This window comes from Monodelphis domestica, chromosome 2 (assembly GCF_027887165.1).
Source record: "Monodelphis domestica isolate mMonDom1 chromosome 2, mMonDom1.pri, whole genome shotgun sequence".
In the NCBI taxonomy this organism is placed as follows: domain Eukaryota; kingdom Metazoa; phylum Chordata; class Mammalia; order Didelphimorphia; family Didelphidae; genus Monodelphis; species Monodelphis domestica.
The window spans coordinates 424,472,581-424,760,938 of record NC_077228.1 but is presented as its reverse complement, the minus strand read 5'-3'; the positions used below and the strand labels follow the sequence as shown (position 1 = coordinate 424,760,938).

Genomic DNA, 288,358 nt, shown 5'->3' with positions numbered 1-288,358 from the left:
TCCTTCTCTCCTTCTCTCCTTCTCTCCTTCTCTCCTTCTCTCCTTCTCTCCTTCTTTCTTTCTTTCTTTCTTTCTTTCTTTCTTTCTTTCTTCCTTCCTTCCTTCCTTTCTCTCTGTCTCTCTCTATTTCTTTTTCTCACTTCCCCTCCCTCTCCATTCTCTTCTATACTTGTCTCTCTTTCTCTGCCTCTATCTCTGCCTCTTTCTATCTCTCCCTTGAGCTATCTTTCTACAAGAGATCCCATTTATTTGGGGTGATTGCACATGTAAAAATCTATGTCATATTGCTTACAGCTCAAGGAAGGGGAGGGGATAAGAGAGAGAGGAGGAGAAGGAGGGTAGGAAGAAGGGAGAGATTTTGGAATCCAAAATAAAAATTTTAATAAATGTTTTAAAAATTATTTTTACATGTAATTGGGGGGATTAAATATTGTTATTAAAAAATCTCCAGAGAATCAATCTTTGAGAGTCTATCCCAGTATTCATAACATGAGGGGACAGAAGGGCTTAGGTGAACTTGAGTGCCAGTTGGTTTCTTGTTTTCCCTAGTGCATGTAATTTTGTTCCATTCCTTTGTTTTTACTGATTATAGATTCCAAACCCAGAAAAAGCCTGTTAGAGAAAATAGCTACTGGATATATGTTGTTCTTAATGACTGGTTACTAAGTAATGTTTCAATGTTATTTTTGCGTCAAGTCCTAATTGTAATTATTGATTTCATTTTGAAGCTAAAAAAAAGGCTATCACATAATAAAATATTATTTCCTAATTCTATGCTATTAAATTCCTATACATCCTTCTTCATGCCAAAGCAATTTTTACAAACACATTTAAACCATGTCAATCATTACCTGTTTTATACAAATGTCCAAAAACCCACAATCAAATATGATCTCGGGAATAGTAAGGCACCATCAGAACCTCAAAGAACACAGACAATTGAATGACTGAAAGCAAACATGTTCAAAGCTCCTTGAATAAATTAATAATAAATATGTATATACTTTTATTATCTATAATTTACATTTGTATTGAACCTTGCAGTTTTCAAAACACTTTCACACACGGCATCTTATTTTATCTTCAAAACAACCTTTTGAGGTCAACAGGGTAGACATTATTATTTCTATCTCACAGATAAAGAAACCACATCAGAGAATCTAAGTGATTTACCTAAAGGCAAATAATAATTTAGATCCCAGATCTGCTTGTTAGTCTAAAATATGTTTTCTAATCTCCTATGCTGAAAGGACTAGGAAATAACAAGAAAAGTAGATATTTTAATGCTGTGCACTAATTAGTTGTTTCAAAAGTCTTCCTGAATTAGAGTATGCATTCTATAAACATCCCACAATACTTCCCCTCAGTAGGGAAGCCACAGGGGGGATGTCAGCATACGTGTGATTTTACAAAGTTCAGATGCTCAAATGCAAATTTCAGTCCTGTGAAACATCCTGTGGGCTTTTATTTATTTATTTGCCTCACACTCTCTGAATCAAAGACTCACAAAATCTCAGTGATAGAAAGGACTTATAAATGTAATTTATAAGTAATTCTCTTCTGCACCAGAATGAAAGGTGGTCAGTCTTTTCTGGAAAACCTCCATTGTAGAATAACCCACTACCTCTCAAACTAGCATAATCCACTTTTGGACAACTGTAACTGTTAACAAGTCAACCATTACTCCTAATTCCGATTTGTGAAACTAAGCAAAACATGTCTAAACTTTCTTTCATATGACAACTTTTTAAATGTTGGAAGACAGCAATTACATGCTCTTCTAAAAGTATTATCTAGGATAAATATCTCCATGTCCTTCAATCAATCACTGCTTGGGCTGGAAAGTCTGAGAAAACAGACAAAGACCTAGTTTTTGGCCACTCTGAGGCTTCAGACACCATAGAGCTGTGAATACTAGGACCATCAACAAAAGGTCTAATCAGGCTTGAATATGCCTCAGATCCAAGACCTGACATAGAACTCAGTAGATGTGACATAGTTTATTTCATTCCCAGGGATATTGACATGTAGCTACTAAGCTCAGATCACACATGAGTTCAGTCCAGTCCCTTCATATCTAGAACACTGACCTACACTCTGCTATCCCCAGTTCAGTATGTTTGTAGATAGAACAACAAACAAATGCCACCTTCTATCTAAGTAGTACTTTTTTTTAGCAAATTTTCATCTCTTCCTTCTATGAAGAAATGTCACTCCGGTCCCTATAAAATTTCTTATGACAACAACTTCTGTTTGTTATCACAGGTATCTCTGAGGCAAATCTCTGAAGGAATAAGAAGACTATGATGGATAATTGTCTGCAATAGACTACATTTTTATAGTCTGAGAAGTCACTGAAATTTGTAGAAAGTACAAGAGTCTCCTGTGTTCATTGATTACCAAAAAAAAAATAAGTATTTAATTTTGACTTCTTAGAACAGATCATATTTGGGAAAGGACTCTTCAGTTCAGTCATTTTATCATGTCTGACTCTTCATCACCTCATTTGGGGTTTTCTTGACAAAGATACTAGAGATATTTGCTATTTCCTTTTTTAGTTCATTTTATATATGAGGAAACTGAGGCAAACAGGATTAAGTGACTTGACCAGAGTCACACAGGTAGTATTTGAGTTGAACTTAGTTCTTCCTAAGCTGCCGCAAGGAAGGGAAAGGAATATGCATTTATTTATCATCTATTATGTGTCATGTGCTTTACAAATATTATTTCATTTGATCTTACAAAGACTGTAAGGTAGATGCTGTTATTATTTCCATTTTACTCTTGAGGAAACTGAGGCAGATAGAAGTTAAGTGACTTCACCAGGATTAATGTTCCTCTGGGCCTCTAAGAAACCTGTAGAGAAGAAATAAAGGGTTACAAGGTCATATTAAAATAAGAAATTATTCTAAAACAAAGAATTCATGGCTTTGTTATAATGAATGATTTGCTATATGGAAAAGTGAAAGGCATAGATTTGGAATTGAAAGTAATATTTTTTAAAACTAACAATAAAATTAAAGTATAACAACAAAACCCCAACATAGTAGACTTGCCATTGGAAACATAGGAAGTATCAACAATATCTTTCTATTTTAACATTCGAAAAATGTACACGTACCCAAATGAACTATATTTATACATAGTACACCTATTGTGAATATGACAGGTGACATGGTGTTGTGAAAAGAGGAATCAAGGGAAAAAACTGGGTTGAGGTCTGACCGCTGAGACATAGTGATTATGGAACCAGATGTAAGTTGCTAAACCTCTTAGTGCCTCTAGGCATCTCTCTAATGCTATAATTTGCTGAAAAAATCCTGATCTATGTTGGAAGGAGTTTCCCTACCTACACCACATCAAGAATATTCAAATCACAGCTTCCGATAATCAAATTTACATAGATCACCATATCTGGTGTCAGGAAATCTGGGTTTGAATCCTTCCTCAGACATTTTTCAATTGAGTGACTCTAAACAAATCCTTTAACTTCTCTGAGACTCAGTTTCCTCATCCATAAAAAAAATTAAAAATAGCACCAATCTTACATGGAAGATTTAATGTAATAATGAATGAAATGTCTTTTGCAAACCTTAAAGCCATATACATATACATATATAAAATATTGTTCCCTACATATATAAGGTATACTTAGATATACATATTTTATTGTTGTTCAGTAGTTTCATATTCAATTTTTCATATCACTTGAGGTTATTTTGGCAAAGACATTGACGTAGTTTGCCATTCCCTTCTCCAGCTCATTTTTACACATCACAAAGCAGAGGTAGTAAACAGTGACTTCTTCAGGATCTCAAAACTAGTAAGTATTTGAGGTTGGATTTAAAACCCAGGAGTCTTCCTAATACTAGGACCAATATTCTATCAACTGAGCTATCAAGCTACCCAAGATATGCATATATATTTGTATAAATATTTCTCTATATATGTATAAATCTCTAAAGAGCAAAAGCAATTTCTTCTTTGTTTTCATGAACTCTCTGCTATTTCTTTTTTGAAAAGATGATTTCATTAGGAGAATATTTCATCTGGGCTTGGAAAGGAAATTCCTCCACAATAGCACTTCAGAGTACTCTCACTTTTTTTCTGAAGCCTAAAAGGCATAGAAACTCTCTTACATTTTCTGCCTAACCAAGAGCTCCCAGGGACAATAAGAATCCCCAACAAGTAATAATCCAGGATCTGTTTAAATATCTCTAATGACAGTGACCACACTATCTTCCAAGGCACCCATTAGAATTTTGGATAGCTATAATTGTTAGAAAGTTTTTCCTTCCAGTGGATGGGAATTTATTTTCCTGTATTTTTCATCTAGTAATTCTAGTTCTTCCTTCTTCAGGACTAAGCAAAATAATGTTACTCCTTCTTCTACAAGGTATATAAATATGTTATGATTTTTATATGCCTAAATATTCTCTTAAGCAGACTAAATACTTCAAGTTCCTTCTACCGATCTTTCTATAAAATGATTTTATGTCTCTTTAAGTTAGGAGGTTGTCCAAAAGGTAGACTAGATCCATTTTTTTGCCAGTAATGTCACCTTAATATAGTCATATAATGGTCTAACACTAAGTGTGATTCAAAAAAGCTTTACTGAATCATGTCTAGAATTTTTTATTTTAATAAATCAAACATGAGAGTCTAGTTTTCTTATTGAAAAAATTCATATGACTTCTTTATAGTTTTAGTAGAGCAATAAATTCAATTACCCTCCTGGGGTTTAAGATAATATAGATATATATGTCATAAATTAGATCTATATTTCATGTAAAAAAATAATTCTCCCCTAATTGCTCTATTCAACTGGTTACTGCCCAGTTTATGGGTATATTTCATGTGTAAAAATGAAAATGAATAGAGATTACAGAGACTTTGCTACGTAAATGGATCTGTAATCTTACTGAAGTAGGTATTCCCTCCAATGGTACAGACCATGACCTCGTCATATTTCTTACCTTGTGGTACTCTTATTCTTACCTTTTTGTAAATCTTTCACATTCAGTCCACTCAAAATACTGGGGCCTTTCCTCTAAAAATTTGGTTTTTGTGGATATCTAAGGAAAAACATGAACTTCCTCACTTCTGCTTCTTAGAGTCCCTTGCTTTTGTTAAGGTTTAACTCACAGTCCTTCATTTATAAGACATTTCCTGGTTCCACTCCCAACTGCTGGTTCTTCCCACTCCATAATACTCATGAATGGTTTATGTATTCAAAATATATTAATATGTGCATGCTTTTCCCAATAGAATATGTTTCTTGAAATTACTTTCATTTTTGTCTGTATGTCCAGTATTTATCATATCTGTCACACAGTAGGTGCTTAATAAATAGCTTATAAACTTATAATTGATTGATTAATTGATGGGCTATCAGTTAATTCTCATTCTTTTTACATTATTGGACCACCTCATTTTGTGATAGAATGTGATTTGCTAAAGTCTGCCTATTCTCTTCTTATACCTTTCTCAAGGATGTCCTCAACATATGTGGAGGTTTTTCTCATAAAATGTTTATATAACTGGAACATCAGGTAAATAGATCAGTAATTATTAATACTTTCTCAGTATCTTTTTCTGTGGTAAGAATGCCTGATTCTTCCCCCACGCCTTTGGTATCCTCCCTTTCTTTCTGTGATCTCAAAAACTGATCTCTCAACACTCTTGAAAATGTGTTGCCTCCTACAAAGACCTCATCTGTTTATATTTTATCTAATTCATCTTCTCTTCTCATCTTTATTTTTTATCACTATTCTGACTTCCTTATGTAGCATATGGATATAGTGTTAGTTTCCAAATGTAGTGGTTCCACTGTTATTAAGGAGAAGAGTATGTTGAAGAAATGCTGGTGGATCATTTTCTTTTATTCACTGTCCTCTTTACAATTTCTTCCTTAAATTCTCTCTGGATCATTTGTATCAATTGTGTTTTTCTCCAAGCTTTCTTTAAATTTCTTTGTTCATTTGTTTTTTCACTATTTATTGCTGTCTATTTACTGAGGCAATACTGCTCTTTATATTCTACCATCCTGTTCTAAAGATCTTACAAATGAATTTCAATTTTAAACCAGCATTGCTTTTGACTATCATAACCTTATACTTGGTGAGGATGCCAAACATTTTCTGGCTAAGATGGTTTCTAGTTTTTGATTTCCACATTACGGGAATATATATTGGCTGACTTTGCTAAGGCATAGTGATATTCTGTGCCAATGTCTGTTCTTACCATTTCCCAATGGAGAAGGGGGGAGGTATGTAAACAGAAGCCAAAATGAGATAGATTAAAGTTGTTTCAAACTTGTGCTATATCTTCTTATTTTTATTCTTTTTCTTCCAATTTTATAATTATTTTTATCTCTGCTCGAAAAAGTCAATGGCTTGAATGAACACAGGTAATTTGGACATGACTTCCATGTGAGTAACCAGTAATATTCTTTTAAATTTTTATTAATTTCTACAATTTCATCTATGCATTGAACTCTGTATATGGAAATTAATCTCTAACGCTGTCAATGAGACCTACTTTGCAACTCAGAGTCTTAAAGGGTTACCTGGACATTAATAAGTTAAATGACTTACTCAGAGTTACAAAGTCATTATATGAAGGTAACTCTGGGGCCAGCTTTTTATTGAATCTTGCTACAGGTGTCTCGCCATTTATCTTTTCCTATTCAAATATAAACAAAATTTTTTGTGATTTTTTTATGTTAAACATGTCTAGTTTCTCCTGATCCTCTTATTGAAGAGAGTAGCCATGATAAATAAGTGTGATTTCTCTATTGTCTAAAATCCTTTAGATTCTCTCTTTTCTATTATTTGAATAGATTTGCCAACCTTTTTCCTTTCCCATTAGGAAAGTACTTACACTGTGCTTACACTGAAGTCATCAAGTATTAAATAATACATGGATTTAAAGTATTTTATCACAGTTTAAAAAAAATACTCAATAATGGACTTCTATACTAGCAGCAATGCAATGATCAAGGACAATTCTGAGGGATTTATAAGGAAGAAGGCTATTCACATCCAGAGAAAGAACTGTGGGAGTAGAAACACAGAAGAAAAACATTTACTTGATCACATGGTTTGATGGGGATTGGTGATGTTGACTCTAAATGATCACTCTATTACAAATAGTAATAATATGGAAATAGGTTTTAAACAATGACACATGTAAAGCCCAGTGGAATTGCTCATTGACTACGGGAGAGGGGTAAGAGGAGGGGAGGGAAAGAACATGAATCACTTAACCATGGAAAAATATTCTAAATTAATCAATTAAGTAAAAAATAATTACTCAACCTTCTCATCATCTGAAACAGAGGCTAGTGTATGATTAGTCTCTATCTTCATGATGGTCTTTTATGGTATAAGAAAGGGAACAAGCATTTATTAAATACAAATCATGACTCAGACATTCAGCTAAGCACTTTATAAATATTATCTCATTTGATCCTCACAATAACTCTGGGAGATGTTGTGATCCCTTTGTTACAGTTTGAGGAAACTGGGGCAGACAGAATTTAACTGAGTTGTCCAGAGTCACACAGCTGGTAACTGTGTAGGGCTGAATTTTGAACTTAGGTCTTTCTGGTTCCAGGACCACTGTGACATTAAATTCTTATAATGAGCTCTGTAGTACAAGATGCACATATCTCTAATGAAATGTTTCTTACTGTCTTTCAACATAAATAAAACCAACAGACTGCCAGATTTTTACACCCAACCCTCACTCTCATCACATGACCTTTTTTTCATTTATACATATCCTTAAGGATGCCACAAGGAAGTAAAAAATACTGAGTTCAAATCCTAGCTCTAACACATATCAGCTGTATGACCTTGGGCAAGTTACAACTTCTAAGTCTCAGGTTTGTGCTTGGATCTTTAAAGTTCTTTTCAGGTCTAAGTCTATGATACCATGTTTTTTATGTTACTTCTGCTCAAACTTATTGATATTTTTTATTGTTTTGCATCATTCACAAAATGAAGTTTTGATTTTTAAAGACAATATGTCATGATTCATATTATACAGAATCCCTAAGAAAATGTATTTGTTGAAAAGATGAGCTTTTGTGTCAAAGAGCACATACTAACCAATGAAAGCACTTTTCCCCAAAGCAATCTAGTTTGTTTTCCCCTTCTTATTCAGTTCTGAGTCCAACTCATCATTCATCTATAATGTTTGTCCTAGATTGTGCTCTACTCATCCAAATGCATGTCATAATTTCAGCAATATGAATTTTTCATAAACTTATTTTTCTGTGCAAATTGCTAGGCCAATTTTTCTTGCATTGTTATGTATCTCACGAAGGAGACCTTGTAGTATTTCTGTTTCAAATATGTGTATTTGTAAACTCTTTAAGGGCAAGGACTGTGTTGTTTTTTTTCATCATATACTTGGAACAATGATTTTTTAAAAAAATATAGTGCCTTGCCTGAAGGAATGTAGAGATAACTAATAACCATGTGCTAGGTAATTAACATAGGTTTGTGGAATATATTTCAATGAAATTGATCCTCATCATTTTAGTCTTTGCAGTCTAATCAATGAGGCAACAAAAGGATAGCTTCATTATTCTGTATTTGACATTCAACAAACCTCTATCCATTAGCCACTTTGTCTTCTTTTACTTTATTGGGGTAAAGGGTGGGTCCCACATCTCAACTTTCTACAAAAAGAGAAAAATGAATAAAACTTCCTGAATTTTACTATGTATAAAGTGCTGAATTGATCATAAAATTAGAGATCATTCTTGTACAGGAAGACTTATAATTCCTTGAGGAAATTACATTATATATAAAACATTCTCTTCTTTCTACCAAGCTATCTCTCATCCATTAATCAAATTAATCTTGAAATCTAACTTCTTCCACAAAGTCTTTCAGATGCTTTACTGATAAATTCCATGAATATTAAACTATCATGATTATTTTCCAAATGATGAGAAGTGATTTGCAAGACTTAATGTTGTATATAAATGTTAACCTTTTCCAAGAGAGACTATGAATTGTAATCCAAACTCTGCCAAGCCAGAGCTAGTGAGTTTCAGTCTGGGCTAAATCAAAGGGATTCTTTCATGGCTTTTAAAAAAAATTAAATCATTTAAAGGATGATGGTCTCCTACATGAATTACATAACTACTCAAAAAATATTGGTCTAGCAATTCCCACAGGCAGTGTGATTGAAAAGTTAACCTTTTAGTGCCTCAGACAATTCTCCAAGGCTATACATTACAGAGTAGATGCCAATTTACACTAGTAGAGGGAGTTTCCTATTTCAGAAGTATCAAACACACGACCAGTAGGCTGTAACACTCCAATCTGGAAATGTAATTGGGAAATATTTAAGAAAATTCATTAAAATATAATAAAACACAAAAAAGTTTGCCTTTATCTTTTCTCTTTACTCTTCACCTCTTAAACTTGACCTTCATTGGATGTAAATATTTTACTATATGTAATGAGTCAGTTTAATATATCTATTCTACCTATCTTTGTGTGAGTATTCATTTCAATGTTGTTTCAAATAATTAACTTTCAGGGGACAGGGTTTATACAGAATGTTCTTAAAATAACATTTTTAAACACCATTTCATAAAATACCTAGCTTATAGGAATTCTCCAATTTTTGGCATTCTCTGCATTGATGGCTGGCTCTACTGTGGTCAGAGGGGTTAATATTGCCTCAAGATCTCACAAGGCATTGGACTGAAGAAAAGAAGATAGAAACAGGAAGAAGTCCCATCCCAGACATTGAGGGTTTTTCTTCTCTTCTTCATATTTATGGGATAACCTTTTTGGGGAAAAGTAATTCAACTCCCTCAGACAGGTTTTTCTTATACTTTAGGGTGGGCAGAAAGAAGAGTCTAAGAAGTGAACATGGACTCTTTAATATAGATGCAGAGTTCCCATTCAATAGCCAATTAAATGAGTCCTCATTGCCACTGGAAAGTGTGCCTTCATCATAATTCCTAAGGAGATGCTGTATTCATCTATTTACATTTTAGTGCTTTTTTCTCTCCTCAAATTGCCTTGGGCTTATTTATGTATGTACACATATATAATATTTCCCCACTACAAAGAATGTCATTTTCTTGACAAAGGGGAATATTTCATTTTTGTCTCTATAACCTTAGCACCTAGCACAGTATTTTTACATAATAACCACTTAATAAATATGTATAGATTTGAACTAAACTCTTGAAGAAGCACTCATTTGAAGCATCATCTCCAATATTAGCAATATCATGGATGTTGAAATAAGAAAATAAAAGAAAGGGAGAGAAAGGAAAGGGAGAGAGAAGGAAGGGATGGAAGAAGGGAGGATGGAAGGAAGGAAGGAAGGAAGGAAGGAAGGAAGGAAGGAAGGAAGGAAGGAAGGAAGGAAGTAAGGAAGGAAGGGCAGGAAGGGTAGGAAGGAAGGAAGGGCAGGAAGGGAGGGCAGGAAGGGAGGGCAGGAAGGAAAGAAGGAAGGAAAGAAGGGAGGAATGGGAGGGAAGGGAGAGAGGGAGGGGGAGGGGTGAGAGAGAAAAGGAGTGAAGGAGAGAGAAAGGGAAAGGAAGAGAGGGGGAGAGGGGGAAGAGAAGGGGGGAGCAGGAGGAAGGGGAGACAGTTGTTGCTTCTTAAAGGATGTTATAAATAGCAACTCATTATTTTGTAGACTTCCTTGGTCTCAATCTATCCAATGCCTGGGGAAATTTGTAAGATTGGGGCTCATAGGAACTTCATATGTGTTATTGTTTTAATATGCATTGTATACTTTTTAAATACTTTCTTCATTTATTCTTTTTTGTTATAAAATATATGCTTATTCATTTTATAAGTAAAAAGAAACTACACAAGAATACAAGGTCACACAACTTGCAAACAGTGAAGTACAGAAAGTTCAAGAAAAAACAGTGTTTTGCCAGTGAGTGAAAGCTCAAAGATAAATTCTAAATAGGTACATACAAAAATGAATGCAGTTCTTGATAATTTGTCAGTACTGCACAATGGAGGAAAGCTGAATTGAGGGAGAGAAGACTGATAATTCTTTGGTGATCAAAAAGGGCTCACACCTCTTTAGCATTTCTACACAGGGGCCGGACATGCATAAACCATATCTAGACAGTTATCTATCGGTTAAATCAATGCCACCTGGTGGTTAAATGTGAATCAAGTGTGCTGCCAGAAAATAGTTAGAAATGTAAGGAATATGCTGTTAAATCAGATCAAAATAAAAACATTTAGTTTGAATACCTGGCTTGGCAGAACTGTGTGTTACAGAATGATAAGCTTTTGGAGATTGCTAATTTATATTATGGTTTGGTTGCTATGCAAAAAAGGCATTTGGAATAATTTTTCAGGATGGTTTGTTTTGTAAACAATGTTAAAAAGAATGTGGAGTTGAAAGATATTATTTGACCTATGAAAGATATGGACAGAATAATGGAATGGTTCCTGTTACATAAGAATATAATTTCAGGTTACTTTTATTGTATGGATTCCATTTTAATATTTCTATACATATGGACTACATTTATTGATATCTGCAGATCTATACTGTCTCTCTAGAAAAATAGTTGTCCTAGAAATATATTTTATATACTGATGCTTTTCCACCAAATCTATCATAGCATATGCTCCATCTTATAATTCATATTTTATTTTACTCAAAAGACGAAGTTGTTATAAATAACAACCAGAAGCAGCATTTGCTAAACATACCTTCCTTTCCTTCCTCTCCAAGACAGATATCAATATATTCACCATGTTTCATATCTCTTCTTAAACTTTAAAGTTAGCATTTGTCTTACCCCAAAAGGACAATTTATTCCTTTAGGAAAAATAAAATGTTAGCTTGTTGATGTAGGTAACAACTTTACTTCCCTCAAGGTTCATAGGACTAAGATATTTCCAAACTTTATACCTTCTCAGAACGAAAGCTTCCAATATTTCAAATGGAAGCTAGTTTAAGATTCTTGTTGTCACCATTCAGTAAACACTGAGCTGTATATCATGGGCCCTGTATATATTTTTTAAGAGTCATCAGTCTTCCTTGCATCTGTTTCTATGCATTTCTAATCTCCAAGTGTTTCCAGAATTCAATTTTCCCTGCTGGATGTAGCGTACATGAAGCATATATATCTGACCTGTTTGTGATAAAAAAGCAATCCAATTTTTTTATGTTCGATAATTCTTATCTAAACTTACCCAACATTATCAATCTCTGTCAATGCTGGCCCTAAGAAAAATTGTAAAACAAAGTATGATTCTCAGGCTCTCCTTGTTTTCATTTTCTGAACCCTTCTAAGTATTTTGTACATCCCCAACTCCAGTCTATATCTGCTAAGGTACCCCATTCATAATAGTCTATACTCTGAACTTTTCCCATCCTAACAAAAAGTATCTTTCTTCTCTGATGCCCTCAGGTTCTGCTCCTTGAGGCTATTAAATCTCACAAACTAGTCTTTCTTCCAGGGAAAAGTAGTATTGACTAATGTACTACCTGTAATGCAAATAATGACTATCACTAGCATTTATGTAATAATTTAAGATCTGCAAAGGAGTTTACATAGGCTATCTCATTTGATCCTCACAACAACTTTGTGAGGTAGATGCAATTATTATTCTGATTTTATAGATAAGGGAAAAAAGAGATTGAGAGGCTAAGTGGCTTATCTGGTTAACAATATCTCAGTCAGGATTTGAACACAAATTTCCTAAATTTCAGCCCACCATTCTTTTATTATGCCCCTTAGCTCTCTAACATATTTGTATGCTAAGGGTAGCCTCCGGGATCATGAGTAAATCCAAAGGGAAAATTCATAATTCAGGTACTCTGGCAAGCCTGCAAGAAACAGATTCAGGAGTAAGGGCAGCTTTTCAGCATGCTCCAAATCAAAAATTTCTGTAAGTTTCCATGACCACAATTTATGTTATGGTTTCATTGTGCTTTCTTCTAAATACCCTTAGAATCGGTAGTTTCCTTCAAAGTTCAACTCAAACATTACCTTTACATGAAGCCTTTTCTGATCACAAATGCTAGTGCTTCTCCCTCCCACTTAAAAAATACTTTGCATTTATTGTGATAAGCACACACACACACACACACACACACACATTGATTCCCTCTATAGAAGGAAAGCTCCTTGAAGCAGCAATATTTTTTCTTAGGTTGCTAAGATTTAGCAGAGTGGCTAGCACATAGTAGGGACTTTAAAAATTCTTGTTGATTTATTAGTAGATTGATTAGATAACTCCTGAGGTCCTTCCTATCTCTAAATCTATTATCTTATTGTACAATTACCAGAATTGATCAGTGTTCAGAATTGAGCAGTATTCCCAGAATCTGCTACAAAACCAAGTTTCTGAGAATTTTCCTTCAAGTTTTGGTAACAAAAAAGTACATAAACAAAATCTACTAGATTATAAACTTCCTAAGAGTAGAGTCTATGCCTGATGTCTTTCTATCTCAAATCAACAATAACATTAGGCATTACAAAGTAGCAGGATGCTAAGCAGTCAAGATACAAAGAAAGACATTTTCTAATAGGAGAAACAACATTCAATCATGTACAAACAAAATATAAAGAGAGTAAGCTGAATTTCAGACAGAACTCATTAGCATTAAGGAGAATTAGGAAAGTATTTCTAGACAAATTATGATTTTTAACTGAGACCTCAAGGAAGCTAAAAGACAAAAATGAGAAAAGAGAATATTCCAAGGATAGGGGAACAGACGATGTAAATATTTGGAGTTGGGAGACCATCTTTTTCATGGAACATCAAAGCTAATGTCACTGGACTATAGCATACAGGGAGGGAAGTAAAGTAAAAGAAGGAACAGCTAAGTGGTACTGTGGATAGATTCATCTTCCTGAATTCAAATCTGCCTCAGATACATAGTAGATATATAACCCTGTGCAAGTCACTTAATCCTGATTACCTCAGTTCCTCATCTATATAATGAGCTAGTGAAGGAAATGCAAACCACTATGCTAATTTTGTCAGAATAAAGTCATAATGTTTGGGGAGTCAAAATTATGGGATGCATAATATTTGTGGATTCAAGTTGTCATAATTTGCAATTTGAATTGTCAAATTGTAGGAGTCAAAATATTTGGGAAATCAAAACTTCAGAATACGGGATGAATGATATTTGGGGAGTTGAGTCAAAATTTGGAAGTCAAAATATTTGGAGAATCAAATTCAACTGTCAACAATAGAGTTAAATTTGGAAAGTCAAAGTATTTCAGGAGTCAAATCATCAAAAAATGGGATGAATGGTATTTGGGGAATCAAGTTACCAATTTATAAATCAAAATTCAACTCAAAATTTTGAAGTCAAATTGTCAAAATCAGTGGATCAAAATATATGGAGAGTTAAACTGTCCAAATATCTTGAGAATCAAGTTGTCAAATTTGGGAGTCAAAATATTTGGAGAGTTAAATTGTCAAAATATAGGATTCAAATTGTCAAAAATTTTGGCAGTCAAAAGTTCACATTGATAGAGGGGGTAATAGAAACAAAAGATATATCTCTGGAAGTGGAAAGAATTACAATGATTGGGCTTATATAATGGTCACAGGCCCATATTATCCTTTCACTTAAGCCACAAGGTAATTTTTCTTAAATCATCTTTAGCATAAGAAATATCAAATCAAAGAATGATTAAAAAAAAAAGAATTAGGGTGCATGGTTTCTGTTGAGTCAAATTAGTCAGTTTCTTAGCCAAAGGGAATGAATCAGATGGTCCATTCTGGGTTTTCAGAATAAAGAATTTTGTTAGATATTTCCTAGATTCAAGAAGAAGAGAAAGCTTAGACTTACTTACTAAGCCTACCTTCGTGGGATGCCTTACAAGAATTATTAATAAAAGTACTTGTTTTATATATATATATATATATACATATATACACATATATATCACATATATAGTAATTATAGCTGAATAATATTGCAGGTTAAAGTTTGCCAATTTCTATACATCAGTTATCTAATTTAATTTTTACAGATGTGTGCGTAAGTAGTCATTGCAGCATAACTAGGAATTGCCAGAGACAATATTTGAACCAAGTTCTATCCTGTAATGCCAGCTAACTCCCAGAATCTATGCTGGAATTTGGGTGAGTAGTAATGATTAATAGGAAACAACAAATCAACATGCAAGGAGACTAACTAATCCAAATGGAATGCCTAGATTGGGAATTAAAAGGACAACCCCAAAATCCATGAGGTTCCAGATCCAGAAGATAGGCAGGGGGAATATGACACAAAGGCAGACATGGCCAAAAACAAGAGAAAGTCAGGTGACAATGAATAGGGCAAGGTCACAGCAAAAGCATGGAGAGAGAAGTATAATGGATAATGAATATCCATTTCATGCAAAGAACTAGTCCAAAAAAAGTTTCATTTTATGGCTAATGGTTTGTTGGACTGTAGCTGTGGGCTCCAACAAGAATGGGCTGAACTATCCTTGGGCACAGTCAATTCACCTTTACCTTACTTAATCTAATGGAGGTTGTAAAAAGAACTATAGACTAATTGAATGTGTTACAGTATTTAAGATTATGTAATTTCATGATAATGGATAGTCTCCCAACTAATGAAGATATTGTGCCACAGTTTCATGAGGAAATGAAGATACCTGTCCTATTAAATGTAGTTCATGCAGCTCTAAAAATATCTAAATAACCACTAATTGAATTCTGTGGAGCACTTGGATTCCCTTCAGGGTTCAGAGGATTGTGGAAACCCACTCTAATACTATTGGCTCAAGATACTATTCCAGTGTGGTTTTTTTCCAATATCAAACTCCAGTGATTAGACATCCCAGTTTTCACTTAACCAATTACTAACCATTAAAATTGACAAATGGACATTTGCTGCAAAGATGGAACAAATTTATATGGAACAAAATTTCTAAGTATCTCGTCCCAAGAGAGTGGAGCTATCATCTTGTCCTATCTATTATTTCGGTTCTTAGAAATTAAGTTTGTATTTTAAGCAATTTCTTTTTTTCTTGTTCCTATTTTAAAATTATTTTTCTATTTATCTATTCTTCTATTGTTTATATATTTCATTTTCTTTCCCTCCCCTCTAACTTCCCCACTCCCAGATCCAATAAGCACTTCCACTGGGTTATACAAATATTATCACTTATGCCTATTTCCATATTATTCATTTTCACAATAGAGCAATTGTTTAAAACCAAAACCCCAAATCATATATCCATATAAACAAATTAAAGCTCATTTGTTTTTCTTCTGTGTTTCTACTCCCACAGTCCTTTCTCTCCATGTGCAAAGCAGTCTTTCTCATAAGTCCCTTTGGACTGTCTTGTAATAGTAAAGCCCATTACATTGTATTGTTCCACAATGTTTCACTTTCTGTGTATAATGTTCTCTTGGTCCTGCTCATCTCATTTGGCATCAGTTCCTGCATGTTCTTACAGTACAGATAGAAATCCTCTAGTTCATCATTCCTTACAGCACAATTGATGGAACACCATCAACATCAATGCCGCAATTTGTTAAGCCATTCCCCCTTAATTTTCCAATTTTTGCCACCACAAAGAGTGTGGCTATTAATAGAAGTAGTATTGTTGGAGGTATGCATTCTTTTGAAGTCCTTTGAGCATAGTTCCAAAATGCCTTCCAGAATGGTTGGATCAATTCACAACTCCACCACCAAAGCATTAGTGTCCCAATTTTCCCACCATCCCTCCAACAATTATTTTCTTTTACTGGGCCAATGAGGTGGTACCTCAGTGTTGAATATATTTGCATTTCTCTAATTATGAGAGATTTAGAACACTTTTCATGTGCTTGTTGACAGTTTTGATTTTTTTATCTGAAAACTGCCTATTCATATCCCTTGACTAGGTCAATTTGTCAATTAGGGAGTGGCTTGATTTTTTGTACAATTGACTTAGCTACTTATAAATTTGAGAAATTAGAACTTTGTCAAAGGTTTTTGTTATGAATTCCCCCCTCCCCATCTGTTGCTTCCCATCTAATTTTGGTTGCACTAGTTTTGTTTGTACAAAACCTTTTTAATTTAATGTAATCAAAATTATTCATTTTACATTTTGTAATGTTCTCTGTCTCTTTCTTGGTCTTAAATTATTTTCTTTCCCATAGATCTGACAGGTATACTATTCTATGCTGACCTAATTTACTTATAATGCCCTTCTTTATATTAAAGTCATTTACCCATTCTGAATTTATCTTGGTGTAGGGTGTGAGATTTTGATCTAAACCTAATCTCTCCTATACTGTTTTCCAATTTTCCTAGCAGTGTTTGTCAAATAGTGGGTTCTTGTCCCAAAAGCTTGGGTTTATCAAACACTAGCTGGCTGAGGTCATTTACCCCAAGTTTATTCCATCGATCCACCCTTCTATCTCTTAGCCAGGACCATATTGTTTTGATGATCACTTTATAGTACAGTTTAAGATCTGGTATTACGATGCCTCCATCCTTCACATTTTTTTCCATTGGTTCCCCTGATATGCTTGATCTTTTGTTCTTCCAAATGAACTTTGTTATATTTTTTTCTAATTCAATAAAAAAAGTTTCTTGTTGGTTTGATAGGTATGGCATTAAATAAGTAAATTAATTTGGGTAAGATTGTCATTTTTATTATATTAGCTTGTCCTACAGAGGAGCAATTAATGTTTTTCCAATGGTTTAGATCTATGAAAAGTGTTTTGTAGTTGTGTTCATATAATTCCTGGGTTTGTCTTGGCAAATAGATTCCTAAATATTTTATATTATCTAGGGTGATCTTAAATGGAATTTCTCTTTCTAACTCTTGCTGCTGAGTTTTGTGAAAATATTTGAAAATGCTAATGATTTATGTGGCTTTATTTTGTATCCTGCAACTCTGCTAAAGTTGTTGATTATTTCCACTAGCTTTTTAGTTGATTTTCCTAGTATTCCCTAAGTATACCATCATATCATCTACAAAGAGCAACAGTTTGTCTCCTTGTTGCCTACTTTAATACTTTCAATTTCTTTTTCTTCTCTAATTTCTACTGCTAGCATTTCTAGTACAATATTAATTAATAGAGATGATAATGGACATTCTTGCTTCAGTCCTGATCTTACTGGGAATGCTTCTAACTTATCCCAATTGCAGATGATGCTTGCCGATGATTTTAAATATACATTGTGTATTATTATTTTTAGTAAAAGCCCATCTATTCCCATACTTTCCAGTGTTTTCAATAGGAATGGGTGTTGTATTTTGTCAAAGGCTTTTTCTGCATCTATTCAGATAATCATGTGATTTCTGTTGGTTTGATTATTGATATGGTCAATTATATGGATGATTTTCCTAATGTTATACCATCCTTGCACTTCTGGTATAAATGTTACCTGGTCTTAGTGAAAAATCTTAGTGATATCTTACTTGGCTTTTGAAGTCTTTTCCAGAATCTGTGTGCAATCCATATTTTTCTTTTGGACTTTGCAAGTTTCCTTTGCTTTCACTTCCCACTTCTGTGTCTGTATCTTGCTCTTTGTTTCCATAAAAATTCTTTATAGTTAAGTGCTTTTTTTGTTTCCTCATTTTTCCTATCTAATTATAGGTAGGCTCTGTTTTTTTTTTGGAAAGTTGGGGTACTCTCTTAAACTTCAATCCTTCCTTGATGCTATTCTCAGCTTATTTTCTGGGCTTTTACCAGTTTCAGTTCCTGGAGGATGATGTGATGGCCTGAAGGCTGAGAGCTCTGAGAGCCCTGTCCCTGTGCTGATTCAATTAACCCTTGAGATCCTGAAAACTCAAAGACTTGCCTTAGGCTTCCTTGTGAGTTTTTGGTCTTACTTTAATCTTAATCAGGTCAGTAACTACTTAAAATATAGCCTCCAGCTTAGGTGTAAGTTTTTGGTCTTACTTATTCTTAGTAGGCACAACATTGACTTCCCTGTCCTGGAGCTCTGTCCTGAGCTTTAGGAAAAAATATGGGGGAGTGGAGGGTTGCCCTTAGTACTATCAACCACTTCAAACTGTGAACTATGTCCTCATCCTAAGCCCACACTGTTATTCCTGGCTTCACTCTGGGCCCACATAGATCAGCTCACTTTAGACCAAACTGCCCTGGCATGGGACTCTGGATTTCTCCACAGGTTTGAAACCTTAAGGGGTATGGGTTGCCTTGACCACTATTTACCTGGGCAGGATTTCAGGATCTGAATGTTGGCTTGAACTTAGGTTCTAAACCTAAGGATAGTAGATGTGGTATGGGGTATGTGGCTTGCTCTTGTCTTGCTCCTCACTCCTTGCTATAGACTCTTGCTGGCTCTGCTCCCCTCTCAACCCAGTGCCCCAGATGCCTACCTTTTGGGTTTTTCATTTCTTGAAAGTTGTTTCACTCTGTCTCCTTGTTGGTTCTTTCACTTCTGTATTTGTTTTGTGGTGATATTTTAATATTGGTTGGAAAGTATTCTCATTGTGACTTGGAGGTACTCTGGTTTACTCTGCCATCTTAGCTCCCCCCCTGGAAGTCTTCCTTAAGCAGTTTCTAAGAAGCATTTGCTCGACTAGCCAATATGACAGCAAAGGAAAGTAAAAAATGCTGGATGGGATATGGCAAATTGGAACACTAATACATTGCTGGTGGAGTTGTCAATTGGTCCAACCATTCTGGAGGGAATTTGGAATTATACCCAAAGGGCTTTAAAAGATTGCCTGACCTTTGATTCAGCCATACCACATGCTCACATAGCATCTCTTTGTATTACAAAGAGATAATAAGGAAAAATACTTGTACAAAAATGTTTATAGCCACGTTCTTTGTGGTGGCAATTGAACAAATTGTGTTATCTGATGGCGATGGAATATTATTGTGCTGAAAGGAATGATGAACTGGAGGATTTCTATGTGAATTGGAAATACTTCCAGGAATTGATGCAGAGCAAAAGGAGCAGAACCAGGAGAACATCGTACACAGAGACTGATACCGTGTGGCAGAATTGAATGATCCAGGATAATCCAGGAATTTATGAGAAATAGCACTATCCACATGCAGAAAAAGAACTGTGGGAGCAAAAACACAGAAGAAAAACATGATTGATCATGTGGTTCATTGGGGATATGATTAGGGTTTTGATGTTAAAAGGTCACTATATAAATAATATGGAAATATGTTTTGAACAATGATACATGTATAACCTAGTGGAATTGCTTGTCAACTCCAGGAGAGGGGTGGGTAGAGGGATGGGGAAAATCATGCATCATATAGCCATGGGAAAATATTCTAAATAAATAAATTTTAAAAAATAAAAAGCATTTGCTCTCTTCAAAAGTATAACCAAAGGGCAGGGTTTCCACTTTATTTATTAAGTCTTTGTGTTTTCCTGACACAACTTCCTACAGCTTCCCGGACAACAGCTTCCTGATGAAGAGACATGGAATGTCCTAGGCTTCTGTAATGCAGGACTCTCATACTTGGTGGATTCCTGAGAGCACCAGAGTTGCCATACCTTGATAACTTATTGACCAGAAACATTTTAAGATAGAGACAGAGGGACTGTGTCGAGGGAATCAAAGAGCTATTGTATGTTTGTTATATATTCTCATTGTTAGGATAAAGTAAACTTTTTTCCTCTGTTAAATATTTAGTATTGAGTGTCTCATTTTGTCCCAGCATCAAATATAAATGAAAATGATTGGCCACAGCTACACCAAAAGATTAATCCACCACTGAGTTTTGTTAGCAGCAGGGAGAGCTGGGATCAGCTAGAAAACAACAACCTTAGAATTATAGTCTAAAACAACAGGAGATAAATTTGTTAATTTTTCTCTAGTGGATTCTGAAACTAGAGTGTCTCATCATGAAAATTACACGTGGAGAATCTTTCTAAAAGGTTCCTGAAAATTCAAAGGACCCAATTTTATTAGTGACCCAGAGTTATGTAGCCACAAGTTGACATCTATTAACATTTACACAGGGAAATTTACTACACAAAGGAAACAAGAACAAAAGTCACAGAGCATTCCAACCCCCTAAACCAAGGGGAAACACTCTTCCATCTATCACATTTATCCCTGGGACAAGTGAGATCAAACTTAAAACTTCTACAAGATACTTAATGAATTGCATTGCTGTTGCTGTTACTTCTTCAGGGCTGATATTCGTCTATGTTGGGTCAAACAGGTCCCTTGAGCTCTCACTCCTCAGTATCTCAGCTGGATGAAAAATCTGTCATGACTCTAGCTCCTCAACCCCTGATGGCTCATCTTTCTAATCTTTCAATGCTCACAATATCCGCCATTATATAAGGCTTCCCCATCCAGGGTCTAGAATCAGGAATGCATATAGACAACAAATCTCAAAGTGCAGTGAGAGGTGATTAATATATACAAATCCAAAGATTTAAGGTTCCTCATTGTATGGGTCTTCAAAAGGCCAGTGCTTCCACTCTTAGAAATAAGTATTTTCACAAGTTATGGTCTGGGACTGCTATACTGCTCCTTCCCAACATGTCTACAAAGTATAGCTCCTTTCAAACCTTGACTAGATCTAAAAGAATAAGTTCTCCATCAGTGCAGGTTATAACTGTCCACAACTTCTCATGTGACTGTAGCTCATGTCTTCACAGTATTTATCCAGTGCTCTGGAAGTGTGTGATCTGGGTCTTTGAATATTTTTCTTTTGTATCAATGCCATTTTTCAATAGTATCAATTGAAATCAAAGCAGTATTCAGTCTATTCACCTTCTCTCATTTCATGAACAACCCAATCCCTTTTCTAATCATACATTTACTTGGTGATGCCATTTTTGGCCAGATTTTTGTGTCCTTTTCACCATACTTCCTATATGTAAAAAACTAACATACAATAGGAGACACTTTTGGGACATAGTTACCTAGCATATCAAAGAAATTGCTGTTAGAAATGGGAGATTTCTTTGGTTTACCAAGGAATGAGAATCATTCCATAGAATATGGAGGACTAAAAGAGATTTTTTTTAATCTCTCAATCCAAGAAGGCATGTTTTGATTGTTCTCGTAGGACATAGGAAAGAATCAATAATAAATAATAATCTTCAAATTACTCTATATCTTAGGCTTAATATATTCTGAGGCTTTAGGTGCTTCCAAGTTATTAGAAAATTTGCTTTTACAGAAACAAAAGTAATATTAGCATCAATCATCACCCCCATGGCTCATTTAAACTCATTTCAGTACTTGCAATTAGAAGCACTATTTTTTCAGCATTTCCATGTAGAATTGAGTAAAAACAATATGTTCTTTATTCCAATATCATACACAAATTCTTCATATGTATGAAAAAAATCTTAGTTCTCAGCAATCATTGCACACTGTACTAGCAGAAAATTAATCTCTGCTAATATAAAAATTAGTGTAATTCAAATATAACTGTCATTTAAAAAGTAAAATAAAGCAGAGACTTTCAAAGAAGCTGCCAAATTTGTGGGATTAGAGATCATTAAAATAATTCTCCAAAGAGAAAAATCCAAAAACAAGAGCATAATGTAAAAGTGAAATTATATTAAAAACTAATGTACTGTAACATCTCTGATAGTGAGAGAAAAATGAAACAGATGAATATCTGCTGCATAATTTTGTCAATAAATCTAAAATATTAAGAAATGATCAAGAGAGGTTATTTCAATTATTTTCATTTATCATGAACATTATTTGGCCCATCTGTTATAGAATTAATATGAAAAATTTGCTCAAGATTTATTTAAATTGAGAAAATATGGTGTACCAGTACCTCACTATAATATTGAGCCTCAAAAATGGCAGATTGAAAAATTACAGGAAGAATTATACTATATATTGCAGATAGTGATTGTTTAATATATATTTGTTGAATGAATGGGGATTTATTTTTAATGCTGCTTCATTTCTATTTTTAGATAATGTTCTGTATAATTTTCTAATTGTGGCTTAGTCTGGTTCAAGCCTTTTTCCTCATTACTTTGTTCTTGTCAATCCAAGGAATGCGCTTACATTTTCTACCCCAAAGCAGCTTCTAAAATTGCAATTGGTTGAAATTGAGAATGTAAGCCCCATCTTGGCAAGACAAATACGTCTGGGGTAGACATCAGGGCAATGTCTTTGGGTCCTCCTTTGAAATTAATTGAACAAGGTCTCTCTTAACCAGACATAACCTGATTTCTTCATCTTGACACTGGAATTCTAAGAGGAGACGTGATTTTCCACCATAATCAAGGAGTTATGGAGGAATTATAAATTATTAAGCCCTCCTCTTCATAGGTATCCACTAATTAGTGACATCTTAGGGAGGGCTGAATAACAATATTTCAAAATTATATTTAATTACTCAAGATGCTGAATGCCTTTGTCTTTGATTATGAGGAGAGATCAATGACCAATTAATTTACTTGTTATTGCTAGTCTGGTAAACAAAATTAATTTTCTTACTCAGAACCCAGGCTCTCAGAATGTTTAATTGTCACAGAATGGATGAATGGTACAGTATAGTATAGGTGATACAAATAGTTTTTGTATGCTGGGCACTTGAGACCTAAGCAAAACTGGAAAAAGGAGGTTTGTTTCTGATTCTTTCCAACCTACCTAACCTACTTTCTGTAACTCTTTCCAATCTCTTAAAATTCTCTCCCCCTGAACACTAGGCATACAGTACTTTATTCTATCTATGACTTGTCTCTGAAAAACCCCTAACTATACTACTCCACCCAAGACCTATCTTTCCCATGAGTAGGGAGGAGGAACAGAAAGAGGAACAACAACAACAACAACAACAACAACACTACTACTACTACTACTACTACTACTACTACTACTACTACTACTACTACTACTACTACTACTACTACTACTACTACTAAACAATAATAGTAGTAACAACAATGATAACAATATAAACATATATTTCTTCAATTGGGATGACACGCTACCCCCCTGCCTTTCTCTACCATGCAGTAGAAGTCACTTCATCAAAAAAGTTCATGCTACTCTTGGACTTCACATAGTTAAAGCTCCCTCTATCCTTGTGACCTCTCCCTTGGATTGAATGATTCCTCTCAGGTACTCAATTTTTAAGAAACTACCCAGGCTAATCATATCTTTCTTCATTCCTCTCTAGGCTATACTACTGACTCTGAACTTTCTTTACTAGGTTTTCTCAGTGGATGCCTTCATCATCCTCCACCCTCTCCTCACCCTCAGCTTTTCAGTTTTCTTTTCTGTCTTGTCTCTTGTCTTTCTGCACTTAGCACAATATCAAGCACATAGTAAAGGCTTAATAAATGCTTGCTGATTTTATTTGACTAATATTTCTATTGTACTCTATGGTTTGCAAAACATTTTACATACATTATCTCACTTGGCAGAAAGTTTTCAAATTGAATTATTGAATAGACTTGTCTTTGTCAGGGAATGTTTGTACTTTGAAAGGAATTTTCTAAAACAACTCGATTTGTAAGAATCATAGACTCTGAATAAACAGTTGAACATTTCACTTGCAGCCCAGCTCTCCTTGCCTGGGACAAGAGATTCTAAGTTCATAGAAACCCAAGTATGATTCTGAAGGCACTTGATCCTAAAAGTCAAGTTCTCTGGCTCATTATTGACCCTATCTGGATTCCTCCAGGAAAGTTCCTAAAAGAAAGCATTTGTATAGCTCATGTCTAGGGGCTCCTCAAAAGTACAAAATAGGATTACCATCCACAAAGATACTTACTGCACAATACATAATGATTTTGCTTATTTCTTCTACCACAGAAATTATATCAGATGTAAAGGACTCAAGAGAACTCATACAGAAACATAAAACACTCAAATAGCCTATTAAGCTCATTATACTCTCCTTTAGTCTGGACACTCTTTCTCCTCCAAACTATGATCCTAAATACTACCTACATCTTCCACCTTGCTTGTGTTTTCCACCCACTTCCTCCAGTTACTTGTCTTTTCCTTTCTCTTTAAAGGGTAGCAATATAAAGTTCGTTCTGATAAATCGGAACAAGATTGTAACTATCTTTAAATGTTAGACAGAAGTCTGCATTTTATCCTAAACACAATAAAGGTTGTTGAAATTCCACCATCACTGCTTTAGGATATACATATATATGAGTGTGTGTGTGTGTGTGTGTGTATACACACATATGCATTTTTTTCACTTGACCAAAATTCCTCTGTCTTTCTCTCAAATCTCTGAATTCACTCTCACACTTCTTTCAAAACTCTCTAAATCACTACTCCCCATGAAAGGCTGAATCTCTCTCATATTCAACTAATTCTCATTCGGGATGCTGGTCTACCAAACTTAAATATTCCCTCAGTCCCTCAAATCCTTTTAGCTTATTCTACTACATTATTAGCTCTTGGTCTACACTCCTTACTTCACCAAAGCAAGACAAGTTTCCAAACTGTATGAACCACAAGAGACCAAAGGTTCTTTCAGATGATCTTGAATAAGCCCACAGAAAGGTTAGACAATAGTTTTCAATTTCATGCCTCTGCAGCCTTAGATGCAAAGTCATCCCTCCTTTCCTGGAATCTTCTACTTCTGACCTCTGTATAGTGTATGTGAATTTCAGGAAATCATCTGGCAGTTTCTCATAATTTCCTTGATTTTGATTAGAATAGAGTCGTTAGGCCAATTCAATATGTTTGTGTAATAACAGGACCAAAGGACAATCATTAATAGGTTTATATATGCTTAAAGAGTAGTCTCGAATGCAGTTCTCCAAGGATTTGGCCCAAGGTGTTGCTTTTTTTCATCTAGGACTTGTTGGAAGGCATAGTCAGCATCCTTATCAAATTTGCAGATGACACAAATCCAGGAATAAATATACTCGATAATGAACTGATGTATTAAATAATGATTACTCAAAAGGAGCTTAACAAGCCCAAATGAAAGGCAAACTTGAAATTTAAGAGTAGTAAATGTAAAACGCTATACTTAGGCTCAAAATATCAAGCATATACATAAGAATTAAAAAGATTTTCTAGGCAATGTTCCACATGAAGGAATTCCAGGGTTTTAGAGAACTGTAAACCCTAGTCAGTATATGTTTTGAGTATTGCGTTCAATTCTAGCAGCCACATTTTAGAAAGGACATGGATAAGCTGTAGCATGTCCAGAAAAAGGCAATTCTGAAGTACTAGAAACCTACTTGAGAACAGGTTGAAAGAACTAGGAATGTTTAGTTCAGAGAAGAGAATAAGATCCTGCTGAATATCTTTCAGTATCTGTTATGTGGAACAGGGAATAGAGCTGTTCTGCCTGGCCCCCAGAAGGTGGAAGCAAAAGCAATATTTGGAAATTGGAAAGATTTAGGCATTTGGTAAAGAAACATTTCCTAACAAACAGAACTGTCTTCAAGTGGAAAAGGCTACTTTAGGAAAGAGTAGGATCCTTTTGAAGGACGATCACTGAAGAGGATAAAATTCAAATAGATTCAGTGGTTAAAAGACAATTTATCAGTTATACTGGAAAAGATATATAAGGCTAAAGTTTAAGTATTTTTCCTTGTAATGGACTAACTCAACCCCAAATTATATCTGTATCTATAAATAACATCCCACACTCACACATGCACAAGTACACATATATGCATATTTACCTAAATATACATATATATGCATATATATGTGAATGTTGTCTATGTTTATGTGTGTGTGTGTGTAATTTACCAGGAGTGGAGACTTGAAAAAAATGGCATAAGGATCTAGATGCACTATATACACATATATATATGTTATATATGCAATAGAATTATAGGGAATTTCCACCAATTCCACCCAGTCAGCCTATGATTTGAAATTACAGAGAGGTGTTCTAGGGGAAGGGATAATGTCTGGGCTAGAGTGGTGGGGAGAGTGACTCTCTAAACAGAGATCCAAGGGGTGTGGGGTAGGGGTCTTTTTGACAATAGGTCACTGGTGGGATCATGGCGACCAGGAACCCCCATCCCAAAAACATGACAGTGATGATGGCTCTTATGAAGTACTAGATTTAACAGAGTATGCAAGAAGACACCACTGGTGGAACCATGTTTTTGGCCACAGCTCTGGACCTATTGTAGAGAAATATTCTGTAGCTACTCAGATTATAATGGGTTGGAGTTACTGGATGGTGTGCAGGAATTTTGTTCCATAAAGTTGAAAAACTTGCAGCAACTGCAGTGGGTGATGGCTTTCTTCTCCTGCAGATTGTCAGTCACAGTGGCTATGTGAAAGTTGACTGGAAGGGAGTTAAACAAAAATGTAAACAAAGCAAAAAGCCAAATTAAAAGAAGAGCAAATAAAGCTGCACCTGAAATCAGTACCATAATTGAAGAGTCAACCAAATTCATCAAACAAAAAATAATGGTGTCCAGTGGATCTGTGGGACGCTTCTTGCTAGGCCTTACATTGTAAGGAAGAGAATTTTGCTGTCTTGATGGATTAAAAATAAAAATATTGGTGACTGTATGCCTCCTTGCAAAGTATTACAGGTCACCAGATTCTTCTGGGCAAGAAGACTAGTTGGACAATACTGAAACTTAAACTTTGGGATTTTGCCTTCTGAAGCTTGGCAAACTAGGATTTGCTAAAAATAATAATAGTAATAATAAACTATGTGGTATATTTATACCACTTTTCTGGACAAAACTTGGCTAACTTTCATCGTGACTTTTTAATCTTGTACCTGTTCAGAAATGAGCATTTTTAATGTAACTGTTGGTATAGACATATAATTGTCTTGGTAAAAGGACCTTCTGTTTTGACATTTTCCATAATAAATTGCTATTTTTTTCTTCATTTAAAAATGTATTCTCCATTGTGCTGTAAAATACTGCCAATAATTAAATAATATGTATTATAGTTTCAGTATTAGCAGATAAGAAATCTGTTTGCAATAAACTGTAGAATTGTAATGTACTTTTATGGAAGAGAAGTAGAAATACTTATTAGAGATATTAAAAACAAATTAAACAGAAAAAAAATTAGTGGAAAGAGTCAGATGTATGGTTAATAGACCACTACCATACATGGATCCTATTTTGGCCAAAAGGTTTTATAAGATAAATTTCATTTGTTAGATGCATTCCATCTCACTTCCTAGGAATATTCATTCTGATTCTTTGCTGCCTTACCCTGTTTTAAACAGATGAACAGAACCCCCCTATATGATTCCTACCTAAACCTCAATTTGACTACCCCCATGAACTACAGCTTAACTCTATATGCCACTCTATTTATTCTAACAGGTCCAAATTTGCATCCTGCCTTCATTTCCCCAACAAGATTCTTTCTCTCAAGCCATATTAACTAACCTTTAATCACTAGAGTTATCAAACACATCATTTTCTGAGAGGGTAAAAATGAACACAAGGCCATTTATCACATACCATAATAATTTCTTATGTGTCTCCTAAACAATAGGAGAATGGAGAAAGGAAAGAGTTCATACTAAGGTATGGAGGTGAATGCTTAACAACCAGTTTTTATACCCCTCACAAAAATGTGCACACAACAAGCTTTTAAGTTTAGTCTGCATTATTAACATTTTCTCAATTTCTTTTTTATGTCTAGGAAAATCAACAAAGCAATAAATCAAGACCTAATTTGTAGCATTTGCTGATTTACAAGATGTAAATGCTCAAATTGAAAATTTAAAAACTGATCACCTTTAGGGCTGGTGAACCAGCTCTAGCATACCACTGATTAGGACAAATCAACAATATAAATAGAATTTTGATTTATTTCTGGTTTATTAATCATAAAACTGTATTATAAATATCCTATTTTCAATTACAGCCATATATTAGTATTATCTTTCCTCACCTGTTTGGTAACCATTAGTTCATTACAATCAGAGAAAATATAAGGAACTAAATATTATTTTTTTATCTAAGGTATTTATCTAAGGTGCCATTAGCAATACTGATAGCTAAAGTACAAATACAAATAGGGATTATAATGTAAGGATCAAAAGAGATACAACTTCAGGTTTTTATTTGAGGGTTAGATTTACATCAAAAGAAGAGTAACAAACAATTTGTTAATGGACTAAAATTGGCCAATAAGTCACCAGAAGATTACAATTGAAAGTTAACAAGTAAGGCTATACCTACTCATGAAATTCTGCTCCTAAAAAAAATTAAAAAGCAAACAAACAAAAGTCATAAAAAGTTGTCAAGTAAAAGCACATGCAACTTAAATATGGACCTCACCAGATAAGATGATGCATGTTCAAGGTACTTTGAGGGATCCTAGTTGCTCACAAAACACAACATAAGTTTCTACTGACGAATTTATTTTTACTAATCAGCCAGAGGATCCAGTGAGTTAAAATAAAAGGCATTTAATGAAATAGCATAATAAGAAAAGCATTACTTGGGGCAGAATGTTCATAAATATACACACCATCATTGTTAAGTGGCCAGCCTTAATGAATACATATAGAGGGAATACACATGGTCATGGAACATACATGAAGAGGTATACCATATAATGAAATAGAGGTGCCCAGAGCAAATTGTATTGGGGAGAGTCATAATTCCAGTGGTCAATTCATGTCTCCACCCAGCAAGAACATTGATGCCCTCTGGAGATGTTGTTGCATGCTGCCACTGAGTTTACTTCTTACTGATCGTGCCTGGAATGCAATTAATGCCAGTTGTGGAATCTGCAGTGTTGTGAATGTAACATATAGATTTTGCTAGGCGTTGATCCTAGGATTCTATTGGCTAGATGAAGAAATTGGGTTATGCCTAGTTAAGTGACTTTCTCCATTCACTCCAATGCTCACCCAATGAGGCTATGATGCTGCCCCCCAGACATATTTGGTTAAAAATTAATTTTTGTTTATCAGACAAGAAGGAGCTCAATCTCAATTTCAATAGTCCTAGTAAAGAAGATGCCCTGGATCAGGGAATGGAAGAGAATGCCAGGACAAATGAATGGGGAAAGAAGCTAGAAAGATAGACTAAGCCTTGCCCACATGAGGAACCCCAAGTTTAGGGTTTCCAGATTCCATGCTGACAGCCTCAATTAGAAAATTATACAAAGCATTACTTAGAAATAAAAATAACAATAATACTGGCACTGGCTACATCAAGAACTGTAGTTTCAAACAAGATAACATGTAAAATTCTTTGTAACCATAAAAAGTTAGAAGTTACTATTGTTTAGACACCAAGGACAATCATTTTAATGACTACAACTGGTTTTTTTTGTTTTATTTTTTGCTTTTGAAATAATAAAATGAAATAACATGAGGATAATTTTTAATCAGAGAGGCTTTGGATTCTTTATCATTTTAGAGAGTCAATATATATAAAATGGACATGAACCCAGGTTTTACTTGGAATAAGCTCTCTTATGAACTATGCCAAGTGGCCTCAAAAAGGTGTGAATGACTGTGCTATAAAATGCATAATTTTTGGCTCATCATGTAAGCAACTCAACACATTAGTTTCAGTTGCACAATCATTCTTCTCTGATGTGAATTGCTTAACTCTGACTATCTTTTCCTGGCTACCCATATTTCTCAGAGCCCTAGTGAATAGAACTCGTTAGTGCCTTAATCTTTTTGTTGTTGTTGTTGACATCACTCATGCCCATTTGCTAAAGCCAGAACAAGCAAAGAGCAATAAAGATTTTGTCCCAGATGCTGATATCCCATGTGGTCAGAGTAGACCTGCCCCCTTGGTTCTCACCTGGCCCCTAAGCTGCCATTCTCCTATAGTCATTAAGCCCCTTCCTCCACTGCCCTTCTACCTCACCAGGTTGGAGTCAGACAAACAATCTTCCTGAAACACATTTTCCAACTCTGTCTGCCTGACCTAGGGGCCTGATCCATCAGGGATGCCCACAATCACCTTGTGATGTGGCTGGGGGCAGTGTAGAGTAAGTAAACCTAGCATTGTCTTCCTGCAATCCCTATCTTCTTCTGCCCTTTTCCATTGAAACCTCTCAGGCCCAGGTAATGCAATCAAAAGATCACTGGACTTAAAAGATTTCAGTTCAAATTCTGTAACCTAAGCAAGTCATTTCAACTTCATTGTCTGTGTCATTCATAATCTTCCAAATATGCCTTCTTTTAACTAATATCACTTGAATATTAAAATTCATTTTAAACAAAATTAAACAAGAACTCAGTCTATGACCTTCTTCTAATGAGCAGATTGCTTTAATCAAATGATATAAGCAACCACAAATGTATAATGTAATGAAGGAATAGCTCCCATCTCCAAGGATGCTAGAGGAATTATTGGTAAGATGCTTTACATCAATTAGCTTACATTTGCCATGGAATGATACCAAATCATTAACATCTAATAGGTCTGATGAACTCAATGTAGTTGCAGGTAGACAGGTGTCTCACAGCTGGGTGCTGCAGCAGAGCCAAGAAGCAAATGTGAACTATGCTTACAGAAACATATTTTGGTCATTGTTCCTCCAAAGTTCATTATACTAAATATTTCTTTAAATCACCAGCTAAACTCAACAGTACACAAGGTTCAGCTTTCTGTCCAAATGAGCAAAATTGTTACATCTGTCTGAGGCAAATTTTTTTATGTAGTAGCAGAGGTCTACATTATGAGCTCTGAAGCAAAAGTTTCCAAAAGATACCATTACCTTTTGGGAATCGAAAAAAGAAATAATTATCTCAGAGAGAAGATCCTCATTTGTAGAATGACCTTCAGCTCAAAATCTATGATGCTAGGATCCTTTGTGCAACTTTCCTCACCCACACACTCGCACAACTACAGTACAGCTTAATAGTGGATAATTTAGATACTCTGTATACCTTGCAGAAAACAAAATCTGTTGGGAGAACATGGGTAAATAGTTGCACAAATGGGCAAGAAGGGATAGGTTGAGATCTGAATTAATGTAGGTTATCTCCTGGATTTGTGCCAGCCAAGGTCCATTTGAGTATGAGTGAATTAGAGAGGCAGATGAGAAAGACAAAAAAATAGAGATAGAGAGAGAAACCTTCAGCAAAATCCTCCTCTAATATTTCATCATGTCATGCAAATGAATCTGAATTCTAGACTAGAGCAACAAAATGCAGATTGTGTATGGTCCTTAAAAAATTTAAAATTTTTGGGGTAGGGCCTACTAATGGGCTCACAGTTTGCTATCTAAGGACTAACATGGCTAATTATGGAGAAGCTCCTGACCACAAGATGTGGCCACCTGGTGCTAATTTTTTTTTTTTTTTGGCCTCAGCAATTTGTGGAAGAGTTTGGAGGTACTGAGGAGTGTATTGCTACAAATGAAATTGTGTTTTGGGGGAAGTAACAGAGAAAAAAGCAATGATGAGCAGGGGCTTTCTCCAATGTTCTTTCTACTTTTCCCTTAACAAGCTCATTTTTAGTATGTTACAAAGTTCAGTTCATGATTCTTATATGTGAATTCCATGGTTTTCCATGATCTTTCAAATATCACTGCAAGTGGCCCCGTAATCATATCTGACAATTCTTTCCATAATTGAAACACTGGGCCAATTGACTTTCATTCATCAAGGATACCTAGATGTTCTTTTTCTTTCTCCTTGGGTACCAACTCTCTGTGAATTATTTTTGTGCTCATATTCACAAGGTAAAGATCATTATTTTGACAGAAAAAAACAGAAGCAAAATAAAAATTGAGTAGTTCTGTCTTCTCTCTGTTATCACTTATTCTCTCTCTGATTTTCCTATTTTAACCAATATAGATTTAAAAAATCCCCATTCCTTCTTTTTTTGTCCTTTGCTTTCCTTGTCAGTCTCAGTTCATTTGGAGATTTAGCACTCCTGACAGAATTGTTACAAGGCTGTTTCATGCTTTCCCTTTCTGTTTCTCTATTTTTCCTCTTTCCATATACATACATACTAACATATGTACATGTATGCACACATATTTTTATATATAGGAATTGTCATCTTTTCTTGCATTTGTATTTTACACACATTTTCTTTGAACATCTAAGTTGATTTAAATCTGAGTTCCTTATGCATCTACATTAGTCTCTTCAAATAATTCACAATTTTCCTTTACATTGTGATTGCTTGTGTCTTCAGCATTTCATCCTTGAGAGTCATCCATCCTTCTTGAGATCACTTCCTCTATCATATTAGCTCATGGGATCCTACTTCTTCCAAATGCATTGAAGTTTTTCTCTCAAAATTTAGGATAGATCTCATATTATATCCCTGGCTTTTATTTTTATTACAAATTTTAATGCATAGCTATCACTTTCCCTTGTGTTATACTCATACATAGCTTCATAAAATTCAACATTATCCCACTTCTCCAGATGTTTATCTATTATGTTTTTTTGAATGAGGTAGAGCCATCCAGGCCAATATTGCATAAGTTTCAACCCATCATCTTTATATCCATGAGTCCAAAATTATTTTCATGTGTTAAGACATATAATTCCTTTTGTTTGTTGTCCAAATTCTGGACATTTATTTAGGCACTTTTGAAGATATGGGTTTGACAACTGGATTCTTTATTACACTGTTTGGGGGTTTTTCTGCAGCAAACTTTCTAGGTGTCTCAATTGTTATTTTTTCTTCTCTTTCTGTAGCTACTCTCTATGTTAGATAGCTTGATAGATATACAGAGGCATTTTTCCAATTTATCTTTTTTAGTTTGAAAATATTTTATCAGATTTTCAAGAAAACAAACACATTCTTTCTAACCTTTGTTAAGTGTACTCCCTTGTTGGGCAGGAGTTTGTCATTCCCATATTTTAAGCCATGATCAAGAAATCCAAATCCCATTTTTTAACATTATCTTCTTAGTCAGCTGTTCATTTCCCAAATCTATTTTCCTTTTCAATGTATTTTGCTTTCAACAATCAAGATGAAGAAAAACACAAGTTGTACCTTTATAGTGGTCAGCTTCTTGTACAATGCTTCCTATCTTTGGTTATATTTTCTAAGTTCTAAGTTCCTTTTAGAAGGATTATATGGGTCCATGAGAATCACTAGAAATAAATAATAGTAACAGTTTGTATAAATCTTGGGAAGTTCTCTGCTATGCTTTGGGTACATATCCCCCCCCCAAAAAACACTTATTATTGTTATCAAATTGACAAAAAACTGGTTCAATATCACTAATGCAATCACCAATCACCACTAATCTTGTCTTTTTCATTTGACATTGGATGATCCCTCACCTAGTTTCTGTAGTTCTACTTTATCATTCCTCAGAGAAGCAGCTGCTTCTTCAGAGTATTCAGTTCCATTCTCTTCAGAAAGAAGCTCATATTTGTATTTCAGTGCTGTGTATAATTGTCCTTTTCTTTCCCTTTCTACTTTTTGTGACATTCTTCCACTCTTCATCCTGATGACAAGGGCAGTTTCTCTTAGCCATTTCAAATCCTTTTCACCCATTTCTATTTTTTATTTTGTTTTCTTTTAGGAAAACTCCATCGACCTTGATAACCTTCCCTTTCCCCTTCTCTTCTGGGAGGGTGACCAGTTTACACTTGGAACATAGCCAGTGTTATTATTTTATATTATAGCATTTTTAAATTTAATTTAAATTTTCTTAATTTATTTCTTAATTTATTGTTTTATTGTTTTATTTTTTATAATTTTAAATTAATTAATTTAAATTAAATAATTTAAATAAATTATATTTATTTATTATATTATAGCAGAAATATAATCATCCCACACAATGCAAATCATTGCAAATTCTTCTTTCCATAGTGCCTGAAGTTCTTACTTCATAAGCATCTCATTAAGACAATTGTATTTTATTACCTCTTAAAGACTTCGATATTAGGGGCAACCTTCTGACCCCAGTCTCCAGTAAAATTAGACTATTTTGGCCTTGAAAAGCTATTAAAGGCATCCTGGACACGTGATTAGCTCAAGGAACTAGAGACTCAGATAACTGACATCACTTCCTGGCAAACTGAGGACAAAAATAGCCTCAGGAAGCTCCAAACACTTTTCAATGCTTAGCTAAGAGAAAAAGATGATCAACTCCTGCAAGAAATCTTCACTTTCCACTGAATCATTGTCTATCCTTGTTGAATATCCTTCCCTTGCCATACTAAAAAAAATTTTTTTTTGTTAACTATTGGGTGATCTACATGGACTTTATTTTGTTTCAATATCAAACCCACTATACTAAGGAACTGACTTGAGTCAAGCCTAGGTTAAAACAATTTCATAAGCAGTATTCAACTTCTTTCCTTTGTCTCATTGACAACTTTACTACCATAGCATTCCCTTTAGCAGAAACTTATTTGTTTGATTCTTTTTAAAACATGTTTTACATATTTCTTTTATGCATGCCTTTTTGTTTTACATATCTGTTACTGGTTACTTTACATTTATTTTATTTATCTTTTCTTACTTAACTTCTTTTGACAACCATTTTCTCCTTTTCCTTCTTGAGTCTTCCTCTAGACCTCACTTCAAGGTCTTACTTCTTAATTATTCTTAAACCTCCCATATGTTGTTCCTTTCCACTTTAATCTTTTCTGATAGAAATTCTGATGCAGAATCTGAACCTATACATCATCCTTCAAATTTTCCTCAAATTCTCATAAATTTCTCCAAATTTCTCCTCCCTATATTCAACTTGTGATCTTCTTCTTACATTCAAACCCTATATAGCCTTCACAATATTATTCTTATTTAGCTTAAGTCCTCTTTTTCCTGTTCCCCCTAAAGAAGCAATCAGTAGCCTTTCTTAAATTTCACTAGTGCAATCAATCATACAAGGAAAGGAGGAAAGGAGTCTAGAATCCATTTAGTTAATACTTGATCTTGCCAAGTGACAAGATATGACAGATATGAGAGTTATTAGCAAATTGCTTAATGGAGTGCTTTTTTAAATCCAAAAACTGTCCTATGTTCATATCTGAATACTGAATCTGCCCCAAATAGATGCATGGGAGTAGTGTAGTAGAAAAGATAGGAGGAACAGCTTCAGAAAGGTGGTGATTGAAACTTTCTGAAGATTACATTGATGTCTCTCTTGAAAGTGGCAATTCCATACCTAGATGACCATAGGCCTGCCTATTATGCCCCTCATTGTATGAAGACATACTTCATGCATGAATTGCCAATTCTAGGATCAAACTTTCCCAGAATTAAAACTATATTTAGGAAACAAGCCTAGACCAACTATAAACAATCAGTTTCTAATTTCAAGATGCAAACTTACCAGAACCCTCCACTCTTCATAATATAGTAGATTGGTCCTTGAAGAAAATAACTAATCACTTCATAATCTTTTATGTAGCTATTTAACTTGTCTATATGGAGAAGAAACAAATGCTTACAAGGTCAAGATAAACTAAAATAAAAAAAGAAATAAAATGAAACAAAAATGTTTCTTTATACAGTACTGCTATGGGAAAATAAGGGGTAACTTGCATTGATGTATTCTATAACTTGAAAAACCCATATTAAAAATCAAGGCAATGTTTTTCTTCTATCACTTGCCTTTTCTCTTTTTTGCTGCTGCTTTTATGAGAAGAATTATTTTATGAAATTTTGTTGTTTCTTTCTCTCTGCCTTGATATTGTTGCTTCTTTTTTATCTTTATTCACTGTGACTTGTAGAAAGGTCCAAAAGGCACCCCTCATGTTGCTGATCCTCTTTCCTGTTTTTCTTAGAGTATTCTCATTTCTCAGCGATGACACTAAAATTAAAATCATCTTGCCTAACTATAGACTTTAACATACTCAAGCCAGCAAAGATCAGTGTGAATAGCTATTTAATCTTACTGTGGGGTTTTTTTCCCAATAAGTTATTCTCTCCTATTTCTTTGGTAAGATTTGTCATCATAGATTTAAGTGAACTCTTTTTTTCTGTTCTATTGACTATTTGTGTAATGCAAACCATAAATTCTGCTTTCACAATTCTTATTTCTCTTTTTAAACAATTCAGAAACATCCCACTGTGGTTCTAAGCTTTCTTGGGAATCCACAAGTTCTCTACTCCAATAGGTATCAATTCATTTTCATTTGTCTTATAATATTTACTCAGAGATGGCTGAACTCTTTTAGCTGATCTAGAAACACATTGCTTATCAGCCTGTTGGCTAAGATCATGTGTGGAAACAACATTCTCTTTGGTTATTAATAGCTGTTGGCTTATCTATTTATGCTTAAGACCTTTAATTGAGTTCTTTTTTTTTTCCTCCTGAGATCTCTTGTAATTTCAGGGGTTTTTTTTTCCTCCCTTATATTTCCTTAAGCCCGTTTTCTGAATCTTCCCTCTTTGAAATAGGTTTCCATTGGGCCTAGACCTCAAAACTGTCTTAGCTTTTGCCCACATTGAGCAATTCAAATTGCATAGGCCTCAATTTCTGCAACAGTGATTTCTAGGGGAAGAGAATTGGCCTTGGCTAGATGCTGGCTTCCTTCCCTCAGGCTTAAAGGAGTGCTTCACAGAAACATGTTTCCCAGTCCCACTATTTTTTATTTCTTTGTTTAAGCTCTGTTACAGCACACAGCACTGTTATACTACTATCTCAGCCAAAGAAAATATCTGTTTTTTTGTTTTCTTCCATGGGAGTGAAGGGGTCAGGGTACAGTTTAGTTCTGTTGCAAGCCTATGGATTAGCTTGTTCAATCTAGATGCTGGGGCTGAATGAGCAGGTTGCAGTTTATGGATTTGCCATTTTAGCTTAGTCTATTGAATTGTTGCCTCATTAGAGTTGTTGGCATCCTAGATCATGGAAACAATTGTAATTGTTTTCCCCCTTGCATACTACTCTTATTTTAGAGAAGATTTCAGGGGTCACAAAGATCAGAGAAAATGTCCAGTCCTCCACTTTATTGATCATTTATATTTCAAAATCTATTTTTATTACAACTTGTAACCTACATTTTTGTTATTGGTTTTCCTTCTTTTTGTATGCATATATGTTTTCTCCCTCTCATAGATCTTAGTCCAATTGATTTCTCTTCCATGTTAATATATATTCTGTTTGACTATGGCATGTATATTTTACTATTCCAAGGTGCTAAAGCTAATTTACAAAAGTCAAGTAGTTATATAATCAAGCTAATGCCTCTCTGAAACAAAGACTTATCTTTTTAAATGATAGCATTTTTCAGATACTCCGATATGACTGGGAATTCTGGAGGCTATGAACACTTTAAGCTAGAGGACACCCAATAAGCAATAGCAAATTGTCTTTATAACATCATACCAGTAAAGACATTTGCAAGAAAAAAATTTAAACACATCTTCAGAGAGATATACAGCTTTAAAAAGAGGTGAGCCAAAGAACAGTTAATCCCTTGACATAATAAGCAAAGAGCGAGTTCTACCAAACTCCTTTTATGACACAAACATGGTACTGATTCCAAAACCAGGCAGGTCAAAAACAGAGAGAAAATTATAGACCAATCTCCCTAATGAATATAGATGCAAAAATCTCAAATAGGATACTAGCAAAAAGACTCCAGCAAGTGATCAGTAGGGTCATCTACCATGATCAAGTAGGATTTATACCAGGGATGCAGGGCTGGTTCAACATTAGGAAAACCATCCACATAATTGACCACATCAACAAGCAAACAAACAAGAACCACATGATTATCTCAATAGATGCAGAAAAAGCCTTTGATAAAATACAACACCCATTCCTATTAAAAACATTAGTAAGCATAGGAATAGAAGGGTCATTCCTAAAAATAATAAACAGTATATATCTAAAACAATCAGCTAATATCATCTGCAATGGGGATAAACTAGATGCATTCCCAATAAGATCAGGAGTGAAACAAGGATGCCCATTATCACCTCTATTATTTGACATTGTACTAGAAACATTAGCAGTAGCAATTAGAGAAGATAAAGGAATTGAAGGCATCAAAATAGGCAAGGAGGAGACCAAGTTATCACTCTTTGCGGATGACATGATGGTCTACTTAAAGAATCCTAGAGATTTAAACAAAAAGCTAATTGAAATAATCAACAACTTTAGCAAAGTTGCAGGATACAAAATAAACCCGCATAAGTCATCAGCACTTCTATATATCTCCAACACAGCTCAGCAGCAAAAACTAGAAAGAGAAATCCCATTCAAAATCACCTTAGACAAAATAAAATACCTAGGAATCTATCTCCCGAGACAAACTGTAATAATTAAAATAGTTGGGTGTCATAAACTGTAGTAGTTAAAATGGTTGAGGTTGTAAACTGTAGTGAGTAAAATAGTAGAAGATATAAATTGTAGTAGATATAAGAGTGGGTGAGTAAATTGTGACCTCAGAAAATATGTTTTCACTACAATGTCTTGTTTTAAATCAAATATAAGGTGGTCACCAGGGAAATATTCCCAATTATGAATACACCCAAGTCAACTGGGTTTTATAGAGAATTTAATTAATAATACAATGAGGAATTAAAGAAAGAGAGAGAGAGAAAGGAAATAAATGAGAAAAGAATAGGGCAGCCCAGGCAGCCCTGGCCAACCTAGGCCTAAGCCCTAAAATAAAAGATCAGTCAGTCCTTAATCACTCACCATAAGATCTGTTCAAGCAATGATTCAGGGGGACAGAGTCTCCCCAGAGGGAGTTCCAGCCAGAGTCAGCCTCCCTTGAGAGACCTCCTTAGAGATTGTCCTTTTCTCAACAACCTCCTTAGAGACTGTCTCTCAAGAGACTCTTTTTTTCTTCAACAGTCTATCCTTTTCTTATATAGGGGGTTTTCTCCTATGTCACCTCCCCTAAGTTCTTCCATCTACCAATCACAGTAGACATTTTCCAAAGGACAGCCCATTCTGAATTCACACCTGAGTAGACTAATCCTTTTAGTAATCTACACCTGAGTAGGTTAGAATCTCTGAGTAAGTTTCTCACCTCTTTGTCCCATGTAAGTTTGCCTGACCTTTATAGGTACTTAGCACCCCTTTGTATTAATTCTAAAAATAGGCATGGCTTAAGTATGGGTGTAAGTATTTTTCATTGTTCAGCAAGGAGTTTTCTCCCCTAAAGCAGTCTTAAGTACAGGTGGAGTAGAGTTCTTCCCATTTCTGATCTAAGTAGAGTTCTCACGTTCCTAATGGGGAATGGTCCCAGTAGGGAATTGTTCCAATGGAGAATTCCCCAATGGGGAATTTTATAACATTCACAAGTCTGAGAAATTTCAAGACTCACAAAACACAGGAACTATATGAACACAACTACAAAACAGTCTCCACACAACTAAAACTAGACTTGAGCAATTAGAAAAACATTAACTGCTCTTGGGTAGGATGAGCCAATATAATAAAAATGAACATCCTACCCAAACTTATTTATCTATTTAGTGCCATACCCATTGAACTTCCAAAAAATTTCTTTACTAATTTAGAAAAAAACCATAACAGAGTTCATTTGGAAGAACAAAGGATCAAGGATATCCAGGTAAATAATGAAAAAAAAAATACAAAGGAAGGGGGCCTTGCAGTCCCAGATCTCAAACTATATTACAAAGCAGCAGTCATCAAAACAATTTGGTACTGGCTAAAAAACAGAAAGGAAGATCAGTGGAATAGACTTGGGGCAAGTAACCTCAGCAAGACAGTATATGATAAACCCAAAGATCCCAGCTTTGGGGACAAAAACTCACTATTCGATAAAAACTGCTGGGAAAATTGGAAGACAGTGTGGGAGAGATTAGGTTTGGATCAACACCTCACACCCCACACCAAGATAAATTCAAAATGGGTGAATGACTTGAACATAAAGAAGGAAACTATAAGTAAATTAGCTGATAACAGAATAGTATACACGTCAGACCTTTGGGAAGGGAAAGACTTTAAAACCAAGCAAAACAAAGAAAGAGTCACAAAATGTAAAATAAATAATTTTGACTACATCAATTTAAAAAGTTTTTGTACAAACAAAACAAATGTAACTAAAATCAGAAGGGAAGCAACAAATTGGGAAACAATCTTCATAAAAACCTCTGACAAAGGTTTAATTACTCAAATTTACAAAGAGCTAAATCAATTGTACAAAAAATCAAGCCATTTTCCAATTGATAAATGGGTAAGGGACATAAATAGGCAGTTCTCAGATAAAGGAATCAAAACTATTAATAAGCACATGAAAAAGTGTTCTAAATCTCTTATAATTAGAGAGTTGCAAATCAAAACAACTCTGAGGTATCACCTCACACCTAGCAGATTGGCTAACATGACAGCAGAGGAAAGTAGTGAATGTTGGAGGGAATGTGGCAAAGTAGGGACATTAATTCATTGTCGGTGGAGTTGTGAATTGATCCAACCATTCTGGAGGGTAATTTGGAACTATGCCCAAAGGGCAATAAAAGACTGTCTGCCCTTTGACCCAGCCATAGCACTGCTGGGTTTGTACCCCAAAGAGATATTAAGGAAAAAGACTTGTACAAGAATATTCATAGCTGCGCTCTTTGTGGTGGCCAAAAATTGGAAAATGAGGGGATGCCCTCCAGTTGGGGAATGGCTGAACAAATTGTGGTATATGTTGGTGATGAAATACTATTGTGCTAAAAGGAATAATAAAGTGGAGGAATTCCATAGAGACTGGAACAACCTCCAGGAAGTGATGCAGAGTGAAAGGAGCAGAACCAGGAAAACATTGTACACAGAGACTGATACGCTGTGGTACAATCGAATGTAATGGACTTCTCCATTAGTGGCAATGCAATGTCCCTGAACAATCTGTGGGGATTGAGGAGAAAAACACTATCCACAAGCAGAGGACAAACTGTGGGAGTAAAAACACCAAGGAAAAGCAACTGCTTGACTACAGGAGTTGAGGGGACATGTCTGAGGAGAGATTCTAAATGAACACTCTAATGCAAATACCAACAACATGGAAATGGGTTTGAATCAAGAACACATGTAATACCCAGTGGAATCGCGCTTCAGCTATGGGGGGGGGGTGGGGAAAGGGAGAGGAAAAATAAATGATCTTTGTCTCCAGTGAATAATGTTTGGAAATGCTCAAATTAAAAAAAATAAATTATAAAAAAAAAAGAGGTGAGCCAATCATGAGGAAAGTAAAGAATAGCACGGGGGGTTTTTCCATCAACACCATTGGAAAGAATAATAAGATAAATAAAATTACAGGTAAAATCACTTCTAAGTTCTGAAAAATAAAAATAAATTACCTAAATTTTGGTTAAAATAATCACCTTTATAAAAATTAAAAGATATGGATGCAGTTAATGTGATACACACACATACATAGACACACATATATTAGAGAGAGAGAGACAGAGAGAGAGAGGTTTTAATTACTTAAAGCTCAATGAGTCAAGAAACAAGGCAAGCACAGAAAACAATAGTATTTACTTTCAACAGATTCTCTATTTCCTGACAATATTTATCTTAAATTCTCCTAATCTGCCTCCTCCAATTATCATGATACTTGTTTCTTTATATACCCTACCTCATCTCCTAATTCTGTATTTCTGAGATTGTTCCTGTGTTTGCACCCCATAGAACTGGCCCAGATAAGGACAATCACTTATATGAAATATGGCACTTGTGCAGTCCCTTATCATTTCACATCAGGACTATTGTAATAGCCTATTGGTTGGTCTCTCTGCCATAAATTTCTTTGCATTCTAGTGTGTTGTTGTTTGATCTTTGTTTTTGAAAACCAATGACATCAAGGGGTGATATTGTGACTTGCATTTAAATTGCATTTAAGTGAAACAGAGTTTCACAAAGTCCTCAGTCTCATTCTCTCTTTCAGTCATCCAAATCCAGTATTAGGACAAAAGTCAGGATAACTAGAGATAGCCAGGATGTAGTGGATGACCTTAGTTTCTTCTATATCTGACCAAGCTCTAGGTGTTCCATCTTCCTGGCCATTGGAACAACTTGTTCTCATCTACTCACTCCTCCAGGGAAAGTTTTCACAAGCTTGGGGTAGCTATCCCCCTAATTCACCATTGGGTTTGATTCTTCTTGGTTACCTTCAACCTAGATTAGCCTGTCTGCCAAGAGGTTTATCAGGGTGTGGTCACTGCACATACTATAGCTTCTTGGATTCACAGGTGAGAGTTGGGTCAGAGGTGGATACCAAAAGTGAATCAGCAGCCCTGTAAAGAGCTCCCCAGACACCCCATACACCCATAGCAAAAATAAAGAAGCAAGAGTGTTGACAGGGGGAGGAGGGAATAACCCAGGTGTTCTTTACCCTAGTTTCTTTTTTTTCCTTTTTGCAGAACTCATCCAATCTTGGGAACCTTACCCCCTCAAGGGCAGGCATGGGGGTGGAAGTGGTCAGAAGGTTTGTGTCTATCTGGTGGTATATACTTACCAGGTGGTGGAGGAAATTGAGTCTTTTCCTGTTTGACATGTGTAGGGGTGGTAAGCTGTCTTCTTACAGGTTGTCTAGGATGGAGGCATATGGTCTGTAGTCTGTCTCACCAGGGATCTCCTTGAAAGTAGTGGGCTGATTGACTATAGCATCAGCAGAGCCAAGCCCCACCAAGGTTACCCACTCCAGTACTCATACTAAGGACCCTATCTTAGTTGTCAAACCAATATTCCTAAAGTATTGGTCAGACTACTAAACTCCAGTCATTCCCTTTCACCTCCAGGATCAAAAATAAAATCCTATGGACTTTCAAAGCCCTTCATAACCCTATCCTTGTCCAACCATTCCTGTAATACCCCCACTCTTCATCTCTACCTCCTTGATTACCTGACTTCCTTAAAGTATCAATGAAAACTTTGCTTCTGTGGGAAGCCTTTCCCACTCCCCCTTAATTATACTGTCTTTTCTCTGTTGATTATGTCCAAATTTATTTTCTTCATAATTTGATTGTACATAGTTAATTGAGCTTCTTCAAAGCAGGTTTTTTTTGTCTTCATATTCCTAGCATGTAGCATAGTGATTGGCTATTAGTAGGCATTTAATAAATGTTTACTGACATGTGCTATAACTTGAGTTTGTCTCCACTTAAAGCCATACTGATAATACTATATTTTTCTATTATAGTTTGTCAAATAATTTTAACAAAAATCTGTCTTTTCTCCTTCCCATATCTTCATCCATCTCCCAATTGAGAAAGACAAAGCACAGTCAAGCAAAACAAATTCTAGCTTTTGCTATGATACACACACACACACACACACACACACACACCAGTCTCCATGCTGAGTCCATTACTTCTTTGTCAGAAGGTAACATATTTAATTCATCAGTCCTCTAAAACTATGGTTTGTCACCAAAGTTCTTGTCTTTCACAATTTTTTATCTTAATAATGTTTTGGTGATTTAATAAATTATTCTTTTAGTTCTGCTCATTTTTCTCTGCATCAATCAATTCATAAAATTTTTCCCAGGTTTCTCTGAAATAGTCCTCTTCATCACTTCTTAGAGCACAATATTATTCCATTACAATTATATACCATAATTTGTTTATCTGTCTTCTTAGCCTATGGACACTTTCTTAGATTCTAGTTCTTTTTCACCACAAAAAGAGCTGCCATAGTTTCAAAATCTGTCCAGTGGTCTCTCAGAGGGTAAGGGTCCTCTGCCTATGTGTGATGATCCAGTCGAGTAATGGAGGTAAGAAGCACTATGTGTTTGGTCTCACATGTGTAGGCATCGCATAGCATTCTGCCATAGCAGGAAGGCTTATTTATTATATAGGTTAGAGATTACATACTTCTTTGGCACACAATCAATTTTTACATATATGTTTCCATAGAACATAACAACAGATTAGTAGCCTAAAGAGATAGTTAATGAAACATTGTTGCTATAGATGAATGACACAAACAGGATGATCTAGAGGTTAGTTCTCCCTGACCTAGAAGAATCATTGTTACTTTTGGTCAACTTTCACAATCAATCACAATTACTTAGGAGATGGATAACAAAACATTTCATAGCTAGGTGCATGGTTAGAGGGCAATTTAATGACAGACCAGATTTGGGGTTTTCCTCAGTTTACAAGTTCTATTTTTCTTGTGTTACTTTAAAGCACCTAGAAATGTTGCCTGGTTTCTATCTGCAGTGGAGTGTGTCTTGAAGGTGATTGATATTCTTGGCTTTCCTGGCTCATAATGGGAGTGAATGTTGTAAGGATTAAAATTATGGCTGAGACTGAATGTAATAATATTTTTTGGTCGCCAATGGTTTTATTTATAAAATCCTAATGAACACCCAAGTCAGCTGGAAATTTTATGTTGATTTAATTGATAGTGGAGGAGATTAAGGAGAAGGAAGAAGGAAAGGAGTAGGTTTTCTACCCCCCTCCCCACCCCACTGGCTGGTCCCAAGTAGGGAGATTAGGACATAAAGTTTTGGAGTATGAAGGAGGAAGGAGTCAGGCTTCAACTCCAAAAGGGAAAGGGCTAAGCCAAGATGCCTGAACCTGAAATCAGCTCTAGGGCAAAACTCACCACCAAACCCAGACAATAGCTGCCACCACACCAAGATGTTGGAATGCTTAGCATGCTGCCAGCCATGGGGAAAAAAGAGCAGGAGAGAAGAAGTGATGTGCCTTATATAGACAGTTTTACATTACTTTCCTGCGTCTCATCTTTACCAATGATGGCTTAGCTTGACTTAGGACAGCCCAGGGGTCTGTACTTTTTTCTGCACATGTCTGTTGAAGGCCATTTTCTCAGATAATTAAATCTTGAGTTTGATGCAGATCTTCCAAATCTTGTTAAACTAAGAAGAGAGGAGAAATGTAGAGTTTCCAAGACCTGATTCTGTTATTACAAATATCTCCATTGTTACTGATCAGGAAATAGCTAAATCAAATCTTCTAAAGAATGGTCTGGTTAGGGTGGAATAGTTTTAAAATTCACAATGTAACTCTGTGAAGAGGGAAAGTGGGGGAGAGCATTGATGTTTAGGTGTTTGTTTGTTTTTTTAACCCTTACCTTCCGTCTTGGAGTCAATACTGTGTATTGGCTCCAAGGCAGAAGAGCGGTACGGGCTAGGCAATGGGGGTCAAATGACTTGCCCAGGGTCACACATCTTTAGGTTTTAATTCTATGAATGTAATCTTTTAGTGTAATAATCTGAGGGATTAAGGTAGGATATATGTTTATTCTATAAGTCTTTGCTCTTATAGCTGCCTTGCAGCTCCCATTTTACAAACTGTGACTTTGTCAGCCAGTGATGGTTTGATGGTTCTCAACACCATAGTTTGGTATATATGATTCCTTTTCATCTATCTTTTTTTTACTTCTTTAAGTAGTGGTATTCCTTGATCAAATGGCATGTACAGTTTAATGATATGGGGGACACAGTTAAAAATTGCTTTCCAGAATGATTAGACCTGTTCATAGCTCTACTGACATTGCATTAATGTACCTATATTCCTACAGTATATCTAGCATTTATAATTTCTTTCTTTTTTTTTTTGTTAACTTTGTCAGCCTAATGGTGTTGAGGCAGAACTTCATAAATAATATACTTCAATCTGAATTTCTCTAATTATTAGCAGTTTGGAGCATTTTTTCACATGGTTTTTGATATCTTTTTTTCCCCTCTTCCAACTATCTACTCATATTCTTTGACCAGGTATAGGAGGCAGAGTCAAGATGGTGGCATAGAAGCAGTGAAAGTTCAGACCTCTGAAAACCCTTCTTTACCAATTACAAACTAAATGCTCCTAGGGGACTGAAAATCAAACTTAAAAAGAAGACAGAGTCAATGAACTCTCCTGCTGGACTTAACTTAAAAGGTATGCTCCCAAAAGCTAGAATTTGAGAACACTCTGGTTTAAGGGGAAGGAAGAAGGAAGGTCCTGGGACCCCTCCTTCACCTAGAGTGCTAAGTCTCCAACAGTAGCTAGAACATCTGGGTAGGCAAGGGTGCTGGTCTGGAGGAAGTACCTTGTGGGCAAAGTTGCTCCAGGCTCAGAGCATCAAACACAGGCAGTGGGAAAGCAATTAGAGAAGAAACACAGAGCACAGAGCAGGCAGCCTAATTGCAGCAGTGGAAACACTCCATATTTTCCCCCCTTGAGGTTTTGGCCTGAGGACACATCCAGCTCTGCAACTCAGCTGGGCTTAATCTCATCAAAGCCTTCAGAGGGCAGGGAAGCTCAAGCTCCAACACCCCTACCACACAGACTGTGCTGAGAGATTTGCTGACAAAGCTCCAAGGGTGAAGGCTGACAGAAAAGGTCAAACCCACAAAAAAATAAGAGGAGCAAAAGCACAGGCAACTGCAGGGAGTAAAGAAGGGGGTAGATATGAGCAAACAACAGAAAAAGAAAAAAGAAATTACAATCAACAGCTTCTAAACAGGCAATGAACAAAGAGCAAACAGAACAGAGAAGGACGAGGGAACACCAAGCAAAAAAACAGAAACCCCAGTGAATTGGATAGAGGCTTTGGAAGAACTCAAAATACAATTTAAAACACGATTAACAACTGGGAAAAGAATTTAAAAAGTAAGATAAGTCATCTGGAAACAGAAAACAGTGTCTTGAAAGCCAAAATTAATCAGCCTGAAAATGAAGCAAAAGAGATGGAAGATGAGGCAAAAGAGATGAAAGATGAGGCAAAGAAAATGAAAGATGAGGCAGAGAAGATGAAAGATGACCTCCAAAGAAAATCAGACCAAAAGGAGAAGGATGACCAAAATTAGAGGGAAGAAATCCAGTCTTTAATATCCAGAATAGAACAACTAGAAGCAAACAACTTCAAAATGCAGCAGGACACTATAAATCAAAACCAAAAGAATGAAAACATTGAGGAAAATATGAAGCACCTCATTCACAAAAAAGAAGATTTAGAATATCCTTCCAGGAGAGACAACTTAAGAATCATTGGTCTATCAGAAGGCTATGACAATAGAAAAAGCCAGGACATCATACTACAGGAAATTATCCAAGAAAACTGCTCCGATATTCTAGAACAAGAGGGAAAAGTGGAGATTGAAAGAATCCACAGATCACCTCCTTTACTTAATCCCCAACTGACAACACCCAGGAATGTTATAGCCAAATTCAATAACTATCAGACCAAGGAAAAAATATTACAAGCTGCTAAGAAGAAGTCATTCAGATACCATTGGAACCACAGTGAGGATAACACAGGATCTGGCTGCATCTACACTGAAGGACCGAAAGTCATGAAATATGATATTCCAGAAAGCAAGGGAACTAGGTCTACAACCAAGAATCAATTACCCAGCAAAACTGACCATATTCTTACAGGGGCAAGTATGGACATTTAACAAAAATAGAAGAATTCCAAGCATTTGTAAGAAAAGTCCTGAACAGAAATTTTGATGCCCAAGCACAGAACTCAAGAGAATCATCAAAAGGTAATTAAGAAAGAGGGAAAAAAGAAAAACAAAATAATATTCTTTGACCACTAATTTTATGTCTTTATTCTTACAAATTTTAATCAATTCCCTTAATATCTTGGAGATAAGATATTTATCAAAGAAACTTGCAAAGATTTTTTTCAGTTACCTTCTATCTTTCTAATTTGAGCTGAATTTAATTTTCTTTGTGCAAAAACTTTTTCATGTCATACAATCAAAATTACCTATTTTATCTTCTGTGATCCTCTCTATCATTAATGTATTCCCTCCACTTCTCTTCTCCCCTTCTCCCATTAAGTTTCTCCTGAAGTACCCAGACCAGTCATGCTTCACTCTCTAGACTGACAGCATGTTTCAGTTTCTTTCACTTCAATAACCGCAATGGCCCCTCCCCCCCCCCCCCCCCCCCCCCCGCTGATTATCTTCCGGAACCTTTATTTTGAAAATGCACTCAGATCAGCTATCCTTCATTCTTTGTACTTTGCTATTACATGCCTGCATGGGTACCTTCCTACCTTCTTTCCTCATGGCCTTTTCAGCTCCCTTTTATGAGTTGTATTCAACTATCACAAGTTAGTGGGGGCAGCTGGGTAGCTCAGTGGATTGAGAGCCAGGCCTAGAGATGGGAGGTTCTGGGTTCAAATCTGGCCTCAGACATTTCCTAGCTGTGTGACCCTGGGCAAGTCACTTGACCCCCCTCCCCCATTGCCTATCCCTTACTACTCTTCTGCCTTGGAACCAATATCCAGTATTGATTCCAAGATGGTAAGTAAGGGTTTAAGAAAAAACCTTCATAAATTAATCTCTCAAGCTTAAGGACTATTTTGCCTTTTACTCATATTGGTATTCCCAGAATTTAGCACAATGTTTGATAAATACTAAGTACTTAATAAATGCTTGTCAACTTAGCCAGACTTGAGTTGAAATCTTTCCCTATCCATAGCTATGAAAGGTAATTTATTCATATACCCATTTGGAACTTCTATTGGTATATTGTTGTGAGATGTTGGTCTATACCCAATTTCTACTAAGATGCTTTCCAATTTTCCTTTAGTTTTTATACCAGGATCTTTGGATTTATCAAATATAAAGCTACTGTGATCATCAGCTCCTGTATATTGTATACTTAATTTTTTCCATTGGTTGATCTCTCTATGAGCTGGTCATTTCCAATTCTTTCTCTCATATCTCTTATATATACATATATATATATCCTAATTCATGTTTCTAGCACTTGTTTCATGGTTTTTAAACAAAACAAAATTCTTGCTCATATCTTTCAGGAATTCAAGTTGAACAGATGTTTTGGAGTTGTTATTTTCTCCTGGATTTGCATCTTGGATGTCTCTCTCAGCATAATACCTCTTTATGTTAGGATTCTGTTTTTATTTGATCATTCTTCCAATCTTAATCCTCAATTTCAAACTTTGAATTAGGACCAGATGCTGTGTACTTCTGGAGCTAAGGTTTGGGCTCAGCATGTTACTTTTTTTTGTATCTTTGGGTCCAGCTGTTGCCTTCTCTGGGTATTGAGTGTTGTGTTATCAAGGATCTCAGGAACAGTTCAATTTAGAAATCTGCAACTATTCAGTATACTTTAAGTGGTCTGGTTGTTGGTTAATTCTGAGGGCTGCCCTATTGATTTGAATTCTGCAAGTTCCTGACCTATTTTTGGGTCTGGGCAACACAATTACAGGCCTATCCCTGGTTGGAGCTACAGTAGACTATAGCCATACTCAACTATTATCAGCTTGATGGAAAACTTTGTAGATTAAGCAACTGAAAGGCATGCAGGCTTCCCTTTGATTGAAACTCCTTTTACTGCCCTGGTTGTTTTGCTGGAGGCTGCAGACTACAGACTGGGCTAGGTGCTAGATCTAAGATTTTATTTCATTCTCAGAAACAGGGCCACATGGTTACTGCTTGCTTCTGTTCTTGTTCTTTGCCTCATGTATAAATCTCATCCCATGGCTACTCCTTGCCATTGAATACGATATCAAGACACCATTCCCTCCTTAGTCTGTACTGGATCTGTGACCTAGCTCTGGGCTAGTAGTAGCAGAGATGCCAGTTGATATTTGTTTCTGTTCCCTACATATCATCAGACACCTCTATTCATGCAATGACTATGACTATTTCCCCCAAGATGTATAAGAAATTACCTTTTCACTATATCTACACACCCTGAATTCTACCAGTGGGAGTGGGGAAATTTGTATGTGTTAAAATAAGCCCTTTAAAAAAGCGGACAAGTCTTTTTGAGGTAGCAGTTTATAGTACAACTTACATATTATGCTTTGAGGTTTAAATATTAGATTTTTCACAAAAACATTGTGAGGTATATTATACAAGTTTATATCTTGTGACAGAAGATCTCAAGAAATAATGGTTCTGGGCATACTTTAGAGGTTTTTCTCACTTTCTTGGCTTGTAGTTCCCACACAGGAAGTTTGGAAACTTTAGCAGACTCCCTCTTAGCAAAATGAAAAAGAATTTTGCTGAAAAACCCAAACCAAAGTTGGGGGAATAATCTAAGACTGGATTTAGTGCTCTCCCCCAAATCTACCTAAATTTCCAGTTAGTTACAGTCCCAAATCTTCTCCCTCACAGCTCTTTTATCATGGCTTTTTCTGCAGTTCTTCACAATGTGTACCTTTTTCTTTGATACCCATTATCTTGGGACCAGGCAAGCTCTAAAAGAAAAACTTTCTATGTCTTTGGAGCAATCTTTGTTACCACATATTGTGAGATGAGGGGAGTCAGGGTAGGGTAGTGGGAAACATTTAGAGTTTTTCCTTTCTAGTAGGAAACACTATTCTCCCTGGGAAGCTCTAAAGAGTTTCCTAGGCTATAGTATAGACCTTTGCTACAAGGACAATATTTTCTAACAATTCACCAAAAGTGAAATTGACTATCTATAGGGCATTCTTCTCAGTAGAGATTGTCAATGGAAGGTTGAAAGATCATTTGTAAAGGTCTTTTAAAGACAGTTCTTATTGAAGTACAAGTTGGTCTCTAACCTCTGAGGTTCCTTCCACTTGTGATTTTATGACTATTCATGCAATAACTATGAATACCTTGCCTTAAATTTGTGAGAAACTACCTTCCCATATGAGCTCTACTGATGGGAATGAGGGAGAGGGGGTCTCTCTAAAGTTCTTTCGAGCTCTAAATGTATGACCATAAGACCCTATGAAGTAGTACCAGAATAGAGACCTCCCCTCACAGTTAAATTCTGACATGGGTGAATATCCATTTCACCTCTCCATTACCTCATCTGTAAAACAGGAAATTCTTGCATCAGCAAATCTCACAAAACTATTGTTATGAAATGAAACACTTGGTAAATTTTAAACATTAAAATTTCCCAAGCTATTCTTTTCAGAGACTGGATGGGGGTAAAACTTTTCTTGTACTAGTTAATCTAATAATTATGATAATAATAATAGTTACATAGTGCTTACTATGTGCCAGGCACCATTAAGCACTTTAAAATTAGTATTTCTTTTGATCCTCACAATAACCCAAGGTGCTATTATTACCCCTATTTTATAAATAAGAAACTCAGAGGTTAAGTGACATGCCCAGGGTTCACACAGCTAGTACTGGAGGTGTTTGAGATCACACTGGAATTCCTCTTCCTAAATACAACCTAGAGCTCACAAAGGTGTTGTAACAAAATAAACACGTAGTAAACTTTAAAACACCATAGATGAGGATTGTCACTTCCCAAGCCGTTTTTAAAAAGTGTAAATAGGGGGAAATTTTCCTTGCACTAGCTAATTTCACATAACGGTTGTTACAAAGAGAACACTTTTGTAAACTTTAAAGCATTATGGAAATAGGAATGGTTATCATCTCTTCCCAAGCCATTCTTTTAAAAGTGTAAATGGGGGAAATTTCTCATTGCACTATTTCAGAGCACTATTATTATAAAGTGAATGCTTTGGAAAATTTAAAGCATTGTGGAAATGGTTATTAATAGTTCCCAAGCCATTCTTTTAAAGGACTAGACTAGAGGAAAACTTCTTCATGATCTAACAAGTCATTGCTCCTGAAAACTAGTGACATGGCCCAATAGAAAGTATCCCTAAATCTTTGGGCTCGCGCTAAACACAAACAGTGCCCCCTCTGCGGCCTGCCTCATTCCGTCCTCCCTCCTTCAATGACGTTATCTCGCGAGACTAGCACTCTTCTTCCGCCCCTTTACCTCTACCTCCTCGTCTCGCACTTGCGCAGAAGACCAAGAAGAAGCCAAGAGGGGGCGGGATAAAGAAAAGTAGGCGGTCCGAGTAATGGAAGGTGGAGCCGCCGCAGGTCCTCCCTGACGCGCACGTTCTCCCCGACCTCCGGACCCCGCGCGCCCCGCGGAATTCCGTGGGGCGCGAGCCCAGCGGCCCCGACAAGCGACAACCTAGCCCGGAGGGCTCAGAGATCGTCAGATCCACCCGCTCCTCCCCGCAGCCCCGGTGCTAGGAGCGGCCCAGAGCGGCCGGGGACCCTGGGAGAGGAGAGCAGCGCGGCGCCGCTGACACTTTTAGGTAGGTTACCTGGTGATGGCGGCTGGGGGGTCCAGGGGAAGGCGAGGCATCTTTCTCGGACCGAGAACGGCGGGGACTGCTGGTTCCCGGAGCGGCCGCGAGGGCGCGGGGGATGGGGGGATGGGGAGGCTGGCGTCCTGCATCCCTGCCTCTGCCCTCGGTGTCCATCACCGCACTGCCTAACCCTTTTAACCCCTCACACCTTCTTTCATTTGGCTTAGGTTGGATTTGTGAGAGGAACTACCTACTGAGCTTTTCTGGGAGATCCGGGACTGGGGTTGGGGGGCGCTTTTGTTTTGCTTTTGTTTTTAAAGCACCATGGGAGGGGGGGAGGGTGATACTGGGGCTTTAAAAAGCATTGAAGCGGTTGTGGGAGATTAATTGTTGTCAAATAGCCTTGGCGTTTATTGCGATTCCTTTGGGAACTGTAAGTCTCTATTACCTTTAGGAAAATACTGCTGCTTAGTCTGGGCTGGAGTTTGACAGCCAAATGAGCAATTATTCACTGCCCTAGATAAAAGAGAGACTTGGGCCCCAGATAGCCTTTTCTATCTGGAAACAGTCTTCGGTGTCAAACTAAACTTATCTGAACTTTTGGAATATTGCACTTTTTAAGTATACTCCTTTGGAGTCGATTGATTTATTGAAAAGGAAAAAGTAATGCTTCCCTCCTCCCTCAGTCCTGCATTATTTACCTGATGGTTAGTTTGAAATGTTATAGTTAAAGGATATATTTCGTATCAGAGTTGTGACCCCCCCTACCTACGGAAAGCACTTACTGTGTTTAGCAAAATGGAAATATTAGATTTGGTTAGACTTTTTTTTTTCTTCTGTAAGTGATGATTGACTTGTTTTATGACTTTCACTAGAGGTGTTAGAAGCACCAACATAGAATGATGAAACTAATGGGACATTACTGCTGATCATAATAAAAACTTTTCATTATCAGTATAGTTAACTTTGGTTACAGCCAGTGGAAGAGTAGAAATGACAAAGGTGGAAGTGGTATAGTATTATTTAAAATTGATGGTTGTTTCAGAAACCGCATTAAAGATCAGATTTTCAGATGTTCTTGCAAATCCCAAATTGTAGGTGCTAGATAACTTTCCCCAGTTAATCTACTGTAATACTAGTAACTGAAATATGGTGTTTGTCAAGTCTATTCCAAGAATTACAAAATGTTCAGCACTGTGCTTCAAAAGTGATTTCAAAAAATGATTAACAAGTATTTTGTCTTAAAGTAATGGCTAACATTTACTTTTAGACTATAGTAATTTCTAAATGTGAGAAGTTTTTCAGTGTGTCTATTTGTATATTTTCCTACATTCTATTCTGTATAGTAGAAATAAAACACACTGCTTACACTGTCATCTCTCAAATTATAGTGGATAATGTTAGCCTACCTTGGTGGGGATTAGACAACTCCAGAGTATTCTGCTATGTACAAAGAGTGAAAACTTCCATATAATACCTTTTCTCTGGGAAAAATCTCAAAGGACTTTTTTCTCATTTAATTTTCCCCACATTCCTGAAAAGTAGAGCAAAATTTAATACATATGCATTTTTTAACTAGTGTATAAATGGAGACCCAGAAAGGTTGAAATAATTTGAGATTAAACAGTCAGTATCAGAGTTAGGAACTATATTTAGTTTATTCAGTAATTCTGTCTTTTCTATGGATGCTGTTAAAGTTCAGTCATAAAATTGTTAACAGGGCTGACGATTTACATTAATTTCAAAGAAAATTTGATGTTTTTTCTGGCCTGAGGCCTGGATTCAGACTTCACCATAGTTTGATTTTTCTAAGTTTGAATGGCATATATATATATGTGTGTGTATATTATATACATATATATGACAATATATTCTTTTAAGACTGACTAGTTAAAATATAATTATTTGGAAATCTAATCTTTTTTTATATATTTTGAGACACATTTCAGTGTCACAAAAGTATAAAATGTAATTAGTTATCTAATCTAAAACAGATGGTATAGATTTGTTCTTTCTATCCTGGATTTATATTTAGTCAGAAGTATCTAAAAAGCACAATACACCTCCTGGAGCAGTTGTAGAATTGACTTCATAATTCAGCTCTGCTTTCAAGTGATAGAATTCATGATATGGTTTGACCTGAGGCTCTGAAAGCTTCTGTAAATGAACCCAAGTTAAACATATGGACTAGAGACATATTGTTCAGTCAAAACTTTCTACAAATCTGAATTGTAACCTTCTCTCTCTTTTTTCTATCTACACCAAACCATATACTTAGTTTTTATTCATACCCCTGGGATTGAGTAAGAATTTGGTCAGCTTCTGGGGAGTAAAAAAATTCATCTTGCCATCACTGTGAGGATGAAGACTTTACAGAGTCAATTCCTGTTGAGACAGTTCACTTTTTTGGATATTGCACCAGTAGGTATTGTATCATTTCAGTGGCTAATGAAATTGTCTATTGTGAGGACTTGAACTTGACAGTTTCCATTTCTCCAATTTTGAGAGGGACAAGAAAACTTAGTCTTAAGTAAACAGAGTAGTTCATTTAAAAGGGAAGATAATGGCTTTGGCTATGGATTTAAACTAAATAAAATTCACCTCTGAAAACTTGACAACTGATTAAATCTTTTCATTTATTTAAGATTTCAATACTGCTCTCTTCCAAAAGCATTTGAGTTGGTTTTCATTTTAAATAGGATGTCAATAGAACAGTTAGGAATAGAAAAGAACATAGAACATGAATGCCCAAGTTAAGCAGTTAACAATGGAGCTCTCAATTTGACTCTAGAGTTTCTTGGCTGTTAAGTTAAAAAGACATTGTATTACATAGTTTTTTCTTTACTGACAAAAGAAAACATGTTTGCAGATAAACAAAAAAATTCAACTCAAGCTGGAACTTAATGCTTAATATATTGAAATGCTAGCCAAATGAATAATTCTTGAGAATAGATTGTACCTTGATGAAGGCATTTTGAAGTGGGAGGAGGGACCAAAGGAGAGAGCTCCAGATTACTTACATTCTAATGACTTGCTTTTAATACACATAATTTGGAGAATCTATAAGAATGGGCAGATAGTTGATTCATTAACTCTCAATATTTTCAGATATGCAACCTCTGGTAGGTGCTAGATTGCAGTCATTTTGATAAAGGTATTAAATTAGATAATTACTACTGTCCCTCCAAATCATAAATTCTGATTCTTCTAACATGCCTATATGACATATGCTTTAGATTCTGTGTATGAAGATGATGAGATTATCATTCTGTTACTAAAGTTCAAGAACTTCACGTTTTGCTGGATAAAAAACTTTAGCAAGAGCAAGACATAGTAAGGCTGGCTATTTGTAGAGTCAGTATTTTCCTTGGAAAATAATTTGGGATCTTCTCAAGAGATATTTAGTTAAAACCCCAAGGTTCTAGCTTGAAACTTTTCTAAGGTAGATACTTCCAGATAATTGCCTTGTCCATCAAAAACCTCAGTTCAGCTCATAAAGAATGTTTAATTTTAAGAACTACATCATGGATAAAATCAACAGGGTAAATTAACAAGAGAATGCATGAGTAAAGAGTCAACTTAATTGACCTGTTAATGGTTTAAAAAATGGGAAAAGTGGTATGACTGATTACTGAGTCTTTGCTTTTCCTAACCACTAATAATTAATAGCTAATGTTTATGTCACATTTTAAGGTTTAATAGAGTTCTTTTAAATAAGGTAAGATATTAGAACATGGAATGTCATGTGCAAGGGAAAGCAAGGAAGACAGTGTCAGCTATATCTTATTGCATATAGAAGAGAGGAAAGTCAGGATGAGAGAGGACAATAAGAGGAAGCCATTGGAATTTATTAGGTCAGACCTGCATTTTAGAAAGGTTATTTCCTTCTTAGAATCAATAATGTATATTGATTCCAAGACAGAAGAGTGGTAAGGGCTAGGCAATGTCGGATAAAATGACTTGCCCAGGATCACACAGCTAGGAAGTGTGTGAGGCCAGATTTGAACCTAGAACCTCTGGTCTCTAGGCTTGGCTCTCAATTCACTGAAGCACCCAGCTGCCCTCTAGGAAGGTTATTTTTTTGATAAGTGTATAATGAGGTTGAAAACTAAATTGCAGTTGAATTAAAAGAGAATGAGAGGAGATAAAGTAGATACCTCAAAGGATTTTGCCCCAAAATGAAGATGAAATGAATGCTTGTAGGTATAATAGGATCAAGTGAGAACATTTTTGGTTTTAAGTAGCAGGGAAGCAGTCTGTAGATTGAGTGAAATTGAAGTGGGAATGATAGAGGGAGCCATCTGCTGGAGACAATTTGTGAAGGGGTTTGTTTTGGCAAGAATAAGGGCCATTTTGTATAGACTAAAAGTGACAAAGGCGATGAGGGTAAAATGTCAGTGATTTGAGATGAAGAAGCAAAGAAGAGAGGCTTTTTATCAAATGCTATCAATTTTTCCAATGAAGTATAAGATTAGGTTCTTTGCTGAGAAGGTGGGGTAAGGGAATGCCATGAGGAACTGAAGGAGAGATGAAAAAGTTTGGAAGAGCCGCTATGGGGTAATGTTTTCATACAGGTCCCCAAAAAGGATAATCTGTGGTCTATATTAAGATTGTGTGTATGCTTTGGAACATTGATAATTCTTATATTGAGGAAAAAAAAGTTGATGATATATCAATGAATGCTGCAAATGACTTTGTTACTCTTAGCTGTTTTTTTTTTTCTGTATGATGAAGAAACTAGTAATATTTAAACCTGATAGGGGTTGGAGGTGAGGGTGGATGAATATCTTCACATTTTTGAATGATTGTCACGTGGAAGTAGGATTAAACTTATTCAGTTTGACCTAAAAAAGCAGAAATATGAACAAGAACTAATTTGCAAAGATGCAAATATCAACTCTATATAAGGGAAACATTTTCTAATAATTAGAACTACTCAGAAGAGGAATAACAGCCATAATAGTAATGGGTTCCTTCTCATTGGTATACTTCAAGCAATGATTGCATAGCCATTTGTCCAATATATTATAGGGGGAAAGAGAGTAAGATTTTTACCTTACTTGGTAACTGTTTGAATATGGAGACCAGGGGAAGGAGAGTCAAAGATAATTTACATTTTCTGAAAGAATGTTTCAGTTCCTTTTTTTGTTGCATGTCTATAGTTTTTCACTAATAATGTAATAATAATATGTAGATAAAAGCCGACATCCAAATGGTATGTAATTTGGGGTTGCAGTTTAAATTACCTTGTTTTTGGTAACCATTTCATTTTTATCCCTTTCTCTGATTTAAAGTAAAACTATTTATTGTTGAAGATCTTTTTCCTGATTGCTTGAAGAATTTGTTGTCGAGATGGTTAAATTTAATTACTGTACATCTTGTAGTCTGAAGTACTGGGATTTTTTGGGGGGGGCAATATGTAGTGATATATGTACATATGAATATATTATGTTCCCTCCCTGGTCCAATAGACTGTAAGCTTCTTGAAGTCAGGATAGTTCTCCTCTCAGACTTTACCTTCTAGTTAAAATGTGCAGGGCCCTATGGATTTCTCTTCTCTTTCAGCAAGTCAGAATCTGTATATGGTCTTGCAGAGTTTGGAATGGAATGGGGTTTTGGTAGAGTCACTGGAGCTGCAAAGGATCCATTACATGGGCAAGACGCTCCAGTCACAAGCCTTTGAGTTTGCTGACTCTAGCTACATCTGGAAAAGCTTTCCTGGGAAGGTCAATCCTTATCTGAATCAGTCTTAAAGCCAGAAATTCTTAGAGATATAGGTGATGAGAGCTTGCAGTCTTGATATGGGAGACAACCAATGCAAAGGTGTGGAGATAAGAAGTGGACTAATGTGGTTGGATTGTAGAGTGTGTAGAGGGAGAGAAATGTTTGAAAAGACCATGTTATTAAGACTTTTATGTACCAAAAAATATTTCCTTAATGGCAATATGAATCTCCTGGAGTTTTTTGAATTAGGGGCAGAACTCTTACATTAGGAGAATTACTTTGGGAGCTGAATAGGGAATAGATTGGAATAGAAAGAGACTTGAGACAGTAAGAAGAGTCAAGGGATAGCACTGAGATTGAAAACCTCAGTGATTAGAAGGATGGTAGTAAACAAATGCTGTTGGGGGCCTGTTGAGTTTTCTATGCTACAGGATAGCCAATTTAAGATGTCCCAAGATTTAGTTGGTGATATAGGACTCAAATTTAGGAAAGAAATTAAGACTGGATATCTAGAACCTGGGAATAATCTTCATAGATTATAATTGAACCTGTGGGAGCAGATGAGATTACCAGTAGTAATATAGTGTAGAAGAAAAGGAGAGAAAGCCCAGATAGAGCCTCACAAAAGACCCTAGATGAAGATCCAGCAAAAGAGACTGAAAAGGAGCAGTCAGATATATGTAGGAGGAAAGCACCAGAGTTGAACAATATCATGAAAGTCTAGAGAGGGAAAGGTATCCAAGAGAGAGTGATCAACAGTTTGAAAAGCTATAGAGTGATCAAAGAGTAAGACTAAGAAAAGGCTATCAGATTTGGAGATTAATAGATTATTGATAACTTTAGAGAAAGCAGTTTTCTTTTGAGTTATAAAGTCTGAAGCCAGATTGCAGAGGGTTTATAAACCAAGGAAAGAGAGAGAAAATGGTAGCCCTTAGTTTACATGACTAAGATGTTTAGCAAAGTAGGATCAAGCTGAATTAGACTAGATGTCCCTTTAGGACCTTTCCATTTTGAAATTAATGGTCCTTTATAGTGTGAAACGGGTAGCCACTGCCCACTATGGATATTAATTACCATTACTTGAAAAAATAGAATGCATTCCATTAAATAGCATTTGAAAACCAATGCATGAAAATTAAATTTGCTATATTGAGTGGAATTTGAAGCTTTATGGCATTTCAGTAGTGAAATTGAAGATGTTTATTTAAAAGCTATTTACCAGTGATTAAAAACCTAAATTTAAGTTGCTAATTCAATAATTAGGAGATATAAATATAAAGCTCTTTAGAAATTAGCAGAACTTTCCCAGGACAAGATACAGCTAGTGGAAATAGTAGCTAGAATCTAGAGAGGTTTTTTAAGGATGACGGAAACTTAAGCATTTTTGTAGGTATTAAGGAAGGAACTATAAGACAGGGGAAGATAAAAAAAATAAATGAGAGTATGAGAATGGGAGCAGTTTTCTGAAACTGACAGGAGGCTGTTCTCATCTCTTTCTATTCCAATCAGTTCTTTACTCAGCTTCCAAAGTAATTCTCCTAAGGAATGAGGGTCCTACAAGCAGACACAGCTACCTCTTCAGAGATTGCAATAAGTAGAGAAGATGGTGAGGGAGATTTTTGAGATAAGAAAGGAGATCACAGTGAAATGGACCCAATTTAGAGGGTGATAGATGAGTTAACTGTCTTCTGAGTGGGGAGGGGTGAGAAGTTTTATTGAAATAAATTTTTGAAACACTTGCAGATCTAAGTGGGAGCATTAGTTATGGAAGAGTAGGATGCCTTGATGCTATGAGACTAGTTAAGACTAGAGAATATAAATTTGTGTTGAAACTACTCAGGAAAATTATGTCGTCTTTCACTCTATTTGACCATACAATTAGTAGGATTGAAGGAGGCAGAAGATACTAGTAATTCATGGCTGGAGTTTGTCAAGGCAAGTAATAGCTAGGACTAGGGAGCAATGGATATGAGTGTAATGTTGAAGTACTTCACTAAAGAAAAAGTCAAGATAGGGAAGAGAAGAAAATGAGGCCTGGACAATCTGTGTTAATGATTTCTCAACATCTTGATTTCTTTTTCTGGACTATAGTTATTTGTTTCAAGGGTTTTGTGATAAAAGATACATTGATGGGTAGAGAGATAGGTTTGCAAAACAAAGTGAGTGTTAATAAAGCATTTTTGTTCCAAAAGCACAGAAGAAAATATGCTGGAGGACTAAAATAAAGCAATTTTTTAAACTATAATTTTATTAGATTTATACCTTGTGTGTGTGTGTGTACACACTTAAAAATCAAATGGTATGTTATTTAGGAATTATTTCAGTCCTCTTTTTGTTCTTTGTATAGTAAAGTGTTTGTTTAAAAGTTCATAATAAAGATTTAATTCAATTTAATTTTAAAATATAATTAAGTAAAACAAATCAGTAAATTGACAGTGACAATTGTGGTTCAGCACAGCTTACCTGAGAAGGAGGTAGGGTATGGTTTACTATTACTCCTTCAGTCTGCATTGATCAAAGTTGTGATGTTTAAAAACTTTATACATTTTTTCTTTATTGCTACTTTTCTATCATGTTAATCTCTTTTTTCTTTTTTCTTCATTCCCCTAGGCAGTGAACTACTTCTTATAACAAAAAAAAAAATTTTAAAGAAATAGAGAAAAATCAGTTTAGTAACATTCCATATTCCTCTCTGCAGTTCTCTTTTAAGTTCATTTTTGAGGGCAGGCTTGGTTAAGTAGATTATGCTGTAGTCCATTTCATTTATTGTTCATTCCATTTTCATTTTTGTATTCTGTTGTCTTTCAATGATATTTTCTCCTACATTATTGTCATGTTATTTCTTTCTATTTCAGATTCTTTGCTTTGAATCAGTTAATAATAGTTTATATAAGGGAATGCTTTAAGATTGCAAATTGCTTTACATATGTGAGATCATTTGATCCTCACAACAATTCTGTGATTGGTATATTATGTGATCATTAATACGGGTAGGTGTTATTATTAACCCTCATTTTACAGATGAGGAGATGTATGTTCAGAGTTAAATGATTTATTTGCAATGTCATATAGCTGTTGTAGTACTATAGTACTATAAATTTCAGACTTTAAGGCGCATGAAAGGCCAGTATAGTTCATTAGAGATGTGACCCATGGAGGATTATGTTGGGGGGGGGAGAGTCTAATAATAAATACATTGTTTCTGAAATGATTGTGTAGCTGTAGGCTTTTATTTTTATTGGAAGTCCCTACCATGCCTTTCTTAATGCTCCCTGCAAAAAGCATTAGCTTTTTTTGATTGTCAATACAAACTCATTGAGGTCCTTTTTTAAAAAATGACTGATCTAGCCACATTTTCCTCATCTTATATTTGTTAAGTAGATTTTAGAAATCTAAATATTAGCTATTACATTTTTCGGTGTTATATTTCATTCTTTTAGATTTGGTGCAGTTTTAGCCTAAGATCTTTTAAAATTTCTTTTTCTTTTAAACATTTACTCTCATTTATTATATTGATTCCTCCTAGCCTTGAATCATTGGCAGAGTTGCTAGAAATCTTATCTGAGCCTTGGACCTAGAGTGTAGTATATATGGGAAATAACATGTAAGAAGTTTGGCCAGAATATGAGAGCATCGAATTTTTTCCTTTTTTTTTTTTAGAATTTTAAAAAAAGTGTATTTTGATATTTTATTTTCTCCCACACTTACATGTAAAAAACAGTTTTCGACATTTGCCTTTTAAAATTTTTGATTCTAGAATTCTTTCCTTTCTCTTCTCCCCCCAATTGAGGTGGTAAACAATCTAATATAGATTTTATATGTGTAATCGTATAAAACATTTTCCCATATTAATCCTTTTATGCAAGGAAGCTAAAAAGAAATTAGGAAAGTGAAAAAAGTTTGTTTTGGTCTGGATTCATATTCCCTCAGTTCTTTCTCTGGAAGAAGATGACATTTTTTATGAGTCCTTTGGGATTATTTTGGATGATTGCATTAATGAGAATAGCTATGTTATACACAGTTGTTCATTATACAATATTGCTGTCACTCTATACAATGTTCTCCTGGTTCTGTTAACTTTACTGTGCATCAGTTCTTGTATAAATCTTTCCAGTTCTTGTATAAATCTTTTTCTGATTATCATTTCTTATAGCACAATAGTATATTATAGTCATATACTAAAACTTACGGATCCATTCCCCAATTGATGGATATATTCTCACTTTCCAATTCTTTGCCCCCACAAAGTGAGCTGCTTTAAATATTTTTGTGTATATATATATATATAGGTCCTTTTCCTTTTTTAAAAAAAAAATCTCTTTGAGATAAAAACCTACTATAACCCTTTGAGCATAGGTCCAAATTGCTCTTTAGAATAATTGAATGCATTCATGTCTGAGTTTTCGCAAATTCCTTCCATGTTTTGTCATTTTCCATTTCTGTCATAATATCCAATCTGATAAGTGTGGGGTAGTACCTAAGAGTTGTTTTTATTTGCATTTCTCTAATTAATAGAGATTTAGAACATTTTTTCATATGACTATAAATAGCTATAAATACTTAGTCTGAGTACTGCCTGTTTATTTCCTTTGACCATTTATCAATGAGGGAATGTCATATTATTATACATTTGATTAATTTCTCTATAATATAATTGTGTATGACTCTATATCCTTTTCCCTGCTGTTGATATTAAATTAATTAGCTACTTAAATTCTTATTCTAACACCATTCCCCACTTATCCTTTTCTTTTTCTTTTCATTCTGTCGTCTTCAAAAGTGGTTTGCTTCTGACCACCACATGTTCTGATTTGCCCTCTTTTCTATCATTTCCCCTAAGCCCTTCCCTTCCTATTTTACTCTGGGGTAAAATAGATTTCTACACCCAATTGACTATGCATATTTTTTCTTCTTTGAGCCAATTCTGATGAGAATAAGGTTCAAGTGTCCTTCTCCTCCACTCTAAAAGTTCTTTCATGTGAGATAATTTACTCCATTCCATTTCTCCCAATACATTCCTCTTTTCTCACCCCACCTTTTTTTGTTAAGCTTTCATCTCATTATATTCAACTCTCTCCTTTATATTCTGTCTATGTATACTCCCTCTTACTGATCTAATAAAGATAAGTTAAGAGTTACAAGAATCATCTTCCCATGTACGGATGTAAACAGTTTCATTTTATTTAATGTCTTTTGGTTTCTTTTTCTAGTTTAAAACCTTTATATACTTCTCTTGAGCCTGATTTTGAGAGTCACATTTTCTCTTCAGCTTTGATCTTTTCATCAGTAATGTTTAAAAGTTCTCTATTTCATTGATAGCCTATTTTTTTTTAACCCTGAAGGATTATGATTAATTTTGCTGGGTAGGTAATTCTTTATTGAAATCTTAGTTCCTTTGCCTTCTGGAATATCATATTCCAGGTCCTCATCATTTAATGTAGAAGCTGCTAATAAGTCTTGTGTTATTCTGACTGTAGCTGCACAACTATTTGAATTGTTTCTTTTTGATTGCCTACAAAATTTTGTTCCTGACCTGGGAGTTCTGGTATTTGCCTTTAATATTCCTGGAAGTTTTCCTTTTGGATCCCTTTCAGGAGTGATCAGTGGATTCTTTCAATTTCTATTTTATCTTCCAGTTCTAGAATATTGGGGTAGTTTTCTTTGATAATTTCCTGAAACTTGATGTTTAAGTTCTCTCTTTGATCATAGCTTTCAGATAGTCTAATAATTCTTAAGATTGTCTTTCCTAAATATGTTTTCCAGTTCAGTTGTTTTTCTAGTGAGATGTTTCACATTTTCTTCTTTTTTTTTTCATTCTTTTGATTGCTTCTTGATATCACATGTAGTGATTAGTTTTCACTTGTCTAGTTCTAGTTTTTAATGAAATTATTTTCCTCAATTAGCTTTTGTACTTCCTTTTCCATTTGTCTTATTCTACTTTTTAGGAAGTTCTTTTCCTCAATGAATTTTTGTACTTTTTCCATTTGGCCAATTCAGCCCTTTAAGGAGTTCTTCTCTTCAATGAACTTTTGCATATCATTTTCCATTTGGCCAATTCTGCTTTTAAAGGCGTTTTTCTTTTTAATGGATTTTTTTTTGCCTCTTTATCACTTGGTCTATTCTGCTTATTAAGGGATTATTTCAGTATTTTTTGTGCTTCCTTTACCAAGTTGTCAACTCTTTTTTCATTATTTTCTTATATCACTCTCATTTCTTTTCCTAATTTTTTTTCTACCTCTCTTATTTGAGTTTCAAAAATCCTTTTTGAGTGCCTCTATTTTGAACTTGAGACCAATTCATATTTTTCTTGGTGCCTTTAGATGCAGCAATATTAACTTTGTTGTCGTCTGTATTTGTATTTTAATCCTCCCTCTCACCAAAAATAGCTTTCCAAGTTAAGTTTATTTTTTTGTTGTTCATTTTCTAGACTTTTTCTTGTATTTTAACTATAAATAATTGCTTCAGGTTCTTCATAGCTTCTCAGAGAGCTTCAGAGCTAGCTCCATGGATCTATAAACATTCAATTCTTCCAAGGTGATATAAACTAGGGAGAGATGTGTTTAATATTTTACCAGTCTGTGCTCTGGTCTATTTTCTGCCTTAGAACTGTGGCCAGAGTCACCTGTTCCTCTATAGCCACAAGCACTAGTATTTACAAGTGCTCCTCCTCCTTTTGGGACTTTGACCCTGGACTGCAACCAGGATCTGTCTATTAGCAATGCAACAGTTGTGCACCCAGAGCCTGTAAAGTTACTCCTATAATTTACTTCTGACCAGTTGTTCAATCCCTTTACTGCCTAAGTTGAGAGCTTTAGAAGCCTTGCTATTGATTCAGGTACCCTGAAAGACTGCTGGGGCTTGCAGAGGTAGTATTTGCCATGGCACACTGGTCTGTGCTCCACTTCCTACTCTCCCATGCATACTGTCATTGTGAGGTAGACTTTTCAAGCTGATCTTTTAATTTATATTTAATTTAACTTTTTATTATTTTTATAAATTAATTAAATAATTTAATTCAAAAATAATATTATTTATTGTTACATTTTATTTTAATTTCTCTTTAATTTTAATTTTCCTTTTAAGTTATCTTTGGCCAAAAAATTGTCTCACCCTGGCCTTTTGTGGATTCTAATGTTCCTGAATTCATTTTGAGGCATTATATTTAAGTTGTTTGGAAGGTAATTTGGGAGGAGATCAGCAAAGTCCATATACCTCTCCACCATCTTGGCTCTACTCCTTAATGGATGTCATAGAATTTTAAGCTGCAGGTTCCTATTTTCCCTTTAACCATTTAATATTATGCATATTATTCACTTCCAAATACCATATGGTCTAAACATATTGGCATACTTGCAGTTCTTCACATACCATGTTACATGCACTATGCCCCACTCTGTCCCTTCCCCATAATGCTACTACTGGTCACCTTTGCCTCTTAGGATCCCCTGCTTCCTTTAAGATTCAAGTCCAGGGCTCCAAGAAGCCATTCTCAGTACCCCAAGCAACTCATGTCATTCCCTCTAAGATTGTGTTTATCTTTTATGCAAGTATCATAGATAGATAGATAGGTATATATTCACAAACATATACATACATCATCTCTCTCATTAAAAGTAGTAAGCTCCTTGAGGGCAGGAATTGTTTTAGCTTTGTTTAGCACAGTGCCTAGCTCTAAGTAATAACACATGATTACTAACTAATTTTTAAATACATATATGCTATAAGATTTCAATTAATGTTCAATAACTCCAAACCTAATTATCTAACAAAATTAAGACCATGTGAGTAAATTCTCCTGCCACTCATCTCACCTCCACAAAATGGGATCAGGGGGGAGAGAGAGAGAGAGAGAGAGAGAGAGAGAGAGAGAGAGAGAGAGAGAGAGAGACAGAGAGAGAGAGAGAGAGAGAGAGAGAGAGAGAGAGAGAGAGACAGAGAGAGAGAGAGAGAGAGAGAGACAGAGAGAGAGACAGAGAGACAGAGAGACAGAGAGACAGAGGGGGGGCGGGGCCACACAAAACTTATATTCTCTCTATGTTAATATGTAACGTAAGAAGGAAAGTGGGATGCTGGGAATTGAAGCCAATTCTAATTACATAATACCTAGATCTTAGGAGAGCAATCAGACCATACTCTGCTTTCTTCTTTCCTATCACAAACTCTTAAGATTCAGTGCTTATTTCTCCCATCAAATTCCTATCAGTTCTACGTTAACAACAGATTTCTTCTTCCTGGTGAAAATGAGGTCTGGATTAGCAATTCTACTGATTCTTAAAAGACAAAATTATCATTAAGGAAAATTATTTGGAGAAAGAGCTCCCTGAGATATTCACATAATTGAAGCCTCCCATAACTTCAGTATCATGCTACCATGTGAACCTTTAATCTATTTCTTGAATTCATCATCAGTTTCTTCATTCTGTCCATGTGATCTATGCTACACTCTGTTAACAATATTGCTTCTTCTTTTGCCCCTATTGATTTTCACTCAGATATTCTCCACTATGATTGATCTTTAGGTTTTTAGTACATTAGTATATCTTTATAATATTCAGTACTATTTCCATTCTAGTACACCTTTACCTATCCTTCACCTTTTAAATAAGGAAGTAAAGGCTCCCATCTCACCAAATTTATATGAAAATACATTGAAATCATAAAAAGTATTTACTATATCAGTTATAATTTACATATTTACTAGTAGTATTTCTAACTTAAAAAAATTAAAAGTCCTCTCACTGTATTCCAACAGAGATTTGGTTATGTGTATAGACACTGAATTCTTATTACATTTTTTATCTGACAGAATACTTATAATCTAAATTTTTTGATGATATAAGACAACTCTTACCTATTACATTTGTTTTCTAGGTTTTATGTTGCTCATCTAAGAAAACTTCAAAATGAGCAGTCGGCGGAAGCGTGCCCCTCCAGTTAGGGTAGATGAAGAAAAGCAGCAACAACTCCGGTGGAATATGCATGAAGATCGAAAAAATGAAGTCCTAATCCTTGATGATGATGATCAGCCTGTCCCAGGTCCAAGTTCCTCATCTGTTCCTTTCGTTGTTTTAGATGATGATAGTCCAGAGGAAGAAGTAACTCCCAAGATCAAAAGAAGATGTTCAAAGTCAGTGAGTTCATTAACAGATGAAGAGGAAACTGCCTGTATTTTGCCCTCCATATTAGTCAAATTAAATGTTGTCATTTCCCCTTTTCACATAGATAGTTCTTGGAAAGCATTTTTAGGTGAACTAACTCTCCAGCTTCTTGCTGAGGAGATTTTAATCGAAAGTTTTCATGAAAGAAAGTTTACTTTAATGACAGCAGATTCAAGTGATCAATTGCAGATCTGTGTTCATCCAAAGTGCAAAGAGGTAGAAGACCAACAAAAAGGACTTGAAGAGCTTATCAGTGTTTCTGAAAAAAGTATTTTGGTGGAATCATCCTTCAGTAATGAAATGTTAGAAGATCTGAGGTGGCTGCAAAAGAAGAGAATAATAGAACTTTACCACAGACCTGAAGGGATTCAGACCATCAAGGTGCTCAATAATTGTAGTTTACTTTATTTTAACTTAGCAATAAATTTTTGTGGGTTAAAAAAAGGTTATGAAAACATTGCATAAAATTCTGCATGTTTCATAGAATGTTATTGCTGAAAAGAACCTTAGAGATAATCTGTGGTCAAGACCCTAATTTTACAGTAAAGAAAGTGAACCACTCAAGATTAAGGGACTTTCTTGCCTAAAGTTATGCAGATAAATAAATCAATAAACATTTGTTAAATGTCTACCATATGTCAGGCACTGTGCTAGGTTCTAGGGATATAAAAAGATACAAAATAGTCCCTGCTCTTAAGGAACTCACTAACAGCAGAGAATGCAAACAAAAACATCTGTACAAAGAAGCTGTGTGTATGTATGTATAATATTAATAGGAACTTCTTGACAGAGGAAAGGCATTAAAATTAAGAGCGATTGTGAAAGATTTTTTTTAGAAGATGAGATTTGAGATGGGACTTGAAGAAAGTGAAGTAAATCATGAGGGAGATAAGCAAGGAGAGCATTTGTGGCAGAGAGGACAGCCAGAATGCAGAACATTCATAGCTAAAACCCAGTTTTCCTGATTTCTCATTCAGTGTTTGTTCTACCTTATCAAAGGTATATGTTTGAAATTTTGAGTGTAATTTTATGACTTTATTGGATATTTTGATCAAGGTAAAAAGTACTTCTATTTGGACCATTTAAAAGAAGAGTGTTAAAAATTCCAAATTATTGTGACTTATTTTTAGTGCAAAACTTCATCACTGTAGTAGCTTGTTACTTCCTGTAAAGACATATCAGAGTGATTACATTGATTTCTTAAAAAGAAATACATCTAAATATTAGGACAGATCCTTTTTTTTTAACAGCAGGAAGTACTAAATTAGTATCTATCTTCTGTTAATCAGTCTTTTGCCTCCAAAAGTACAAGAATATATTCCTGTAACAGGAATTAGTCTTCTATGGTTTTGAATTTTTAACAATCTTTTTACCAATTTAAAAATTTTTTAAATAATATTTTTCCCCAGGTACTATTTTTCTATATTAGTCATTTTGTGGAAGAGATCTTAAAAAAAAACAACAGAAAAAAGAAAGTGAAATTAGTATGTTTCAGTCTGCTTTCAGCCTCCATCAGTTCTCTCTTGAAGGGCAGATAGCACTTTTCATCATGATATTCTGGGATTGTCTTAGATCACTCTATTGTTGAGAATAACTAGATTATGTGCAGTTGTTATAAAAAATATTGCTGTTACTTGGTACTATGTTCTTCTAATTCTGTTCACTTCAATTTGCACCAGTTCATATAAGTCTATCCAGATGTTTCTAAAATCATCCTGCTTTTATATATTTATATATATATACACATATATAAACATATATATATATTTTTTTTATATTGTGCTTTTATATAGCACAAAAGTATTTCATCACCATCATATACTGAAACTTGTCAGGCAACAAACACTCAAATTTCAATCCTTTGCTACCAAAAAAGAGCTGCAATAAATATTTTTGTACAAATATGTCTTTTTCCCTTTTTTTAAAAAAATCTCTTTCAGATACAGACCAAGTAATGATATTGATTGATCAAAGGGTATGCATGGTTTTAGAGTCCTTTGGACACAGTCCCAAATTGTTCTCAAGAATGATTGGATCAGATCACATCTCCACTTGTAGTGTATTAGTGCCTCGGTTTTCTTGCATTTCCTCTAACATTTATGGCTTTCCTTTTCTGTCATATTGACCAATCTGATAGGTGTGAGGTAATGCCTCAGAGTTGTTTTAATTTAAGCCAAGGGTGAATTTAGAGCATTTTAAAAATTTGAGTGTAACTGGCTTTGATTTCTTCATCTGAAAATTGTCTGTTCATATCCTTTGACCATTTATCAATCAGAGAATGATTTGCTCTTGTAAATTTGACTTAGTTCTCTAGATATTTGAGAAATACTTTCTGGAAAAAAATTTTTTTTTTCAAGCTTTCGGCTTTCCTTCCAATCTTGGTTGCATTGGTTTTGTTTGTACAAAACCTTTTTCATTTAATGTAATCAAAATTATCTATTTTTACATTCTACAGTGCTATATTTCTTTTTTGTTCTTAAATCCTTCCCTCATCCATGTATCTGACAAATGAATAAACTATTCCCTACTCCCCTAATTTGCTTATGATATCACCCTTTATGTTTATTTAGGTCATGAACCTGTATTGACCATATCTTCATATACAGTTTGAGGTAGTGTTCTTTTCCCAGGCTCTTCCATACCATTTTCCTTACTTTATAATAACATTTTATTTATGGTTTATAAATTCCTTATAAGGAAATTTGAAGACTTATAAGCATAATTATTGATCCCTTTGGTTCTTGGCTTTGTCTTTTACTGTTTAGTTTTTTCCATGTGTTTAATTTTGCTTATCTCCATTATAGACCAACTTCCTATTGTTATATTGGTGGTAGATCATATATTTATAAACATTTTATACTGTACAAAACACTTTCACCCACAACAGACTCATAAGATAGTATATTATTATTATCCCCATTTAGAGCTGAGGAATTTAAGCCTGAAAGATTATGTAACTTGCCCAAGATCGTGTGGCTATTGAGTATCAGAGCGATATTTTAAAACCTAACCCCTATGTTCTCTACAGCCTCTCATATTTTTTATACCATATTTTCAAGAGTATTTTCACCTTTACATATATCTCTATATATACTTGGAGAAGATATTTTCTTTGCATTTTTTTCTTTCGTGGTAAGAGAATTTAGATTTAAAGAGGCAACAAGCTACTGCTTCTCCAGCCCCTCCCCCCCCCCCCCCCACACATCTTGGCTGGGATAGAGGAATAGCTAAATTAATCAGTACTTTTCTATCACCTTTGATGACTTTTTTTTTTCTGTGTGAGCCTTTCTGGTCTATCAGTGTTAATCAGTGTAGGGTACAGTTCTGGTTTAAGAAAATAAAGTCAAAAAGTTACTCCAAGTGAACAGTCAGGATCATCAGAGAATTATCAGAGAAAGGTCATAAAAACATGTTCTGAGTTGAAGCAGAGATAACAAATGAGGTCAGGAACATTGAAAGTAAAGAGAGGTAGGGAAAATTTTTGTATTTCAGGTTTGACATATTGCAAGGGGAAAACAAGAAGCCTAAGAGCTTTAAATTGTAACATCTACTGATGTTTCCTACTGCTTCTAACCCAGACTAGATAGACTCTGGAATATTAAGTCATTTGGCTTTCCCATAGGAGTCTAACATACATCTTTCTTTTCTTTTTTTGTCACCCATTGATGATGATGTAAGGTTATTGACATCCTAGTGTACTAACATTCTGTAATAAATAGTAATATTGAAATGGAATCACAATAGCTGCTATTCTTTTTCTTTTAGACCAAATTTGCATAAGTCCCAAAATAAAATTCTCAAAAACATTTAAAATGGTAACCTTGATTCAAAATTGAAGTGTTACTGAAAGGAAAAAGTTAGAAAATTTAGATTATAATTACATTGTCACTAATTTCTGTGTAACTCTGGAAGAGTTATGCTTTTTCAAGGAGAGCTTTAAAAAAATGAAGAAGTTCCAAAAACTAAGGAAGATATTTATGTTTCCCTGTTCCCCCTTATTTCCTATTTTAGTGGGAAAATATATGTATATACATTTATATTTACTATAAAAGAATATATTAATATGTTACATGGTAGTATGTTTACAATATATAACATAGCAGTTGTAAAAAGGGCATGTTGAGATTTTCATTGAAAAATTATTTTTTACAACAGTCATGTTCATCCAATATTTTTTCTCAGTTCCCACAATGCCTTTTTAAATAATGCTATATTCCAAACTTTTTACATTGTTGGTTAATATATTTCTATAGGTTGGAATATATCTCTTGGAAGCTGGCTTAGCCAAACCTGATTTTCTCAGTGATGGAAGTGGGAGAATTAAAAAAGCCAATCAGCTGATCCAGAAACTAATGGAAAAGTTTTACAACTTCATAATTCCAGGTAACTTCTGTCTCAGAGTCCTATATTTGAACTATTACTATTTATTAACATTTTAGTTTTGTAAGAACTATGTCAAGCAAAACTTTGGTAAGAGCTTAACAACTGTTAAATCACTTTAGACAAAATTAATAATAATAAATGGCCCATTGAAATCACTTACATTATGTTCATTAATAATATATTTGGTTGTCAGAAAAATAGTAACTTGGAAATAGGAAGAATGGTAGAGTCTAATTCATTACCTCTCATTTAAATCTAAACTTTCGTTCTAGATCAATAGACTACACTGATTGAGCTCTTGCTATACTGATGAACGCATGAACCACAGGAATTGTAGATTCTATCACTAAGGCAGGAAAAGACTGGAAACTTCTTTCAGTTTCCTACTGACAGTGATACTTTTTTAAAGGTGATGTAAAAGGCAATGGAAATCATGCTGGGAGATACTGATAAGGGTGTTGCATTAGGAAAAGTGTTGTGTTGGTTCTTGGTCTCTGTTTTGGGATTCTCTGAGGCAAAGAGAAGAAAAAAGGGTATTCCACACAAAAAGAATGGCAGCACATGGGCATGGAGATAGGCGATGGAGTGTTAGGAGAAGGCCAGATTGGCTGGCCTGTAGAAATCAGAAAGAAAAGTAATATATAGGACTGGAGCAAGAAGTTGGGGCCAGATTATGAAGCCAAAGGAGATTATATTTGATCCTCAGGGTAATAGAGAGTCATTAGATTTTATCTTTGCAACAATAGAGAGTTGTTAGTATAGGAAAGTGACATAGTCAAACCCATATTTAAAGAAAATCTCTTTGGTAGCTTTTTGGAGGATAGATTTTAGTATGTGAGAGATTAGAGTCAAGAAGACCAAATTGAGGGGTATTGCACAATAGTCTTAGTAGCATGTATGTAACACATTAAGGTTTGCAAAATGCTTGGCATATATTAATTCATTTGATCTTCACAACATAGCTATTATTTACAGATGATGAAACTGAGGCAGACAGAGATTAAGGGTCATATAGCCAAGGGTACATAACTACTGAGTTTCTGAAGGAGGATTTGAAGTAAGGTCTTCCTGACTCCAAGTCTTGTGTTCTGTTAGCTGTGCTGCCTACTTGCTAAGAGGTGATTCAGGACTAAACTACAGTAGTGGCTTTTCGTAGAGAGAAAGGGTCTGATTTGAGGGTTGTTTTAAAAGTAGAAACAGCAAGGTTTGGCAAACAGCTAGATTAAGAAGTCAAAAATAACAAATGACATTGCAAGCCTGGGAGATTGGACAAATGGTGGTGCCTTTGACAGAAATATGATAGTTTGTTAGAGGGCTGGTGATATGGAACTGGGTATATAGAAATGGAAGTCATATGCATATTATTGATAATTAAACCAGTAGAAGTTGATAGTTACTAAGTAAGAAAAGAAAAAGGATCCAGGACAGAGGCTTGGAAAATACTTAATTCAAGAGTTATTATATGAGTAGTGGCCTTGCAAAGGAGATTAGAGGAGGAAGACCTAAACAGATAGGAAAACCAAGAGAGAATAGCATCAAGAAAACTCAGAGAGGGGAGGGAAGGAGAGAAGGAGACAATTTAGATCATATAACTTCTGAAAATATAAATGGAAGTTATTACATGTAATTGGTAAAAAAATTAATATAATTTTTTTTCATGCTAGAAATTAAGTTCAGGCAACTGAGACTCATAATTTATAATTTAATTTACTGAAAATAAACTAACAAACTAAAACAGTAAACTAGACATTAAAAAAATTTTAAAGGGGGTGGGGGGACTCAGAGAGAACAGAGATCAGCAGAGAGATCCAAAAGAAGAATGACTATGAAAAGACCATTAGATTTCCATTGAGATTATTAGTAACTTTTGAGGGGTCTGTTTTTGTTATGTGATGAGGTCAGAATTCAGAGTATAAAAGACTGGAGAGTGTGTAAGAGGTGAGAAAGTAGAGGTGATAAGCGATAGCTTTTTATAAAAATTTACTAAGTGAGAAAAGATACAGGATAACTATAGGGTATAGTAGAAGCTTAGTAAAGGAGAGATTTTGGCATGTTTGAAGAGAGCAAGCAAGGAACCAGTTGCTAGGGAGAGATTGAATATTAAAGAAAGAAGTTGCAAGTGGGCAAACTTATGTGGAATATAGGAAAAGTTGATAACAAGGTCACATATGGAGGAATTGGCCTTGGTAAAAAGGATGACCTCATTATAAGAGAAAGGAGGACATGAGAGTGTAGAGGATGTTATTAAGGGCTTTTAAAATTAAGAGAAAGAAAGAGGTTACTCATAGTAGATGTCTACAATTTTCTCAATAAGGTTAGAATTAAGATCCTCAGCTGAGAGGGATGCCAGAAGAGAAGCTATGGAAAGCTTGAAGAGAGAAAAACTTTGAAATAGATTCTGTGAAGAGTAAAATAGGGAATCATTTATGGAGGAATAAATAAAGAATGCCTTGCTTCAGTGAGGGCCTAATAGCAGATCAGTCAACATTGCTGTGTAACTTCTGCTCTCTCTTAAGTAGAACTTGTGTTGGAGTTGAGAAGTTAGTTGGTGGAAGGAATTTGAGAGCAGAGGACAGTATAGAATTGAATTGGTTAATTCTAGTGTCAAAATTAATAAAGAAGGAAAATGAAGTGTATGAGGAGGTTAATAGTCTAAAAAGGTACTTGGGGGATGGAGGGATTAGAGGTTTTCAGTGATAGTTTGAATAGAGGTAAATAGAAGAGGAATGGAATGATAGGAAACTTTTATCATATATAGGAGAATGACAGTTTTTGAACAAATAGAATATCTGTGAGAAATAGTAAATTCCCAGGTATGACCATCTTTGTTCATGATTGAGGTCATTTACAGAAGTAGAAAAGAAATATTTCTGAATATTGAGGAATTAGAAGTTTAGGTTATTTGAGAAAGCATCAACATGAACGTCTCCCATTATAAGGGTAGAAATTGGGGATTCAAGGAAAATAGCGAGCTAAGAGGAGGGATAATGGCCTATGAGTCAGCAGATAACAATCATCATGATCTGTATAGGGTGAAAATTTTTAATCATGTATTCAGAGAATGTTTTTGGGTGATGATGGAGAAGGGAAGAGTCAGGAAGTGACGGTAGGGAGCAAAGATCATTCTGAATCCCTTTCTAAGAACAGTGTGCTATGGAGCTTGAAAGAAAGTATAGCCAGTTCTAGAGAGAATGGCCAGGGATGCAGTGACATTTAGATAAAGTCTAGATTCAGTAATGGCATATAAATGGATGGAGTAACACAGGAAAAGGTTCAGAATGAAAGGAATGTGTTCATTATGGAATAGTAGTTTTAAAGGGCACAATAGAAGTATTGGGAAGAATTGGAAGAAGATTGTGGGTACAGTAGGGTTGGTGAAGAATGGGGTGAGAGAACAAGATATAAAAGTTGGGGATAATTTACTTTCAGATAGCTAGTAATTAGGTAATCCAGGACTGGGAATAATAATATTTAGCAGGAGTTTGCTACCAGTACAAGATACTCGGTGGCAGATAAATTATGTTCACAGACCCCATGGGGTGATGTTACAGATTATATAGTATTCACTATTTGCCAAGCACTGTGCCATGTGCTTTTTACAAATATTTACAGATATTATTTCCCTATGACAATAATCTCTAGCTGATTTTTATGTAATCTGATAATTAATTCCCAAGCCCAATATTGTTGTTGTGCCCCACTTCTCTTGTCATTGCTATTCACTGTATATATTTACCCCTTCTAAAATTTTTTATTTTATTAATTTTTATTGTCATTATCTTTGCTTTCCACAGCACCTTCTCCCCCCATTGCACAATGTTTTTTAAAAAGAAAAAGAAAACCAAATTTGCCTTGTCCAAAAATGTGTGTGCCTTTCTGTGTTTAAAATCTATCACCGCCCTGACAGGAGCTGTATAGCATGTTTCATCTTATTCTTCTGAACCAGATTAAAACATAATTGGCAGATCTAGTTTCAGATACTTCCTAGTTTTGTGTCTCTGGGAGTCACTTAATCCAATTTGCCTAGTGCTTACCACTCTTCTGCTCTGGAAACAAAACTAAGTATTGATTCTTAGACAGAAAGTAAGGATTTTAAAGATATATATATATATATAGATATAGATATATAGATAGATATCTATATAAATAAAATTTTAATTTTATATAAGAGACAGCTAGATAGCACAAGAGATAGAGTTCCAGGCCTGGGACCTGGGTTCAAATTTGAACTTAGATATGCCCCTAGCTATGTGACCCCATGCATAGCCCTTACTGCTTTTCTGCTCTAGGAGAGAAGGTATGGATTTTTTTTTTAAATTGAAAATGTTTAATGAAATATAAATACAATAAGATAATGTTCATTTGTGATTTTTTAAGGCAACATGCCACCTTCAGGGATCTCTTTCTATTTGAGTTTGACAACTCTTTATTTATAGTTTTAGCATTACATTGATCAGTTTTAAAGACTTTCAAATTTTTTTCTTTATAATGTTTTATAATTGTCCTAATTCTGCTAACCTCCCTCTTAATGGTTAATAGTCTTCGCTATTTCATATGAAACTATCCATTTCATCCTTTCTATGACACAATAATAATTAATTACATTCATATATCATAATTTGTTTAGGCATTCTTAATATGTAAGTAGTCCCTTAGTTTCCAATTTGGGGCTACTATGAAAAAAAACTGCTTTAAATATTTTTGTGTATATAGATCCTTTTCCTATACCTCCAGTCTCTTTGGTGTAGACCTAATCAATGGTGCTACTAGGTGAAAGAGTATGAACTTTTTAAATTTGGAGACACGGTTCCAAATTGTTTTTCAGAATGCTTGACCAATTAACAGTTTTCCCAACAGTGAATTTGTGAACCTGTTTTCTTGCAGTCATTCCAACATTTGTTACTTTTGCCACTGAGAGGTATGAGGTAGAACCTCAGAATTGTTTTAATTTTCATTTCTCTAATTATTAGTAATTTGGAGCATATTTCATAAAGTTGTTGATAACTAGGATTTCTTCTTTTAAAATTTCCTATACATATCATTTGACCATTTATCTTTTGGGGAATGGCTTATTCTTCCAAATTTGAATAATTTCCTTACAAATCTTGACTAGAAGATATTTATTGGAAATAGTTGTTGCAAAAAAAAATTCTCCTACTTAACTGTTTCCCTACTAATCTTAGCTGCATTGGTTTTGTTTATTTAAAACCATTTTAACTTCATAAAATACAAATAGTTCATTTTATCTTCTATGATCTTTACTATTGCTTTTGCTAATAAAGCTTCTGTTTCAACAGAACATTTGAACTTCTGTTTTGATTTTTCTGCCATAATCATAAAATTTCCACAAATACAAATTTGTCTGTATCAATAAAAGGTTAAGAACTAGAAGGTGTATTAGAATCATATATAATTAGGACCTTTTCCCCACTACTAGACTATTAGCTCTATGAAAGACAGGATAATGTTCCATTTAAATTTTGAAACTCCCCAATACTTAGTATAGTGCTTTGCATTCAGTATATATGCTTTAAAACGTTTGTTGAATTGAGTTGAAATTACCTTATAATATGGAGTAATGATAGAGAAATCCACTTTACATGTTAAAGTTTTATAGTAAAGATTTAATCATCAAAATCTATTAGAAGATAGATATGTTTGAGATATACTGAAATTACTATTAGTTCTTATTCCTGTCTTAAAAAATGAATCATGTTATAACAATTGCTTGCTTTTCAATTTGCACAGATGTTTTGGAGGAAGATGAAGAAGAATCGGATAGTGAACTGGAGAGACAGAACATTGAGGAATTATATGACTTTGTGAGACATACACACCAGCAAGAAGCTCAGCATTTACAAGAAAATGTCCAGCACCCTGCCTTGATCCCTGTGCTGAGACCATACCAAAGTGAAGCTGTTAACTGGATGCTGCTACGAGAAAATTTCAGAAACTCTCCTGCCAATGGTAAGTACAAGATACTTAAAGTTAAGGCAGAGAATAATCAAAATACACTAGGGGAAAGATGGAGGTAGGGTGGGGAGGAATGATACTTGGTTATCAGACAGGGTGTTCTTGTCCTTTTTCTGCCCTAGCCTCCACCAAAAAGCCTTTTTGTCGTCTGAATCCTTAATGCCTAGAGCATATATTATTCTCATTTTCATTCCTTAAAATCTTTCTCTTTCTTCAAAGGCTTTGATTCCTTTCCTCAGCTAAAAGTAATTTTTGGTTTGTCACATTTTCTTGGAGAACTTTTAATCTCCTAACCTTTTCATTTCCATTATTCTATCGTTGTATATATGTTATATTTCTTAACTGGATTATAATATCCTTGAGGTTGGAATTGTGTCAGTTTAAATTTCAGAATATCTAGCAGAATATCTAGCTTCTAGCACCCTACCATGTGCATTATAGATGCTTAATAAATATTTGCTAAATTGAGTCTAATTGACTTTCTTAAAATCTGTCAGAAAATGATAAATCACAAATGGATTCAATCCTTAAATTGTCGTATGCTTCTTGGCAATTTTGTTTTTACTTTAGATACATTTATTTTGCTTTTTAAGTCAACCAAGAGATAGTAGTGGGCACTAAATAGTTAAATGGTGGTAGATCTTTCTAAAAGAAAATGCCATATTTCAAATTAATCTTTGGAATTTTCTTAAGTGAATGAAACCTTTTACCACTTGTATTCTTGAAAAGGATATTTCTTATTTTGGGTAAAGTATTTGCTTTGAGAAGCACTGAGACATAAGAGCAAGAGAATTGAGATCTCTTTTGAGTACTTATTTTTGAGGATTTTGTGAAAATCCCCTTTTCAGGAGTTTCAATCAGTTCATGAGATTCCAGTCAGTGGTTCCATTTGTGTAGGGAATTCCTGGTAAACTTTACCTTTGTAATTTGTAGTCTTAGATAATTTCTTAAAATATTTAGAAGTTAAAAAAAATTGCCCGTTTTCAATTAATATGTGTCAAAAATAGAACTTTAACTTAGGTTTTCTTGAATAAATAGGGTGCTATACTGTCTCAGTGTCAACATTTTAAGGGACCTAAATCAGTATCCTGGTGGAGCCATGGGTATTTATTTAATTTTCACTTCAATATGTGACTTTACAATCAAGCATCTTAACTTTTCTGAGTTTCATTTATTTGCAAAGTAAGTATCAATCAAGGAACAAGTATTTAAAGTGCCCATGGCAGGCACTGTGCTAGGTGATGGGGAATAAAAGAAAAAAAATGTCTCTTCTATTCTTTTGGTGGGAGAGAAGGGAGATATCAAAGTGAATATTAAATATTTAATAGTAAATAGAAATCATTTGGGGAAATCAGGAAAGACATTCGAACTGAACTTAGAATGGAACTAAGGATTTTAAGAGATGAAGAAGAAGTACATCACAGACTAGGATGAATAGTGTTTTAGGATGTAAGGGATAGAATGCTGTGTGTGAGGAAAAACAAGTAGTCCAGTTTGGCTAGTGAAGGGGACCAATGTGGAATAGACACAGAAAGCTGGGCTAGACTCAGTACCTGCTGTGCCTACCCCTTGGACAAGCTTATAAAGCAGAAGGGGTATATATGAAAGTGCTTTGAAAAATTATAAAGCACAAACTATCAAAAATTTATTTTGTAGAACTAGAAGAACAGAAAAAGGTCAAGAATATCAAGGAAATTAATAGGAAAAAAATTGGAAAGGAGGAGACCTAGCAGTACCAGATCTCAAACTGTACTTATAAAGCAGTAATCATCAAAACCATCTGGAACTGGCAAAAAAGCAGAATGGTGGATCAATGGAATAGATTAGATACAAAATATACTAGGGTATGACCATAACACATAGCAATTTAACTTTTGATAAAACTGAAAGATTCCAGCTTTGGAGATAATAATTCACTAACTGACAAAAATTTCCAGGAAAACTAGAAAAGAATATGGCAGAAACTAGATATAAACCAATATCTCACACCCTATACCAAGATAAGGTCAAAATGTGTATATGTTTTAGAAATAAAAGGTAATACCATAAGCCAATTAGGGAGCATGGCAGAGTTTACCTGTCATATCTATGGTTTATGACCAAACAAGAAATAGAGAACATTATGAAACGTAAAATAAATAATTTTTATTACATTATATTGAATTTTTTAATGAATTGAACAATGTAGCCAAGATTAGATGGGAAATAACACCCTGGGGAAAAAAATTTACAGCAAATTTCTGTGATAAAGACCTCATTTCTCAATTATATAGAGAACTTAAATATGTAAAAACACAAGTCATTCCCTAATTTACAAGTCCTCAAAGGATATGAACAAGCAGTTTTCAGATGAAGAAATCAAAGCTATTAATAATCATATGAAAAATATTCTAAATCTTTTTTTGAGTGTAGAAATGCAAATTAGAACAAATCTGAGGCACCTCTTCACACCTATCAGATTGACCAATATGATACACCGAAGGAAAATGATAAATGTTGGCAAAGATGTGGCAAAATTGTGACACTAATGCATTATTAATGGAGTCATGAACATTCTGGAAGGCAATTTAGAACTATGCCTGAAGGGGTATAAAACTATGCTTACTCTTTGATCTAGTGATGTTTCTATTAGGTCTGTATCCCAAAGAGCTCAAAAAGTGGGAAGGACGTACTTGTACATATGTATCACTCCATTCTCACAATATTTATAGCTGTTCTATTTGTGTGGCAAAGAATTGGAAATTGAAGGGATATATATTAATTAGGGAATGGCTGAATGAAATTATGGTATATGATGGTGACAGAATACTGTTTTGCTATAGGAAAGGATGAGCAGGATGATTTCAGAAAAAGCTGGAAAGACCTATATAAACGGATGCATAGTGAGATAAGCAGAACCAGGAAAACATTGTTCTTATGGCTCTTTTTTTCTTTAGAAAATGCCTTACATTTCTTATGGAGAGAGGTCATTACAACAGAGGGGATGACATTCTACTATAATCCATTTACAGGCTGGTAAGGCAATTTTATATTTCTATATGTTCTTCCTTTCTATCTCACAACCCATACCCCCATGTATATATTCATACTAAAAGCCTGTAGGTTTGAAAAGAAACTCATTACCTAGAGCATTGACTAATGAAAGAATACTTAGTAAAAATCTTACTAAAAGCTTTTACACAAAGGAGAAATATAGAATAACCACTTGTCCCTTTTCATTTAGTGAATGCCAAATAAGAGATTCAAGGTACGATAAATTAGTAAGCATAATTTGAGGTTAAGTGTCACAATGTTCATTGTGGATCAATTCCTTTATTTTTATTGAATTCAAAAATATTGCTGTTCTAAAAGATTTTTGGTAGTCATTGGAAAATATTTGATAATTTATTAATTAATAACTAATACTCTATCTTTTCTATTCAAAGATTGATTTAAAGGTTATAGTAAAGAGATGAGCATTTTTCTTATTTTAGTCATAGGGAAGAAAAATGATAACTACTGACACAACTTAATGTTTCTTCTTGCAAGATTAGTTGGTATTATAAATCATTTGCCTTTTTATTGAAAATCATATTCTTGATATTTAGATTTCTAGAACTCTGAGTACTTTCACTTTTTACAGAGAAATGTATCCTCAATAACCTTCCATTTTAATGCAGTTCTTCCTGTTTTCCTTAGAGTAGCTAGTAGGGTGATTTTTGTTTGAATTACTTTGACACATTTTTTGTTTTTTTTTTTCGACCTTTCCTTTAGCATCATCCGGGAATACCCAAATGCTGGGCCACAGTGGCCTGGTGGCATCTTAGCAGATGAGATGGGTCTGGGGAAGACAGTGGAGGTTTTGGCTCTGATTCTTTCACACACTCGACAAGATGTCAAACAGGATGTTCTAACATTGCCTGAGGTAGGATGACCATATAAGGCTTAGGGAAGCAAGGGATATATGTTCAAGAAAAGTAACATGTTTCAAATGCTTGTTTTGACCTAAAGTCAAAGCTTTTACTATCCTGTGGAACTGAAGATAGTTAACTTGGAAGGGTTAGACCTTTTTATGACTTAAGCTCTTTGCCACTGGCACCAGCCAACTGAAATGTTCTCTCCTTCATAGCTGTCTTAGGTTAGCACTAAAAACATCTTTGACTCTTGTTTTGACAGTGATCTTCTGCCTCCAAAAATATTACTGTTTCTCTTATTATTTCCAGAAGCCTTCCTCAAATTACAACCTAAATGACTTGAGAACCAGTAAGGGCACTCAGTGAAGGAATGTGACAAACCTGAAACATCTTGAGTTTAAAAGGGACCTCAGAGGTCATCAAGTCCAACCCATACTTGATCACATTACATTATCTTGAATACCTTAGTAAGCAATGTGCATAAAAATTGAAAATTTTAAAGTGGATAGTATATTCTTACTCTACCAAAATGGACTTCTCCCCAACTCTAAAAAATTTAAATTTTAGAATTTATGTGGAAAAAAAATTAAGATTGATGCAACCCAAAGTTTTATACTTATCTAATATTTAAACTCCTTATTATAACACAGAACCTTCCACCATCTGCCATCCAACTTTTGCAAATTACTTCATAATTCTATACTCAGGACAAAGGACTATTGGCTATTTATGAAAGCCACCCCTTTGTTCAATAAATCTCTTCCAAGTCTCCACTGTCAAAACCCTTCTTTTTCTTCAAGGCCCAGCTCAGGTGCCAACTTCTCCTTGAAGTCTTTTCTGATCCCTACCATGGAAAGTAGTTACTCTTGCCTTACATTTCCTTAATGTATTTCTTCTAGATTTCTCTTTTGCCCTTCTCACATTCAACTTTGTATTGTACTTATTTTTTTACATCTTATCCCTTCATTAGATTATAAGGCAACCTGGTGTAGTAGAAAGAGTGTTGGACTTGAAGTCAGGAAGATCTGGGTTTGAATCCTGCCCCAGACACTTACTAGCTGTGTGGCCCTAGGCAAGTCACTTAACCACTCTCAGCCTCACTTTACTCATCTGTAAAATGTGGATAATAATAGCACCTACTTCACAGGGTGGTTGTGTGGCTCAAATGAGATAAGGTATGTAAAACACTTCAAAGGGCTATGTAAATATCAGCTTTTAGTAGTAGCAGTAGTAGTTCCTTCAAGGCAAGAACATTTTTTTCCATCATTATATTCCTTTGCACAGTGCCTACCCTTTAGTAGATGATTAGTGAATGTTTGTCAAATTAAGTATAGATAAAAAGCCTATATATTTTGGCAACTATCTGATGCCATACACCCTCCATTTATTACACAAATGTATTTCATGGATCTCATGTGGGACCCTGATCAGAGTGTATGATTGACTTAGTATAACCTCTCCTTCCTGAGTAAACAATTAAGCATATTGGTAGTGTTATCTTTATATGTAAAGGGATATTTTCTTTAGTTTCTTAACAATTTTTCTTTAATTTCTTTATAATTAAATGTACATTGTTGATGATAACTCTCCATTAATTTATTGGGAAATATTGCTCTATGATGAGATAGTTAAAGTAAAAGTGACAGATTGGATATAGTTTTATTAACTATTTTCCATTTGGGGATCACAATGCATGCCTATCCCTTGGCAAGACTCATGAATATGTATTCTTGATCACAGGTAAAAGTGAATGAAAAAATGTGAATGGATCTGTGTAGGTCTATCACCCCTGCTTCAAAAAACATAACTCAAAAGAATTTAGTAGTAACTTTCTGTTGGTGGAGGAGAGAAAATTTTTATTCTTGGGAAATTAATTTTTATCATACCATTATACACAATGGATGAAGTTGTATTGAAATCATCATGCCCACTACATTATAATAAATAAAGTTTTTGTATTCATATCATAGGATTAGAGCTGAGTTGGAAGGGACCTTGGAGATCATCTGTCCAAGCCCTCATTTTGCAGATGAGAGGAAAAAAATGAGAGTTAGAGGTTAAGAATTAACTTGACCCAAGGCCAGAGCAAGTAGTAAGTGCCAAAGCCAGGAAGTAAACCCAGGTCCTCTGACTCTAAAAGCAATGCTTTTCCATTACATCATGCAAATGTATGAGGTTATTTTTAAACATTTAAAATGGAAACATATCATTAAGAAAGGTGGTAGTCAGACAATGAACTTTGTGTAAGATTTTTTTAAAAGTCCAGTTTGCGTGTAAAGATAGCATACATATCACTTCATTTCATACTATACTTCATACATTGTATATCTCCTTACAAGCTGCTAGCTCATATCCAAATTTTAAAGCTTAATATTAAGCAGTCCATAATGATGAACCTGAAAGTCCAATGGGTGACTTCGGAATATTGTTCATATCAGGGAAAACTGGTAAATTACTTCATACCTCCACAACCTGCTGAAGGAAGCAAAAAGAAGAAACCTAAGAAGATGGAGTTTCAATCTAAGGAAAAAATACAATATCCCAGTAAGTATTTATATCTACATTTTTAAATACTTATGTTTCTAATGTTTGCCATAATTCTTGGAAACTTTAAAATATAGACATTTTATTATTGTTGATGATTTTCATGTAGTCTTCAAGAATATTTATAGTAATTCATCTGATTCCATGTAATTATAAGCTAGTGTGATCATTGTTGTATTGAAACATTCTAAGTTTCTTATCTTGAGAATGATGGACTTTAAGATCACTAGTTTGGCATAAGTAGCATTTATGTCAGTAAAATTTAACATTATGATAATTTCATACTGTAGACAGCATAATTTTCCTTACAAGTTTTATATTTTATTAAAGTCTTTATAACCAACCATCAATAAAATCACCAAATAAATAAAATTTTGAAATCATACATAAAATTATATAAACTTTAAAAGTATTTACAGGTTACTAAAATTAAGGAAGGCTAATTAACTTTAATAAAATAATATCATTGGTATCTTATTTATTTCTCTCCTTTCCTGTCTTTTTTTCTCATCAGAGTTATATTATTTAAATAAAACTTGTAGTTACTCTATATGTTCTGATTTTGTCTCTGCTATTTCCATTAATATAAAAATCTTGTGAAATTTCTTTTTATTCTTCAATTTTGTCATTTTTGATAGCCAAAATTCATTGGTTCATTTCATAACCATAATTCAATGCATTAATATGTCACAATTTGCTCAGTCATTTCATAATCATTGAGTATAGAGGTCATTTCCATTTTTCACAATTACAAATAAAGCTACTTTAAATAATTTTGCATATTTGTTAGTGAGCATTTCTGTATTGAACCCTTATTTTGCCCTGTTGATCCCTTTCCCTATGAATTTTTTTTCACTTATTTTACTTTAATCACTGTGTTTTTATATCCATAGGTTTGCGTGTGATGATACTAGCAGCTGTAAAAGAAATGAATGTGAAGAAGGGAGCTTCTATCATTGCCATCTTCAAGTATGTCAGCACTATATACAGGTATGATGTACAGAGGAATCGGCGGCTTCTGAAGAGAAATTTGGAAAAATTAATTGCAGAACAAGTTGTGGAACAAGTCAAAGGTCATGGTTTGGCTGGATCTTTTAAACTGGGAAAGAATTACAAGGAACAGAAGAAATGTGATAGAACTAAAAAACAGGTAAAATGATGAATTTGATTATTTTTAAAGGAAAGGGGCCCATTAATATCTTTTTGTTCTTCACCAATAAATATTTTAAGTACCTATTGTTTTCTCCTTGTCCTAGAGAGTTATGGCATCTGCCTTTAGGAGTTTTAAGTGTTTTGAATGTTTAATAAAATGGCTAAACTGAAAGTGCTTAAGGTAACTTCTCTATTCTGATTATAATATTGCTATTAGTTTTTAAACCACATTCCCTAATTTTAAAATAATAATAAATAATACCTTGAATTTTCATCACTATTCTTAGTGCCTTTCTTTTTGGCATACATATCTCTTTTTTTTTTTAAATCATTGGGCTGTTTTAATTAGGCCACAGATATCAATTTGTTTTAAGGAAAAATCATCATTAGCATATTTGCAAATTCAAAAAAGTAATTTCATTATAAATATCAGTATGTATATATTTGTAGATCATAGTTTAATTATTGTAATTAATATGAAAGATTCTTCTTTTAAACAGTAGCAAATCAAAAAGTATGATTCATAGAATGGTGATTCTCAAATATTTTAATCCTCTGCTATCTAGGACCTAGGACAAGAGAACTTGTATTCAATCAGTCTTATCTTTATTATTCTTATTTGCCAAATCAATATTTTCCTAAGATGAGTGCATTATGAGCCATTGTAATTGCTGTCATGAATTTTGAGGTTTTAGAAACAGAGAAAGCAGAGGGAAAGACCGTAACTTTCTTTGTCTAGTGAGGGGGGTAAAAGAATTGTGCCTATGCTTTAAACTTCAATTGGACTTTTTCCATTGATAAAGTTGCAAAGAGTTATTAGCTTCTCTCATCTTCCCTCCCTCTCTTCGTCTTTTACTTCCTTATTCCCTTCTTTCCTTCCTTTCTTCTTTCTTTCTACCTGACTTAGAAATAGTACATTCTTATTCTAGTATTTTAGAATGGCCTGAAGGGCATTTGAAGACATTTATGTGTCATAGGATAAAAACTGTTCTCAAATGATATTACTCAGGAGTAAGGGTGATGATGTTAGAAAATTGAAATTTTATCTCCTTAATCAAAAGACAAGCATCTGCATGTTCTGCTTTATTTCTATTTTCTCTAGATTTAGAGTTCCATTAAAAACTCTTCTCTTTATTAATTTTGCAATAGACAACAAAGAGTCCTAGAAAGAGTCTAAATAAATTTTCTGATGAAGAAAAACATCAATCAGAGAGCAAGGACACAGTTTCTGAAAATAAGGAAGAAAAATCCCTATCATCAAACATCACTGAGGAAGAGCATGATTATTGTGAGGTCAGTAGAGACCATGGCAGATTAAGGAAAAAGCGGGATCAACACTCAAATGAAAAACTTCAGCCTAAAGCTAAAGAATTACGTAGTGCTGATTTGCAAAGATCTAGTGATCTTCCAAGTACTCATGTTACTGTCTCTAAAAGTGAACCAAACTCTGAAGAAGACAACATGAAGGACCAGGTCCCTGAATCTCAAGACCATGCTGGTAGTGAGATACCACATGCCAATTCCATAAGTCCCTTCAATACTTCTGACTATCGCTTTGAATGTATTTGTGGGGAACTTGGCCTAGTAGACTATAAAGCCCGTGTTCAGTGTCTAAAATGCCACCTGTGGCAACATGCAGAATGTGTGAACTACAAGGAGGAAAACTTGAAAATTAAGCCTTTTTATTGTCCCCATTGCCTAGTTGCAATGAAACCAGTTTCCACAGGAGCAACTTTGATTATCTCTCCAAGCTCTATCTGTCATCAATGGGTGGATGAAATCAACAGGCATGTGAGGTCATCTTCTCTTCGAGTCTTGGTAAGACAGTTATTTTCTAAAGAGAGAGAAAAAATAAGATTCTTTGTTTCAGGTTTTCCTGCAATATTTTTGTTCAGTCATTTTTATACATGTCTAACTCTTGAACCCATTTGGAATTTTCTTGGCAATGATCCTGAAGTGGTTTGCCATTTCTCCATTTCATTCTATAGATGAGGAGACTGAGGGAAATGAGTTTAAATGATATGCCCAGGATCACACACCTAGGAAATGCCCAAGGTCAGAATAAAAGACTTTATAGTTATAGAGGAATCGCAGTAGAAATTGTAAGGCAAGTGTTAATAAATACAAAATCAGGGCTATGGCTTTTATATTATTCTTTATAAGCAATGGAAGTTCAAAAGGTAAAGCAGTGAAATGGAAAAAAGCACAAAGCCAAAGGATATAAATGAATAAATCTTTATATACACATTCAAGAATTTAGAAGGGATCTGGCATAACATCTTTACGAATATTAATATTCCTATAACAAACAAATGGAAGATCCTAGATGCAAAAAGGTATAATTCACAGCATGACTAGTAGAGAATGTTGTATTTCTTTTGAATATTGGTAAAAGGAAAAAGTTACATACTTTTGGGGAAAAAAAATACATGTGCATAGCACATATTAATAGTCATGTATTTTAAAAAGTATTTCATTTATTTGTTTATTTAGTATGTTTTTTCATGGTTACATGATTCATGATTTTCCACATCCCTCTTCCCTCTCCCCTCCTGGAGCTAACAAGTAGTTCCACTGGTTTTACATGTATCATTGTTCAAAATCTATTTCCATGTTTTTTAGTTTTGTAGTAGAGTGATCTTTTAACACCAAAACACTAATCATATTCCTATCAAACTATGTGATTGATCATGTTTTTCTTCTGTGTTTCTGTTCCCACAGTTCTTTCTGTGGACGTGGATACAGTTCTTTCTCATAAGTTCCTCAGAATTGTCCTGGATCATTGCATTGCTGCTAGCAGAGAAGTCTGTTACATTGGATTATGTCACAATATATCAGTCTCTGTGTACAGTGTTCTCCTGGTTCTGCTCCTTTTGCTCTGCATCAATTCCTGGAGGTCCTTCCAGTTCACATAGAATTCCTCCAGTTCATTATTACTTTTAGCACAATAATATTCCATCACTATCAGAAACCACAATTTATTCAGCCATTCCCCAATTGAAGGGCATCCCCTCATTTTCCAATTCTTTGCCACCACAAAGAGCGCAGCTATAAATATTTTTGTACAGGAATTTTTCCTTATTATCTCTTTGGGGTACAAACCCAACAGTGTTATGGCTAGATCAAAGGGCAGGCAGTCTTTTTGCGCCTAGTTTCAAATTGCCCTCCAGATTGGTTGGACCAATTCACAACTCCACCAGTAGTACATTAGTGTCCCAATTTTGCCATATCCCCTCTAACATTTATCACTTTCCTTTGCTGCCATATTGACCAATCTGCTAGGTGTGGGGTGGTACCTCAGAGTTGCTTTAATTTGCATTTCTCTAATCAGAAGGGATTTAGAACACTTTTTCATGTGATTATTGATCATTTTTATTTTTTTATCTAAAAACTGCCCTTTCATATCCCTTGACCATTTGTTGATTGGGGAATGGCTTGATTTTTTTGTAAATGTGACTTTGTTCCTTATATATTTGGGAAATTTTTTCCCAGTTTGTTGATTTCCTTCTAATTTTGGTTGCATTGGTTTTGTTTGAACAAACGCTTTTTAATTTGATATAATCAAAGTTATTCATTTTACATTTTGTAATGTTCTCTATCTCTTGCTTGGTCTTAAATTCCTTCCTTTCCCATAGATTTGACAGGCATACTATTCTATGTATACTTAATTTATTTATGATTTTATTCTTTTATTTAAATCATTTACCCATTTTGAATTTATCTTGGTATAGGGTATAAGATGTTAATCTAAACCTAATTTTCCCCATACTGTTTTCCAATTTTCCCAGCAGTTTTTGTCAAATAATGAGTTCTTATCCCAAAAGTTGGGATCGTTGGGTTTATCAAACATTAGCTTGCTGAGATCAGTCATCCCTAGTCTATTCATTCCATTGATCCACCCTTCTGTCTCTTAGCCAGTACCATACTGTTTTGATGACCACAGCTTTATAGTACATTTTAAGATCTGTTACTGCTAAGCCCCCATCCTTCACTTTTTTTTCATTATTTCCCTTTATATTCTTGATCTTTTATTCTTCCAGATGAATTTTGTTATAATTTTTTTCTAATTCTTTAGAAAAGTTTTTTGTTAGTTTGATAGGTATGGCACTGAATAGATTAATTTGGGTAGGATTGTCATTTTTATTATATTAACTCATCCACCCCATGTACAATTAATGTTTTCCAATTATTTAGATCCAGTTTTAATTGTGTGTAAAGTATTTTATAGTTGTGTTCATGTAATTCCTGTGTTTATCTTGGCAGATAGATTCCTAAATATTTTATATTGTCTAGAGTGATTTTAAATGAAGTTTCTCTTTCTTGCTCCTTAGTTTTGTTGGAAATATATAGAAATGCTAATGATTTATATGGGTTTATTTTGTACCCTACAACTTTGCTAAAGTTGTGAATTATTTCCACTAGCCTTTTAGTTGATTTTCTAGGATTCTTTAAGTATACCATCATATCATCTGCAAACAGTGATAGTTTAGTTTCTTCATTACCTACTTGAATTCCTTCAATTTCTTTTTCTTCTCTAATTGCTACTGCTAGCATTTCTAGTACAGTATTAAATAATACAGATGATAATGGGTATCCTTGCTTCACTCCTGATCTTATTGTGAAGGCTTCTAACTTGTCCCCATTGCAGATGATACTCGCTGAAGGTTTTAGTTACCTACTCTTTACTATTTTGAGGAAGGAACCTTGTATTCCTATACTTTCTAATGTTTTCAATATAAATGAGTGTTGTATTTTGTCGAAGGCTTTTTCTGCATCTATTGAGATAATCATGTGATTTCTTTTAGTGAATGGTTTTCCTAATATCAAACCAGCCTTGCATTCTGGTTATAAATCCCATCTGGTCATTATGAATAATCCTTGTGACAACTTGCTGTAGTCTCTATGCTAGTTTTTTTTTTTTTAAGATTTTTGTATCTATGTTCATTTAGAAGATTGATCTATAGTTTTCTTTCTCTGTTTTTTGTCTGCCTGGCTTTGGAATCAATATCATATTTGTGTCATAAAAAAGAATTTGGTAAGATTCCTTCTTTGCTTATTTTGTCCAATAATTTGTACGGTATTGTGATTAGTTGTTCCTTAAATGTTTGATAGAATTCACTTGTCAAACCCTATGGCCCTGGGGATTTTTTCTTAGGAAGTTCCTTCATGGCTTATTCAGTTTCTTTTCTGAAATGGGATTACCAGTTTGAGTTCTTGGAGGATAATATGATGGCCTGAAGGCTAAGACCTCTGAGAGCCTCCTCCCTGTGATGATTCAGTTAACCATTGGAATCCTTATAACTTAAAGACTTGCCTTAGGCTTCCTTGTAAGCATTTGGTCTTACTTTAATCTTTATCAGGTTAGGAACTAATTAAATTATAGCCTCCAGCTTAGGTGTAAGTTTTTGGTCTTACTGTGTACTTGTTCTAAGTGTGCACGCCCTTGATTGCCCTGACCTGGAGCTCTGTCCTGAGCTTTAGGAAAAAAGATGGGGGAGTGGATAGTTGTCCTTAGTACTATCAACCGCTCAAAACTGTGAGTTATGTCCTCATCTCAAGCCCAGACTCTGATTCCTGGCTTCACTCTGGGACCACACAAATCAGCCCACTTTAGCCCAGACTGCCCTGGTTTGGGATTCTGGACTTCTCCACAGGCTTGAAATTTTAAGGGGTGTGAGTTGCCTTGGACCATTATTTGCCCAGGCAAGGTCTCAGGATCTGAATGTTGGCTTGAACTTAGGTTCCAAATCTGGGACAGTAGATGTGGGGTGGAGTGTGTGGCTTGCTCTTGTCTTGCTCCTCACTCCTTGCTACAGACTCTTGCTGGCTCTGCTCCCCTCTTATCCCAGTGCCCCAGATGTTCTCTGTCTACCTTTTGGGTTTTTCTTTTCTTGAAAGTTGTTTCAGTCTGTCTCCTTGTTGGTTCTTTCACTTCTGTATTTGTTTTGTGGTGATATTTTAATTTTGTGGCACAAAGCTGCTCTGGATTACTCTGCCATCTTGGCCCCATCTCTTAAAAGATATCTTAAATAAACAAGGAAATCTAGAATCAAGCCTCTTTGTTTTATCCATGGTAGACTATAAGATACACCTATAGTAAACTTGGGAACAAAAGTGTAACACTCAAAGCTAGAATTAAAAGAATGTGCATATACAAGGAGCGAATTGATTATAACTGTGAAATGACTAAAACCATGAATTTTAGTTTTCCAACCTAAAAGCCACTGTAAAACTGAAGATAGTAGTTTTTATTTTTTAGTGGCATAATTAATTAATAGCTCAATATATTGTTGAATTTGGAGGTAGAAACGACCCAGAATCTACTTTTGCCTCTCTGTTTTAACTACATGTGTAACAATTGCTAGCAATTTTTTTGAACCTCAGATTTTTTTATTATTACACTGAGGACATGTGAAACTTCACAGAATTGTTGTGAAGATTAGATAAGATAATACACATAAGGCATGTAAAACATTTTTAATGTAATATAAACATCAGCTATTATTATAGATATATATTTAATGAATTAATTTGTCATATATTGTAAATAGGGAAATGATGAATATACATATAGTTTGACATTGTATGGACATATAAAATACCAATTAAACAACTAATTTTACTTTCCATATTTCCCTCCCTCCTAATATTCCCCCACTCAGTTTTTGAATTAGTTAATTAAATCTCATAGAACTTGTAAACTTATGGTTATCTAGTTGTCATTATGATATTTTAAATTATTGTCCTTTTCTGGCTCTTCTATCATTGTTATCTATCCCTTCTCTTTGGAGTCAGTGTATTTGTCATCTTCCTGTCATTTCTCAGACATGTCTATCTCTTTGTGGCCCCATTTGGGGTTTTCTTGGCAAAGATACCAGAATAGTTTGCCATTTCCTTCTCCAATTCATTTTATAGATGAAAAAACTGAGAAAAAAGGATTAGATGACTTACCTAGGGTCATAAAGCTAATAAGTATCTGAGTCTAGATTTGAATTCAGGAAGGTGAATCTTCCTGACTCTGGGCCCATGTTCTATCCACTGTGCTACTTAGCTGCCCCATATTTGTCAATTTTGTTTTGTTTTTACTCCTGATTTACTGTTTATACTCTTTTATGGGCTTAGAAAATTTATTAAAGTTGGGTATAAAGTAAAAGAAGTAAGACTTAAATGAATAACTAAAGTGCATGAACTTTAGTGTATGGACTTTATAAAATCTATTTTACTTCCTAGAGCATTTTTTACTTCCTATTTCTCAGCTGTGTTCTAGATATAGGAGATGCCATAATAGCTCACTCCCAAAGAGAATTGCTTGTTTGTTTGGGTTTTTGCTCCCTTTTTAGAAGCTCATGATAAAAGATTTATGTCCTTTTGGAGTTTATACAGTACACTTCATATCTCTTTTTTTCCTATCTCATTCCCTAGAGCTTACTAATTATTTCCTTTGATATTGCTCATGTAATTGAAATATTGTCAATATTGTCAGGTTCATAGTTTTTTTCGCCCCCAGATTACAAACCACAAAGTTGTGTTATTTAATGAATCAATGAGAATGACGAAGTTTAACTCCAGTGACTTTTAAAATTAATTCTATATTTTGATAAATAGTTATTGATCAAATTAAGTAAAACTAGCTTTCCTACAAGGTCAAAGTACAGACATCCTAGTTAGAAGTAGAAGGATATGCATAGAATAGACAAGTGGAATTTTCTTCAGCTTCTTAGAGTTACTTCTAATATAAATAAATATTACCTAAGATCTTTGCTTTCCAAAGTTTTTTGATTTGAATTCTTAGGAAGAAAACAAAAAAGAATGATATTAAGGGTTCATTTTAAAATATCACATTTAATACCTAGAAATTGTGCCACATTGTAGGAAGTTACACTGTATTCCAAATATGTCATTGTTAGAGATGGGATTAAGGAGCAGTCCTAATATTTTAGCTGGAGTATTGGGCTTTAAGAGATGTGGGAATGAGTCAGGCTCTATTTGTATTAGCTAATAAAAATGTATGAATTACTCCAAATATGATTTTCTTCATTCATTTGTACAATGAGAACCATGATACTTGTACGTATATGTAATAAAATGTAAATTAAGCTATTATTAATGTAGATCCTTAGTAGCCTTATTCACAAATACAAAATAAAAATTGCCTATAGTACATATAGCTCATGAATGCTTGTTTAAATGGATCTGTGAACTCATTAAAATGAGTATATCCTATCAGTGTAGACCTCATAATTTTTCATCTGTTCTCCTAGGCCTCTCCATCCTATGAAGTTTTTCTCCTTGTCCTCATGAAAATCTTCTAGAGAAGATTCATTCAATTCACTTGAAAACTTTCCTCTGTTTCTGTTGTGCTGGTTTTTATAAAGAAACCATAATAACACTTGGCCTCTTTTCATCAGTTAACATTTTCTCAAAACCAGCCTACCTCCTTTCCCAATGATGGTTTTTTTTTTTTAATAGCATCTTTTCTTCCACTTCTTGTATACCAGGTATTGTTATTAATAGCCACCATATATCTTTCCATTACCCCTTGTATCATTTGCAATGAGACCAACAATAAAAGGAAATACTTAGCCTGGTCACACAGTGTAAACTCTTCACATAGTTTCATAAAAACCTCAGAATTGGAAGGGACCTCAGCAGCTATCTGATCTTGTCTATTCCTCTCCAATAAACCTGACATCTAGCTTGTGCCTGAAGGAATTCAGTGAGGCAAACTTACCACCTCCCAATCAGCCTAGTCTACTTTTAGATTGCTTTAATTGGTAGGAAGATATTTCATAATATTAAACCTTAATTTACTACTTTACCATATTGTTCCATCATTCCCAGTTCAGTCCTACATGGCTAGTGTAAATCTGTCTCTTCCACATAACTCCTTCTCTCCTTCTTCGGCATCTCCAGATTAAAGAGCCCCACTTCTTTTAGTTTATTTTCCAAAAGAATGTAAGATTTTTTGAAAGCTTTCATTTTTTACTTCATATCTCTATTGGCCTGAGTGTTTTTGTAAATAATGGGCATTTAATAAATACTTTTGGATTGATTGACTAAATGAACTGGTGATTATTCTCCATTATGATTGCCCCCTGCCTACCCTTTAACTTGTTACATACCTTTCCTAAAGTGCAATTCCAAGAGCTGGAAACAGTACTTCATATGTATTCTAACCAGCACAGTTTAGTGGGACTGTCACCTCTCTAGTCTAGGAAGCTGTGTCTCTCTAAATGAAGCCCAAAATTGAATCAGCTTTTATGGCAGCTAAGAAAGCACTTGTGAACTCTAAATACTATTCAAACTCTGGGCTATAAAAGCATATTTTTCCTGCTTTCCCTTTCAGACAGCATTGGCATTTTACAACACTTTTTAAGTGATGGCAGGGCAATGTTGGCATGATGGAGTCATCAAATGAAAATATTGAGACTATCTGGGTAATACCTTTTAGAATGTACCCATTTTCTTGGCATCAGCTTTTTGAAAAAATGTGGAGAAATTGGGGAGAACTTAAAAGAAATAAATTGCAAAGTTAAAAGATGTATTCAGTTTGATGATAGGAATGTGGATTGTGATAATAAAAAGTCAGTTTTATGAAGGATGAAGATAAATAAGATGGGGAATCTACTAGTATCCATCTATATGAAGGAGGAGCCAGAGTATATAAGGAGTCACTTTTCCTTGGAGTCTTTAATAAATCAACTTTATTGTCGTTGCCTTGGGAGCAAAATTTGTGTGGGAGAGGTTCTGTTCTCTAATATTAATAATATGACTGCTACCTTTGTAACCAGGGACAAGTCACATAACCTCTATGTATGGTTGTTCCCTCATGTAGAAAACTAATGTTGAACTTGGTAACCTTAGAGGCCTTATTGCCCTTAGATCCTTGTAATAGTGTTATGAGATATAGTGGCATAGTTGGAACTCAATTCCATCACTTAGAATTCCGTGCTCGTTCCATTATACACTTAATACTTAAGCCCCTTTCTGTGTTTTTTTTGTTTTTTTATTTTTTTTAAGCCCTTACTTTCCATCTTGGAGTCAATACTATGTATTGGTTCTAAGGCAGAAGAGCCGTAAGGGCTAGGCAATGGGGGTCAAGTGACTTGCCCAGAGTCACAAAGCTAGGAAGTATCTGAGGCCAGATATGAACCTCCCGTCTCTGGGCCTGGCTCTCAATCCATTGTGCCACCTACCTGCCCTGCCCCTTCCTATATTCTGATACAGCATATAACCTCAAAATAGATATGATGAACCAAGAGAATCTGTGGCTCTTATTGATATAATTTATTAGCTCAAAGTTTAAAGATGTTCCTTTTCTTATCAATAAGTCTTTTGATGTCTGTGTCTCTGCTCATTATTATCTAGGTGTATCAAGGGGTGAAGAAACATGGCTTCTTGCAGCCTCATATGCTGGCAGAGCAAGATGTAGTTATCACCACTTATGATGTCCTTCGTTCAGAATTGAATTATGTAGATATCCCCCACAGCAATAGTGAGGATGGGCGACGCTTCCGGAATCAGAAGCGGTATATGGCCATACCCAGTCCCTTGGTAGCAGTTGAGTGGTGGAGAATCTGTCTGGATGAAGCTCAGATGGTTGAGTGCACCACTGCAAAGGTGAGAAATAGTCCTAGAAAGGCTTTAGGTATCGGGGAAGGGGGATAGAGTGGCTTATTATTTCTCTTACTACATTTAATTTCCTAGAAAAAGCAATTCTTTCTCAAAATATAGCCTGCCTGCATGCACACCAACCCAGAATGTTGTCAATGAAGTTCACAGCTAAACATTTTATGTGTGTTTGTATCTTAAATCAGTGTGAATATAAATGACTAAAAGGTATTTATTAGTTTTAACTTGTCAGTTTAAAGACAAATCGTTTTGTTTATAGAGTCTGATATAGTGGAGTAAGATACAGAATGGGAAAAATAAAACTGTTTCTAGGGGTATTCACAATCTTGCTAACTGTAGAAGCTCATTTGGTAGAATTGAATAGCATGGGCTCAAGGTGATGCTGATTGGCAATTCTAGGAAGACCTCCTTGAGGCAGAATTGTCACTTTAAAGGACAGTAGTCTTATTTAACCCACCAAAATATAAGGGTTTATATGATTCCCTCAGGCTATTTACTACCTCAGAATTTTATGATTATAGTAGATCCTGAGCTGAGTTGTGATTATAAAGCTACTCTACATTGAAAGTGTGTGTGTGTGTGTGTGTGTGTGTGTGTGTGTGTGTACACATATAAATTAGCATATATAGCCTCAGTTAAATGTAGTAGCAGTATACATCTGATTCAGAGTATAGACATTCGTGGGTTTTCCCTAAGTATATTTACTCCCAATGCTTGTTTGGTTTTTTTACACAATTTGTTTATTACTTGTGTTCTCTTTCATTAGGCTGCTGAAATGGCTTTGCGCTTGAGTGGAATCAATCGCTGGTGTGTCAGTGGTACTCCAGTACAGAGAGGATTAGAAGGTAAGGTATAATTTATGTGTTACATTTTCTTCTTTTTGTATTAGTGTGCACATTGGTTTGAAAGTATTAACTTTTTTGTGGAAGATTTGAACCATATATTATAAAACTACTTTCAGATCTCCTATTTTCACTGAAAGTAATGAAACTAAGCCCTTTTTAAATGGTTGGCTCTTTTTCAACTTATTATTCATGAATGAATATAAAAGTTTTTTGTATTTTTTTAAAAATAAGCTCAAGGATGAATTTTCTTCTTGAAGATGAGATCTTTGATTTTAAGATAATAAATTTATATTCCCCCCCTGTAGTTCTATAGATAATAACTGTGATACACCATTTAATAATGCAGTGTTTCCATAGTTCTTCACTACCCAGATCTAATTCCCATCTTGCTATTGGAGTATAATTAGAAATCAGGTTTCAAAGTCCTTGGTCAAAGACAAATACTTAGAAATGAATCTGTATTTAAAAAAGAAAAAGGAAAAAGAATAAGAAAGTTCATACATTATATGTATACACACATCCATATATACATAGGCTTATGTATACATGTAAACATGTTATAAAGAAAATAATGTTGTTTTTTCAAAATCAAAAGTGTCCTTGTTTTGTGAAAATAAATTGCAGCCACAAGACACTACTTTGATTAGAAATATTTTTAGTAGCATAACACATGTTGAAATTCTCAAAATAACTTTAGGATCTTCTCAAAGTTGAATAATAATTTATTCCAGGAAGTAGTAAAGGATGCCAATTTAATCTGTTTTACTACTTCTTAAAAGGTGGAAGAATAAGAATATGAACTTGAATAGGGGCTGCTGGTTTCATTGATATGACTTCCGCATGAGGAACTTCCCTCTAACTATAGAGGTTAACACCTCCTCTGTGATTTACAGAGTTGGGGAATCCCTTAGATCACTCAGAGATATGACTTACCCAGTTCACAAGCCATTGTATAGCAGAAGGGAAACTTGAAATCAGATTTTCCTAGCTCTGAGGTCCCATCTTTATTACATCATGCAGCTTCTAAGGAAGTAGAAAAACTAGTAAAATGTAATTTTGTGGAGAATATCTTCACTTCTTTCCAAAGTTGTAAAATACAGTTAAAGAACCTTGGACAGCACTTGTATTTGAGGCTTTCTATCTAGAAAGTCTAGGGTAGGTAGATTGCTTAGTGGGTAGAGCAGCAGCCTGAAGACAGGAAGAATCTTTTTCCTGATTTCAAATCTCAAAAATATTTATTATAGTCAAATAACATTTGACATCATAGCTATCAATCATCTGAAACTATGTGGAATAGTTGATCCAGGTCTAGGCTTGGAGTTAAGAATGCCCAAATTAAAATCTTGCTTCTGATCTATGATCTTGGGCAACTCATTTAAATTACCCAGATAATCACATAGGACTCTGTAAATAGATTAGAGGAATTTTGTTCACCTGTGTTGTGGAAAAGCTTTCCCACACAGAAGTTCATCACCTTGACAAAATTACAAGTTCTTTCTCAAGGTTTCATTCAGACTTGATGGAATTAGAACTATGATTGGAATATTGCTTATTCCATATTCCAAAGAAAGAAGATAGGTAAAAAGGATAGAAGGGTAGATTAGCATTGTATACTTAGAAAAGGTATTCATTTGATTAAATTAAAAAAAAATCCCTGAAAACTGTAGAGAATATTTGAGTGAAGATTAAAAGAAAAAGAAGTATTATCAAAATTTACTGTTGAACATCTAGAGAGCAGAAATAGATGAAGCATTTAGAAAGCATCACAAGCATAGCACAGTTGTAGGATAAAGTAGTTATGGGGAAATTCAGTTATGTGGATATTTACTAGGACTTTTATTTTCTCTGCCAAAAAAAGAACTATTAATTTCTTGATATGCTTTAATGATAAGTTCATCCATCAAAATCCAGGCACACCAACAAAAAGAATTTATATTCTGGATCTGATTTTTCAAAAAAGCAAAAGTAGGAAAGAGTGGAAGGGAATAAGCATTTCTCTAGTGCCTGCTATGTGTCAGGCCTCATACTAAGTGCTTTACAAATATCTCATTTGATTTTCAGCAATAATTACCTTTTGGAGATGTAGTCATGTTACAAGATATAGTCTATTTATGATAGAGAAGAAAACAGAGAGTATAGACTAAGATTCACCTTAGATTTCAGGAGATCAAATTTCAAAGGATTCAGAGAAAGATTATATGGGAACTCTGACTAAAATTTTACTAGGGGTACTCAGCCAAGAAGGGATAAAATGTTTTCAGGTCTCACATATGAAGACTGAAAATGAAACTACTTCATTGGAGAGGAGAAAGGCAGCTTTGCCTAAAGGAAACTAATATCATAATTGTAAAAAGAATTTGCCAATCAACTTACATTTTTGTGGAAGAAAAGAAATTATTATTTATTAAACACCTATTATGTGCCAGGCACTGTACTCAATGCTTTACAAATATTATCATATTTGATCCTCACAACTCTGCAAGGTAGATGCTATTCTATCCCCATTTTATAATTGAGGAAACTGAGGCAGACAGAAATAGAATAACTTAGTTACTCAACTAGTCAGTACCCCAGGCCAGCTTTGAACTGTGGTCTTCTTGACTTCAGATGCAGCCCTCTGGGTCTATAGAAGATAGCAAAGATAAATCACAGTTCTGTAGAGGTACCAAGAGTCCTCAAGCCCAGTATGAACTAAAGCTGATGTTAGACAAACAAAAAAGATGATTTTTTTTTAAATTTTGTTTTATCTGTATTGGGAAAAAGAAGATGCCTCAAGAAGGAATAAAACTAACACTTAAGGTAGATGGGACAATGATAACAATGGGAGATGGAATGCCTGTGTGTTCAATTATTATTCAGTATCATATGGTCCTATAAGAACATTTCCAGAAATCCTAAAGTTCATTTGACTTTGACTACCTCCTTCTTAACTTTTTATTAGCTGGTATTTCGATTAGTATGCCTTTTATATCTTCATCTAATTAGTGATTTAACAATAGATGTTTAGGCATAAAATAGGGTAAAAGAGTCCTCTAGCACATAGCTAACTTCTTTATAATTTCATGTATTCCTTCAAAAAATATTAAGTACTTGCTGAGTGAAGAACTTTCTGCTATGCACTAAAAAGATATGCCTTTGTTAATTTCACAATCTAGGATGGTAATAGGCAGCAGAAAAAATTTAATAGTATTATATATAAATGCTTTGGCGACTGCAAAACAAATAGCCCATGTCCTATAAATTGTTTTGGAATGATTTCATGAATATGATACTACTTGAATTAAACTTTAAAAGATGGGCAGAATTATTCAGTAACATAAAGGAGGAAAAGAAGGGGTAAGCCTAGGGAACAGTAAGAACAAAGGCATGGAAATAGCACTGTGAGAGAATTGTAGGGGAAGGGGAGAAATTACTCCTGTTTGTGTGGAGGAGAGTAATATGAGACTAGAAAGGTAATTTGGATTTCCAGATGGTAGAGCTTAACATAGCATTCCTCCAGTTCTTTTTTCAGATATCCTACCTATCTATCTGCAAATTAGGAGATTTTGAGGTGAATGCCAGATGCCTAGGTAAATTCAAGGGATTCTGCATCCATAACATTCTTCTGACTCCACCATTCTAGTGACATTATCAAAATAGAAAATAAATTTTGTTTGGCATGGTTTATTTATAATAAGCCCAAGATGGTGCTACTTTGAATGGCAACTTCCTGGCATGTGTTCACAAATTATATGTTTAATCTTTGAGAAACACAGCATTTGAGTATGCCCATGATGATTGCTGGTTAACACAATCACAGATAGTTTACGTAGTATGTTATGTGGGAAAAATAAACTCTTCACAAAGGATAGGAATTTAGAATTCATTTTGAAGTAGGAAGTTTTGGCTCTTGGGACTTCTGAGATGTAAAATTAATCCTGAAATATATGACTTTAAGTCTAGTAGACATTCATTTGTTTGTTTAGCACATATCAAGCATATGCCATGTACTGCATATTTGCTACAAAGCTTGGATATTAGATACAAAGATAAAAGATTTTGTAGTTTTTTGTTGTAAAAGAGCTTGATAAAATATGTATGCAAAAATGTACTGCACATTTGAAAATGGTCAAGTACATAAGAAGAGACATCATAGTATGGTAGGTAGGTTTATTTATGGCCAAAAAAATGACAGGGTTATATTAAAAGTAGATGTTAAACCATGTGACATTTATCTTTGATGCCCTTTTCCATGGAAAATCTCTACAGTTTTATTGCAGGAAGTAACAAAGCTTGCCATGGTCCTTTGTTTTCTGAATTTATTTTTAACTATTTACCCCTCACAGTTTTCCACTCTTCACCCAGTAGTACTATAGAAATGTTTGTTCAAAGTATGATCTCTACTGACAAAGTGTCTATAGCTTTGCTAACCTCTGCTTATGAAGTATAGCAGTAAGGTAATAGATCTTTTGAATTAATCACTTAAGACCATAGGTCTTTGTTGAATGCCAGCATGAATTCCTGACTTTTTTTTAGAATGACAATTTTAGAAAACTTAAGTGTTGTGTGATTCAGGGCTCATTATCTTAGTAAAGAAATAAAAAGCTAGTATCAGTCACCAACAATCCTTTTAATAGATTTTGGCTTGAATCTTGGAAAATTAAAAGCAGAATATTTTCTGTGAACTTTCTTATCACTTGTACTCTTGCAGTGTACTATCTAATATGCATTTTAATTCCTTGAAAAGGCCTTAAAATGATGAATAATTTTGTGTACTAAAAACTTCATTGAAAGCCATATTCCTAAAGAATAGAAAAAAAATGCAGAAACAAATTGTCCTTATTTTTTTCTTTCTTTTTAGATCTCTATGGGTTAGTGCTCTTCCTTGGTGTTGATCCATATTGGGTCAAACACTGGTGGGATCAACTTCTGTATCGTCCTTACTGCAGGAAAAATCCTCAACCCCTCTACAACCTTATTGCCAAGATAATGTGGAGGTCTGCAAAAAAGGATGTAATTGACCAAGTTAGTAAAATTTTTTAGTTTTCTTTAAAGGCTATTTTAAGAAAAAGACTTGTTGGGAAAGAATGTTCCATGGAATGTCCATTTGTTTTTCCTTCTCAGATTCAAATTCCCCCACAGACAGAAGATGTACACTGGCTTCACTTTTCTCCAGTGGAAAGGCATTTCTATCACCGTCAGCATGAGGTGTGTTGTCAGGACGCCCTGGCAAAGCTTAGAAAGATATCTGATTGGGCTCTGAAACTCAGCAGCCTTGACAGGAGGACCGTCACATCTATTCTCTACCCACTGTTGAGACTCAGACAGGCTTGCTGCCACCCACAGGCTGTTCGAGGAGAATTCTTGCCACTACAAAAAAGGTTTCACTTATAATTCTTTTCTTCTGTTGTTGATAATACTTAAGTAATACTGACTCATTAAAATGATCACTCTGGGGGAAAAAAAGGAACCAAGATGCTCAAGGACTTGTCCATTCACCCTTAGCCCCAAACCTTTGTATGACTGAGTCAATGAATGACTTGGACTACTCCTCTGCAAGTCTGTTAATTGAAATATTTTTTACCCTATTTTTTTTAAACCCTTACCTTCTGTCTTGGAATCAATACTGTGTATTGGTTCTAAGGCAGAAGAGTGGGAAGGGCTAGGCAATGGGGGTCAACACAGCTGGGATGTGTCTGAGGTCAGATTTGAACCCAGGACCTCCCGTCTCTAGGCCTGACTCTCAATCCACTGAGCTATGCAGCTGCTCCCTTTTTTAACCCTACTTAGACTACAAATTAGATTTGGATTGTAATCTTGACTATCTTGCTGCATGGGCAAATTACTCAACTATCTGTGCATTACTTTCTATATTTATAAAATATACTGCTGTGAAGATCAAATGAGAATTTATTTACAAAAGTACAAAGAACTACACATGGTATATGTGTATTAGGTGTCTTTATTGGTATTTATTTTGATAGGTTGAGAAAAGCAGTTAATGTTTAGCATGAGCTATATCAAAAGTACACTTGTAAACTCAATTACATGCCATAGTCTTGATTTTTACAATTAGTAGTTTTAGGAAAACAATACTAACCCAAATAAATTTCATCTTTTACACTTCTTTTATTTTCTCTAAATGTTCTGTCTTGGTAGCTTTTGTCTTTACCACCCTTAAAATTTCAAAACTTAAAAGAAGGAATTTGACTGGAAACCATATAGCCCTCTCTTCATAGCAATACTGCACGATTCAAAATGACTAATAATTTGTATTAAATGAAATACGTGGCGTGTTCTAAAAGTCTTAGTGTAATTTTAAATTGTTAAAGTTTTAAAAATTTGAACCTTTAGGACAGCCAGCATTTTGATTTAGATGAACATTTAGCTTCTGTAAAAGTAGAGGTTTCAAATATGTGACCTGGAGGCCATTTGCAGCTACCATGCTCCCAAGTACATCCCAAATCAGTTTAATTTAATTGGAAAATATTTAACAACATTAATAAGATATAATAATAAAGCACAGATAATGTTAATATGTGGTTTTCTAAGTCACTCTTCATACTATAGGAATCTTTATGTATAGTGGTATTTATATGAATTTGATTCCACTGCTATAAAAATTCATTCCTTTCCATGTTTAAATCTACTATCCTATAGATTTAGCATTTAATTTAGAATGCTAATCTATATATACACACATATTTACATAAATATATAGAAATTTGTATATACTATAGCACTATAGATCAGGAAACTAAGACAAAAAATAAATAACTTTACTGAGGTATAAGGAAAACCAGTAGCATTAGTAAGAGTCAGGACCAGTTCCTACTTTTTGGTTATGTAGTGCTGAGTACCTATATATTTGACAAATACAAGCAGTTCAACTCCCCTTGCCATATAAAAGGTGTTTGGGAGTTTTTGTATGCCCCCTACTTTTCTTTTTTACAGAAATTCTTCCTTATTTGTCTCCTAAGATAACTTTTCTTACTGCAGCTTTCCCTGGTGAGTCATTACTTTAATGTCACTCAAAAATATTAGTAAACTTAACTTTCCTTCTCTTATATCTTGTTTCAAAAGAAGACAACTTTAATAGGATTTTGAGCTAAGATAGACGTTAGAAACTATCTCCTCAATCCCCATTATTTTACAGATGGAGATGGAGACAGAGAGGGAGAGAGAGAGAGCGCAGTTTAGCCATTTGTAGCAGAGTCATCTAAATAATAGATCATACAGCCAGGATTCCAGTGCTTGTCCTCAGAATCCAAATACAAGACTCATCTATTCTGTCACACTGCCTTCTGTTCAGAGAACTGAGTTCAATCCTGAGTCTAAAGTGTTGCTCTTTTTCTACTTTTGTGAGAATTGTCTACTTTCTACTTCACCCCTCTTCCTACTCTTTATGAATTTGCTATTTATGAATTTCATGTTTCTGCCAAGGGCAGGGAGCCCTTCATGTTCTCTAGATTTCCATATTGATTCTTGCTTGGTGAAACTTTTAAGCCCTGTGAAATTACCAAATATGCAAATATTGTCATTCTCATATTGGAGCACATGGTAGCCTCCTTGATTTTTCTCCTTTGGTGCTAAGAAGAATTTTTCTAATAAAACCCAGAAATGTAGAATTTCTTGCATACTGGCTGGATATTACTTCTAAGAAAATAACTGGAGGGCCTGTAGATTGCTTATTGGATAGAGAACCAAGTCTGGAAACAGAAAATCCTGGATTTCAATTTAGATTTAGTCACTTCCTACCTGTGTGACCTTGGGTAAGTCATTTAACCTGTTACCTAGCCCTTATCACTCTTTTGCCTTGGAACTGATACTTAGTATCAATTCTAAGACAGAAGGTAAATGTTTAAAAAGAAGTAACTGAATAATTTTGTTAAATACAACTTTTTGCTACCTTAAATTTTTGTTGATTTTTTAAGTGAAGCATTTTTATTCTATAATAGCTTAGTAGATGGGAAATAAATGTATTTTTTGTTTCTGAATATGGTGGGGGGGAGAACTGTTTTGATAGATGCTTCTTCCTGGGCATTGATTATACATACATATATATATACATATATACATATATACATATATACATATATACATATGTATATATGTATATATATACACATACACACACATACTTTCTCTATAATAATTCTGCCTATTGCTTCAGTAGGCTGTTTCCAGAATAGGCAAGATATTTGGCCTATGGTTTATGGTAGAAATGTCAATACTTCCATGATAAACAAGAATATCAAGTTTAAGTCGATGAAACTTATATTACAACATTTTCTTTGCAAAAGAAATTAAATCTTCTTTTGTTCTCTATTAAAGTCAGTAACACTTTATTGTTAAAAAAAAAAAACAACTTGAGGGTTATATGAAGGATACCCTGTGAGCGCTAGCCATTGAGTCATCATCTCTGAATTCACAAGTCTCCTTTCCTTACTCTCCTTCCAAGATTCATAGAATATATTCTTGCATGCCATACTACTACTACTAAAGAAGAAATCCTAAGTATTTTTGTCTAAGTTTGACCAGTCTACTATTTCTTTCAGTACTATGACCATGGAAGAGTTGCTGACTTCACTGCAGAAGAAATGTCGAACTGAATGTGAAGAAGCACATCGGCAATTGGTTTGTGCTCTTAATGGCTTAGCTGGCATCCATATCATTAAAGGTAGAAGCAGATTGCTTTGTTATCTCTGATTCCATTAAAAACATTCTGAAGGAGATAAAAGTAGAGCTTGATATTTTAATAAGTTATAAAACAATAAGTTATAAGTTATTACAGATGTCTCCTTTTGTAACCTATTCTAAATCAATAGTAACCTTTTATTACAGCTGGCACTGTCAGGCGTTGTGCTGTTTAGCCTAGGAAATATTGTTAAACTGAAATAATTAAGGAATTGAACTTTTTTTAATATTGGTGTAATAGTTCTGAGTGAAAGCCAATATGAAGTAGCTCTAGCAAATGTTTTAAAATGTTTTTTCTTTAAATATATTTTAGAATTAGCTAAATTAAGGACAAGCATCTATTACATTGAACATCATTTTCTCCCAATCTCAAAACAAAAAGTGGAGCAATCAAAATAAAAGAGAAAACTTGGGAATAATAATACTTTAGTAAGTCAGTACTTCAAAGATCTGTAATTCCATTGCCACATGTAACTCAACTAATGCAGATCACAACCCTTTTATAATTTTATAAGACAGTCTTTGAAAGCTACTGAAGCCAAAATATTTAGCCTCTCAAAACCTAGTTAAGTTTTCCTCATATATGCCTATACATTAAGCCTTTCTAGCTTGGTAGTTAAGACCTGCCAGCCGTTGTGATCTTCCACAATGTTTGAGGATCTAGGCTTAGCTTCCTACCATAAAGAGGCATCAGAGTAGGAATGTAGTAAAAAAAAAACAAACATATATATATATATATATATATATATATATCAACAGCAACTCAGATTTATGTAATGTATTCCTCACAATAACCTTATGAGAAAATGCACTATTTCATAGTGTATTATTTACACTCCATTTCATAAATGAGGAAACTAGTTTCTTTTGAGAAGTTAAAACTTGCCTATAATCACACAGCTTTTAAAGGTTGGAATTAACTGTAAACTTATCTGACTCCCTATCTGCCTGTCCTGTACAGTTATGAAAACAAGTAGAATACAAAATATGCCATGAAATGTTTTTGCCTTAATTAAATATAATCAGAAGTAATACAGTGTTGTGTTGTGAAGTCTAACAATAGGTGTCAAAATTTACTGCCCAAAATGTCTAAAGTAGTAGTTTCTCCCTTCTTTCTGTGTGTCTGTGTGTGTGTGTGTAAGTAAAAGTAATATGATCATGTGATTCAGTTACTTAAACATCTAGGTATTTTTCTTCTCAACATTTTTGCCTTCCCTCTTCTCAACATTTTTCTTTTTTACACTATTTAGAAAGTAAAAAATAAGCCTATAATTGGAAGAATTAGATCAGACCATCTGATCTAATTCTAAAGTATTTGGCAAATAGCAAGAACAACATATTAACTGTTACTTGATGAATAACAGGCATTCAGCATCTTTGATTCTGGTTATTTTTCTTTATGTTTTTTATGCTTCACTTCCTTTTTTGTGGATTAGTCATAGTTAGCTATCATTATGTATCAAAAGAAAAACATTCCAGAATACTTCTTAGTTAAGGTGGCTTTTCTAAATTACATTTGTTTGAAACTAAATTTTTTTAAAAAATAAGAGGGCAGTGGATTGATAGCCAGGCCTAGAAATTAGAGGTCCTTGGTTCAAATCTAGCCTCATATATTCTCTAGCTTTGTGCCCCTGGGCAAGTCACTTAACCCCAGTTGCCTAGACCTTACTGCTTTTCTGCCTTGGAACCAGTACACAGTATTGATCTAAGACAGAAAAAAGGTAAGGGTGTTAAAAAATGAATTGAATACAAACAAGATGAAAACCAAAAAAATTATAAAAGACATTAAAATATTTAAAAAGACATTTAAAAAAACCTTCCCAACTGTTTATATTAATAAGACTCTTAGAACTTAAGAGAATTACAAATACTTAAAGTGGTATTATTCTGTAAAAATCACATGATGATGCTGTTAACAAGACAGTTGCTATTTCAGCTGTGCCTTCAGCTTTGTGTTTTGAACTTGCTTTCAAAAGCAACAAACAAGTGAGATGTCTCACTCAGATCACCACATTAGCCTCAACTTATCTAGAAATGACAGGTTGACATCAATATGAGATGAAAAAGCTGTTCATACTAAATGATAGCAAAAGAAGTCATCTTTAACTATTTGTGAGTTTTTTCACAGAAATGAAAAAGTTTTAAGTTACTATAGTTAATGATAAATTACTTTGGAATTTCACACATAAACAAGAATTATTTTTCTTCCATATTTGTGTGCTTTGGTAAGAAGATATTGAAAAATCTGCTAAAATGTTGATGTGTTATAATTAAATCAAGTTAAAACCGACTTATTAATTTTAAGTACATCATAAGTTTTTAGCTCCTTTTGGCTTTCAATGAAAGTGACATTTGTTAAAAATTAATTACAGTTTAACATATTTTTTATTTTTATTTCATTCATAGCAAATACATTTTTTGCACTTGTTTATCTTCTCTTACCAGTAATAAAATTTGTATTGTTATATTTCCTTTGAAATTAATCAGAGAGTGTTTCTTTTTCTGTTAAATAAAACCCACATGAAATAAAATTCAATCTTCAAATTAGAGGATTCATATTTTAGTTTAACATTTAACTAAATCATCTCTGAAATCCTTTCCCATTCTGGGAGTCTATGAAGTTTGCATGAAAAATAATGAAAATTAAATTACAACATTTACAATATGCCATTTATGTAGGTAGCAAATAAGGACATTTTTTACTTTAAATATATATATATTTTTGGCTTTAAATAAACTTTCATTCTTCAGATGAGTATCCCCAAGCAGTTGACCTGTACAGAGAAGTATTACGTTCATCTGAAGAACACAAAGACAAGCTTAAAACTGATTCATTACAAGTGAGTAAACATTTAACAATTTTAAGTTCCGGTTTTTTGTTTTTTTAAATAAGGATTCTTCAATGTTTGAGATGATTTGTGAATACCAGTAAATGTTACTAGAGAGTGCCAGACCATTTCATTTAAGGTTTAGTTTTTTAAAACTACCCAACTCACACAACTCATATCTGAATATTTTTTTCCACAATGACTATCTGATTTATGTAGTTTAAACTGTATTATCCTTATTTTATAGATGAAGAAAGAAAGCTATTTAGTGATTTGCTCAAAGTTGCTCAGCTACTAACCTGTAACAATAGATCTTCAAATCCATTTCTTCTGTCAACTAATCTGATGTTTGTTTGCATTGCCTACTGTTCATTTAAACTTTCACATTACTTTGGATTAAGGGTCAGCGGCAACAACTATTGACCACTTAGTTCATTTACTACAAGTAGGGTGTTTATCACAATGCGTGAAACATAGTAGGTGCTTAATAAATATTTGTTAACCAACTGAGAACAGGGTCAGAGAAAGACCATTAGTAACTTCATTTAAGTCTCCTGTGGTCCATATATTGCAGCTCCATTTTTGGCCAACTGTCTTTTAGCCCATTGATTACAAGAGGGATCAATAAAACTTATAACCACTATTGGGAAAACAAATTAAAACCTGTATCCTACATATGCAACTTGTCCATATGATTTTGTCCTTTCTAATTTTGAAGGCCTCTCTCAGTTTCTATCACATTTTTGTTGCTAGTAGAGATTGGATAAATAATGATGAAGTTATAATTTATACTAAACAGATAGGTATGCTGGCTCTACCTAAATTTCATAGATACCTGACTTCTAAAGTTTTTTTCATGAAATAGAATTTATTGTTTCAGAAAAATTTCTATTAGATTGAAAAGTTTCTTTGTATAGTCTGTTATTGGTAATCAGTATACTATGATAGCAGTAAGGTAAGAGTAAGTTGCTAGGGGGTGGATAGGTACCTCAGTAGATTGAGAGCCAGGCCTGGAGATGAGAGATCCTGGCTTCAAATGTGGCCTCAGACACTTCCTAGCTATGTGACCTTGGACAAGTCACTTGTCTGGCCTTATTGCCTGGCCCTTACCACTCTTCTGCCTTGGAACCAATATAGAATATTAACTCTAAGTTGGAAAGGGAAGGTTTAAAATCAAAGAATAAGCTACTGCTCATGTATTCCATGAACGGAATATCAAAGTTCTTGCTGTTTTTGTATATGTAGAGACTTCATTCTACACACAACCTGATGGAATTGTTGCTAGCCAAGCACCCAGGAATACCTCCTACCTTGAGAGATGGCAAACTTGAGGAAGAGGTAATTATCATTATTCATCCTGTTTGAAAGAGTGGATATTTCACTTCATTCTTTTTTATAATTGATATTTTTAAATGCATGTGGTATTTCAAAATGAATATGACTATAGCTAGCTTACTGCTGTTACTACTTTTAACCTTTCTGGAATTGATTAGATAAAGAAGAATGTCAGTAACTGTAATTATTATTTTTCTCTTGAGCTACTTGCTGTTGTGTAGGTAGAAGAAATGTCAATAATCTGATTTTTGGTAGCCAGTTGCATAGTTTTGAAATAAGCAGTAAATAAAGGAACTATAAAGATATGGCTGTAATTTAGAAAAGGGGGTCTCTTTCTTCATATTCTAAAATTTTTATTATGCCAAAAAAATTTACCCCAAACTAGGACAAGGGCACAATAAAAACATTGTGAAGGAGTTAAATCTTCTCTCCTTACCATTTTCCTTTTTGTCTCCATCCACCGTCCCTAATATCTATTATAGTCTGTAAAAACTGATGCCTTGCTTCCTCCTTCCTCCTCCTCAACTTCTCCAGTCTTGTAAGAACCCGTGTTAGTAATACAGAATTTTCAAATGTCCCTGAGGAAAATTGGAGAGTTTTCTTCCAATTCTAAGTCTATCATCCTAGCCTAACTTCTCACCCAGTACAGGGATTTGTTTTTAAGAATCCTTGACAATTATTAAGATTCTCTTTAAATACTTCCAGGGACAGTGAGCCCATTATTTATTGTGATATTTTAGACCATTGTTGAATAGCTTTAATGTTCAATCAATAGACATATTGCAAACGTTGGATGTGACAAGTAGAGGACAAGATTAGGAGTAAAGATGGTTGATAATATACCTAATATAGGTAATTTGTCATTTTATTTATCCCAGCTACATTTGAAGTATCACATTCATTCAAATAAGAATACATGTACATAATAGAATACGTGTTTAAACTAAATAACTAATTAATATGAGTCATAGGAATGTTCTTAAAATGCCCTACAAAATTGCTGTAAAACATTTGAATGAAGGTCTTTTTATTTTTACATTTAGGCTGAACAACTTAGACAGCATTACATGAGTAAATCCAATGCAGAAGTTGCAGAAGCCCATCAAGCTTTGCAGCCAGTTTTGCAGATCATCCGGGAACTTCAGAGGAAGGCAAGCTGGGATTATTCATTTAAATCACAACTTGACTTGTTGATCTATAATCTTAGTTTTGGAATCCTGTTGGACATCATTGTTTTAAATTATTCTGTAGTATTTCGTGAGAAGACTTGCCCAGATTTGAATCTCAAATCTACTTTCCCAGAAATGACAATACCTACTTTTGCTATTTCATAGGATGTTAATTTGGCAAGAACCTCAAGAATTTTCTAAGCATGGGAATCCCCAATATTTTGATGAATTTTTAACCTGCATCTTAGGTTGAAAAAAATAAATTCACAACCACTTTAGGGTCATCACTCCTTATAAAACAGGAACATCTTGCTCCTTTCAAGTTTTCCATTTTATAAAATAAGAATGGAAGCCCTAAATAAATAAATAACTGCTTTTTGTTTTTTAAGTTTACTTTGTTTTTTCATTCACTTCTTTCTTCATGTTTCTTCACCAAACATCATGCATTTTTGTGAATGTCTCCATGAGATTATATTAGATTATATTTTATTTAGAACCAGTTTTGCAATTGATATTAAGTAATTAGAAATACTGCCTTTCTTATAGCTAGAGAAATGAACTATAGGTTGCTAGAAACAAATAATTGCCCCATAGTATTCCAGAACCAATGATATAATATTTTATGACATTCATTATATGTGCAAATAGTAAACATTCAAATCTTCAGAATTCTTGGGCAATAGTGTTTTCTTTTTATTTGACTAAACAAAGAGTTACCTGTTAGAAGCATAATGATAATAATTAACATATAGGCTGTTGTTCAGTCAATTCAGTTATGTCTGACTCTTCATGACTCCATTTAGGATTTTGTTAGCAGTGATATTGGAGTGCCATTTCCTTTTCCAGCTCATTTTCCTAATGAGGAAACTGAGGCAACAAAAGTTAAGTGACTTGTCCAGAGTTGCACAGCTAGTAAGTGTCTGAGGCCAGATTTAAACACAGGCCCAGTGCTCTGTGCCACCTGGTTGTCTGTCATCTATATAGAACTTTAAAAAATTTTAAGAGTGAGCTTTCTAGCTGTCAGTGGGTAGAATACTGAACCAGGAGACAGGAAGGCCTGAGTTCAAATCTTGTCTCAAACCGTTAAATGCTATGTTACTTTGGACAAGTCTGTTAATTTCTTGATTCTCTTTACTTTAAAATGAAGATAACAATAGCACCTGCTTCAAGGTTTTTGTGAGAATAAAATGAGATTATATTTTTTTGCAATTTTGAAAACCTATGAAATGTTAGGTATTATTATTATTACTCTTTACTTTGTCACTAAATCTTCACAACAACTGTGAAATAGATACTGTCAGTAAGAGTAGTATTAGTATCCCCTGATAAGTTGAGTATTTTGCCCAACTTCCCAGCAAAAATTCAAAGTGAGATTTAAGTCTAGGTCTTCCTGCTCCAGGTCTATCACTTGCTCCATTCTGCTGTGCTGCCTCATAGTGCATTTATCTTTGGGGAGGAGGTTTGCATAGGCAGAAAAGCAGTTTGAGGGTAGGAACTGTCTTACCCTTTCCTTATTAACTCTCACATTACTTAACACAGTACTAGACTTGTAGTAGATACTCAATAAATATTAATTTAATGATTGATATTGATTGATTAATAAAATCATGATTGATATCTGAGGTGTTTTTTTTTTCCCCTCAGACACATGCAGGCTCACCATGGTGGCTAGATGTAATCCAATCAGCAATTCAGTATGCTATCGATGAAGAGCTTGTTCAGCGTGTGCAGAATGAAATAACCAGCAACTACAAGCAACAAACTAGTAAACTCTCCATGGCAGAAAAGTAAGAAAAATAGCATAGATAAGAAGAGGAAGAAAAAAACAAACTGAATATAAATATTAGATTGTAATATCTTTGAGATCAGAACTCTTTTATTAATGTCTGTATTTCTCAGAGCACTTCAGAGAGAACCTGCATATAGTGTGACATGGTGTTGAGAGAATTGCTTGGAAGTCCCATTTCTGGCTCCTACTGACTGGGTGACTGTGAGAAAATCACTTCCAGGACCCAGCAAAGTTTCTAAAGCTCTTAAGTTGCAGAGTAACTGCCCATATTCAGTGTTCCCTACTTCAGTGAAATCACCTATGTGTTCCAAAAAAGAGATATGGATAGGAACTGGACCTATGGTATTAGCTAACCTCTCAAATGAAAAAATCCCTTAGACCAATGCATGTTGCTGGTGATACCCTTCTCTATAACTTGTTGTCCTGGAGAGTTGCCTAGTACACTGAGAAGTCATCTGACTTGACAGGTTTACACAGAGAAGTTGTGTCTGAGGCAAGAACTTGAACCCAGATCTTCTTAGCTTCAAGCCTGGCCTCTATCTACCTCTAAGAATGGCCCTTTTAAAGCAGGCAAAGTTTGTTTTTATTTTGTTTCTCTAATGACTGTTGTAATCAAACAAGTCTATCCTTGAACCTTATTTGGGAAACTCCTTCCCTGGCCTATTCCATTCTGCCATCAGTTTTCTACTTTGCTATCACTTTTCATACTTGCCCATTGACTGCCAAAGTTTCCAGCTATTAGGAAGGAAGAAGAAAATAAGCATTTATATAGAACCTGCTATGTGCTAGTCACTATTCTAAGCACTTTACAAATATTACTTCATTTGACCCTCAGAATAGCTGTGAAGTGCTATTATTATCACCATTTTATAGATAAAGAAACTGAAGCACACAAAGAGTAAATGATTTGTGTAGGGTCACACAGCTTGTAAGGATCAGAATTCATATTTGAACTCAGTCTTCCTTACTCCCTGCCTAGCACTATCCACAGTACCACCTACCTGCCTCTGCTATCATATTTCATGTACCCCATTCTCCTAGCCTTTTTGCCTCTTAATAGGAATCTATTTGTCTCTTGCATCATTCCTTGCAGTATGAGGTGATATTCTAGAGATTTATTCTTGGTGACATTATTAATGACATTATTAATTGTCTCAGATAATATACCTCATTTTAACAAAGACCTTCAGTGCCTTCCCTCAAAAATTGAGCAATTAGTAAATCAGACACTGTGAGAGGCCAATTGGAAAAAGGTATTTTGGTGTGTTGTAATTTTCAATGTCTCTCCTCCAGACATTAAACCTAAAGTTCTTTTCACATCTAAATCAGTGAAACATAGGCTGTAACCAGTTTCTTAAGGCCTCTAAATGTCAAGATGAGGAGTGTATATTTTATCCTAGAAGCAATAAAAAGCCACTGAAAATTCAAAATTGTTTGTCTTATCATTGCATTGGTCTTCAAAGGCAAAATTATGGGAATTTTTCTCTCATTTGTTTTGTCCCATGAAACTGATTTCCACTCATCTTTGTTAAATAAGGCATTAGCAACTGAAAGGGGCAAACAGTGGCTTCCCACAGAAGGTGGGCTTTGAGTTGAGCTTTGAAGAAAAACTAGAGAAACTTAAGAAGCAAAGTGGCAGAGTGGGCTGGGCAATCAAGACAGTGGAACAATCAGGAACAGCAAAGACACAAAAATGGGAGATAAAGCATTGTATTGGAGGAACTGCAAATAGTCCAGTGTAGCTGAATCACACTGTATGTGGAAGGGAATAGAATATATGAAGACTGAAAAGGTTGAAAGGGAGGCAGTTTGTGAAGAGTTTTAAATGCCAAAAAGAGCACTTCATAACTGCTTATGGAAGTTGGAGTTGATGGAGAGTCCCAGGAGTCCTAGACCTACACTTTGGAAAGACTACCATGGTTGTTAAGGGCAGGATGAGCTGGAGTAGGGAAGAGACTTGATTCAGGGACACCAGGAATTCAGGAAAGAGATGATTATATATATATATATATGCTATATATATATATATACTATATATAGTTAGTTAGTTAGTGGTAGTCTCTCGGTGACTGAGAATGACAATTGTCTGTGTGCATTATGATCTATTGATGTACCCTCAAGTGGCTTTGAATTCCAAAGACTGAGGCACAAAGTTTGTGACAAATGGAGCATGGGACACCAGTTGTTACGGGAGGTGCGGTTGTGGCCTGGTGTCGGCGTTCACGCGCAGCGGCAAGACGTCGACGGCGCTCATCTTCAAAAGTGGTGGCGGCATGGTTAATGTGGGTTTGCCAGCTGCTTCTGTCAGAGGCAGCGAGTTCTAGTTGCTTTGGTGTAATGCCAGCCCACTTCAAGTTGGACTTTAGCTGATCCTTGAATCTTTTCTTTGGTCGACCTTGTTTCCTGAGTCCAGCTAACAGTTCACCATAGAATACCTGTCTTGGTATTCGCTGTGGGTCCATGCGGATGACGTGTCCAGACCATCATAGCTGGGTTTTGAGGACCATGACTTCGATGCTGGTGGAGTTGGCTCTGTCAAGGACTTCCTGGTTGGTGATTCGGTCCTGCCATCGGATCCTCATGATTGACCAGAGCGAGCGTTGGTGGAATTGCTCCAGCTGTTTCATGTGCAGTGTCCATGTCTCACAACAGTACAGGAGTGAGCTGAGGACCACTGCATTGTACACTTTGAGCTTCGTCGCAGTGCTTACACCTCTGTGTTGGAGGACTTTGGAGCACAGCCGCCTTGGTGCCTGGCTGGCCTTTTGGATCCTGGCTTTAATCATGTGGTCTAGGGACCCATCTTTGGCAATGGTGCTGCCCAGGTACTTGAAAGTGTTGACGTTAGAAAGCTGTGTGCCGTTGATTGTAATGCACGGCTGGTTAGTTGGCCTCCCTGGTGCAGGTTGGAACAGCACCTCTATTTTGCTGAGGCCGATTGTCAGGCCAAACAGTTTTGTTGTGGTGGAGATTATGTCCACAATGGTTTGAAGTTGATTTTCTTGGTGGGCCATGAGAGCACAGTCATCTGCAAAGAGAGCTTCCAGGATGAGTCTCTCTGTTGTCTTTGTTTTTGCAGTCAGGTGGCGAAGGTCGAATAGTGAGACATTCAGTCTGTATTTGATGTAGATGCCCAGGTCTAGATCCATCACAGCATGTCGTAATACTTGGGTGAAGTATAGGTTGAATAGTACCGGAGCGAGGACACAGCCTTGTTTCACGCCATTGGAGATGTTGAAGCGATCGGAAGTCTCTCCACCAGATAGGACTTCCCCTGTCATGTCGACATGAAAGAGCTGGATCAGTTTGACAAATTTTGCTGGGCAACCTAGCTTACTAAGGATCACCCGCAATGCGTCCCTGTTCACTGTGTCGAACACCTTCGTCAGGTCTACGAAGACAATGTAGAGACTCAGGTTCTTCTCAAGGCATTTTTCCTGTATTTGCCTCACTGTGAAGACCATGTTGATGGTGCTGCGATCTGGTCGGAAGCCACATTGTGATTCAGGCAGGTTCTGCTCTGAAACAGATGGCAGGAGTCTGTTGAGTATAACACAGGCGAGGATCTTTCCATCAGTGGAGAGTAGTGAGATGCCTCTGTAGTTGTCACAGGCTGCTCGTGAGCCTTTGTTCTTGTATAGGGCTATGATGGAGGCATCTCTGAGTTCTGGGTGCATGTCTTCCTCTTCCCATATGCTGGTCAGCACTATGTGGAATGCCTGGAGAGCCTTTCCAGTTAAGGCCTTGTATACCTCGGTTGGGATCCCGTCTTTACCGGGTGCCTTGCCTGCACTCATTTGTTTAATGGCTTTTTGGACTTCCTCTATTGAAGGAGGGACGTCAGGTTGTTCAATGGGGTGGTTTTGGGGGATCTGGTCAAGGGCACTTTGGTCTACTGAAGAGGGTCGGTTGAGAAGCTGACTGAAGTGTTCTTTCCACCCGTTGCTGATGCCTTTTTTATCTTTGATGAGAGTGTCACCATCAGAGGATAGCAAGGGAGTGGTGGTGGGTTTTAATGGCCCATAGACAGTCTTGAGGGCACTGAAAAATTGTTTGTAGTTTTTTGTATCAGCAAAGCACTGGATTTCTTCTTCCTTTTTTCCCCACCATCAGTCTTGCATCTTCCTGATCTCACACTGCTCCATGGCTTGGAGAGACTGTCCATTTTAGGAGCAGAGTTTGGGTTATTTTGCCATTCCATAAAAGCTTTGTTCTTTTTGCTCAATACATCTTCAATAGCAGTGTTGTTTTCGTCGAACCAGTCCTGGTGGTTGCGTTATTTGGGGCCTAGGACTGCCTTTGATGTTTCCTTCACTGTGTCTCTGAACTGGTTCCATTTCTCAGTTGAGCTTCCAGTGAGTGGTCCCTTGGCAAACAGCTTGTCATCCAGGCAGGACTGGAATGTTTACAAATAAGATGGATCTCTAAGAAGCCTCACGTTGTAAAATGCGCGAACTGTCTGGGCGCATTTTGGATGGCAAGGCGCAATGCGCATTTGAAGAGTCGCTCTAACCAATTGGTGGTCTGTCCAGCATTCAGCTTCTCTCATGCCTCTGGTGAGCTGTACATCCTGGATGTCTCACCGGCTTACAATGATGTAGTCAATGAGATGCCACTGTTTTGATCGTGGGTGCATCCACGTTGTTTTATATTTGTTCACCATTCTGAACACTATGTTCATGATGGTGAGTTCAAACTCTGAGCATTTGCTGAGTAGCAGTAGGCCGTTGTTGTTAATTTTGCCCACGCTGTGTTTGCTGAGCACTCCTTTCCATCTTTCATGGTCCTGGCCAACACGGGCACACGGGCATTGAAGTCTCCCAGTAGTATCAGCTTGTCAGTTATGCGCACTGAGTGCAGGACAGCACTCAGGTCAGAGTAGAACTGCTCGATGGTCTCCTCTGTGCTGGTCAGTGTTGGGGCATACGCGCTGATGATTGTGGCACACAGGTCTTTGCTGAGAGGTAAACGGATCTTCATGAGCCTCTCGCTGATGCCCACAGGCAAGTCTGGCAGCTGTTTGAGCAAACTGGTCTTGATAGCCAGGCCAACACCGTGGATTCTGTCTTCATTTGAGGCTCTACCTTTCCAGAAGAAGGTGTATCCAGTGGTGGGTTCGCTAAGTGATCCCTCTTCTGGTCAGCGTGTTTCGCTTAAGGCTGCGATGTCAATGTTATATCTTGCCAGTTCTTTATCGATTAGAGCTGTTCTTCTCTCATGTCTTGGGGTATTCTCTCTATCAAGTAATGTTCTGATGTTCCATGCTCCTAGTAGGAGTTTCTTTGTATTTTTTCTTTGATTTCGATCGCTTAAAGGGATGACTGCCAGCTGCGGTGTGCTAACCGGGTGTTTGTAGGGCAGGCAATGTTTGGGACACCTTTTCTAGTCCCCTCCCTTGATTAGGGTGAGCAGTGCTGTCCTAGAGAGGGCTGCTCAGTCGCCCAGGATGCTGCCGAACATCCCTGCTGCCCACAGGGCCAAGAGACCACTGGTCCGTGGGCCGCCTACGTGCAGGATCGTGACTACAACTGCCAGTGGTCACCTCCACCTGTTGCGTCGCCACTCCCCCATCGCCGCAGGTCTTGAAGAGGGTGGACGGGGTTAGGATAGATGAGTGTGCACAAAGACACTTGTGCGTGAAGGAGATTTAAGTGGAAAAGTCGATGCACAGACAGTCCCACTCTCTCGGCGTTGGAAAAGTACGAAAAGTCGTTACACCTGGAGACTTCCTCAGCTGCATTGGATGGCCGTGTTGTCCTTTGTGCTCCAACACGCCCTTAAGCACTCCACAGTGCTTTGCTGTGTCGCCATCTCAGCCATTGAACCTTCTTGTTGGTTTCTTCCGCCTGTTCCGCTGAAGCAGTCTTCACATGCTGGATGAGCAAAGCCCTGGTTCACCAGGGGTCGATGACCCGATGGCTACCCTCACAAGGTTTGGCCAGCCTGTCGAAGCCATTGCCCGGGGTGTGGCCGCTGCCACATGCTAGCAGCTACTGGGAGCCACAAGTGAGAGCTGGGTGTCAGGTGAGGGTCAGAGGCTGAAGAGCTGCCCTAGGAGGGCATGACAAGCCCTCCATACCAGAGATACTACCCCTCCCTGAACACCCCATACACCCCTAAATATACTCTACTCTCTCTCTCTCTCTCTCGCTCTCTCGCTCTCTCTCTCTCTCGCTCTCTCTCTCTCTCTCTCTCTCTCTATATATATATATATATATATATATATATGTATATATATATATATATGTATTTGTGTGTGTATATATATGATTGAATATTCCTGAATATTTAATCACATTACTTAAATATGAATATATTTGAAATGACTTCCTTTTTATTCAAAAATGGAGTTTCCTATCTAAAGACAAAATATACTTCTAGTATACTGAAACGTATTTTCCTCTGAGATTTCTTTTACCCTTAGATCTTATACCTATTTTTACTCAAGACATCTCCAAACAAATTCTGTAATTTCAACACATTAGCAAGTTCTAAGATTGGCAAATTGTATAAAATAGAACATTTTTTTTGTTTTCTCTTGAGGAGTTTTAAATCTTTAGTAAACAGTCAGAATTTACACATGAAACAAATAATGAGTATAAATTTGAATATAATCCCATGACAACATGTATAATATAATTGGTGAATATTTTGTAAAGTCAAGAAAGTTGGAGGCCATTGTTGAGTAGAATTTTTAAGAGAAAGAGTAAAGGAAATGGGACTCAAGATGCATCTTAAAAGGGTTATAGGATTTGGCAAGTAGAATAGAGAAAATTAAAAGCATTAAAAACTTTAATGTAGATATATTTCATAATTTCTCTCTCCAGACCAAGATCTGTTTTTCCTTTCTCATTCCCAACTTTCTGAGTTCCCTTTCTCTCTCATTTATATCCATAGTGAATGCTGCTCACATACTTTTCTAATCTGTTTATATTCCCCTTAGTCTTCATGAGAGATTTAACTTCTTTCCTCTTCAGAGCTTTTCAACCTTCACATAATTTCCAGCTGCCTCTTAAAAAAGAGAAACAAAAAGATTACCTAGAAAGGAGCAGGAAATGTGTTGGAAGATAGTTGTAGACTAGCGGTCAAACACAACACTTTGGAGTGCAAGAGACTAAAATGTAACTGGGAAATACTTAACAAAATAAAAATTAAAAGGACAGGATAATGTCAATATGTGGTTTTCTAAGTAAATATGGAGCTTCTAGGGAACTTTATGTGTGGTTTCTTTGCCCTCTGGTTATTTGAGTTTGATACCCTCCCTCCCAACCCCTTTACTATAAGTCATTTTTTTTTCTGATGGCAATGTCACCCTCTCATAAAAGGAGGAATGCATCAGAGAATAGAATATTATACTCCAGCAGAACTTCAACTTCTTGAGGGTAGGAACTGGTTTTTGTTTTATTTTGTGTCCCTTATGTCAAGCACGTGATCTGAACTTGGGAATTTTTGTTGAATTGAATTAATTAAAAAATTAAAAATGTGCTTTCTTAGCAGGGGACTGTGTTATCTAGCACTTTTATATCTTTAGCCACAGCAAATTTTTCTGCACATAGACATTCCATAAATACCTGATGATTGGTAGAATTGAACTTTTTTAAGTACTTTTGCAGGGCTTTGTAGTACAGGGTTCCCGGGTTGAAGTTTTATAGTATCTCTGACACCCCTATAATATGTTTATTGGCAACCACTACCCGAGTTCCCTGACCTGATTTATGGGTGTCATTATCTCCATTGAGGGTGGTAATGTTACCATTGTTATTGTTGGGGATCAGGTTCCGGGACTGCAGAGGTCTTCAGTACTTGCTCACAACTCAAATGGAAGAGCTGAAGAAATTCCAAAAACTAGTGAGAGAGGCTGTGAAAAACCTAGAAGGACCTCCTTCCCGTGATGTCATTGAAGCTGCCACAATCTGCCACCTTCGACCTGTCAGGCTGCCTCTCAACAAGTAGGTAAAAGAAGCATGTATTGAGGTGTCATTCCCTTAAGCACTTAGATCTATTTTGATGGAAGAAATAATGACTAAAGCAGTGAAGTTTTTTTCATTTAAATTCAGAAGGAAAGGGGGCAGCTGGGTAGCTCAGTGGATTGAGAGCCAGTTCTAGAGACCGGAGGTCCTAGGTTCAAATCTGATCTCAGACACTTCCCAGCTATGTGACCCTGGGCAAGTCACTTAACTCCCATTGCCTAGCCCTTACCACTCTTCTACCTTAGAACTAATACACAGTATTGATTCCAAGATGGAAGGTAAAGGTTAAAAAAAAAATTCAGAAGGAAAAAGTAAACTTCATGTTGATCCATCTTGATTTTTTTTTTAAAGCAAGTCTTAAACACTTTCCATGTTCAGCCTGCAATTTGCATTCATTTTCCCCCCACGTAATAGTTAAAAATTTAATATGTACATATGTTTGTCCTAACATGAACAAATAGGTTGCAAAATACGAACACTCTCCTGTAAATTATCTGATTACTGGTTACAGATGAAAATGTTTTTCTTGGTGATCTCTTCTTTTCCAGCTGTGTCTTTTGCAAAGCTGATGAATTGTTCACAGAATATGAGTCGAAGCTATTCTCTCACACGTAAGTTGTCTGATTGCTTATGGGATATAGTGTTCTGAGTGTGAGATTACATTTTTTTCACAATGACCATGCTTCCAAGTTTTCTACTAGAAGATTAATTTTTGGGGAAAAAGAGATTGATAGCAAATTATTTCTAAGTTATAGTTTTTTTTTCCTTCAGAGTAACTATGTTTATGTTTGTATACACATATAATATTAAAAGTATATAAGTATTAAATTCACAGAGACCAACCCCAACAACAAATTATTTTCTATTTAGACATTTTTTCACCAGCTAAGGTGATAGGGGTAAAGGGAAGTCAGGTACTTGTTTTCCTAAGGAGTCAGTGAAGAAAGAGAGGGTTCCCCAACCTGAATTTGCTTCTTAAAGGACCCTCCCTAGAAAATCCAGAAGTGATAGTAGTGAATCCTGAAGCTAAAAATAACAACAACAACAATAATAATAATCAATAGCATTTAGGTGGAGCAATGGATAGAATTCTGGAACTAGTCAGGAAGACCTGAGTTTAAATGCAGCCTCAGACATTTTTTGTGACCCTTAGCAACTCCCTTAATCTCTTTTTTCCTCAGTTTCCTCAACTATGAAATGGGACTAATAAAAACACCCACCTTTCAAGGTTGTTGTGAGGATTGAATGAGATAATATGTGTAAAGCACTTAGCACAATGCCTGGCATACAGTAAGTGCTTTATGTATGCTAGCTCTCATTAGTATTCTCATAAGCATAATTATTATTATTAACAGTTTTCCTCCATATACTTTATTTCCCCCCTCCTCTAAATACTGTCCTTTTCCCTTTACCCAAATTGATAATTTCAAAATTGCTTTAGTTCTCAGAGACCAACAAAGATGTTTTTATAGTTATGACAGTGATTGCAGCAGTTAACCTCAGTGATTTTGTTTTCCTCTGACCCTTTCCCTAGCCATGCTTACTCACACTGCTTCTCCACCTAAGACAAATTCAGCAGACATCATGGTGAGAGCTGTTTTTTCCTTGTATATTTCAAGAGTGAAAGGCCAAACGGCAATTTTTGAGGAGATGATAGAAGATGAAGAAGGCCTGGTGGATGATCGGTTACCTACCACAAGTCGAGGACTATGGGCAACAAGTGAAACAGAGCGTTCTTTGAAAGCAATCCTCTCTTTTGCCAAAGCACACCGACTAGACCTCAGACTCATTGAGGAAGGGAATACTTCAATGGAACTCTTTGAAGCATGGAAGAAGGAATATAAGGTAGAATTGGGAAATTTTCTATTTGAGTTCTTCATTAAACGATCACAAGACAGCATGGCAGAATGAATAGAAAGCTGACTTCAGAGCTGACAAGTTTAAGTCCTTTTCCCGACACATACTGATTCTGTGACCCTGGCCAAGTCATTTATCCTCTCAGGGATCTAAACAGCTCTAAAATCTCAAGTTGCAGAGAATGTGACCACATACATTATGGTAGAGGAGTTTCCTTACTTGGGTTTCCCTATGCTAATGAAATCACAGGTCTAGTCTCTGTTTCTCTCTTTTTGTGAATGACTGAGCAAATTATTAATGAAATAATCATGTAAATGTCAAGTCTTTGATTTAGCATTCTAATTTGAAGCTAATAAGTCCTTGAAAAAGTTAGTTCCAACTCGGATGCATTTTTTTCTTTGGCTTAGAATAGAATTATCATGTTGAAACCTTAATGGTTCTGTTGCATCGGCTAGGCTTAGAAGCCCCCCATGCTTTCTCATCTTGCATGATTCTTTTCTTTTCAAAAACTCCATCATTTCCACTCTACAGCGGAAACCTTCTCATTCTTTCTTATGCCACTAGGTAATACCCGTGTGACATTGTACCACTCAAGCTGTCCATCTATTTTCTCTTTCCAGACATCACCAGCTGTGCTGTTCGCATTCCACTTAGACCAATATTCCCACTCGCTTCCCATGTGAGATTATGGCTCTACTCTGGAGCTGCCCTGTGCTTTATGAGGCCAGCTTTGGGCTTAATTTACTCAGGTCCCTACTTCCACTCACATTTCCTTTATTAAATTTTAGTTTATTTTTAATTTAAATTAATTTATTTGCTTCTTTATTTGTTATATTAAAATGCCCAGGTAACTCCCTCCTTACCACCTCTCCCCCCATTAGAGAAGGCATCATTTGATAAAGAGATACATGTATATATAAAACTTATGTCTACGATTTTTTTTTATTAATGTGCTTATCATTTCTTATTCTATCACAATTATATGCCACAACTTGTTTCACCATTCCCCTATTGATGGGCATCCTGCCAGATAGTGGTATTGCTAGATCAGAAAGTGTATGCTGATTTTTAATACTCTTTAAATATAATTCCAGATTTCTCTTCAGAATGGTTGGATACGTTCACAGTCCCACCAACAGTGTATTAGTGTCCTTGTTTTTCCACATCCTCTGACATTTTTCATTTTTCCCTTTTATCATTTTAGACAGTTTGATAGGTGTGAGGTGATATCTCAGAGTTGCTTTAATTTGCCTTTCTCTAATCAGTAATGACTGAGCATTTTTTCATTCTTGAACATCTCCTGGACATAAAACTGCTAACTCTATGCTTCCATCACCTTTCATTCATATTCCTTTAGGTATTGTCTTCCATCATCAGAATATAAATTCCTTGATCATTTAGCAGCTTTCATGTATATCCCCTATGCTTAGCATAGAACCTGGCACATAGTAAACACTGAATATTTAAATGCTAGCTCTAGTCATATTTCTGTATATTACCTGTCTGTCTACTTTTCCAAGCATGTCTTTGTTGATGTCTTTTTGGCATTCTTAGTATGAGATGATTTGATGAAATTGGAGGAGGATGTTTTTTACTGTTCCATTTTCCTTTGCTTCTGCACCTCTCTCCCCATACCCACCCCACCCCAAGAAGTTCATCTACCCTTTAAGTTTGAACTCACCCAATGCCTTACACCTGTACCCTAATATAGCATTTTGTTATGCACTTTTTTATGGAACTTCCCTCTCTCTCACCATTCTATTATAAACATCTACCCAGTTGTCTTATATCTCTAACAAGACTGCAGTATCTCTAAGATGAGGAACCATTTATTTACCTTTCATTCCCTAGCAATATCACTTATTCTTTTTTGTATTTTTACACTCTAATGTTGAGGACTTGTTGCCACTGCCCCTGTTTTTCTGATGAGATAGGTGGAAGAAAGAAGGAAAAACAATGCCTTTCATGTCTAATCATAGACTCTTTTAACAGCTTTTTGGAAATCTGAAGGCTTTCTTTGAGAAAAGCAAACAGTTTCCTTGTTTTTCAAAATCCTACAAAACCTTCCCTTAACCACAGAAGGCAACCAAAGTAGTTGAAATTACCTCATACTAATGAAGTAGTTGCAAAGAGTTTCACATACAAATGGTAAAGTTGGATAGAAATAAGCATTCTGTGAAGAGATAATTACAGCTAGATCAATCAGCTCAGATGTTCAGGATTATGTAAAAATCCATGTGACATGAGAAATTATAATGTTGATTCTGTTTTAAAAGAGCTTTGTACAATCTATATAATATAGATTCAGAGATTTTCAAGATTTAAAACTGGAAAGAGCCTTTGAAATTATGTAGTCCAATTTTGTTATTTTTTTAGAATAAATAAAGAATAATTCTTTAGTAGAAAAAACTAAGGGCCAGAGAAGTTAAGTGGCTATAGTACCCAGGATCACAAAGGAATCAGCCAGTCAATATAAAGACTTTTAAAATTCCTATAAAGAATTCTATGAGGCATAGATGAGGAAAGAGTATGAGAAAAAGCATGAATAATAAGATATGGGCACAGACTTCCAGGTGTTCCTAACAGTATGCTGAAAAGTACCATAGGGTTCATCTAAACTAGCCTCTTTTAAAACTCTTTTAAAATGAGAACAGATCCAGGAAGTGAAAGTGACTTTGTCTAACTGGTCACACACACACCCACAGGGTAGTGGCAGAGCCAGAACTGAAACCTAAATTGTCTAATCCTAAGTCCAGTGGTTTCCTACTATATACTGTGTCTCCCTGACTTAGTGCTACAGGGATGGGATCACTTTCCTCTGGTATGTGGGGGCTGGATTCAGGCCCCATCTCTGATGCATTAGTCACAATTTGTTGTGTTCTCTCCCTGTTGAAATGCCTTTGAAGGGGTGATAGAAAGTCAAGGGAGCTGTGGTAAGAACTTTGTGTCACATGATTAACTTATAAAAAAGGTGTTAGCCAAGGCTTCCCATGTTACTAATTTCAACTAAATTTCTATTCATCTGTTTTGTAATGGAATTGTATATTTTCAAATTAGGTAACTAAAATTGGGTGCATAGGGAAATAAATGAGCCATCTTGTGTAGGTGTTTGACATATCCTAAATGTTGCATGGCCAGAGAACCATGTGTGCGTTCAGTCTTATTACATACATAACACTAGATTTCCCTAAATCACAATGAATATTTTTGTTGAATTATTTTACATTAGGGTTCAGTGCATAATTTTTATTCCTAATTTCTTTCTCCTACAGTTGCTTCATGAATATTGGATGGTTCTGAGGGATCATGTATCTGCTATTGACGAACTTGCGATGGCTACAGAACGCCTAAGAGTGCGGCATCCTGATGAGCCAAAGCCCAATCCTCCTGTTCTTCACATAATTGAACCCCATGAAGTAGGTTGCAAGTGAAATCAGACCAAGGCGGTATAGCTTAAAAGACTATACCTGACACCACACACTTAGTGATCATGTAGTACAAGCAATGAATCAATACACAAATCTTAGAGAGAATGCCTATGTGCCCAATACTTAGTCTTTAGAATGGCCAGACCCCCTTTATCTTATAGGCTCATACCTACACATTTCAGACAGATGTCTCAGAAGGGTTATCCTATGGCCATTTTAGTTCTCTGCCTCAATATCCCTCACACTTTTCAAGGCTAGGAAAGTCTCCTACTTAAATTTCATGTCATTATTTTAGCTCTTTACTAGAAGAAAACAATTGATATCTGTTCTGTTTGTTGTAAATCTCTTTGTGTATCTGAAAAAAAAAATAGGTTATTTTTCATTTACACCCAAATCTCTTCTTTTGCTTTGCTAAATAATCTTAACTCTTTTAATTTCTTCATAGACTCCTTTTCCTAAATATTTCATCTATTTTATTTGTTCTCAACCCTTGTAAATTTTCTTTCATGAAACTAGAACTGAGTAAGGTTAAGATAACCCTACCTAAATTGTCTAAGAGTGTATTAATGGGTGTTTGCCGTTTTGATTAGACTGTAGAAGCAAGCATTTTTTTTTTCTTCTTAGGTGGAACAAAATCGAGTAAAACTACTAAATGACAAGGCAGTTGCCAAATCCCAGCTTCAGAAGAAACTTGGGCAGCTTCTCTACCTTACTAATTTGGAAAAGGTTGGAATATCTTCCTTTATGCATGTTGTATGTCATGGTGCCCTCTAGTGGAAGTCACCCAATATTATAGTTAATAGCAGTGCTATGTTTATCATTATTTTCTACAAAATTGATTTAGATTGTAAAGTTATATAGAATTCCCAGGCAGCTCTGTAGGATTATAAATTTCAGAGAAGTTGATATTTTGCAAAGGTCAAGGGAGTTCCTCACTTGAAGCTCCCTATACAGATTAAATCCTAGGTCTGGTTAAAAAAATAAAAGTTATGAAGTCAACACTGGCTATTGTTAATATTATCCAACGAGGTTTAGAAAGAATATGTCCTCCCCAGGAAATCTAAAGATGGGCAGTACATGGGCCAAGAAGTATATCACTCTGTGTGAATTTACCAGAGTATGAAGGTACCATTCATATTGTGATGCTTGGGTACCTTTTCACTCTGCACACTACAACCCCTTTCTGACACCAGCAGGTCTAGGTTCTTCAAGAAGGACCACAAACCACTCAATTATATTCAAACTCTCTTTGGATCACAGAGGTAATCTCTTGTGGGAGAGCCCATTATCTCTTCTCCCCACTTCAATTCTTTTCTTTTTAAACCCTTATCCTCCATCTTAGAATCAATACTATGTATTAGTTCCAAGGAAGAAGAGCTCTAAGAGCTAGGCAGTGGGGGGGGGGGGGGGGGGGTAAGTGACTTACCCAGGATCATATCACTAGGAAGTATCTAAGGCCAGATTTGAACCCAGGACCTCCTATTTCTAGGTCTGGCTCTCAATCCACTGAGCCACCCAGCTGATTCCCTACTTTAATTCTTAAGTACTCATTAATGTATTCCATTTATACAGAACCAGCCATTCATTAAAATGACACTTTTAGATCTTAAATATAAACATTTACTTACCAATAAAGCAAAAAAAAATCATCACACGTAGTCATACATGAAGGTAAATTAAGGGATAATAGTTATATCACAATCCACACATAAGTTGGCGTTATACTTTCCCATCATACTGTAAAATTAAATTAGTATCTAGTAATAAAAATATTATATTTAAAAAGTTTATTAAGGATTATTAAAAATCAAGGTATAAAGAAGATACAAAATATGAACCACGTGCCCATGGCCGATTAACCAATTCAGAATCCCCACTTTTAGCTTACTTACTACATCTTTGCAAAGGCAAGAAGAGAAGAGGGAGTGGTAGGCATTACTGCCAGTTAAATACTAATTGTGATCTCGCACAGGTGGAGACTCAGGTGAGATTATAGGGAATTCTGGGAAATGCCAAGGACTTCTGGGGATTGAAGTCTAGGGTTCAAATCTACATTTTTACAATACACAGTATCTTTGGTAGAGTAGATGAAAATTTATAGAATTTTGTCCCCAAACTGGAAGTTAGTAAAACCAGTATCCCCATCTCTGGTACTGTAAACCTTGATGTCCTCTTTCTGTTGCAGGAACCATTTGTACAAGCACTTTGATAAATATATCTGGTGGAACAGATGCTTCCCTTGCCAAGCTAACTTTATCAGGCATGACATCTCTGCCTAGTTGATCTGCTGAGTGATTTTTACGATTCTCTGCTTCTCAGCTATTTCTCTATCAGCTGAACATACTTCTCATCAGCAGCTGTAATATCCATCATTTCCAGCTTCAAACTTAGTTATTTAATATGTACAATGTCCTTTTAATTCCCATCTTAGGTTATGGTTAGTAACCAAAACTTCATCCATTCTCTATGACTAATTAAATTACATTTATCTCTTAATCAGAAAACAACTCTGGCCTTTCAGTACATTATAGCTTGCCTTATCACATTTAAAATGATCAGCTGCTTGTTTCAGAACACTGAGTTTGGGTAGACTCAACTTAGCAATAAACTGCTACAAATGAAAGGGCATTACCTTAAAGTACTTTATAATCAGATTCAGTGGGAGAGGATTGAGAGTGATAGCCTCTAAATTCTCTTTTAGCTCTAAATCCGAGATCCTATGATCTTAATACTATAATATGAAACTTTTTAAAAATGGAAGCTTGCAATATCTCTGTGCTTTAGGAATCCCTTGCTTAAATTCTTAAAATATCATTGTAGGGAATATAACATAGATTATCTGACCAAGGTAACAAGACTGAACTAGAAATATTTACTAAATTTAGAAAGATTTCAAAATCTCTTTAAGATACAAAGAAGGGAAAAGGTTTGGGGATGATACAGTTGCTTCCTAGAACAGATTAAAAGGGAAATATTAATTTAAAAAGATTTCATACAAACAAATCCATGTAACCAAAATTGGAAGGAAAATACTAAATTTAAGTTTTCATACAGACAAAAAGTAGCTATTAGAGGACACAAGCTATAACTACAAAATCAAGCCAGTTAAGTCAGATTAGTCAAAAGCTGTCACATTGTTTGGAACTATATAAATAAATGATCAGATTAATTGAATCTCTTATTGAGGCAGCTAGATGGCACAGGGCCTAGAATTGGGAAGGCCTGTTCAATTTCTTTTTCTGATATGGGATTATTTAAGAATTCTATTTCTTCTTCTGTTAATCTAGGCAATTTATATTTTTTTAAATATTCATCCATATCACCTAGATTGGCATATTTATTGCTATATAATTGGGCAAAATAGTTTTTAATGATTGCCTTAATTTCCTCTTCATTGGAGGTGAGTTCTCCCTTTCCATCCATGATACTGTTAATTTGGTTTTCTTCTTTCCTCTTTTTTATTAGATTGACCAGTATTTTGTCTATTTTGTTTGTTTTTTCAAAATACCAGCTTCTAGTCTTATTTATTAGTTCAGTCATTCTATCACTTTTTATTTTATTAATTTCTCCCTTAATTTTTAGGATCTCTAATTTGGTTTTCTTCTATTTCCAATTAATTTTTTATTTGGCTTTTCATGTACCTTTACTGATCATTATTTTTATTGCCTTATGATCTTAAAATGTTGCATTTATTATTTCTGCTTTTCTGCAGTTGTATGCCATGTTTTTATAACCTAGTATATTGTCAGTCTTTGTGAATTTGCCATGTGCTGCTGAAAAGGTGTATTCCTTTTTGTCCCTATTTATTTTTCTCTATATATCTATTAACTCTAATTTTTCTAAGATTTCATTCACCTCTTTTACCTCTTTCTTATTTATTTTTTGATTTGATTTATCTAAATTTTATAGTGGTAGGTTCAGGTCCCCTACTAGTATAGTTTTACTATTTCCTCCTTCAGTTCTCCTAGTTTCTCCATTAGAAATTTGGGTGCTATACCATTTGGTGCATGGTGCATACATGTTGATTAGTGATATTTTCTCATTGTCTATATTCCCTTTTATCAGGATGTATTTACCTTCCCTATCCCTTTTAATCAGGTCTATTTTTACTTTGGCTTTGTCAGATATCATGATTGCAACCTCTGCCTTCTTTATGTCAGTTGAGGCCCAATATGTCTTACTCCAACCTTTAATTCTGACTTTGTGAGTATCTACTCGCCTCATGTGTGTTTCTTATAGACAACATATGGTAGGATTCTGGATTCTAATCCACTCTCATATTCATCTATGTTTTATGGGTGAGTTCATCCCATTCATATTCAAAGTTATGATTGTCACTTTTGAATTCCCTAGCATTTTGATATCCTCTCCTATTTCTGTCCTTTCTTCTTTTACTATATCTTTTTAACCCAGTGGTTTACTTTAAGTCAATCCCCCTATTCCCCTCTCTTGATATGCTTCCCTTTCTGGCCCCTCCCTTTTTGTTCCCTTCTTGTTTTTTTAGGGTCTGTTAAGTTCCCTCTCCCCTCTCCTTCCCTCCCTTTTTTTTGAACTCCCTCTCCTTACCCCCCCTTAGTTTTCTCTTTTTCCTTACCCTGTAGGATAAGATAGAATTCCAAGATCCCAATGGATCTAGATGCTCTTCCCTCTCAGAATTGATTTCACTGAGAGTAATGTTTGAGTATTACCTATTAGCACTCTCTTCCTCTTCCTCTTATAAGAGTATTCTTCCCCTCTCCTTCCCATGTATATCTTTGTGTGACAAAGATTATTCTGTTTATTTTATTTATTCAAGTATCTCTTGGTACCATCATCGAATCTCCCCCACCCTTTTTTTTTGCATATCATTTTATAGCCCTTAATGCCCCAATCTTTCCTATGAATGATTCTTCTATTTACTATGATAATGAAAACATTTTTTGGGAGTTACAAATAACATTTTCCTCATATATTAATATATATAATTAGATCTAATTGTAGCCCTTAAAGAAGAGAGTTGAATAAAAAAAATATTTCCCCTTTTCCCTATTTTTCATATTTACCTTTTCATGTTTCTCTTAATCTTTGTGTTTGGATATCAAACTTTCCACTTAGTTCTGGTCTTTTCCTTACAAATACTTGGGAAATCTTCTATTTTGTTGAATGCCCATACTTTCCCCTGGAAGTATATAGTCAGTTTTGATGGATAGGTGATTCTTGGTTAAAGACCCAGTTCTCTTGCCTTTCTGAATATTGTGTTCCAGGCCTTGCAGTCCCTTAGTGTGGAAACTGCCAGGTCGTGTGTTATCCTGATTGCTGCTCCTTGGTATCTGAATTTTTTCTTTTTGGCTTCTTGTAGAATTTTCTCCTTAGCTTGAAAGCTCTGGAATTTGGAAATTACATTTCTTGGTATTGTTTTTTGGGGGTTTAGGGTAGAGGGTGTTCTATGAACTCTTTCAATGTCTATTTTGCCCCCTTATTCAAGAACTTCAGGGCAGTTTTCTTGGATGATCTCTTATAGTATGGTGTCAATGTTTCTGTTCATTTCTGACTTTTCAGGTGGACCAATGATTCTCAGATTGTCTCTCCTTGCTCTGTTTTCCTGATCTGTCATCTTGTCAGTGAGATATTATATGTTTTCTTCTATTTTGTCTGTCTTTTGACTTTGCTTTAGTAATTCTTGCTGTTTTGCAAGGTCATTGGTTTCGAGTTGCTCAATTCTGGTCCTTAAGGCCTTGTTTTCTGTTATAATCTTTTGGTTTTCTGCTTTAACCTTTTAGTATTCAGATATTATTTCTTCATTTTTTTTAACCATTTCCCACTTCTGTAACCAGAAGGCTTCCATCTTTTTGATAAGCTCCAATTGAAATTCTTCCAGGGCTTGTAGACAATTTCTGTATTTTTTAGGTTTTTTTAGGTTTTGCCTTTGTTTGAATTTCATCCAGTATTTCCTCTGTAGCCTGGGTTTTTCCCTCTGTAAAAATTCTCGAGGGTTACTGTCTCGTTTGATTTTTTTGGAAGGATTTTGAGGCTCCTGTACACAATTAGCCATTTTCATGGATGTTTTTCCTTCCCTCTTTAGTCAGAAATCTGAGTGAGCTAGGCAGGTTCTCTGTGTATGGACTTAAGGAGCAAGGATTTTGCCTGAGGCAAGCTCTCGAATCTCTGCAGTCTTTTGCATCTCTTCTCTGTGCTACCTTCCCAGGGGCGCTCAAGGTCTGCACTCTTCTGCCCGCCTGGGTTTCCTGCCTATCTGCTTTCCTGGGTAGGTCCCCAGCGGTCCTAGTTAGCTCGCAAGGACCTGGAAGTGCCCCTTGCTCGCTCTAGAGGTGCTCCTCACACACTCCCTGGTTCTGGAGGACGCTCTGGGTCTGGCTCTGGCTCTGACTCTGTAGCTGGGGGGGGCCGGGGGGGGGGGTGGATTAGCTCATGTTTGGGTGGAAGCTTTTTTACTCTCTTATAGATTGGAAAAGCCCCAATTCCACGTACCTTCAATGCTGAGCCCTACTGTACAGTTCCTCCTTTCTTCTGAAAATGATTTTTAAGATCTTTTGAGGAAGTCTTTGTTGTTGTATGCTGGGGAGAGAAAGTGACCTGCCACCATACTTACCCAGAAGTCCCCTGTTGACAAGATTTTTGGAGAACCTTGAAAATGTCTGAACCTTTTTATACCAACAGCTTTTCTGCCTTTTTACTTGTATAAGTTAAAAACTTATTTTTACCCAGATTGATTTCATATAAAGGTTGGCTCTAACTTTGTGACCTGTATATGGGAGAAATTACAACTTGGAAAAGGCTGTATGTAACATGAATTTACCCTCAGTTGTGCTCAACTTGAAATCTCAGGTTAACCATACTTGGTCTTGCATATATCTTTTTTTTATCCCACAAATTTATATAGTCATGAATTTATACAGAATACAAAGGAGCCTAAAACTAAGAATTTTGTACCTAGAACAAATAGTGCAGACTGTTCCCAGGACAAATGGCACAAAAGGCATTTTGTGCCTTCATTTGAAGGGGAGTTGGGAGGTCTCTAGTTTGAAAAGTCAGTTTTGAGGGAAACAGAAGACCCAGGGATGGGAGGAGTCATACATATAGCCAGAATGGTTTTGCTTTCTAACAAGGTCTTGGGGACTGGGTCTCTCCCCACTGCCTTGATTTACCTGATGTGCAAGCCCTTGCCTTTTTCTCAGAACAAGCCGTGTCTAGAAGCATTGGAGAACTAGGCCTAGGGAAACATCCTCTCCTATTCCCAGACTTAGGAGGGAAGAATCCTTTTCTGCCCTTTTAAGATGCCTATCATACTTTCAGCTTTCTTGCTCAGGGGAACTTGGAAAAACTTGAGAAGAAAGGGAGAGCAAAACTTGGACAGAAACAGGTAGAAGTGTCTCTAGTTAGCTAAGGAAAGACAGAGACTTTGTTTCTTTTCCTTCCAGCCAAATGCCCTGCTATCCAGAGACTGTTTGTTGGAAATGGGAGGAGGGGATCCTTCCCAGACTGTTGTACATGGTCGTCAAGGTGGCCTACTGTTGGCAGAAGGTGGGGGCTCACTGAGCAAGGGCTGGGCTTCTCCTGCCTCCACTTCTAGGCTACTAAACCTTGGGTCCCACTAGTCTTGGGGCCTGAGGAACCCAGAGATGCAATTAAACTATCCCCCCCATAATTATAGAAACCCTACTCTACTTTCAGTCTCTGCCTGCCTCTCTACTCCCACCTCAACACCAGGGGTCTCTCCTTCCAACTCTCATCCCTGCACCCCACCTTCTTAATATGATTTGTCAGGAAATCAGTTGTTGCACTCAGGTCATTAGTCTGAGTCTTTGTTCAGCACAAGTCAGTTTCTCTTTAATTATATACATGTGGTCATTTGTATAGATTATTCTATCAAGGCTTGTCTTCTAAGATTAGCTTACCATATGCAGTCAGTTATGAATCACTTCAAAGTGTTTGCAGATGTCTATCAAGGAGAAAAAGCAGACATTTTAATGATACTTTAAAAAAACAATATGTTTTTACAAATAATACTCAGGGGTTTGCTTACTAAGGCACTTTCTTTGCTCTTTTGGTCTCGCAATTGTGGCAATGAATTTCCATTGGTGAAGCTTCTGTATGAAATTATTATATGTGGTATTGTCTTGAATCACTGAAATCAGGTTTAGAAAATATTTTTCCTAAAAGTTAAAACTGAATTTGTTGGTATTCAGGTTATTCTAAAAGATCTCATGAGATAATTTACAGAAAAGTGATTCTGTTTTGTTACCTAGATTACTATCCTTTTTATCCAACCCCTAATGGGCTAGGTTATTATTCAGTTTTATTTTTCATTAGGAAAGTCATTTAAGTTAAATTCTTTTTTTTTTTTAATTTTTTTTTTAAATATATTTTATTTGATCATTTCCAAGCATTATTCGTTAAAGACATAGATAATTTTCTTTTCCTCCCCCCCCCCACCCCCCATAGCCAACGTGTAAGTCCACTGGGCATTAGATGTTTTCTTGATTTGAACCCATTGCTTTGTTGATAGTATTTGCATTAGAGTGTTCATTTAGAGTCCATCCTCTGTCATGTCCCCTCAACCTCTGTATTCAGGCAGTTGCTTTTTCTCGGCGTTTCCACTCCCATAGTTTATCCTTTCCTTATGAATGGTGTTTTTTTCTCCTGGATCCCTGCAAGTTGTTCAGGGACATTACACCGCCACTAATGGAGAAGTCCATTACGTTCGATTATACCACAGTGTATTAGTCTCTGTGTACAATGTTCTCCTGGTTCTGCTCCTCTCGCTCTGCATCACTTCCTGGAGGTTGTTCCAGTCTCCATGGAACTTCTCCACTTTATTATTCCTTTTAGCACAATAGTATTCCATCACCAACATATACCACAGTTTGTTCAGCCATTCCCCAATTGATGGGCATCCCCTCGTTTTCCAGTTTTGGGCCACCACAAAGAGCGCAGCTATGAATATTTTTGTACAAGTCTTTGTGTCCATTATCTCTTTGGGGTACAGACCCAGCAGTGCTATGGCTGGGTCAAAGGGTAGATATTCTTTTGTTGCTCTTTGGGCATAGTTCCAAATTGCCCTCCAGAATGGTTGGATCATTTCACAGCTCCACCAGCAATGAATCAATGTCCCTATTTTGCCACATCCCCTCCAGCATTCATTACTTTCCTTTGCTGTTATGTTAGCCAATCTGCTAGGTGTGAGGTGATACCTCAGAGTTGTTTTGATTTGCATCTCTCTGATTATAAGAGATGTAGAACACTTCTTCATGTGCTTGTTAATAGTTTTGATTTCTTTATCTGAGAACTGCCTATCCATTTCCCTTGCCCATTTATCAATTGGAGAATGGCTTGATTTTTTGTACAATTGATTTAGCTCATTATAAATATGAGTAATTAAACCTTTGTCAGAGGTTTCTATGAAGATTTTTTCCCAATTTGTTGTTTCCCTTCTGATTTTAGTTACATTGGTTTTGTTTGTACAAAAGCTTTTTAGTTTGATGTAGTCAAAATTATTTATTTTACATTTTGTGATTCTTTCTATATCTTGCTTGGTTTTAAAGCCTTTCCCCTCCCAAAGGTCTGACATGTATACTATTCTATGTTTACCCAATTTACTTATGGTTTCCTTCTTTATGTTTAAGTCACTCACCCATTTTGAATTTATCTTGGTGTAGGGTGTGAGGTGTTGATCTATTCCTAGTCTCTCCCACACTGTCTTCCAATTTTCCCAGCAGTTTTTATCAAATAGTGGATTTTTGTCCCAAAAGCTGGGATCTTTGGGTTTATCGTATACTGTCTTGCTGAGGTCGCTTTCCCCCAGTCTATTCCACTGATCTTCCTTTCTGTTTCTTAGCCAGTACCAAATTGTTTTGATGACTGCTGCTTTGTAATATAGTTTTAGGTCAGGGACTGCAAGGCCCCCATCATGTGTGTTTTTTTTCATTATTTCCCTGGATATCCTTGATCTTTTGTTCTTCCAAATGAACTTTGTTATGGTTTTTTCTAAATCAGTGAAGAAGTATTTTGGTAGTTCAATGGGTATGGCACTAAATAGATAAATAAGTTTGGGTAGGATGGTCATTTTTATTATATTGGCTCGTCCTATCCATGAGCAGTTAATGTTTTTCCATTTGTTCAAGTCTAGTTTTAGTTGTGTGGCGAGTGTTTTGTAGTTGTGTTCATATAGTTCCTGTGTTTGTCTTGGGAGATAGATTCCTAGGTATTTTATTTTGTCTAAGGTGATTTTGAATGGGATTTCTCTTTCTAGTTCTTGCTGCTGAGCTGTGTTGGAGATATATAGAAAAGCTGATGATTTATGTGGGTTTATTTTGTATCCTGCAACTTTGCTAAAGTTGTTGATTATTTCAATTAGCTTTTTGGTTGAATCTCTAGGATTCTTTAAGTAGACCATCATGTCATCCGCAAAGAGTGATAACTTGGTCTCCTCCTTGCCTATTCTGATACCTTCAATTCCTTTATCTTCTCTAATTGCTACTGCTAGTGTTTCTAGTACAATGTCAAATAGTAGAGGTGATAATGGGCATCCTTGTTTCACTCCTGATCTTATTGGGAATGCATCTAGTTTATCCCCATTGCAGATGATATTAGCTGTTGGTTTTAGATATATACTGTTTATTATTTTTAGGAATGACCCTTCTATTCCTATGCTTTCTAGTGTTTTTAATAGGAATGGGTGTTGTATTTTATCAAAGGCTTTTTCTGCATCTATTGAGATAATCATGTGGTTCTTGCTAGTTTGCTTGTTGATGTGGTCAATTATGTGGATGGTTTTCCTAATGTTGAACCAGCCCTGCATCCCTGGTATGAATCCTACTTGATCATGGTGAATGATCCTTCTGATCACTTGCTGGAGTCTTTTTGCTAGTATCCTATTTAAGATTTTTGCATCTATATTCATTAGGGAGATTGGCCTATAGTTTTCTTTCTCTGTTTTTGACCTGCCTGGTTTTGGAATCAGTACCATGTTTGTGTCGTAAAAGGAATTTGGTAGAACTCCCTCTTTGCTTATTATGTCAAATAGTTTGTGTAGTATTGGGATTAACTGTTCTCTGAATGTTTGATAGAATTCACAGGTGAATCCATCAGGCCCTGGGGATTTTTTCTTAGGAAGTTCTTTGATGGCTTGTTGGATTTCAATTTCTGATATGGGATTATTTAGGAATTCTATTTCCTCTTCTGTTAGTCTAGGCAGTTTGTATTTTTGTATATATTCATCCATTTCTCCTAAATTGGTGTATTTATTGCCATATAATTGGGCAAAGTAATTTCTAATGATTGCCTTAATTTCCTCTTCATCAGAGGTGCTGTCCCCCTTTTCATCTTTAATGCTGTGAATTTGCTTTTCTTCCTTCCTTTTTTTAATTAGATTGACCAGTACCTTGTCTATTTTGTTTGTTTTTTCAAAGTACCAGCTTCTTGTCTCATTTATTAAATCAATAGTTCTATCACTTTCGATTTTATTAATTTCTCCCTTAATTTTTAGGATTTCTAATTTGGTTTTCTGCTGGGAGTTTTTAATTTGATCGCTTTCCAGTTTTTTCATTTGCATTTCCAATTGATTGATCTCTGCTCTCCCTTGTTTGTTAATATAAGCATTCAGGGATATGAATTTACCTCTGATTACTGCTTTGGCTGCATCCCAAAAGGTTTGAAAGGATGTTTCGCCATTGTCATTTTCCTCGATGAAATTATTAATTGTTTCTATGATTTCTTCTTTAACTAAACGGTTTTGGAGTATCATATTGTTTAATTTCCAATTGGTTTTAGATTTGGTTTTCCATGTACCATTACTAATCATTATTTTTATTGCCTTGTGATCTGAGAAGGCTGCATTCATTATTTCTGCTTTTCTGCATTTGTGTGCTATGTTTCTGTGACCTAATGTATGGTCAATTTTTGTGAATGTGCCATGTGGTGCTGAGAAGAAGGTGTATTCCTCTTTATCCCTATTTATTTTTCTCCATATGTCTATTAATTCTAATTTTTCTAAGATTTCATTCACTTCTTTTACCTCTTTCTTATTTATTTTTTGATTTGATTTATCTAAATTTGATAATGGTTGGTTTAAGTCTCCCACTAGTATGGTTTTATTGTCTATTTCTTCCTTCAATTCTCCTAGTTTCTCCATTAGAAATTTGGGTGCTATATTATTTGGTGCATACATATTGATTAATGATATTTCCTCATTGTCTATAGTCCCTTTTAACAAAATATAATTACCTTCCCTATCCCTTTTGATCAGGTCTATTTTTGCATTGGCTTTATCGGATATCATGATTACCACTCCTGCCTTCTTTCTATCAGTTGAAGCCCAGAAGGTCTTACTCCATCCTTTAATTCTGACCTTGTGGGTGTCAACCCGCCTCATGTGTGTTTCTTGAAGACAACATATGGTAGGGTTTTGGATTCTAATCCATTCTGCTATTCGTCTACGTTTTATGGGTGAGTTCATCCCATTCACGTTCAAGGTTATGATTGTCATTTGTGGACTCCCTGGCATTTTGATTGCCTTCCCTAATTCTAACCTATTCTTCTTCGGCTCTACCTTTTAGTCCAGTGATTTACTTTGAAACAGTCCCCCTTGTCCCCTCCCTTGATGTTTCCCTTTTTGTCCCTCCCTTTTTGTTCCCTCCCCTTCCCCCCTCTCTTTCCCTCCCTTTTTGTTCTCCCTCTCCCCCTCCCCCCCTTGGTTTTCCCTTCTCCTTACCCTTGTTGGGTAAGATAGAATTCAAGATCCCAATGGATCTGGATGTTTTTCCCTCTCAGAGTTGATTTCCCTGAGATTGAGGTTTAAGTAAATCCCCCCCCCCCTCTCTTCCTCTCCTTCTTATAGGAGTTTTCTTCCCCTCCCCTTCCCATATGAATCTTTGTGTGAGAATGATTATTCTATTTGGTCTTTCTTTACCCCCTATTTATACATTACATTTTCCCCACATATTAGTATACATAGGTTGATATAAATGTAGTCCTTATAGAAGAGAGTTTGAGTAAAAGAAGAAGATAACATTTTCCCCTTTCCTTAATATTTACCTTTTCAGGTATTCCTTGCTCTTTGATTTTCGGTATCAAACTTTCCACAGAGCTCTGGTCTTTTCTTTGCAAAAAGTTGGAAGTCTTCTATTTTGTTGAATGCCCATACTTTCCCTTGGAAGTATATAGTCAGTTTTGCTGGGTAGCTGATTCTTGGTTGGAGACCCAGCTCTCTTGCCTTTCTGAAGATCATGTTCCATGCCTTACGATCATTCAGAGTAGAACTTGCAAGGTCTTGTGTGACCCTGATTGGCATTCCTTTATATCTAAATTGTCTTTTTCTGGCTTCCTGTAGGATTTTTTCTTTTGTTTGATAGCTTTGGAATTTGGCAATTACATTCCTGGGAGTTGTCTTTTGGGGGTTTAGTGTAGAAGGTGTTCTGTGAGCTCTGTCAGTGGCTGTATTGCCCCCTTGTTCTAGAATCTCTGGGCAATTTTCTTTGATTATATCTTGTATCACCATGTCCAGTTTGGTGTTTATTTCTGGCTTTTCTGGGAGTCCAATTATTCTTAAATTATCCCTTCTCCCCCTATTTTCCAGATCTATCACCTTGTCGGTGAGATATTTTATGTTCTCTTCTAATTTCTTGGTATTTTGGCTTTGCTTTATTGATTCTTGCTCTTTTACACGATCGTTGTCTTCCAGCTGCCTGATTCTGGCCTTTAAAGCCTGGTTTTCTTTTACAGTTTGGTCAAACTGGTTTTGTAGATGCATGAATTTCTTTTGCATTATTTCCAACTTTTCCTCCCAGAAGGCTTCCATCTTTTTGGTCATTTCTGATTCAAATTCTTCATAGGTTTGTGGAGAGTTTCCATTTCCTTTGGAAGGTTTTGGAGCATTTTCTTTTATATTATCTTCTATCTGCTCTGTATTTTGTATTTTGGCTCCATAGAATGTGTCCAAAGTCGCCCCTTTCTTCTTATTTTTCTTGGTATTTTGGGGCTTCTGTGCTTCTGTGGAGTTTTCCATCTCTGAATGTGGAGGATTGGCTTTTCTTGTCTCTGTCTGGTGTTCAGAGGCTTTAGTCCTGGGCAGATGGTTCTATGACTTTCCCTGGGTTAAACTGAATATGCCTCACTGGAACTGGAATGGAAGGGTCTGACCACGTTGCTTTCAGGAAGTTGCCTTCAGAATCGCTGGCTGTGAGGCTGTTTCGTCGGCCTGCGGGGGGATGGGCTGCAGCTAACCCAAGCTCCGAGAGCAAGGACTTTCACTGAGACTTGGATAGCAGGATCCAGCCCGTGAGGCTGTCTTGCCCGCCCTGAGGGTTGCTGTTGTTTCGACCAGCTCTCTGCAGCGGAAGCCCCAGGCAGTAACTTTCACTGGGACTCGGGTAGAAAGCCCTGAGGGTTCTGCTCTCTGAGCCCAGCCGGCAGGGCTGCGGCTTCCGGGAGCCTTGGACTCTGCGCTCCTACCCCTGAGGTCCGAGGGATCTCGGGTTCTGGCTTTTGAGGGGAGCCGTACCTTTTGAACCGGGTCCAGGTCCAGGAGGAGGGTTCCCAGGGTCTGTGCTGTTGATCGTTTTGAATTTCGGCGCCTTAGGAGCTTATAGTTTGAGATCGGTCGGGAAGGTTTTTCCGGAGATCTGAACTTGAGCTTTCTCTAAGCCGCCATCTTAACCGGAAGTCTTAAGTTAAATTCTTGAAGACTATATACCCTTACATAGAATTTTGAACAGTTAACATTATTTTCAAGTATAATTTACAAGTCTTTCTTTCAATATCAGCAAGTTATTTTCCTTCCTTCTACTGATTTCCTTTACTTTGGTAAAGATAGTTTTAAAAAAAAAGATTCTAAGTAGAATCAATAGTGATCAAAATACAAAATGTACAATCAGTTGCTTTTCTGAATTTTTTTTTAATTTGCAATTAGTGTAGATGCAAAATAGAAAGATTCCTTCATAGTCACAGTGCTCCTTTGGCTAAAAAATCTCATTATTTCCACATCTTAATTGGTAAGTTCTTAAATGGAAACATTTCTTTTGCAGTGAAATTCACATTGGAACAGAATTTTTTTGATGTAACAGTGTTATATCATACTTTGCCCTAAATTATACCCTCTCATGTGTTTGTAAAAGTATTTTTAAAGAACTGACTTTGAAATAAAACACTAATATTCCATTTAAGGAAACATCTTCTTTGTACCCTTAGCAATAAAAGAATGTGTCAATTATTAAGATCTATAAGAGTACATCTTATTTATGCCTCTGGTGCCAGACTGGGGAAATCACAGTTTCCTATCATGTCAGTTCAGATCAACAGAAATTCCTAAAGTACCTACAAGATATTGCTCTAAATACTTGGAGGTTAAAAAAAAATAAGATTGTAATAATGCAAGTCCTACTCTCCAAGTGCTTACATTCTAGTGACCAGAAGAAAGCGAATAGATAAATAACTATGAGACAAGGAAAAGTAACCTGAGTAGTATAAGAAGAAAAAGATCTCTTTCCACTTTTACACTGGGAATTCAGGGTGTCAAGAGGCAATTTTATTGAATAAATGGCATCCAAGTGAAGCTTTTTGAAGGAAAGAAGACTTTTACATATTGGCAACTGAAAAAGGGAAATCCAAAGACCTGAAAGGAAATGGGAAATGGAGAGTAGTCCACATTGACTAAAATATAGAATAAAATTTAAGGAGTGATATGAACTTTCTACTTTATGCTATAGGTATTAGGTAACCTATAGTGATATAATCATCATGATATATTAATTATCACATTAGACATATTAGATGAGCAGGATTGTGGAGGACAGATGGGAGGCTGGATAGATTAGAAGCAGGAAAATCTTACTTATACATAACACTTGGAATAGTGAAAGCACCAAGAGATGAGGACCATATAATTGATTTTGACTTATACTTTAATGAGAGCTCTAAGCTTATTTGTCAGATTTTAGCTCCATGAATAGTTTTGATGGATTTTTATAGTTTTCTTTTTTTTTCTTGATAATATTTTTTAGTCTCAAGATAAGACCACAGGAGGAGTAAATCCAGAACCTTGTCCAATCTGTGCTCGGCAGCTGGGGAAACAGGTAAGAGAATAATGTGTTACTTTTATATGGTACTCTATAACTTATAGGTATTTGGTTATTTGAATCTCACAGAAATCCTTAGAGATAGGTGGAACAAATATTATTATTGTCTCTATTTTTATAGTTAATAAGGAGAGGCTCTTAGGAGGTAAGTGACCTTCCCAGAGTCCTACAGCTAAGTCCCAATACAGAGACCAGAGGTAGATTCCCTACATATAGTGCCTACTTTCTTCACTAACCCTTGTTACCAGTATTTAGAATTGTTTGAACTTTAGTGAATTTTTTTAAAGATTTTAGGGCTTTGGATTATACAAAAGAGAGTAAAAATAAAAGGTGAAAGTATTTTTGGTTCACTTCTTAGTTTTTATCTACTATTACATACTTAGAAAAAAGCAGATTTTTAGAATTAAGAATAACCTTAGAGATCATCTAGTTCAAAATCTTCCTTTTACAGATGAGAATACTGAGGCCTAGAGAAATTAAACATTATCCCCAAGATCATCTAGCTAATGGGTAGAAGAGTTAGTTTCAGAAACCAGGTTGTATTATTACTTTCAAACTCCTTCCCATCTAGAACAAAAATCTGAATGTTTTCAGATTTGGGGGATCATTGATAGCAATTCACTGAGTTGTTGCTCTGTTTTCTCCTTTAGTGGGCAGTACTGACCTGTGGTCACTGTTTTTGTAATGAATGCATTGCCATTATCATTGAGCAGTATAGTGTGGGCACCCGCAGAAGCTCAATTAAGTGTGCCATCTGCCGACAGACAACTTCACATAAAGAAATCTCCTATGTCTTCACTGCAGAGACAGCAAATCAGGAAGAGGATATTCCTGTGAAGGTAACAATAATTCAAGGGCATGTAAAATCATCATTTGGAATAAAATCATGGGAGCAACTGTGTCTGCCAATGACGGGAGTCATCAAAAAGATTTGGACAGGGAGACTACAGGCATTAACAGTTATTCAAGGCACAGTCTCTTCATGTAGTCATTCTGTCAGACAACCCTGAAGGCATTAGCCTTGTCCTCTCATTTTCTCATTTTGGAGAAGACCAGAGGCTCTGTCCTTGTCCTTGCATGGAGAGTAGCAGACACAAATACCCCTGTAACTTGAGGCAGAAAAAGGAGCATTGTTAAAGAGTTCTATTTTCTAGTCAGCTTCTTGGCCCCTGTAAATAGATAAGATTTGTGGTTAAATGGGAGTCTGTTTATTGAAATTTTTCTCCTTTTTCCCCATTTGACCTGGGCAACAGAGAACAAGGGTGCTTCTTACTATTTAACAGCAAAGCTGGTTTAAAATGTAGGCATTAAGTGAATGAATATTTCCACAAGAGGGAGGCAATGAGCTTTTGAATCATACTTTTAATGTCCAGAAGAAACATTAGAGAAGTTTTAGTCCTCATTTTATAGATGAAAAGGCCTAAACCTTAAGTGACTTATCCAAGGTCATACAACTAGTAACTAGCAGAGACTTTGAACCCAAGTTCAAAAAACTACAAATCCTTTTCTCTTTCCAATCAATCAGTCAATACACAAGTATTCAGTATGTACCAGGAACTGTATGCTAGGGATAAACATAAAAAGAATGAAACAGTCCCTGCCAGCAAGGAGCTATCTCTCTACTGGGGAAGACAACAAATACATGTAAGTGTATATACAGAATAAATCAATATAAATACTAAGTTGTTAAATTCCAAGTGTCTGTGGAGGGGTGGTACGAACAATCAAGAGGCCCAGGAAAAGTTTCAAATTAAAAGTTCCTGAGCCATATCTTAAAGGAATAAAGAGCATCTGTAAGGTGGAGGGAAGGAGGGGAAGGACAGAAAGCCAGTGCAGGCACAGAGAGGTGCAATTATTGGATGTGAGAAACAGAAAAGCCAGTTTGGCAGAATCACCGAGTATAAGAGAAGTAGTGATATCCAGTGAGGCTATAAAGAGAGGTTGGTGCCAGTTGGTATAAGTTTAAAAAGCTAAACAGAGGAGTTGGTATTTTATCCTATACTGTGTTACAATGAAGTTGGGAGGGAGAATCTGAAGAACAAGGGAGGAAGAATTTGGGAGTATCAGCCCTGGCCTTGGATCATAGAGAGAACTAATTTCCATTAGTGCTCCTTTGGAGAATTGTTAATATTGATGCTTTCTGGATTTTTTTAAAGGTCTGCATTTTTCTTAATGGAATAATGTCAGCTGCTCTTGTTAAAAAGTTTAGATCAGTGGTGGTGGTACAGGTTGTTATATGCAGGAGGTAAAAATAAAATTGGAGGTAAAGTGTAAATCATTTCACAGTGGCTATTTCTTTAGTTATCTCTAGTAAAACTTGATAAAGTTGCAATGTTGCTTTTTTTCTTAGTTCCTATTTACATTTAAATTAATTTCAATGCCAAAAAACCAAACAGTTTTTTTAACTCCATAGACCTCCATAGAGATTCTTTGTTTATTATCTTTATTTTCCTCATATGATTACAGTTCACATGTACTGGTTCTACTTGTTTTCCACTTTGTATTATTTCATAAAGTTCCTTCTCTATTTCTGTGTATTCCTCTTTCTTTTCCTTTATGCTATAGCATTTTGTGATTTAATATACCTTACTTGCTTTAACCATTTCCCTATTGCTAGATATTTAGGCTACTTCCAGTTTTTTACAGTTATGTATAATGCTGCTAGGAAAATCTTCTAATAGCTTTTACAAAATCTTTATTAACATTGTCAGGGCATATTCCTAACAGTGGAATTATTAGGTCAAAGGATACGATTATACCACTGCCCCTAAGTAACACAAAAGGCATTTTTTGTTGGTACTATTATTATGCAATACTTATTTTCTCTACCTTCTCTCCTCCCATTCTCTACTATTTATTAAGTGCCTAGTTTGTTCAAGGAAGTATGCTAGGCACTGGGGATGCAAAAAATAGATACAATGTTATCCCTGAACTCAAGGGACTTTCAGTATAATATTGGGGTTACAATATGTTCATAAGTAAATATGATAGAAAAATAGAATGTGATGATGGGAATGAAGAACTATAAGACATTTTGAGAAAGGGAAACCCACTTTCAAAAGTGGAGGAAGATCATAGAAAATTACACAATGGAGATAGAATAAGTTAAATCACATAGAAAGAAGAGCAATTTTGTTTTATTTTATTTTGTTTGGAACTAGGTCTACCTATCATGCTCAAGCTTGAAGTACAGTGGTCTCCCCAGTCCCAACACATTGGTTGGTACATAATAGGCATTTAATCAATATTTGTTGAGTTATTGATTGCGCAACACCCTATATGCCAAACTAAGGCCTTGAATTTTATTCTACAGGGAATAGAAAACCACTAATAATTTTTTGATCATTGAAGAGACATGGTCAGACTTGTGAATTAGGAAGATTAATTTGTCAATTGTACCAAAGGATGAATTCAAGAGGGGACTAGAAGTAGACAGATTAGTTAGAAAGTCTATTTCAGTAGTTCAGGTTAAGACATAATAATTAAATTCAATTCAGTGAACATTTAGATGTTTATTCTGTGTCAGGCACAATGGTGAGTGCAAGGGGTACAGTGATCTAAATGAAGCAGTTCTTGCCTTAACGGAAATTAAATTCCACTGGATATGTTCAAGAAGTTGTATGAATTGTGAGAAGAGAGAGATTAAAGAGATTTTGTTTAAGTAGAATCAATAGGACTAAGAAATTGATTGGATGTCATGGAGAAGGAAGAATCAAAGCTTATTTTAAGATTATAACTGAAAAGGTGGCAGTACAGTGAGCAAAAATTAGAAACTGGAAAGAGATAAGTAGATTTTCATGGAAAAATGTTTACTTTGGGACATTGTGTTAGATCTGCCAGTAAAACATCCAAACTAAATCTGATAATTAATTAGTTAGCAGAATGGGACTCATCAGCTTAAGGGAAAGGGAAGGGAACAGACATTTATTAAGCACCTTCTACATGCCAGGCACTGTGCTAACCACTTTACAAATATTATCTAACTTGAACCTCATAACAACCCCACAAGGTAGAGGCTATTATTATCCATCCCCATTTTATATTTGGAAAAAACTGAGGCAGACAGAGGTTAAGTGACATGCCTTCTTAAGATCACACAGCAAGTAAAAATCTGAAGTCAAATTTTCACTTAAGACTTCCTCGCTCTAGGTCCCTCACTGCTACCAGTGGTTATAAGCCACTTAATGATCATCATTGAGGGATAGTGTGAAAGGGACAAAAGGAGAGGACACATGCTCAGGGCAGAAGGAAGGAAGGAATTAAGGAAAGATTTCTTAAACACTTATTTTGTGCCACATTCTGTGCTAAGCAATGAGTATACATAAATATTAGCAAAAAGAAACTAACCATACTCAAGGAGCTTAAATACTGATGAGGAGAGACAACAAACAAAAGGGAACTTGAAAAGTGCAGACAAAGGTCTGAGGCAGTGGGGGAGATTTGAGGGAGGAAGAATTGTGGGTAGAAAAATCAGACACTGAGAATCAGGAAAGAACTCATGTTCACAAAAACATAGGAAATAGATTTTGTCAGATACTACAGAAGTTCAAATGGGGTGGAGACTGACAGATCACCGGGAATAGGGCAATTTCAGTAGGAAGGTAGGAGCAAAAGCCATTACAGGGTGCTGAGGAAGGAGTTGTAGGTGAAGAAGTGTAGCAGTCCACCCCTAGCTATGGGCAAGGGAAACAGTATGTACAGAGTGGCTTAGAAGAGAGCATGCTCAGTCTTAGCAGCACATGAACTGCATTTTCTGAAAGTTTATTAGTGAAGGAAAGGAAAAATTTAGGAACAACTTAAAGTACTAGTGGGGACAAGGGAAGAGTATCTGAGGATAGATGAGACCTGAGCATTTTTGTAGACAGAGGGGAAAGAGAAATTAAAGCTTTCCATTCCCTTTCCTATCCCCCTCCTGTTCTTATTGCTACTCTTCCACGTCCTCGTTTCTCTCTGTCTCCTCTATCTCTACCAAAGGTTTACAGAAATATCCAAGCATTTCTTTCCATACCAGTGCACTGGGTTCTCAAGGCTAAGAAAGTTACTATCCTCCCTCTTAAGACACTTTATCAGTCCAAAATAAAATCTAAATTATTAATAAAAATAAGAACTTGCAATCAAACATCATGAAGTGAGTTTTGGAAAGTGTTTAGCATCGCCATCAATAAATAGCACAACCTTTATGAGCCTGAATTGTGGATCTCCTGAAACTGAGAACACTTGTTCATTTTATTGAAGCCTTTTCAAAAGCCTGAGATGGAGGTTAGATAGGTTTGATGTCATGCTGGGCAAGTGTCAGTACTATCCATTTATTGTTTTCTCTGCTCTAGCTTTACTTCATTATTATTAACAAACATGAGAAATAACTGGCAACATTCGATAGGATTGGAGATTACCCCATTTGCTTGTGTAATAGTTGTCCTCTTGAATGATACTTGCATTAATGTTCTTATCTTTTGGGAAAATAGCCCAGTATTGCATCTATTATGAAGCAAAAAGATTTTTCCCTGCAACCCACCTCTGCTGCTTCAAACCCCATTGGCCCCTGCATCCTCTGCTGTTTTTTGCTTGCTGCTTCCTGTCACATTGTCAGTGTGCTGTCTTTGGTTTTGCTAACTGCTGCTCCTGCCCACTGTCTTCTTCGGCTCCCACTGCTTTTTCCATTGATCTTCATGAAATTCTTCACCTGTGGCCACCTCCCCTATTTTCAGGCTAAAAAAATATGAGAGTAAATATAGTATCTAATAATTTTATATCTGTTCTGCTTTTTAAAATCAAGAATTACTAGGTTATTCCATCTCCAAATTCCAGATTTTTTTCCTTAGAAAAATGTCCAGCAATCCTTAGATTTTAGAAAAACAGTCTTGAAGAAGTTATTTGAAACTTGCAGATATTTATATTGTCTTTACTACATATTTACTCTAGAGTTTCATGTCAGACCTACTTCAGAAACTTAACAGTATTCAAAAGGAGTCCTACAGAAAGTTGATTAATGGATAATAAACATCCTAGTGGTGTAAAATAATATTTTAAAAGAATATTAGAGACTTTTATTTATTTAGTTGTTTGAAATCCAAAGAGATTCCACTACATTAACAGCCCCATTACCCAACCTGGAAATAAAATTTTTCGTTTGAATTTCAAATCTGTTCTTCGTGATTATCCTTATATTAAATGAGTGAAACATTAAAACCATTTTTGTATTTACTTACTTGAATAATACACATGGCAGCTTTTTCAGTATTCCTAAATGACCCTTGGAACTTAGTAGTCACTTCATAAAGCAAACACATTCCTCAGCAAGTTCTGACAGACACCAGGCATTTCAAACTGTGAGGAGGGCCTGCCTTTTTGGCAGGACACACACTCCACGTGATGTGCTCTCTGTGTCCTAAACCTGGCTGCATTTCAGATCTGGATTTCTGGCCAGCAAGAGCCCTGACCATGGCCATAGTGGGGAAAGATCCTGGGTATAGATGACTCTTTGCCCTAGGAAAATATTGCACAGATATGGATATTCACCTACAATGAATCAAACTTCTATCTTAACTTCTTAATCCCTTGTCATTTCTGCAGGCAAGAACATAATATTAATGAATAAAAATATTCTATCCTTCATCTTGTAGGAAAAAATAGTTATTCACTTCAATCTCTGAGAAACTTGCTATAGGTTTCTATATGGCTTTTATTCTATCATTCGAAAAAACTAAGGGTCATTCCTTGAATGCTACCTGGTTACATTTTTTTTAATGGATTGGAAGAATTCTATCTTTTCAAATAAGCATAAAACAGATTGAAAAACTGGACAAACTTCAGTTCTAAACAAATTCAGATCTAATTGCCTAAAATATTTTGGAGACCTACAGAAGACAATTGCACATGAATATTATTAACAAATGAAATCTTTTGCAAAATATGTCCTACAACTATACACATCATAGAATTCTTTATTAGCCAAAATTGCAACTATGCTCAATTCAGTCTTGGTCTTCTTTATAATTAGTCTAGACCAAAAAATGACTTTTGATTATCTAATGGTAGGCCCATTGTATTAAAATTTTTTTAATTCACTTTATTAAGTGTTTGTTTACCTTTTAATTCAGCAATAGCAACAACAAGAATATTTTATCAAGCGTCCATTTGTGAAACGAACACTGTGCTGGGTGCTGGAAGAATACCACAGCTCCTGTCCTTATAGACCTTCCCTTTTTCTATTGTAAACCTAGATTTACACCCTGGAGTCATCTGTTGCTCCCGATTCTCCCTTGCCCCACTTTTCCAGTAGACGGTGCAAATCGTTTCTCAGGTATTCACTTGCTATGTCACCGTGGTCAAGTCACTAACTTCTATGAATATCAGTTTCCCCACTTGTAAAATGAAGACAATAGTAGCACTTAAGTCAGAGAGTTATCATAAAAACAAAATGAGATGTTGCTGTTATCATTATATTATTATCATCATCATCATCATCATTAGTTTTAGGGAGAATAAGAATAAGCATTTATTTATGTAGCACCTACTCTGAGCCAGGCACCATGCTACACTCTTTACAAAAATTATCTCATTTGATCCTCACAACAAGCCCACCTGGTAAGTGCTATCATTATTCCCATTTTACAGATAAGGCAACTGAGATAGAGGCTAAGTGACTTAATCAGAGGCATACCATAAGTCAATGTCTGAGGCTGGATTTGAACTCAGGTCTTTCTGAATCCAGGTCCAGTGCTCTAGTCGCTGTTCCACCAGCTGCTTAATTGTTACTATTATTCAGTCAGTTGCCAGATGATGTCAATTATACTTCCATAGCATCTCTCCCATTTTCTCCTTCTCTCCACTCTTAGACACTGCCCTAGTTCAGGCCTTTATCACCTTTCACCTAGACTATTGAAGAATATTTCTAATTAATCTCTTTACCTCCAGTCTTTTCTCCTCTCCAATCCATTCTCCATACAGCTGGTAAAGTGATATTTCTAAAGAATAGGTGTGACCATGTCATTGGCTTCCTCAGTAATTCTTCTTGGCTTGCTATTGCTTCTGGGATGAAATTTATATTCTGGAATTGGAAGCCCTTCACCACCTGAACCACCTTCAGTACCTATTCAGATTACATTACATCCCTTCACTCACAGTGGTCCAGCCAAACAGGCCATGCAGTTGTTTCTTACATGCAGTATTCTCTCTCCCTTCATCTTCTGGAATCCTGAATTTCCTCCAAATCTTATCTCAAATGCCACCTCCTACAGTGGGCATTTTCTGAACCGCCTACCTAATGCCTGCCCCACCTCAAAAAAAAAAACACCATATCCTGTATTAATTGTGTGTATGTATATATACTGTCTCCCTAGTGACTATAATTTCCCTTGGGGCAAGACTTGTATGTTTTCTTTGTATCCCCACTGACTAACATAGTGCATGACACATAGTAGGCACTTCAGAAATATATATACTGATGGTACTGATTGGAATCTAGTAGGAGAGAAGCCAATAAACATAGATAGCTCTAATACAAAATTAACATCATTAGTGTTCAAGAAGAGTGCTATTTCAGATACAAGGAGATTGTCCCTAAAAGAGAATTGGGAGTTGCATGTGTTCAGATTGCTCCCAGAAATATCAACTTGAAGAAAATTTAAAAGTTCTCTGCAATTCCTAACTTTACTTTTTTGAGATAATTATGCAAAATTATAGAAAAAGCAATGAGATAATTGATTACAGCCTGAGGCAGCTGTGATCTTTCATACAGAATTAGATGAGTAATCGTTAAGCAGTAATACCAAGTAGCAACTTGTGAATGCTCATAGTACCCAACACTTGCCTCAAGCATGTACTTGGACCAGTATTCCCCCATCCCCACCAAGCTCACATGCAGCATGACTGCACTAAATTTGATCTGACTGTCACTGTTAGCACCACCAACATAGATAGGCCGTTCAGCATGTGGAGAACAGGTGCAGACAGAAATAAAACAATGCATGCCAACACTTCCCAGCTGAAACTGTTTTGTAGATCTGAAATTGTATCAAAGGGCCATCTAAGGAATTGGTTTCACTTCAATAGAGAACAAGAAGGAAAAAGGATTTTTGCGGGGGCATAAAATGGAAAGTAGAAGAGTTAATGCACTCAGGAGCCTGTATAGAAACAGTCATAGAGCCCCAGAAGAAAATGTGTTAAGCATCACCCCAAATATCCCCAGTCATCCCCAGTCCCAACTAAAAATCTAACCCATCTTCTCTAACTGGATCTTTTGCTGAAGCATCAGGGAATAAATATGTTTAGTTTGTTTGTTGAGATTTTTTTCAGACATTTTTTGCTCAGTTATGGAAATCAATAATTTACCTGTGGTAGAGGTGATAATTCATAGGCATTGCCAGAGCCCTTGAGAAGCTACAAACCCCTTATATCACTGTTATATTACTCTGGGCTGTGGTCATAAGTAGACAGAGCAGCTTCATCTCTTATGATGAAGATAGTTGCTTTCTATTAGATTATGGGAGGAAAGAGCCAGGGCCACGCAGTAATCAGAATCATCTGTAAAAAAAAATTTTTTTCAGGGTCTGTGAATAACAGCAGCAGCAGTACAATGTAATAGTGAAAGCACCAGGTTTGATGTCTTGACATCTTCTGCCATACACCTACCTTTGGGCCCCTGGGAAGTCATTTACCCTCTCCAAGTTAGAAGTTTCATCATCCATCCAATGCTCATAATCTCATGTTCTTCTGTAGTGCCTCTGGCAGGCATGTTATGAAGGTTGGGGTTATGTTTTGCATGATCTCACCTGTATAGCTGATAATTACGTTGTTTGTCTTCTCAGTGAGTGGGGGAGGAGGAAAAAGAATTTAGAATTCAAAATTTAAAAAGAAAAGAATGCTAAAAATAATTATCTTTTAAAGAAAATTAAGCTTGAGTGAGGTAATGTCTATAAAAAGATTTGATAGAACTTAAAGCACTACACAAATGTCAACTATTATCATTGTTGCAATGGGTAAGGATGAAGAAAAATCATCTGGCATCAATGCCTTTTGCAATAACTTTAAAAATTAAATATGAAGGCTTATACTTTTGGCAAAAAGAAATAAGACCTATAGTAATTATTGAAACCTTGTTTTAGTAATAAAATCATCATCTTTTCATGATATTAACAATGTCTAAAGACATTTTCAATTATGGCTCATATCATAGGCTTTTGTTTGCATTCTTTTAATTATTTATAAACAGGTCAGTATTTTGTTGAATTGTGTTAAATTTATGGTTGGACTGAATATATTTAATTGGTCACCAGGGATTTAATTGCTAAATCCCAAAAATGAATTACTTAAAGTCAGCCTTTATACTCACCATATGTCAGTTCAATCAGCAGATTCTTTATCAACCTCAACTCCAGTAGAATTGCTTCTTACAGGAGGTTCCACTTTAAGTGAGTCTTCATTCCAAGTGTATCTCTTCACTCCAAGTGACTCTCTTCACTCCAAGTGTGTCTGTGTATGTCTTTTTTCATTTTTAAAGGCCTTTTTCTTTTGCATCACTTCTCCTAAATTTTTATGTCTACCAATCACAGCCAATGCTCCACTCCAGGGCTGCCCATTTTTTCACACATGGGTCACAGACTTCCCACTCAGTATATGAAATGGGTGTTCACACATTTTTGTAATTAAAATCCAAAATGGGTAGATCTCCATACTCAACTTTAAGTACTGTGCTTACATTTTTGGGGATTAAAATCTAAAAATAGACAGGGGATTACAATTTAATCTTCACAATCAAGGAAGAGCTAAGTACCTTCATTGTTACAATCAGAGGAGAGTCAAATCCAATCTTCAACATCCCCCCCCCAATGATCATTGGGAGACTAGTCTCCCCACTGATCATTTAACATAATCATCTTGTACCCCTAAAAACGTCTTAACTACAGATGTATACAATATTTCACTTTCTAAGAGGAAATTACAATAGTTAGAGATAAGAGGGAAATAGAAAAGAGAGAAAGCAAAACCAATGTTTTGCTAGGTGCATTGACAAAAAGCCAAATTAAGGGGCAGTCCCCTTTGGCATAAAAGTGTACATTTACAATAAATGTTCAATCCCCTTCTGTTCAATCGATTGCACCCAGAAGTTCATTCTGGATCTTCTTGATGCAGTGTAGGTTTCTGCAAGCAATTTTCTTCAAAGAGTTCATTCTCTGGATTCAAGGACTTAGCAAACTTCTTTTCCTAAAATTCTTCTCAAACAAAATTCTAAATCTTGGATTTCTTTTTTATAAAAATGCAATACAATCCCCCTCTGAAGAGGGTGTTCACCAACACCTGGATCAATTCAAAAAGTGGTTGAGTTATGGGTATATGAGTCAATTATCACAAGAAAAAAACAAAAACATAAAAGAAAAATAGAGGAAAAAATTAAGCTTTAGAGAGAATAAAAAATGTCAAAATCAGAATCAAAATATCAAAAACTATGTATATAAAATTTATGAATTAAGAAAGAATAAATTCATAACAGGGCCTTGTTATTAGGGTCCAATTAAAGTAAATTTCTGTCCCACAAATCTGTAGGGATAAATATTGCAGTAATCTATTTACCCATTATAAGTCAGGACTCCTAGAAGTTGTCATATCTTAAGAGAGAAAAAAAACTTAGATTTTTGTATAAAAAGGGAAGTGTCATTTTCTGGTTTGATATTTCATCATTTCTCAGGGATAGGGGAACCAGAGTAGCCAATTGTTAGGTAATTTCATAGAAAGTATTTTACAAGGAGTGTGGTTCAAGGAGTCCTGTGTCTTAACATGTCAAGCACCACAACCTCAAGCCTCACACTAGATTCAAGTCCTTTCATATTGGTGTAGAAGTTCATTAGTCCCACATGGATTGTTTTCCTTTTGACCTGTGTGCTCTTTTGGCACTTTTCAGCTTAAATCCGTGTTTCTGTGGCACTATGTAGATATAATCTCTGCTCCTTTTTTTTTTATCCCATTTTCTAGAATCAGACACAATCATTAATCATAGCCCCATAACATTTATCAATAAATGGCAAGTTCCCATAGTCTAAAGCTTTGGGGTATGCATTTATATGCTAAGCAAAAGGATATCTTACGATATTGCAAAAATCGAAAATAGTTAAAAGAGAATCTTTTCAATACAATTACATGTGCTTCAAATGCAAAAAATGAGAGAAAGAAAAAAAATGGAATACTGTATGGCACAAATAAAGTGCAACAAAATAGTACAGATCCATCAATAGGAAAGTCTTATCATAATCAATAGTTATATACAATCATTATAGTCAATTATTTATTATCAATAGAGGATACTCGTTTTATATGGCTACAATGAATCCAGGAGTCCCTCTCCCCAATTTTAATAGCTGATAGTGTAGTTAATAGGACTTGGAATGGTCTATCATAAGCAGGTTCAATCGACCTAACGTTTGAAATTCTTTATATACATACTATCATAGGGATTTAAATCATGAAGCGAGAAGTCTTTGAGGCCTGCTTGAACAACAGCTCCAATTGTTAGAATATCTTAAAAGTCTTAGTTTAGTTTTAAGCTTTAATAACTTAAGAAGCATAAATGCTACAAATTTACCCTAAAAATTAAAAAGTTAATTACTTGATTTTTTAAAGATATTGATATGTTTCTTATTAAAATTCAATCAGTTACAACTATCTTGTGTTATATTCTTGCAGACTATCAAATTTTATAGCAAATTTTAATCTGCTTAGTGACCAAAAGGATTGCATTTGTAATCCTAATTTTAATATCATTCAAAGATTACGGTTTTAATATATATGTGTCAGTTTTGACATAGCCTGAAAAAGGCTAATGGAGATAGATCAGGTAAATGAGATGGCCAAACAAGAAGACCTCCTCTACCAGTTCACTAGTTTGATAAAGTGAGACCCCACAACTGCCCTGCACACAAAGCCTGGTGACAATGTGCTCTAATTTGTTAAAATTAAAATGAGAATTTTGTTATTCAGAATTCAGTTAGTATAAAAGAAATCTAAGTAAAATTTCAAATTATAGTTTTTGTACTACATTTTAGTAGTATTAAAAACCACTTTTTATGTAATATAACTATCACACTTTTTCAGATAAATTCAACCATGTTAATCCTCTCTGAGAAGCAGTGGGACAGAGTCAGAGGGTATAGGTTGGATCCCATCTCTGATTGCTACTGAACCTACATGACACTGGGCAAGTCCTTTACTTCTTTGCAGCTCAGTTTCCTTACCTATAAAATCAGACACTGAACAAAATTATTTACAAGGTCCCTCCTAGATGTGAAAATCTCTGATTCTTTGAAAAGTCTGATTGGCTAGTTATTTATTGATGATTTCTATCTTAAACCCTAGTTTAAATCCTCATATTCTCTCTCCTGGGATCATGTCTTTTAGTTGGATATCCAGCTTCTCCTCTCCAAAGCATCTTTCTACACAGCAGCCAAGGAAATCTTAACCAAAACATGTCAGCCAGTGGTACAGCTTTGCTCCAGAAGCTACAGGAACTCTATTGTCTCTATAAATAGAATACAAATTCCTTAGCATGGCATTAAAGTCTCTCACAATCTTGCTTCATCTTCTCCTTATAGGTTTACTGTACTTTACTACCTGCTCCAGCCAAACTGGCCTATTCACTGTTCCCATCTTAGAATTCCATTCTCCACCACCAAGCCTTTGCATAGAAAAGTGCTCTCTCCTTACCTTTATCTCTAATTGTTTGTGCTGTCTCCCTCCTAAAATGAAATAGGCTTTTCTATTTACATATTTCATCTCTGCAGTGTTTGAGTATAGTGACTTTTTCATTTTGTCTTTATATTCCCTCCTCTTCATCAGGACCCACCAGAGTCTCTACTCCTCCAGTTCACAGCCCTTAAGAATCCAGGGCAATGTCTCTATTTTCTGAGGTTTTTCAATTTGAGCTTCTTTGTTATTTTTAGAAAATTAATTTTATAAGTATTTATTATCTCTCATTCCCATTTTCCCCAATTGAAAAATTAAAAAATAAAACCCTCATCAAAATATTCATAGTTCAGGAAAACAAATTCCTACATTGACTACATTTTTTCAATTCATCTCTCTAGTGATTCATTTTTAGACCTTTATTTTGCCCATTCCAACTGGACCCTGAGTTTTCCAGCCTCAAAGTGTTTTGTTATTCTAATAAATCATGTTTTTATCTATTTGACACTCATCACAGAGAGAAACTGTAGCATTCTTTTCTATTAATGTTTTACCAGTAGTAATGCCATATAGTTTGACATTCTGTCCAGATAAAAATGCTAATCATTAGAGCTGGAAAAGACCCAGACATCATCTAGCTTCTCATTCACATTTTTGTGATACATTAAAATTTGCAAAACACTTTCCTCATAATCCTATGAGGTTAATTTGTAGAAAACTAAAAGTCAGAGAGGTAATATGATTTACTCAAGGCTACATAGCTAACTAATGGCAGGGCCAAGATGGGGATTTCTGGTCCAGTCAATCAAGTCACCAAGTTTTAATTAAGTTCTGATTGTATGCCAGGTACTGTATGTCCAATCAGCGGTCTTTATTCTATAATGTTACTACTTGTTAAACTCTTGCCTCAAACTCTGTGTTATATAAAGATTTTACTGTGTAGTCTTTATATTACACAGTAGATTCACTCCAAATGAAATTTAACTTGTTGATGAAAATAAATTAGGTGAGATACCCCTGTTAGAGAGGCCTCGTGACATTTCCAATATTCAGTTAAGATGCTGATGACCTCCAGACTAAACTAAACTAAACTAAAAAATATCTTTTTTCATTAACTTTTTGTGTTAATGGATCTCTTCTGTTTTTTCTAGAAGTCTTTACTTCCTCCTCAGGTGTCTGAGGCTTTTAAGTATTTTGGCCCCTTGAAAGAAAGGGTCATAGACTTGATTTTTGGTACTTATTTTGCTCCATTAACAGTTGTGATTGGTTCTCAGCAAAGGTTCTCATAAAAAGCAATTTGTATTTTGGTATGAAATGAAAGGAAAATTCCAGTTATTTCTAAGGTCCCAAAATTACACTGCTATTAGCCAATTTCCATATCTTCTTCACTTTTGCAGCAGCAAAATGAACAGTAGCATTTGCTTGTTTTCTTATCTGTCTTGAGCTCAAATGATAACATTGCACCACATCCTGTTTTCAACCCAGTTCTTTCTATCTCCCTTTTCTATGGATGAAATTCTTAAAAAGTGCAAATCCATAAGGAAAGAAGGAAGGTGTATCTTCACTTAAAAAGAAACAGTAATACAGTGGCAGGTGGTAATCAGATTTGTACCATTATCTGGAACTGCAGAAACACTCAAGTACTTTTCCAACACTTAGATTAACTTCTCTTAAATTCCTTTGTTATCTTAGGACAATGAAAGAAGCAAAAATGTAAATAGAGTCATTTGCACTGAACACAAATCTTCTTTTCCAATACTCACCTTTAGGTCTAGCAGCTGTGAGATACAAAATATCACTCCTTCCATATTTAATTTTACTAGGCTTATCCCATGATTCTAACATTTGGTGCCTTTACCATTCCTACTACCTATAACACTCTCATCCCCTACCAGTTTCTACTAGTTCAAATCCTATCCATCTTTAAAGTATTTATTTATTGTAGCCCTTCATGATTCCATACTTGGAAATAATATGTAAACTGAATTCCTATTATATTCAGTTAAACACATACTTATTAAGTATTTTTCACGTGCTAGACGCTGGAACACAAAGATTTAAAATGGCATAGTTCCTTCACATAGGAATCATACAGTATGAATTGGAGCAGAAGGAGTTACCATTTGCCAAGAAAGAATTATAAAATATGGAATGTGATGAGGACAAAGTAGAAATCAAGGACCTGAGAAAATCTGAGTGAAAATCACTATGAACTAAGGAGAATTGGGAAAGGATATGACAGAGTAGGAATGGATAGATAGCGCTTATTCTGAAAAAAGTTCTGGGGGTTTTAGTGGACTTTAAACCCAAAATAAATAAGCAATATGATTTGGCAGCCAAAGTTTATGCAGTCTTGAGCTGGATTAGGAGGTATGGCTACCAAGAATGAGAAAGTGATAGTTCAAGTGTACCTTGCTCTCATCCAACCTCTGCTGGAGTATCACACTCAGGTCTAGAAACCATAGTTTGACACAGACAAGCTAGAGAGTGTCTAGAGGAGGACCTTGAACCCATATAATATGAAGATTGGTTGAAGGAAAGGGGTATATTTATCCTGGATAAGAGAAAACTTAGAAGAAATAGAATAACTGTCTTAAAGTGATTGAAGGATTGTCAAGTAGAAAAAGGTCTAGACTTGTTCTGTTTGGTGCCAGAGGGCAAAACAAGGAACCATGGGTGGAAATTACAAAGAGACACATTTAGTCTTGATGTCAGGAAAATTTTCCTAACATTTAGAGCTTTCTAAGAGGTGTAGAGTTCTCTTCCTGCTTGGAGGTCTTAAAGCAGAGACTGAACAACCAGTAATAAGATATGTTATAGTAGATATGCAAAATAGGTGTCTTTTGTATATGGAATGGCTCAGGTTGCTGTTGAGATCTCTTCCAGTTAAATTCAATGACTGTGATATGTTAATGGTTCAGAACATGTAATTATTGAATACATTCAAACCAGACTCTTTGTGAGCCATAAGTAACACACATAGCATTCAAGTTTATAATCTTAATTTGTTTCTTATTGTTCATAGCATTGAACAGAAGGTATGTGTTTGTAGTCATAGAATACTGTAAACAAAATACTGTTATTTAAATAATAATGTATAGGCAATGATTATTAAAAATCATCTCTTGTGATTTAAGGAAAGAAATAAGGAAAGAAATTTTACTGTTAATAGTTTTAAATGCCATCATCATAAATAAATAGACTTGGGAGGGAAAAAATAATCCAAAATGTTCTAACTCTTTTCATGCAATAACCATGGGACCACTCCAAACATTGCTCCATAGTTAGAATAGAATGTGAAAATCTTAATTGCACAATTTCTCTTCCTAACATGATCCTAATTCACTCATTCTTTTTTTGCCTAGCAGAGCTACTTTTAGAGATTACTGGAAATGTTTTCAAAGGTAGACCAAAGTAAACATGCTTACAGAAATCTCACCCAGATATGGGTATAAGCCTTCCCTCATTTTCCAGGTTTTGGATCCCCCAGACACTTTTTTACCATCTGAAAGAAGCAGGAATTGAGCCTTGCTATCCTTATTACCTACTTGAGGCTTTTTGCCTGGCAGGGTTTTCACATTCTAGAACTCCTTGTGATTACTGACCTTTCAAAGGCTGGAGAGGCAAATGTGTTGGGGCCAGGTAGTTCAGTATTTTGGCAAGGTTGTGTTTTATGTTTTGTTTTGTTTTGGAACCTATCTGGAGTTGGGAGGAAATGCTTTTTCCCCCTTTTATTCATTTTTAAAAATTCTTTTTACTCATATTTTTTTCTTTTTATTCTTTATTAAACCATACTGTAAAGATTAAAATTTAGGGGAGACTGAGGCAGGTAGAAATTAGTTTCTCTCTGCAAGGAGTATTATATTTTTAGAGGTTTATTGAAGATTAAGGATTAAAGAAAATACAGAATAAGAAACACGTGCCTAGGCCAGGGAGGCCTAGACAAGACCTCACCTACATTATGGAAAGAGCCGTGTCTGCTCCAAAACGGAAGTCCAAAAGAGAGCACAAAAGCCTTTGCAATCAGGTTAAATCCCTTTTCGATCTTGGCCCACCTGAGAATTCAGTGAGATTAGAGGGCATTCTGGGAGCTAGCAAGGACTCCTGGGGAATGGAGTCCAGAGTTCAAATCTCAATTTTACAATACATAAATATGGGATGTAGTTTATAAAAAAATGAAAGATGGTTTTGGAATTGTTTGAAAATTGATTACTTGAAAATATTTTCATAGAATACCCTGACAGGAAGCTAGAGTGTAACTTGCTAAATGAAATCTTTAATACTGAATTGTACAGGTGAATTTTGGGTGGACAGATAGAAGAGCCATATCAATCCTGAGGCATTTACCTTTGTCCTCTCTGAATTCCCTTTTATTCTTCTTTGGGGTGGCTTTTTTAAAAATAAATTTCCCTAGGGTGCAGATTATCTTTATTTTATTTTTATTCTCTTTATCCCATATTGTTTTGTGACAGCTTAAGATTATTTTAAAGCATTGCCTTTCACTTTTTAAAAAGTTTTTTGTTCATATGAACTGTGCACTGGTTTTACTGCCTGTAACTTTTATTCAACATAAATTTCTTTCTATATATGTGTATTTCTTTTTTATTGGCTTTTTTCCTAATTACATATAGAAACAATTTTCAACACTCATTTTCTGACATTTTGTGATCCTAAATCTCTACCTCCCCACTCTCTCCCTCCCTTTCCTTCTCCCCAAGATGGCAAGCAATATGTTATCCATATTTGTAATGTTGTAAAAGAAGACAGAGTAGACATTATAGAAAAAACTCATGAAGGAAATAAAGTTTTAAATGCTATGCTTTGATCTGTATTAGATTCCAGTCTGTTCCTTCTATTGTATATAGATAGCCTTTTTTATCATGAATCTCTTGGAGTTGTCTTGGATCCGTTATTGATAATAGTTAAGGCATTCACAGTTGATCATCACACAATATTTATGTTACTGTGTACAATGTTCTAGTTCTGCTTACCTCATTTTGCCTCAGTTCATATAAATCTTGCCAAGGTTTTCTGAAATCATCCTTTTGGTCGCACAATAGTATTCCATTATAATCATATATCAAATTTTGTTCAGCCATCCCTCAGTTGATGGACATTTTCAATTTACAATTCTTTGCCACCACAAAAAAAAAGCTACTATAAATAGTTTTATGCAAGTTTTATCCTTTTACCCTTTCTTTGATCTCTTTGGGATAAAGATATTGTGACAAGGAAATCACTTTAAAAGACTGATATATATTAATTTAAGGTCGCCAAGGAATTCAGCTATGTAATTCCTAAATGAAAACTCAAGTCAGCAGTCAACCTTTTATGGAGTTTTTGGAGTTTTTAATTACAAACAGGAAGAAGAAAGGTATGAGAGAGAGAGAGAGAGAGAGAGAGAGAGAGAGAGAGAGAGAGAGAGAGAGAGAGAGAGAGAGAAGGGAAGAGAAGGGAATAGGGCTTAAATACCCCCTCTGTTTAGGCTGGGCCAAAAGGCCCAAGCCCTTAGATAGCTGAGGCAAAGAAAAGAGATCAGTCCCTATCACTCACGTGACCAAAATGGAGAAACAGTCTCAGGGGCCTCCACCTCCAGCCTCCTTCAGAGCAAGCCCTCCTCTCAGACCTCTCCAGGAGCTCTCCCTCCAGGACCTCTCTCCTCTCAGACTCCTTCAGAGCAAAACTTCTCAGAGCACAACCTCTCAGAGCAAAACCTCTCAAACTCCCCCAGTCCTCAGACCCCGCTATCTTTAAGGAAACCATCTAAGTTTCCTCCCCTCAGTTCTCACATCTACCAATCACTGTCCATGTCTTCCCTGTGCCAATGGTGGCTCAGGACCGCCCAGAGGTCTGCCCCTTTGCACATGTCTGTTGAAGGTCATATTCTCAAATAATTAAATCTTGATCCTTGCTGCAGCCCTTCCTAAATCCTTTTACTCTGAGTAGGGTGGAGATTGTAGTTTCAAGACCTGGTTCTATCATTCCAAGTATCTCTATTGTATCAATTCTAAAATCAATCATGACTCAAAGAACTTCCTGTTCTATGCTTAAGCATAAGTCAAAGCCCTTTCCATTGTTTAGCAAAAGGTTTCTGTCCTAAAGTAGTCTTAGGTAGGGAGGAGAAGGATCCTCCCATGCCAAGGGGTTTCACATTCCAATAGAGTTCTTACTATCAGTAGGAAATTTTTTCCAGTATGAGATTTCCCAATGGGGAAATTTCCAACATTCATAAGTCTAAGAAATTTTAAGGTTTACAATATATAGATTGCTGGATCAAAAAGAATGTCAACTTTTATGTCCCTTTGAGTGTGGTTCCATATTGTTCTCCAAAATAGTTGTATCAGTTCACAGATCCACCAACAATATATTAGTGTTCCAGTTTTTCCACATTCTCTCCTACATTTATAATTTTCCCTTTTTTGTCTCTTAACCAATCTGATAGGTAGGAGGTAGCACCTCAGAGCTGATTTAATTCTGATTTCTTCAATCATTAATTTCATCTATAAAATAGCCATTTTTCAGATGGCTATAAATAGATTTAATTTCTTCATCTGAGAACTACCTATTCATATCCTTTGACATGTCCCTGCCCTCAAGGGGCTTGTGTTATACAATATACAAACTGAGAAGTACAACAGCATTTCTGGTGGGGGAGGACTCTGTAGACTAAGAGGATCAGGAAAGTTTTCAAAAAAAGTTGACATTTAAATGGAAGATGAGGATGCTAAAAGACCAGGATGAGTTGGATATATACGTCAGCAATGGGAGACAACCTGGGCAAAAGCCCTGATGTGAACTGAACAACTGAGTGCATGGAATACAAAACAAGCTAGTTATCCTGGAATACAAAAGGACCAGTATCCAGGGTCTGCAAAGCTAGGCTAAAGCCAAAGTGTCCAGCACCTGAAGAGTTTGTAATATATCCCAGATGCATCAGGGTGCCCCTAAAGATTCTTAATCAGGAAAATGGAATGACTCAATCTGTGGTTTAAGATTTTAGCTGCTGTTTAACAGTTAGATTGAAAAGTTAGGCCAAAAAGTGCCAAAGAAGAAATAATGAGTGTTGGTGATGGAATACTATTGTGCTCAAAGGAATAATGAACTGAAGGAATTCCATGTGAACTGGAATAACCTCCAGGAATTGATACAGAGTGAAAGGAGCAGAACCAAGAGAACATTGTACACAGAGACTGATACACTGTGGTACAATCGAAGGTAATGGACTTCTCTACTAGCAGCAGTGCAATGATCCAGGACAATTCTTTTTTTTTTTTTTTTAAATTTTAAACCCTTACCTTCCATCTTGGAATCAATACTGTATATTGGTTCCAAGGCAGAAGAGTGGTAAGGGCTAGGCAATGGGGGTTAAGTGACTTGCCCAGGGTCACACAGCTGGGAAGTGTCTGAGGCCAGATTTGAACCCAGGACCTCCCATCTCTAGGCCTGGCTCTCAGTCCACTGAGCTACCCAGCTGCCCCTAATCCAGGACAGTTCTGAGGGACTTATGAGAAAAAACGCTATCCACATCCAGAGACAGAACTGTGGGAGTAGAAACAGAAGAAAAATACCTGTTTGATCACATGAGTTGATGGGGATATGATTGGGGTTGTAGACTCTAAACCATCACCGTTGTGCAATTATCAATAACAGGGAAATAGGTCTTGATCAATGATACATGTAAAACCCAGTGGAATTAATTGCATGTCAGCTATGGGGGGTGTGTTTTTTTTTTTAATCTTCATGTCTCTGTTGAGGAATTCAGGTTAATATGTTTAAGAATATTAAACAGAGACCCCAGTAGGAAAAAAAGAAAAGCTCCACATTCAGAATTGATAAAACTGACAGAAAACTCTTAAGGAGAGAAAAACTGTAAAGGACCTCAAAGGTCCTTTAGTTCAACCCCTTCATTTTACAAATACAACTTAGGCCAAGAGTGATTACTTGGCTTGCTATGGTCAGACATCTGGTAGGTGACTAAGAGAACTCAAACCCAGGTTTGCCCAATTCCTAGTCCAGCATTAGCTCCACTATGTCATGAATGTTTATCTAGACATTCCTCTAGACTTTTATCACCCCTTCTTGATCTGTCCCATCTCTGCCTTTGTTCCTGCCACCTCTTCTTCCAAGAAATCTTTCTTAATACTCTTTCAATTTTCCACTTCCCATGTTAGAATGATCATTTGTTCATATTTCTTAAAGTTCTTTGACTAGGTCTCTTGCTTCCTTTCTTTGCACTTGCCTCATATTCCTTTTATGTCCATTTTTCCCTTCCTATTATTAGATTGTAAGGCACTTGAGAATAGTACTAACGCCCTATCTGACTCTGTAACTCTAACCCTTAATACAGTATTCCTTATTCACAACATTTGCTTAATGACTATCTTTAATTGAGTTGGACTAGATTGAATATGCTCTAGCTATTGCATATTTTGATAGTAAATATTGTACTGCATGTTGACTATCCTTTCTCTCTTTTTTATTGGTTTGTTTTTGATACACTTTCTCATTTATATTCAAAGGGTAGCCATTCTACAAAAGTAGAAGCTGTGGTCCGAACTCTAAAGAGAATCCAGTTTAAAAACCCAGGCGCTAAATCACTCGTCTTCTCAACGGTATAATCAGTATTTCCTTTTTCAATATTGATTTGGATGTTTTATCTTTGTTATAAAATGTCGAGAATGCTCTCTAATCTACTTGCATCTGACAGACCCTCTAGCTAGATGTTAATGACTGTGATGATTTTTTTTTAAGGGTTTAGGTCAATCAAATGCTATACAACAGTATGACAGCTATAATAATCTGATGTCCCTTCAGAGGGCCATTCACAGAATTTCAGATTTGGACAGTATTTAAGGGGCCATTTAGTCCATTCCTAGAAATGTACCTCAAAAATATTAATATTGTACAAATTGGAACCTTTAACTTAATACATTGCCTATACCATTCTCTTTCATATAATATACTAGATTGATGGCTTTCATTTTGTTTTGTTTGTGTACGTGTTAGATGTGGAAGGAGGTAGCAGAAGCTGATATGGTAAATGAGGTACTGAATAAGGATGCTGATTTTTATTCTGTTTCTGAAGCAAGTCATTTCATTTCAATCTCTTAATTCTTAATTCTCAAAGACAATTATAGCTAGTAAGTTAAACAGTACTACTCTCTGGTGTGCTTTAAAAGCCTCTGCTTTCTATTTTTTTCCCCAGCTATAATCAGGTAATATATGTATATGACAATTTTTAGGAATCCTTTAATATAAGAAGCTCTCAACTTATTTCCAAATTCTTTGAGAACTGTGCTTGATTGTTTTTTTTGTTTTGTTTTAATTTGTGTGTTCCAGTGGCAAGATGTGCTAGACATTATTTCAAAAGCTCTGTATGATAACAACATGGTATTTGCACAAATCAATGGAATTAACAGATTTCAGGTATGCCAATAAAACTTTGTGTGTACAAATAATTTATTGAAAGGGCACTCTATTTACAAATTGAAACTACTGTTAACAAATTTACTTAGTAAAAAGAAATTCAGTTACTAAGCACCCATCAGGTAGATTGCCTAGCACAGATTTTTTAATTGCTAAAGTGTATAGATTACTGAGTCCTATCAGTCTTCACTCACAACTACAATCATCTAATAGGATAAGATAGTATAAAAAGTTATAGGGTTAAACAGTTTGGCTGTAATGTAGAGAGAATATTAAATCTAGAATACAGTCATCTTGTATCTGCCCCTCTCTTTACAAAGACCTTCTGATTTGACATGTTAGATCTTAAATTATAGGTTCATGAGATTCCAGATGAAAGAGATCAAGTCCAGTGATTCCCAGTCTGGGGACCACTGACCCATGGTTTGCCTAGAAATCCCTGAACCTATATGTTCACCAGGCATTTTCATGTTGATCTTTACTTCACTCCAGCAAAATATGTAACATGAATAATGGGTTTTCAAATGCATTTATATATGATTAAGAGATGCAAATTCATTTAAAAGTGTTATCAAATCCATAGAAGCTTTTTGTCATTATACAGTTTCTTTATTGTAGGGTCATAATTTTTTTTTGCCTGTAAAAAGAGTTCCTTGTATATTTTAAAGGCTGAGAATGATTGATCTAGTTTTTGACATCCATATTTTAGAAATGAGGAAATTGGAATCAGGACAATTAGGTTATCTGTCTGCAGTAGCCCTCTCATCTTTCAATTCAGCAGATTTAGAGGGCAGCTATCTAGTTAAACAGTTTGGCTGGAATGTAGAAAGAATATTAAATCTAGAATACAGTCAGATTGTGGAGGACTTTGTACCTGTCATTCAGTAAACAAGCAATCATTAAACACCTAGTGTATGCCAGGCACTCTGCCAAGCCATGGGGACACCTGTACAAACAACAGAAAACAGTCCCTGCCATCAAGGAGTTTGCATTCTCATTGACAGACTACAGCACATAGAACAGCACTAAAAAGAACAGGGTGAGGGAGCTTGGGATAAGAGGAATGTCTAGAGACCCAGTGTTTCATTAACTCCCATGCTCATTTGCTACATCTCCAGCTGCCTCTGGGGCATCTCTTGCTGAATCAAGATCTCAAATCTCTGTCCAAAACTGAGCTAGCTGATTTTTGGAATGGAACCTTTTCTAATTCCTTTATTTTTGCCCATAGAATTTATTCTTTATTCTGTGTATAAAACCGATGCTATCTTTGACTTCTCTTACACACATCACATCAGTTACCATGTCCTGCGGAATATCTCTACAATGTATCTCCTTCCACTATGACCACTTCTACCACCTAACCATAGACACTAATTGCTGTCTTGCTGGATTGCTGCAACAGCTTCCACTCTCAACCATCTCTATTCCCCATTCCTACCTCTCTGAGATTTGCCTTCTTTAATATCTTTTCACTAATCAATCATTTTTTTCACTTCTCAAGAACCTTCTTTATCTCCCTTGCCTAACTCTTCTGGCTCCCCAAAGTCTGATGGCCCTTTAGGCAGAAAGTACTACAGAGGAGATGTCCCACATTAAACTTTCCCCTATCTATCATCAGTGGCAAACCTTTCTTCCTAGAGCCTACCTACTATTTTGACTTGCATCTCCCTGATACTTTTATCATATAATGTGATGTTACTGTAGTTATCTTTGGATAGTTCTTATTCCTCTACTAGATATTAAACTCTGAGAGGACATATGCTATATCTTAACCTAAGTTTGCATCTCACCCTAAAATCTAGCAGACTACTCTCTAAGCAATGGTTACTTAATCTTTTTTTTAATTTAATTTTTAAAATGTAATGTAGAAAGCCCTTTATGAAATATACATATACACACATTATGCTTCTTGTGGCCCACATAATTCATACAACACTTTTCTATGACATTGAATTAGTTTAGGTTTTGACTTTTTGAAAATGTTGCAATTTAAATATTATATTTTATAGAAGTTCATTATCTGGGTGCCACAAAACATCCTGCTAATTAGAGAATAGGCATCTCAATTTTCTATGATGACATTGAAATTCTTAAGTCTATTTTTTTTCTTTCAGGAGAACCTCTCAGCATTTAAATATGATCCCAAGATCAATATTTTGCTGCTGCCCCTGCACACAGGATCCAATGGTTTAAATATCATTGAAGCCACTCATGTTCTCTTAGTAGAGCCTATATTGAATCCTGCACATGAGCTTCAGGCTATTGGAAGAGTACACCGAATTGGACAAACAAAGTAAGATTGAAAATAAAAGCACTCTTATTTCAAATATTTAGAAAACTAAATAAATACCTCCCTAATATTTAGGACTGTTTCAACATGAAAATGGATTTTCTTCTTCAGTAATAACTTCCTCCTCACTGGAGCTGTTTGCAGAGAGGCTAGATTACCACTTGCTGGTAATATTGGTGAAGAAATCTGTGCTTTGAGAAACAGTTAAGGTAATTTACCTTGAGGCCCCTTTAGTTAGAATGCCAAAAAGACTATAGGGATCTTCTAGTAGGCCTTTCCCTAACTGTAATCAGGACAAAGCAGAGATGTCCCTTGATTGATATGCTTCTAACCAAACTTTAAAACTCTCATTCCTTGGCCTCCCAAGAGTTTGGTAGGCAGGGAAAAGGCCAGAAAGACTTGGGTAGGCAATGAAATTTAAAAATAGCCACCATAATTTAGATGAAAGTTGATAATTTTTTGGGTGCTCAAACTTCATATGAAAGAAAGTAGACTGAATTCAGCTGAAAACAAACAATTCTTCCTCTCTCTTAATTTTAGCCTTAAGAAAAAGGCAAGCCTCTATTTAGGTCAGACCCAGAGATCTGCTAGATTTAGACCAATGTTCAAAGTGAATCTCCCAACAAGAAGATTTGTCTTGGGTTCTACCTGGATATAAATATCATATTGATGATGATGATGCCTAGTACAATACATACTTGTAAAACAGCATCTACAATAGACACTTTATTTGGCACTTTAATTTAGTGTGGGATCATGGGCAGCCAGGTAGCACTGTAGATAGATTGCCAGATCTGGAGTCAGGAGGACCTGGGTTTAAACTGCCAGTCCAGGGAATGAAACTCGTTTTCTAGATTCAGATCTGACAGTTGTCCTTTGTTCTCTAAATTGTTCAATCTCAGAAATGAAAACTAAAGTTAGATTTTGAGTTCTGATGTTTTGCAAGTGAGGAAACTTATTATTGTAAAATATATACATGTTGATTTTCCACTAGTCTTGTATTATCACTAACAAAAGGAAGTTTTACAACTTAAAAACAGAATAGTTCCTCATTCAGTAATTTTGATTCATCTCTTCCCCCCCAAAAAAGTTTCTCCCAGAAGCCTGACAACACAGTAGCATGAATAGAAATGGGGAAATTGGTAAAAAAGAATTAGTGTTGAAATGAAGAATGCCAAGCTTTGCTTAGACTTCTGCTCCATCTTTTTATACAAATCACTTGCTTGGGCAATTACCAGCAGTGCTGTGTCAGTAAAAAAAATTCACTAAGTGTTTTCCCATCCTCTTTTCATATTAACTTGAACTCTTTTTCTGGATATCAATATGACAACAGACTGTTGTAAGTCATTCATTTCCTAAATAGATAATATCAGTTTCTTTCTTGAAATTTTGTTATTTCTTTAACTATTTTAGTATTTTGCTTTGAGAGTTTAAAGAATTATATGCAATATTAGTTCTTTTATGACTAATTTGTTTTCCTTAGTATATTTATTATATTTTAATGTGAAGCTCATGTTGCAGTATTTGGAGAGCAGGACTTTAGCCAGAAAATCCAGGGTTCAAGATCTGCCTCTGACACAGGCTGTCTGTGTGACCCTGTACAAGGCACATATCATCTAAGTAATTCTAATGCTCTAAGTTAGAGAAAAGGCATTGACCTACATTGATTGGTAGAGGGAGTTTCCTCTCCCGGGAATTTCCATAGGAATAAAACCACTACAAGGACCAGTTCTTAGATTCCCACCCCTATGAAATTTTCTTTTTTATTCACCTTACAGGCCTACCATTGTTCACAGATTCCTAATTAAGGCAACAATTGAAGAGAGAATGCAGGCAATGTTGAAAACTGCTGAGAGGAGGTAACATTTATCAATTAAGTTAAAAAGGCAGTTTTGTCTAACGTACATAAGAGTATGTGTGAAGGAGCACAAATTTAATACTTCTCTATTGGATGTGACTGATTTTATTTGAAGAATCATTTATAAATTGCCAAAAAATTTATCTTCATTAAACTTGGAAGGTCAGTTATGTGTCTCATCAAATATCTGTTCACATTTAATTCACAAACTAAAAGCATATATGCCTTTTAAAATAAAGCCTAAATGTAGTATTAAATTATTAAAACTTTCTTTTAATGGAGGAATAAAACTAGTTACACATTTGACCCTTCATCTTGGTTACACTTTAATTGTGAAATTTAAGCCCAAACATAAATGACAAGCTGGAAATATATGTATGTGTTTATGTCTAGATAGATTAAAATTGTCAAATTATAAAGCAATCCTTTACCAATTTGTAAGTCAAAAAATGTTCCTGCTCCCCCTCCCCAAAATCTGAAAGGATTCACCTAATATGTATAAATATCAACACTTGTTTCTCCTTTTTGTATGCCTAACAGTCAAATACAAAAGGAACACACAAACTTAATATTCAGCTATTAATTTTATTGTGAATGTCAAAGGCAGAAGGATTTGGTGCTGCTATACCATAGTAGCAAAACTTTGATTTAGTCAACCAAAAAATCCAGTTTGGGAATCATAAAACTTCTTAACACTTGTACAGTGTGTTTTTCTCTTCATAGTCTTTAACAAGCATTAACTAATACCTCACAACTTCCCCCTGTAAAATACTTCTGATTGGAGGAAATCCAAGAAGTATATTATTGCCTTAAAAGGGGTCATTCTTGCAGAGTTACTCTGCTGAGCAGAATGGTGACTTGAAGCCAGAAATTGTTTCTTCCACTGGAAGTCTAAAATGAAGAAAAGAAGCTACCTCATCAGTGAAATAAAAAGTAGCTTTAGGCTCCAGTTTTTACTTATATTTTTGTTGATTCCTCATTGTAACCATCTTTAATTTAAGTGTTCTCAGGATAGAAAACTACTAAAATTCTCTATGAGACAGATTAACTTTTGGTAGTAAGGTGACAATTGTATGGTCTGAGCTGTATGTTTTATCCATGGTTTCTAAACTCTTCATGGAACACTTCCATAAGAGACACAAGTAATAAACGGAATGGTGTGCACTGCTTTTGAAGGGCATAGGAGTTATCTCACCCAAGTTCCTTTGAATGGGTACATAGCAGAAGTTTTAGAATAATTCTTTGCGTTGTGTGCTAGTTATTACATAAACAGAATTCCTTTCTCAGGAAAATTGACTCTGGCCAATCTCACTCTGCTCTCTCAAATTTCTGCAGCCATACTAGCTCATCAATGAAGCAATCGGAGGCTTCAGTCTTGACAGTGGCTGATCTTGCGGACCTATTTACTGAAGAAACTGAAGAACTTGAATGAACCATACTTAACATACATTCAACTCAGAAAACTCATGCATTCACAGGCTTTAAAATTTGAATTTAGTACAAATGAAGTCACGAGTCATAAATTCCAGTAGATGTCACCCAACTCTATTCTTATGATAGATGAAGCTTCTTTTGGGTATTTTCACCATTCTCTTGTGGTGAGTGAAGCCCTTTCAACTTATAGTTTCCAAAAGAACTATAAAGGCCTTTGGTACTATACATAAAATTCATTTTGGTCCCAAAGAATATCAGCATATAATTTTGAAGGGGAGGGATAATGCTATACTTTTCAGTATGATTAGTTAGAATAAGAGGAAAGGCATAAAATAAGTGTGCAAACTAATTTTTCTAGTTTATATTGGCCTAGAGTTGAATCAACAGAAATGTTTTTCAAGGCAGGAAGGGATTCTAATATCGTTATTATGCAACTCACCGTTTCCTCTTAGTAGTATTTTAAGTAAGTGGTGAATTATCCTAACTACTAACATTTAAGTGGATTTAAAACATAACTTACATAGAAATAGCACAGTAATTACATGTGAACAGAACCCTTTGCAATCAGTTGCTCATGTTGAGTTTTTCCTTTTATATACATCTTTCTCTTAAAAAATCAACACACTGAAATCTAAGTATTTTACACATTTTTACAACCCTTTAAATAAGCCATGTTGTTCATGCTGACTTGTAAGAATTTAACTTTGATTATAAAATAAAAAAGTATTTAACTAAATTTTATTTCATTTTATACTTTTATTAGCATGAGCAGTTCTGTTAAGTCTCAGAAACATTAAAAATATATTTATTGTTTACTTTAAATGTTACAAAACTCTTTCTAATTCAGATTTTTCCTAATGTTAAGTTTTTTAAATGTTGATGTAGCTATGTAAATATTACTAATTATAACTTTTTTATGTTTTATAGTTGATATGATTGTAACCTGATAATATATCAGTGGAGTTTTTTTTAACTGTATGAATGTATTATGTTTTCTTTGCCCCCTCTGCATGATGTAACTGTGCTTTTTAATCCACTGAATGTATTTTAATCTATTATAGTTTACTGTTTTACCTAGATGAGACCCTTCCCCCTCCAAAAGAAAAAAAAATTAGGCCAGTGTCTTTTTTGAAACAACAGAGTATCATGTGCAAGTAAGCAAATAATGAAAACATGATATTTCTTCTGTGAAGAATTACCTGGACAAGGGATTTGAGTGTCTGCTTCCCAGTCATTTGGCACAATCAGAATATTTAAGTTTTCATTGTTTTATTCAAGCTCTCAGGCTTATTTATAATCCACTGGCATTATAGTGGTTAGACTGGTATCTTATTTCTTTTTACCTTTAAATCCCCAGAAAACTAAAGTTAGAGACACTGCTGGAGTAGCATATTTGATCAGAGGCTTGGATGTTTGCTGTCATTCTGGGTTAAAACAACCCTGTTTGGCTCAACTAAAGAAAATCCATTTAAGCAGTCTTGGTGCCTGTTCTTCAGTTGAAGTAAAATATGCATGGACTCTCTTAGCAGGGATCAGACCATGTCCACAGAGGGCATGAAGTCCATTGGGTGTAATTTAATTATAAGCATGCTTAGGGTTTTCATTTTGTAGTCTTCCAATATAATATTCTCTCCAGAGTTAAGTTTTTAGAGATACTATCTGGTATGCTTGAATTTTAGAGAAAACAAATTGCTCTTCCGTATATATGTAACAAATCAAAGGTGAGACAAAGATATTTTGGTAGGGATAGAAATGATGGGAAATTTTTAATATTCTGAGTTATGGAACTTGCATTCAATCTTCTAAAGCTCTTATATACCCCAACCAAAGGTACTAATATGGGTTCTCTCCCTTAGCATAGATTTTAGAATAAAGTCCTACCTTACTGTATCAATTTTTTTAGCATATTTTTGCTTATTCTAGGCAAACATCCCTCTTCTGAAACTTCTAGACTATCTCTGTAAACTGTTTTCCCCAACACACCCACTTTTGGAGGCATACAGTACCATGCTTATACACATAGCTCTTGTGTCAGAAATACATACTAAGAGAATGAACTCGTGAAGAAAAATTAAGTCAACTTCATTCATCTTTTACAGAAGTGAAATTTGTTTCAGTGTCAGTAGCACTGTCAAACTTATTGGAATGAAAAAGGCCAAATTAGAAGCAGAAGAAGATTTAAAAATATATACTAAGCATATTTTGCCTAACTCAGAAATTTCTTCTTACTGTAGGACTAATTTACTTTTTTTATACTTACTGCAATTTTCAAAGTTCCAGCTTTTCATCTCAGTGTAGCTGAAAAATCTACATATTTAGTTGTAGAGCATTTGTGAAAACATTTCATTGCTTTCACATTGTGATAATAGTGCCAGACCAAGGCCTACTACCAGTGACTTAGATTCAAGAGATACACAAATATATATATAGATACATATATATAAAATCACTGAGGCTTAAAGCTCCCATTATTTATTAAATATGTAATGCCTTATTTAGTATTCCAAAGACGCAGTGCTGTCAAGCCAAGTGATCCCCTTTTCTCTGTTTTCATGGACAAGAGAACAAATTACAACAGCTTGTTAAATCTCCTTTTCACTTTTCTCTCCATGGGCTTCAGTATGATTAAGTTCCTTTTCTTTAATAATTTACATGCTAAGCTTTCGAAAGCAAGAGACACTAGCTGTATTTAATAGCCACAGGCTTACTTAAATGCAATTAAAAAAAACTTTCTAGAAATAAAAGAAAAGGTATTTAGCCAAGTGATATGTAGTAACAAGCCACATCAAAACTTGAAGTTTACTGACCTAAAAACTGAAACCTTACCAAAACAATGCAAAGAATCTAGGATATTTTACCAAGGGTCATGGGTTTTTATTAAAGCTATAGCTTCAAAGTATTCTCAGCTATCACTTAATATTTATATTATACCTTAGATCCCAAAGAGTCTCTGAGCCCATCTGTTTACCAGCATAACAATCATTAGAGGGCTATGTACAATTCACAAAAGTTATTTCTTTATGACCTGCTAATAGGGTCAGAAATCCCAACTCCATTTATAGTGATAATCAAAATAGGGGATTCAAATATCCCAGGATGGGTGTCTGTAACCATTTTCAAATTAAAGGACAGATGAATAGATGTTCAGAAAATAGTATAGCAGTAGAATCTTAGACCTATAAATCTTTGTTCCTTCCTTCTGATAGTGCCTCACAAAATTGAGACTATTCTGTTATGTTAATAAAGAACTTTGGAAGAAGAGATTCTACAACTTCCCTTGGCAACCTCTCCTAGTGTTGAACAGCAGTCACTGTCAGGAATTTCTTATATTTAATCCAGATTTTTCATGTTGTATTACTAAAACTTGTTTATCCTTGTTCAATGGAAATTCTGAGGGTGGTTATCATCCTCTGTATAGTAGCCATTCGTATTCATGAAGATCATCATTAAATTGCCCCTCTGCCTTTTCTTTCTGCAGTTCCTGTAGACACTTCTTTCAAAGATCATATTCTCAAACCCCTTAATCATCTCTCTTTCCTGAAGCCTCCCTATGTTGTCCATATCATTCTCAAGCTATGGCGCCTTAAAAGGAGGGGAGGGATCTAGACTAAGAACACTTTCCTGAGATACAGGAGTTTTTCCAGGTCTCATATTCTCATGCCAGGCAGTTTTGATTACTGTTTATTTTGCAATCCATAATGTCTTCCTTTATTTTCTACTTATACTGCAAAGATCCAAATCCAGTTTTTCTTATAATCTAGTTTCTTTTCAGTTGTATCAACCATCCAATCAATATAGCCCTATTAGGTTGATAGATTTAGAGCTGGAAGTGACAGTAGAGGTCCCCACATCTTTGATGAGGAAAAAAAAAAGGTTCAGTGTCTTGTCTAGGGCCATAAGTAGCAAAATTAGATAGGACTTGGGCTCAGAGACCTGAGATTTTGTTTATTTTCTCCTTCCAAGACCTCTAAACACCTCTGCTTAAGTCCTCATTTGGACTTCTTAAATCCCTTCCTTGTGTCCTTTTTATTGCTTTCTCTACTCGTAGCATCTGTTCTCCTTTATTTTAGCCTACCTACCTCCTATTTAACTCTTTTTCAGACCCTGCCTCAGAAATTCCATAGATGAAGAGAACTCTATTACCTGTTTTATAACTTTGAATATTTTTTCCCTTAACTTGCATAGAAAAGATGTCTTCCTTGGCAAATGCAAATGAGACTGTTTTTTAAAAGTGTGTTTTAGTGTCTGATCTAGCTTTAATCTATCAAAATGTTTTTAACATGATTAATCTATTGAACTATTAAAATAAAACAACCATGTTCAATTATTTGAGTAAAACTGCCTGACCGACATTTTCTACTTTAAAACAAAATAAAAATCTTGCAAATAATCCAATTGCTGTTCATATTTTATATCTCTTTTCAACTTCATGCTTATGGTCTTTGTATTGTAATACTAGTTATGATAAAATATGGTGTGAATAAATCTCTTTATATAGCACTCCTTTCTTATCAGTGGGTTATTAATGACTTGCTTTGATAATGAATTTAATTTATTCAGTGACATTTGTAAGTTATATGTAATTTTACTTCTGTTCATCCTTTATGTAAGGAGATTAAGCAGTTTCCTTTGTGGCTGGTTTTGTGCCCTTTAGGCTTGAGGATAAAGGGCAACGATAAAGTCACCTTTTTGTTCTGTATTTAGGATATTTGAAGCAATATGTTAAAATAGAAATAGTCCCCTCACCCTCCATTATACAAAAAGAGACATTTCTCAGAACTTAACTTAGTTTTTAACTGTACAATCTGCTCCCACTCATCAAAAACAAAGCAGATGGAGTTGGCAAAATATTTTCTATCCTAGCTGGGAGGAAATTGCTACATGCCATACATTGGTTTGAGTAAAAAGGCACTAGCCTATTAAAAAAAAAGAAAATATCCACATAGAACTTGTGTAAGATTTCACAAAATGTGTTAAAATATCCAGCTCTATTAAATATTCATCTTCTGTTTTTAAAGGGGGCAGGGAGGTGAGTGGGACCTGTTAGTCTGATTTTTTAAATGATGCCCTCTTTTCTTGACTCCTTCAGGAAACTGAGACTGAGTTATGTAAAAATCCTCTAAATGAAACATGGATAACAGCAGCAGGAACTTACACCAATATTTTACAGCTTTCACGCATGTCACATTCTTTGATTCTGACAACAACAATGTGAAGGCAGTAGTACATGTATTATTATCACTGCTTCATAGATGAGAAAATAGAGGCTAAACGAGCAGAAATAATTCACCAATGGTCACGTAGCCTGGAAATGGTGGGGTCCCAGGACTCAGCAGCATTCCAGGTTTCAGGGAATTCTTGCTTCATGTCCCTTTACCCAACAAAAATGACCATGATATACGATTACAGTGTCATTTTCCTCCACAGAATCCTGTTCCAGTGGTTGATCATGGCATGGTGATAACCATTGGGTTCTTGAAAGCTCTGGTAGGAGGGTGAAAGCTCTGGTAAGTTCTGCCTAGCTGGAAAAGGTTCAACTATAGCCCCAGCAATAGACTGCTTTCCAAGGTCCAGGCTAACTAATTATGGAACAGCTGCTCACCAATAGGCAGATCACTTAGCAATGAATTATTTGGCCATGGCAACCCAGGAAAAATAATACCAACCAGCCCTCAGTTGTCTGTGGCTCACTACTACTTTTGCAATGATGATGTCAGAGAACAAGGTAGAAGGACCACAATTTTAATACTCTGTAAACAATAACTTAGTTGTTGGAACTCCAGATGTAATATGTAAGTGTGTAATCATGTCCAATGACCAGTGAATGTACATGCTCCTAGAGAAACTGAATCCCTGCCAATTGTCAACAAAATTAGAAGACAAACTAGCTGGTTTTATTGGGTGTCTGAAGAAAAATTTTTTCATGGGCTTTTTTTTATCTTATTGCAGTAGAACTACTGCATATATTTCAAACAGTCAACAAATATTTTAAGTGCTTACTAAGTACCCAGCATTATTCTGAGTGCTGGAAATGTGAAGAAGGTCAAAAAGAAAAATAGTCTCTGGCCTCCAGGAATTTACATTGTATCTGGGGAGACAACATGTAAATAAATAGGTCCATACCAAAAAACCATCATGAAAATCAGTGTCGTTCATAAGCCAACATCTATTAACAGAAGATGAAGTAGAAAAGAAGTCTTAAGAACTGGATAAGACCCCCCACAAAATTTAAATTCAGTATACGCTGATATTCAGTCATGGTCCCAGAAGTTGCAAATGAGGGGAGAATAGTGAAAAGGACGATGAAGAGTAGAGAATGAAAGAAATTATATTATCATGGTTTCACTGATTTAGAGCTGAAAGAGACCTAAGAGGTCACCAAATGTAACCCCTTCATTTTACATGAGGAAAATGAGTCAGAGAAGTCAAGTTACTTGGAGTCCCATGGCTAATTCTGTCACATTTGAGCCTATATAGGCTTTCCTAACTCTGCCCAGGCCCTTTTCCTGTCCACCACACCATGTTATCTCAAGGCTTTTAGACTACATGAATCTTTCTTCAATAAAAGAATCAGAAGGCTCCAGACATGGTGAGCACTGAATAAGATGCACAAAAAGAAAATGATCATAATTAATGGGAAAGAATTGGTATTCTCTTAGAAATCATTTGGGCACAGTCAGAATACCAACCTGTAAATTAATATAAAGCTTAAAAGAATAAAAATGAAAAGGATAATTAGCATCTGACTAAAACTCCAATTTACCTGTTTAATTTTTGAGGACAGTGGATGAAAGGACATTGATAACAACTAGAAAATTGCCATGACAAGGGGGACCAAAGGGTCTAAAAGTTACCTTCTAAATAGCACAGAATAGCAATAGAAATAACACTTCTAAAAGTTACAAACAGAGAGAAGTGGTAGCTAAGGACTGATAATACCACTTTAACTATAAACACATTTGTAACTCAAGGGCGGTGATACAGTTCCTACAGTTCCGTATCCATTCATAAAATAGCAAACAGGATTAGCCACTTGAAATACTACAATAAATGCCACTCTAAAAATTGAAACTCACTAACATAAAAATTGAAACTTCACCAAAACAACACAAAGAATCCAAAATATTTTAGCCTGCTTGTTATTTACCAAGTTTTTTGAGATGATAAATCTTATCCAGATGACAGACTTCTTAAAAATTAAATTAAAACTCAAGAACTTAAGACAAGAAATATTAGAACAAAAGAAAATATTTTAAAATAGAAGAAAATGTAAGGTATCAGTTATCTAAAACAAATGACCTGGGGGAAAAAAAGTCAAGGAGAGGCAATTTAAGAATCCACAGGGTTGGGGCAGCTAGGTGGCTGCTTGGAGACAGAAGGGCCTGGGTTCAAATGTGACCTCAGACATTTCCTAGCTGTGGGACCCTGGGCAAGTCACTTAACCCCAATTGCCTAGCCCTTATTGTTCTTCTATCTTGAGATTGATACTAAGAACTGAGTCCAAGACAGAAGGTAAGGATTTAAAAAAAGAAGGAAAAAAAACAAACAGAATCTACCCAAAGCCATGACTAAAGAAACCCTTGACTATGGGGTTAATTTTTTTTTTAAAACCCTTTTTGTCTTAGAACAGATTTAAGATTTGGTTTCAAGGCAGATAAGGTTTAGGCAATGGGGGTTAAGTAACTTGCCCAGGATTACACAGCTAGGAAGTGTCTGAATCCAGATTTGAACCCAGGACCTCCCATCTCCAAGCCTGGTACTCAATCCACTGAAGTACCTTGTTGCCCCAACCATTTTTTATAATTGGAGTTTGTGAGAAGATTATGCGAATGAGAGGAACAGACTGTAATATGAACTTTTATCTTAAATTGGGCACAGAATTGAATGCAAATACTTTGCATCTACATGTGTGCACACACCACTAGAATTTAGTGTAGAAATAAACTGTTGAACTCATCGGAGAAAGCAGCAAGGATGGAGAAGTGGGTAGAGGTAAGAGAAAGTCAAAATCAGAACAAAGTTCCATTTGGAAGAGTGAGGAATAGGAGGTTAAGAAACAGTTGCCAGGCTCTGGGGAGGGCTAAGAGAGGAGGGACAGAGGTGGAGGGGATTGATTCAATTATAGATCTCTCATATTGGCTGCGTCTCTTTTTTTTTATCACATTCTTGTAAAAAAAGGAGGGGGAGTGGCAAAGCTGAAAAAGTATAAGATACCGGGTTGACAAAAAAAAAAGAAACAATTATAAGTGTGATTGTCACACTTAAATTGGAAGAGAATAGCAGAATGGGTTAGGAAGCAGAATCTAACAATCTGTTGTTTACAAGAAATCAGTTTGAAATAGAAAATTGTACACAGTTAAAATGAGAATTTATTACACTTTTAATAAACTCATGCCAGAGTTAGCAATCCGGATTGCAAGCAAGGCGATAATAAGAATAAAAATGGTTGAAAGGGATAAACAAGGAAGCTGCTTTTTCCTTAAAAACAAAGGACCATGAAATAAATCACTATGTGATGTATGTTCAATGAATGGTAAAACATCTTAATATTTAAAGCAAAGTCCATCAAGTTAAAGAAGAAAGCATAACTATAAGAGCGGGGGAATTTAACTAGGCAAATTAACAAAAAGATGAACAAGAAAGAAAAAATGAAGAGGTTTTAGAAAAGTTATGAGATACCTCTGACAATTACTGAATGAAAATAAGAATAAATAGTTCTTAGCACTTTTATAATTGACCATTTGCTGAAAACGTTAAATTCAAAATAGAAGTGTTAAATACAACTTTTACTATGAGACAATAAAATTATATTTACTAAAGGAACTTTGAAAAAAGAATGAAATAATTTAACTCTTAGGAATTATTTCATCTTAAGAACAAATCATAGAAACAAGAGAATTTCATTAAAGAAAATGACAATAAGATAATGAATAAAAACTTTGAGAATGTAGTCAATTAAATCCTTAGAAGAAATTCTCTTTACTTATTTATTGGGAGAAAATGAAAAATGTGTAAATTGTGTGTGCAAAACCTAGAAAAGCATCAAATCAGAAAGTCTCAATATAAAAACAAATTCTGAAAATTAAAAAGATATTAACATATTCAGAGCAAGGGAAAAAACTATTGAATTATTTTAAAACTGGGACCTGTTGTTTTTTAAATCATAAAATAAGCTATAGTCCAATTTTAAAAAGCTAAAAAAGAATTAAATCACTAGTATCAAAATATCAAAAAAGTCTCCAACAAGTTAAAGGTAATAAAGGAAGTTATTAGAAACTATTTTATCCAATTATACCCCAATAATACTAATAATATGAATATTTACAAAAATACAAAATGCTCAAATTACTAGAACAAGAATTTAAATATCAAAAATAAGTCAAATATATAAATCTCGGAACCATTTGGATTTGTAAATAAATTCTATCAAGTTTTCAAAGACTAATTCTTATATAAGAACTCAAAAAAAAAAGGGATCCTATCAAACTGTCATACAAATAATATTTTGATACCTAAGTCAGGGATACAAAACATTATCAAAAAAATACTGAAAAAGTATATCAAAGAAGCTACATCATCAAGCATGGCAGCTGTAAAGATTAAAATTTAGGGGAGATGGGGAGACTGAGGCAGGAGCTGAGGCAGGTAGAATGGCTCAAGGATTTTGTGGTGTTTTCCTGAATGCAGCCAAGATGACTTCTTGAATATTCCTTTAGCCCTGTACTTCTAAAATCCTGAGACATGTGACCTGATTCTCCATTTAATTGCTCTCCAAAAGACTGGTGTAGAGCTTTAAAATGAGTTCAAGTTCCTGAAACCCTTAAAAAGTGATGTGAATAACAGCCCACTATTCTAAAGACCCAAAGAAGTCATTGCTGTCTAAAGAAATTTAATAACAATTTGCTTTTCTTTCCTAGCAAAATCATCATGTTAAATTTTGTTGTTACTTCATTTTACCTTTATGAAAGCCTCTCAAGGCTAAGAAGACTCATCTAAAAATGTGAAAATACTTGTTCTAGTTTTCTAAGGATAATTCCAAAGTGGAGAAAGGTGACTAATCTTCTTCTACTCATTCTCCAATATTTAGCAGCTAATTCTTTTTAAATAAATAGTGTATGCAGGAAATATTATGCCTGTGCCACTAAAAGGTGAAAGGAAAAACCAAGCATGACTCGCATATCGTCTGCTGAGTCTTCTTGAAGGACATTGGAATTATTTCAGAGGTGAATTAGTACTGAATATAGGGTGGATAGAAAATCCTGAAGTGCAAATACTTCCCATGGCCCCTTCGGGTGGTTACTGATAAAGGGCACCCTCGTCCAAGCCTATAGAGTTTCTTCTGGGCTTGTGCCATTCTTCTCCATGTCAATAAAAAAGCCAGTATCCATAACAGGGTCACAGGATGAGGCTTTAGCAGCAATGTGATTTGAAGCTGAATTGCTACTGCTTGTGTAATTTTTTAAAAGTCCCATTTTTTTAAACCAACTTAATGCATAAATTTCATCTCATGAAAGAAGTCTCCCAGAAATGGGAGATGCACTTGTAGTTACAGTAGACAGAAAAGAATAATAGTATCAATAATGATTACCATGCAAATAATACTACCTTATTCTGTCACTTAGCAAACTGCCCAGGACAATATTTATTCATTGCACAAAAAAAAAAACTTTAAAATTTGTGGATATCTGTGTTGATAATCTCACAAGTTCCCATTGCCTCAGCTATCACCTCCATGCAGCAACTCTCAAATCTGCACATCTAGCCCTAACCTCTTGCCCAAGCTCCAGTCCTGCATCTTCAACTGCCTATTACACATCTCCATTTCAATGTTTCATAGGTATCTCCAATTCAATATATCCCAAACAAAACATATTATCTTTCACCTAATCTCAGTTCTTCTCCTAATCCCCCTTATTTCTGAAGATGTACCATCTCTGGAAGTGGAACTATTAAGACATCACCATTATTCTAGTCGCCCAGGCTCCAAATCGAGGTTCTAAATTATCCTCTTCCAATCTTCCTCACCTTCCAAATCCAATAAATTTCCAAATCTTATCAATTCTTCATGACATCTCTTTTCTCTCATAGCAATCTACTCACCCTCCCATAACCACCATAATTCAAGCCTTCATCATCTTCATAATAATTTGCTAACAGGTCCTCCTCCATGAAGCTTTGCCCCTCTTCAATTTGTTGTTTTTTTTGTTGTTGTTGTTTGCAATTTAGAAAAGCACTTTATTTTTTTTTTTTAATTTTTTTCCTCTTAAACATTATTTTATTTGGTCATTTTCAAACATTATTCATTGGAAACAAAAATCATTTTCTTTTCCTCCCCCCCTCTTCAATTTGTACACACACACAGTTGCCATATTGATATTCCTAATGCACAGGTCTGACTGTCCTTTTCCCCTGTTAAAGAAGTTTTCAGTGGATCTCTATTTCCTTTAGAATAAAATGGAAATTCCTTTGTATAGTAAAGCCTTCCACAACCTGGTTTCAATCTATCTTCCCAGAATGATTGTGCATTGCTCCTCTTCCATTTTTCATTCCAATCAAACTGTCCTATTTGATATTTTTTTACAGGACATTTCATGTTCCACCTTCATTCCCCTACACAGGCTGCCCCCCTTCCCTGTTTGGAACATTCTTCTTCCTCACCTCCCTGTTTTGGAGCACCTAAAATGCTCCAATGTTTAGCTAAAGTGTTGTTGTTCAGTTGTTTCAGTCATGTCTGCCTCTTTGTGACCCCATTTGAGGTTTTCTTGGCAAAGATATTGGAATGGTTTGCCATTTCCTTCTCCAGCTCATTTTACAAAAGAGGAAATCGAGGCAAACAGGGTTAGGTGACTTGCCTAGAGTCACATAGCCAGGAAGTGTCTGAGGCTACATTTTGACTCTGGAAGATGAATCTATATGACTCCAGGCCCCCCACTCCATCCACTACCCTACCTAGATGTCCACTTGCCCAAGAACAACTTAGTAAAAGATACCATTCTTGATTCTTCTAGTTGTTAGTACTCCCCAGCTCCCCCTACCAAAAAAAAAAAAAAATCCCAGGATGTATTTTGGGTATGTTTTGTATTTACTTTTTCCAGCTTGCCATTTTCCCTACCCCCCACCCCCACCCCATAACATATAAATTTGAAAGACTAGGATTGTTTTTTTTTCCTTGTTTCTTTTTTCCTATGACAGTGCCTGGCCCAGAGTAAAGACTGAAAATGTTTTTTAGTTGGACACTTACATGATTTTGCCACCATTTAACCTTTCTCACTAGGGTCCAACTAAGGGAAATTCAACTCTGTGAAGAGCTTTAATGAAAATAAACAAGGAAACTACTTTTCCCCACCCAGTGGGGTAAAACCATCTAGCTGGGAAACGTGCTTCCTGACGACCAGTCTGCAGATTTCCACGACTTTCATATATGTTCACCTTAGGGAGGGTAATTATTTAAACTAAAAGTTCCAAGTAGTTCACCCTGAAGGCTCATTTTTATTAAGAATAATCACACTCATGTTTCCAATGAATAATGTTTGGAAATGACCAAATAAAAATAAACAAAAAGAATAATCACACTCAATATAAGCTTGAGTTTAGCAGTTTTGTTCCTACTTTTGAGAGTCAACAGAATTTCTTGATAAAATGAGAAAAAAAAGTCCAAATGGCCAAATCTGTAAAATCATGCTTACACTAATTGAAACATAAATGACTTCAGATATTTCATTCACAGTGTTTGGGATTCAAAGCCAAAACTTTGAGAATTTTCATTTAACCTTATCAGAAAAAAAGATTTTGTGTTTGAGATTTTAGAGAGAAAGACAAATAATTGAAGGTAAAGCAATGTCTCATTCTAATTGAAAGAAAATATTTGATCCAGGCCCACTTGTTACATGCTGTATACTGTAATGTTTTAGTAGCTTTCCATGTCTTTCATTGTCCTGGTGCTATTTCTGAATGTTATGCAATAAATAACATGATGTCATATATCTAATTTTATTTTGTTGCTAAATAACTTTTTCCTCTGATAACTTATCAGAATCTTCTTTCCTTCTGTGTTGCTGTATACTTTGACTTGAACTTTATTATATAAAACTGTCAATTTCATTCTCTCTCCCATTTTTAACTGAGAGGATATGTTGACTTGGTCCAGATGAGCATGGTTTATAGCAACATTTTGTTAAAATAAAATGAATTTTGAGTTCAAAAGAGGTATTTTATTACACCTCCAAAAAATACCTACATAGTTGATTAATATAATTAGTTTGTGCCTTTATTTTTGCTATTCATTAAACATGTGATGAATTTCCTACCCTCATCTGTTTGAGAGGTCCAACTTTTTATCTTTAATTTATTTTTTCTTGGAATCATTCCATGGAGCTGTCTGATAAACTTAACCTTTGCTAGACAACGTTGATGTGTTTCAGGGAATAGCATTGCCCAGTATGTACAGATGGTCACCCAGTGTTTACTAAGAAATTACCCTTTCAGGTTCTCTCAAGTGAAATACAAATTGATGCCAATTTTTCCCTCATGGAAATAATGACCTTGGCAATCTATTAAAGGGTCATTGATGGGAATAACTTTCCTACTAATGATAAATTTACATTAAATCTATTTGGTTTTATACAGAGTCATGTTTGTTTCTTAATGCTATAAGTGTCCAGAATGGGTTCTTTCCCTTCCATTTGAAGAAAGATGTTTTAATACAGATAAAAGATCTAAGACAATATTTTTTTTTAGATTAAGAATTATTTCTAAATTAGAGCCTTTTTTTGACCTAAGTAAATGAATCAGCATAATAATATCATCAGAGAAGCATATGGTTGAAAGAAATAAAAATGCTCAAGAGTTAAGGGATACCTGATGGATAGCCACCATGGGCTCCGCTGTTATCTACAAAATGGCATTAGCTCTAGAAGGAATGCATTTGGATTTGCTGAAGGATCCCAACAAAAGTAGTGCAAATTGGGAGGAGGGAGAATGGCTGGGTAATGACTCATATTATTGGAGGTAGTATCCACCATCAATGAAGTCCTAGATACAACAAAATAATTAAAGTACTGGTCCATTTCCATGCCTACCCCAGAATTATAGTTAGAGATATATACTTCCCTGTTTGCAGGTGATCCACAATGCATAAAGAAATCCTAATAGAGTATCAGAAGTTTTTCTTAGCAGAATTTGCAAGAATGTTAAAAAGAATTCAAAATTATGTGTGTGTGTGTGTGTGTGTGTATGTATCCTATTTGCTTCAAATTATATGGAGTCAGATTTTGGTTTCTTGTCAGCTTGTTTTTGTTTTAAGGCTTATTGAATTGTTCATACTTTAAGAATAGATGATTTTAATGGTAATCATTTTATTTCCATGAAGAAAATAATGGTAAGCATAAGAGAACTTCAGTCTGTGTTAACAGAACAATCAAAAGAGGATTCACAATCTATATCAAAATTACAATCTGTAGGGAAATTGGTAGTAAGCATCATCAAGACATAAAACAGTTTGGGAATTATACTATTTAATATTTCACAGTTCACCTCTGCTGAGAATACATAATTTGATCATATCATGAAGCATGATTTTCTTTTCCAATGACCTTTCCTCTCTCCACCCTCTCTCTCTCTCTCTCTCTCTCTCTCTCTCTCTCTCTCTCTCTCTCTCTCTCTCTCTCTCTTTTTCTCTCTCCTTCCATTCCTGACTCTCCCTTTCTTCTCTCTCTTTCCTTCTCTCTCTGTCTCTGTCTCTGTCTCTCTCCCCATCTGTCTCTCCTGCTTTAATTCTCTGTCTCTGTTCTCTCTCTCCATTCTTCTCTCTCTTCTTATACTTCTCTCTCCTCTCTTTATCTTCTCTCTCCTCTGACTTGCTCTGTCTTCTCTCTGTCTTTCTGTCTGTCTGATGACCTCATGACTTTCTGAAACTCTCAAGATAACCTGAACTTGTCCATATTCAGGTTGCTGTGTAATCGCCTAGTCAGATACAAGAGAAGAAGCATGGTTTCATCAGTCACAGGCTTGCTTTGGTAGGGTGTTTGCTTGTGGCTAGATGGGACCAGATGTAGACAAAGCTTCTGCCCTTTTCCTATCCCAGACATGACTCAAATAGTCCTCATGCCTTGAAGCAGGAAAGGAAGAGACATTCCTATTAATTTTGATCTTCCTCATTTTGGCCCAGTGTTTTATAGTCTGTCAAGATATTTTTAGATCCTGACTGTCATGCAGTATATTAGTTATCAGCTTTGCATCATCCGCAAATTTCATGAGCATGATACCTCTTTTTGTACCCATCATTGATAAAAAATATTAAAAAGCACAAGATGAAGCAAAGATCCTTAGGTAATTCCACTGGAGACCCTTTTCAAGGATCAGTGAACCATCAATGACTATTCTGTGTCCAATCATTTAACCAGATCCAGGTCCATATGATTGTATTATTATATAGTCTATATCTCCATCTTTTCCTAAAGAGCAACATGAGAAACTTTTTCAGATTTTTGGGGTTTTTTACCTTGCCATGTCAGAAGGTAAAGTATCTTGGAATAATTTATACTCTCTTGCTTGCCAATTTTAAATTTATAAAGAATGACTGAAATTTCTATGTAATTTGTCCTACCCATATCAACGAAGAATCTGAAGCATCCTCTCCCCTGCCATCCTTATTTGAGAAATGTTTGCTTCTATTTTATTGTAAACTTGAAATCACTTATATGTAGGGTTTTGCCTCTAACAAGCTAATTATATGCCAATTTTTAAAAACAATAAAGAAGTATTAAAGATAAACCTTTCTTTCATAGCTTTGTTTTCCACTCCTACTTGCCCCTTTTGTCCTGGGAAATAATTAGTATGGTTCCAGGAGGCTGACTCTTTAAACTGATTAGACCTAGAATAAGTACCAGGAATCCCTTTAAAACAGGAAAATAGCTTATCTTCTTTTCCAGTAACTCAGAGACTGAATTCTCAGTCCATAACTGAAATTAAAATTTATTTAAAAAACTGATTACTGCAGTGACATTTGGAAAGCCAATTAAGCATGTAAGACCCACAATGAGAATGGATTAAGCTAAGGCAGAGTTACTGCAGAAATATCAGGCATCCCCTGCTGCAATATGGATGGCATCAGCGCTTGTGGATTACTGTGCCTCTTTTGCTGGCAGTGCCAAATAAAATGTAGCATCTGGATATGCTGGCTGACGTTGACATTCACTTGAACAGATTGGCATGAGATCAGAATATCTGAATAATACATAACCACATGGAGAATTCTCTTCCATGAAATAAATGTGACTTATCTCTTAGAAATCCTCTATTTATTCCTACAAATGTACTTGAATCTAGTAAAATTGAAAGTTTCTAATAAAGAACTAAATAGCCTTCCAATTGGGTTTATGAAAAAGCAATAAAGGGGGCAGCCCTAAGCTTTTTTATTCTCCAAAATAGCTGAGCCACAATGCCATCAGCCTTTGGCACTCAGATGCTAAATTAATCAAGTCAACTGAACAATAAGGCTCAATTAAATAAGTGCAATGGGAGTATGACCTATGATATCATTGATTAAATGGAAAATGGAAGCCTGTTTCCATAATAATACTTTGATCTGGTACACAAAGAAACATTCCTTATGCTTAATTTCTACCTCACAAGGGCAAGTTCTGTCGATTTCCATTCTGAGACTTTTATTCTATATTCCATTTTATTTCTGTCCATTTCTGAGTTTAATTTGATTTCTTTAAAAATCACCACCCACCTAATAATCTAAATTCTGTTGCTGACTCTCCAGATTTAGTCAGCTAGCCCTTGAATAGCCAAAACAATATGGCACCAGCTCCATACTTGAAGCCTCTCTAGCTTTATAGAACCTTTCAGAACTTGGCTTCACAGCTTTCGAGAAACAAGTGTCACTTTCACATTAATGTGAGGCATGATCAATATGGCTACACAACTAAGAAGTTAGAGAGAAGAAAAGATCCTTCTAGGTCTCTTGTTTGTTGGCTTTAAAAACGTAGTCAGCAGAACCAAATAAAACTTTGTAGACTCTCTACAAACAAGCTACCTTCTACACAGAAATTTAAATTATACAAGATTCTGACAAATGCGACTATAGAGATGACTTTGTGCAATGACCAAGAAGACTGACAGCAAGTGGGACATAAAGCAATGAATGAGACCCTTGTTCACCTAAGAAATTTGTTAGTGCCTTGGAATATAGCCTGCAAAGATAACGCAAGCAAAAGAATTCTCTGTTGATGGTGACATTTGTAATTTACATCATGCTAAAGACATTGAGACACACAATACTACAAAGCCTTTTTGGTATAATCAGCAGTAACATGAAATCAACCTAACTCTCTGCAGTGGAAAAACAAAGAACATGAAAAATGTTTATTGGACAATTGATCAATCAAACATTTATTAAGTACTTCTACCATATACCTTACACTGTGCTAGGTACTAAAATGCAAAGGTTAGCAGAGCACAGTCTTTACAGGTAAAGAACTTACTTTTCTTAGTGGACTCATGAGGTAGACATATAGGTAAATACCAAGTAAATGCAGACTAATTTGTGAGAGGGTTGAGTCCGAAGAAGTGGTACTATAAATGGAGGGACATTAAGAAAAGCTGAGTGTAGGAAGTGGTGCTAGAGGTGAGCTTTGAAAAAAGCCAGAGATTCTAGAACTGCATTCCAAGTATGAGGAACAGCTCAAGCAAAGGCAGGGAGATCAGTGATGGAATGTTGTATGTGAAGAAGAGCATAAAGGCCAGCTTAACTGGAAAAAAGCATGCCAGAAGGGGAATAATGTACAATTTCAAAAATAATACCATGCAGTTAGACAAACTACACTGAGTTGGCCTACAAATTGCTGCTTCTTAATTGGACTTCCAGTGGATTGTGGATCTTGTCCCAAGATTCAGTAGGAGAAAGAGGTTGCTGAATTGCTTTGGGAAATTGCCCAGGGCTTTCATTGATCCCAAAAGGCACAGAAACCTATCTCATTAGCACTAATATCCTTCTAGCTCTGGCCAACAAATCATGGGACACTAAACTCTCAGAAAAATCAGAATTATAAGTAACCTACAAGACAATGAATGGAAAGATGCATAGTGAGCATAAATAGAATGTTGCATATATCATCACTGATAACTAGCACATAATTATTGACATAAAAGATATCATTGAGGATATTGGATTAAAAGGTAGGCCAGATGTATATAGGAATGAGATTGTTATTGGATAACTATTCTCTAGATCTCCTTTTTAAATAATATTTTATTTTCTTCCAATTATATGTAAAAACAATTTTTAACATTCATTTTTTAAAATTTTGAGTTCCAAATTCTATCTCTCCCTCTCTCCCCTTTCTCCCTATCACATGAGATGATAAACAATGTGATATAAATTGTACATGTGCAATCATGAAAAATATTTTTCCATCTTAGTCATTTTATGAAAGAAAAGAAAGAAAGAAAGAGAGAAAGAAAGAAAGAAAGAAAGAAAGAAAGAGAGAGAGAAAGAAAGAGAGAGAGAAAGAAAGAGAGAAAGAGAGAAAGAAAGAAAGAAAGAGAGAAAGAAAGAAAGAAAGAAAGAAAGAGAGAAAGAAAGAAAGAGAGAGAGAAAGAAAGAAAGAGAGAAAGAGAGAGAAAGAGAGAGAGAAAGAAAGAGAGAAAGAAAGAAAGAAAGAAAGAAAGAGAGAAAGAAAGAAAGAGAGAAAGAAAGAGAGAAAGAGAGAGAGAAAGAAAGAGAGAGAGAGAAAGAAAGAAAGAAAGAAAGAAAGAAAGAAAGAAAGAAAGAAAGAAAGAAAGAAAGAAAGAAAGAAAGAAAGAAAGAAAGAAAGAAAGAAAGAAAGAAAGAAAGAAAGAAAGAAAGAAAGAAAGAAAGAAAGAAAGAAAGAAAGAAAGAAAGAAAGAAAGAAAGAAAGAAAGAAAGAAAGAAAGAAAGAAAGAAAGTATGCTTCAGTCTGTGTTCAGATGATCAGTTTGTTTCTCTAAAGGTGGTTTGCATTTTTCATGTTAAATCTTTGGGATTATCTTGAATCACTGTATTGCTGAGAAAAGCTAGATCATTCACACTTATTCATCATATAATATTGCTTTTACAATGTACAGTGTTCTTCTGGTTCTGCTTACTTCATTCTACATCAGTTCTTGTCAGTCTTCCCAGGTTTTTCTGAAATCATCCTGCTCATCATTTCTAGTAGCATAATAATATTCCATTACTTTAATTCCATTATCATGTACCTTAACTTGTTCAACCATACCCAGACTGATGACCATCTTCTCAATTTCCAATTCTTTGCTACCACAAAAAGAGCTCATATAAATATTTTTGTACAAATAGGACCTTTTCTCCTTTTTTGGAAAAATCACTTTGGAATACAGATCTGGTAGTGATATTGCTAGATCAAGTGGTATGCACAGTTTTAAAGCCCTTTGAACATACATAATTCTAAATTGTCCTCCAGAATGTTTGCATGAACACACAATTCTACCAACTGTTCATCACTGTCAAATTTTTCCCACATTCCCACCACTATTTATCATTTTCTTTTTCAATCACATTAACCAATCTGATGTGTATGAGGTAGTCCCTCAAAATTGTTTTAATTTGTATTTCTCTAATCAAGAGTTATTCCTAAAATCTTAAACTAACAAAAGTTAAGCCTCAATCCCATTAGGTATATCTTCTCTGGTGGATGTGTGGAGAAAAATAAATAACATAGGATGAGAAGACGTAAAGTGCTTACCATATATCTGTATGAATAAAGGGAGTAACTATATTTATGAACCCAAAAGTTCATCAGTGAATCACTCTTATTTATATTACAACAAAAATCAGTGTCACTAAGCTCCCTGAGGGCAGGTACTATCTTTTGCTTTTTTTGGTATCCCCAGAACTTAGCACAGAGTCTAGTACATAATAAATACTTATGAATTCTTTAATTTTTAAATTTTTTTCCAAATTGCATATTGATATATAATTTTAAATATTAATTTTCTGATATTTTATCCATGTTCTTTCCTTCCCTTATACTCCTATCCACAAGAAAGACAAGTAATATGATATAGTTTGTATATATTTATTTTTTCATGAAATGCATATTTCCCCATTTGTTATGTTGTGAAATAAGACATATTGCTTGCCTAGGTAAAAATTCACAGAGGAAATAAAGTGAAGAATGATATGTTATAATCTACATTCAGACTCCATCTGCTCCTTTTATTGTGATGGATATCCTTTTTCCTCATGAGATGACCAGAATGAAGTCAGCTACCTTTACTTGGGGACTTGAGAGAGAGAGAGAGAGATAAAACTGTCAAAGAGATGGAGAGAGGGAAGAGATTGGTCTTCCCCTCTATTCCCCTAGGGAAGACTGCACAAGATGTCTTTTAGAAGGACAGAATATGTTCCTTTAGAGACTGGGTTGAGTATAGAGGTTAAAGACTGGAGCTGACTCTTCCCTCTTGAGGAGAAGGTATAATTCTCCCCCCAAACTTCACTTCCCCTCCTTAATGTTATGAGAGAGGGACACAAGACAGGGAGAGTGGGGTTGTTGGGTAAGGAAAGTGGAAAATGGGAAATCCCTATGAACTAACAACTGATGCCCTCCCCAAATCCTGAGGGTTTAGTCTATCTGCCTGACCCTCCTTGGTCAGTTGTGAGATCTGTCCTTACTTCTATCTAACCTAATTGTGGCTTGAAGTTCATAGGACATATTTTAAGGAATGGAGAGAATTCTTCTTTGCATGAATGGCTTTCTAACAAGGTCCCATCCTCTCCTTTATCTTCAGCTGAATCCAAGGGGGTTTGGGTTCATTGAGAGGTGGTCAGTGCTCAGAAAGTTCTTCTGTCTCAGAGGTTTCTCTCAGACCAACCACTCCAGGAGAGCTCCCAAAGAGAAGTGAGGTCATCTGGCAGTTTCTCCTCAGCTCTTCTATATTCCTTCCTGGAATCCTCCATCTTCCTTGCCCTTGCCCCACATGGGTTGCTCTTTTCTATGTTGGATCTGACTTTCTCTCTTACATGAGTCCCTTATGGGTTTCCTGGATCCTTGTTTTGTGGATAATAGTTAAGTCATTTACAGTTGATCATATATTATTGTTTTTACTGTGTACAAAGTTCTCCTGGTTCTGCCTACTTTACATTGCATCACTTTATATGGTTTTTCCAGGTATTTTTTAATAATCATCTTGTTTGTCATTTCTAATAGAACAATAATATTCTATTGCAATCAATTATCACCAGTTGTTTAAACATTCCCCAGGTGATGGGCATCCCTTTAGTTGTCTAGTTCCTTGTGTGAATCTTAAAACTGCTCAGACTGTACCTTAGAAGATTTGGTTAAACAAAATTCCCCTATTGTAACAATGGAGGTACTTAGTCAGGAATGTATTGAGAACTTTAAAATTACTCCACCCTGCTCAGACAGTGCCTTAGGGGAAGATAAAGTTGCAAATTCCTGATTGAACAATGAAAAGTCCCCAACTCACACTTATAATGAAGCAAAAACCCTAAGCTAGGTGGTCTATTTTTAGATCTAATTTTTAAAAAAGGGTGCTAAGTACCTATAAAGGTTAAATTAATCACTAAAAGGTTAAGCAATTTACAAAAGGCAAGCTTAGCAAAGGAGATATGAAATACTCAGAAGATATAATATACCCAGAGAAAGTGAAAACTAAAGAGTGATGAGAACTAAGAATGGGCAGTCCTGGGGAAAAGCATCTACTATGATTGGTAGATGTGAAAATTTAGAGGAGGTGACACAAGAGATGATTCTCTTTAAAAGGAGCTCTCTGAACTCAGTTCAGGAGTTGAAGGTTTCAGTGAAGGACTGGAGCTTGCTTGGAATGATCTTGTGGTGAGTAATAAAGACTGACTCTCTGGGGGCAGCTGGGTAGCTCAGTGGATTGAGAGCCAGGCCTAGAGACAAAAGGTCCTAGGTTCAAATCTGACCTCAGACACTTCCCAGCTGTGTGACCCTGGGCAAGTCACTTGACCCCCATTGCCTAGCCCTTACCACTCTTCTGCCTTGGAGCCAATACACACAGTATTGACTCCAAGATGGAAGGTAAGGGTTTAAAAAAAAAAAAGACCAACTCTCTCTCCCTTAATGGCCTTGGCCCTTTATACTATTTTCTCTTTCTCTCTCTCTCTCTCCCTTCCCTTTAATTCCTTCATTTGTATTAATTAAAATCTCCATAAAACCCAACTGACTTGGGTATTTTCATATTTGGGAATTTTCCCATGGTGACCACTTAATTTTAGATTTTAAATCAAGACACTAAAAATTATCTTTACAGTTTGGCTGAAACCTTTACAGTTTTGGCAATTCACAGTCTTACAAAACCCACATTTTCACGGTTACACTTGCCACCATAAAAATTTAGAACAGATAGTGCCTTTTCTGCTTTTTTCCTTAATAATCTTAGGGAAAGACCTAAAAGTGGTATTGCCATGCCAAAAGTTATACATAATGACAGCTAGATGACTCAGTGGATAGAGAGACAGGTCTGGAGTTGGGAGGTCCTAGGTTTAAATCTAGCCTCACCTACTTCCTAATTGCATAATTCTTGATTCACACTTATACACTCTTTTGCCTTGGAGTTAATACTAGAATGGAGGGATTTTTAAAAGTATTACACGGTTTTATAACTCTGAGTTGAGTTCCAACGGTTCTCCAGAATGATTAAATCAGTTCATAATTTTACCAATAGTGTATTAGTGTCCTCATTTTTCCACATCCTTGTCATTTTGGCCCTTTTACCGTTTTAGGCAGTATGATAGGTCTAAGATGATATTGTGGGGGTTATTTTGATTTACATTCCTCTAACAAATAATGATTTAGGATATTGTTAATATGGTTATATATAGCTTTGATTTCTTCATCTCAAAACTATCTGTTCATATCTTTTGACTATCAATAGGGGAATGGCTCATATTCTTATATATTTGACAAAGTTCTCCATCTATTTTTAGATATAAGACCTCTACCTGAGAAACTGTTAACATTTTCCCCCAACTTAGTGATTTCCTTCTAATCTTGGCTAAATTCATTTTATTTGTATAAAAACTTTTCACTTTAATGTATTTAAAATTATTCATTTTATAATTCACAGTGCTTTCTATCTCTTGTTTACTCATAAATTCTTCTCTTTTCCATAAATTCAATAGTAATATATTTCCTGTTCTAATTAGCTTATGATATTGCCCTTTATACCTACGTCATGTATCCATTTTTATATTTTCTTGCCAAATGGAGCAAGATATGTCAGGTCTCTGACAAACTATTTTCTAGTTTCCTCAATAATATTTTAGCAAATAGTGAACTGGTAATACATAATAATTATTGATTGATTGATTGATTGGTTGATAAATTCCTGTTGACAGTGTTAGAAGATCTCCTTTCCCAAGTTTTTTGTTTGTTTGCTTTAAGTCCTTCTGTAAGTTCAAAACTCAACTTGTAATTTAGAATGATAGGATCATTATTTTTTTAGGCTTTTGGAAGGAAGGACTAAATTCTTTTAAATATTTTAAAATGACCTTTTAGAAATTCATAGACCAGAGAGGTTCTTAGATTTATGTAGGTCCATGAACTTAGAGGAGAAAAAGTTATTTATTTTAACTTACTAAAAATTTTTATTTTCACTAACTTGTCACTGAAATTTAGATTTATCTTCAATTAAAAATGGAGGCGGGGGCAGCTGGGTGGCTTAGTGAATTGAGAGCCAGGCATAGAGACAAGAGGTCCTAGGTTCAAATCTGACCTCAGACACTTCCCAGCTGTGTGACCCTGGGCAAGTCACTTGACCCCCATTGCCTAGCCCTTGCCACTCTTCTGCCTTGGAGCCAATGCACAGTATTGACTCCAAGATGGAAGGTAAGGGTTTTAAAAAAAATTTTTTTTAATGGAGGTAATGAGTATTATTATGAAACGAGATTGCTAAGATTAAGCAGAGTCCCACAATGAAATAAAAAATGTTAAGAACATCTGGCATAGATATTGGATATGAATTGTGGTATGCGTTATCAGATGTGGTCTCTGTGTCTGTTCGTTTTGCTTAAAGGGTTTTTTTCTTACACTTGAGAGAACTAGATGGGAGAAAATGGTTAAATGGTAGCAACTATGGAAACAAAAGGTAACAATCAAATGTTCAAAAGTATATGTTTATCAGGCCCTATTTTTATTTATTATTATATACATTATTATATTATATGTGATTTATTAAATATCTTAGACTGTATTTAATATTTTTTTAATGATTAACCCCCACTGATATCCTATTCTAAACATCTTGGTATGAGTTTTTGCCTTTGTATTCCTAGCATAAACATAGCATCTGGCAGCTACTAAGCACTTAATCAATGTTTGTTGACTGATTGACTCTAAGAGATCTTGGTTCTCAAAGGCCATTCCAGAAGAGGATTGACTCTGACAGGTCCTACTGAGCAGGGAAGGCATCAAATATAGTAATCTTGGAAAGATCAGATTTTGGATAGAGATGCAGTCATAAACCTAATTGTAAAGATTAGACAACTCTTTCTAAGAGATTGACAGTGAAGAAGAAGCAAGGTGCAGGAGAGTAGCTTGAAGTCAGGGGGAGGTTTGAAGATTGGGGGAGACTTGGAAATGTTTATGAGCAGCAGGAAGGAGGCAACAGAGAGATTGAAGATGATCGAGAGGGAAGGAATGATTGAGAGAGCAAATTCCCAGAGGAAATGAGAAGAGAGAAGAGTAAGAAAACATGTAAAAATACATTAGGCTTATCAAGAAGAAGGGCTATTTCTTTAGAAACTGGAACAAAAGAGGAGAGAGAGGTCCTTTGATGATATGTAGGGTTTTTGAGGGGAAGAGTAGGGAAGATGTAGGTCCTGATACTGGCCCCAGTTTTATCAGTAAAGTATGAAGAAGAGTTATCTACTGAAGGAAGAGATGGTAGGGGAGGCATAGAGGGTTTAAAGGAGAGAGAAGATTAGGAATATCCTCTTAGAAGTGTTCAAAAGAAATAATCAGGGTGGGGTGGGAGAATAAAAGCATTTTCATGCTGTAATGAGAACCCAACTGAGATGTAATCATGTGACTTTGTAATGGACCCAATCAACTCAGTCCTGTGAGGGGTTGATGAACCCAGATATCATGATGAGAAGTAATAGATTTAGGGGGATTAAGACAGAAGATATGATTGAAGGACAGGAGATTATGATCAGAAAGGTGAATTTCAGAATTCAAGATCCAGTTTTGAGTGAGGGGGGATTTAACTGCTATTGGTGGCCAAGATAAGCTAACCAGGTATGTCACAGGATTTGAACTTGATGATTGGGAAGTTAAGATATTTTAGAGAGCATCAGCAAGTTATATGTATGACGATTTTGTGAGTATGTGCCCTCAAGTCTTCAAATAATAGGCTAAGCTTGAAAAGAATTTGAACCAGATATTAAAATCTGAGAACAGTAGGAGAGTGATCTAGAAATCAATGTACAAGATGTCCCAAGAGTCTCAGAATAATTTTCAACTTTAATAATTTATTTGCTAGAGACAGCTAGGTGGGTCAGCGGATAGAATGTCAGGCCTATGGATGAGAGGTCCTAGGTTTAGGTCTGGCCTCAAAAATTTCCTAGCTGTGTGACCCTGAGCAACTGCCCAGCCCTTACTGCCATGGAAGCGATACTTAATATCAGTTTTAAGACAGAAGGTAAGGTTGTGGTTTTTTTAAGCCTTCTGTGTTCCAAGAACTGTGGGAAGCGCTGGGAAACAAAGAAACACAGCAGTCCCTGTTCTCAAGGAACTCAGTCTAATGGGAAAGAAAACATTAAAATAATTGTGAATAAGGAAGAGATACAAGGTGTCCCCAAAGTGAATTTTAAATCTTAATAGTTTAATATTAAGGATGATTTAATAGTTTAATAGAATTGGAAAAAGCTTTTTGAAGATCTAAAACTTGAAGGAAGCCAGAGAATCCAGGAATGGGTGATAAGGGGGGAAAAGAGTTCCAGGCATGGAAGTAAAGAGGTAAAAAGCCAGGAAAAAATTCCAAGATTGTGATATGAAGTTGGATTAATAGGTCATTGACTTGGTCCACCTTGCCGTATAGGTATGGAAAATGGGTAATGATTTAGGCTCTGAAAAAAAAATAGAATGAAAACAGATTAGATAACTTTAGAAAAATCATAACGCACTTTTAAAGATTCCACACCATTCTGTGACCCAGAAATCTATTGTTCTTTAGCACCAGTGTTCTCCTGGTGATGAATGCCATGATCTCCACAAAGTCAGAATTGAAAGTATCCCAAAGAGCAACAGAGTGACATAAGGAAGGTGTAAGTGGATGACAGCCTATTGCCAATGATGACCTGCACAAAAAAGAAGCATAAATAATATCAATAAAATATATGATCAAAAAAGGAAGTGAGCTAGTCACATACTAAGGTCAAGAGATAATAAATGAACTACCCAATAATTCTACTGGTACCTAAAAAGCAGGCCAACTAGGTGACGCAGTAGTTTGAGTGACAGGTCTGGAGTCAAGAAAACTCATTTTGAGTTTAAATCATGCCTCAGACACTTTCTAGCTGTATGACCCTGGGCAATTCATTTAACCCTGTTTGCCTCCATTTCTCATTTGTAAAATGAGTTGGAAAAAATGGCAAACAACTCCAGTGTCTTTGTCAAGAAAACTTCAAATGAGGTCACAGAGTCAGACACGACTGAAAACGACTAAGCAACAACTCACAAAATATTCAATGATACAGAGGAAGGTCTCCAACATAATGGATATATCTTTTATGGTGGATTTAAGAGAAAGCACAGACAAGTATTACTAAAAGTTAAGAAGGTGTGATTGGACTGTAACTTGCACTGGTGAAGGAAGTGCCATCATCAATATCATGGATCCCTCAAAGTATCAAAGCTTCTGCTGCTAGAAAGTTTTCTCATCCCATGCTTTGTCTTTGAGTTTACATCAGCCATGAATCATCTCAGTGGTAATCTACTATTAAAGTAGGACCCTAAAGGAAAAAGAGGAAAAGATCCGATCCCAAAGAAGAAAGGAAAGATCGGACAACTCTGCATTAAATGTCATCTTTGTCTTACTCAACTTTTTGCAGTAGGCATGTTTATGGTTTATCATCTCCTGTAGATGCTGACAGAGATCTTTCTTCCCCTCACATGTGATGTAAAGTTACTCAATAATGTTCATAATTCTCATGTATTTTGGCAGCAGAGAGATTCTGAACAGGCAGAGTAAGTCAGAACTCTACAACACAATTTATCCTTATATCCAAAGGCCGAATGATGGTGAAAGGGAAAGGAGACAGAACAGTATGATAGAAAGGAAATTAGATTTGAAGTCAGAAGCTTAGGTTTAAAGATTACCTCTTAAGTCATCTAACTTCTCTGTGACTCAGTCTCCTTATCTTTAAAACAAAAGGTCCATAACATAAGATCATAGGGAGAAGGCTAGAAGGCTCCTCAGAGAGCATTAGGATCAAATCCCTCATTTTCTAAGTGAAGAAACTGAAGCTTTGAGAAGTTGTTGTTGTTGTAATAGAACATACATGAAACAATATATGTATGTATGTATAACACAAATAATATTAATAATGTTATTTTTGTTTGATCATTTCAGTCATGTCCAACTCTTCCTGATCCCACTTGGAGTTTTCTTGACAGTGACACTAGAGTGGTTTGCTATTTCCTTCTCCAGCTCATTTTACAGATGAAAAAACTGAGGCAAACAGGGTTAAGTAATTTACCCAGGGTCATGTAGCTAGTGTCTGAGGCTACATTTGAACTCAAGGCTTCCTGACTCCAAACCAATATTAAAAGCTAGCATTTATATAACACTTTAAAGTTTGCAAGGTCACAGGCTAATAAATGAACTAACCAAGAATTCTACTGATACCTAGTCCTATATGATCAGTTAAATGGTATGGTGGATAGAGTACCAGGTCTAGAGTCAGGAAAACTCATTTTGTAAGTTCAAATCCTGCCTCAGGACTTACTAGCTGTGTGACCCCAGGGCAAGTGACCCTTTAGATAAGTTATCTCAGCTGATCCTCACAGCAACCCTGAAAAATCAGTGTTATTGTTATGCCCACTTTACAAATGAAGAAACTGAGGCTAGGAGAAGTTAAGTGATCTGCTGATAAATTCCCATGTTGTAGGTGACAGAATTTGAGCCCCAATTTTCCCAACTATAAGTCCAGCATTTTACATACTCCATCATGCCTCATCTCTTATATTTGTCCCCACCTTGCCACTCAGAAAGCCACTGCACTATTGCTGCAGGCTCTTTCATCTGTAATGTTATAATAGCTTCCTAACTAGACTCCCTGCATCCAGTTCCCCCTTTTTCCAGCAGTCTCCACACAGCTACCTAATGAAGGGAATAAATTGAGATCTAATCCAAGAAACTAAAGGAGAGTGCCTCTGATTTCTGGTACTAAACATTCTTTCACTTGGCTTTGGTACTAATAGAAGCTTATCTTTCAGATGGGAGGCACAACAAGTACTAATACACAATGGTGCTTAGAGGAAGGAAACAAGTTATTAAGCACCTGTGTGCCAGAAACTGTGCTAAGCTCTACAAATATTATCCCATTTGATCCTGACAACACTGGGAGTTGGGTGTTATTATGTTCTCTATTTTACAGTTGAGGGAACTGAAGCAGACTGAAGTTAAATGACTTGCCCAGAATCACATTACTTTTAAGTGCCTGAGGCTTGTTTTGAACTCAGGTCTTCCTGACTCCAGGTTCAGCACTCTGTCTCATTACACCCCTTAGCTGGCTTCAGTTAAAAGGGGAAAGATGACAGAAGAATGTTTGAAGGAATGTGGTTAGAAAAATTTTTATTTCTCCCACTTCAGCCCCTAATCCTTGTGGAAACAAACTCTGACTGATATGGCCACATGGTAATGGCTGGAGCTATCTGCACCCCTGCCAGGACTGAGACTTGAAACATACTTTCTCTCAGGCTCAAACTATTTGTTTAACTGTATTTGTGGTCTAAGTAATGTTAACATCTGAACTCTGATTCTATCAGAGACAGTTGCCATTGGCAAGGACCAAATAATGGAACTAATAAATGGTGACTAACCCTAGTTAAAAGGGCACTAGGGGGTAACTGGGTGGCTCAGTGGATTGAGAACCAGCCCTAGAGATGGGAGGTCCTAGGTTCAAATTTGGCCTCAGAGACTTCCCAGCTGTGTGACCCTGGGTAAGTCATTTAATCCCCATTGCCTAACCCTTATGCTCTTCTGACTTGGAACCAATACACAGTATTGATTCTAAGATGGAAGGTAAAGGTTTAAAAGGGGGGGGGGGGCACCTAGGTGGCACAATGGTTAAAGTACTAGGCCTGGAGTCAGAAAGATCTGGTTGCCTCAGTTTTCTCAACTGTGAAATGAGCTGGAAAAGAAAATAGCAAACAACTTCCATATCTTTGCAAGAAAATCACAAATGGGATCATAAATAGTCAGATATGACTAAAAACAACTGAACAACAAAATGAAAAATGAATATTCTCTGACAGCAATAAAGATGGCTAATTGGCCTCAATTGTGAAATACAAAATAATTTTCCAAATGTAGGAATCTGATCATATCTTTGATCCCAAACCCTTAATACCCTTCTATTACCTCCTTATGTGGTCTTTAAGTGTCTCTAGATTCTGGTTCTAGCCTGCAACTTATCATTGTAGCCTCAATGCATCCTATTCCCCTTCAAAGTACTTATCCTCCATCCAAAATAGACTTTTAGATTATTTCCCAAACTTGTTCTGTTCTCTCCCTCTTTTATATATCCACACAGTTTGTTCTCCATGCCTGGGGTACACTCCGTCCTCATGCCCTCTTCTAATAATCATTGGCTTCCTTCAGGATCCACCTCAGGTACCACTTTCTATACAAAACCTTTATTAATCAAGGTACATGGCATGCTTAGGGAGGATTAGCCCACCTGGTGTGAGGACTTGCCAAGCCTTTTCCTGGGCTGCACCATTCACCTACCTGGCTGGTTTCCACCTTTCACTCAACTCTCACTAGTGATTGCAAGAAACTAGCATATGCAGCATCTGAACCCTGATAGAACCATCTCGGAAGATGGGCTAACGCAGGCTGAGGGTAACCAATGGGCCTCAAAACCAGGAGTTAGTTGGAGGATGTCTATCCCAAGCATGTGAAAACTTCTCCCTTGAGGAATAGGCAGATAAGAACAAATTATTCCAAAAGCCATGAAGGCTGCTGACGTAGGTGCTATGGAGCACTTAGAGCTTGATCAGGCATCAAAGTTGCCAAGGTCATCCTCTGCATCCTGGACCATCACTAGACATTGTGACCTTTTTCCTGCCACTGGGCTTGGATGACTGGAAGAAAGAGTGAAACTGATGACTTTGTACAACTCTGCCCCTCTTAAATCCAATTCATACATGAATCAAGACATTACTCCATGTCATTGGTCCTCTGAAACAAGAAATGAACAACAGCAATAAGCAGCAATCAGCCCATCTGTCATTGCCCTCTTCAAACTCAATGCTTATATAACAAAAGGCAGTGTGATACCCTGAAAAGTTCCCTGACTTTGGAGGAAGAAATCCTGCGTTCAAATTCACAACCAGCATCACTTCAAGTGAATCATTTTGTCCTTCTGACCTGTTTCTTCATTAGTAAAAATCAATTAATTGGTCTAGATTGCCTCTAAGGTTTTTTCCAGATCTAGATTTATAAGTCTATACGGGGAAATGGTGCCCTTCTCTTTCACTGAGTGAAAACTTTCCCATCAGAGGAAGCAAAAGTCTGAAAATGAATCTGAAAACATCATTTGGAGGTAGTGTCCAGAGTTATGCCCTCGGTCAATTACTTGATTAGAGGTACATTTTGAAGAATGATTGCTTTTAAGACTCATGTCAGAATTCAATTTGTGGCACCTGAAGGTACCATTTGGACCTGCAACATTATTAACACTTACACAGAAATCGAAGACACCATCATCTACTGTCACCAAAAGATTGGATTGAGGTGGAAATTCCAGGGGACATTTTTCTTGGTAAGTACAGACATATCAAACTTAACAATTGTTATGGGGGGGGGGCGGTTCTTTGTCTAATGTATTCAGGTCTTGGGAGAACAAGAAAGAACATTTTCTCCCTGAAATAACATAAGTTTTTATCTGCATCTATATAGAACACCATAGTGTTCTCTGAAAGGTCCAAAATGATTATAAACAACTAGCAAGATGAGAATGTACTTTGCACTAGTTTCAAGACATTTGATAGTGCAATTCTCATTCAATTGACTTCTAAATATGGGGCAAACATCTAAGGAATAATGAGGGAATGAGATAATACATATGAAATGATTTGTAAATATTAAGTACCATATAACATGAAGCTTTATGATTAGGAAGCACAGAAAACTTTGGAGAACTGACAGTGTTGCAACACTTCACCTATGAAGACTGACTCTTAGAGAATTGCCTGTTGCTGGAAAGAAGCTTAATGACTTGCTTGTAGTCACATAGCTAGTATGTGTCTAATGCAGAATTTGAACCTGGATCTTCTTGTCTCCAAGGTTAGTGTTCTACCTGGTATACTGTCCTATTGCCTTTTCATAAGATCTTAAACTCTAGAGCTATGTGCAGAAGCATGCTGGAGCCAGATTAAACTAGCTCTAGAAAGCTGACTTTAAAATGTCCAGTGTTCATTTATACTTCAGAAATCTGGACTTGATTCCTTGTTTTGTTGATTGCCTAGACTTGAAAAAGTGATGGAGAAAATGTCAGTAATGCAGATTAAATTTAAAAGTGATGTAAACAACTCCCCCACCCACTCAAGATGGCCAATTGTTAAACATTTCTCAGCATACTTAAGATTTCAGAAGCCAGCTAGTCCAAGTTGATAAACACCTGCCTACAGCCCATTCATGTTTTACTTACTACATGTTGCAATCCCAAAGTAGAGGAAGAGAGCTCTTGGGAGGCAGAGAGTCCGTTAAATACTAATTGTGATCTCGCCCAGGTGGTGACTCAGGTGAGATTATAGGGAATTCTGGGAAGTACCAAGGACTTCTGGGGATTGAAGTCTGGGGTTCAAATCTCCATTTTTACATGGCTAGGTTGCACAGTGGATGGAGATCCAGGCCTGGAGTTGGGAGAACCTGAGTTCAAATTTGGCCTCATATGTTTCCTAGCTGTATGATCCTGGGCAAATCATTTAAGCCCATTTGCTGAACCCTTTCTCCTCTGTTTTCATGTTGTTTCTAAGACAGGAAGTAAGGGCTTTAATTAATAAATAAAAATGAGGAAACAGAGGACCAAGAAAGTTAATGAATTTACCCAAGGTTGCCTAGGTAGCTAGCTCAGAAGTAGAATGTGAACTCAAGTCTTCTTACCCCAAAGAGACTGATAACCTCTGTCCACTATACCAGTCTCCTCCTTTTTATCTTCTTGTTACTATTATTCCTCTTCTTTCTCTTTTTCCTCCTTTCCTTCATTTACCACTACCTCTACTTCCTTTTTCCTTGATTTGGAGTCAGGAAATGCCTTTCACCAATATGGAGCAGCATCTCTTTTGTAGTTTAGGGTCCTAAAAAACTGCCTTAGAAATGGAAAATTAAGTTAATTTCCCATGGTTATTCAGCTAATATACATCATAGAAAATAACAGCAACAATAATAATAATAATCTATCACACTTTAAAGCTTAGTATAGATACTACAGTATCTATAGATATAGGATACATAAGACAATTCCAGTTCATATAAACTTCATCCAGTTCCAAGAAGTCAATTGGATAATCTTTATGCTTCCTCAAGTATATCCAATTGACTTCTTAGAACTGGATGAAGTTTATACACTGAGAATGAACTTTGTAGTGGAAAGGAATACTGAAGCACAATGATTTATTTGTATACTCTTTAATGGACAAAAACCATGATGGCAAGTAAAAAAAATGAAACACTGCAAATATACTATACTCTTGTTTAATTATTGCAAATAGAATGAACAAGCCACTGTCTTATCTCGATTTCATTCTTCAGTGAAGAGAACATTGTTTTATTTCTAACTAAGGATTTTTAAAAAGTTGATTATGTTTTTAAAAATATGACCACAAATTTGATAAAATATAATTGCTAGTAATGGCATTGGTAATGACTAATGTTTCCCAAAATGGAAGAATACATTGGATCACTGTGTATAGTCACTTAGCTAAATAGGATACTATTCCCTAGAGAAAGAACATATGGTGTTACTTATTGAACTATTATTTCTCATCAACTTATCCAAATTATTTTTAGGGGGCTAATGAAACTGTTCATCATAATTTGCTTTATCATCAAAGTAGTTACACAGAATAAAAACTACTTATTTTAAAATATGATGCTTGGTTGGGTAATAGAGAATTAGAGAGGTCACATTTTCATATATTCAGCAGAATCTTGTGTCTTTCCATCATAATTCCCTGAGACTTTCTTTTAACTATTTACAGATCAGGAGGAGATTTTTTAAATGTATAAAACCATATTTTAGTTCAAGTGAAGGTGGAAAACATTTCACAATTATTGAAAGACTGTGAAAGTCATTGACTTGTTTGAGAAAAGATTTGTTTGGTTTTTTAGAAGAATCTATTATTTCAATCAATAAATAAACATTTATCAAGCACCTACTATGTTCCAGACACTGTTAAGTGATAGAGGTACAAAGAATAGTAAGAGATAGTCCCTGCCCTCAAGGAACTTACATTCGAAAGGGGAGGCATGCAAAGAAATATATTCAAAATATGATATGTGCATTATAAGCAGGAAATAATTAAAAGAGGGAAAGCATCAGGATTAAGAGGAGTTAGGGAAGACTTCCTATAGAAGGTAGGATTTTAGCTGGAATTTAAAGGAAGCCAGGGAAGTCTGTAGTTGGGATGGGGGAAGGAGAGTATTCCATGTGTGGGGGACAGCCAGAGAAAATGCTTGGAGCCAAGAGACAGAGTGTCTTGTTCATGGAATAGCCAAGAAGTCAATGCCCCTGAATAGAGGAGTATTTATTAAGGAGTGAGGTATAAGGAACCTGGAAAATTTTTGAATGCCCAACAGAGCATTTTGGATTTGCTCCTGGAAACAATAGAAAGCTTCTAGCATTAACTATGTTTAATTTGTAACCATCATGGGCCTGTAAGTCACAGTTACAAAGGAAATAGAAAGTCTGATATCCTCTAGCCGCCTGAAGCCCAGAGTTTATTAAATCAGACACAGGCTTTTGTTTAGTTGTTTTCAGTTGTGTCTGACTCTTCATGACCCCAACTGGGGTTTCCTTGGCGAAGATACTAGAGTGGTTTGCCATTCCTTCTGCAGTTCATTTTACAGATAAGGAAACTGAGGCAAACAGGATAAAGTGACTTGCTCAGTATCACAAAGCTAGTAAGTGCTAAGGCTAAATTTGAACTCAGGTTTTCTAGGCTCTAGGCCTGGTGTTCTATCCGTTGTGCCTTCTAAATGCCACAGGCACACCCTTTTAAAAGAATTCTCGATTTAGGGCCAGAAGACCTGGTTTCAAATCTCATTTCTGCCTCACTGCTTGTGTGACATTGTATGAGATACTGCCCCTTTCTGGGTCTTAACTTCCTCATTTATAAAAATCAATAGGTTAGACTTGGAGACCTCTAAGATCCCTTTTAGTTCTAAGTCTATGCTATGATTTTATTCTAGCCCTTTCACTTACATTTCAATGATGCTGGCTGCCATGGTGCTGAAATGGGAGGTGCTAATGTTTTCAGTATCAGAACTGACTTCATAGCCTGTGGATTCAGAATAGCAATATGGAAAACCATGACAGATTATATCCAGGTACAGACTACAAGTCCCACTTTGGAACTACATTCTCCAAAACTTTGTAGAGTAATTCTAATAGAGCTTTTCTCTTTTTCTTTCCCTTCAGTTCTCTGTTTCCTTTTTTTTATATTTGAGTGGACTATTATCCAATGTTAACACAATCTATTTTTAATTCCATAATAAACACCAGAGTCCAACTTCCTTCTTTCTAGGAATCTGACCTAACAATATTAATTCCATCAAAACTTTCTGATTATCTGGAGAATAGAGTTAGGGTCAACAAAAATAAACCATACCTAGGATAAATAATTATCCCTATCATAAATACAAAATAAATACAAAAAAATTCAGATATAAATGCATTTTAACTCTGATCCATAAGGGGAACTATTCTCATATAAGAATTCTGGGAAAAAGAACAATTAGCACTGACCAAAGATGTCCCAGAACTATTATAATAGTTACCACTTAAGAGATCTCTTCAGGTTTAGGCCATTATTTTAAACCTTTAGATCCCTTAATATAGAAAGGAGAAAATCGGAGGGGAAGCAGGGAGAAACAAGATAAAGACAATGTGTAATCAAGAGTTAGCAACTTTTCAGAACTAGTAGACTATTTGTAAGTTGTTGAGTCTTTTTTTTTTTTGTTTTTAGTCATGTCTAATTCTTTATGACCCCATTCGAGATTTCCTTGGCAAAAGATACTGGAGTGGTTTGTCATTTCCTTCTCTAGTTCATTTGACAGATGAAGAAACCAAAGCAAATAGGTTTAAGTGATTTGCCCAGGGTCACATAACCAGAAAGCGTCTGGGACTAGATTTGAATTCAGAATGATGTCTTGCTGAATCTAAGCCCTAAACTATCCACTGTGCCACTGAGCTGCCTCTCTTTGTATAATTATACTGTAAAGTTTTGCCTACCAGCAATATTACTGTCCTCCCCCTTTCTGAATGTAGAACGGGGTGAGTGGTACCAACATTGAGAAAATGGGAAGCAAACTCAGAAGATTTAGAAATGAAAGGAATCTTAAAGATCATCTATCCCAATTCCCCCATTTTGCAGATAAGGAAATGGAGGAACAGAAAAGCCAAGTGAGTTGTCTAAGGTCCCATAGCTATTAAGCAGCAGAATAGGGTTTTGAACCAGATTTTCTGACTATAATTGTTATGGTTCTTCTGTGTTACCATGCTTCTTCTTTCTTCCTTTTCTACCTTTTCCTTTCTTCCAAGACCAGAAACTCGAGTTTTGTCTCTCTCCCTTTTGAGTTTTGGCAACAGTTCCCAAAAGTCTGATGGTTTAGTTCTCAGCTGACCCAGGTGTGTATTTCTCCTCCTTTTCCTATTGTTAATTGGCTAAGTGTAAGTGCCACTGAAAAAGATTCCTTATATAATCTTCAGCACATTTATTATGGGGTCCTACATCCTGATTTTTGTTCATTGTTGGCCATAGGGATATTCTAGAAGATGTACAGTAACCTGGTTACTAGAGATGAGGATCTAAGAGCAAATTTAAATAAAGATATAAATAAATGGACTAAAGTCTAATGAACTAATTAGAGCTGGTCAGGAATTCCAGCACTGAGATAATATACCCATGGTTGCAGCAAATAACCAAATATCAGAATAGTTCAAATCTTGTAGGGGGGAGGGGCTAACCCCCAAAGACCAAGGTACATCCAAATGAGAGGAATGGAGGATTCAAAATTTACTGAATGCCCATTGTTTTTCCTGGCAGCGTATATTGGAATGAAAATTAGATGTCTGTTCCAATGCCCTACATAGAGAAGTGGTTGGGGAGAATGAATGAAGAGATTAGTACTGTGAGCTCAAATTGTGGTTTAATCTTAGAGCTTAATACCAGGGATATGCTGGAGCCAACTCTACAATATTGAAAGAGTCAACTGTTAGCATTTCTATCTCAACTAGGCAAGGCTACTTAAATCAGATTTATTGTTTCATTGATTGTCTAGAGTTAAAGAAAATATGGAAAAATTATATATACATATGTGTGTGTATATATGTGTGTGTGTGTGTGTCTGTGTATATTTATAACCCTTACCTTCTGTCTTATTGTTTCTAAGGCAGAAGAGTGGTAAGGGCTAGGCAATGGGGGTTAAGTGACTTGCCCAGGGTCACACAGCTAAGCAGTATCTAAGTATATGTGTGTGTGTGTGTATAAAATATATATATATACACATATATCTATATATATGATAAATTGAAGACAGTGTTAAAAGGAGACCCTAATATTTAGGAGTTTTGGAAAGGCTTTTGGAAGAAGGTCAGATTTTAACTTGAAGGAAGTCAGGGAAGATAAAAGGCATAAATAAGATGGGCAAGAGTTCCATGTATGGGAGATAACCAGTGAAAATGATCAAGGTTGAGAAATAGAGTGTCATGTGGGAAAAATAAAAAGGAAGTTGGGATCACTTAATAGCAGAATACATGTAAAGGATTAAGGTATAAAAAACAGATATAAAGGTTTTAAAAAACCACTATGTTGATTAGAATTGTAAACCAATTCACTAAGGAATCAAGAGGGGAAGAAAAGGAAGTGAGGTATCAAGAGACTGGAGGTCACAAAGAGAAGGGTTTGGGAATCCCAAAGCAGAGAGAGGTGAAATGACATTAGATAGTGAACAGTTAAAGTGAATTTCAGAGTTCATGAAATGAAAAATACAGAAAATATAAAACCCCATTGTGTTTCTTTTTGTTGATTATGAAAAATCGTTGAGGTGAGAGGACAAAACATTGATTTAAAACACTCTTACAACAAGGTCTCTCTCATTCATGCATCAAGATCATTTGAAGGTCTTTGGAATATATCCACAGAAATAACCTTTTTTCTGACCCTCTGACAAAGAAAACAAAAAGACATCAGGCAAAGACTCAATTTGACCAAAGGTATTACCTTTTTAAAAAAATTCTTTTATAATATTTTTCCATGTTTCCATGATTCATTTTCTTTCCTTCCCCTCTTTCTTTCCCCCTCCCAGAGCTGACAAGCAATTCCACTGGGTTGTACAATTGTTATCACTTGATACCTATCTCCATGTTATTCATTTTTGCTATAGAACAATCTTTTAAAGCCTAAACCCCCAAGTCACATACCCATATATACATGTGATAAGTGATGTTATATCTTCTTCTTTTGCATTTCTACTACCACAGTTCTTTCTCTCAATGTGGATACCATTCTTTCCCATAAGTCCTTCAGGAGTGTCCCGGCTTGTTGCATTGCCACTAGTAGCAAAATCCATTATATTGTATTGTTCCACAATGTTTTACTTTCTTTGTACAATGTTCTCCTGGTTCTGCTCATTTCATATTATTCACCTTTAATAGAGGGAGCCCAGGACCAAGAGTTCAGGTTAAAGAAGGATCCCCTGAGAATGGTGAGAAGCTCCTATTTGCAGAAAACCTTGCCTTGATTTCATCCTTCCCCAGAACATTGTAATGTCTCCTGGAAGAGATTTCTCAAAGAAATAATTCAAAGGATTTTGGCCTTGCCATACACACTGTATTGCCTAGATTTCAGCATGCATTTGGATGATTACCATAGAGCAGGGATTCTTAACCTGAGGTTAAGATTTCAGTCCATTATAACTTGGATAGGAAAAAATTATATCCTTCTTTTATTATATTTGGTTTCCTTTATCATTTTATGCATTTTGTATTCATTTGAAAACCTTATTCTAGGAAAGGCTGCATAACCCTCATCTGTCTGAGTCCATAATGTAAAAAAGATTGAGAAACTCTGTCCTAGAGCTTATCCATCTGTCTAAGTATCTGGCACAAACAGCAGAAATGTACAATTAGTTGGGCTGAACTCAACAGGAGGAAAGTAGACTAAATAGCCTTGAGGAAATTGTAGATCTCCTCTGTTGACCCCAAGCTTTTAAAAAAAAAATAATCCCATCTTTTTAATGTCACCATCATGTTGACATTAAATGACATGGAAATTCTTCTTCTTCTTCTTCTCATTATTATAGATAGCACTTCTATAGTATTTTAAGATTTGCAAAGAACTTTTAAAATATCTCATTTTATCTTCAGAACAACCTTGGGGGAAATAGGTGTTATTATTATTCCCATTTTATAGAAGAGGAGACTGAGGTAGGTAGCTATTAAGTGACTTGCCCAAGGTCTCAACAACTATTAAATGTCTAAGACCCTATTGGAACACAGGTCTTCTTGACTCCAGGTCTAGCTCTTTATTCACTGAGCCATTTAACTGTCTCTAAGCATTGTATGACAGTATGACACAGAATATATTGTCTCTGAGGAATTAAAAATAAATATCACACAAAGGTCAATGGTAAAATGTATGATGGTTGTGAACAGACTTCAACTTATAACCAATGAGGAACTCCAAAGCAAAACAGGAGGAAAAAATAACAAAGAATTGTATTACAGGAAAATAATATGTTGAGATGATAAGTGGATGACAACCGCAGGGTTCTACTGGTATCCTCTTAATCTCAGAAGAAAGTGAAGAAGGACTCCAGCATGCTGGGTTGACCCTTTGTGGTATACTTACAGGAGGACATTAAGAAGATACCACACAGGATGGTCAGGTGTAGGTGAATAAATTATGCAAATCTTCATTCTGAATCACAGAGAACCCTGGTCCATTTAAGCATTTGAGTTGAATAAATTGGAATACTATGACACTTGCAATTCTGGACAAGTTTCTGTCTGAAACAGAAAGGCACTCTATTCTTAAAGATTTTGGTTACTGCTTCATTCATCTTACACTTACTGAACTCAGAAAAGTAGGACTAGTGATATCAACAAGTTTGATTTTTTTTTATTGTTGTTTAGTCATTTCCAATTCTTCATGACCCATTTTGGGATTTTCTTGGCAAATATTCTGAAGTGGTTTGCTATTTCCTTCTCCAATTAGCAAGTTTACCTGAATCTAATGACCAGAAAAGTTTTGCAACTTTAAAAGGAAAAGGAAAAAAAAAATCAGTATGGAGCATCCCTAATGAGAAGGTTATCCTGAAATCTAAGCCATTAGCAAGCTTAGGCACCTTTGTTCTCTTAACTTGTAATGAACACAGGGCCTTTTTTGGCCCTGCCTTTTCAATCCAAGCCTTTGAGATTTTTATTTAATTGTAACTGTTTTTCATCAGCTTACTTAAAACAAAAATTGGCCATTTTAATCTCAAGCTAGACAGCAATATGATTGCCTCATTACTTGAATGTTTAGGGTACTCATTCCTTTAAAAAGCCTTTCATTTCACACTCTCTAATTCCTAGGCTCTTTTCCCTTTTGCCAGCTATTTAGTGATAATAGTAATAATAACAAGCATTTATTAGCATCTATAAAGAATAAGTAAAACTGAGATAATGTGCTATAGAGCAAAGGGCACCAGACATAAGAAGTTCAGAAGGGGACATACACAAGAATGGCTGTGTTGGAACTACTAAGCTAAATCTAATACATAATGTTTTTCTTTTTTTAAAAAAAGGTACATGAAATATAGATTTCATATAGGTGTCATATGCAATATTATTTTTCTATAGTTTGCATCAGGAAATGTTCATGTTCATTGATCTTTGCCAAGTTTATATTAACAAAAAGGAAATGTTTAAAGAAAAAGTGTACTGGATTTGAAATCAGAATACCAGAGTCTACAATCCCCACCCCACACACACCCCCAAAAGAAAAAGAAAATTAGGTAAACTTGGAATGATTTTTTTTCAAAATCAAAACCAAATAAAAAAACCTCATTTAGCTTTTATTAATCATCTCTGTCCTAAATTCTCCCAAAGTGTCCCTTTATCAATCCATTCTAGAATTGTACCAGGAATAGACATCAAGTTCCCTAGCTAATATACTTTGAAATATTGATATATTTCTCCTTTTCTCAAAATAGGAGCATTTATTCTCCTCCAGAGAGAGACATGATGAACTCTGAATGAAAATTGTAACAATTTTTACTTTATTTTTTCTTTTTTTGCAAAACATTGCTAATGTTAAAATATGCTTTGCCTTCTCAGTGGGTGGGAAAGAGGTTAGGAGAGAGAGAATTTGGACCTCAGAAAATTTTTTAATTTTCTAAAATAAAAAAATAAAAGCATTTGTCCATCTTTAAGCCCAAGAAGCAAGTCCAATGAGAATATTACCCCTCTAGCAACCCCAAGTTGAATTACTGTCCAGTAACAATTCAGATTCTTAGTCTTACTGTAAGGCTGATCTCTGAAGTAGAATATAGAAAATATAATGCCATGTGAGATATTGACTCTCTGGTAAGCCCAAACTTGTTGGTCTTATAGAATTCCAAATCCATAGGGAAGTAGTATTAGACTAGAGGCCTGATTTAAAGAACTAGAAGTCCTTGAAGTGGAAAATTGGGGTCACTAGTGTGTCCTTTTTTTTTTTATTCTTGAGTTTTGCATTTTCTGTGGAAGTAAAATAAAGGCTGTCCTGTATCCAGTGTTGTGCACTGGTTGCTTTTGTGGGTAATGGAGTCCTTTGGCGTACCTCTTTTTTAGATCTAGACACATGAGATTCATTTTATGATTTAAAGGAGAAAATTTGACTGGAAACAAAATAAGCTAATGAGAAAATTTGAGTGACACCCTCCAAAAGATTGAATGTAGACCATGTAAATTCACGGCTTGGAATTCTGTGCCATCAGTTACCCAGCTACTTCATATTTCAGCCAAACTATACTATTCTCCATCTTTGTCTTCTTTTGTTCTTTCTCATCTCTCTGCCTTTATTTATATACTTTTCCATACCTGTAATGGATTCCTTCAACCCTTCTCAAAATGTTGAAGGCTTCTCCCCTACTTCCTTTCTAAACCCTGTCCAGATATCATATTCTATATGAAGAAATCCCCTAAACTTAACACTTGGAAGTAATCTCTTTCTTATTATATTTTTCACAATCCCTTTATCTAGGCTGTACTCACTTTTTCAGCATTATAGCTGTTTATCTACATGACATTTCCTTGTGTTAAATTATCAACTTCTTAAGAACTGAGTATGGATTACATCTACCTTTGTTCCCGACACAATGTCTTGCACATAGCAGATGTCTAACAAATAAATGTTAGCTGAAGTAGATAAAATCACTGGGGCATTTGAGTCAGCGAAATTGTACCGCCTCTGTCCATGCCTGTAGGACAAATCATAAAGGCTGATCAGCATCCCATTTCTGAGATTAGTGCTTAGACTCATCTTGAATGCTTCTTCTATCTATGCTGTAGCTATTACTGTGCCATTTGTTTCGGTTTAAGTTATAAATCTTTTAGGGCTAAAGCAAGAGAAGCAATGCATTTGCTGGTTAGAACATGGATCTTGTCTTTAAATTTGTTTCTATGTTTCTATTATACTGCATAGGAGATTAATGTTCTAATATAACATTGTATCTAAGGAAAAACAAGATTTATCTTTTATCATACTGACTTACAGTAACTTTTCCAAAATATCATCTTTGGTAAATATGGTAACTTTCTATACTCATATCATATCATATTATAGAATATCGTGTTATATCATGTGTCATATTATGTTATTATAATTCAGTATTGACATTGATTCCTATGGAATTGATGCAAAGTATAATATAATATGAAATTACATAAATGAAAAATAACATGATAGAATAAAAATATAATAGACCCTAGTATAATATAGTGTGATGTGATATATCATATGATATAAAATCATGTGATATAACATAACATGACAAATATAACACATGACATAGTTTTATAATGACAGTCTAGTATAATGTAATTCAATGTAACATAACATATAATGCAACTTGACTTGACAACATAATATAATCAATAATATATTATGTCATATCATATAACATTTTGCATAAAGGTCTGACCTTGGTGCCATGAAGACCTAGGCTGAAATCTTAGTTTTGACAGAAAATGGTTGCTTGATCATTGGCAAGTTATTTCGTTTCCCCATTTTCTCAGGTAACATTGTAAAATGACATATTAAAGACAAATCATCTATATGTATTATGGAAAGAGTTTACTCATCTCTGAATTCACAGTTCCATATATGCATCTAGATCTTGACTTCTTAATTCCAACTCTTATGCCCACTAGCAAGTCAGGTCCCCAGAATTCAGTTGGCTACCTTCCCCCTCAAATCCAGGGGTATTTAAATAGAGTAAAGGGGTGTCTTTCTAATGCTTTTGTTTTGAGCAACCATTTTGATGTGTTTTCCCCCAAATCAATCTAACCCCTGACTTTATCAATATAAAGTAAATCATTCATACCAATTAACAAAAAAAAAATCAACTTAGAAGATATTGCACAGCCCAAAGTATAAGGAATCCCCTAACTGAGACATATTCCCCTCCATACTTTGGTCCCTGGAAGGAGTAGGCTCAAATTTAAAGTAGTTACATTCTTCCAACAGAGTTAATTTCCAAGGGTAGCAGAGGCAATAGATGAACTGTTCCACTGATGCAGGATGTGGAATCCTACCAGGTGGATGGATCTCTTGGGCTACACTCTTCATGCTGGCTTTATTAGTCATCTCTGCTTCAAGTAGTAATAATAATAGTGATATTAATAATAGCAATAGCACTTACTATGTGCCAGGAACCATGCTAAGCACTTCATAAATCTATTTTTTTCTCATTTTTCCTCACAATAACCCTATGAATTAAATGCAATTGTTATCCTCATTTTACAGATGAAGATGCTGACATAGAGAGAAGTTAAGTGATTTTTCCAGGGTTACGTAACTAGTAAGTATCCAAAGATTTGAACTCAAGGCTTCCTGACATAGCTCCCCCTTTGAGTCATTTGACTCAAACAAAATATGCTCAGTTCTTTCAACCAGTCCTCAAGTGGTTTCTTGTCATTCTTCTCTTCTCTAGCCTCTAATCCCCAACATACTTTCCTTCATTTCTGAAAAGTACCAGGGATATCAGTAAACATTTAAAATATATTACATTAAATACATAAATACATTAATTAATGAATTAAATTTACTTAATCAACTTTTACCATATAATTTATTGCCACAAATATTTAGTCAGCTAATTTTAATACATAATTTATTGATTATATTATAATTCACTAATTAAAATAAAATACATTAAAATACACACACAAAATAAAAAAACATTTAAAATAAAGTTAAAAATGACAAGGAAAAGATAAAAAAAATTAAAGGTAGCTTAGATAATATCAATAACTCACAGAATGATCCATTTAGAGCTCTAAGGTACCTTAGAGGTCATCAAGTCTAAGTAAGTCATTCAGAGATTAAGTGGCTTGTTCAGGGTAACACAACATTCAAGTATCAAGGTAGGATTTGAACCTATGTCTCCCTGCCTCCAAGTCCAAGGATCTATCTATCACTCCATACTGCCTTCAAATTATAGTTGTATGCCTACTTACCCATCTATTTAAAACATGGAGGATTATCTACATATTTATTCAAGACATTTTTGATGATGATATTAGAAGAGAACAAAAAATTTTTGCAATTGACATTTAGCAGTAGACATTTTTACCATCACACAATTGATTGAAAGATGTAGGCAATATAAAATCCCACCATGCTTACTTTTTTTAGTATAAATTTACAAATCATTTCAATCAGTAGAGCAAGATAATACCTCAAAGGATCTCTTCCAACAAAAGGTACCCCATGAATATGTAAATAGTGTACAAAAATTTTTGAAAGATATAACAGAGATCTATTCAATAGCCATCAAGCAAGGCAAAATAGGGGAGCCTTTTAAGTTTACCAAAGGTGTTCACCCTTTTCACTGAAGAGATCTAACAAAGTGTGCAACATACCAAGTGTTTCTCCATAGAGGAGAAAGTCCTTCACATGCTCTTATTTGCAAATGAGATTATGCTGATTGTCTTAAACTTGAGAGCACTTCAGAGCCTTCTAAATGAAATCTATATCTGCTCTAAAGAGTTTATTCTAACTAGACCTTCCAAAACATCAAGCAGATAAAGATTATCTTTTGTTCAAACTCATTTGCTGTTGAAAGACAATCTATAGAACTTTCCCTTGGACCAACCCAATAAATAGAGGATGAATTGAGTGTAGAGCTGAACAAGAAATTGAAAGCAGACAGTATTATCTTTAGGAAATTGCAAAGTTGTTTCATTCATTCCTAATGTCTTCTTGAAAACATGACCGGTCTTTTGAAATATAAATATTCTGCCACTGTTGTGGCATGGCTTTGAAACAAGAGAGAAGCTATAGTCTCTGAAGAAGTTAAACAGTATCATCTAAAAGGCTAAAACAACATAACATAATATAAAATAATTTGCATCATATCACTTCACATTACAACATAATATGACATAAGACGATATGGTGAGTATAAATGGGCTACAACACACACCAAACAAAGAATTAAAAAGTGGTATAAAGGAAATATTAGTGAAAAGGAAGCTGAACTGACATGGCAGTGCCAATATATAGCCAATTGACAGCCTACGTGATCTATTGGAATCTTTAGGATATCTAGACAGCCCAAAGAAGGTCCTCAGTTTGTTGGGCAGACCAGTCTCCTGTGCTGAAGTTATGAGAGGACATGGACAAGAATCACAGTCATGTTCGGAGGCATGAATAGGCTGCAATCTTTATCCTTAAAGGAAATATTCACATCACTGAGATCACAGATTCATTTCAGTATTTGAGGATTTAAGAAGGCTTCTAATACAGATTATAACCCATTTATGATTTAATAAACCAGTCCTATGGTGTTTTCTGAGGCACCTAGTGGTCATAATTTGCCCTGAGTCATATAGCTAACAAGTGTCAAAAACAGGTTTTGAAGCTGACCCTGCCTTGTAGCTATGATATATACATTTGAAAACTAGTAATACATATATGGGTTAGAAATTATTTAGTCAATAGAAGATGAGGTTTAAAATTTTTTTTTTATCAAGTCACATTACATGTTTTGCTGGGATTAAAAAGGAAAATACTTGTTCAAAAATCCTTTGCAAAAACTCTAGAGTCTTCTGAACTAGTTGGAAACCATTTCCTCAACTGCCACCCTAGTAAACCTATAATAAATGGGAATTAGTTTATTATATCATGACCTTAGTCAAGGTAAGTAAAGAAGTAAGTGCCTACTCTATGTTTGACACCAGGCTGAGCTTGGGGGACATTCAAAGATGGGGAATGGGAGTGTCTTCTCTCAAAAAATTCACAATCTAATGGGGAAGACAACATGCAAAGTAGCCATAGGATCAATTGAGTGAAAAAAAATCAACAGAAAGAAGGCACTGAAATTCAAGATGGCCAAAGAAAAGTTTCCTGCAGAGGGTGAGACATTAGCTGAGACCAGAAGGAAGCATTAGCTTTTAATTAATTCAAACCATGCTGGCTCATCATTATGACCACTTCCCTTTCTAACTGCTCATAGACCATCTGTTTAGTAAGAGAGTAATTTTTCCAGGAATCATCATCAATCTGATTGACCCAGAATTTGAAGATATAATCATCTACTTTTAAAAAAAAGAGAGATAATCCAGTGTGCCCCAAATATCTTAGTGCAATTTAAAGCTATTAAGAAGCTATTTAAGCTATTAAAGCTTCTAACTGCATTGAAACTTTTGAGACATCCTTTACATGACCATCTACAGTGTTGCATCACCTCTTATTCTTTACAAATCCTCAAAGATCAAGGACAGTTTATTCTGATCAGCTCCTTATTATACTGTCCTGAAGAGCTTCCTATCATCTATAAATCTTGAGATTTGCCTTCAGTAAAACACTTACTACAAGACAAGAATAACTTTTTTTTTTTGGTAGAAATGGTTCATATAAGCTCGAAAGTGGTTCATTTATCTAGAGTTTACTTTTTTACTTTTTAAAGTTGTTTGTTACATGAAAATTCCCAGGTACCTCCCTCTCTCCTTCAACTCCCCAAACTAGAGAAGGTATCATTTGACACAATGACATATATAAAAAATGATATTACTTGTTTGTATTTATCTGTTCTTTTTCTGGAGGTTGGACACACACAAGTCATTCTTCAAACAGTTTTTTTGTTGTTGTCTATATAATGTTTTCTTTGTTCTGCTCGTTTCATTCTTCATAATTTCAAGTATGCCTTTCTATGGTTTTTTTTTTCAAAATGAACCTGCTCATTATTTCTTATGGCACATTAGTATTCCATCACAATCATATGCCACTACCTGTCTGGCCAATCCCTGTTTGATGAGTATCCCCTCAATTTCCAGTTCTTTGCCATCACAAAAGGAACTACTATAAATATTTTAGAACTTATAGTCTCCTTTTCTTTTTCCCTGATCTCCTTAGGAAACAGATGCAATAGTGGTATTGCTAGGTCAAAGGGTATACATAGTTTTATAACTCTTTTGATATAATTCAAGATTGCTCTCAAAAATAGTTGCATCAGTTCACAGCTCCACAAATGGTGTACTAGAGTCCCCATTTTCCTACATCCCCTCTAACATGTTATTTGGGGTTTTTTTGTTGTTGTTATTGTTTTAGCCAATCTGAGAGGTTATCTCAGATATGATATCGCAGAGTGGTTTTGATTTCCATTTTTGAGTTTACTTTTAACAATGCCTTCTGTAAAAATAGACTCGAATCCAGGACTCCAGTCCCCAGAAATCTGTGCTCCACTTCCCCAGAATGCTTTGTAATCTCACTGAATTCTCACCTGGGACAAGAGCAAAATATTATTTAAGGGCTCTCCACCATAGGTGGGGCCTCTTTTTTTTCTCTTTTTACTTCCGCTTCAGAGCACACGTGGCTCTCCACCTGGCAGGCAAGATGTGAGTGGTCGTGAATAGGCTCTCTGGGCCTATACATGTGCTTTTCTTACTTGTGTTCTCTTTATATTTCAATCTTCAATAAACCTCATAAAAATATAATACTCCTTGCAGAGAGAAACTAATTTCTATCTTGCCTCAGTTCCCCCCTAAATTTTAACTGTTACACTTCTTCATATGTATTTTTTCTTGCATGAAATTATAAATCTCATTCAAATTTAAGGTAGTGGATAGTGACCTGGACATAGTCAAGAAAGATTCAGTTTGAATCTTGATCCTACTACTTATAATCTATATGACTCTGGACAAATCACTCAATGTTTCTGAGTCTGATAGGGAAACAAGGATGTACCCACCTATTTTGGAATGGCTAAACAAATTATAGTATGTGAACAAAATGGAAAATGATGTGCCATAAGAAATGACAAAAAGTGTTTCAGAGAAAACTGGGAATAACTCTATGAACTTATGCAGAGTAAACTAACAGGAAAACAGTTTATACAATGATAATATTTGAAAGAAATATAAATGTGAAAGAACTTAAAATTTCTGATCAAAACAGTGATAAACCTTGACTAGGGAGGATCAAAGATGAGACATGCTTTCTACCTCCTGCCAAAAGGTGAAGGACTTAAAACATAAAATGAGACATACACATACTTCATGAATAACTTGTGAATATTCAAAGAGCTCAACCATTGGAAGAAGTGGACTAGACCCTGCTGAATAGTTTAGCAAATCTTTTGCTGAAGATTTAGTTCTACTATTAAAAATAACAATGAACAGCTATTAATATTATAATTGTTAATTAATTTTTTTATTAAAGTTACAATGATAATTTAAACAACAATAGCAATTCTGCTATAAAAATAGCAACAAAAACAACATATTGCCTGCTTTTTCTTTATGGCCTATTTGGAGTCCCTTCAGTCTTCTTATGAGCCCTAAATATGAGAGATTTTTTCCCCACTCAGTCTCCTATCTGCCACTGCTGTGAGAAGACAGAATTAAATTATCTCCATTAAGCAAATCAAGCATATTATCATAATTCTAGACCACTGAATGGTAAACCAGTGATGTTCCTTTATACCCTCTAAAAGTCTGAAAGGTACAAATTTAACCCCCATGGGGGTAACATGACCAATATGGGTATTTGTTTTGCTTGGCTCTAGATACACATTATGAGAGCCTTCTTATTTTTTAAATAGTTCAGTTGGTGGTAAGGGGGGAATAGCAGAAAGAAAAAATGAACTGTTCAGAGGTAAAAACAAATTAAATGAAAACTGTAAAGGTAAATGAAGAGAAAAATTTTAAAAAATTGGTGCCAAAAATACTTATAGAATTTATCACACAAAGCTGTTCTGAGGGCCAAATGAAACAAGATGTACAAATCAAAAAATTTTCATTTTATTATTTTGTTTTTCTGGAGCTCAGATTTCATTGGTGCAAGAAAATCTTAATGAGAAAACTTCTTCCAATAAAGTAGCTCATCAGGTACACTGCAACAACTGGAGATTTCTTTCTGGAGGTGATCACTGGATTCTTTCAATTTTTCTTTTCCCCTCTTAGTCAAGAACATCAGAGTCATTATTCGGATAAGTTCTTTTTTTGAGCATGGCTTTCAGGCAATACAATGATTCTTAGATTATTTCTCTTGAATCTATTTTCCAGGTTAGTTGTTTTTCCAGTGAGATATTTCATATTCACTTCTATTTTTTTCATACTAATTAATTTATTTTTATTGCTTTCTGCTGTCTTATGAAGCTATTAGCTTCCATTTGTCTAATTTTGTTTTTTTTAGGCTTTGTACCTGCCATTTCTTGAGGCTTTGTACTTTCATTCTTAAAGAATTATCTTCCTGTTAGAGATATTGTAATTCCTTTTGGGGGGAGCTATTTCCTTTAGGATGAACAGTAACTTGATGTAAAGGCTTCCATGGATCACTTGGGATACCAAGGGGTTTAGGGTCTGGTCAATGGAAATACAAACAGTATGGTGTCAAAGGCAGCACTATGAAACCAGTTCTATATCCAGAATATCACTCTGTCTCTGATATTTTATTTTAATTGTTATCTTTAAATTTCAATTATCAAAATATATTGCCAAACTTTTACTTGTTGTGTGCTTGAGGTGCAAGAAGAAGAGTGATCTCTTCCCCAAGTCTTCTCACAAACCTTTCAAAATTAAAAAAAAAATTTTTTTGCAAAGAAAAAGAAGAAAAAAAATTCCATTTGTCAGTGGATTTGAACAAAAACATAAATTCAAGGAAGAGATCCTGGAGAAAGGCCAACCTGGGTTTATAGAGAATTTCTAGCACAATTATATACATTTTTTATTCTGTATCAGATTCAAATACCATGCCATCATCCCTGATAAGAATTAAATGCTACTACCCTCTCATTTTGGAAAACCTTATTATTGAAGAAATTGTTACTACCTTTTTATTTTCCTAGATTGAGTTAATTAGTTTAATGAGAAATATGTACAGGAGATTTTAAATTACTGTCCTCTCCATCCCTATCTGTGCAGCATTTGCATATCTGAAATTTATTGTGAGGGGTTGTCCATAACAAATAGAGATTGTACTTGGAGTCCAGAAGACCCAAGTTCAGATTCTGCCTCCAATACTAGCTGTGAGGCCCTGAACAAATCACTTAACCCTCTGAGTCTATTTCCTCTGGCATACAATAGAGATTAGGATGGCACCTACATCCCAGGATTGTTGAAAGTAATCAATTGAGATGATACAAAATTAAATTTACAAGCCTTCAATTCTACCTAAACAAGAATACCTCAGTCCCATTAAAGGTGCCTTGCTTCATGTTAATCCAAAACACAGTGAGAAATTACTTGTTGACCCCCAGTTTATTTTCCTGAAAGATAAATATCCCATTCCTTCTGTTGGAAGCTAGTGATTTAATGTTGATAACTACATCAATAGTATGCAAATATTTGAAGAGCCCATGTTTTGGAGGAATTAGACTAGATACTGGTGAATGTTAAATTGTTTGCTGAAGATTCATTTCTGATCTTCAAGGGTTTCTATAAAAAATAACAACAAAAACAAAGTAAGTTTCCCCAGTTGCCTACTTTTCCTTTATGCCCTATGCAGTCTTTTTAGCCATTTTGAGAAGCCCAAAGATGGGAGGTTTTTTCCTACCAAATCTTCCTGTCTTCTACTGCTGTGACAAGAGTTATCTCAACATTAAGCAAGTCAAGCAAATTCCCATAATTCCAGACGACTAAGAGTTTTTCTAAGGTGGTAAACGAATGATGTTCCCTATATACACTCTAAAAGTTTAAAAGGTACAAGTAATCCCCCCCAAGTGCACTGGGCCAATACCCAATTGCCCTCAAAGTTAACTATTTCCTGCCCCCCCTCCCGAAAACAAAGGAAAAATTCCTATAAGTGTGAAAAACTAGGATAGAGTTAATATTTTTTTTAAATGACCAATTTGAAATTGTGCAAACAACTTCTGGAGTTCTAATAATTATTTAATAGGATGAATCATATTTTAATGGGAATGCTCTTTAGAGCCAAAAAAAAAAATTATATGTTTCAGGGAGGCATGAGTATAGGACACATTCTTCTCTTTTTCATTCTCTTCTGGTAGTCTCTCCCAAGTTCACAAAGGTCCACACCCTTCTGCATCATTCTCACTTTCAAAATCCCACAGAATTTCATGGAGAATTTCAAGTGTGGACAGATTCCTAAACCACCCATGGTAGAAAGAAAAAAAAGTTGTGAGTCACTCTACTGAATTAAGATCTTGGAATTCTGGTTTCTATTTTTGAGACTTATTGGACTATTAGACCCAGATAATTCAAATTCTTAGTGGCAAGACAAATGGATGAATAAAACAAACCAGATTCTACCCAGGGTATAAATTACATGGTCATCAACCACTGATCACTCAGAAACTAAATATATAAAATGACAGTCTAGCCCAGTAGCCCAAATGAATGGATGTGCTTTCCCCATATGTTTTAAATAGGTAATAGGGGCTGACTTAAGCCCTGAGGTGATGAGGGATCAAAGAAATTTTGAAACTAGGCTTCAACCAGTTGCTCTTGGGCACTGACAGAAGAATCCCCCTAGCTCTTTGTTTGGCTTTGTCTACATGCCTACTGGTCCTTGCTTCAGACTTAACTGAAGACATGGGTGAGTCAGTATGTGGGACATGTAAGAAGAGACAGAGTTCTTGGTAGATAACTCAATAATTTCATGTATTTTGTATTTGTCATAGTTGACCTAAGTTGAGGAAGAAGAAACACTAGCAATAATAATGAACAAAGATCACTAATGGAGCATTATTTGGTGTCCAGATATAGAAATGTATTTCTCCATTGTTACATTCAAATGGTGGACCAAAGCAGCTATTTACAAGCTGGTAAATTGCTGCCTCTCTTACTGAGGGTTTAGTGTGGGAGAATTGGGTTTTAGACATCTTTGCAGAGTGTATTCATTTGATGATTTAATGTAAGAAGAAAAATAAATAATATTCAACCCCAGAGAAACTATGATTATGTGACACAGAACATAATGGCTAAAGAATGATGGGCAAATGAAATAGAGGGAAATTCTTTTAATGGCAGAAATATAATATGCCTTCTTCCTGAAATTATTTTCCTCAATTCTATTCATGAATTTCAAATCTATATTATTATGTTGTTAGAAGGGGAAGAATTTCTTTTCAGACTGAAAAAAGAACATTTTCAAAGGATAAAACAGTTCTATGTTTCTAACGGTGGAGATATTAGGACAGAATTTTATGATTAATTTTAATGATTTAGTGATTTTAAACTCAGATTACTATGAATCAATATCTTATCTGTATTACAGAAGACTTTGTGCTCAAATTTTTCTGTATGAAATTAACTAGTCAGAAACACCAGGTAAGAAAAAGTACAAAATCAAGAAACAGGATGATATTTTAGAAATGGACTACATTAAAGACAATGTCTGAAAAACATACATGATATAGTACTTTGACATAAATGCTAGTGTATTATGATTTTTTAAATGGCCCAGATTATTCTAAATTTTGTGATATCAGTTAAATTTGATAAAACGCTGGCAGAACTTATCCTTGTCTTCAAGGTCAGAAGACATTATTATTAAATAAATAAGTTTTTCCTCCAAACATATAATTCATTATTCTCAGTAAATAGAGGTCTGAGCTAAGCTAGGAAAACCTGAGTTCAGATCCAACCTCAGACATTAGCCGTGCAACTCTGTACAAGCTACTTAACTTCTCTTGCCTCAGTATCCTAATTTGTAAAATGGGGATAATAGCAACACCTATCTAGCATTCGAATCATATATTTGTAAAATACTTAGCATAGTCTCTGACATATAGTAAAGGCTATATAAATGTTAACTATAAACACCATCATCATCATTATTATTATTATTAAAAAAGATGGGAAGGAAAAGAGCTAGAGTCTGGCAGAATTGATTAACAACATTCATTATTAATTAGCAACCATTTAAACAACAACCATTGCTAAGGTACAAGTACTATGCTAAGTACAAAAAAAAAATGAAGCAACTGCTCCTCACAAGGACTCTATAATCTAACTGGGGAGAATAGCAGTTGAGGAAACCAGGGAAGGCTCCATGCAGAAGGTGTTACTTGAATGACATCTTCTACAAACAAAGGGATTCTCTGAAGCAGAGGTAAAGAGAGAATGAACTCCAGGCTTTGGGGAACAGCCAGTGCATTCTCTGGGCATGCAAATGAAAGAAGGTCACACTAGATGATCTCAAAATGTAGAAGGTAATAATGTATAATGAGGCTGGATAAGTAGAGGGAAGATTGTAACTGAGAGATGGTCCCCCTTGGGATGATTCTCCTCCAGGGGCTGCTTTCCTGATGGGTGAATCCTGAAGGAGATTATTATGTCCTGAAGCCCCCTAGCTGTCCTGGCTTCACTCTCTTGACTGCTTCCTCATCCATTCCACTTCTGGCTCCTTTTTAGGTTTTGTTTTCCCCTATGAGGATATAAACTCCTTGACAGTAGGCATCATCTTGCCTCTAACACTTAGCACTTTGTGTGATACATAATAAGTGCTTAATAAATGCTTTATTTATCTTTAAGGGCTAAACCAAGGAGTTTATATTAGGTCCTGGAAATAATAAGCCACTTACTTTATCAAGAACAGGAGTGTTATGGTCAGAGCAACACTTAAAGATTAAGTCACATGGACAATAAACTGAGAAAGACGACACAGAGAAACCAATTCAAAGGTCATAGCAGTAATCTAGGTGAGAAGTGTTAATGGTCTGAACCAAGCTGGTAGCTATGTGAGTGAGAGAAATGGAAGTGGGGAGGGGGAAGGAATAATGAGACTCAACACATTATTGATCAGACCAGCATTTGAAGTGCCATTGGGGGACTGATTTCTCCAAGGTATTTAACAAGTTAAGCAAATCTGAAGAAGAAAAATAGTGTCATTTTTTTCCCACTAGGAATTAAAAAGGGTGATTCCCAGACCTTTCCAAACAGTGTCATCTTTTATTTGATTTTATGGGATGCGCCCCACTCCTCTTCTAACACTGCAATCCAGCACAATTTTAAAATGTAATGGAAGATATTCATATCCATTGAGAATTTCATGACATTCCTTCCGGTAAATTATTGGTGACATCCTAGGCTGTCATGGATAGGGGAATGGGAATGGCTTGGAGAGCTGGTTGCCTGAAGAAGAGCTCAGACAGAAATCTTCACCATTTGTCTTCTTCCTCCTGTTGTAAGATGGTCCTAATTATGTTTAATTGTTGTTTTCTTCTGTCTGTCTCTAAATACATTGGTTTTGGGGTCAAAAAATGTGGAGTATGAATTCTTCAGTCTCCTTTGGAGAATGTTATGCATATGTAGGCTTGACTAATTACTTTCTGGCATTGATCTGAACAGAAATCTACCAATTCCAGCAGAATGACTAGACATAAAAGGACATCACCTTTCCATTCTCTCATGCTTTCTTGTGGCCCTTACATTAAGCACAAATTGGCAAACAATGGAAGCAGTCAGCTATGTAAGGAGCTAATGAGTTATATTTCCTAATGATAATGTTACGGAATTTGGACATGGCTATGTATTCTTAGACACACAAAAGCCCGATGATAGTGTAAGATAAGTGGCAAGACTGAAATTTAAATTAGAATAACTATTGGAAGCTTGAATTCAACTTGAAATAACTATTAAGCTGTAGGATTTCCTATTGGAGCTAGTAGCTTTGCAGAAATCCATTTGACCATTCATTTAGGTCTCCCATAATGGATGAGGAGCTTTATAAATATGAGTTATTATTATTAATGTTTTAGGTTCACTAAGGAGGAAAAAAATCAAAGATTCTGGTGCCTAAGGTCACTTCTATCCATGGCCGAGGTATGGGACATGATAGGTTCCTAGGTGGTACAGTGAATAGGATACTGAGCCTGGAATCAATAAGATATGAGTTCAAATACAAACACTCAACAGCTGTGTGATGCTGGGCAAGTCATTCAGCCTAAATTTGCCTCTGTTTCCCCATGGGGAACAAAGTGAAGGGAGTATGGAAGGAAATGCTGCGAGGTTAAAAAGAAATAATATGTGTAAAGTGCTTTGCAAATCTTAACGTGCTATATAAATGCTAGCTTTTAAGATGTCAAAGGTCAAAAAGTCTACTTGCTCCAAAATATCCTCCACATGGTTCTACCCAAGTGTCTAAAGTGTCATTTCTTTAGTTCAGGACCAAATTGTTAGGATGTTTGAAACTAGGCATACCTTAAATTGGAGAAATAAATATTTAAAGAGCAATGACACCCCATACATAAGTGTTAAAATGAGGAAAAAGAAATTCATCTACATATGTCTTTCCTTAATTTGATTCAATGAAATGAATATTTATTATGTATGTAAGGTATGCCACTATTTTAGAAACTAGAAGATAGACAAATTTCAGATAAGACCATGAACTCTGCCTTGATGGAGCTTACAGTCTAGTGTCAAGATATGGCACTGATACAATGACTAAAATTTGTGATAAGAGTGTTAGAAATGTATAAAACAAAGTGTTTTATGAAATATGGAGTGAGAAAGTCTCTGTCTTAATGTGGGGGAAGAAGCAAGGGGAGTAGGGAAGGAAGGAGATGACTTGAGTTGGTCTTCAAAGGCTGAGAAGGAATTCCTTAAAGAAGATAGAAGGGACGTGATAGGCATAGGGAACAATATAAGTAAATTCAAAAAGTCAGGTAAATGAATGGCATGTTCAGGACATATGTTGTTCAATCATTTTCTGTTGCAACTGATGATTTAGGAACCCATTTGATGTTTTCTTGACTGAGATACTGAATTGGATCGCCATTTCCTTCTCTAGCTCATTTTACAGATTAAAGAAACTGTGGCAAACAGGGTTAAGTGACTTGCCCTGGATAATACAACTAATAAGTGTCTGAGGTCAGATTCAAAATCAGGAAGATGAGTGTTCCTGACCAGCACTCTGTCCATTGAATCATCTAACTGCCCTATGTTAAAAGGCAAAGAGAAACCCAGTTTTCCTGGACCACGGAGGCAATTAAAGATTTTTAAAGGAGGGGAGAAATGGGATAGGATGGGTTCAAGGACACAGGTAGAGGAGTTGGCATTAGCAAAGGAGAAGGATCATATCTTTCCCTAAGTCTAGAACAAAGGAAGAGATAGTAGAGAATCATATGGATGAGATTTGAGTTATAGTTGGGAAAAAGAGGACTCTCCTTGGATCTCAAATTTCTCCATCAAGTAAGAAGCAAAGTTTCTTTAGAGGAAGGAGAAATGATTTGGTGGCTTGATGATAGAACATTTTTGGAACAGATAATGGTGGAAGTGTGTTAGGGTGATAACATGATCAGAGAAGAATAAAAGGGTTTCTGTTGAGTAGTGAGGGCCCAGATAAAAGTGATAGCATGAATTTATAATGGATCCAATAAGCATGAATCGTGTGACTTCCAGAAATGTTTAACAGCTAAAAAAAAAAAAGGAACTGAGCAGAGGAATGGTAAGAGTAATCCAGGGCAGGTTTTAGAAAAAGATTAACAGAGATAGGACAATGGGGCAAGGATTCAAGTGTGGAGGGCAATGTAAACTTATGTTGCTCAATTGTTTTTTTCAGTCTTGTCTGATTCTTTGTGACCCCATTTGGGGTTTTCTTGGCAGAGGTAATGGAGTGGTTTGCCATTTCCTCCTCTAGCTCACTTTATAGATGAGGAAATTGAGGCAAGTGGTATAAGTGACTTATCCAGGATCACATAGTTGATAAGTGTCTGAAACCTGATTTGAACTCAAGAAAATGAGTTTTCCTGACTCCAGGTCCTATACTTGAAGGAGTTCTTTTTCAATGGTCTGGTGTTTATGTACCTTACACATATTTAAGTCCTTCTGTGCTAGGTTTGGTATTACTTCATGTGCTAGTGCACCCAAAAGTCCCAGGAGCATCAATTATAAGTATAATCCAGATATTCTAGGTGAAAGAAAAAATACTATATGTAACCAGAAAGAAAGAATTCAAGGTTCATACAAGTAGCCACCATTGCAGAGAAGCAGATGACTTGGAATATGACATTGCAACAGGCAAAGGACATAGGCTTACAACCAAAAATAAGTAACCCAGTAAAACTAAATACAATCCTACCAGGAGTGGGCAAATGAACATTTGATGAAATAGAGGGCTTCTAAACATGTCTAATGAAAAAAGAATATGGAATAATGAAATGATAAAATATAGAACAATGAAAATAGAATCACAGAAATTTTCAAATACAAACAAAAGCATTAAGAGAAAAACATTTAAAAAGTAAACATAAGCAAATAATCATAAGGAATGTAAAAATGGAGACTTGAATCCAGGACTTCAATCCCCAGAAGTCCTTGCTCCACTTCCCCAGAATGCTTTGTAATTATCACTGAATTCTCACCAGGGCCGAGATCGAGATGGGGTATTTAACCTGGTTGTAAAAAGGCTCTGCCCTCTTTCCTACTTCTGCTTGGGAGCAGACTCAGCTCTCCTAGAAGGCAAGATGGGAGTAGTCGTGAATAGGCTCTTTGGGCCTAGACACATGCCTCTCTTACTTGTACTTTCTTTATATTTTAATCTTCAATAAACCTCTAAAAATATAATACTCCTTGCAGAGAGAAACTAATTTCTACCTGCCTTAGTTTCCCCCTAAATTTTAATCTTTACAGGAACTAAACAAGGATAAACCATTTCTATTCTAATATAGAGTGATGATACATGTTTCCCCTCAGGACCCTATCATCATCAGAGATCATATTAGGAATCTAATTAGACAGATGGCCTGAAAGTGATTCTGTTTTGTTTCAATGATCTTCTAAAAAAAGGATGAAATGGAAAGAGGAATACCTAGGGAAGGAATGGAGGAGAGAAGATGAATGCGGAAAATTATATTCTATAATTGGGGTACACAAATAGAAGTATATACAAACGGGGGCAGCTGGGAAGCTCAGTGGATTGAGATCCAGTCCTAGAGATGGGAGGTCCTAGGTTCAAATCTGGCCTCAGACACTTCCCAGCTGTGTGACCCTGGGCAAGTCACTTGACCCCCATTGCCTAGCTCTTACCACTCTTCTGCCTTGGAGCCAATATACAGTATTGACTCCAAGATGGAAGGTAAAGGTTTAAAAAAAAAAAAGAAGTATATACAAACAAGGAGTAAAGGGTTGTGTAAAAAATAGACTTGAACCCAGGACTTCAATCCCCAAAAGCCCTTGCTCCACTTCCCCAGAATGCTTTGTAATCTCTCTGAAAACCTCACCTGGGCCGAGAACAAGATGGGGTATTTAACCTGATTGCAAAGGCTTTTGTGTCTCTTTTCTTCCCTGTTTTCCACTTGCAAGCAGACGTGGCTCTTTTGATAATGTAGGTGAGGTTGTGTCTAGGCCTCTCTGTGGGCCTAGACACGTGTTTTCTTATTCTGTAATTTCTTTAATCCTCAACCTTTAATAAGCCTCTAAAAAAATAATACTCCTTGCAGAGAGAAACTAATTTCTACCTGCCTCAGTCTCCCCAAAATTTTAATCTTTACAGTTGGGGAATTGGTGATACTTTAACTTTACTCTCTTCTGAACTGGTCAAAGGAGGGGAAAATACACACACACACACACACACACACACACACACACACACACACACATACACACACTTTTTTTAACATTTCTTTTTCTAGTGGTTAAAAATACTGGAAATGGAGGGGATCCTCAACAATTGGAGAATGGCTAAACAAGTTAAGATATCTATAGTCAATTCTCTACTTTTGTGAAAGTAACATGCACAGGCTAGGCAGAAGAAATCCTATACCCTTTCCCTCTCTCTCTTCTCCTTGATTTCTTCCCTCTATATTGATTAAACCACCATAGATTTCCAAACTGACTTGGGTATTTTATTTGGGATATACCCTAGTGACCCCAAATAAAATTTAGATTAGGTTATGACCCTAAATTATCCTTACAGCACTTTTCCTAAAATAATAACCACAAAATAACTCATAAAAGGCAGTACACATAATAAAATTGGCAACATGAAAAATATTTTTTCACTTACTTGTAATTGATATTCTGTGACCTTTTGTGCACTCTTCTCAAAAAATACCTATTAATTTCAGACAATATTCACTTTTCACAACACAAAATCCATAGTTCCATTAATACTTTCCTCCTTTTTGCAGACAAAATGAAATTTTGATTCATTAATACCAAAATCATGGCATATAGAGACAGGAGGCATTCTGGCATGGATTTTATCTAATACTTTTATGTTATCACTAAGCCATACTACTGACTATACATTCTTGGGCTTAGAACCCAAATGACTTGCACTTTACTTTGGGTATATAATTGCAACACAAAAATTGAGTTTTAAAGGCAAACAATGAAAATATGCAATGAATGAACAGGGAGTTCGTTACTACAAAGGTGAACAAGATTAGTGAAATACCTAAAAGGAAACCAGCCTTTTATTAAAAGAATTTTCTTAATCTCTCCCTCTGTCTCCTTAAGAGGCAAGAGAGTAGAGTTTCTAAGTAGATCTAGAAACTTGCCAAGAAAAAAGTAGATTTCTATAATTCTCTAGTATCATATCTCTCTACAGCTATTTCTGAGTATGGTTTCTGCTTGAGCTGCCATGGAGTTGGTGGAGGAAGTAGGAACAATAGGAGAGACAGGTTGAGTAGAGATAGTTTCAGTAAGTTGAGAGATAGTATCAGTAATTTGAGAAATAATTTGGGTCATTTGAGAGATACAATCTTCAAGGTGTGCAACTCGAGTTTCAATTAAGCTATCTTTCCATTGTTTCTTCTTCTTAGAGAGAACTAGTTAAATTTTTTAGTAATTGGGGTATATTTGAAGTAATCCTATCAGAAAAAAATACTCCTCAAAATGATAACAGCGTGAAAAAAATCAGAAACTGTGAGTTGTGCCAACTCATCAATACTCTCAAGGAGAAGGAGTTGTTTAAAATAGGCTGAAATCTCCTCCTTCACTATGTGTGCCATAATTTCTAGGACTGAATTGCTTATAAAAATTTTCTGCACTTCTTGAAAAGTAGGGAGAGTATAGTAAAAAGTGAGGAACAGAAGATTAACAGGTAAATCAAACTCCTATCTGACTCGCCAAATATTGTAAGGGTTAAATTGAGGAGTTCAACAAAGCAAGGAGAGAGGATTAATTTAAGAAAGAAGTACAGACAGAAAGATAGAACGAGGAAAGGGAGATAATTAAACTTATACCCTATAAATATATCTAAAATTCCTAATGAATACCTAAAATTTCCTAAAACTATCTCTGTCTTCTCAGGACAAGTTCTTCTGCCTGGCACACCAGGCCTAATCTACTCTACTTTATCTATAAACTGTTCACTAACTACCAAACTCCCTAAAATAATAGACAGCCAACACTCACTCACTCCTCCAATCAGTTTTCTATAGCAGCCCAACTGTCAGTAGCCAACTGCTAGGAGCCCCTTGCCTCAGAAACAGACCTCCTGCTATCTTGAGATCCCAGAGGCAAAAGATGTGGCATTTAAAAGAGTGGATGCTATAAACTGTTAGAGTTAAAATAGTTGAGGTTGTAAACTGTAGTGATTAAAATAGTGGAAAATATAAATTGTAGTAGATATAAGAGTGGGTGAGTAAATTGTGACCGCTGGAAATATGTTTTCACTACAGTGTTTTGTTTTTAAATCAAATATAAGGTGGTCGCCAGGGAAATGTTCCCAATTATGAATATACCCAAGTCAACTGGGTTTATAGATTTTTAATTAATAATACAATGAGGAATCAAAGAAAGAGAGAGAGAGAGAGGAAAAAGGGAATAATGAGAAAAGGATAGGCCAGCCCAGGGCAGCCTTGGCCAACCCAGGCCTAAGCCCTAAGAGAAAAGATCAGTCAGTCCTTAATCACTCACCACAAGATCTGTCCAAGCAAGGATTCTAGTGACACCAGGCCAGCTCCATCTCAGCTGACTTCACCAGCTCAATACTCAATCTGAAATGTCCCCGAGAGAGTCTCGAGAGAGACCCTTCAAGGCAGCCTTTCCCAGCTGACTGTTTCCAGAGAGAGTTTTTCATCTCCTTTTAAAGGGCATTTTCTCCTATGTCACCTCCCCTAAATTCTTACATCTACCAATCACAGTAGACGTTTTTCAAAGGACAGACCATTCTGAATTCACATCTGAGTAGATTAATCCTTTTAGTAATCCACACCTGAGTAGGTTAGAATCTCTGTGTAAGTTTTTTCCTCTTTGCTCCTTTTAAGTTCACAAGTTGCCTGACCTTTATAGGTACTTAGCACCCCTTTGTAATAATTCTAAAAATAGGCATGGCTTAAGTATGGGTTTAGGTACTTTTCATTGTTCTGCAAGGAGTTTTCTTCCCTAAAGCAGTCTTAAGTATGGGTGGAGTAGAGGTCTTCCCATTTCTGATCTAAGTAGAGTTCTCACATTTTAGATCTAAGTAGCTTCACTGTTTAAAATGGGGAATGGTCTTAACTAAATGTTCTAAGGTAGAGTCTAAGAATCTTTTAACATTCACAAGTCTGAGAAATTTCAAGATTCACAAAGACTACCCAACTGTCCATGGCTGCTTCATTTACTCAGTCCTGGTCTCCCTGGTAATGTAATCTTCAGCTCTGATTCACTGACTCCTGTCAGTTCTGATCTACTTAGAAACCCTGCTCTCTTGCCTCTCAAGGAGACAGAGGAAGAAATTAAGAAAATGCCTTTAACACTCTCCACAAACTTGTGCACATCATGCTTCTCCATTTTTTTACTGCACAAAGAAATGAATATGCATGATTGCCAATGCAAAAGGGAAAGAGGTTACTAATAAAATCACACAAATGCGTGAATGAAAGTTAAGTACACAAATGTTGAGGATTGACTGTAAATGTGATGAAATACCATTGTGTAGAAAGAAATAAAGAAAGGAAAGGTTTCAGAAAATCATAGGTCAACCTGAATGAACTGAAGCAGAATGAGATAAGCAGAACCAGAATAGTTTGTATATATATATATATGGCAACTTTGTACAGACAATTATGAAATACTTGTAAGATCTGATCAGTGCAGTAACCAGCAACAGGATTAGGGAATTTCCAATAAAACATGTTTCTCACTTCCTGACAGAGAGGTGATGGACTTAGGCTACAGATTGAGATAGGTCTGGGTTTTGTTCTTTTTGGTTGTTGTTTTTTTTGGATATGGCCAATGCAGAAATTTGTTTTGCTTGACTACACATGTTTGCAATAGGAATTTTGCTCTACTTCCTTTCCCACTGGAAATAGTGTGTGAAGAAAGGAGGATGTAAAAAGAAATTCTTTATTTCTTTTTTTAATTTAAAGGGGGACCTGAAAGTCCCCTTACCATAGACCTCTTTTCAAGGATACTTGAGTTATATTCTAGTTTTTCTTCAAGGTAAGTTTTTAGTTCAACAAAACTATTATTCTGTTTCTTCCTGAGGAGGAATAGGCAAAATGCCATAAGTACTAAAGATAGTGCTATATAAAGTCACTATGTAATATTCTGTTGGATTATAAACCATTTTTAGATAGACAAGAAACAGCATCATAATTCAAACTAGACCACTCAGAATCATAATTAATCTAATTGTTAATTTTGTTTGCAGTTATACTTTCTGTTAGTAGATGGCACTGTTTAACATAAAGGATCAACAACTGTAACAGAATTAATTGTTAGGAACTTGATTTCTGGATAGTTTCAGTAAAAAGTAAGAAAAATGATCAGAACATTGAGGGTTTGTCTCTCTTCATGGTTGTCAATTAAATGTAAGGGTTAAATTAGGAATTTTGACAAAATAAGAGAGCAGCTTTTAATAATTTAAGTTTTAATGACAATATAGTAGAGTTGTTAGTGGTAGTCTCTCAATGACTGAGAATGACAATTGTCTTTGTGCAGTTTCATCTACAGTGTACCCTCATGTGTCTTTGGAGTCCAAAGGCTGAGGCGCAGAGTCTGTGGCACATGGGGCCTGGGACGCCCGTTGTTACGGGAAGTGCGGTTGTGGCCTGGTGTCGGCGTTCACGCGCAGCGGCAAGACGTCGACGTTGCTCATCTTCAAAGGTGGTGGCGGCATGGTTAATGTGGGTTTGCTAGCTGCTTCTGTCAGAGGCAGCGAGTTCTAGTTGCTTTGGTGTCATGCCAGCCCACTTCAAGTTGGACTTTAGCTGATCCTTGAATCTTTTCTTTGGTCGGCCTTGTTTCCTGAGTCCAGCTGACAGTTCACCATAGAATACCTGTCTTGGTATTCGCTGTGGGTCCATGCGGATGACGTGTCCAGACCATCGTAGCTGGGTTTTGAGGACCATGACTTCGATGCTGGTGGAGTTGGCTCTGTCGAGGACTTCCTGGTTGGTGATTCGGTCCTACCATCGGATCCTCATGATTGACCGGAGGGAGCGTTGGTGGAATTGCTCCAGCTGTTTCATGTGCTTCTGGTACAGTGTCCATGTCTCGCAACCGTACAGGAGCGAGCTGAGGACCACTGCATTGTACACTTTGAGCTTCGTTACAGTGCTTACACCGCTGTGTTGGAGGACTTTGCAGTGCAGCCGCCCGAGTGCCTGGCTGGCCTTTTGGATTCTGGCATTAATCTCGTGGTCTAGGGACCCATCTTTGGCAATGGTGCTGCCCAGGTACTTGAAAGTGTTGACATTAGAAAGCTGCGTGCCGTGGATTGTAATGCACAGCTGGTTCGTTGGCCTCCCTGGTGCAGGTTGGAACAGCACCTCTGTTTTGCTGAGGCCGATTGTCAGGCCAAACAGTTTTGTTGCGGTGGAGAACCTGTCCACAATGGTTTGGAGATGATTTTCTTGGTGGGCCATGAGAGCACAGTCATCTGCGAAGAGAGCTTCCAGGATGAGTCTCTCTGTTGTCTTTGTTTTTGCAGTCAGGTGGCGAAGGTCAAATAGTGAGCCATCCAGTCGGTATTTGATGTAGACGCCCCGGTCTAGATCCATCACAGCATGTCGTAATACTTGGGTGAAGTATAGGTTGAATAGTACCGGAGCGAGGACACAGCCTTGTTTCACGCCATTGGAGATGTTGAAGCGATCGGAAGTCTCTCCACCAGATAGGACTTCCCCTGTCATGTCGACATGAAAGAGCTGGATCAGTTTGATGAATTTTGCTGGGCAATCGAGCTTGCTGAGGATCACCCACAATGCATCCCTGTTCACTGTGTCGAACGCCGTTGTTAGGTCTATGAAGACAATGTAGAGACTCAGGTTCTGCTCAAGGCACTTTTCCTGCATTTGCCTCACCGTGAAGACCATGTTGATGGTGCTGCGATCTGGTCGGAAGCCACATTGTGATTCAGGCAGGTTCTGCTCTGAAACAGATGACAGGAGTCTGTTGAGTATAACATGGGCGAGGATCTTTCCAGCAGTGGAGAGTAGTGAGATGCCTCTGTAGTTGTCACAGGCTGCTCGTGCGCCTTTGTTCTTGTATAGGGCTATGATGGAGGCATCTCTGAGTTCTGGGGGCATGTCTTCCTCTTCCCATATGCTGGTCAGCACTATGTGGAATGCCTGGAGTGCCTTTCCATTTAAGGCCTTGTACACCTCGGTTGGGATCCTGTCTTTACCGGGTGCCTTGCCTGCACTCATTTGTTTAATGGCTTTTTGGACTTCCTCTATTGAAGGAGGGACGTCAAGTTGTTCAATGGTGCAGTTTTGGGGAATCTGATCAAGGGCGCTTTGGTCGACTGAAGAGGGTCGGTTGAGAAGCTGACTGAAGTGTTCTTTCCACCTGTTGCTGATGCCTTTTTTATCTTTTATGAGAGTGTCACCGTCAGAGGATAGCAAGGGAGTGGTGGTGGGTTTTAATGGCCCATAGACAGTCTTGAGAGCACTGAAAAATTGCTTGTAGTTTTTCGTATCAGCAAAACGCAGAAGAAATCCAGCATTTTGCTGATACGAAAAACTACAAAGTAGAGTTATAAATTAATATTATCCCTTTAAGCCAGAGAAAAGAAAACTAGCAGCTTTTAGCAATTAACTATTTAGTTTAATTAAAATAGATAAAGTAGGGGGCAGCTGGGTGGCTCAGTGGATTGAGTCAGACCTAGAGACAGGAGGTCCTAGGGTCAAATCTGGCCTCAGACACTACCTAGCTGTGTGACACTAGGCAACTCACTTAACCCCCATTGCCTAGCCCTTACCACTCTTCTGCCTTGGAACCAATACACAGTATTGACTCTAAGACAGAAGGTAAGGGTTTTTTTAAAAATAATAATAAAATAAAATAAAGTAGAGATAGTAAAAGAATATAGTAAAATGAATATTGTAAAGGAGAGAAATATAGGAAAGAGGTAGAGAAAGAAAATTTCCTAATGTCTAAATAGATTCCCTATGACTACCTATAATTACTACCTAAACTGTCTATATCTACCTAGAATAACAACTACCAACTAATCACTAACCCACACCACCAGCAACCAACCCCCATACCCAGCAGCCAACTTCCCCACAACTGCCAATTCTGTCAGCAACTGCCAGCCAACTGTCAGCAACTGACTCCCCTTTTACATACCCTTTTCCTACCTCTCTTCCTGTCTCTATGGTTCCTCCTTCCTGTTTCTATGGTTTCTCTTTCCTGTAACTGTGGACTGGTTAATCCCTATACATCTCTATGGTAAGAGGACCTCCAGGTTCCCCGTTAAATTAAAAAAAAAAAGGAATAAAGAATTCCTTTTTACAAGGCGAAGACAAATGCTTATAGATTAAAAAAAATAAAACTCAGTTTGAAAAAATACAAAATTAAGAAGAGAATAGGTTAGAAGTAATGAAATAGAGTGTAAATTGGAAGGGGATTATGATGAGATCAAGGATTATTTGGGTTCTGGGTTGTGGAGAGAGAATATTTATAGGTAATAATGAGATCATATATTTATGTGACACTGAAGTGGAAAGAAGGTGAAAGTCATGAGAAGTGAGATTTATAAACCTGGAAGTATTTGAAGGAATGTAAACATCTAGTTTAGTAGTCTTTAGCATAATATGTGTGTAAACTAAATATACATAATATATATGTATATATATATAGTCTTTAGCATAAGAGCAAGAGTGGTGCTGAAAGACTGTAAACAAGGATCTGCCAATAAATGTTTCAATGACCAGTCCTCATACATATGTGTTTATGTGTATAAATATGTGTATGTATATACATATACATTTGTATACATTACATATACATATATATATTTATATGCATATATACACATATATGGGAAAGTATATATCTATATATACACACATAAACTATAAGACCCTTTTAAGTTTAATCTGCATTTTTAACCTTTTTTCAAACACTTTTTGAACAATTTAGAAAACAATAAATCGAGTTCTGATTTATAGGTTTGTTGGATTTCAGAGGTATAAACCTTCACATTGAAAACTGAGCAGTCAACTATGCAGAGCTGATTCTAGCTGGCTTCTGACCACTATGAGCCAAGGCTGAACTCTCTGAAAGAGGTGGGAGAGTAGCTTCCAGGGATAGAGGGTGAAGTGAAAAGGATGGATAACTACAACCAGGATCTGGACAGAATAACAAATCTAGATGGAGTGAACCTCAAAGGAGGATCACAGACCACAGCCAGAAAGGACCTCAGGGGTCAACTTGTCCTATTCCTCCACTTTACAAATGAGAAAACTGAGGTTGCTAAATGATAGCAAAAGTGAGATAGTCAAATTAATACTGGAAAATAAAGACTAGATCTACTTTTCCTGTCCCAGTAAGAAAGGAAATACCTAAAAACAGAAAATAGAGGCAGGAAAAAGAAAGAGAATAAGTTTTCATGTGCCAGGCATTGTACTGAGCTCTTTTAATAAATATTATCACATTTGATACTTGTTAAAATCTGGGAGGTAGGTGCTATTATTATTGCCATTTTACATATGAGGAAACTGAGACAAATAGGGTAAAGTGACTTGCCCACAGTCACATAGCTAATGAATGTCTGAGGCTGGATTTGAACTCAAGTCTTCTTGATTCCAGGATCAAGTCTCTATCTACTCAGTCACCAATTTCCTCAGCTTTTGGAGTGACAGGAATATTATAAATGTAAACAACTTTGAAATATTGTAAAATTGTGATCAATACAGTGACCAACCTTGATTATATAGAATTCATGATAAAACATGCACTTGCCCGCCATATTTGTAACATTTATTGGGAAAGCCAGTTTTTCATGAATTCAAAGGGATGGACGGAATGTGAAAGGAAGTAATCTAATGTGAAGGAGAGTTTTATTAAAAAAATAATAATAATCAGGATCCAAATAACACAGTGGACAGGAAGGAAAGAGTTGAATAGAAACACAGAAAAAGTATGATTAAGGTGTATAGACATGAAGAAATTGGGAGTAGTCCAAACTGTCTTTAATTATTTGAGGTATAATATATCCTCCCCTAAAATTTTTCTTCTCCAACCTATACATTTCCTGCTATTTCAATTGATTCTTCTGTGACATGATCTCCACTCCTCTAAACAGTTTGGTCTTTCTTCTTCTGAACACATTTCTATGACCATCTTGAAACATGGTACCTAAAATCAAACATTATGCTCCAGATGTGACTGAACAGTGTCCAATAGAGGAAGAGTGTCACGTCCCTCCTTTCTCTATGTCTTGTGTCTCTTTTAATGATGCCTAATACTATGTTTGCTTTTTAACTGGCATGTCATTATGTTGATTCATATGGTATTTGCAGTTCTGAAAACCCCCCCAGATATTTTTCATATGAACTATCTATGACTCCTCATCCTGTGCTTGTGCCACCAAATTTTTGAACCAAAGTATAGACCTTCTCCTTTAACCATCTTAAATTCCATCCCATTAGAACAGGCCTAAACTTCTAGCTTGTTGATGTCTTTCCATTTCTGACTCTGTTATCCAGATTTTAGCTATGAGTTATCCTTCCCAGCTTTGTGCTAACGAAATTTTAATGTGTGCCATTTATGCAGTCATTCAAGTCATGTTCTAGCATTAATCTTTTAGCCTTTTATTCTGTTTTTCTCATTCAACTTTGGAAAATGCTTATTCCCCTATCTTTAGGAGGAAAATGCCATCTCAATTCATCTAGTTTAACCACAGCACTTGGAATTTTAATGGGCACTCAAATATAAATCAATAAAAAATGAAGATGTATTTTCCTCTGTGGACCTTTATTGCTTAAGACTTAACCCATATAGGATGAGATGTGCTTTATTTAATTCAGAATAATAATGTCAAGGCTTAGTAACCATTCAACAAGAAGGTTTGAAACATTTTTTTTTCTTAAGTTCTCCCTTGAAAAACCTGAAAAAATGTTTAAATAGTAGAGGTGAACATATTTTTTTTCTAATACCTGGATAGATCAAGGATATAGAAAATAAATTTGATGGGCTGAGTGTCTCAAATTATAGGAATAGCCTACTTACATGAAATATAGTAGTGCTTCATCTGGCAGTATGAAGAAATGAGGAGTTCCACATCAATAGCTTTTTTTTTTTTTTAAATAACTGAAGCTTTCTTCCCTAAACGAGAAAACTACCTCCTTTAACCATGAAATGGGGAAATTTGCACTTTAGCCATTTAAATAGAATTCTTTATACCCAGCATTCCCTCTTTCCCTGCCCTAGTCAAAACAAAAAGTTGTCCCAGCTGAGGTGTAATAAGAGCCATAGTCAAATGTAGTACCCATCTTCCAAAATATTCCATAATGAAATCTGAATGAATCCAGAGTTGAAATAGAGCATAGAAACATAGAATCTAAATAGCTAAAGTTGCTAGATTTGACCATTAGATAAATAAGATATTGCCTTGCCATTTTATGAATAGGAATCCATATTTGCCCTTACCTCCTGTGATTATGATGATGGTGATAGCTGATACTGAGCTGACCCTCTAAAGTTTTCTAAGAATTCTCTGTCCATATCATTTCATCTTAAACAACTCTGTGCGTGTGTGTGTGTGTGTGTGTGTGTGTGTGTGTGTGTGTGTGTGATACTGTGCTCTTATTATTCTTGATAGAGAGATAAGGAAACCAGATCAGAGATATTTAGTGACTTGCCCAGGTTCACATACCTGGCAAATGTTTGAAGCAGAATTCTAACTCGATTTTTTTTTAACTTCAAGACCAGCATTCTTACTCATGGGTTTTGCCCTCAGACTTGATAGATCTCTAAACAAGAGATCTTCATGCTTGACACCTTTATGTACTAGTTTACTTCAAGATGAGAATTAAGTTATATTATTTATCACTTTTCCCCATTCTACCTTGGTTAAATCCCTGCTTTTTTGTCCCCTCTGCCTCTACCTACACTTTTTTTCATGGTTTCTCAAGATTAAAAGTCTTAATGACATTGAAAAATTAAAAGTTATGCAAAGCTATGTTATCTAAGCATATATTCATTTGGTGACTTTAAAAATAACACTAATAGCTAACATTAAATAGGGTTTTCTCTGTGTGAGGCACTGTGCTAAATGCTTTACAAATATTATTTCATTGGGTCCTCACCACAAGGAAGGTAGGTGCTATTATTATCCATTTCACAGATAAGAAAATCAAGGCAGGTTGAGGTCAAGTGACTTGCCCAGGGCCATGCAGCTAAAAAGTATCTGAAGTCAAGTTTAATTTCAAGCCTTTTTGACTCCAGACCTAGCACTCTATCTTCTGTGCCACTTAACTGTCCATAACCACGGTTCTTGATGACTATTTCTGAGAATTGTCAGCCTTGCTTAGCACAGATGTCTCTTAACTCTACCATATTATATTGTCTAAATAAATACCCTCTGTAGAAGCTCTGATCCTTAGAAGAGTATTTATAAACATTTTTCTAATACCTGAACATATTCTAAGAAAAATTCTTTGACCATCTAGTGGAGACTACATGGTTCTTCTAGCTCAACTGACTATCTAGTTTCCAAATCTCTTGAAGTAGCTTCATGACTCATATTCTTGGTCAAAAACTCTTGCTTTAATTGCCATAGAATATATTTGGATTATGATGGCTTTTCTCAAGTGAATCTTTTCTTAGAGAGTTGTCCAACTTTTTTTTTAATAAATAAGAAGTCTGATTGGCATAATAGATTAATAAAGAATTGGACTTGGAATCAGGAAGACCTGAGTTCTGCCTCAGAAGTGACCATGGGCAAGTCTTAACCATTCTCAGCCTGTTTTCTCCTCTTCAAAATAGGAATAAAATTGTACCTACTTTGTACAGAATTTTGAAAACTTTAAAAAAACTAATTTATTATCATTTAGGAATGTTGTATTATTATAAATATTAGGCATGACAAATAGTTGCTGCTGAGAGCTATAGTTTTAATTGATTTATAGATTTAATTTATAGATTTAATAGATTATAGATTTAATTGATTAGATGGTGTATTTGTTTGCAAGACTTATAGGTCATTGAACTAAACTTAATGTATCCCTTCTGTGCTGTAACTTTGAGAAATAGTTTTATTCATGTTATTATTTTACTGATTTTTTTCCTTTGGATTTTTCAGTTGACTTAATTTTTTTTTGACAGGCAAAGCATCAATTTTGTTAAATTTTGCTAAATTTGATCATTAGATTAATAAGATATTGCCTTACCATATTATGAGTAGGAATCTGCATGTCTCTAAATAAGTGTTTATTCAAAGATAACTAATGTGGTCAGAACTCTAACTAGGATTGAGTAATAGGGCTTTGTCCTACAGTGATAGGATTAGAAATTATTGACAGCACTTTTCCTGGAGATACTTCTTCCCTGGGTGTTGCTGGGAAACTCAGGAAAGAGTTGATTGTTAAATTTCCAGTATGGGCTTTTATTTTCATTTATTTACATAATTTCACATCATGTTACATTCCATTAATTATATATACATATCAATATTCTTGTGTAACAAGGTCCTGTGACCAATGCCTGGTAGATAGAGGTATCAGTAGTCAGAATCCTGGGCATATGGTTGTTACCCAAATCCTCAAATAATCATCTTCAGAAGTATATTTGAATGAGAGAGGTGGGTGGGGGGAGGAAAAGAAAATGATCTTTGTTTCCAATGAATAATGTTTGGAAATGACCAAATAAAATAATGTTTAAAAAAAAAGAAAAAAATTTCAGTGTGTGCATTTACACTTTGGAAATCAGGAAATGCAATAAATCAAAGCTTGATTTATTCTGTTGTTGATTGTATAGACTTAAAGCAATGGAGAAAATGTCAAAAATGTGTATTAAATTTTAAAATATGAAAAAAAGTATATTTGATTGATCTTTGACTCATATGTTTAGCCTGATCCCATATGATTTGCTTCCCTTTCCAGACCTGGGTCAGTCAAGTGTCAAAAGGCTCATTATCTTAATTTTTTTTTTAACTAGAGCTGCAATTTCATCAGAATTGAGGGCTTCTGGTAAGGAGCTGCTTCTACCAATGCATATCAATATCTCTACAATCTATGATTTTAGAGAGGTCCCTGGGGCACTTGAGGCAGGGAGAGTCACAAATCAGAATTATGGCCTTAGTAAGGCCTGAACCCAGACCTTCCTGACTCTAGGGTCCCCTAGATAGCCTAGTCACAATCATTCTTATAAACAGTTTATGTTAGGAAACAGTTTAATTGGATTAGGTGAAAGGGTAGGAAAGTGAAACACAATAGATAATGAATCATATCACTTGAAAACTTTTCAGTTCTACTTCATCCTTTCCATGGTAGTGTCTCATCCTTGTAGGCTTCTGCTGCCAACTGAGATAAACAAAAGTTCAAGCTTAATCCAAACATTCTTCCTTCTACTGGGTCAGTACCCACTGGGAGGGAGATGGTTTTAATTATTTATGACAAATTCTCCCGAGTTGAAAGGTAGACTTTTTATGAATACTCTAAAGATTATGTGAATCAAGAGACCCTTACCAGACTCTCATACAAAGATGTAAAGCCAGAAAAGTCTTTAAATCTATCTAGTCAAACTTCATCATTTTATGGATAGAACTCAAGTCTTGGAGGTCAAATAACCAATTGACATAATCCATTCCCTCTATCCCTACTTTTTCTTTTGAGGAGAGAATGTTCCTTAGTTTGGAAGGATGTTTTTTATAATTCTCCCCATAAACATATTCTTAATAAACATCCCTTTGTAGTATGTTAAATTATTATATGTTTGTACTGAATATTTAATAGGTGGTTAAAATTGGTGGTCACCAGGGATTAAATTACTAAATCCCAAAATGAATTACTAAAGTAAAATGGAATTTGTGGTAGTTTATTTACAATAGAGGGAAGATATTAAGGAATAGATAAAAGGGTAGAAAGGGAGAGAGAGAGCTCTGGTTTCCTCAGAGCCAGTTAGAAATTCTAAGGCCCTAAACAGGGAAAAGGAGTCTCAAGACAATTGACCTTTCTTAGAGGTTTACACCTCCAGAAAGGCAGGGTCACTAAGTCAGCCTTTCACTCAGCAATGGTAACTGTCTAAAAGGAAAAGCAGTTTGAGGTCACCTGCATGAGCTCCTCAGGGTCCGGTTCCACTGCCAAGTCTGAATGTCCTCCAAGTGATTCTTCTTCCCTCTATTCTGAATCTCAAATGCTCGAATATATAGAATCTTGAATGTCTTCGAATGATCTTCTGGCCTCTGTGGTCCTCTTTTTAAAGATCTTTTTCTCTTGTGTCACCTCCCCTAAACTTCAAGTCTACCAATCACAGCAGATGCTCTTCTCTAGGACTGCCCACTCTTTAGTTCATACCTTCTTTGGTTAGATTATACCTTGTTTGGTTAGATCACACCTTTAGTAGTTAGTTCGCACCTTTTTGTAGATTAAAATAGGTAGATCTACTTCAAATACTAAGTTATTACTTTTTGGGGATTAAAATCTAAAAATAGATTGTGGACTACAATTCAATTTTCCCAATAAAGGAAGAGCTAAGCACCTTCATTGTTACAATCAGGAGGTTACAATTTAATCTTCACAATAAAGGAAGAGCTAAATACCTTCATTGTTACAATCAAGAGATAGCTAAATCCAATCTTCACAAGAACTAAATTGATGTTTCTTATTTAATTTGTATTGAGGAAATAGTAACTGGTTAACTGATATTGGGGAGATAGTCACAGAATATTGATGTGGAGGAGGGGAAAGGAACATCAGACAAGGATTTGTGAAGTGATGATATTAGAATTAGAGTTGTTTGTTATAAACAACTGACAAAGTGATCTTTTGATCTAGCTATGCTACTCAGTAAAATATCACAAAAATCATTATTAATAAAAAGTGAACAAGTGTGACATTTTTTCAGGGAAGCTAAAGGAAACCAGAAAACGTAAGAACATCAAAGTGAGTTATCTCAGCCACTCATGAATGAACATTCTAAGAATGAAAATGTTTGCTATCAGTTCCACAGGCAGCATTTTTCAGACACTTAATATACAATATCTGTGCCTCTTCTGGAACTATTTTGATATAGAAGGTTCTGAGATCAGTCCTCAGTAACTGAGACCAAGTGATGTCAACCCAGTGTTCATCCCTAGTAATTAAAGGTGACAACCAATGCCAAATAGTCTGGAAATTTGTCATGCTCTCTCTGACTCTCAAAGAGATGATTGCCTCTTTCCTCCTAGCTCTGTCCCTTCTGTATGTCAATACTTGTCTCATTAGTCTAAAGGTTGGTGTGTATTCAATGAGATGACAGCTTAGCCTCCCTCCTACTCTAGGAAGCTTTGCCCAGGTCTAAGTGAGTTTCAGTTGAAGTCATTAACAAAGGCATAACTTCATGCATCTCTTTAGTAATATTATCAATAAATACATCAATGTATCTTCATCCACATTTCATAACCAATGATCCCACTCAGGATGGAAACCAATGTCTCTTTCAGCAAGTAAGCCCCAAACCTAAAGATCTTCCTAGCCCAGAAGTCAGTGTCTCTTCTTTGGAGATGACTCAGAAACTCAGAACTCTCATGGATCTCTCTCTGGCCTCTGGGGCATTCTGAGAAAGGATCTGATTCCTTCTCTAGGCAATCCCCTTAGATTCTTCATCCTTAGATCTTTTCTTGGCTCACTGATTCAATTGTGCCTCTGTCCCCACACTAGTAAGTATGGTTAAGTGAGATTTCCTCTAAAGTTCAGGCTGTATTATTCAAGTTCAAGTGGTTCTCTGGAAACCAAATAAAAGCAACACATTTTCAGGTTTAATTTGCATTATTAATATTTTCTCCATCACTTCCTTATATCTGGTTGTAATCCCAGTCCCAAAACCTGCTGATAAGAGACCTTGCTGGTATAGATGAATCTCCTGCCCTGACTGCGGGCCAAGTTGTAGTTAGCCAGAATGGGAGAACTCCAGTTTTCTTTAGTTTTTCTTTGGACCTTCTTCAAGTCACTTAAACTGCTCCTGACTTCCCACTTCAAGAGGGAAAACTAGAAGAAGCCAACCTCATTTCAGGTTACTAAAGGAAAATATTTTGGGAATATATGAGAGGATCTGGTAACCTCCTTCATGTCCCTTTTCCCAGCTTATTTCATCAGATACTTCAAGTTTTCTACTTGAGTGAAATCTAGGACTCTCTCTAGGATGAGCTGAATTACCTTCCTCCCGATGTGAGAGCTCCTTCACTATTTTATCTGATATATGTTTTCTGATGTATGCCTTCTTTGATTTGTTTCACTATGATTTGAATACGTGGATTTCCTCAGCTATTTGCTAGGAGTGTTCATTGTGGAACTGTATTTGGTAGGAAAGGGGCCAAGCCTTGTATATAAAGCTTGAGATCTTTCTTCCTTCCCAGAAATGATTCAATGACCAGATGTTAGCTTGAACCTGATCATATCCCTTAGACTAAGAAGAAGAAGAGAGCAAATAGATAGAATTCGAGCCCTTTGCCCTCTCTCTATGAGGACAACAGAGTGGGCTTCCAATCCCAACCTCTTGTTTTCCTTTCTGGCAGGAATCAATGTGTCCCTTGGAGAAATCAGGAGAGAAGAAGAGGCTAGTGATGTCTCTTCTGCCTCCCTTTAGGCTACACAACAACATCCCCCTTGCCTGCTTCATGTGGGGGACAATCAACAAAATAATAAATCAGGAAGATTTTCCAGGTGTAAATATTCACCCTGAAATTTTAACAATGTGCTGGAAAGCTGGAATACACTGGCTCCAGCATACTCCTGAGAAGCCATAAATAGATTGGACCCCTCAAGTACTGTCAAAGAAACAATGCACAGGCTGTCATCCTTAGTAAGATGTCATTTCTTCTAGTCTATTTGATAACTTCCAGGTCAGGTCTTCATTCAACTAGTCCAGCTTTCAGCTTTTTTCCATTTTCATCCACTATTCCAAAAGTTTATGGGCAGAACCTATCTTTCAGGCTGTTAGAAGAATCAAATGCAATGCTACATGTAAAGACCTTTGCAACCCTTGCAAGCCTATATAACTGCCAACAATCATTTCTGACAATGAGTTCTTATAATGTACTGTGCCAATTCATTCATTACTATTGTAATGAGTTAACAGCAAATTAAATCTAGTAATAGCCACATATGTGAACCTAAATAACCACTCTTTTCCATGCTGATGAGGATATGGCTCATTTCTTTCTAGTATTTTGTACTGCCTTTTAATGTTGGTCTTCACTCAACTGCTTTCTAGTAAAACGTCTTGTTTTCTTCTTTTAAATAAGGCTGTTCCAGTTACAATATTTTGAGTCGAAATAATCTTCCTTCACAAATCTTGAAAATATGAAAGGAATAGTAATCAAATATATGAAACTTCATGACAATGCCTGATACTTTATTTACTCTCCTACTATAATCAAGGACAATCTTGATTTTAAAGAAATTCCTTTAAAAGCCTCTGGTTTTCTAGGGCATATTTCCTTTTTGTGTGGTTTTTAAGTGGCTGTAAATTCTATAGCTCTGGCTTTCATTCAATAGCACTGATGTCTTGGCTCAAAATATAAGAATTAATCATGTCCTAGCAATATTGAAACCATTCCAGTATCTTTCCCAGGAAAACCCCAAATGGGGTCATGAAGAGTCAGGCATGCCTGAAACGAATGAACAACAACAACTACAACAACAAACAACAATACTGAACTGGGTAGGTTACAGAAATGTGTAACCTGAGGACAATTTAGATTTATGTGTGAGATCTAAGTACACCAATGTGGAGGCTTTAATGTAAAAATATCTTATTTCCTTTATTTTATTTTCTCATTTTATATTCATTTTATATCATTGTGTAACATATTATTTTAGAAATACTGTGATCTAAAAATATAATAACCTTTTAAAATCTTGCACAATTAACATATTTCCCTACAAAGCCTATTACATTAAATTCCCTAAAAACATTCAACCCTAACAACAACAACAATAATAATATCAATAGCTACCCTATGAAGGTAGTGCCTTGAAATACTTTTTTTTTAATAGTCAGAATAGGCAACAATAAACATGGCTTTTTAGTCTGAATAGGAGTCTGAGGAGGAATAGAATAAAGAGAAACTGATACCCATAGTAAAAAAATTACTGATAATTAGCCAAGAGTCATGAGGTCCTGAATTGCCCAGCACTGGCACTCCAGATCAAGAAAGGAAGAGGGAACAAAGACAAACTTCATCTGCTTCATAATCTTGAATAGGATTTGTCTATCATATAGAAGCTTATTGATTATTCTAATATCACTTCATGGCATAATAGAGAACTGGCCTTGGGTGAAGAGGAGCTTCATTCAGGGCTCATTCAAGCCCTGACCTTAATGCATATTGGCTATGCCACACTGGCTGCTTAATTTCTCAGTGTCAAAGAGACTATATTATATAGAACAGATCCTATTCTGCATTGATAGAGATATCATTTAACTGGTCCAAAAGAAGGGGGGCATTTTACTGTATTATTATTATTATATTATTATTATTTATTGTATTGTGATACAATATATCATCAATGGCATTATACTTCATAAGGTTGATATTATTCCAGTCATGTCCCAGTCTTTGTGACCCTATTTGGTGTATTCTTGGCAAAGATATTAGAATGGTTTGCCATTTTCTTCTCCAGATCATTTTACAGATGAGGAAACTGAAACAAATAGGGTTTAGTGTTTTGCCAAGTGTCTGAGGCCAGATTTGGACTCAGGAAGATGAGTTTTCCTGATTCCAAGCCTAGTGCCCTATCCATTGCATCACCTAGCTACCTCACCATTTAAGTTTACTCCATTTACTCCATTAGAAGCAAGGGATTCTGCCTTAATTAAAAATCTTGAGTTTTATCTAACTTAATTTTTAGATCATTTGGATCTAGAATTCTATGATCTTTTCTCTCACAAATATTCTTTCTCTATAGCTGGACCTCAACTTTGGCCACTAGAAAAATCTTTAGAGGCAAGATCATGAAGCAGGCAAAGTTTGTCTTTGTCCCCTCTTCCTTCCTCTATATGAAGTGCCAATGCTATGCAATTCATGTCCTCCTTACTTTTAATTATCAAAAAAATTGTCACTATGGTTCTTGGTCTCTCCTTATTCTATTCCTTCTAACTTGAAATAGGACATATAAAGTTCATAATTCTAGGGACAAGTATGCTATTGACAGCTATGTAGACATATCACAGAAAACAAGGTTTCAGAAAACTCTCAGTTTCTACTAATCAGTTAATTAGCTTTTCTTTTGGGAACTATGAGATAGAGATATACCTTAAACAGAGTAGAAATGAGTAAAGTTATGGAGAAAGGTAAGTACTACTTCCCATCTCTTGACTGTCTTTGCAGTGGTCATCTGCCATCCTTTGAATATTCTCTCTACTTACCTTGGCTTCCTTCAAGATTCATTAGGATCCCCTTTCCTTCAGAAAGCCTTTCCTGATATCTCTTCCTCTCCCCTTAATATATTCCCTCAGAGATTACTTTCCATTTATGTTGCATATATCTTTTATGTACAATTTTTGGTATATTGATTTCCCTAATAGAATGTGAGCTCCCCAAAGTCAGGGACCATATTTTTACTTCTCTTTACATCCTTAGGACTTAGCACAATGCTTCCTGTGCCATAAAGGCTTATTGACAAATGACTGCCAAGGAGCCTTTAATTCTTTGAAGCCTATGGTCATCACTTGTAGTCATACAGTATCACTGGAACAATATTGTCATTAAATAGATAGACCCTTGTTTCAAGAGCAAGCTTAAGGTCATTAAGGACTTCATAATTTCCCTAAAGGCAATCCAGCCTGTTATCTTCATCTTGTTAACTTCCCAGCCTAGCACTTTGTCCAAATGGAAAAGAGAGTCTCTTTGGATAGAAAGATATTCCAAATCCTCCCAATTACTGTCAAGATTTTGACTAAATGCTTCAAATCCTAAAACATTGTAAATGCTCCATTATCACAGCAAAACATAGTCTATCAGATCTAAAAAAAAAACTAAAGTGGATAAAGAATGTCTATTGTCCAGACTATGTAGCTAGATAGACAAATCATAGAGTTATTCTATAAGTACATATATCTTGAAATTATTAGTAGTAATTTCGTGATATAATGGTAATAATGACAACAACTTGTTTACTAAAACTATGGTTGGGTCATTTTAAGGTATACCTGATGTTGAAATCCTTACATTGATGGAGATTGATAATTTCTTGGCAATTTATAATCTTAAAGAATTGTTTGGAAAGTCATTCCCCAGTAGATAAGTGATCAAAGTATATGAGCAAACAATTTTCAAAGGAAGAAACCCAAGGCATTAACAATCATATGAAAAATACTCTAAATCACCAATAATTAGATAAATGTAAATTAAACACATTTTATATTCCACCTCATACCTATGAGTCTGGTAAAGATGGCAAAAGAAGAAAAAGACAATATTTGGAAGTCTATTCTCTGTTAATGGAAATTTAAATTGATCTAACCATTCTAGAAAGCAATTTGGATTATGCCCAGAAAGTTACCATACTGCACATACACTTTGATCCAGGTATATCACTACTATGTCTATATCACAATGAAATCAAAGAAAGAAGACAGGGATCTTTATATCCAAAAACATTTATAGCTGATCTCTTTGTGATTGCCAAAAATTGGAAACCAAGGTCAGGGAGGGCACATTCTTCTATTGGAGAATGGTTAACAAACTGAGCTGCATGAATGTAACAAAATATTTTTGCACCATAAGAAATTATGAAATGGTGATTTCATGGGAAACTGAGAAGATATATATTGCTGCAGAATTAAGTAAACAAATAAGAAGACAGTTTATGCTATAATAACATTATAGAGGAAAACACCTTTGGAAAGTTTTAGAATTCTAATCAAGAAAATGATAAAAATAAGTAAAAAAAAAAGATGAAACAACCACTCACCTTGTAACAGAGAATAAATGAATTTAAAACGCAGTTAGATAGGCAAACATTTTTGGACATGGCTAATGTGATCACTTATTTTTCCAGACTTTGTAGTTATGTACTGAGGGCTTTATTCTAGGAGTGGAAACAGAGGCAATAAAAGGATAAATTAATTTTTAAATGATTGTTAATTGGAAAAAATAAAGATAATAAATTTTAAAATTGCCTTGGCAATGGGAGGTTAATTAAGTAGCTTATCTCTGATCACATAGATAATAGGTGTCAGAGGCAGTGCTTGAATTTGTGTCTTGTCTACTCTAAGACCAGTCCTCCAACCATTTTCCATTGCCTTATTTACTACAAAAAATTATGATAAATATAATATATGACATAAAATAGCATATTATAACATAGCAATATAATATAAATGTTTGTTATTCTAGATTATCACATAACAGAATTGGACTATGATGGTTGAGGACATCCTGTCAAGGAAGGGCTGGATTATAATTTGGGAATCATCTGCATAAAGTTGACAATTAAAACTATGGAAGATGGTGAGATCACCAAATGTAATAGTATAGAAAGAGAGAAGAAAGAGTCTAAGGAGACCTCTTGGGAAACACTTGGACCTCAGTGGTTAGACATGGTTCTTCTTGGAGGAGAACTAAGAGAGAATAGTGTCATGAAATAGAAAGAAGAGATTATCTACTAATTCATATTAGCAGCTATTATGTAATTTGTAGTGTTTTAAGTATTACTTCAAAGTAGGAAATATATAAAAGGGGACCCAAATGTTTCATTGGTCCTAGAGTAAAAGCAGTCTCCACTCTTATCAGAGCTAAAAGGGACACTAAGTAGGGAAGGTTCCTCCTATAGCAGTAGAAACTGTGCGCCCAGAGGATAAGGACAAGGTTAGATTGTATCAATTCATTTTTAAAAGAATTAATATGTCCTACTCTCCTATTCTCATCTGTTGCTCAGAAATCTGGATTTCTACAATTCTCACTTTGATTCTGGTAGTACCCTCACTCCTAAAGATCAATCAGTCTGGACAAAATACAGAAAATCTTATTACATAAATAATTTAAAATAATTATTTGTGTAAAACTAATACTTAAAAAAAAAGTTCATGTTTCTCATCTCATTTTATCCTTACAACAACCCTATAAGTAGTCAGGTACTATTATCTCTGAGGAGGAAACTAAAAGAGAGATCTGCCTAAGGTCACAGAGCTAGTAAAAAGCAGAGTTGAAACTAGAAATGGGATCTCTTGGCTCTCTACTCTACAGTCCTTGATGGGCATTTCAGCCAGGAGAAAAAATGAACTAGTTTTGTGAACTTGAATAAGTCCCTATACTTCTTAATAGTTAGAAGGGACCACATCAGTCACCCAGTCCAAAGCCTTCAGTTTATAGGGGAGGAAAATAAGGATTAAAGAGATGAAGAAAAGTACCTGAAGTCACCCAGGTTGCAAGTCTGTCAAAGATAGGATTTAAACCAATATTCTATGGCTCTAGACGCCATGGAGTTTTTGGACCAGATGATTTCTAAGGTGCCTTTCTAATCTAAAATCCTGAGATTTTAAGTCAATAATATGCTTCCTTTGTTAAAAAAAAAAAAAAGTTAAGGTTTGTTTTATTTCCCATGTGGAATTGAGACAGGTTTTTTTTTGGTAGGTATAAACCACTCTTCATGTAGTAGCTACTTATTTTTCTAATTAGCCTTTAGTAAACAAGAGACCCGAAGACCCTATACCCTTAAACATTAAGGGAATTTTCTAAGAATTGGTGGAAGAGAAAAATATCCCTGGAGAGAAGCACACCTAGTGAAATAGGGGACTAGCCTGCTAAATTGAAGTTCAGTTTCATTGGGTGTGCTTGTCTAGTTCTGTGGAAGACAAAGAAGCATATGTGTGCTATAAAGGCATGTTCCTTGATTCATATTTTCTGTCATGTAATCATCTAGAATCACAAACATTTATATTATGTTGCTGTTATAATATGATATTTTATATTATGTCATGTATTATGTTTGTCATATTTTATGTAGTAAATAAGGCAACATAAATGGTTGGAGGGCTGGTTTTAGGGTAGGTAAGACCTAAATTCAAGTTGTGCCTCTGACACCTATTATCTGTGTGATCAGAGACAAGCCACTTAACCTCCCACTGCCAAAGCAATTTTTAAGTTTATTTTTTCCAATTAACAATCATTTAAAAAAATAAAGAGCCATAAGCCTCAGTCTGCACTATAAGTCCACCGCCTTTTTATCTAGAGACAAGTAGCATGTTTTATCATACGTCTTTTGGAATTGTGCTTGGGCATTGTGTTGATCAGCATTTCTAAGTCTTTCAAAGATTTTGTCTTTATAAATTGTTGTTATAGAAATTTTTCTCCTGCTTCTGTTCACTTCACTGTATCAGTTCATATGTCTTCCTAGGCTTTTCTGAAATCACTGCCTTTATCATTTTTTATAGAACAACTACATTCTAGCACATTCTTATACCATAATTTGTTCAGTCATTTCCCAGCCAATGAATTCCCACCATAGTTTCCATTTATTTACTACCATAAAAAGAGCTACTTTAAATATTTTTTGTAAATATGGGTCCTTTTCTTCTTTCTTTGATCTCTTTGGAGTAGAGAAATAATAGTGGTATTCCTAGGACAAAGAGAATGCAGAGTTTAATAGCTTTTGGGGCATAGTTCCAAATTGCTTTCCAGAATGGCCAGACTGGTTCACAGTTCCATCAACTGTGCATTAATGTATCTGTTTTCCCTTAGTCCCTCCAGTATTTGTCATTTCCCCTTTTTTGGCCATCTTTGTCAATCTGATGAGTATAAAGTAGAACCTCAAAGTTTCTGTAATTATAATTTCCCTAATTATTAGTGACTTAGAGCATTTTTCATATGACTGGTGATAGTTTGAATTTCTTCCTCTAAAATTGTTTATTCATTTATCAGTTAGAGAATGATTTTTATTCTTATAAATTTGCCTTCATATCCTTTTATATATCTTAGAAATGAAATCTTTATAAGAGAAACTTGCTGCAAAGATTTTCCCCAATTTTCTAACTTTAGCTAAATTTGTTTTGTTTGTGTATAATTTTAAAATTTTTATATAATGAAATTTTCTATTTTACCTCCTGTAAACCTTTCTAACTCTTCTTTGGTCATGAACTCTCCTCTTCATTATTCTGACAGGTAACTTCTTTGTGGCTTCTCTAGTTAATTTATGATGCCACCCTTTATGTCTAAATTATGTACTCCTTGAAGCTTTTATCTTGGCATGTAGCGTGAAATGTTAATCTATACCTATTTTCTGTTTGAATGTTTTTGAGTTTTCTAACAGTTTTTGTTAGATAGTGAATTCTTACCTGAATTGCTGGGATCTTGGGGTTCATAAAACATTAGCCTATTGTGCTCATTTGCTTAATTATACAATATGAATTTGTCATATATAACAAATATATAACATAATCAGTAACTAATGTGAAAAATTGCCTGCTTTAATCTGCATTCAACTCCAACAGTTCACATTCTTTGTCATAAGTGCTTCAGAATGTCCTGGAACATTGTATTGCCAAGAGTAGCTAAGTCTTCCACAGTTTTTCATTATACAATATTGCTGTTAACTGTATACTATGTTCTCCTGGCTCTACTTATTCTGCTCTGCATAAGTTCATGTAGGTCTTTCCAGCTTTTTCTGAAATCATTGTACTCATTAATTCTTATAGTATTCCATCACCATCCATACCACAATTTGTTCAGCCATTATTCAATTGATGGATAACTCCTCAGTTTCAACTTTTTGCTACCACAAAAAGGGCTGTGATAAATATTTTTATTCTATTAGGGCCTTTCTCCTTTTTTAAAATCTCTTTGGGATACAGACCTAGTAGTGGGATCAGAGGATGAAAGAGTATATACAGTTTTATAGCCTTTTGGGTATAGTTCCAAATGGTCCTCCAAAATGGTTGGATTAGTTCACAACTCCACCAACAATGTATCCACATCCCCTCCAACATTTCCCACTTTCTTTTATTGTCATATATGATAGATGTGAGGTGGTACTTCAGAGTTGTTTTAATTTGCATTTTTCTAAACAAGAGTGATTTAGAACATTTTTTCCTTTAAAATCTAAAAAAAATCTTTAAAAATTCTAATTATTGATAGTTTTGATTTCTTCATCTGAAAATTACTTGTTCATATCCTCTGACCATTTCTCAATTAGCTAATGACTTGTATTCTTATAAATTTGACTTAGTTCTCTATAAATTTGAAAAATTAGACCTTTGTCAGAGAAATTCACTATAAAATCTCCCCACTTCATTGTTTTCCTTCTAATCTTGATTACATTGGTTTTGTTTATAAAAAAAACCTTTTTATTTAATATAATCAAAATTATTTATTTTATATCTGATAATGTTTTATGTCTCTTGTTTGGTCATAAATTCTTTCTTTTTCCATAGATCTGACAGGTAAATTATTCTATGTTCCCCTAACTTACTTATGGTATCACCTTTTATGTCTAAATTGTATACCCATTTTCATCTTATCTTGATATTGGGTGAGATGTTGGTCTAGATCTAGTTTCTGCCATACAATTTTCCATTCAGTTTTTTTTTTTTGTCAAATAGTAAGTTCTTATCCAAAAAGATGGGGCCTTTGGGTTTAATCAAATATTAGATTGCAAAGGTCATTTGCCCCATATATTGTGTAGCTGGTCTATTCTATTGATCAGCCATTCTATTTCTTAGCCAATACAAGATTGTTTTGATGATTACTGTTTTGTAGTACAGTTTGAGATCTGGTACTGCTAGGTTACCTTCCCCCCCATGAATTCCCTTGATAGTCTTGATCTTTTATACTTTCAGATAATTTAAAAAATTTTTTTCTAGTTCTATAAAATAATTATTTGGTAGTTTAATTGGCATGTGTGAATCTTAAAATTTCTCAGACTCTACTTTGGAACATTTGGTTAAGGCTATTCTCCATTTTAAACAATGAAGGTACTTGGTCAGGAATGTATTGAGAACTTAACATTACTCCACCCATACTTAGGCATACTTTAGGGGAAGATAAAGTTGTAAAACTCCTTACTGAACAATGAAAAAGTACTTAACTCATACTTATAGTGAGACCAAAACCTTAAGCTACGTCTATTTTTAGATATAATACAAAAGGGTTCTAAATACCTATGAAGGTCAAATTAATCACTTAAAGGTCAAGCAATTTACAAAGGGCAAGCTTAGCAAAGAGGTGTGAAGTACTCAGAAGATATAATCTACCCAGAGAAGGTGAGAACTAAAGAGTGGTGAAAACTAAGAATGGGCAGTCCTAGGAAATGCGTCTACTGTGATTGGTAGACATGAAAATTTAGGGGAGGTGACACAAGAGAAAATTTTCTTTAAAAGGAAGGAGTTTGAGGCCTCTGAAGGTAGGTCAGCTTTGGAAGATGAATTGGAGGTCAGGAGTCAGAGCTGGCTCTCGGAACTCAATTCAGGAGTTGGATCTCAGACTAGTTGGAGTAGCTGGGCCTCTGAACTTAGTTGGAGTTTTGCTTGGGACAGAATCTTGAGGTGAGTGGATAAAAGACTGACTTAGTTTTCTCTCTTAAAGAGAAAGGCCTAGGCCTATTGGCCTAGGCCCTAGCCTTTTCCTACTATTTCCTCTTACTCTGTCTCTTTCCCTTCCCTTAATTCCTTCATTTGTATTAATTAAAATCTCCATAAAAACCCAGCTGACTTGGGTTTTTTCATATTTGGGAATTTTTCCCATGTTGACAACTTATTTTTTATTTAAAATCAAGACACTAAAAATTATCTTTACAGTTTTGGCAATTTAAGTCTTAAAACCCACATTTTTGCACTCACACATGGTACTGAATAAGGAAATTAATTTAGATAGAATTGTCATTTTGTTATATTAGTTTAGCTTGCCTTTGAGCAATAAATATTTTTCCAATTATTTAGATCTGACTTAATTGTGTTAATGGTATTTTGCAATTGTATTCATATAATTCCTGTGTTTGTCTTGGCAAGTAGATTTCCAGAATTTTATTTTGGGTAGCGTTATTTTAAATGGAATTACCCTTTCTATCTCTTGCTGCTGGGCTTTGTTTGTAATATATAGAAATGCTGATGATTTCTGTATGTTTATTTTGTGTCCTGCAACTTTACTAAAGTTACTATTTTTTTTGGTTGATTCTCTAGGATTCTCTAAGTAAACCATCGTATAATCTGCAAAGAATGATAGTTCAGTTTCATCATTGCATACTTTAATTCTTTCAATTTATTTCTCTTCTCTTTTTGCTAAATTGCATTTCTAGTACTATATTAGACAATAGTGGTGATAATGGGTATCCTTGCTTCAAGCCTGATCATATTGGGAAGACTTCTAACTTCTCCCCATTGCAGGTGATACTTGCCAATGGTTTTAGTTAGATACCACTTAGCATTTTAAGTAAAGGCCCATTTAATTCTATGCTTTCTGGTATTTTTAATAGGAATGGCCTTTGTGTTATGTTAAAGGCTTTTTCTATATCTATTAAGATAACTGTGATTTGTTAGTATAGTTCTTGATATGGTCAATTATGCTGATAGTTTTCCTAATATTAAATCAGCTTTGGTACTTATCCAGTACAGAATTGTTTTTCTGATAAAAATTTTGTAACATAATTTGATAACTGTTAGGCACTCTTCTTTCCCAATTTTTTCCATTAATTCCTTTGATATTCTTGACCTTTTATTCCTTCAGATGCATTTTATCATCTTTTTCTAACTCTATACAATAATCCTTTGGTAGTTTGATTGGTTTGGCATTCAAAAAGTAAATTAATTTAGGTAGCATTGCCATTTTTATATTGGCTTAATCTGCTCATCAGCAATAAACATTTCTCAAATTATTTAGATGTCTTACTTGTGTAAAGTGTTACTTTCTCCCACCCCACCCCCCAAACCTTTACCTTCTTAGTATCAGTTCTAAGACAGAAGAGAAGCAAGTACTAGGCAGAGTTGTGACTTGCCCAGGGTCATACAGCCAAGACATATCTGAGGCCAGATTAAAAGCCAGGTCCTCCCTGCTCCAGGCATGGTGCTCTATACACTGTGCTACCTGGCTGCCCCTGTGTAGAATGTTTTGTAATTATGTTCATATAATTCTTTTGTGTGCATTAGCAGGTAGACTCTCAAGCATTTTATACTGTTTATAGTTGTTTTAAATGGAATTTCTCTTTACATCTCTTCCTGGTAAATTTTCTTGGTAATATACAGAAATACTGATGATTTAGGATTGGCCCTATATTCTTATAAAAATGGTTCTGTATCATTTGCCTCAATTCACTTTGCTTGATGTCTCTTCTGTAAGGTAATGTTTGAAGACTGATTCTTTTTATAGCTTCTCTCTCCTGTTTCATAAATATGTATTCCATTTAAGCAAATGTGGAAAGTAACTCAAAGCAACACTTGTGCCCTTATCAGTCTATTCTATATAGGGAAATATTCACATATGACCTTAGTGAAGAAGGAATAAAATGTGCAGCCTAAGTTGTTTATAGCCATATTCTTCATTAAATAAGCTGAGAAATGGGAAAGTAGGCACAGGGCTGAGGTTGCCTGCCTAGTCAAGCCCTAGAATATCTCATAAAATATGGCAGCAGATATAACAGATCAAAGACAACCAAGGAGAATAGGATTTGAATGGCATAGGTTTTTAAAAATTATCTCTGTGACCTTGCCTTTGATCTTTGATTTTATAGGAAATAAATGACAAGATTTTCAGGGTAGTTTTTTAGTGGTGGGGCAGCAGGGACTTGTACTTGTGATTTCATTGATGAGATTCCTCCTTCATCTCCTATAATGAAGAAACTCCTTCTACTGGTGCATATATCCAGCTACTCTGAAACTTATGGCCTTGGAGAGTTACCTGGGGATCTGAGAGTTTATAAGACAAACACAGCCAGTAAGTATCAAAGTCGAGCCTCAAAGCCAGATCTTCCTGGCCCTGAGACCAGTTCTGAATCCCTCTGCATGCTGACATAGTAGTGACCAACAAACAAATGGTTAAATCTATAGAATACTTTAAAGTTGTGCATGGACATAGATTTTTTTTAAATATCTTCTTCCTTCTTCTTAATCTTCTCCACTATCAATTAAGTCACGATAAAATTTGTCAGCTGACTTGGGTATTTTATTATTTGGGATTTCCCTGGGTGATCACTTAAATTTAGATTTTTTTCAGACTCAACCATAATTTCACCCTTTTACACCAGTGGGTCTGCTAAGGTAACAAATGAGTCAGAAACAAAAATTTCTGAGATATGTTAAGCTAGAAATACTGACCAGAAATACTGGGAACACAATTATGAAAAAAAAAAGTTGTTAAATTTTGGTTAAAAGGAAAATTCTTTGTTCCAGTTTTGGATTAAAAGAAGTTAATTAACTACGTCAAGGTAGCAACAAGTTGATGAGCTGTTCATTGGAGATCAGCCAGAGATTCAAGTTGGTGTCAACTTTTATTGATTAACGTTCACAATGAGATCAAAATTTGTCAAGGTCCACACTGATAAAAAGGGATGAGCTATCGCATCTCACCTCTTCCCAAGGTAGCAGGTATGTGACAACTACCAGATGCGAAGAGAGGTAGGGGCTGACTTTGGTACCTGATCCATAGTGAAAGCTTCAGCCTGGGTAATGCCCTTCTCCCAGCACTGATTAGCAAGCAAGTCTGTGAACAACGGGTCACTGAGTCAGCATAACTTTCAATACCTGCCCTGGAGGAGCTCTTAGTCTAACGTGCGGCACTGTGGAAAAGAGCGCTGGCTCTGAAGTCAAAGGAACTAGATTCAAATCTAGTCCCCGATACTAGGGAGGAGGCCGTGATTGAGACATTTAATCTCCTTTTACCTTAGTTTTTTGATATCTAAAATAACAACAGAAAGACAGAAACGGAAACAGACAGAGAGTAAAAGATTATCCTGTGATAGATAAGTTGAAGTGATTTAGAGTTTAAAGCATATTATCAGGCTGTTAGCTGAGGTGGGACAACAGTACTTTGAACCAGGGTACAGGATAAACACTTTGACTCCTTCAGCAATTGGAACTGGAGTCAGAGTCTAAAGTTGATCCGAAGGAACAGCGAATTTACCCCGGAAGCCAAACTTGCTAGTTATGGCACTAGGGAATCATAACACCTAATCTTTTCATTTTATAGATAAGGATACAAATCCTCAGACGGTAAGAGATTCAATCTAATAGCAAATAGCAAGAACAGACCTACCTGAAGTTACAGAAATCATTTTAATCATAAAGGAGAATGGGGCTTTTATGCATTAGAATCCAGAGCCGCTGACTTCAGATTTCATGCTTCTGCCACCACCATTTACTATGTTTAGGAGTCAGACATGAAGGCACCTGCATGTTGATTAACAATAAATTTATTGATTTAATATTTATTCATTATTTAGTTTAATATTTAAAATTGAATTAATAAATGTTTGCTGGTTTACAAACAGGGAATACAACAGAGGCAATCCAACAACCCCTAGGAGCGCACGCTCCAGCGCCTTCCCCCACCCCCCTCCTCTTTACGTGATGGAGTCAGAGGGCAGGCGTGCGTGTGTGCGTGCGCGTCCCCGTCTGAGTTTGGCGCCGCCGCCGCCTCCCCAGCGGCCAGTGGGAGGAGAGTCAAGGGGAGGGGAAGGAGGCGGAGGAGGAGGCGGGGAGAAGAGGAGGCGGAGGCGGTGGCGGCCGTGGTTTCTTAGGGACTGAGTGAGAAAAGGAAGAAGAGGAGGAGGGGTGTGTTCAGACGCCGGCAGAGCCGGGGCACCTCGGCCGGGGCAGGCACGGGTGAGCGGCCCGGGCCGGAGGGACGCGGGGCCCAGAGCCGAGGCAGCGTCCTTCGGTGAGTTTCTGAGGGGGGCGTGAAGAGAGGGCTGGGCCATGTCGGGCAGGAGCCGAGGAAGCCACCACAGGCCCCGGGGGAGGAGGGAAAAGCAAGGTCGGCCGGACCCGGTGACGGTGCCGGGGACTGGTCTTGACCGAGGTCAGTGCCGGTCAAGGCCCAGAAGGGAGCCAGTTTCTGTGTGCCGTCTGGACAGTGAGAGGACCCGGCCTTTCGTTCTCTCCGTTCCGGGGCCTCCATGTCTATGTATGTCACCCAACCCGGCTTATGGGACCCCCTAGGATGTTTCGGTTGTGGGGTGTGTGTGATCACCCACCCAAGTTGCGGAGATTCCTGGGATGTTTGTGTCGCGCGCGCGCGTGTATGTGTGTGTGTATGTGTGTGTGTGTCACCGGTCCAGGCTGTCGGGACTCCTGGGATGTTTGGGGCTAGCTGTATGTGCGCGCGCGCGCGCGCGTGTGTGTGGTGCCTCCCCGGGCGCTCGCTCGGCCCCAGCCCAAATCGGCGATGTAAACACCGGCCGCCCGGCTCCCTCCTGGGCTCTGCTCGGGGCTCTCCCACGAACGCGCGCGCGTGTGTGTATGTATATATACACGTGTGTATCTGGAGGGTGGGGTGGTATCCACGGAACTCACTTTGGGGATCCCCTGTCTCTGCTCCCTGCCTGGGTAAAGCTGTCTTTTTCATCTTTCACGCTTTAAACTGATCGCCACTCGCTGCCCTAGCTGTTCTGGTCACTGACTCGGGCACCAAATGGCGACTCGGACCCCGGAAGACCAACTCTCTCATTCCTCTCCACTTTCTCCCACCCCTGCTGCCCGCTGGGTTAGCCCCCCTAGGACTTTTGAAAGAGGGTCTATTATGTTGTAACAAGCTCCAAAATAAAGCTTTTTTTTTCCCTTTGAAGAAGCTTGCGTGAAGGAAAGAGTTCATGGTTGTGGGGCATCACTTAACCTGCTGCTCGGCCGAGGAAACAAATTGGTAACTTTGTTTTCACGGGTGATCGTGAAAGACTCTTAATCTTTGGTTCAGTTGAATAAGACGACTCCCTCGACCTCGAAAAGGGCATGGCTTTTTTATTCTTCCACATCATTTCTTTGCAAGTTACTTGGTGCCTTTGTTTTCCTGTTCACATCATTTTGAGAACCAACTACATGAGGGTAATTAAAGGCATCCATCCTCTGTGTGAATGTATACATACACCCATGGAAACAGGGAGTTTAGTAATTAGAATATTTTTCTACCCTAGTTCTAGTCTTTGTATCGAATGGGGAAAGTACCTAATTAGAATGTGCTATTTTAAAATTCGACAAAGTTGATACATGGGAGAAAATTGCTTTTTCTTATGTTGATACAGCCTTAGATGTTGAAAATGAATTTATTTAGGGGCCTTTATATTAGGAATATCTGTTTTAGTGTGTTTTTAAATGCCTAGATAAGAATCAAAACTTTCTTCAGCTTTGAGGTTTTTTTTTTCTATTTAAAAATTCAGTCAGAAATACAAGTTAGGAGCCTATCTTGAAATGAGCAAGGATCTTTTCTCACTTGTAATTTTCTAAAATATTAATTAATGACTGCACTAAAATATTAATTAATGACTCTGCACGGTTCATGACACTGCAAAAATGAAAATCAACAAGTTAGTGTGTAAGTTGTAAAAATTTGGATTTGTAAAAGGAGGGTAGTAAATTTTTGACATTTTAGCTGAGTCACTTTAAGCTTAGTCACTGTTTCTTAATGTTTAAAGCAAGAATTTACTTGGTGACCATTGAATATTTTGTTGTCCATTCTCTTCCCCTCCTCTTCCCGGGTTGGTTCTAATCTGGCACTTTTTCCTTTTTTTTCCCCCCTGTGTCAGTTATTACTTCATTTTCAATCCACAGTATTTGGGAAGTCTGGTTCTTTTAGATATTTCTATTTTACTATAGAATGTGATGGTTTTATTCATCAGTATTCAACTTATTTAATACAATTTTTTTTGTTGTTGTTATATACTATCTGTTTATGATCCTTTTCTTGATTCTTTTGGTGACCTCACTTTAACTCCTCTAACCTTTCTGCCCCTAATTTGTCCTCTTGACTTCCTTACCTTCAAGCTTCTATACTTCTCTAGCTTTCTTAAGGGTTCAGTTTTGTTGTCACCTCCTACAGGAAGCCTTTCTTGATTCTCAGTTGTTAGGGATCTGGGACTTCTCTGACCCCCAAATTTACTGTATTTATTTTACCTTTATTTTATGTTGACTCATTTATGTATATGTTTTGTCCCATTCTGTTGTTGTACTTATTGCATGAATTAAATAATAGGTAGTATTTTACAAATAATATAAAGTTTTAAAACTCTTGTATGTTACCTCAGTCAGTTCTCTCAGTTGCTTTTGTGATAGGTGATCCCCAAAACAAACAAACAAAAAACCTGTTTCCACTGATTTTTGGGAACTCCTAGAGAGGAAGCTCCCTCTACCCTTATACTGTTTGGCCACTGAAAGTTGCTTTCAGGATATATGTCAGAACTCAACTTCCTTATAAGTCCAACACCACATTACTACTTTTTTTATGTAGTTTCGAAACAAGTTTGATGATTAAATTGTAAATCTTATTATATACTAGACTATATTATGAACTTTAATATAAGGACATGCATACTAGGTGTTTATCCTAGCATCGTTGACTTCTCATTTTATCCAAGTTCATCATCTTTATGGATGAAAAACTGAAGCCTAGACTAGAATTGTTAAATGACTTGTCAAAAGTCATGAAGAAGTAACAGAACCTGCATTAGAAACCATTTGTACTCTTGACAACAAATTCAGCTGTTTCTATTACTCCAAGTAACTTGATCTGAAAATTTAGACTTTTTTGAAATACAAATTAAAAAGTTGGTTATTTGCTTTATAAAAGGATTCCTTAAAGTAGCAGATTTCCCTTCCTAGTTTAACAATTACATTTATGTAAACTATTGTACCTCTCTTTAGAAAAATTTATCGGGTGAATTAACTACATCTGCTTTATCACTTATTTTGTTCTTTGAAAACAGCTCCTGGTACTCAAAACAATTAATATATTTTAATGACCTAGGCTTTTGTTATTAGCTATTTCTATTTTAACATATGATGTTAAAGTTTTCTTACTGGAAATTATTTGGAGTCCAGATTTGTGGTTTAAGGAACTTCCATTAAGGAATTCTTTCTATCAATTAAAATCTGTAGTGTTGAGTAATTTGTAGTTGAAAGTTAATGAGAGGCACTGAGAGATTAAGTGACTTGCCTTAAGTCACAGCCAGTTTGTGTTAGAGCTGAGTTTGAACCCCTATGGTCACCTAGAGGCTTTACTTCTATCCACTACTCTGTGATATTTTTCATTGGAAATAATTATAAGAATTAATTAGATGACATGATAAGAGTTATATTTGGAGTTTGAGAGCCTGGGTTAAAATCCCAATTTTGCTGTTTACTATATCTACACCAATGAGCAGGCTGCTTTTCTTCTCTGGGCCTTAGTTTCTTCATCTGTTGAATTAGAAAGTTGGGCTTTTGTTGGCTGTAAGGTTTATTCAACCTCTAAATCTATGAACCTAGTGAATCTACAATAATATACTTTAATCATGGTTGAGAAAATTACAAGTACTCATAACTTTCTTATTTTTTAGATATAGAATAAACTACTAATTACCACAATTGATTATGGAAATTACATGTAAAGAATATATCATTATAGTATTTTAATATAACTAAGTCTATTGTAATTTATAAAACCATTATATATAATGGTTTTATAAATGGTTAGGCAAAGGGGTCAAGTGACTTGTCCAGGGTCACACATCTGGGAAGTGTCTGAGCCCAGATTTGAACCTAAGACCTCCTGTCTCTAGGCCTGGCTCTCAATCCACTGAGTTACCCAGCTGCCCCCCATCTTAAACAGTTCTACTGATACTATCAATAGGACAATATGCTTTTAGGGTTTTGATGTTATTTTTACATGTCTTAGTATAAGCAAATCCAATCCCATTTGTAACCAGATTCACACATTTTTAAGCTGTCTAGCAGGGGATTAAAGTATAGGTTGGGTTCATAACATTAAACTCATTAACTATTTCTTCAGCAGTTATAATATTTGATGTATCAATGCAAAGAAAATGACTAACCCTGGGGAGATTACAGCTGTCAGTTATATGGTTTGAAATTGCAAACTAGCTCATGTTTCTGTCATTGAGGTCAGACAGGCCTGCAAACATAATCAACATATTATTGTTGTAATAATTTAATTATTTTGTTTTTTGAATGAGGTTTAGCTTCTAAATTTGTGATCCTATGAACATTTACCAAGTGCTTCTTTTACTACCTCTTTATGCATTAGAAATAAATGTTCCTACTCCTCAAGGAGCTTACAATCTAGAATTCCATTCATATTAGTAACATAACCAGGAAAATGTAAAAACATAATGGAACTATTTGAACAGCTCACAGGAACATTACTACTGCAGTGGATTCACAAATTTTTAATTTGACATAATTTATTATAATGGATTCACATTATCTTTTTATCAGTCATTCCATTTATAATAAAGACATTTAAGGTATAAAATACATGCGAATACTTGCTGTAGTGTAATAGGATGTCAAGCTCTATTCTCATTCCGACTTTAACAATAAGTTGGTCTTTAAAAGTTAATTTCCTTTTCATGAAGTGTCAGCTTTTACTGGATGCAATTGAAAGAGTGATGATCCTTCTTTTATACACTTTTTCTCTTCCTGTATCCTCCCTTTTCCCTAAACACATAGATACCCATGTGTCTTATTCTGATACTCATTCACCTTGCTTTTCCTGGCTTTTAAATCTTCAGCCACATGAGGAACTTGATATCTTCAAAAAGAGGCACTCTAGCCCAGGCAATATTAAAGCTTCTTAATTCCATGCAGCCCTTTGTTATTAATATGTTATTCTCATTGGATTTTTCCTTCCCTTCCCCAGTAAAATTATAGAGCTGGTAGAATTGAAAGGAACCTTATAGTCAGGATCACAGATAAGGAAACTGAGACTTGGAGAAGTTAAGAACAAGTTAGTGGCTAATTATCAGTGGAACTAGGACTAGAATCTGGAGCAAGTTCAGTTGAGCAGTGTAGGATGTTATCAGACTACAGAAGGTTTGAGCATGGGTAGTAAAGTGGAAGCAAATTTGGCCTTTAATGATTCCTTAGTTGTATCATTACCCATCCCATTCTCAAACTGGGTGGTGCCCAAAGCCTCTTTCCTGAGCCCTCTTTTCAATTCTCTTCTCTCTTTACATACTACATATTCTTTCATATCTACATATATCAAGCCCTAGACTCTTTCCTGAGATTCATTCCTGAACTGTATGTTCTGTGGGTTGTTAGGTGGCATGGTGGGTAGAGCACCAGGCCTGGAAGCAAGAAGACCCAAGTTTAAATCTGCCCTCTTACTTTTTACTAGCTGTGTGACTCTGGGCGAGTCACTTAACCTCTATTCTCCTGAGTTTCCTTATTTGTAAAATAAGGATTGTTATGCTCAAGTTAGGTAAAGCACTTAGTACAGAGACTGACACATAAACATAGTAAGCATTATATAAATTTTAGCTGTTGTTATTATCTAAAACTTAACATCATTCATATTGTATTCAGAGTGTTCTTAGTGCTGGATTATCTTCTCTGGTTCTGGATTATTTTCTCTCTTTCAGGGCTGCACTCATCAACTACCTATGAGCTCAATTATCTGTGTGCAAAGGACTCAGATATCTATATATTCAGCTTCTACTTTTCTCTCCTACAATTCAGCCCCTCATTACTAATTTCCTGTTGGAAATTTCAAACCACCCATACCAAATCTTTTCAGATTCAGTTATGTCTAAAACTTCTGTACTTTAAAATACACTTTTTCAGTCTAGCTAAACTGGTTGTCTTGCCATTCTTCATACAAAACATACCATCTTCCCATTCTTCATACAAGGCATACCATCTTCTCCATCTGCCTTCGCACAGACTTTCTCTTATGACTAGAATGTGTTCCTTCTCCTTCCTTGCCTAGAAACCTTGTTTCCTCCAAAGAACATAACCCAACTACCATTTTATAAGTGAATTCTTTGCTGATCTCTTCCCCATCATCATCATCATCATTATTACTATTACTCCTTGAAATTACCTTGTTTTAAAATTAAATTAAAAAATTTAATTGTTTTGATTTCATTTGCATACTAATACAATTATCAATCGACAAGCATCCACTGGGTGTCAGATATACATTTAAAGACAAAAATGAAAATCTCTGTCCTCAAGATGTTTATAGTCTGCTTAGAGCAGGAATTCTTAAGCTAGGAGTCAACAGACTTTAGGGAAGAGTGGAAGGAGTGTTTATGAACTTAGAATTTAGTATTTTGGTAGCTATGTCCATATGAATGATTTCCTATTTTTTATTTTATGAACTGAAAAATATTCTTAAAAGAGTTCCTTAGGCTTCACCAGATTGTTAAGGGGGGGAGGGTGTTCATCACAGGAAAAAGGTTAAAAATTAATAGTTAAACATGTGAACCTAGTCCAAGTATGAAATCTTTATCAAAGAGATTAGTTGCCTGTTATATATAATTTTATAGGATACTCACACTCAGCATAGCATTAAAGATGAATTTTTAAATGTTGTTTTGTGTCCAGAGTCTAAAACATTGAAGTTCTTAGAGAAACATATAGCAGGTTATTTTTGTATGTGCATGTGTTTTGTTTTTGTTTTTAGGTTTTGCAGTTCACATCTAGGGAAAACACCTCTGGACAAAATAGTTTGGATATCTGAGTTTTAGTTCTGTTTTTGCCAGTTGCCAGCTTTGTGTCTTTGATTGAGTCCATCTCACTCCTTGTGGGACTCAGTTTACTCATCTTTAAAATATAGAAGTTAGACTTTATCAGGGGTTCTTAATTTTTTTTTTATGTCAGAGTAAAGGCAGTCAGGTGGAACCCTTTCAGAATAATTTTTTAAATGTATAAAATAAAATACATGGGATTACTAGGAATTCAATTATGTTGAAATATGGTTATTAAGATATTTTTAAAAATAACTGGACTCTAGCTTAAGAACTCTCCTGGACCTGGCCTAAATGATTTCAGTTCTATTCCTGCACTTTAGAGTTTTGGCTTGGGACCTCATGACACCAATTTGAATGGTCTTTCCACTATATAAGATTGTGTATCTTCCTAAATTCTTTTGCTTACCTAACTCCCCCCCCCCCAAAAAAAAACCAGAGTTTTCATTTTTGATAATGGATTTTTAAAAAATGTCACATTGCATTTCTATAAAGTAACTGAAATGGCAATGAAAAGAGCATTGGACAAGTCAAGGATTCTTAGATTCTAGACCTTATTCTTCTATTCTGTGGCCTTGAGGAACTATACTTTGAATCTGTTTTCTTATGAGTAAAATGAAGAATTTCAAATAGCTCTGCAATGTGTAATATACAATTTTCTAAATTTGATTTTATTTCTATTTGTTAGATTTTTTTTCAAAGAATGTGAAATTTACTAGCAATGACTCTTTCCCTAGAAGACCCACTCCTGGGCCTAGACAATCCTTTCAGTGTCCTTTGTAAATAGTCCCTTCCCTCACACCCTAACCTCTAGCTATGATTCCTTTCCCAAGTTTGTTTGTATCCTGTCAGTATAGTTTGAATACTCCACTTCCTTGTAGCTATGGCAATGTCAATCATCTTTCCCTGCCTCTGGATCCCCCAAATGTTATATAGGTCCCCCAAATTCTTTTGTTTCTTGGAGTTGTCATCTAGTGCAGTGGCACTTCCAGGATTTTGGTGAATGGAGCTGCATGGGGTTGTAGCACACCACTCTTGAGATGAGGCCTTTGTGGACAGTAGTTATTACTTCCTCTTATGTCTTTACTATTTTTCTAAATGAGAATTGAATGATAATAGAATTTGTTATTTGTCAAAGTTTGAGACCCCTTCATTTTCCATTATTTTTGAAAACTCAAAACTTTTTATAATAACTGTAAAACTAAGGAAGCTTGTAGTAGCTACTAATTTTAAACTTTTTGAATTTTGCTAAGTTTTTATGATATATTCTAGCTAGCTTGATGACATGTGGGTGCAATAACATCAACTGTCCCTGCATATTCTAGAAGCAATGGTCACCTCTTTGGAACTGAATATATTTTTAGGTTTCTCACTTAGTAACAGTCAAGCTTATAAAACTTCAGCTTCTCAGATGAACTCAACCTCTTTGACATTTTAAAACAAGAACACTTACAGCTGTTTTTTCTGGTGTCATCATGTAGGTTTTTTCTTTTTTTTTTTTTGACTGACGTTTTATGTTTCCTTAAGACTTCAAGTGTTCAATCTCATACATGTTCTGTTTATCTTCAAAAGTTTTCAAAATACATATTTAACTATTTTACTTTGTATAAAGCTGGTTTATTATGCTTATTAACCAAGTTGTGTTTAAATATTCTGCCTGCCATAATTTGCATATTCATTTCTTTAATGTTAAACTTAAGCTTTGACATTTCTCTGGCACAATGGATTATAATAAATATCATCTGAGAACTGTACTACTGCACCAAGCAAAACTGTGCCAGTTATATTTTAGATTAAGAAGAAATTTCCATGAGGAAAATCTAACTTTGACTGAGAAGTAGGATAGTGCTTTAAAAAGTGGCCAAATAATATTTCCAGCAGTTCCTGAGTTCAAAATCTACTTCTGACACTTAGTAGAAGTGGAACCCTAGGCAACTCACTTTATCTTTCTGAGCATCTTAATTTCCTCAAAAGTAAAAAGGAATAAAAAATACTTGTACTTACATCACAGGGTTGTTGTTAGGCTTAAAGGGATATGTAAAGTGCTTTGTAAACAATTGCAGTTGTAAGAATTATATCATTGAGAGTTTATGCAAAAATGAATGGGTCTAAATACTTTTAACCTGTTCCTTGAGTTGTAATGATCTTTGTGAAAAAATGGCTTTGAAGAATTGGATGTTTTATTTAACACCAAGCTCTAAAAGGAGAGAAGGAAACAAGTGTTTTTATGTGCCAGACAGTAAATCTTGACTCCAGGCCCAGTGCTCTATCCTCTGAGCAAAGTAAAAGAGAGAAACAACTTTTGGTACAAAAGCTTGAAAGGTCTTATACTTGCTGCTGCAGTGTTCTTTATTATGATGATTTGTTACTTATTACTACCACTTATGAAAGAATTACATGCTGTTGATGTGCAAGATGCAGAAAAATAATACATTTGTGGTCCCAGGCCTCAAGAAACACAGAGTAACAACATTAATAGCTTATGTCTGCGTATTTTGATAAAAATATTTGTGTATATAGTCTCATTTGTTCCCCACAAACTGAGTAAATTATATAGTGAATGAAATAAGTAGTAGCAGACCAATATTTTGCTAACTTTATCTTTGAGTTCCTACTCTCATCCCATTTCTTGTTCACTTTTTTTTTTACTTAGAATTTGAGAACTAGAAATATGTCATCTAGAGAAGTGCTTTAATATATTAGAAAGGTCATTGAAACCAAAATAAGAGAACCTAACTTCACAATCTTAATTCTGCTTTGTTCTTTGGCAGGTCACTTCACCTGACTTCAGTTTCTTCATATGTAAAATTAAAAGTTTGGACTAGTTGGTTTTTAATAGGTCACTCTCAGTGTTAAATGTTATTATTATCTAATCTACTAGGTAAACTAATTTGCCTAAGTTCATACAGCTAGCTAGTCAGAACTGAAATTAGTCCAAGTCACATGACTCCTAATTCAGTCACTATAATCAGGGTCCTATAAGGTAAGCTGGCTTCAATTAACTTTATCTTCTATCATTTATTTATAAGACTTGTTTACATATTTTTTAAAATTCTTGATCTAGTGTCCAAATGGAGTGATTGATGAATATCTGGATAAACATTCATTATATACTTAAGTGATAATTAATTGCAAAATAACCAAAGAAAGATGTATTATTTTCTAAGAAATTTTCTCACTATAGTCACCTACTTGTTATGGTGCATATGGGGAAATGATACAATACTTCAATAGATTTTTTTTTAACTCTTACCTTCCATCTTAGAATTAATACTGTATATTGGTTCCAAGGCAGAAGAACAGTAAGGGCTAGGCATCGGGGGTCAAGTGACTTGCCCAGGGTCACACAGCTAGGAAGTATCTGAGATCAGATTTGAACCTAGGTCCTCCTGTCTCTAGGCCTGGTTCTCAATCCACTGAGAAACCCAGTTGCCCCCACTGTTGCAACTCTTAAAGTATAACTCTTCATTTTAATTAGCTTCATTTATAGAGGTGATTAAATGTTCAGTGGGAGGGCCAGAGTGAATCTCTAGGGCAGGAGTTTTAACTTTTCTTGTGACAGTCTGGTGAACCCAGAGACCCACCTCAAAATAATGTTATACAGTGTTTTTAAATGCATAAGATAAAATACATAGGATTACAGGAGAACCAAATTGAAATGTGATTATCAAGATTTTTAAAGTTTATAGACCTCATGTTAAGAAATCTACTCAATGGATGTGAAACCACAATGCAGAACATAGGTTTTACTTCTTTAAACAAGTAAAGGGAATTACCACTGGATGGGGAAAATAGTAGCTGGGAATTAGGAAGGGTCACAGAAAGACCTTTTTCTTTTAAAATATCTTGAAATTGGACTTGCCCAATTCTTAAAATGCAAGGATATTATTAACAGCTCATGCATACTTAAAGTGAATAAATTTAGCTCCAACATATAAGTGATGCCAGTACTTTTAAGGTTACTGGAGTTCTAATTGTAATATGTGGGAAGAAGAAATGTTAATTTGTTTGTAGGCTACTTTTGAGATCCAAAAGACCAACATGAAAGTACCAATTATCTTTGAACTATCAATGAAGTCTAAGGCCCCTACCATCTCTAATAATCTCTGAGCCTATGATTCAACATCTCAAATGCTTTAAAAAATGCATTTGGCTTCCAGTTAGTGTGAATAACAAAACTCCCTAATGTAGTTGCATATATTTGAATTTGCACTGTTTGATGTTAAAATTATGTATATGTTAACTCATTCCACTCCAATGGATCTATGCATTACAAAATAAAATCTTGAGACCAGAAGATTCATTTTTCATACTATTAATTATTGCTTTAATCACACTATTCATTATTGCTCTAATTGGGACCTATATGTGTTGATTATTTGTTTTGGAAACATTTCCTTATAGTATTTTATTTTCATACATGCCATATAATTTGAATTGTAAACTATTGCATAAAGCTTTTGGAATATTTGCAAACTGACCACTTTATTTTCTTTCTTCTTGATTCATTTCTATAAATAGTGCCAGACTTGCCATGATGGAAGAGGAACAGCAGAAGCAACATTCACACTGTGTGAATTGTGTCAGTAGACGATGCATGACTAGACCAGAAACTGGGATTTCCTGCGATTTGATTGGCTGTCCATTGGTTTGTGGAGCAGTTTTCCACTCATGCAAAGCTGATGAACATCGAGTATTGTGTCCACTTGAACGAGTGCCTTGTTTAAATAGTGGCTTTGGGTGTCCTTTTACGATCACCCGAAGTAAAGTTGCTGAACATCTAGAAATATGTCCTGCCAGCGTGGTATGCTGTACTATGGAGTGGAATAGATGGCCAGTTAGTTATGCAGACCGAAAATCGTATGAAAATCTAAGCAGAGATGTTGATGAAGTAGAACAACTAGACATGGCATTGGCCCTTCAGGACCAAAGAATGCTCTTGGAATCTCTCAAAGTTGCCACTATGATGTCAAAAGCAACTGATAAAATATCAGAATCCAAAGAACAAATTCCACCTAAATCAAGTGTCCCTGATGTACCACATACTAATGGTTTGGTGTCTGTTGATGGAGAGTCTTATGGTGCACTCTATCAGGCTACTGTAGAAACAACTAGAAGTTTGGCTGCTGCATTAGATATCCTAAACACTGCTACACGAGATATAAGTGTATTAAATACAAGACTATGTGCTTCACCAAGTGAAATGGATGAAGAACAAAATTCTACCAAAAGCTTGAAGATTAAGAGCTCAAAAGACTGTGAATATCCAAATGAAGATGAGATGGGAGCAGTTGGTGGATTTGACCATAATGTCTCAGGGCAGAGTCCCCAGTCTGAACAAAATGGCTCAAATGATTTCTGCTGTGACTTGAATGATAGTTTTGATAGCACTTCTGCTTTCTGTAATGGATTTCTTTTGGATAATATGCATGCAGAGGTGATGGACCATAATGAGGATTTCAGTAGTGAATTAGATTTATGTAATTTAACAAATGGTGAATGTGTTCCTTCTGACAAAGCATTGCCTACTGATTCACTTTCAGTAGCAGCACAACTTGGAGAAGGAATATCATCTAGTACTTTGCCAAATGGAACAGTTCAGCATATCCTTTTACCAGATGACTCCAGTGGAGAGGAAATATTAGAAAATAAAGCAGAACAAGAAGGATTGAGGAATGTAGATGTCCTTTCTTTAATTCGTCCCCAATCATTCAAATTTTTTTCTAGTTCCTGTTGGTTCAAAGCAAAGGAAGATAAAGCAGTAGATACTGCAGACTTGGAAGTTACTGAAGACCCCATGGGTCTTCAAGGAATAGATCTAATCACAGCTGCCTTGCTATTTTGTCTAGGAGATTCTCCTGGTGGAAGAGGTATATCTGATAGTCGTTTTGTTGATGTCTGTCATGTTGACTTTGGGACTCAAACTTTTTCACTTCCTTCTGCAATTTTAGCCACAAATACAATGGTTGGGGAAATTGCTTCTGCTTCAGCTTGTGATCATGCCAACCCACAGCTCTCAAATCCAAGTCCTTTTCAGACACTTGGACTGGATTTAGTATTGGAATGTGTGGCAAGATACCAAATCAAGCAACGTTCAATGTTTACATTTGTTTGTGGACAATTATTTAGAAGAAAAGAATTTTCTTCTCATTTTAAGAATGTTCATGGTGACATTCATGCTGGACTCAATGGCTGGATGGAACAGAGGTGTCCTTTAGCTTATTATGGGTGTACCTATTCTCAGCGTAGATTTTGTCCTTCAACACAAGGGGCAAAGGTTATACATGATCGACATTTAAGATCATTTGGAGTTCAGCCATGTGTATCTACAGTATTAGTAGAGCCTGCTAGAAACTGCTTGCTTGGCTTACATAGTGACCATCTAAGTAGTCTTCCTTTTGAGGTCCTACAACATATTGCTGGATTTTTAGATGGTTTTAGTTTATGCCAGTTTTCACGTGTATCACGGCTAATGAGGGATGTGTGTGGCAGTCTGCTTCAGTCCCGTGGAATGGTCATACTACTGTGGGAAAAAAGGAAATACCCTGATGGACATTCATCATGGCAGATACGAGAAAAGGTTAGTTTTATTCATTGCTTAAATTTGACTCTCTGCCTCCCCCTGAATGAATAATTTTCATCAAGCATGACCATTCACTCACTCCTCAAATCTATTAATGGTAAAATGATAGTAGAAGTTCTTTGAAATGACAAATATGATAATTAGGAGATGAATTTAGGCAGGTTATTATTTTCCACAATCAGATTATATAAGCTTTCTTAGAACTCCTTTGTGTTTCTGTGAGCACTAACATACAGATTCATTAGTTTGTCTCAACTTCTTAGGACTGTAAATATATCATTTTTTCTCTCACTAGCCTTGGTTCAGTTTAATTCAGTGCAGCCTTGATTTGGTACATTTTAGGAAGCGAGGTAAAAAGTTTTTTCCACATAAAAATAGGCTTCTGTATCTTAATCTCAAGGATTTAATTGAGATGTAGCTTGGGCACAAGAAGGAGGATATACAGAGATGCAGCTTTTCAAAATATTATAGGCATTCCTGCTAATTGAATTACCACATGAAGTGAATATTTGAGGATAGAGTGAAAGAAAGTTATATGGAATTCTTGTTAGATTGTTACTCTGTAATTACATAGCAGCTAAGATATAGATTTGGTGTAAAAGTTTATAATGAGAGTTGGGTATGGTTGTACCTTGAAAGATTAGTGGGATTCCATTTGGAATTTTAATAATTCTGTTGCTTTTAACTATATGGAAATAAAGCAGAAATAATTAGAATGGCACTGCTTCCACTTTTCATAGAAAAGTCATAGTCCAAATTAGTATATAAAATTTTTTTTTCATATCAGCATAGGAATTGAGGTGCCTGATTATATGTTAAAAAGAAATGAAAGTGCAAGAAACAAGTCTGCTTTTACTGTTTTGTTATAAGTAAAACATCACAGTAAAGAAATTCTCTTTTTTAAACTACTTCAGAAGTCCCCTTGATTATGGTTCCATTTTTGATTGCCTCATCCATAGCGCTAGTTACTTCTCCCATCTCTAATGCTACCTGAGACTTCCTAGTTCTGTCATTGCCTAGTAGCAAAAAATATTTTATTTTTTCATGATTTAGCCAAGCTCTATATATTAAGCTGGATCAACTGAGGGAGGATGGTGTTATAGAATCTTAAGCAGTTAGCTGATAAATAGCTGAAGTAATTGAAAAGATAGGATGCTTTTTGCTGGATTGGTGGAGTGGGGTAGAATGGGTAGAAGTAGGCTAAAGGCCAAGAATAGCTTGGGGAGCTGCAGCATGTATAGCAATATGGTCACATCCCAAGGAGATTCTCTATATCTAATTTTCTTTACACAGAGAAGGAATTGCTATTATTCATAGCAACAGAGTATATTTGCTTTTCCAAGAGAAGTTGGTAGGGTCCTGGACACTACAAGAACACTACCAGATATGATTCTTACCCATTCTACTTTTGATAAATAGAAATAAGTTTGGGAACTACCCTGAAAGGTGCCACTAATTGATGTAGTATTGGCTTTTTATCAAGAATGTACTGTTTAGCTGTTAGATGATTGGCTATGGCTGTAGTTCTGCCTTAACATTATCTCTCTACATAGTGAACTCAAATGTCTGACTCCTGCATATATATTTTACTCTGTACCTCCTTCTGTGTCTCAATTTCTCATCTACAAGTGACCATGGTTTTGAATCATGGAAAAGAGAATATTCTAATTATTTAGCAGTCAGAGAAAAGCAGTACTTAGACCTCCTGACTTGGGTTGAAACGTTTGAGAAAGACCAGAGACAGGAGAGAACAGGGTGACAAACACTTTGCTACTACTCACATTGTGTATCGTATTGGGAAATACATGGGTAATGTTGCCAAATCAATCTTGTATAAAATTTTGTCTAGTTATATAATGGAAGGTGAAGGGGGAGGCATGGAGTTAATTTTATAAAGCATCACTTTTTACCCCAGCTTTCTAGAAACATAGCCCTTCTATAAGTAGCCACATATGTATTATTGAATATTAGTAATTTTTAATCATTTCCTCTCATCCTAAATATAAGCACTGGAAAATAGTTTTCTTTGGGAGGATTGCATTTTCAGGTACTTCATATCACATGCCTGCTTAACTGTTTGAAAGAGTCCCATTTTCATCATTAAGATGAAAATTCAGATTAAGATTGCAAACTTTTATGCCTTTAATTTGCAGTGGCCAAATCACTTCTTCATTTGGCAGTAATTTTTTAGTGATGAACTTCTTTTAATTGAGACAGTTCTTTGGTCAAGTGATGGAGAGGTCATTGCTAGACTTGTAGTTGGAGGACTTCTCAGTTATGAAAATGTCAGATCTTTGTTGCTATAATGTGAAAGCTTAGGCTTACTTCCAAACTATAATGAGACATTGCTGTAGGATGAATCAATTTATGTTTAATAAATTAATGAGAGTTAGGAGAAATATCTGGAAAAGTCACAAACACTTTATTGTCAAAGCATATTTAAAGAAGTGATACTAGTTAAAAAAGAGTAATTGTATTTAAATAGCTGAAAAGAAAAAACACCCTGCTGACATAAACACTTAAGTAAATTATTTCACAATCCTTGTATAATATCTTATACAGTAATTATTTATAGGTAGTATTCCCATTTTACAGATGATGAAATAGGCTTAGAGGATTAAGTGCTGTACCCAGGGTCACCCAGCTATTCAGATTCGGAATTCAAACCCAGGTTTCTTCTTACTGAGAAATCATATTAGCGTGGTTTGGCATATTTGTTTAATCTATCAAGTCTTAATTCCTAGCCAAAAAGGATTATAGTTTTACTAAGTTATCTATTACAACCAATAATTTATCAAGTAACTAGTTTGAGTTAGTTTTAATAGTGTTATTAGTGCTTTTAGTTGCTTTGGGAGATAAAAAGTTAATATAAAATATGACCACTGCACTCAAGAAGTTTGCAATCTAATAGAGTCATAGCACTGACTTTAAATTTAGTAGTAAGGGTGAATTTAAATTAAAAAGACATTTGATTTTTATTTTGTCACTAACATCAAAGTCTTTAATGGTTTCTCCATGAAAGCAGAAATGTATACAGTTAGGGTAGTAAATGTATTATGAATCCTTATAAAAAAGTTGAATCTGAAGTCCAATTTTCTTTCAGGTATGGCGATTCAGTACTGCATTTTGTTCTGTGAATGAGTGGAAATTTGCTGACATCGTTAGCATGGCCGACCACTTGAAGAAATGCAGTTACAATATTGTAGAGAGAAGGGAAGAAGCTATTCCATTACCATGTATGTGTGTAACCCGGGAACTCACTAAAGAAGGACGATCACTACGCTCAGTTTTGAAACCCGTACTTTAAATAATAGTCACTCCATTTGCACACATACAATCACATCTAATATCACATCTCTGTGTAATATGTGACACTTTATTCATGTACTAAAGATAATGTCTAGCAGAATCTTCTGTCACTATGTATATAGTGTTTTGAAGTGACATTTATTTTTTATAAGATAAGTACAATTTAATTGGAAGAAACAATTTGCCTTAATGTTTGAAACTTTTGAAACTTGCTGGACAGGATAGTTTTTTCTAACTTATGTTGGTCATATTTTTGTTGAATAAATATTTAGAATTAGTATTTTTAATGTGTGCACATTTCAGATCACAATTTTTGAGTTAGTATACTAACAAGATCCTGACCAAATGATTTTGTACTTGTTTTCTTCAAGGTGTGACCCTTTGCATTAAAAAACTGAAACAATTAAGTTTGCAATATATATTTTAGATTCAAAAATAACTATGCTATTTTAGGACTGCCATAAAAACTGCGGCATTCTTGTTCTTAATACTTTCTTTTTACAGTTGTTGACTCATAGGTGACCTAGAATGTATAGTTTAGAAAGATGTTAAACAGATGTAATGAAAAACATTTTTCTTTTAAGATAAAAACATTTATCTTTTTAAAAAATACACAAAGGTTAATTACTTTTGTGTGTTTGTGAGTCACACAGAAAGCAAAACTATTTCTACCTATTTTTGTTATAGCTAACACCAAACTTCATGGAATTATAGAAAGATGTTAAAGTAAAATCATAAAAGATGAACACTTAAAAATCTTGCAGATGCATTTACTTTAACTCAAATCTGTTCATGATGTTGATTACTCCACCAGGTGTTTGATAGGATTTTAAGAGAAGTGGGTATATTGCTTCTCAGCCTATTTGGGCTAAGATCAAGTGAAGAGAGGTGGGGAACATATACCTCATTTTAGGTGTGTTAATTAGGAATATCAGATGCATAAATTTTAAATTTTCAAAGGGCTTAATTCATACATTTTATTGGCCTTACTATAGCTTTCTTTTTTTTACTTTGGTCAAAAAAGGCCACTGTATGTTCTAAGGGGCATCTTAAAATATGAGTAAATAGTGTATTGTCTTCATAAGAATAACTACATAAATGCATCTTAAGCCATTTTCATCCACCTTTGAAAACACTGCCAGATAGTTTTCATAGTCTTCCATAACAGGAAATGAATATAACATTTTTTAATAGAAACCAAGGAGTATTAGGAAAATATCCCATGAATATTACACTTGAAGTATTTCATTATAGTTTTCAGCTTTCTATGGACTGTTATTAACTTGATTTTGTTAATGACTGTGCCACTATTTAGCATGAGATCAACATTTGAGAATATTAAACTGGAAGGATAGTGACACATTTACTCCAATTTTCTTGGGGTTGGGGGCCATAAATAATTTCTGGCACTTGGTACCTTGCAAATAATGGTAATTTGACATTTTTGCACCTATAAATTTGGAAACACTAATGTGTCTGTTTTAATCTCCTTTCCTATGTCAGATCCTGAGTGTGCTATATTATTACTGAGTTCTTTATTTCCATATATGGCAATCAGGCTGGGCAAAAGCATTCCTTGGCCACTGGAGAGGAGTTCTGCAACAGCTAAGGATTGTTTTTACTGAATTAGGCCCTTATTGCAGTTGAAAATATCATACAACTGAAGAACAATCAACTCTTTCTTTGTCAGTCATTTTAAGTAGTTTAACTATACTCAATTTTTCAGTGCCTATACCTGCTTTGTCAAATGTGAGATACCAAATTGCATAAGCAAATAATCAGTTTTTCATGAGAAATTATAAATAAAAACAGTAGCAAAAAATAAAATCCAGCCGTGTTAAGTATTATGAATGTGGAAAAGAAAGTGTGTATATAGTCAGGGTAACAGAAGCATTCATTTTCCTTTGATTTTGTCATGGTACAAATTTAGACCGTCCGTTGTAAACCTCTTATATTGACAGATTCCCAAGGTACATTTTCCATCTCATTACATCTCTGTTGTTACATATCTTTAGTAACATTTTTTGTTTGTGTGATCGCCATATTTCCATCTTATAATTTGGTTTTGTTATATTACCTATTCAATTCTAATAAAATTATTATGTTTTTTTCCTTTATGTGGCTCAATAGCTTTTCAAAAACTTAATCATTAGTTTGTTTTATTTGAAACAACTTGGAATTTTTCATAATTAAGCATCAAGTACTGTTAACTTTTTTATCTCTAAGTGTAGATCATTTGCATGCTGGACAACTTACTCAGTGACCATCTTCACTCTCCCAGGCTTCCCAAACTGGTCTATGCAAAAGCCTTTTTTTTGTTTTATTTTCACCACCATTGTTCCTTAGCATGGATATGAAGTGGGTAGAGCGGTAATTGCATAATAAATTTTCCAGACTTTTCTCTGATGATATTAGGGACCTTGCCTTATTCTATGCAAAACCTTTTTCTAAGATGTTAAGCATTGTTTGTTGGAATGCCTATCCTTATTTTGCTGATTGGGGTAAGATTAGGATTTGAAAAGTGATCATTTAAAAGATAGCTCATCAAAGGGAGGCATAAAGTCCACATTTAGCATTATTAGCTTGTGTACTTTTTTAAAGATGGCCTCCTATTTTCCTGTCTTGTTATTTAAATTGCTCCCTACAAGATTAAGTGAAAAAATTGAGTCTGACTACTCACAAATTTGCAATATTAATACTTTTTTTCCATTAGCATAGTTAGTTAAACGTTAATATGTTAGGGATTTATTTGATTAAAATAAAATGATAGTGTAGTGTAGGGCAGTGTCTTAGCAGTTTATTGTCTTAGCAGTTTAAGTCCATGTGATGATTGATTATATTCCTGTGCATTTATGGTTAATTGCCCTTTTTAATTAAAATGGACTTATTTACACAACTCAAATTAAGTGCTATCTTGATTTGGGTGTGTACTTTGTAATATTTCCTTTGGAGAAAATAAATTGCTGTATAATTTAATTCATTGATCCCATGTGAATGTACATACAACATTCACTTTACAACTAAAATTTCACATGGTATTTGGTAGGGTATGGGGGTTTCTACCTCAAGATTTTAGCATCTATAAAAATTTTAAAAGGAAGCAAAAGACTGAATTAATCCTAAAAAGGAAAAAGGTGACTATTGGTAGTTAAAGAAAAAGAGTAGGTATCTTATTAATAACTAAAGACCTAATGAGAGAGACTTTTATTAAGATTGAGATTTGGAGTCTTTAGCAGGATAGACTATTATCTTGGGTCTTGTACTGGTTCTCTTTTTCATCTTAATCTGTTTACATTTGGAACCAGAGAGGTCACTGATTTTTTAATTTCAAAGACTTTACTTGTAATAAGACTTCTATCTTCAAAACACAACACAAAATGTATTTGGATTAGGTATGCTGATCCAAAATAAAATACTTGCAAACACACATTGTATTAGATGTTCAATTTCATCTGGTGTGGTCCTTAACCTGAAAAGTCTTTTATGAAATTTTATGAAATTAAGAATGACCTGTGTGAATATTTCAAATTGTTTAAATTACCTATAATTCTCTTATTTAAATGCAAGGATCTGGTGATTGAAAATAAAACATATGGAAATAAAAAAAGATGAAACTATGTATTTCTCTATCCCTAGAATAGAATTATTCATGACTAGAATTAAGGGAAAATTCAAACTCTAATATAACTGACTACCTGTATTTTTGGATGCTGCTCCTTAAAGATAATCCCTACTTTTCACCATCTAGAACTAGAAAACGAATATTAACTAGTTAGATAGATTTTCCCTTTTTTAATCATTACACAAATATTAATATGTCTTAGTATGCTAGAAATTTTTAATGTGCAAATTAGAAAGGATATGATTGCTTCTTACATATTTACAATTAGATTTAATGTGGACAAACTTAAAATAGTTGACCCATATGAAATATCAGCTATTTATATAAAGATAATTCCCGTTTTGAGTCAACATTTATTCAATTGCTTATAGTGACATGTAGGAATTTAGAAGCTCCAAATAATTTATAAATTCTTCACAACACTCCAGTTTTAAAGATGTGAAAACAAATGTCCAAAGGAGGTTGGGAAATGAGTGTTGAACAAAGTTGGAAATAATATGCAACCAGACTTCTGGCTCATCTCTATTTTATGGTACAGGTAGGCCAGGAAGACACATTTGGGTGCTGGGAACTTGTTGGAAATGGTATGTTTTTCCTTTAAATAGCACAAGTATATGGGGGAGGGGAGATTAAGAAAGCAGTCTTTTTTAAAGAAGAAAAGATGGTGTATGGTAAGTGTAATCTACTGGTTTCTGAAACTCATATTCATTATAAACTGTTGGGCATTTGGTAGGTTTTTTCACCCACTTTATCCTAAATGTAGTTGTGAAAAATTTTATTTACTTGTATGTATGACCTCACGTTGTATGGGCCAAGACTGCCTGATAAATCTTAATTTGTTGTTTCCTATTATTGTTTTCTTTTATTTCATTGTTCACTTACCCTTTAAATGCATAAAAGAAAGTGTAAAATTATCCCTCTTCCTTAATATAAATAGGTTTTAAGAAAAGATCTACATCATTAAATACTGAGATGTTTCAAAGTGAATATGCATTTGTATTGCTTCGTGTTTGCTATGGAAGACAATTTTACATTAATATAGTAATGAACCAAGGACTAGGTCATTAAGCAAACATATGTTTTATGTGGACTGTAAAACCTCATTACACTGGAATGTTATATTTTCTACATGCTAATGCAGAAGTGATTCCTCCCACACACATACACACACACTAATGGGGTGGGGGATAATGTTTCCTATGAAAATTGATTGGATATAAAGATGAAAAATATAGAACCTGTTCATAAGACTACTTTAGTAGGTATTTGCTTGTAAACGATAAACCTGCTAATTGCAAATTATTCTTACCTGTTTATTATACCAAAAATGATCTAAAATAGGGTTGTAGTTCTGCATGTAGAATATCACTTTGACAAATTCTATAAAAACTTAGACATTTTACAGTGTTGAATTGATCCAGCTCCACTGAAGACAACTACTGAGATTTTTTTATTACATACTTGAATAAATCCCTGAAATGTTTTTTCAAAAAGTCCTTTAAAACAGGGTAATTTTAAGGGAGTTTTGGTCTTAAGACCATAGAGGATTTACTGAAAATAAGGAGATGGATTTTTAGCAAGTAATTAGAGTAGTATAAAAGAAGTACAATTTCTGATTTACAGTTGTGTGAATTTAGAGCGGTTGGCAGTCATTTCTTTCTAACAAATAATTTGGTGATCAAAGAAGGAAAAGACAGGATCTTCAGCTTTTCTCTGTTCCCTCTTTTCTCTGTCAGCTCTGTTCTAGCCTCCATTTTGCCCAGGAGGTTATTACCTTTTTATGGTACTTAGATCATTTATTACATATCAACCATCTGATAATATGATTAAAGACTTAACATAATGGTCAAGGAACTTCAATTGGGCAATCAACTGGTTTTCTAGTGTTGACCAGACTAAAATTTCTACCTGTAGCACAATAACAGGATATTTCAGGCACTACAAGGAGTACACAGGAGCTAGTTATTCATCACTGATTAAGTTTTAGTTTTGCCAGACTTTATATCCTCTTCAATTTGAAATAATATGCAGGCCCGTTAAAAAACAAACAGCAAATTTAGAGAAGCTGATATAACTAAATGTTTCACCAAAACAATCAGAAAACATTTGCCAACTGTTTTCCAGTCTTCAATTTATTATGGAAATCATATTAGCAACTGAGCATAAGCACATTTCTTTTGAAATTCAGAATTGCCAAATGACTTATTTATAATTATTTTGTTGCCAGTCTTATGGAAGAAAAGAGGTAAAGAAAAAACTCAAGCTAAAGAAAGAATGCAGTTCTTCCATATCATGCCTGCAGTTTTGTTATGACAGTAGTTGCATATTCATATATGATGTATGCTTAAGAGGTTAAGAATTTGAAAATTCACTCATGACTTTATATGTAGCTTTAAAAATTTGTTGAAAATTATACCATATGGCATGATAATTGGAAAACTTAATTATTTGTATTTCAATGTTTGAATTGAATTACAAAAGATAATTGCAGTACAACTATATTCAGCTTGTTCTTCCTCCTTTTTATTTCTTGATATGAAATGGTAACTTGATTTTTCCTGAAGATAAAGGTGCAATATTCAAGTCAAAATTTAGAATTTGTTAGCATCTTGACAAGTTAATTTATTTTATATATGTGTGTATGTACACACATGTATTTTTTGTTCTAGTACTCCACAGAAATACTGCTTAGAACAATGTCAGTCAAGATGTAATTCAGTTTCTCTACATTTAATGTAGCTTATAGGAATAACTTGTTTTTATCAATGTTCATTTTCCACCCTTTTTGCATGTTAACTTTTTCTTATGCCACATCTCTTAATCAAATTTAAAGAACTGTTTTTTAAAATGCTTTTTAATGTAATTTTAAGAGTTTTACAGTTTTGTACTTTTGCTTTCTTTTTAAAGTAGCAAATTCAAATGTTATTGGGTAAAAATAGTTTAATAAATTGAATTTGATGTATAACTTTTGTATCCTTTTGTATTTTCTTAGTATCCTGGGACATATGTATACTATTAATGTCTCCATAATCAACAACAAAAAACTCCCAAGAACTCTAAAGAACCAAATTTATTATTTGTATTCCCTGGGAATACAAAATAGATCTCAATCATCCCTTATTTGTGAAGCACCTGATATGGGATAGGCACTGTGCTAAGTGCTACAAATACAAAGAAAACTCAAGGATACCACTTGTCATTCTAACAGAGTTGTTGTTCTGGAGCTCTGGACTTAATTGAAAAATTCACTTTGAAAATGAGATTTTTGTAGAAGAGCATGAGGCCTTTCACAAAGGAAGTAATCCAAAATTTGGAGCCATGAGAATTGCATGTAAATAATTTGATCCCATATTCAGAAGCAAGAAACTCCAGCCTCATCCCTTCTGATTGCAGTATGGGAGAGAATGAAGAAAAAAATTGAACAGTTTGCCTAATGATATGAAAAGAGAATTGATTATAATTGTTCCAGATTCTCTAGGTGAGACTAGACGTTTTTAAGAATTCAAATTGAGAGATATGTGCTCTATAATGGCTACTAATTCATGGGAAAAGAAACCATGTATAAGATACATATTTTCCACCCAAGTCAACCTTTCCCTGAGATTCCCCAGGTGAATGGGAATATCCCTGAACCAGGAGACTAGATAGAACCTATCATTTATATACTTTGATTTTCCTCCGAACCCTTCCTATCTTTTTCTCTCATCTTCAATCTCTTCCTCTTAATTCCTTCCATCTCCTGGCATGTAATTGAGTCTTGACTTTCCCTAGAGTTCTTAATATTCCTGTTGGCAGTCCTTTTTTTACTTTCTACTTCCCCCCCTTAGTTCGAGGCCTGACAGGAAACAATTAGATTGGTCAAGGCGAAGAGAATAAGTTGAACTAGGAAATCTGAGTGGCAAGTTTGGGATTTCTTTACTCATAATTAGACAGGCAATTAACTAATTGCTATTCTCTCTAGCACTAAAAGACAAAGTGGAAATAAAAATTGATAAGGCGTTTCCAGCAGCCTCAACAATGGGAATTAAGCCTTGCTTACGTGGTCACAAACTCAAATGATGGTACTTCTACAAAATATGTTTATTATCACCTAGCCTTTCCTCCTGAAGTTCATGCAGGCTCTCTGAATCTTTGCTATTGTCATATGACTTGCAGGATCTCTTCTAATTTTACCACCCTGATACTTAGACTTATTCTCCATTATTCTCTCCATTGTTCTCTGCCTTTCAGACTTTAGTATCTATGTTAATAATCCTAATTCTTGGTTCTTAGTTTCTTTAACTTCTTAGTCTTCTGTCTCTTCAACTTCATCTACCCATCAGGGTCATCATATTTTAGATCCCATCACTGAAAAACTTCAAAGAACTTGAACTCTGAAATTTTCTAACTACTTACTGTCCATTTACCCTTTCATTTTTTCCCAATGTAGTTACTTTCCCCAAATGAATCAGTTTAACCTTCATTCTGTGAAAGAGGAATTGGGAAAGCATACAAAAAGCCAGAGGGAAAATATGCAGCAAGACAAGAAGGTTGATGGAGGTTGATCAGCTGTCAATCAAAGGAAGATTCCATTTGGAATGTTACTGGGAAATAGTTGAAGGCAAGAGCCAACTGCTGACTTGATTTCTGGGCTTCTTGGTTGATGGTGGTGATTTTGAAGGAAGAAACTGGGTTGTGACTGAATTGCCATTTCTCTCAATATCCTTCAACCTAAGACTCAATGTAGATAATAGAGAAACCTCCAACCTTCTTACCTCCATTCTCTACCCTTTCCTGTTTTCCCCAATAAACCTTTACTTGAGGTAAAGAAGAGAAAAGAGTATTTCCTCTGAAACATCATAACTCACCCTGAGTGACTTAGAAGGAGGCTGAAGAAGAAGGGGGAAGGAGAAAAAGAGAGAAGCTGAAGAAGAGGCTGGAAGAGGGAGGAAGGGAGATACAGAAGGAGGGTAGGCAAAAAAGATAACTACCTGTATCAAATATACCCCCTCCAATATTATCTATTACAATTTGGCACCTCAGACTGATTGGACTTTACAATCTCTAACAACAAACAGCAAGATGTTCAAACAAGTACTCTGTGGGGTAGTTGTGCTGGCAGCCATTATGTCTTATTAGATTTATAACATCCTATACAGTAAAATGACTGCCATGATTGTAGATTCAGTGGAATACCTTGGCAACACCACGATGTTCATACTACAGTGGCCATTCCAAAAAGACACTGTCCTCTGGCTAGACCAGATTAGGGACAAGATCAATGGCCAGACTGATAGTGCACCCAAAGAGAAAGAAAGACAAAGAAAGTAAAGGCTAATGCATAGGGAAATGACAGTGACAAGGACACTAAGTCTGATAGTGAACCTGAAAAAGTTTTTCCACTAAAAGATGTTACCAAGTTATCAAGTACAACTGGTGTGTTACATTCAAAAGTGCATAGACAGTTTACAACCCAGGAGCTTGATTCCCTGAAGAAATGAGTTCCAAAATTTATTGATCAACCCTATAAGATGCAGAAAGAACTCAAATGTACTTTCCGAATTTTTGATCCAGATTTCCAAGATGTGGAATTTCTCTTGTCTGAACTGTTCAGCCCCCGTGAGCATCACCAATTCATTGAAAAGACTAGGTCAGAAAACAACCTGACTAGTTGGCTCATGGAGGAGCAAAGGGAAGACCTTGATTTTGCTAATCCCACCAGCATTATCTACTTAAGGAAATGTAGGGAAGACTTGCTCCAAGCTATTAAGCTCTGTTGATCAAAGCCTAATGCATGGGCAAGATTTGGCAAACTAATGCAAAATAAAGGGGAACATCCAGCTTCATTTATAGATCTCCTCTCTAAAATGGCTGAATCAATTATGGGTTTAGAGGCAAATACTGATGAGTCTATAAATCACGTGAGGAGACAGTTTTTGAAAGGTTGCACACCTCACTTAAAGAACTTTTTCAGACATTACTTTCCAAAGTATGATACTGTGAGTCTGATCGAATTACGTGAAACTGCAACTTACCTTCATGAAAATCATACAGAGCAAAGTTAACAGTTGCAAGATTTAAAAGAAAAATTAGAGGAAACAGAAAAATTTAAGAGACAAGGAGATTGAGGAAATCAAGAAGCTGAATACTGTTAGAACTTACACAAAACCTGCTTACAAACCAAAAACAGTACAGAGAGAAACTAGACAGTATTTTTTTTTTCTGCCATAAGAAAGGATACCTGATCAAAGACTTTTCTGAAAAAGAAATATGATGTAAATAACAATAAAGGCACATAGCAAGACACAGAAAGCAAAATTCCACTTGCTGTTCTCATTGTAAGCTAAAATCCACACAACAGGCAACTGATTTAGAGGAAATGCACAGGCTATTAAATCAGGAGCTAAACCAAAATATTCTGACAGTTAGGAGAGAATTATGAAGCCAGGTTTATAATGTATGTAGTTTAGTACATGGAGATAGAAGGAATAGTGAGAATTCAATATGAGAAAGTGAATCTGTGAGTGATAGCAAATGCAATAAATCAAGAGACAAGAAGAGACAAGTAAAACAGCTAGATGCAGAAGTTAAGGAAATCATTTCTCATATAGCAACAGAGATAAGAGACTCAGAGAAAGGCTGTATAGTAACCACATAGGAAAAAAGTACAAATCAAATCAAAACATTCTTTTTTTTTTTTGCCCTTCCATTTTTTCCTAATGTATTTACTTTCCCCAAATGAATCAGTTTAACTTCATTCCCTTAATTTAGCCTCTCATCATTTTATCAACCTTGCTCTGTTCTCATTTTTTATGGCTATTTTGATCTAGTAGCCACTTTGCTCATTTACTTACATTACAATCTCTTGGTCCTTTGCCTTGCCATTCCAATCCAACATTTATTAAATACCTATCATGTGCACATAACCGGGGAAATAAAGACAAAAAGAGTGGGGGGGGGGTACCACTCAGGAAGCATCTAATGGAAGGCCAAAAGGCATAAACAAATAGGTATATACATGATGATTTGAGTTGCAACAGAGCATTACTAGGGAGATCAGGAAAAACTTTCCATAGGAAGTGGAACATGGCAAACTTGTCTAGAAAGGTGTGAAGGAAGTACATCCATGCAGGATATCTCTTCAAAGATATAGAAGCAGGAGATAGAATGCAAAGTAGGGAGAATGAAAAGTACTTAGGTGTTATAAAGACACATTGTGTAAAGCTTTAAAAGCTAAACAATGATTTTATTTTGGAGGCAGCAAGGAGCCATTGATTGCTTTTGAACAGGCAAGTGATGTGTTCTGGCTGACTGGTGCTTTAGGGAAATCATTTTGGCAGCTGCATCAAGACAGGAAATATTAAAAAGAAGCAGTGTAATTAGGAAAATATTATAATAATCCAAGAAGTGATGAAGTCTTGAACTAGATTTGTGATCATGTGAATGGAGACAAAAGAACAAATATGAAAGAAAAATATTGAATGAACAAGACTTATCAAGAAAGTGATATGATTGGGTCAAGGAAAGATTCAAGAATGATTTTGACATTGAGCCTAAGCAATGAAAAATGGGAAGAGAAGTGTCTAAATTGATTAGGTGAGGGTGAGGGATGAGAGGAGATCAGGAGATCTCTTTCAAACAAGATAGCTGCCTATGGTACATCTAGTTAGAGATGTCCAACGCTTTGCAGCTAGAGATTTGGAATGAGAGCCCAAGGGAGAGATTAAAACTATATTATACAGATTTAGAAGTCATGGAAATAAAGATGAACTTATCAGGTCCAATGAGTTCAATTATCAAGTGAGAGAATGTAGAGAGAAAAGAAGTTTAACTCCTTGAGGAATATTTAAACGATGGAGATTGAGAAGGCTGAATTAAGGAAGTAAAAACACC

At 35.5% G+C, this 288,358-nt stretch overlaps 2 protein-coding genes and 1 pseudogene across 2 annotated transcripts; all 3 read left to right on the top strand.

Moving 5' to 3' along the window:
* The first annotated feature begins 12,801 nt into the window (after positions 1 to 12,801).
* Positions 12,802 to 27,388, top strand: LOC100031932 (FUN14 domain-containing protein 1-like; annotated as a pseudogene).
* A 25,239-nt stretch (positions 27,389 to 52,627) lies between these two features.
* SHPRH (SNF2 histone linker PHD RING helicase) lies at positions 52,628 to 175,367 on the top strand. Its single transcript, XM_001370655.4, has 30 exons — positions 52,628 to 52,765; positions 67,355 to 68,022; positions 71,895 to 72,024; positions 77,773 to 77,991; positions 80,934 to 81,012; positions 81,751 to 81,901; positions 84,329 to 84,434; positions 85,328 to 85,584; positions 86,736 to 87,404; positions 95,955 to 96,206; positions 96,985 to 97,063; positions 101,904 to 102,067; positions 102,167 to 102,423; positions 105,601 to 105,722; positions 108,491 to 108,579; positions 109,813 to 109,905; positions 110,946 to 111,053; positions 112,716 to 112,858; positions 120,636 to 120,809; positions 121,379 to 121,441; positions 122,450 to 122,675; positions 125,960 to 126,103; positions 126,740 to 126,841; positions 142,111 to 142,182; positions 142,836 to 143,024; positions 164,379 to 164,471; positions 165,199 to 165,285; positions 167,400 to 167,578; positions 169,354 to 169,434; positions 170,769 to 175,367. Exons 2-30 carry the CDS (start codon positions 67,387 to 67,389, stop codon positions 170,863 to 170,865), a joined length of 5,061 nt encoding a protein of 1,686 aa, XP_001370692.2. The 5' UTR covers positions 52,628 to 52,765; positions 67,355 to 67,386; the 3' UTR covers positions 170,866 to 175,367.
* An 84,591-nt stretch (positions 175,368 to 259,958) lies between these two features.
* FBXO30 (F-box protein 30) lies at positions 259,959 to 278,981 on the top strand. Its single transcript, XM_007484694.3, has 3 exons — positions 259,959 to 260,170; positions 271,494 to 273,552; positions 276,659 to 278,981. The coding sequence occupies exons 2-3, from the start codon at positions 271,507 to 271,509 to the stop codon at positions 276,860 to 276,862; spliced, it is 2,250 nt and encodes a 749-aa protein (XP_007484756.1). The 5' UTR covers positions 259,959 to 260,170; positions 271,494 to 271,506; the 3' UTR covers positions 276,863 to 278,981.
* The last annotated feature ends 9,377 nt before the right edge of the window (positions 278,982 to 288,358 follow it).

Bases quoted from the DNA above. Each gene is read 5' to 3' on its own strand.
- SHPRH (XM_001370655.4), top strand. From the start codon at position 67,387: ATGAGCAGTCGGCGGAAGCGTGCCCCTCCAGTTAGGGTAGATGAAGAA. The intron at 77,992-80,933 runs GTAAGTACAAGA...TTTTTTCTTTAG, and splicing joins CAGAAACTCTCCTGCCAATG to AAAATGCCTTACATTTCTTA. The intron at 111,054-112,715 runs GCAAGCTGGGAT...TTTTCCCCTCAG, and splicing joins TCCGGGAACTTCAGAGGAAG to ACACATGCAGGCTCACCATG.
- FBXO30 (XM_007484694.3), top strand. From the start codon at position 271,507: ATGATGGAAGAGGAACAGCAGAAGCAACATTCACACTGTGTGAATTGT. The intron at 273,553-276,658 runs GTTAGTTTTATT...ATTTTCTTTCAG, and splicing joins CATGGCAGATACGAGAAAAG to GTATGGCGATTCAGTACTGC.